This window comes from Felis catus, chromosome B4 (assembly GCF_018350175.1).
Source record: "Felis catus isolate Fca126 chromosome B4, F.catus_Fca126_mat1.0, whole genome shotgun sequence".
In the NCBI taxonomy this organism is placed as follows: Eukaryota; Metazoa; Chordata; class Mammalia; order Carnivora; family Felidae; genus Felis; species Felis catus.
In genome coordinates, this window is record NC_058374.1 from 69,952,223 (window position 1) to 70,240,580 (window position 288,358).

Genomic DNA, 288,358 nt, shown 5'->3' on the forward strand with positions numbered 1-288,358 from the left:
GTCGAGGGCATCCAGCCACCCAGGTGGCTTGACAGCTATAATGCTCAGGTTGGCACACTCTGCTTGCCAGATGAGGGTTTGTGGGTTATGCATAGTACGTTTACCATCTCCTTCCTGCATTTTCTCTTGAGAGCACTGATGTTCAATTCAGTGAAAAAGGTGGGGGAGTGGGAGGAGGAAGGAAGACTAGTAATAGTAACTAAGGCAGTTAGCAGAATCTTTTCTCCCCCTTTTCATGTAATGGAGTTGAAATTGAGTCACATGACTGCTAATTAGGATTTTATTTGCTGTGTTCCCCCTTGCAGTTAGGTGTAATCAAGTGACTGAGTCCATTCCTATTGAATTTGAGTGGAAGTACCTCTTCTTCTGGGCTGGGACCCTTAGGACAGTGGATGTGCTCCTTTGTAGTCTCTCTTTATTCCTTCCCAAAGTAGTAGCAATAGCAACTCAGCCTTGATTTGCTGCAGAGCCACAAGATGGAAGAAACTTGGATCCCTACATGACCACATGGAGTACTGAACTGTTGGGTGAAAGAGGAATAAACGTCTTCACTGTTTAAGCCACATTATTGGTTTTTTGTTAGCAGCTTACCTTTGGTTCAAATTAATGCAAACGGTATTTCAGAGTTAGCTTCACTGAAGTTGGTTCTCAGCAGGCTGTACTAGTCCTGCCTTTCCATTGTAATAATTGATCTTGGGGTAACGGGGACTGAGTATATAAAAGGCTTTGCCAAGGGGCGCCTGACTGGCTCAGTCTGTGAGGCATCTGACTCTGGATCTTGGGGTTGTGAGTTTGAGCCTCACATTGGGTATGCAATTAAAAATTAAACATATGATACAATGAAAAATACAATGAAAAAAAAAAAAAGGCCAGTCCACTGAGTTAATTCCAAGTTGTATTTAAAATCTCACTTGATGACAAATATCAATAAAGCCTGATGCACATTTGTATAGCGGTAGACAGCCCGATAATATATAGCACATTGTTTTTTGAGCTCTGTTCCACAGACTAATAGTGTGCTAATGTTAGACCATTATCACTGAAATTATATAAGGCTTAAAGTTTTTTTTTCATTTTTTTGTGTGTGAATGAAAATGTAGAAGTTTACTGAAATATAAACATTTGAGAACATATCAAATAGGAAAAAAACCACAACATACACAGACACTTGCTGCAAGAGGACGTGTGAGGTATGTAACCACCGCCTAGGCTACCCATGTGTTAGCACATTTTTCCTGATTGGATCCATGTAAGGTGGGAAGGGGACAGAGCTGCCCTGGCTGACTGGCCATACAGCCTGCAGGTCTGCACCTTCAGTGAAAGCCCCTCTTGGCCCAGTTCCTGGGGGCACCTGCTGGCACCCCTACTCTTGGGTAGAAAGGCGGAGACCCTGCTGTTTTCCTTGAGGGTAGGGAGGGCTCACTGTGTGGGTAAGGCTGGACAAGCTGCCTGGGGAAAGGGAGAGGATCCAGTGACCAGAAAGTGTGCTGTCCCTTCATCCTCCAAGTGGGAAGAGTCCATCCTTTGTGATCAAACCCCTGAGAAAGACACACTGGCCAAACGTCTGCAGTACCTTTAAGTGAGCCCAGCACGGCCAACTGGGTTCCTCTCTGTCACCAGATCCCAGGTGCCCTCCTCTGCCAACAGCCTGTGCTTGCCTGGTGGGGAGGGCGGAGAAGGCTTCTGAGGCCGAAAAGGGTCAGCCCCCAGTGGATGAGAAAGTGTGTGTGCATTGTGTGTTGTGGGGGGCCATGGGAGGGGAGAGAAAACGCAGTCCAGCAGAGCTGTAGCTTACCAGGCCGAGGTATCTGTTCTGTGCTAGCTTTTAATTTCCTCCCCTTTCCTTTCCTTTTCTGCATTAGCAGTTTGAGGGCTCCCACCGGCATGGCCTCCCACCACCACAGCATGATGACACCCTCGTGGTGGTGGTCTGTGAACACTGCAGGGCATACTCATTTGAGAGGTGAGCCTTGTGTAAGAATCACATTTTCTTTATGACATAGGAGCAGCCTGCTCCCCCTGCTGAGGGTCCAAGAGGAGAGACGGAGCTCCCTCATCTCCTGTCCCCTGGAGTGGCTTGACCTCTGCAAGGCCCATGGCCTCCATGGCCCGTCCCTGTCCTGAAGTGGGGAGACCTGCCCACACCTTGGTAAGCTGGCTTGGTAAGCTAAGGGTATGGGACTAGCCCTGCTTTGGCAGAAATTTCCTATTCTTTTAAACTTTGTATTCTACTTCTTTAGAGTAGAATATAGTGTACCATATTGGATGTCGGTTAAAATATATCTCAGGTTTAATATATCAAATACTTCATAGGATTCTGAGAAGCACCATAGTTTTCAGTTATTTCACTATCTGAATAAGGTTAGAACCACCCATCTAGTGTTTTTGATTTATACTTACACTTGCACATATAATAAGCCAGTGAAGATTTTATTCTCATTTTACAATCAAAGGCAGGAGAAGTTATAAGTTGCCCAAGGTCATATAGCTGGAAGTGGCAGAGTTTTACCCAAATCCTTCAACTCTGGAGTCGGTGTTCTTGGAAGAAATGAAAGGTTTGGTGATCATTTGGAACTAGGTTCACATCCTGATTCTGGCACACACTGGCTGTTTGATGTATGTGCAGTTAATGCGTAATGTAATGAGTGAGGCAGAAAAATAACTTTTTAAAAAACTTGAGAATATTCAAATCCTAGTTCAGTAGATTTTTGGTTTCCATTTTATCCTCAGTTGCTACTACCTTCCATATTGGTTCCTATGACTTCTGTTTTGGAGCGATTTTGTAAAACCCACTTGAGATTCATCGGGGGTAATTTTTATGAGGCAGTTAGCACGTAGGGTTAGAACCCTCATGACTACAGTGCCGCCCAGGACTCAGCTCTTTGGTCCCTGTACCTGGGCCTATGGTAGAGTTTGAGAAGAGCCATTTAAGTGGAAGGAACTTGGTAATTCAACTCACCCATTCTGGGAACCAAGATTAATTAAACATAATTAACACCTTTTCAGCTTTGCTTACAACATATTCAGAGATTCAAGAACAAGATTGCTACCAGTAGCAATCCTCTGCGATGTAGGGGGGGAAAAACCAAAACAAAACTTTAGGTAATTGGAGAGAAATAACATGAGGGAAGAAAATAGAAAATACTTGCCTTCAACATAACTCTATGTAGTCTCCCAACTGTCTACTTGAAGACAAAGCCAGCTTGAAGTATAGGCATGGATAGGGAAGTAACCATCCTCAGACTTTTTCCTCATGATTTACTTTAACCCATGCCCACTGAGTCCCAAGCATTTAATTAATAGATTAACTGAAAAAAGCCCCAACCCTTTAAAAAGTTCCCTGCTCCCTCTTTGGAGAGATCCTTTTGGGAATCCTTGCCAGACACAGATGTTGGTAAATGAGAGAGTCAGAAAAGGGAAAAATACTTTATGCTGCAAGACTTTTCTGACCTATAAATTCAGTTCAGTCTCCACAGAATACTGAAGCTGGAAGGGAAACCCTTGAGGTGGCCTAGCACTCTCATTTTACAGAAGTAGAAACTGGGTCGGAGCACTTCACCCGCTGGAGTTAATGAGAGAGGTGTGTCTCCTAACCCAGATCTCCTGAATCCTGGCATCCAGTGGGCTCTGTACCACTCAGCAAGATAAGCTTGGTGATGGTTTGTATTAGATTAGGAACCATCTTTTCTGTTGTCAGTTGCTTGGTTTGTTTATCTAGAAACACGAAGACAAGTATTGGCATTTTTGAGAACTGTCTTCATATTCTTTATTATTTTTGTTAATGTTTATTTTTGAGAGAGACAGACTGAACAGGGGATGGGACAGAGAGGGAGGGAGACACAGAACTCAAAGCAGGCTCCAGGCTCTAAGCTGTCAGCACAGAGCCTGATGCAGGGCTCCAGCTCATGAACTGTGTGAGATCATGACCTGAGCTGAAGTCGGAGGCTCAACCGACTGAGTCACCCAGGCTCCCCAACTGTATTAGAACTGGCTTCATATTCTTAAATGGTTGCTGGGAATCAAATGCTTTCAGAGAATGGGCTACAAGTTACGTCTAAAGTTGACATAACAGCACCTTGTGCACACACAGCAGTAAAGAGATGTGAATTTCCTTTGCCAAAAGAAAAGCTGAGGCTAAAATTGATCCCTAAAATGGGAATACTTCACCAACTAGCTGGTTCTGTTCAAAAATAAGGAATCAGCTCAAGTCCTGCGGCCAAGTCTATATATACCCAATGTTTTTGTTCCATACAGGCTTCCCAAACCATTTTGTGAAAGCTACGGTTAAACTTCATTCCCCTAGTGAAGTTTATGATTCTGTGACCTTGGAAAAATTTGAGCTTAGAAGTGCAAAATTCAGTTGCTCCTGCTCATTTATCCTTGGCCCAGTTTACCTGGGAACCTTCCCAATGTGTTAGCAGAAAACCCCTGTGACTGTGCACAAGCACACCTCCTGTTTTAGATCACTCCAAAGAATGGCTAGCAAATGGAACCAGGCAATTAACAACTTTCTCATTTGACTAAAAAGAATTTTTATCATAATTGTGTTACCAGCATTGAATTGGTAATGAGGCTCTTAGAATTTTATCTCGGTTTTTCTCCTTTGTGCATCAAAAAAGGTCACAAGTATTTCTGTAAATAGTAATTAGTTGTGCCTTTCCTCATTAGCTCTGAGGAATGGGGAATCACCTTCAGGCTGCAGAATAGAGAACCCATGCACTGGAGATTTGCCAATGGCAGGCTCACTTTGTTCAAAGTGTTTCAGAAATGTTTGAATTTGTCGCTAGCACTTAGAAGCCGGGAGATTTGGCAAATGTTTAAATTCCTGGTTTCTAAGAATGTGAAGGGAGGTCCAGCAACACTCGTTCTCCTTTCCATGGCAGTAGTCAAGTGTCCATCAGAAAAGAAGAGCTCAAGAAACCAAAGTATGCCCACGCTGTGTTAATAATACCTCTGCTAAAATCCTTGGGGCACTCCTGAAATTTATCCACACCAATACTTTCAGGACCCATCACCCAAGAACCAGCTGGGCAGGGACATGTGCCATCCCTGGAAATCTAGCAGCCTTGGGTGCCCGTTCCAGTTTTACTACTATTTTAAGAAGGCCCATGATTTGTATCTAAGAGGGCTAGACAGCAAGTGATACCTCCTTTTACTTCTGGTGTGTTTTACTTAACTCAGGAACTAGAAGGCAGAGCAAAAAGTATAGCAGATGCATACACAAAATGAATCTTCTTCTTTTAATCAGAGCCGAAAGGAGTCCCCATTGACATTTTACTCTGTGCCCCTTCGTGGGCTTTAAGCAAAATGTTCAATTTGCTCTGAAGTGAGGAAAATGCAACAGTTAAGGGTTCTGCCTCACAGGTGTAGAGATTAGAGACAGTGTTTTAACATTTGATATTTATCTTGAGACCCACCTGACCAGATACTTTGCACTCTTGTTAACCAAATCTGTGAACACCTGTTGGCAACTACATGCTTCATTTTCTTGCCTACTTCTTCACAGAACTGCAAGGCAGTTCTTTTCCTTCCTTTGTAGCTAGTTTTGTTTTTTGCCACTAACCAAGAGTTAAAAGCTTTAAAGGTTATGCATTTCCTTAAGCCTTTAGCAATCTACATGACCCTCTGTTGCCAGAAGCAAAAGGAACTAATCTTTTGAGAATGACTTGAAAACTACTGAGGACAGCGACTTCTTCGGTTCATACCTACATTTCTCCAGACTATGTATCAGTGTTTACTATTTATTATTCGTCTTTTCTAAACAACACATCACAGCAGTCTTTTCTAAAAGGATGCCCACTGTGGCAGCTCAGGTTCTGAAAAGGTCTTCAAAAGCAAGAAATTTGCTAATTGGTATGTGAGATTGTGATGGAACAAGCACCCTTGTACATTGTTAGTGTAAATGTTGATCAGGCAGATTTCTTTTGGAGGAAAAGAAATTATAAATGCGTCACTTCTGTCCCAGGAATTATGCTGCTCAGAATTTATGTGCATATATGCCAATGCAGGATAAGGTTATCCATGAGGAAATTCAAGTCCATGGTTAAGTCGATTATGGTGTATTATACCATCACTGAAAAGAATGAGGTAGACCTATTTGTGCTAATGTGGAAGTCCACACACAAAGTGAAAAAAGCAAATCTAAGCATGCATTTATAGTTTGCTACCATTTTTAAAAGAAACATTTACATAAATATGCTTTGAACATCTGAAGGACACTAGAAATGATTAATAGTGGTTACTTCTGGGGAGGGACCTGATGGACTGGAGATGAAGAGTGAAAAGAGATATGCCACTATCTTTTGAGTTAGTGTGTGTGTGTGTTTTGATTTTTGTTAGCATGTGCATGCATCTCCTTTTCCCTATGTTTTTTAAAATGAACCAGACCACGGAAATGACACACTTGTTGAGTAAGTGGCTCTCTCCCCAACTGTGTGTTTCTGAAGGTTCTCTGTCCATCCCACGTACACAGCCCTGCCCTCTCCAGGGATGGGTGTAGGGGATGCTAGACTACTCGTTTATCTCTTGGATTCACATCCCCCTTCCCCAAGGCCTAACAGCTTTTCCCCATTCTAGTAAACATGGACAGCTTTGCCTCTGGGCCTCAAGTTCTATTTCCCACTTACTAGTAGGAACAAGGGAATATGCAGGAGTCAAATGGTGGCCTGTTAATGGTATAAGAATGGGCAGTCATGCCTGAACAGGGGAGCTAAACAGAAATTACCTGGATATGTTTGAAAATATCTGTGTTCAGAAAGGTAGTTTGTTATTTATTAATAAGCATTTATTAAATACCTTCCTATAGGTCCAAGGTACCACTAGGACCTTACTTAGGACTGAAACGTATATGCAAGAATTGCACATAAAATATCAGCTCATTAGTTCAAATTCAAGCTCATTGTTCCTTGAAACAGAACCTCATATAAACTTGAAGTAGTCAGTGGCACAGCATCCTCTAAAGATTTTAAAAGAAAAAGGCCAACAAGTTAGCTGGAAAGGAAAGGAATAGCCTCTCTTCAAATACTAAATCTACAAAGTCCTCTGCCTCTAAAGCAGATCCTTGTAGTTTTGGTCTCTTCCCAGGAAATAATCACCACTCTGTTGAAAATGGGAAAGGCACCCCCTACCATCCCCAAGGGGGGAAAAAAAACATTCACCCAAACAGCTTCTACTTGTTTTTACCATATATTCCAGGGATATGTATGGGGTTTTTTTTTGTTTTTACATTTATACAGTTTACATTGCTTGACCCATAAATAGCACTCGTAAGATTAATAGGGCCATAGTTTTAAAGAGTATTTACATAGCCCCACCATGCATACAGAGCCTTTTTAATATTGAAAAAATCAAAAAATTTGAACTTTCCATCACTAGCAATATAAATTTGGCCATCTAAGCTTATAAACCCTGACTAAAATACAAGCAATCATTTCATCCATAAATGCTGTTTCTGGTTCTCCAACAAATCTAGCACTGCAGTGTAACAAATGTCTTGCAATTCAGGGATATAAAAATAATCAGCTTTAAAATCTGAACTGTACAGTATGTACATTAATATTTGCACCGTTAAATTAGGAATACACTTAAGTCTATGAAATACTACATTATAAATAGCAACGTCTTTTTCAATCTGGAGCTGGAGCTAATACAATGCAGCGTTTACCTGGCTAACTGAAAGGGGACGAGGTGGCCTCACACGATGGGATGCACAGTATTGGCTGGGTCAGCGTGACTACGTGCATGCCGCACAACAAGACAGACTGATCAGGACCTGGGCCAACCTGGTGTAGACAAAGGACACACACTATCACTTTACAAAGGTGGCGGGAGTTCTCCATTGTCTAAAATCAACACCCCCGTCCAATCACCTCCTGACAGTCTCTTGAGGATTGGAGACCAAAACCGCTACATAGGGCTGTAATGCACCTGACAGGCACAAGATGTGGCATCAACCTGGCACCATCCAAGGAGGGCAAACTGGAGAAATCACACCTTCCAAAGGTTAATCTGACACTGTAAACAGCAGCAGGGGTCTCATTTACATGGGCAAAGCACTTCAAACTATTTTAGCAACTTTCCTATGAAGAAAAAAGATAGGATTCAAGATGGTTAATGGCAGTTTAAACATGATCCCCACAGCTACTAGGTTAAGAAATAATACAGTTTTTGCCCTTGTGTCCCTTTTTCTTCTTGGATTTAGTTGTCCTCTGACCAAACTGAGGAGTGGGGAGTGCAGAAGTTGGGCTCGAAAGGTCATCTGTATAGTAGGCGTATCTCTGTGGCCGGGGTTGAGGAATTGGTTGTCCAAGAAAATATCCTTCTTCTTCTGAGTCGGAGGAGGAGGAGGTGGAGGAGCACCAGGAATCATCGTCCTCACCGTAGAGTCCCAGAAACCTAGGCACTCCTGGGTTCTGCAGTGCGTAATCGGAGGTGGCATGGGTGTACTGTCCATACAGATCAGCATTCTGGATGTATGCTTGGATTTCCCGGGCACTTTTATTCTGTATAAATTTCTCGTAGTTATCAGGGGTGTAAAGCCGCAGTCTGTCCTTGGGAGAGTATTTTCTTTCTGTGACCAGATTCAGGGCATTGTCAGAGCGGGACTTCCTACTTCTCCTGCGGCGATGGTGATGAGACCGGGATCCCCTCTCTTCAAAATGGTAGACCCGTCTTCGAGTCCTTTCACTCATCGGAGGCTGCCGGATTTCAATGTTGTCATAGTTTCCATTGTCAATGACGTCATCTGAAAACTTGACCTGCTGTGGTCTGGATTGAGACTTGGATCTTCTCAGTACTGGCAGATGTACTACTGGTTTCTCCTCAGGCATGATTTTTTCTGGACACAACTCTGAACTTAGACTCTTCAAGGACTCTGCGCTCCTGTGCAACATGGAAGAGTTCAAAGTCCCCATATTGCTCATTTTCTCACAATCTTCTGCCTCCATTTCCTCAAAGTTTTGCAGGGAATATAATGAGGGTCTTGGCTTGCTTTCTCCATCCACTGAAGCCCCTAGAAGAAAAGTCAAGACAAAATGTGATCTTCTGACAATTACTACACACAAGCTACTGAAAGGAAGCATCTCAGAGAAAATTCTCCCAAGTGTCAATGTTTGATTAACACCCACTAGGTAAAACCAACATGCACTTGAGAAGGTTTGACTTTTATCATCGATACAGGGGGCATAGCCTCTTACAAGCCCAGCTCTTTTGTGGCCAGACATTAGTTATAGCACATGTCACGAGCAGCAAACATTTTAAAACTTCTCCACATGTAGAACGTGACACACAGAAGCTTCTGCCTCGTGATACATTAAAGCCAGACTACTTCACTTGGACATCTCTCAAATCAATCCCTTCCTTTGCATCCACATGGCCACAGTTATGATCCTTTTATACCTAGCTTAGTGGTCAGCAAACCACAGCCCAAGGGCCACATCTGGCCCACAGCCTATTTGTGGATAAAGTTTCACTGGAACACAGCCACACCTATTCACTTACACATGGTCTATCGTTGCTTTCTGCAGTGACAGAGTTGAATGGCTGCAACAGAGACTGTATGATCTAAAAAGTGCTATCTAGCCCTTTACAGGAGAAGTTTGCCAAGCCCTGACACCTAGATCATCAGATCCAGTCTTCTTCCCCCTTTACCTCTGTAACATATGCCACTCTCAGATTAATTTTACTTTAATAAAGCTCTTCTCAAAACAGATATTGCTCTCCTTTTTTAATAGGGCCCAGGCAAGTCAAAACAAGTAAATATAACCCAGCAGACTGTAAGTGACTAGGGCATGGTACAGACTATTGTCACCTAGAGACTACATAACTTCCTACTTTCTAGAGGGAGCCTGTTTCTCAGCCCATTATTGTCAAGGAATGTCAGCCCTAACACTTTGTGTACCCAATGAGGTCTGTTTTTGATACTAAGTGTTAAAACACAGAGCCCAGCAAACAGGATATGCTTAATTCAGTCCCACCCACATTCTTCAACTCCCCTTTACTGTTGGCCTGCCTCATCTTTGACAAGTCCAACAGAAACTAGGAGGGTAGCTAGCTGTCTTAATTCCTTCTTGCCAGGGTTATTTCTGGCACAGGGCAGCCAGTAAAGCCTTTCCTGCCTATATTACAGTAACATAACCTTTATGAAAGGACTGAATATTATCAGTTGGACTATAAAACTAGCCACAGCCTTTGCTAGCCACGGACCAGTAATATTTCTGTGTTCAAAGACTTAACACGAATGTGAGATTCAGGAGGGGGTGGGTTCCAGACTCAGTCGTGCCTTTAAAAACCTATGTAAAGTCAGGCATTTAGCCTCTTGGTGATTTAAGTTTCCTCATGTGTAACACATACTAAGTAATACCCACTTGATACAGCTCAGGATCATTTTAAGGATAAAATGTAAATAACTGATACGAATATGCTTTGAAAACATTAAAGTGAAATTATTTTTTAATCTGCATAAAAAACATTCAGCTATTTTTGAGCTATCTGTTGCCAGCGGGCAATTCAGAAAAATATAAAAGATGCCATGAGCTTATAAAGCACACATGCTGATTTTAGCATCTTGAAATTCCTACAGCAAATTTTAAGAGCACACGATCTTTCAGACACAGATACAGACTCCATTATCCACATAAACCAATTTCCTCCTCTTTAAAATAAGGATAATACCTATTCAAGAAGCTTCTATTAAACACGTATGTCACATTTATTTTGTTAGCGTTTGGCGTTCGATGTAAACTTCTTCCTTCCCTTGGTCTACAGTTTTTCGTAACATGGGCCCTACTGCTGAACTGTAGTTTGTAGAATAAATTTTTTAGTGGCTCTTTTTTCCAAAAACCCCATAATCCCTAGATTGCGTACCTGTGATATTAGATAAAGCCAAAGAATCCATAGAATCTCGAACACTTTGCTCTGGTTTCAAGTCTGACAAACACTCCAGGGAATCTTCATACCAGTGTGTTTGATCGTGATTATAGCCTGAAGCCCCATGGTCCAGATCCAATTCCTGGAGCCTTCTACTGCTTGCAGGGCCTGGGTGGCTGCCATAAGCAGAATCGCCTAGTCCATCTTGTGACTGTGCCCAATACATATCAGACTGGTATTTTTTACTTGCAAGGCTCTGGTTATTTTGCTTTAACTCAGTCTTATTTTTAACCATGTTATCAGATATCCAGTGCTCACTGGCTCGTATATCTAGCTCACTGGGCGGCTGCTGAAAGAGGCTTTTATCACCAAACTTGAGGAGGAGCTGCGTCATATAATCTTCATGCTCAGCCCATTCTTCAGGGTCTTCTGGGGTTTCGTGCTCCACTCTGCCTTTCCAAAATTCTTCATTGACGAAACCTCCCTGCCTGGCGAGACTCAGATCCTCCAATTTCCGAGAAAGGGTGTCATCAGCATTGCCTGATAGGCCAGGAAACTTGTAGTTTAGAGCAGGCGACAAAAGAAGAGACTGTCTACACTGATCTGCTGACCGACTGCTCTTGCCCATCCGGACACTTCTTCTAGAGTCTCTTGATCGAGCTGACTGAAATGCAGAGTCAGAAGAATCAGAGGCATGGACGTCTTCACCAAGGCTGCATGTTTTCGAGCAATAAATCTGACCTTGTTTGGGAAGGAAGGGACACCCCAACAAAGAAGCTTTACACTGGGCACAAGAAAAGCAGGCTTCTGTAGCATGCCAGTGCTGCCCATCATAGGTCATCTGTGCATGGTCGACACCTGTTTTGAAGAAGGACAGAGTAGGAGGTTACAGTTCAGTCTTGAAATAAAGGAAGAAAAAGACAAGAATGTTTGTATGGGGGAACTCTAAAAGGTGATGGAAATGTCTGTATCTTGAAAGGGCTGTGGGTCACACATGTACAGTTAATTGTCATTATTCACAAATCCCATATTTTTGAATTTGCCATAATTTTTTAATTTGCCTACTTGCTAAAATGTATCTATACCTGCAGAATCAATACTTGCAGAGCTTTCAGGGTTATTTGCTGACAGGTGCAGAATGATGAAAAATTTGAGTCAACTGATGTGCCATGTTCCCAAGCTGAGGTCAAACAACCGACGCTCTGTCGTTTGTCTCTGCGCTCATACTATAACAGCTGACAGAGCCATGGTCGATTTATTATCAAGTTTTCTTTGCATTTTTGGGCTTTGTGTTGATTCCGCTGTTTAAAAGGGCTCCCAAGCATAGTGCTGAAGTGCTGTATACTGTCCCTAAGCTCAAGAAGGCTGTGATGTGCCGTATAGAGCACGTAAGTGTGTTAGATCTAGCAGCGTCATTCAGGCATGAGCTACAGTGCTCTTGGCTACGAGTTCAATACTAGTGAATCAGTATACACTAAATAAGGTGTGTTTAAACTAAGACATACATGAAACAAGATTATCTGTTGAGCAGTTCATGAAAATGTGACCAGAGCCTTGCAGGACCCCAACCCTGACTGTCCCCGAGGAGCAATGGTCCAGTAACTCAGGCAACTTTATAGAACACAACCATCGCAAATAATGACAGCTGACTACATATCCATTGTCAAAACTCCTCAAACTAAAACATTTAAGATCTGTACATGCCCCTGTGAGTTCTACAAAATAACCCCACACAGAGACTGGACAATCATAGGCCGGCTACGCACTTACCGATGTGCTCCCCACAGGTCTCACAGTACTCTGCATAGAGAGACTCAAAACAGCCGCAGCAGAATGGGCGGCCATCCTTCATGATGTATCTCTGTCCCCCCAGGACCGTTTCACACTCAAGGCAGCAGAAGTGTTTCATGTGCCAATGGCGACCCTCAGCTTCTGTGCACTCATCAGCAAAAATTATCTTTAAAAAGAAATGGGATGAAAAGATCATGGTGAGCTCTTCTAGAGGCCAATTAACTGCATGTTTTCTGGACAACTGACAGACACTGGCTCTTAAAGAAATCACTTAACTAGCTAACCTTGGTTCTTATAGCCTCAGGCTCACATCTTACTTGATTTAGATATGAAATAAAAGCATGAATTGAAAATGTTGAAAAAGAGAAACTCAGTGCTTGCTTAAACTTAAAAAACAAAAAACAGATTTTTACGTAGGAGATCATTCATTTGGTCATATTTTTGCTCTCCAGTCACACTTTGTTGGCATAATCTGGCAAAGAATACATTAACATTGAAATAATTTAGTAGTCTGTATTTTGATACTAAACTCATAAAAATGTCTGCAGAATCAGCAGTTACAGCTATCCAGATGCTGCGCTGTGTGAACAGCACGTGTAGATAATGTTTCATTTGACCCGGTGGTCATCTCCAGATTAAAGACTTTATTTTTTATAATTTTGGTTTCAAAGAAATTTCAAATTGCATATTATTGAAAAAAACTAAAAACATAAATGTATAAAAGTAAGCACTGAAAGTTAACTGTCACTGATTGAAGGAGACTGAGGAGATACAGAATAAATGCAATAAGGTACCCTGGATTTGATCTTGGAATAGAAAAGAGACACTAGCAGAAAAACTGGAAATCTAAATAAAGTCTGTAGTTAATGGTATTATGCCAATGTTAATTTCTTAGTTTTGATGCATATACCATGGCTAGGTAGGATGTTAACAATAAGGGAAGTTGGGAGAGGGTCTACAGAACTCTCTGTCATCTCTTCAAGTCTTCTGTAAATCTAAAATTACTTTAAAATAAAAAGCTTAAAAAAAATTCCTTTCACACCACCATCCCTTCCCACATGCTCCAGGGGTAACCACTGTTAACTCAGTGTATGTCTTTCCATACTAGTTCTGAGTGTATACAGATATATACACAATCTCGACTTACTCTCCCTTTATTTAACAAAAAGAAGATGATCTACTACTTAATATTCTTGCAACTGGTTTTCTTCTCCCACAATCCATCAAGGACATCCTACTTATCAATGCACAAACACACCTGCTGCCTTCTCTTTATTAGCTGCATATTATTCCATTATATGAATGTACAAGATTATCTTAAAAATATCTAGACAGCAAAAGCAGGAGATATTTATATTTTTGCTTAGATGTGAACAGTGGAATACTGGCTTACTAGAAGCTTATTTTTTCCAGTGTTAAGGGATAAACTTTTTTTTTTTTTTTTTTTTTACCTCATCACATGCTGAACACCGTGGTTTGAGCAGTTCAGCATGGTGCCTGCCACAGTGAATTTTTCCATCCTGATAAAAATAGATGAGGTCGACCAGCAGCTCGTTGCACGTGTAGCAGACAAAACAGGAAGGGTGCCAGCACACTCCAGGGCCCGCACGAGAGGCAAACACTGCAATTTCACCTCCATTTATCTTCAACCCACACTAAAAACAAAAGGATTTGAAATTTAGATGATCCTTCTTTAAGAACTGGATGCTCAGCCTTTCCCACTTTACACTAAATCCCATTTTGTCAAGAAAGCTTTTATTTGTGGCCCCTCCTGTTAGTGATTACATAGCTCTTTAATGCTGGATTATTTCTGATTCTTAACTGGAATGAACATGCCTCAGATACACTACCACACTAGACTGTTTCTAAGAATGGTTTCATCCAAGTCACATGAAGAGTCCTTTTCCTGAGCCAGCCTCCTATTGGATACATTTCCTACTCTGAGCCAGGAAGTGTCTGAACGTCTTCATTCTGTTTCTGCAGTTTTGAACAGTGGGTGTACCCCAGCACCTCTCTCCATGCCCAGATTTCACCTGATGTTTACACAAGGGCAGACTGACTCCCCCTGTCAGTTATAAACATTAATGTCCACTTAATAAAAAGCTAGGCTGCCTTTTATGTTTTGGAGGCTTTTAGGGCCCACACCTGTGCTGGCCCGGTCACCTACCCCCAACCATACTCCATCCACGTCACTACCACGAGCTACTACTCATCCTTGGAAAGTGCTACCTGTTCGCACACGGCGTGCATCACTGCTCTGGACAAAAGTTTAATCGTTCCTCTTCCTAGTGCTTCTTTCTTCCTTTGAGCACTGAACACCTGCAATTCTTTCTTCTCCTCTTCACTCAGCGACTGGCAATACCGCACCTTCAGAGAGAAGAAAACAGAAGCACCACCCTGGAGCACCCAGTCTCCCTCACCAATTCAGTATTTCCAGGGTTAGAGTTTCGGCAAAGAGCAAGTTTAACTGGCCTGCCCCATAAATCCCCAATTTAAAAATGGCACTGTACCTTTAAAATGACATCAAATCTTACAGCCTCTCCAACAAAAGGGAAATGCAATTTGAAGGATCTTTTTTTTAAAAAAAATAAGGAGTGCTTAAACTTTTATCAGAGACACTTAAAAAAACTGGAAGACATTAACCTTTCTACAAAAGGTTTAAACTTGTTAATTGCCACTTTCACTCTCCATTCTACAGGCACTCCACTGCAGGGCCAGCCCTAACTACCAGAAAGCACAGACTCTAGATGAAGGGGCAGGGAAATCTCAGGAATTTATAGGTTCCTGATAAGTGGTGGGTGGCTGCAAACACTATAAAAAACAACTTGTTGTTAAGTTTATTGCACTGACACCCTTTTCTCTCTCAAAGAATGGAAAGCTGTATTCTCAAGGCAAATTTTAACTGAAGAAAGGCAAAAGAGCCCTGGCCAGTGAGGAGGTAGGGTTTATGAGAGGCAGCTCAATGTTTAGGGTGTATTTTTTTTTTTTCTTTAAATTAGGCTGCTTCCTGTTATTTTACCTCATTATCATGTGGCGGCAACTGGTACAAGAGCTGTTTAATTCGATGTTTCTCTCCAGGGCTGTTAACATAAGGAACCTTTTCCTCTGGTAAGCAAGCAAAATAGAGCTGGATCTGGGTAAGAGATGAAAAACAAGGACATCAGCATACCGGAAGTGAACATCTTAGCTTACATTCCATCTTAGAAAGTTACCTTTCTCTTTAGGTACAGGGTTTGGCCTCTTGTAGCTAATGACAAGACCAGCTGAGCCAACTCAGCAGAACTGCAAATCTTCAGATAGCTAGCATCCAGCTGCTAAATTGCTCTTCAGGAATGTAATTTGTAGTGACAATTAGGGGCATCATAAATTATGCACCATAAAATGTGCACACTTAATGCTACTATTCCTCAGCCTATCTCCCTAGGGTCAGCCAAGAAAGAATGCCGGGTGAGTGCTGCATATGACCACACAGGCTGTGTGACGCCGCCCAAAACCCAGACACTACACAAGCACACTCAATTTGCTCTCTGAATTTTACACGTCACAAAGACAAAAGCTGTTTTGTTAAACTGTGTAAACTCTCCCTTATCAGGTTCTCTCAAGCATCAGCTTTCTTTGCTTCCATGGGTGTTATTTTCTAAATACCCGGAGTCCGTTTCCCCACGGAAACTGGAGGGGGGCCATACTGAGCTGTACTGAGGTCACTTTGAAAGGAGAACTCCATTTCTGTTTTTTTTTTCCCCCCATGGTATTTCAAGGAATATCCCTTAATGCATGTAGAGTACTTTGCAGTGCTGAGAATCAAGGTGGTTTGAGGGGAAAAGATCAGGGAACTAGGGGCTTGTCTGCTTCAGTTTATCTTTCTATCACATAAAACCTACCCAATCGTAAGCTGAAAGAAGGGGTTTTCTGCTAGTAAGTAGTCAAAATATTGCTTTCCTAACCAGTGTGCCAGCACACCACCCTCCCTCCCCATTGTGTCAGCCACAGAAGCTTTTACAGTTAGGAGTGCTTACTGAATACCAGTTCCATGTGCACCGAGTACTGTGCCAGGATGAGTAGGGAGCCCCTATTCCTTAGAAAAGTTCCCCACCATGCAGGAAACCCCCATAACTTAGGAGCAGTCATACACCCAGCTGGGACCTTTTATTTCAAACTATGGCTTCACCTGCATCTGTCACCAGCAATTTTTAGTAAGTTCATCATTATAAGGATATTGAGGAAATAAAACTCTGCATATACAATATTCTCATCTTAAAGTAACAATACAAACAAAGCATAAATTTTTTTTTTTTTTTTTTTTGCAATACACTCTGTGGTGACAGATTCTTTTACGTGTCAGGTTATCAAAGGTCAAACGTCTAAGCAATAACACTTCAGGTGATTTCTTACAGCTCTGTACTTCTCATCTCTTCCAAAGCAAAAGCATTGCTCAGAGCTGGCATGGAAATGTTCCTCTTTCCTTTCATTACCTTTCTATTGTTACTTGAGGTCTTCAAAAAGTTTAAATTCCTCTCACTCTCTCCCAAGAGCGAAGAAATTAAGTATGCCCTTCAAAAGCAAAAATTTATACTACCCAGAGAGTAAGGACAAAGGAGGGTAGCATAGCGTGTCAGTAATGGTAGGAATGGTCTGTACATTTTTTAGCATTTCTCAAAAGAAATCTGAAATGTTGTTGGTAAACAGAGCACATGGAGTGATGAGGTCCCACCTGCTCTGGCCGCAGGCCTGGGGGCACCCAGGCATACTCCTCCAGGGCACAGCCAGAGTCGTCGTCAGATGTGGAGCTCCTCTGGCACCCGAAGGCAAGCTTGCTCATTTTGGGCTCCATCTCCAAAGGCATAATATTGAAGTGAAAAGGCCGGTTTCTCAGTCACAGGACATCAAACAATGGCTGCTGTGGACAATATAGGGAAAAAACAAAGAAATTAAAACCTGAAGGCACTACTCTTGCCCTCCAGGAACTTGTATGGAATGCTGTTTACACACAGCTGGGCCTGGTTTTCTAGTAACTAGTTACCTGTTTCTAGTCACCAAGTTACCAGTGTTGCCACCCCCCAACCCCCAGGCCCACCAAAACTGCGCATCTAGAGTTACACAATTTGGAAGCAGCCCCCTTAACAACTTAGCATTTCAGAAGATGCTACCAAAACTAGCTTAGTTCCAGCTGCCTTTAACAAGCGCCTCTAACACGCTATTCGTTAGAAGGGTTCTCAAGAAACTGCTTTGTTGACTTTCTAACTTTCCCACAAATGAAATCCTGTGAAGTCCCAAGAGTGGAAGAAGTGTCAGAGATGGCACCGCCTCCTGCCCTGCCTGCTGCTTTGTGCTCCCGAGACCCCACCCTGCTCCCGGGTCTCCTAATCCCAGCCATTTACTGCTGCCTGCACAGAGTGGGTCCACTGGCAGACTGCTCAGATTTCTGGTTTCTAATCAAGTTCTGAGAGACGGTAAACCTCATTTACTCCCTGACTAGAAATAGCAGTTGAATCCTTAATATAGCACATTCAATCCAAAAGCCTTTAGTATCAATGGGCCAAAGTCTGCCAGACAGTTCATTAATGAGTTCCTTCATCAAAAAGTAATTGAATCCAAGCACGAGGCTAAAATAAAATCCTGCTAGCTGACTATTAGTGTGGAATTGCATTACCAGCAGGCATTCATTGAAAAGTCACACCTACTATGTGTGACAAGCTAGCAGCCAGCTACTGGGCAAAGTAAGATGTAAATCCAGTTCTGGATGAAAAGTCTTCCTCAGAGGGAAGGGCCGCAAAGGTGTTAACACAGGGGTCTCTTGCTCTACAGCCCAGGAACTTTGTTATCGGCGTTTAAGTTCCTTGTTAAATTTCTTTTGATTCTTAAACATCATCCCTCATCCCAAGACACTAAGAAAAAAAGATACAAGACTTTTCAGAATCAATGCAGCTTGTTTTATACCTGCCCCTTTCCTTCTCCCTCCACCAAAACAAAAAACAAAAAAAACAAAACAAAACAAAAAAACCAACATAATTAGCCTGACCCCAATTTAAAGAAAACAAGGCTCAGGAAGTTCAATCACTCACCTAAGGTTACACAGCTGAAAGCCAGAGTACAGTCACACTACGTGCCTGACTCATCAGACTTCCAAAAATTGTTCTGCCTTAAAAAATTCTCTCTCTTGCTAAAACAAGTAGGAAAGGCAGTGAACCCTAAGCACACTCCTGCCTGAGAGGAAGTCCTTTCTCAGCCACTATGTCAAACCCAACTCTACAGTATCAGAAAGTTACCTCTCACAACCCAATTATTAAAACGTACACTTTTTCTTTTATAAATCAAAGGACATAAATTAAAATTGCAACAGTTAACAAATGGAAGGCCAAACATCCAAGGGCTACAAATCATTATTAGAAGAAGGAGCGACGCCATACAGTAGGCAGATATTATTTCAACTATTAGTTTAACTTTTCCTTCACCCTGAACAAAAAGTAAAGATGAACTCATTTCCTCCACTATCATTGGGAGGTTACGACCTTTTAAACAAGTCGTCATTTCACACAGGTGCAATTCATTCCCATCTTGACTTAAGAAAGGCTCTCTAAACAGGCACATTCCTCTTAGCCCTCCGTAAAAAAAGGATGTGTTAATGAAAGTCAGAAAATTTCTTGGATCTAGTCTTTCCCTTTTGTTTTGGAAAAAGCAACTCCCACATGTCAAAGGAAGAGAACTAGAGGTTAAGAATTTAATTAGTAACTCAAAAATCCCCACCAGGAGAAGGGGGCAGGGGGGCTGGGAACCTTCAATGCAATTTTAACCTGAATATTGAAATATATATATTTGGCCCTTCCCAAATATGGCTGAGGAAGGAGACACTAAGGTACCTGCACTGCAGAAACTTACAAAAAGCATAAATATTAACAAGAACCTATTAAATATTAATATATTATAAAACAAGAGAAAACACAAATTTAAGACAAACCATGGATTTTCCAAGCTAGCACAAAGACGCAGACTACCAAAGATCTGAATTACTTTTATAGCTATATTCCTAGATTAGCCTTTTGCAAAAAAATGTATAGTAAATTGCCATCCCAATCAAGGTAAATCAACTTTAGCACTGACACAATCCACCTCCTCCCAATCTAGATGGGAGGCCACGCCTTGAACTACAACTCCCATATATTCGTCCCAGCCTCTCTACACACTACACTGAGGACTGTCGACCATCAACAATGTGAAGGGTCCAAGTGAAGGGACACGAGTTATCACAGGCAAGGCTTTCAGTTTTATGTGTTGGCATTCTGACAGCTAACTGATTCCTGGTGGGATTAGTGTTATGATATTTAATTATCATATGGAGCAACCCAATGAGGGCATGTCTCAATTCACAGGGGGGGAAGACGGAGCCTCAGAACAAACTGTCACAGGACAACTGTCCAAAGGCACAGTGGCCTTAGAACTTGGCCTGTGATCTTAAACCTCTAACCCCACACTGCCTCCTAGAGGTGGAACCTGACGGAGCCGGTTCCCCTTTGCTGTGGCCAGTTAGTACCGCTACTGCATCAGTCACGACAAATGACTGAATGTAGGGAGACAGTCCACTTTGCCCAGAAAAGGCACTTCAAGGAAAGCACACAGTGAAAAAGGATTATAAAAATTCACCAGCCTCATGAGCTGTGGGTTCAGAGTTTATTCTCTGGAGAGAGCCTCTCTTTGCTTTCTATCAGAAGATAATAAAATGACAAAACATTACATGCATTGGGAAGGTCTCAGAGCTGACAAAAAAAAAATTAAAATAATAAAAGTTACATAGCATGACCTTTACTTGCTAACACAAAAATCTGAATATGGATTTTTCTCTTTTAAAAAATTACTTGTGTCAGTAGACCCTTATATTCTTAGGTATATCATTTTCTCAAACTGTGTCATATGAAAGGTGACTGCTGATCATGGTTCTTGCACTATAAAATGTTAAAGTAATAAAAACGATAAATAAAAACATTTCACAGGGGCGCCCGGGTGGTTCAGTTGGTTCAGTATCTGACTCTTGATTTCGGCTCAGAGCATGGTCTTAACGAATCCATGAGCTCAGTCCCCGCGTCAGGCTTTGCGCTGTCAGTGCAGAGCCTGCCTGGGATTCTTTCTTCCTCTCTGCCCCTCCTCTGCTCTCACTCTCGCAAAATAAATAAACTTAAAAAAAAAATACATGATCTCCCAAATACACCTTATGTAGGCATTTACATTTACTGTATTGAAAATGCTTGACAGCACAAAGAAAGAGGGGGACGTGGCCATTACTTATGCTCTGGATCATGATGTAGGATCTTCCTAATGACATCTAAATGTGGTTCTGTCTCGTCTGCCAAAATACCACCTTTTAGAACAAACACGAAACCATGTGTGAATTAGATCTGACAGAAAGATTTAATTAATTTCATTTCCAGGTATTGTCCCTAGGTTGATCATGTGAAATACAGACACAGATCAGGTCTACAAATGAGTTGAATTATAACAGGAATAGAACTATCCAAAGTTGGAATTATGATATAGAAAATTTTCAACATTTTTTTTTGAAGAACCACACTTAGATGGGCAAAAGTGGCCCTGTCCTTTATTAACTTTGTACTTAATTTTTGTAAATTTTTATTTTGATATAATTTCAAGCTTCAGAAAAGTTGGAATAGCCCTTTGTAGCCTTTACCCAGACTCATCAAGTGTTTGCATTTTGCTTCATCTGGTTTATCACCATTCTCCTCCTCATGATCACAAACACATACACACACTTTTGTGGGAGCCTTACGGAAGTGCAGATTTTTAACATCATCTTACCTAACCACAGCTAAGTTAAATACGGTATTATATTTTTTAAATGTTTATTAAAAAAAAAACTATATGCAAGACACAGTGCTAGATACTGGAGATCAACAGAGTAAAAAGCCAAAATAACTTAGTATTCTGTGATTATTCTGAGGAAGGTTTATTGTACTGGTAGTGAAATGCTGTAACTGAGTGAACTTAATCACATGTGAATGACAATTATGCATTAACTAATTCTGTGCTAGGTTTGCCCCTGTTAAGGAAATGGATCTGGAAGGGCCCCACCTCTCCAAAGTCTCTTCATAATTCCGCATGTCTCACAATGCAGGGAAAAAAGTAGAACAATGTTCAGGAATGGGTTTGTTCAGGTTCCAGAGTTTGACCATCAAGGAAGCATGTAGAGGGAGCAACACCTTTAAGAGCTAACAGCACTGTCGAAGATGGCACTGAGGTCAAGCACAGAGAACAGATACTTGGATTAAATTACAGCAGGTAAGGAGTTATTTGCAGGTACTATTTTAAAGAGAGGACTAAAAGCAGACTAGAAAGAAAACTCAAGGAGACGAATGACAAAAAGAAGAAAAGGGAATGGACAAGGGAGACGAGAAGAAAGCCCAAGGTTGGGTAGAGAGAAATGAGATACTTTTTTCTTACGAAGGACTATCATGGGGACTATCATGGGGATGCTCCAAGCCAGCCAAACAACAGAAGGTGGAAGAGTTTCATTTCCCTTCTTTCTCCTTTTCTCCTTTCTTCCTTCAAAATAGTTAGTTACTTCTCACCATTTAAAAAAAAACTCAAAGACAAACAGTTCGCAGATGTAGGACTTCTCAATCATCATATAATTGTCAAGAGAACATCTGACCCAAGGGACAGAGCAATACGTAAAGGAATGGGATCGGGGCTTCAGCATTCAGTAAACCCAGCCCTGAACTCTTCAGACCTTTGGCAAACCACCAAACGCAATGGGGCCTTGTTCTTTATTGTAACTATTTTCCTTACAAAGATGGTCTAAGTAGGTGAAAGTTTTAAAGAAAAAGGAATTATACGAATATAAAGAATTAAAATTACTGCTGACTGTGTCAATTGGCATTGTTATTTCCACTCTGACTACACAGATTTTTCTTGAAACTGACCAGCAACATCCAGAATAAGAACACGTTAATAGCCAAGACAAAGGTTGACATGTGAATTTCATCTTCTTTTTGAGTTCTGGAGGTTCTGTAGCCTCCTGAAGGGCAAACAGTTTTGACAAACTATCAGCCACCATTCCCAAGTCCCTTGGGATCAACTTCTAACCAGTCCTCACAACAAAATCTCCAATACCAGCATGCCTGCGCACGCACACAATGCATAATGGTCTACAGAGCATGGCAGGGTATTTCCAGGTGTCTTAGTAGAGCAACAATGGTGAGAACCCAATATATAACTGGCTGTAAGTTGGCCCTTATTCCCCCAATCAGAGTATGGTCTCATTCATCCAACAGTGATATAAGGAGGGGTTCCTTGTGAAATTTACTTTGGAGATTCATTTACTCCATCCATTCATTCATCTCTGTATTTAAGGGCCATTATTGAGTGGTTCTAGGAAATACCACAAAGAGGCAATTGACTTCATTCCATTAAAAGCTAGAACTTAAAAAAGAAAATGTATTTAACATGGTAAGAATAGTTCCAAATTCCGTTATACATTTCCTTGTTTTCTTGAGTGCGTGTAAATTATATGTGAGTTAGCCTTTGACTGATCATTTGTTTTCATTCTGAACAGAAAACGAACAATAGAAAGAACGCCGGCTTCAGGAATCCAATCTAGTCATTCAGCTGGATGTGACCCCGGAACCTAGTTTCTCAATTGGAACACAAGTTTAGGGCTACCTCACAGTGTAGAGCTGATGTGTGGAATTGCATGGCCCCAAGGCTTTAAGATGGTTGACAAACTTTTTATAGGTTTTTCCCTCCCTGCACTCATGACAGATTCTGAATTCTTGCTACTTTAGTCTCTTATAAAGTAAGTAGCCTTTTTCCTTTGCCCACAACCAACAACCTCTAAATCTTTTTTAGTATTTTGCTTTCAATGTTCTGCAAATTAGGCAACTGTAATTTGAAAAAATTCATCTAGACGTATATAGAATCATTACACTATGAACAAGGGCTTACACATTCCTTCTGGAAGTAATCACTGGTTAAATAAGATAATACACAAAATGTGAAGGTATTATGCAAATTAAAAGCAGCTCTATTATTTTGCTATGCTATTTTGGTCATTTGAGGATCATTTATTTTCTACTGCACTTACATGCTGCCTCCAGAATAGCTAAGGAGTACTATTTTGGTTGACCTTTACATATACATAAATGAGCCTTTACTATTTTTCCCTAAAAAGTTTCATAAGTCAGCACAGTATATGAAGGTCCAGAGGCAGTGAAGAGTCGAGAGTTTTGCTGGAAGACAGAAGCAATAATAGATGGCAATGACAGCACTGAATGACGCTTTCAAGAATTAAAAAGATCAGGCAGCTGACTTTGTGTTTAACCCTAAAGGCAATGGGAAAAGACAAAAGGCATGTGAGCAGAGTACCACTGCTGGTCTTAAAGAAAATTAATACTACAGTGATGGTCAGGAAAGAGAACAGGAACCTGGGAGGGGCCTATTTGTCTACTGTTCCCAAGAGAGCCTAAACACGGTGGCTTGGGGAACCAATAGGAAGGGGGGGATCTGGGTCAAAGATAGTCTTAGGTGACTGAAAGATGATGTACTAAAACAGAAATACTACACTGGCAAGTCAGAGGGAATGAGGATTTGAAAGGGTTGGGGAGAAGGAGTTCAATCAGATACATATTGAGGTTATAACTGTACATCAGTTCTGGTATGGTTCCTATTATTAATCATTTTTTGGACTAAGTCACCAAATCAAATCAAAATCATGCAAATGGAAAACAGAATAATTTTCAGTCCCTGCCATTGAATACGAAGTCTAAGGTCATACCCCTAATTTACAAACACTTCTCCCAAATTCCACTCTAGTTCCTATGTGAAGATTACCATGGCATTGCAGGGTCCCTACGAAAAGGTATTTCTTGTGTGAACATCCCCAGGGAAGTTAGAAATCCTTTGATCACCAAAACCCAGAACAGATACTGATTTGTGAACTCAGTTGGGCTAACATTCCCTAGGTGTCCCCTGCTGCTAAGTGTCATCCTGAGGGCCACAAACTGCTTAACAACTTCTTTGTTAAACTGCTTGTTAACAAGGCCTTAGCACATAAAAGATGCAGATCACACATAACCACTCAAGAGCTACTCTAACTCTTCAGGCTAAATATGCAGGTGGATTAAATTTAACTACAGACTAATTTGGTAGTACAAAAACCCATAACACTTCTGTTCCTTTCAACACACAAAATACACAACCCTGTGGATATAGGTATCCCCTTGTTTATGGAGACTTTTAAAAAGCCAGAAAGACCTGTAGTCACCATAGGTATCAAAATTATGATAACCAAAGTTTGAATTTCATAGTAGAGATCCTAAACTGTTATCTCTTTAAAGTTTTCACACACACAAAGAGTACGCAATGCTTATTGTCTGCTGAAGACGAAAGTTCAGGGCCCAATTCACTTTTATTTCTGTTGAAACGAACTGTTGAGATAACTGTAAAATAAAAACATAATGAAGGTATCCAACGGCACTGCTTCATCAAACATTAATAAAAGAACTTCATACCAGCAATTAGTGGCATTAGGCCATGTGCCCTTTGGCATTTTCTGTATTTTCCAGGTAGACCTCCCTCCAACTTGTACATTTTCCAACAGCTGAGTGGCCTGTCATGTACCATCCAATTGCCAAGAAGCTATCCATTTTTCCAAGAGGAAATGTGGAACTCTGCGGGGTTTCAAAGCATTCTAATTTCATGCACAAATACATTCCACGACAGTAAGACAGACTGCCTAACAAAAGGAGAAAACATGATGACAAAGCATGGTCCTTTGCCAGAGCGACGCTTCTGGGGTCAGATTTTTTGGCTGTAAACCGGTATATACAGACAAAATCCAAAACGCATGCTGGGGTGTGCCTCGGACCACGCAAGGCACGGCTCTAATGGACTAGTTAATTTCCATAATGGGGGACGCAGATATTTTTCGCAAATCGTGTTCCAGTCAGTCTCCTATTGATTTTTTGAATTTCTATTTTCAACGGCGGCCCAAGGAAACGGCAGCCAGACTTGACTCCAATGTACACACAGACTCAGGTTTCACCCCGTCACCTGTTGGCTCCTGAACAACACTCCTCTTTGTGAAACTTACAGCACTCATTTGAAACAAGTTTCCAGAGAAAACACTTCAAGAAAGTGTTTGAGAAGTCACAAGACTCGAGTTGTAAAAACAAATTCCACACATAGCCTGGTTTATACTGACATAGATTAATGTGAAAACCTGAGCTTTTTAAGAAGGGGTTCGGGAGGGGAGCCGGAGGGAAAGGATGTCACCCTTCTTCGGGAAAATTCAGCAGGCTAATTCTGGATAGGGCTGCGAGTGATGGCTGTGGGGGTTCCGCTGGGTCAACCCAGGCCCGCACCGGGAAGAGACAGCTTGCAGCAGGCGTCGGTGCCCCGCAAGCCCTACCCTCCGCGCGGCCGTGGCTGCTCGGGCCGCAAGGGGGCGCCCCGAGCCGCGGGTGGGACGCGGCCCTCTCCCCCACCACCCGGCCCCTTCCCCGCCTCCCCGCTACGGCGCCCAGAGGCCGAGCCCCAGACCCAGCGGCAGCGAGCGAGCCCGTCCTGGGCGCCGACGCCAGGCCCGCAGAGAACAGCTCCCCTTTCCCCAGGGGCCACAACAGTCGCCTGCGAACCCCCTGACCCACCTCCAGCGGAAAGTCTCGCGGCGCCTCTGCGCAGCGTCCCCTCCAAGGAAGAGCACTCGCCCCGCGGCTTGACGGCGATACCGAGTGGCCGCCGGTCCCGGATTCTACCCCCCAACTTCCGACAAGAAGCCCCCTCTCGGCGGGCGTACGGTGACGCGCGCACCCCCGCGGCCCTCGGCGTCCAGTCCCCGCCGCCCGGCTGCCATCGAGCCCCGGGGCCAGACCGCGGCTCCCCACCTGCAACCGCGGGGTGGAACGCGGCCTGCGGCCCCTCCCGGCACCCGCCGCGGCCCGCGAATCCGCGGAGCCTCTCGGCGCGCCCTAGGCGCCCACCGCTCCGCGTCCTGCCGAAGCTGGCGGCCCGGCGCAGGGAGGTTCCCGAAGGAAAACGGGGCTGAGTGCCCTCCAGGAGGTCACCCTCGTCCACCCGTTTCCGGAGGAGACCCTAGCAGGGCGGGGACGAAGGGGCGGGGGCGGCGAGCGCAGGGCCCCGGTTAAACCGCTGCGGGCCGCACCCCCTGTCGCGGCTCAGCACCGGCCCTGACCGGCTGGCTAGGGGTCGCTGCCGCCCCCGCTCCTCCTTGACGCACCCCCGGCCCCTGCGGCTGTCCCCCGTGAGCCCCCTTTCGGTGCAAGGCGGCGATCCTCACCGGCTGCAGCTCCCTAACCAGCCGCGGTGGGGGGAGGGCTGCAAAAAGGTCCCTTAGCTCCCCGGAGACCCTCTGTCCCCGCCAGCGTCGCCGACTCTGTTCCCCCGTGTCTGAGTCGCCTCGTCTAGGCCACCGCATCCCCCACCCCCCAGCTCTGCGTTCCTCCAGAATCCTCCACCCGGGAGAGAAAAATCCCGGTGTCCGCTCTGCGCCCGCGGCCGGCGAGCTTCAAAAGTAACCAGAGCCCGCATTTAAAAAAGTAACCATTTCGCTTCCTGCTGGTCCCACCCTCCTAAGGAGCGCCGCAGGCCGGCCTCCCGGCTCGCAATCGCAGCCCTGCTGGGCTCCCGGCTCCCGTCCGCAGGAGGCGCCTGCCCAGCCTGGTCTCGCGGCCGCCCGCTTTCCAGGAACTGTCACTGCTGACCGTGCCCCTGGCAGGTCTCCACGAGGTCCTGCGCGCACATTATTCCTCGAAAAGTTACCCACCCACTTGGCCAGCCTCGCGGCTGGAGCCCCTTACCTCCGTCCGCCCGCTCCATTCCCAGGAGCCCTAGTGAGAGGAGCAGCTGAGATGCAAATACCCCAGGACGCTTATGTAAACTTCCCCCTCCCGCAGGTGCACGCGCGGGCCACAAAACGCTAGGAGAATTATGCAAGGCCACCTCTTAAAGAAATCATCTCCACTCAGCCCCATAAACATGATGTCAGCAAATGGCACGTTTAACCAAGTTCTCACTTGGAAGGACTCATTAACATGAGAATTCTCTTCTTCGGACTTTTCCTGCATTTCGCAGTGATTCCTACTGCTTAGCGCAGGAGATTTATTTTTATCGGTAAATAACAGCAAAAGAAATGGTGCCGGGTCTTGGGATATACTTAATCAAGTACATGAGTAAGAGTTTTTACAAACAGGTTAAGTGAATATCATTATTCAAACACAAGAAGGTGCCTCACACTTAAAAGGCCAATCTTGTTTCTGAGCTATTTCTAGATACACTGAAAGAAAGTGAAGTTTGGCATTAATTGTCTACAGAAAGGACCAAAAGAAGCAAAAACAGTGCCTCAAGGCAAGCCAAAAAAGAAATGATAGGTTAGTATAATCAGCACCTGAGGTATGGATCTCTTCTGAACCCCAAGTTTTAATATCTACAATAGTCTTATCACAAGGTGATAAACTGCCAAGGGAGGGAGAGAGAAAGATGCATTATTTAAATACTTAAGAGTTGTGTCAGTTTATAAAGTGCTGTTAAATAAAAGCAACTTAAAATGGTCACTGGTTCCTTAGGTATCCTACCTTTTTATTAAGATTAAAAAAAAAGAATCCTTGAACCACCAGGATTCCTTGGGAGAGTGATTTGTAACATATATGTTTCTACAGTATTATTCAACTGAACAATAGTCCATTGTAACTGTGATTTAAAAATACACAAACAAGTTGCCATAAATAGAGCAGCCAACAACTCCATAGCCAGTTTCTGTTATCTCTGCCTTAAAGCATGGCAGCTGCCGAGAAGCTCCCTTTTTAAGTTATTGCTTTAAAGTGGCAGAGACAAAAAATTTGTGGCTCTGTTGGTAGAGTAATTTGGAAATACCGCTTCAAACAACAGGATTTGTGATTCAAATAGACTCTTTTGGCCAATTCAGGGTCCAGTTTTGAAGGCTGTTTCTCAACAGGTGTGATATAGAGCTGCTCTGGCCCTCAGGTTGTGTGGGGGTTTGTGGAGGGTGGATGGAGGACTTCCAAGGTTACCACTTTCCTCCCTGGACCTGTGAAATTAGCCGTGAAGACCTAGGGCAGATTTCCTTTTTCCTATTTCATTCTGTTTGGGCTTCCTCAGGGACATCATCAACTGACACCATCTATAGGACAAAAGTGCAGTCAGTTATGGACTTAAATGAAATCCTAAACTATCATATCATTATGATAAAGGAAGTAGCAGCAGACCAATGCTTTAAGCCAGGTGGATCCTTTTTGAAACAGCTTTTAATTTTTTTAATGTTCATTGATTTTTGAGAAAGAGAGGGGGAGAGAGAGAGAGAGAGAAAGGTGTGAGCAGGGGAAGGGCAGAGACAGGGAGACACAGAATTCGAAGCAGGCTCCACGGTCCGAGTCGTCAGCACAGAGCCCAACGCGGCGCTGGAACCCACAGACCGCAAGATCATGATCGGTCGCACAACCGACTGAGCCACCCAGACGCCCCGGAAACAGCTTTCAAAGGGCAGCTACACATCAGCCAAGGCCACAAATCGATAGCAACACTTATCAGTATTAAATGTCAGCCATTGTTAAGTGTGCTTCCTCTAAGGCCGTTATTTGTAAATACTGTTTGTTACAATTTCAGCAGGTACTGTCAGCTTTATTGCCTATTGTCAGTGTTTTTAGTGCTGAAGCACTTTGGAGAGAGTTAAAAGCTTTTACTAATGTTCCAACTGAATGCAACAGACTTTGGTCTGGTCTGAAAGGCATTGTTATCGGCAAGGGTGAACTTATGCAGGATGGGAAGCAAGGCCCCCAACCGGCACCCTTTTGTTTCAGCCAGGTGGAATATTCATTGCTTGCAGATCACACTTGAGGGGAGGCTGAGAAAGGAAGCCCAGAAATTCACAGGACTTGGTTCCCTCATCCCATCCTGGTCTCTGCTGTACTGTGACCTCCTGAAAGAGGCCTTCTCCAATGTTCCTAATCCCCCAAGTCATCCCTTCCTCTGGTTTGCGCTATTCACATCATAGCTCTTAGCTCTGATTGACATTATTATATGCCTAGTTGTTCATGTTTGCTTTCTTTCTCTTCCCCTAGAAGGCAGGGACTTCCAGGATTCACTACTGTATTCTCAGCACCTAGAATCACTCCTGGCACATAGCAGACAAGCTCAATAAACATGAGTTAAATGAACAAATGAGTTTTGGACATTCTTCTCAGGCCTTACAGATATACCATACCTGGGCAAGTAACTCCGTCTCTAACCTAAAACCACACTGAACTACAGTGTCCTAATGGAAGAGACTATGATAGGGAAAAAAAAAAAAAAAAAAAAAAAAAAAAAAAACACCAGAAAAATGCCAAAGGCAAAGAAATAAAGAGGCAGCACTCTGTGTGTCAAATGCCTGCCAACTCTACCGGGTCTGGAGGAAAGAGATAAAGGACAAAATATAAAGCAAACCTTGGTGCTATTTCTTGGTTCTCCTGGGATTTGTATATAGTGACCTTAAGGTCTTTTCTGTTCCTTGCCTCTGTTTTTTCATTTGTAAAACAGACCTGGGTTTTAGTTTGAACAGTAAGAGGTGCTCTTGGTCCCAGACATTTGGAAGAATTTGTAACTAAAGGTCAGAAATCTAGGAAGAGCCTATTTAAATGATTCAGTTTCTTAATAGAGAAGAGAGACCAAGGGCTCTAATAGTCATCAAGTGACATCTCACTCAGTAAATCTGAGGGGCAGCTGGCATATGTAATGTTAAGTAGGGTGACAGCTTTAGTCTTCACTGACAGCATGGTCTAGGACAGCAGTTCGGCTGTTCTGACTATAAAGAGATAGGTAACTAAAAGAATCTCAAGTAACACCTGTATGTAGGATGTAATTTCTAATTAAAATGCCTTTTAAAATAATTTTTTTAATTGCAAAATGATACAACAGAGTTGATGACAATCTATGGGATCCTACATCTTGTCCAGATTTTTTAAAAAATGAGATCATTTTTCAAAAAATAATCATAATAATTCATCATCCTTGTTACCACTGAATGTTTAGGTAAAAATTTTTTTTCTTGTTAATTTTAAACATTTCTGTTGTACCTCAGATTGGACAGGTATACCTAGTGGGTTACTATATATTTGCGAATTCTAGTTATCATTAGCTGAGTCTCTAGAGCCTTCTTCCCCCTGGGAAGGGCCCCAAGGCAGATATCAGCTCTTCCTAGAGTTAACAGGCATTACGGTGTTTTATAATAGGTTACAGTTCCTCTAGGCCTCCAATTACTCTCTTCGCCCTTTGATTATATTTAAAGCAATGTGATTAGAGAGCACTGGTTCTTTAACATTTTCTACACCCAATCCCTCTTTAGATTTACTACTCCAACCCTCCCAGCTTCCTGTCCGTCCCCTCCCCCAACTCGTACCTCCTTTGAGAGTGATGTGACTCCTCCATCCAAGTACCCTGGTGTGCTGGGCTCTCAGGAGACTGAAATGTCTCTTCTCTGTCAATTTTACTCACTCTGCCACACTGGGATAAATCACTTCTCTAAGGTATTTGGGTTTTTTTTTTTCATTTCTAAAAATGCTAGTGTTTGGGGCTAGGTCAATGGTTAGAGCTTTGGAAGAGGGAACACAATCCATTTTTCAACTAAAATAGGAACCTCAGTATACAAACAGAGGCAAGGGAAAGTGTTCCCTTGAAGCTCAGGGTTGGTTTCTCCCCAAACCCCTCCCACAAATACTTACCCCTCTCCCCCCCCCACCCCCAGCAAGGGCTTCCAGGTCAGCCCTCAGGCTCCCTCACCTCAAACTAGATGCTCCTGGAGCCTCCACCAGTTCTAGTATTTTCTGAGTCTCTTAAAAACTCAATAATAGCTGCTTAGGACACTAACGCCAGAGAGGTGTTTCCAGCTGCGATGTCTGGAGTCCACAGCCCAGGCTGGGAGGGAGAACAGGGCACCATCAGATCCTTTCACTTCACTCGTGCTCTGGCTTACAACTTGCGGTAAAAACGGGGCAGCTATCTTTGCCCACCCCCTCTCCCACCTTTTCTGAAATGCCCCTTCCCCACACCCAGGAAATGTGTGTTAGTTTTCATGGACAGATAATTAAACTAGTATTCAAGCATCTTGACTTTAAGTTCTTCAACTTTCTCGACTCCTGTCGATCTGTGGTTTAATACAAACATTCCTCAGATTTCACTACCAACATGTTAAGGAACGAAGAATTAATTTTCCGATAAATACTGACAGATCTATAACATAAAGACATCAAAGATATAAAGACACATTATGTAGTATGATCGCATTGTTATAGGCTAGTATATGCACAGCAAAACTATTTAGAGGACTATAAATACCAAAACCATAAATACCAAACCATTAATATGGTTTCTAAGGGAAGGCAAATTATAGGAAACTGTATCAGTTTTTAATTTACATTTGTAAAATAAATGTATTTTCATACTATTTATAACGTTTTTCTTTTTATGAGGATCAAATAAAACTTTTACAGGTTAAGAAACAATAAAGAGAATATACTACAGTATTACCATAAGGAAGAAAATCTCTGAAGCCGAAAGTGGTGCTCCTGATTTAATTATTAGTTGATATGGGAAAAGACATGAACACATAATTCCTCTCCTGTATCTTCCTGTCAGTCACAAACTTTAATAGTGAGATCCCTGCTGCATTTATTGACAATACTTTGGGAAGGGGCTGCAACAGTCCCACCTTCCCAAGGACTTACAAGTATTGGCTCAGAAGCTGCCCCAACTGAGGCCTCCTGCATCCATCCGCTGAGTCACTGATCTATTCTTTGGTTGACTCAAAAGATATCTCTTGAAGGGCCGCACTGTCACACCGAGATCCTCCCTCCCCTTGAGTTAAGGATTTCCTATTCTAAACTTCATATTCTCTTTGTATCTTGATTTACTTCAAAAAGAAGGCACAGGAAAATACACAAGATGAGCGGGGCAAAGAGTTTCATTTTTTGAAACATGCAACACTGTGATTACACTACTGTAGAGGGGTGGTTAAAATTCTAATAAAGGAATAAGAGGAAATGCTGATCAATCCATTCTGGAAGATCAAGGAAGTGTGGAGGTGGGGGAAGCTTTGATCCGGGCCTTTAGGGATTAGAAGGAGTTGATCAGGGTAATTACTGGAGTGGAGTTGGGGTAGGGAACAGGGCCCCCGGCCAGGTTGAGCCAATCAAAGTCTGAGGACCAAGGGAGGGAGCAGCTCCTGGTAAGCCCATGGTAATGTGATAGGAGGACTGGAAGGTAGGAGGGAGGGGCTGGAGACTGTGCCCAAAGGAAAGCAGCCCTTTAAGCTACTCTAGGGGCTATGGAGCCACGGAAGTTCAAGCAAAGAGGTACGTGATTGTATCTATGCCCTAATTAGAGGGAGGGCAGAAAGAGCAGTGCAGGGAAGCTAGATGGGAAGAGCTTAGGAGCTGCCTCAGCAGTCAAGGGCAGAGAAAACCAGACCATGTGTCTGAGGGTGAAGGAACTGGACTCTGTGGCGGCCCGTTGTGTATGGTGGGGGTTAGGGAGGCAGATGGGGTGCGGGCATTCCTAAGTGAATCCACATTCCCACAGTTTACTTGAAACAGAACCGACAGTTTAGCCTGGATGTGAACTCTAACTTGAAATAGCAAATAGTTTTCACTGCCCATGGGAGACAAACTCAAGGTGACCTGACGGATTTACATTTTTTTATTTTAAGTAATCTCCACATCCAACGTGGGGCTCAAACTCATGACCCAGAGATCAAGAGTCACACTTTCTACCCAATAAGCCATCCAGATGCCCAGGATTTACATTTCTAAGCTCAAACTTTATCTTCCTGTTGATATTCACCTTTAAAACACAGCATTTACATCCCCTAGCATTAAAGAGCTCAGAGTCCATCACTGTGAAAGAAACAGGCACATGATTTTCATGTTGGAAGATAATCTATGTAGAAGAACTACCCAACTCCTACTACAAAGGTCAAAATGGCATTGAAAATGACACTGGTATGTTAAGTGGGGGGTCTACAATCTCGCAGTTCATGTTTTATACAAAACATCTAAATAATAGATGCTGCTTTGTCTTAAATTTTAAAATTATGGAGCATTTGCTGCTTTACTTCATGAACTACATATGCAAAGCTATTTTGCAAACCTATGTATTTTCTCACGCTATTTAAACTCTCCACCAACTAAAATGGTTGATTTTCCTCAAGGGAGAATCTGGACCAACAAAGGCATGCCAGCTTTTAACACTGTTACTGTGTGCTGAATTAATCAAGGTGTTCTTAGAGAGGTGTCAGCAAAGAATTGTTTCAAGCAGCCAGAAGCCTCTTGCCAAAAAGAAAAAGGTCAGCAAAGTTTTCCATAACATTTCTTTATCTTATCTGAGATCCCAAGTCCCTTTCTGCAACCGTGGGAATTTAAGCGAGGTGATTTTGTAGTGGAGACTGGTTTACAAGCTTTAATTAGATTGTGCCAGGGACAGGATTTGGAATTCACATTGTTCTATTGGTCTTGAATCTCGTAGTTCCAGATGAGTAACTGCCTTTTGATAGAAGTTACTTTTAATATTTCCTTTGTCCTTTATGCTCACAGCAGTAGTCTCTTCAACACTGAGTTTACACTGAATTCTAGAGGGGCGAAGGGCAGGGAGCCTGCCTGTTTTGTTTAGTGATAGATACACAGGCCTCCTGTATCAGGCACGTTGCCTGGTACATACAGGATTCTCAATAAATATTTGCTGTCTTGTTCACATTCAATTCTCCACAGAACCTGACTCAGACCTTGCACATACAGTACTCCTTTTTATATCTCAACGATCAGTCCATTGATTCTGTTTTTCTTTATTTGTATTTGTTTTTAAAAAAAAAGTATGTCAACTAATTTGAGGGTAAAACTTTCAGTTTTAATATTTAAAGCAATCTTGTGAAGTTTATCATCACTTAGGTCATTTATTCTTTTTGGCTTATGAGATCTGATAGGAACACTAACTGGCTAACCTGGAATCTCTTTAGAAAGCCCAAATTTCTTTTTCTTTTTTTTTTTTTTTAATTTTTGAGAGAGAGAGAGAGAGGGATGGCAGGGGAGGGGCAGAGAGAGACGGAGATAGAGGACAGAAGTGGGCTCGGTGCTGACAGCAGCGAACCTGATGTGGGGCTCGAACTCACAAACCACGAGACCATGACCTGAGCAGAAGTAGGACGCTCAACTGACTGAAGCACCCAGGCTCTCCAGAAAGCTTAAACTTCTAAATCATGTGCCCCACCTACCTCCAAACCAACACCTGACGTCCTCCTCTGTTCCTGTCTCATTCTGGTACCACCAATACTCTGAGTAAGCCACCAACCAATCATCACAGGCCCTCCTGCCTGCCTACCCTCACTGCGTTACTTATCAGGTCTTTGTGTCTTTTCAGCTTTCCCGGCTCTGTCCCCCCTCCCTCCGAGGCTGCGGCCACCGCCACTCGCCACTCGGGGCTACCACAGGAGCCTGACTCGTTTCCTCACACCGTCTCCTCTCTAGTCATTCTCCTTCACTTGACCACCACAAATGTGACCAGCTTCATCCTGCTTTAAAGTCCCTTCTTCACAGTTTGCCCAACATCTCCACGGATTCTTGGTAGTGAAGGCCTCCATGTCAGCTCCTGGGGACTTCTCCAGCTCTATCACCACCACCTGTCTTACCTGACCCTGGACTCTGTAACTGCTGGCTTCCAGCCATATCGTGCTATTTCATGACCCTTTGCCTAACCTGGCTGTTCCCTCTCTGTGGCTCTGTCTAGCCACTCACTGTGATCTGCTGGCTACCTTACTTCAGGACATGATTTGCTGTGGGCCCGGGAGATGTTCCCTGAGCAAGGGCTTCTAGGCTGTGCATCTACTGCTGCAGGACCCTCTGTATGTCCTTAGACTCCCACCTTATTCAGGTGAGTCCCACCACCCAAATTACAGCTTATTTTCTTTCCTAATCAGAAATCATATGGGACACCTGGATGGCTCAGAAGGTTGAGCATCCGACTTCGGCTCAGGTCATGATCTCCCGGTTTGTGAGTTCGAGCCCCTCGTCGTCGGGCTCTGTGCTGACAGCTCGGAGCCTGGAGCCTGCTTCGGATTCTCTGTCTCCCTTTCTCTCTGCCCCTCCCCCACTTGTGCTCTGTCTCTCTTTCTCTCTCTCTCATTCACTCTCCCTCTCACAAATAAACATAAAAAAAATGGTATCCACTGGAGTGATGTGATTTTCTTCTTATTGGCACACAGCTTTGAGATAACCCAGAAGCGTTCCTTTCCACTCAGCGCCTACACCAATAAGGGTGGGCTGGAGCCACTCTTTTGGTTAATATCAGTGTATGGAAGAGACACATTTTTGAGAAATAGACCTTCTGGTGTTTCTAGCTCCTTCAAAGAGCTGTCCCAACTGCCTTCATTCTCCTCCTGCCAAGCTCAGCCCCACACAGTTCAGTGAAACAGTCATGATGGACCGCCGGATCAATGGAGACCACAACACACGATACCCTCTCTTGAGCTGTCACAATTTTGAGTATGTCGGTCTTGTTTCTAGAGCAGACGCTTCTTGAGAACACCATCTCCCCATCACTGTTATTTCACAGGACTGAGCATAATGAAGATGGCTTGCTGGAGCAACCATTGTGATTTTGATAAAGTGCAGGAACCAGGCCAGAGGAGTGGACTCCTCTCCTGTCAGTCAGATGCTGACGTACTGCCCCCTGCACTGGCATGACCTGGGGTTCCATGTGCACAACTGTCTGATCCGACGCCCACGCACACAGCTCCAAACCCAACCCTTTAAGACACAACCAAATCATTAACGGCCTGTTGTGGGCCACACTGAAGGATTTTTAAGACGCAAAAATAAATGTAAAGTCATAGAAGATCTATGCCATCAGCCCTGGAGAATGAGGAGCAGTGAAATTGGAAGTTAGGTTCCTCAGACACAAAACACAATCCCTGGGCTAATGGTGGGAGTGGCTGGTCTAGAAAGAGAAGAAAACCAGGATTTTCAAAGGAAAATCTTTCTCTGAAGGTGATCATGGTGAAGAAGCTGTTTGTCAGGGATGAAAGTGAGGTCTGAGTGGATCTGGAGGCTGTGAACATCCTTAGTCCCCTTGAGGGAATGGGAGCTCTGTCTTACACCATTTCACTGAGTACCTGCTATAGGGCCTGCATTTCAACCAATTATCAGTAACTTCAAGAGAGTGGTGGAATCAGGATAGACTGAGGAATCAAGTATGTGCCAGAATTGTGCGTCATTTCGACATACAGGGTGATGTCACTACATTTTCTGTGCTTATATATTGAGGAAGAACCCAGTAACGCCAAATGAATCTCCCTTATTATAATCTTTACAGCAGCTATAACTTTGGGAGGACTTGTTTGCTGAGCACTGTGTTGAATCCTGTACAAATATCTTTTTTAAAGTCCTTGTAAAAGCATAAGGTAGATCGTATATTCCTCATTTTACAAATTAGAAAAGTTAAGGCAGCTTGCTCAACCATCCTAATCATCAGCAAATTAGTGCAAGATCCCAGATTCAAAACCCAGTCTGACATCAAAGCCTGTTTGTTTTTAAAGCAGAGCTTTTTATAAATAGCAAAATAAAATGCTTTGCTTTCCCCAACTTGTCCCTCAGCAACATCATCAGAAAGTAGGAAGAAAAATTCTAGAAATTTTAAGTATCATGTTATTTTGGGTTGAAATGAAGCAGTACTTGTGAGTCACTTAGCGGGGTTCGATGACAATACATCAGTTCGCTGGCCTCTAGGACCAAAGAGTTGTACAGCTCAAAGGAGTTGGACTCCCCAGCCCCCAGCCCTAGAGATCCTCAGACAAGTGAGACCGTCAGCTTTTTGAAGCAGTTCACTGCACCATTTTAATTTCTATAGATGCAAAGTCTGTTTTATTGTTCCAATACAACAAAAGTGGCCTGTATCTGAAGGTCATAGATACAACAGTGGCTCTGTCGCCCATTAGTCCTTACCAGTGTCAGGGCGTACTAAGCTCTTACTCAAATAAGGTTTTCATTCTCGGATGGGTTCAGCAGCCCAACCATCACCTCCTCAACTTACAGGCAGATCACGCTGAACAAAGAGCAAACCGTGAGAATGGTCCCGTTTGGAAGTCTGTGGGTAACCCATTCTGAACGCATCTCACATGCTCAAGGCAAGAGGCACTGAAATAATACAGCCATTAATAGATGTGTCAGACAAAACTGATTACACCTCAACTCCCAAAACCATAATACATTATGTATATGTACACATATTTATACTAAGGTCCTTCGGTTCAGTTGCAGCAAATGAAAAACAAAGACAACAGAATTAATACTCTGGCAGCATTTCTGGGCAATTCTAATTGCCAATATGTCCCCCAGTAAAAATTTCTTGCAGATGAGCCCAAATAATGGGAGACTATGAGGACTCATATGACATCACAGAGGCTTGTAAAGACAATCTGCTTCCCACTGAGGGGCAAACATTTTTCCTTAACATAAACGCTAGTTCCAATTTAAGTCAGCACACTGCATTTTTGCTTACGTGATGGACCAAACCAGATTTCCATTATCAACCATTTCTGAATTTTTAGCTTCTCTTTCAATAGACTCTAACCAGATTCGAGGAATCACTGAAATGATTCCCTTTTCCTTTGGAAAAAGTATGTTTGGGAGGGGGAGCAACTTAGTGAAGACTGGAAGTATCATGAGAAAATAGTTTGATGAGGGCGCCTGGGCGGCTCAGTGGGTTAAGTGTCCGACTCTTAGGTTCAGCTCAGGTCTCATGATCTCAGAGTTGTGAGTCCCACCCCCATCCCGCCCCCAAGGGGCTCTGCACTGACAGCATGGAGCCTGCTTGGGATCCTCTTTTTCCCTCTCTCTGGACCTCCCTGCTGCTCATGCACATTCTCTCTCTCTCTCTCTCTCTCTCTCTCTCTCTCTGTCTCAAAAATTAGTAAGTAAACATTAAAAAAAAGAAAATAGTTTTATGAAATACCATGTTTTTAGCCTCTGACGAGTCAAACTTTTTTTTGAAAGAATCCAATGATATGGTTAGACAACCTCTCAAATGGAGCCAGCACTCAAAGATAAAAGAGGAAGGTGAATTCCTGCACAAGCAACACTTAATGATCACTTTCCAAGAACCTTTAAGATGACCTTCTCGAACCCGCAACTGTGATCCCTAAGAGCTTTCATGAAGTGCACCATATTATTTTTGCACTATCAGGCAAATTTAAATCTACAGAAAAATGTCACGCTGTTTCTCATGCTTAATTAAGAGAGTTCTTAAGGAGAATAAATATGATGATCGCATACATAAATATTTGTAATTCTTAAAAACCTGTACTAGGAATGCTGGCAGTATGATGCCAATGCTATCTAATAACAAATTTGATTTATAGTAGAATTATGGGGCACCTGGGTGGCTCAGTCGGTTAAGTGTCCAGCTTCGGCTCAGGTCATGATCTTGCAGTTGGTGGGTTCGAGCCCTGCATCGGGCTCTGTGCTGACAGCTCAGAGCCTAGAGACTGCTTCCGATTCTGTGTCTCCCTCTCTCTCTGCCCCTCCCCCGCTCGTGCTCTGTCTGTCTCTTCAAAATGAATAAACATTAAAAACGAATTTATAGTAGAATTATAAGGGGAAAAATAATTCCAGATGACCACTCGTGTGCTACCTAGGCTGCACATCTTCTGGGCATTATAAGGAAAATATTTACTATTAACATTGCTAGGAGAAACTAAGAGAAAGTGGGCTGAGGCCTCTGCCATGTTATTGCTAGGAATCTGCCAACAGGGATGGCAATTACGAGCCTCACTGGGCAGATTCCTGGTGGCAGTTCTTGTCTTGAACAGGGGAGGAACCAACAATTAACTTACAGAATGACCTGGGAATGAATGGACATATACAGTTCTGTATGATTTTTCTCAGATGGTTTTACATTTTAGATAGTTCTTAAGGGCAAAACTAGGGACTACTTAACCACAGTACTTAAGAAGTATGATTTAAAAAAAAATTATTTGCTTCTCTTCTTTCTATTTCCAACTATCAGGGACTCACATTTTGTTCTGGAATGTATTTTTAGGGCAGATGGGGGAAAGGGGCCAAGTTTCAGATGCCTCTTTTCTCTATTTCTTTCCTTTGCTGGAAGGTTTTCTTTATGGACCTTTCAGTCTTAGGTTTCCATAACCTCCTAATGCAAAACAGGCAGGCTAGGAGGAGCGATGAGTACAGCAAACCGCATGTTGCTTTCCCTTTTTTCCTTTTCTTTTCTTCTTTTCATTTTTTTAATTTGGAGGGGAAAAATCCAACTTACAAGAAGAGTATGCAACCTAGCAGTTGAACCGAAATTAAAGATGTTTTAAAGATTTCTTAACCCCAGTCTTGGCCATCTTGTAATATTTTAAAATGTAAACTGAAACACGTGATTGTGATAAACTCCGAAGCAATGAGAGGATGCTGAGACCATGGATAATAGCTTACAAAACTAATTTTGACTTAGGGGGCGATCTGAGTATTTTCACCTACGCCAAAGATAAGAGACACACTAAAAAATTAACTTTAAGGATTTCACTGTGAAATCGACACTAGGGCATTCTGAACCCCGGATTAACAATCTATATCTGGGCTTCCACAGACGTGCATAAATTATTCAAAAATTTTATGGCTCAATTCAGCTGTCAAAGAGAAGAGCCTTTTGACAACACTTCACACCTGTTACTGATCTAGTAAAGTCCTGGGCTGAGTTACTCCCACCTGGGATGAGCATGTCCAGACTTCCCTCACACTCATTTTACACAGAGGGACAGATTCTTTGGAGTACCGGGTAGTAAAGAAATTAAGACACACTAAAACCCTTGGAATTTTCCCCAAATGGATGATCACAATGCAGATCTTAGCTAAGGAACTGCTGAGAAAGGAACACGGGCCTCACAAGAGATGGCCTATTTACAGCTTTCATGCAACACACACACACAAGACAAAAGATTAGGAGCCACTGGCTTCAATATCTGTTCCGCAGAAAGGACCAGACAACCAAAAATAAATAAAAAGTAACAGAAATTATGCAAGTGAATTTTTCTTCTGAGTCTTATAGGAAAATGAATCCCTGAAATAATCAAAACGCATCAGAATATTCCCAACTGCTGGGTAATTCTCAGCTGTGGGCATCTCTGATTAACCCCAACACCTTCTTCATACCTTAACTCACTTGACAGGGAGATGAAGGCTAGGTCAGGTCTCTGGTTCCTGTAGCCTCCACAGATCCCTCTCTGTGGTCCTCCTATTATCTAACTGCATGGATTCAAAAGAGGGTTCTGGTTATTGAATTATGTGACAAAGGGGATTCTTGGGAAAAAGAGGTTTGAGACAAACACCTAGTTTAAATTGGGTCCATGGCAAAAAAAAAAAATCAGACACAAAACCCCACTTGCTCACAAAAACCATAGGTGGATTTTAGAAGTTCCAAATACTAATCCCACTGAAGTATCAATTCTGCTGATGGTTTTCTAAAAAGGGAAATGAGATGCAAAGAAAAGTGGGGTCTTAGGAAAAGTCTACATCATACAATATGAGGGTACTTAAAAAGCAAGGGATGGGAACACTTGAGCGCAGATTTCTGAAAACAGAGCCAGGATCGGCTCAGAGGCGCGTCTCCTGGACAGGAATCCTGGGAGAGGTGCCAGGAAATGAAATTTCGTGGGCAGAGTGGGAAAATCGCTCTGTTATAATTCAAGTGTCTTTAAGGAGAATGTTCTGACGAGGAACAAAAGAGTACCTGCCTCCAAAATAAGCACATTATTGGGCAGAAAATATGAACAGAACGAAGGTCACTCTGGAATTGATTCCACAGACAGGTTACTTCTCCCTTTTGGGGGCATGCAAGCTCCGTAGGTACAGGATGGGGCTATGCTAACGTGCTCTGGACTATGTTGAAAATACTGAATGAGGATTGTTTTAGTTAAGACTTTAGGACTGCAAGTAACAGAAACCCAACTAATTTAAGGAGAAAAGGAGTGGGGAGTGATAGTTTCCTGGAGGGATACAGAAATGTCTCTCAGAAAACACAGGGCAGGAATGTAGCTGAGCCTCAGAAAATGGCTGCAATTCAGAAATGGAATCCCTCAGAAGTGTAAACAATATCCTCCCTCCGTTTTCTGTCCCTGCCTCTGTCTGGTTAATGCTTTAGGCTTCTCTCCTTGAAAAACAGGACTCTGTGGCTCCTTAGTGTATGAGATTCAAAAATGGTCACCTCCCAGGTTTTGGGCTTAGAATCCAACATGACTGCCTGGAATCCACCCTTGACCATGCATCCATGGGGACAGATGGATTTGAGCTGGGTGTGTGTGTTTTGTAGGCTGCAGGCCAAGAATTCCCAGTGAAGGTGGAACTGTTTTGTCCTGAACAGATATTCCACAAGTATCTATTCCATGGATTAAAAGTTCTATTTGTAGAATGGGGCAAGAGTACCTGGCATTAGATATTATGGATTGGAATTAGGTTATCTATACCATTGTGGATTAAACCGCTACTGATGCTGAGCTGGCTGGCAATCTCCTAGAAAGCCTTAAGATATACAGATGCCTGGACTGTTCCCTATAGATGCTGATTCAGTAAGTCTGAGTTAGGACCCAGAAATCTGCCTTTCTTACTGTCTCCCTAGGTAACTGCAACTTGTAACCAGGTTTAGTACTGATCTATAGGATACCATTTGCTTTGGTGAACTAGCTCTCCTAAGATAATGGTAAATTTGTGTAGTGAGAATGAGGAGCTACTTGAAGTTTTCATTGGGTGGTTAGTCAATGGAAAATTCTACCTGGACACCACAAGGTCTTTGATATTGCTCATGAAGCAGTCATGCTGATGAGTGAACCTTAGATCTCGTTCATGAAAAGCTCTGAAAGGATAAATGCTGTTTTAGGGATTTGACCCACTTTAGTTAGGATGTCTTTCTCAAATGAAAGTTAACTTCTCTTTTATTATATTAAGTGAAGCTGTTCTTTTGGTCTGGCTGTGTTGCTGGTTTTATCCATAGAACCTTTGAAAAATTATGGTTTCTCAACAACTTTTGTAGAATGGGTTAAAAAAACCCACAAAATAAGAAATGTAAAGACATTTCAGATGTAATATTTACACCCATTATTTTGGGGACATGCAATGCTTAAATTTTTTTTTTTAAGGTTTATTCATTTTTCAGAGACAGAGAGACAGAGTGTGAGCAGGGGAGGGGCAGAGAGAGAGGGAGACACAGAATCCGAAGCAGGCTCCAGGCTCTGGGCTGTCAGCACAGAGCCCGACGTGGGGCCTGAACTCACAGACGGTGACAGCATGACCTGAGCTGAAGTCGGATGCTCAACCGACTGAGCCATCCAGATGCCCCAATGCTTAATTTTAATTATGCATCGTTTTTGTAATTACAGTGCATTTCCTACATGTAAACTTCACTTCCCTGAAGCTTCTTTTTCTTTTCTTTCCCTTTTTTTGAGAGAGAGCATTTGTGTGTGAGAACGGGGGGGGGGGGAGGGGGGGGGGAGGGGAGAGAGAGAGAGAGAGAGAATGAATGAATCTTAAGCAGGCTCCACACTCAGCACAGAGCCCAATTCAGGGCTTGATCCCATGACCCTGGGATCATGACCTGAGCCAAAATCAAGAGTCAGATGCTCAACTGACTGAGTCACCTGGCGCCCCTCCTGAAGCTTTTGAGGCAAGCTTCCCATTGATGTAAATTAACTGCTGTCCTGGTGGGTAGGGCTGCTGAAGCTTGAAGGCTCCTGGGCAGCTGCCGTCTCCTGAGTTCTGAGTATTCACGAGTGTCCCAGCACATAGACACATAGCAGGCAGATCACATGTCACGTGGGGGGGTCAGGGGATGTTTACTGAACATACTAAGCAGATCGAGTAGTGTAGTGCTGGTTTTATCCATAGAACCTTTGAAAAATTATGGTTTCTCAACAACTTTTGTAGAATGGGTTAAAAAAACCCACAAAATAAGCTTAAGACAGACATAAGCTGGGACCGTGTTTAAAATTTTCCGAACTAAACAAACTCTAATTCACTTAGGGAGTACTACCTTCTCCCACAACTTGCTACTTCCCCCAAAGTGACAACCAACAATCCAATCTATTCACAATTGTGTCTCTGGCTCTCTGCAGCTACAGTATTTTTCCTTCCTTCTTGCACCAGTACTACAGATTTTTCTCTTGCTTTTCTGATTTGTCTTATCGCATGGGAGAATTTTTCTGCCGCTCTTGTTATATTGCCTGCTGTAAGGAAGACTTCTTCTGGAGGAACTAATCTCCATTCCCCACCACACCAGTCAATGAAGGTTGCAAACGCACCAAGCAGGCAGCAGGACTGAAATGGTGCTGATGGATATTTCAAAAGCCACATCTGTGGAAAGAGAAGATGCTCATGGCCAGTCACGTGATAGATGACATGTGAGGTTATCACCGGGTTGCCTCGCAGTATTGACGGTATTAATTTTTCCTCATTAGCCAGAGAACAAGGTAAATACATATCTGAGGATACATCCCAGGATTAGATTACAATTCCTGTTCCCGTGTGATTTTTATCAGGGTATGAAATGCAATTATGTCAATCTCATTGACTTAATCCATCAATTTGTCACTTTGGAGTTTTACAAAAGTTAACTGTCTGAACAAATGAAAGTATGTGTCAGTGGTGATTGAGAACACCTTTTACATTTTTAAAAATTCACCAAATGATCATAGTCCTTCTTTTGTACTGGTTATAGCGAAAAATGAAAAGTATGGAGAATGTGGTTCTGAGGGAGGGAACAGGAAAAGGGGAAGGGGGTGGGAGGTTGGCCCTGGACTATTTCTATAAAGGACCCTCCATACTCATACTGCTTAAGGGCACTATGAAGTTTATTATATGGCAATAATCTTAGCGCAACATATTTTCCTGTTAGAATATCCTGTACCATTACCTTGAACTTTTTTTGGCTTAACACTGAAGTATGTCTGAACATTATGTGTAATGTAATTCCCACAAATGAGCTACTGTTTGGAGGGGGAAAAGGCAAGTGGTAATAAATCTGTAAATCCCTACTACAGTTTTCAGGATCACCTTTATTGGTCTGGGCTCAACAGTTTTATACATAGGTATATAATATATACCAAATTAGAAATGTAAAACCCACCAACGGATCTCATTGATAGAGAACCGTTGCATAAAATAGCTTTATTCTTTAGAGCTCTGTGTTCATTAGAGAGCTATTATAAATAGCTTTATTGTTTATTTGTTTGTTGTTTGTTTAAAGGAAAAATAATAGAGAGAAATTTGCTTTAGGTTAAACATTTGGGAAATGTCTCAAAATTGCCTGGTTTCAAACACAGTTAGGCAGAGCATTAAGAGCATTAAGAGAGAAAAAGCATCGAGTGGGTGCACTTTCAGGGCCATAGGAAGGCTGTGGTGCTCCACTCTTGAGCCTGGGATGAGGAGGGGGACCAGGCTTGTCACTGTACATCTGCTTCTGCCCACGACTGCCTGGAAGACCTGTACCCCACCCTTCTGGGCCTCAGTTTCTCATCCACAAAACGATAGATGATCTCTGAGGCCTTTTCACTGTGACACCCTGTAATTCTCTGATTTCTTCGGTCTAGAAAACCTAAGAATGGAGGTCAGCTGTATACACAAGGGGCCATTTTAAACCAAAAGGCTGTTTTAAAATTCACTGCCATACCCCAGAGGGGTGAAATAGAAACAACTGCACTTAGTTGAAAGCAACAGCCTGCTGGTGGTGAGCACTGCTCTCACAGAGAAGACCACAGACAGGGATTTGCCTGGAAGGCTGAGCAGCCACAACAATCCTTCCTGACTTCTTTTGTCTTTAGGGTTTAGACTATATAGAACTGCAAATGAAAGTTCCCAGGCATGTACCCTACATCTCTTAACTCATCTGCAACTCCTTAGTCTGAAATGGAAAATTCTATTTTGGGAAACTGTCTAGAGATGTATTTAGGCTCACATGAAGGGAAAGATGGAAAGCAAACTTGAACATAAAATGGGGAAATTCTCACAGAACTGATGAAAAAGGAAACAAATTCTTTCTTTAAAGCACACACCAGAAGAAAGTTCTAAGGAACTCAAAAAGCACCTGTCACTTCCCTACTATATCCCGTTCAGCCTTTAATCACCTGTGTGATGTCTGCAGTCACTTCAGGGCTGGGAGACTTCTGAGGACGGTGGACAGGACTGTTTTGCTCAGTCCTGCCTTCAAGAACTAGCCTGACACCCGCCAGGCAGGGACTGACAAAGATTTGTTGAGTGACTGAATGGCTGAATGATGAATGCAATTAATTTTATGAGAATATCCAAGATGGGGAACACTCAGGATATTAGAGTCAATTAAGAAATGACTACCGGGGCACCTGGGTGGCGCAGTCGGTTAAGTGTCCGACTTCAGCCAGGTCACGATCTCACGGTCCGTGAGTTCGAGCCCCGCGGCAGGCTCTGGGCTGATGGCTCGGAGCCTGGAGCCTGTTTCTGATTCTGTGTCTCCCTCTCTCTCTGCCCCTCCCCCGTTCATGCTCTGTCTCTCTCTGTCCCAAAAATAAATAAACGTTGAAAAAAAAAATCTAAAAAAAAAAAAAAAAAGAAATGACTACCATTTATTCTATTTTCTTCTGCTTCCCATTGTACTCATGACCTTTCCTAAGAAATAATTCGTGCCTTTTGGTCTGAAAGATCATCAAAATAATTTCTCAGTTGGAAAGCATAGCATTCTCTTGAAAAATTCTTTAATTGGGTTTCATCTGTATTTTATTCCTGGTATAATTAACTTTTTAAAATGTGTAAACAAATGAAACCCTCCAAGTTGATGCTATTGTCCCCCAAAATCTTCATTGAGATGGTGACTTGGAAGGCTTGCATTTTGGGAAGAAAGGGGCCCATACCCTGTGTCTGTGTTATTCCAGAAGAGCTTGAAAAACCTTTATTTACATGTCTAGCAATGACACTAACCTGCTCCTAAGAGCTCTAATAAAAAGTTGTGTGATAAAAATGCCAAGGCCTGCTTATCTTAAAAGATCCTTCCTAGTTCAAAGGGTCGGTTTCACACCAGGGTCCCAAGTCTTATCAGCTGGCGCTTCAGAACTTTGCCATTGTAAAACAAAGGATGCCTCCAACTGGCATGACAATGGTACAATCACCAGACACTTCAAAAGAAGCAGGCACTGCACAGGGGATGCCCTGAGTTTGCCCCTCACTGTGATGTTTACACACACCTTCCAACAGCTCATCGCACAACAAAGGCCAGGCAGGATAGTCAAGGGCACCGTGCCTGCAGAGTAGTCCAGGACTCTCTGTCTTTACCAATAAAGCCAGGGGAAAACTTCAGTTTAAACACCATTTACTTCAGAGGCTGTGTTCTCAAAAGACAGAGTCTCATTATTCTACCGGGGTAAGGAAGCTGCTGGGGTTGTTGGGGGCCGGGGGGGGGGGCAGTAAGGGGGAATGCAGTTCAGCTTCAGGGGCTGCATCCTCACACATAATTAGAAAGGGAGAGAGAGGGAGGAGAAAGAAATGCGTCTGCTGATAACCCAGAATAAGCTGCAGGTGTCCACGCGGATTTTGCAGACGGGGATAAAAATCAGAATAAAAGACTATACTGGCTTGCAAGATGCAAAGAGAAGCCTGCAGGTATATGGTTAACAGAAAGAAGAATTCAGTGAATTCCCTCTGAGGATCTGGCCTCGTGGCGGAGGCTCTGACCTGCTGGCCTTGTTTGTCTAACTTCTCTGAAAATCAAAAACAAATGCCTATTTTCCCAAGTCAGGGCCCACTGGGGAAGAGGTATGGAAATCCAGTATCTGTGAAAATGATTTAAAAGCTGACCTTTGAGATTCCCCAGCCTTTTCAGAGGGGATGTGTATTAGAGACATATATAAATAGTATTATTTCAAAGAAACTCAGGCACCTGGATGCTGGAAGCAGGACACTAAAGGGGGAAAAGAAGGCTAAACAGGGATCTCTTCTGGATCAAAGGTTAAGTTGTAAGCTTTTCTTTATTTTTCAAAGTTAGTGCCTGTGCTTTGTACACTCTAGGATCCTGAGGGTATTTTCAAAACAAGCAAACAACCTCCCATGATTATAGGGAATCCTTTGTATTTTGCAAAGAGGTTGGTGGCTTTGCTAAGGACCAGAAAGACTGTGAGGTCTATGACACTAGACTCTACCTGGGTCTCCTTCATAGGATCGCTCTGCCCTCACTGGGGTTGTGCTTTGCCAGCACCCTGGCCTTAGTTCTTTTTAGGTTCCTGTCTTTGCTTCAACCCTAACGAGGGGCTTAAATGCCCAACAAGATGGTCCTACTCTAAACCAAATAAAAAGTTCAGACGAAGTTCCGAGAGACATGGATGGATTTTTTTTTAATGTCAAGAAATATAATTTCAACATTTGAGTGAACCGATCCGATTTAAAATGCATCCCCTGCCCTCTCTCTGCCCCACACTCATTATCTCTTTTTCCTGAGTTATTTATCTTCATTAGCACCTCTTCCCATCTGACAGATTATTATTTTACATGATGATTTTGTTTGGCCCCTGCCCCCGGCCCCGCCCCCTGCACCACTAGGTATGTAAGCTCCACAAACAAAAGGATTTCTATCAGTTTTGTTCATTGACGTAGCTCCAGAACCTGGTGCATAGTAGGTACTCAGTATTTGTTACATGAATGTGTTTAGGCAGCCGTGCTGAGCACTGGGGTGTGAACATGAAGAGCTGCTCTTTGCCCTGAAGTAACGCACGACCTACTCCCTGTAGATTTGTGTACATCTTCAATGCTTTCCTCATTTTTCATGCCTCTCTCAAAGCTTTAATGTGTCTCTTTTAAAAAATCATTACATAGTAAAACATGGATCCAATGTATGTTAGGAAGCTATTCAATTTGGTACGCACAACAGCCCCCAACCATAACCATTCCAAAATGCATTTGCCGCTTTTCAAAATCCTTTGAGGCATTATCATTGCAATAAAATAGTCCAGCAGTTGTATGGTATACAAATATATCCCCAAATCACGAAACATTAATGATCTAATAAAAGCAATTAGTTTCAGGTTGCAGCAACTGAAACTATGTCTTCTATTCTGGGATTTAGAACCTTTTATTTTCTGCATTTCATATTTTCCTCTTGAGTGTTCCAAGAAACTATTAGACCCCCCACTAGATAGTTCTCTTATCTATGGTTCTTCCGAGGGAGAAGAAAGGCCCTGTTCCTCCTCCTCCTCCTCCTCCTCCTCCTCCTCCTCCTCCTCCTCCTTTTCTTCTTCTTCTTCTTTTTCTGAATCTCTTGTCAGTGTTCCCATAAGAAATAGTTATCCAAATACAGCTTAATTATTGCCACAAAGAACACTTCCACTAACGCATGCAGACCAACAGAAACACCTTGGGAAATTCAAGGGCTGATGAGCTAAAATTAAATCTGAACAATTTATCTATTACATGTTGTCAAAGGACTTATCAAATTGAAAGATCCACATTACTAAAATGAGAACAAAGTTTTTTTGCCCATCTTGGCTGATTGCATTTTTTAAATTTCTTTTTAAAATTTAGTTTCATTGGAATTATAGAAGCACATAGTTTAAAAATCAAACAATTCTAGGGGCGCCTGAGTGGCTCAGTTGGTTAAGCATCTGGCTTCAAATCAGGTCAGGATCTCATGGTTTGTGAGTTCAAGCCCCGCATCAGGCTCTGTGCTGACAGCTCGGAGCCTGGAGCCTGCTTCGGATTCTGTGTCTCCGTCCCCTCCCCTCCCCCACTTGCACTCTGTCTCTGTCTCTCAAAAATAAATGTTAAAAAAAAAATTTAAATCAATTCTAAAAGGCTTGTTTTGAAAAACATCAGTCCCGTTTCTCTCCTATTTTGCTTCCCCAAAGCAACCACGTTCATGCTTTTTATTCTTTTACTATTTATCTCCATTTACTCTGGATAGCACAGATATACTATTACTCTGATTTCTTTTTTGTTCTTTTGAAAATGCATTATCTGTTAACTTTTTCAAAAAATTTTTAAAGTTTATTTATTTTTGGCGAGAGAGGGAGAGAGAAAGGGAGAGTTGCGAGAGGGGCAGAGAGAGGAGAGAGAGAATCCCAAGCAGGTTCTGCACTGCCAGCACAGAGCCAGATATGGGGGCTCAATCTCACAAATTGTGAGATCATGACCTGAGCAGAAACTAAGAGTTGGATGCTCAACCGACTGAGCTACCCAAGCGTCCCCATTACCTTCTATCTTCACTCTCTCCATGGGAGGTAAACTTGTCGAAACCTTGCATGCCTGCTACTTCATTTATCTACCCTTAACTTCAAATAACGCTATGGTGGACTACTGAATTCTATGCCAGAACTGATTTCTCCTGAGAATTCTGAAGGCACAGCTCTGCTGTCTTCCAGCTTTCAGTGTTGTCACTCTGATTTTTCATCCTATACATGAAACCTGTTTGTTTTTTCCTCTCTGGAAGGTTGTAAAACCTTTTATGTTCCTCAAATTCTGTGAAATTACCTTCAAATCACCTTGCGGTATATGCCTTTTCAAACACTGCACAGGGTATTTGGTGGGACTTTCAATCCAGAAATCTATGTCCTTCAGTTCAAGAAAATGTATGGAATTATTTCTTTGATGATATTCTTCCCTTCATTTTCTCCTCCTACTTAGATGCTGGATCCCTGAACCAGACTTCCACTTTTCTTACCTTTTCTCTCCTGTTTTACATTTCTTAGTGTTTTTATTTTACTTTTAGGAAACTTTCTACATAGCAGCTTCCAAGACATCCAGTGAATGGCTTCTGTTTCTTCTCTTATTTATCATTTCCAAGAGCTCCTTTGTTTGCCCAAGAATATTCCTTATTTGTAGCTTTCTGTTCTTGTTTACTGGGTATAATATATTCTCCTTTCTCAGATGATATTAAATATACATATATGTAAGTGTTTTTCTCTCTGGGTGGTATCTATTGCATCTGTTCTCTCCCTTTCTCCCTCTCTCTCTCTCTCTCTGCTCATTTCATATTAGCTATTTCTTCTGTCTGATGATCCTTAGCTATCTGTTCATATTTCACTAAAAAAGCTGATTGGAAGCTATCTGTACTTGTGAGGATGGGGCCAGGGGAAGGGAGATTTTTGGTTCTGTCTTCATTCTAGACTGAGATTATAGGTTGGCTGTTTCTTTGGGGAATCCCCAAAGTCAGTATCTTCAGTGTTGTGTTATCTTTACCCCCTGGTTAGCTAACCAGATTCTCCAGAGAAGGCTTTCCTGTCTACAGGGTAGAACCTGGTGGCAGGCAAGCTGAGGCATGTTACCTGATTCCTCTGGTTTGGGTTAGGTGCCCCTTCCTCAACTGTGCCTGCTGCCTTACAGCTGAGACAGCCTCTGTCTACTCTCACCCAAGTATAAAACTTCTTGAGCCTTTTGGGAGTTCCATGGTATAACTCAGGTTGCTTTTCAACTTTTTCACTTCTACATTGGGATCTGCCTCCTTGGGTCTTCTAAGTCAGTTACTAATTATCCTGTTGCCAGCTCCAAAATTTGTTATTTTCTTCTTTCCCATTCTCTTCACCTATGTGGGTTATCTTCTCTTAAAAAATAATTTATTTACTGGCATTTTAGTAAAATTTTGAAAGAGGACAGAGCTAACTATGTGTATCCAGTCTGCCATCTTTTTTTTTTTTAAGTTTATTTGAGAGAGCGAGAGAGCGTGAGTGGGGGAGGAGCAGAGAGAGAGGGAGACAGAGAGAATCCCAAGCAGGTTCCACACTGCCAGCACAGAGTCTGACACAGGGCTTGATCTCATAAACCACAAAATCTTGACCTGAGCTAAAAATCAAGAGTCAGATGCATAAGCAACTGAACCACCCGGGTGCCCTGGTCTGCCATCTTTAATCAGAGGTTCCTATTGCATTTCTTCCATGGGCTAGACTTCAAGGTCATCCTCAATTACTAGCCTCACTGCCTCCTCCAAACTTAATGACACCTTGCAACCCCTGAGGTCTGAGTTTGAAGGGAGAGGGAAGGAATTTCAGTTGATAAAAGGCAAATGTGTCCTTAGATACTTAACAGGGCATTTAAGAAGAAGGATGGGGTATTTTCTTTGGTTGTCTGAAAGATTTTTCTCTTCTACATAATAGATAGATTTATTTCTGCACACCACATAGATATGAATTTCCGGAGTTTGAAGCAGGAATTAAAAAGTCTCAGGATATCTCTTGTTCACTTGACTTTGTAATTCTAAAAATAAGAGAACTTAAAACCCAGCCTAATACATTTCTTTCATTTCATTAGCATGAAAAACTGGTTTTACTGTAAATATTGGCTAAATTAAAAGCATCAAACATTTTTGAGGATAGATATCTTGATAACACTAGTATTGCTTGCCTGCAGACAAGAATGATTTTTTATATTCTAGAGAATTTCTCATTTTTTTTTCCAACTGAAGTGTCTTTCCCTAACAAGTACAAACAATAAGTATACAACATGCTGAAATCCATATGTTGTAGATTTATTTTTTAACGAAGCAAAGTTATTTAAGTTCTGACGCTAACAACAGCTGCCATCTTAATTTGAAAGTGCTAAAAATAGCTCAGTGGTCCTTAATTTTCCTATATTTGTCCTTGCATCTGTCTTCAAGTTTTAAAAGGAAAACACTATTGAATTCACCAATATAAAAGTTACGAGATGAATCTTAATCCTATTTTCATTTAAAATTGAACTGTATTCAATATTACCATCTAGTTAAATGATCTTGAAATTTATTTGGCAGTTATTTTCTGACTGATGCAGGAATAACACATCTTCCATTTCTCAAAAAACTAGCGATAATATCCCCGTAGCCTCTGATAAACTATAAATTGCGCTTGTTAACAAGATAATCTTGGAGCCTTGGTTCATTGAACAGCTTTGCCATTCATTCACTAGCTACACTACCTCCCAGTGGCTCCACTTCCTGTGCTGTAAAACGGGGGCAATAATAGCACGTACATCGTGATGCTGTTGCTGTGGGCAATAAGGTGATAACACATACAGAGAACCATGCCTGCCACCAACTTCACTGTGGCTTCATAACTGATAATTCTCTGCTTTATCTAGGACAGTCAGATCTGAGATGTTGAAAGGAAGGGTTACATCATTTCTCACTTGTGGTACATGACCCTCAGTGAGTAACAATTATCATCTTTAACACTGAAAAATGTCTTCAACGTGACAAATTCTTCATCGCATTTTCTTGTAGCATTTTCCAGGGAACGAAACTGTTGCCTCCACTGGTTGTTACCAGGTGTTTACTGCCTTCCTTCGTAGCACTAGCCTTAGACTTTTACCAGATAGAAGAGCTACTTCTGACCTTTGTGGCTCATTGCACTTGATCAACTCCATCCCCTTCTCTGATGTTGGAGAGCAAATACTGACCAATGGTGGTGATGGTAACAAAACAGTGTTCCTATACTTAGTAAAATGGCCTATTCTTTTGATTAATCCATTGCTGGATTAATCTCCATAATTCCAGACCAGTGATGTGGTAGGTGAGGAAGCACCTCTGAAGGAGGAAGGGGTGAGGTGAGGTTGGGTCCCTTAAAAACAAAGCTGAACTCTGACCCATGGCTTTGAGTGTTTTAATCCACTAACTTTATTTAGCAATTCAAATAACATTAAAGGAAGACCTATGTGGTTAGCAATACAGGCATAGGCTTTAAAAAGTAGTTGAGAAATACTGATCTAAACACTATAATTTCGCAGTCTTCCTTCTCCCCACCAGCTGGTGTATTTCAACCAGCAACACTGCCTGCCCCTACCGCTGACCTGGCACCCGTCCCCACCACCACTGCTCAGTGTTGGGTAACCATATGTCTGTCTCCTTTTGCTCTGGAAAATCTTAGTTTGTGCCTCTTTTCCAGGTAAAATTATTGACAGCACCCTCTTTGACCCTCTCAAGTATCCATGTCTGGATGATAAATTATAAGGTCACCCTGCATCTATGGGTCACCAGATCTTTGACGGGTCTGCAGTTACGGATGTAGGAGAGTGATATGGAGTCTCCACGGGAGCACCAAGGAGTCCCTGTTACACACTGGCAACTGAGCCTCTCACCATGCTCTTCCAACATAACCTAGAAGGTGGAAAAGGAAGATGTAGGATCTTGACACACAATGTCCATGAGGACACTAACAGATAGATAGTGGACTTTGCTATTAGGACAGCCCTGAGTTAGAATGCTGACTCTCCCATTTACCAACTTCATGATGTGGGGCAAGCCACTTTATTCTCTCTTAGCCTCATTTTCCTCTACTATGCACTGGGAATGTAAAACTTCCATCATTGAGTTGTGAGGGAGATTAAAGGAGATGATGCATGGAATGTGCTCTCAGCACAGCGGGGAGATATCGTGAACAAGATCAATGTCAAAGGTCCTTTACATTGTCTTAATTGATGGAGCCTTCCCTTTAATTCATGTGTTACCTACATTAACCTAACAATATACTTTCTTTTTTTTTTAAGGTTACTTTGTTTTTTTTTTACATTTATTATTTTTTAGTTTTGAGAAAGAGAGAGAGAGAGACAGCATGAGCAGGGGAGGGACAGAGAGAGAGGGAGGCACAGAATCTGAAACAGGCTCCAGGCTCTGAGCTGTCAGCACAGAGCCCGATGCAGGGCTTGAACTCATGAACTGTGAGATCATGACCTGAGCCAAACTCAGTGTTCAACCAACTGAGCCACCCAGGTGCCCCTATATGCTTTCAATCTGAAAGATTTTTAACTTAAAAAAAGTTATTGGATTTAGGTAGAGCATCAAACCCTTGATTGCATTTGGTTAATTAACAATACAGTGAGGTATTGCAAATCTGAACATAGGTTTCAAAGAAATTTCAGTATGTGCACAATCTGACTCAAATATAATGTCATGATGTGGTAGTGTGTGCTTCCATTTACTGAGAGAAGGACAAATGAGGAAAGATATACCATATTATATTATATTATATTATATTATATTATATTATATTATATATCATATATATTATATAATTTTTATAATACAATTTTATTTATTTTATCTATTACTTAAGTTTTATTTTATTTTATATATTATATATAATATCATATATTATACCTGTAATCCATCTAGGCAATTTATACTGTATTAATAAGTATTAATTATATAATTGAAAGGCAAAAGAATGATGGCAAAAACCTTTAAAACCTTATTTTGAGAACAGTTGTATTTCCTTACTAATTCTATATTTAATGGATAAAGGGAAATATCTTTTTTTTTTTTTAAGTTTATTTATTTAAGTAATCTCTACACTGAGTATTGGGCTCGAACTCACAATCCTGAAATCATGCTCCCCTGACTGAGCCAGCCAGGCACTGGGGGAAATATCTTTAAAATTACAATGTAACTCAATCTCAAAATGGTTGTAAACAGAATCTACTTAAAAGTGGTAACAGGAGGGCTGCCTAGGTGGCTCATTTGGTTGAGTGTCCAACTCTGAATCTCAGCTCAGGTCTTGATCTCACTGTCCTGAGTTCAAGCCCCATGTTGGGCTCTGCACTGGGCAGGAAGCCTACTTTTAAAAAAGTGTTAACAGAGAAAACCAACCAGGTGAAATTCAGAAGAAATGCTCCACTTGAAGTCTGTCCCACTTCTCCCAACAAGACAACTACCCTCAGAACAAGTTAAGATGGTTTTAGTTATATAAATTTTTCAAAAGAAATCAGGGGCTTTTAGGATTGCCACTTTCTACTTTGCTTATCCAACCAGAATAATGTGAAATTAAATGACTATAGTCCACTTGTAATAGAACCAGAACAAAGTGGCACAAATTTTACTGATTTTTTTTTCCCTCAGATAATCCAGGCTGTGTCTTAGCCTTGAAATTTGCAAGCGAGGCAGTATAAATCTGGTTTCTAAATTATATCACAGCACAGTCTACAGACTTACCATCTAAACGGGCCAAAAGAAAGTGTATTTATATGAAAATAGATCTTGTTTTAATAAATGTAACGTACAGTCAAAAAATACTCTAAGAACTCAAAAATAACAGCTGTGTTTACATCTGAAACCAAAATGGCCTTGGTCATATTAACAGTGCTTTCCTCAGCACCGCATGGGACATTCTGCCATAGAAAACCCACCCCTGCGTCCGGTGAGTTTTTTCCTTTGGTAGCGGCACAAAGTTTTGTTTTTTCCATTGGCAAACATAATCTTTCTTTAAAGCAAGAAATTGGCAAAGTTATTTTTAAAGTGGATGTATTACATAAATTCGATCTTAAGGGACCTTGGAATTTTCGGTGAACTCTCATGAGGAAAGCAAGCGTTGTGCTCCTCTGTCTGTTTCATCCCTAGCCACTCGAATAGGAAGACTACCCATATCCCAAAGCAGTTCATATGAATTGAAAGTTGATTCTTAGAGCTTTCAAGTGCCCTTTACACCTGGAATAGGCATTTAAAGGTTAACCTAGATGCCCATTTTCTGAATTTTCTTCGAGCCCAATTTGTGCAGGGGCAACTCTTGAATGGGGGACCAGGTCTTTTCGTGTCACTTTACAATGAGGTCACCTGGTAAATATTTCGACAAACTATTTTACACGCTTTGTTGGAAACAAGTTGACATTTGACCTCTCTTGAGTCTTCAAACAACCAAGAAAGAAAAAAAGGGAGACTGATAGACGTAATGAATTTTCACACGTTTTTCACATACTCAGTGTTTCAGATGGCTCAAAAAAATGCCCAATTATAAATACAAGCCCTGTAGATGTATTAAAGGGTAAAAATCTAGGGTCACATTATGTAGTACAGGTGGAAATACATCTATAAACACAGAACAGGTGATTTGGATAAGCCTGTAACTTTTATCTATATGCAAACTTATCCAGTAAGACTCTCCTATCCCATACTTAAACAAAATTAAAACTTGTCAACCACAAAGTTCAGAATAAATATCTTTGATGTTAAACATAGCATTCTGAAGCAAGTTTTTATTAACCAGGCATTTTGTAAATAACATTTATCTTCAAAGTACCAAACATAGTACCCATTCCCAGGTAAATAGTAAGTGGTTAGGAACAACTGTGTTGAATTAATTTCTGACCCTAAACATTCTCTCTTCTGAAATATATTTTAACACTTTAATTGAATTGACCATGGCTTCATTGAGTTAATCAAGGGCACTTCCTATTTTTAAGCTAATTTTATTTCCATTAAAATGACCTATGCAATCTATGTAATTTGAAACAGCAAGTACACCTATAACTCAGAAGCTCTATAAAATGTTTTGTATAGAATATTTGATTATGAAAATCAAGACTATGCTGGAGCACTGCATATTATAGAAAAACAAAGGACAGGTAAATGCAGGCACCTGAATTTTGGCTAGGTAATCTTGATTTTTTTCATAATTTTTTCTACTAATCTAATAACAGTCAGAAGTGTTCCTGAAATAATAAAAGAACCAAAGTTAAATCACTGAGTAAAAATTTCTGGTGATAACCATTATTAAATGTTCTTACATTTATCTTAAAATTCTTCTGTATCAGTTATGATCCTATTAAGAATAGATTTTTTTTTTTTAAAGAAAGTGACACACAGTGGTTAAGGACAATGGGTTCTGGATTCACGGAGACTCGGTTCATATGGCAGCTGTGCCACTCAAAGGTTATGTCACCTCCCTGGGCCACCATGTCCTGTTCTCTAAAATGGAGGCAGTAATAGCACGTACACCATAAAGTCGTTGCTATGGACACTAAGTGTGATATTTCATAAGGCACCATGACCACCACATAGTGAGCACTCACTAGATGCTAAATGTCACTATTACCAATATACCAAAGCCCATTACCAAGGACAAGGAGGGACTGGATGCCTCTTCCCAAGAACAAAATGCAAAGCATTTAAGCTGTCTTCTGTTTGAAACAGTCACAGTATCTAAAGTGTTTGGACCCATGCCGCAGAGGCTTCTAGGATTTTAAAACGCCACTGGACACAGTGTAAAGCTAAGATGATCAAATCTTTTTTTTTTTTTTTAATGTTTCTTTACTTATTTTGAGAGCAAGAGAGAAAGAGAGAGCATGAGTGGGGGAGAGCAGAGAGAAAGAGAGAGAGAGAGAGAGACAGAGAATCCCATGCAGGCTCCACATTGTCAGTGCAGAGTCCAACGCAGAGCTTAAACTCACGAACCATGAGATCATGACCTAAGCTGAAATGCAGAGTTGGATGCTTAACCCACTGAGCCACGCAGGTGCCCCGAGATGGTCAGATCTTAATGAAACCTCTGATCCAGACTGAGCTCGGCTGATGGGATATGGAGGCAAAAACTCAGGCCAGAGATGCATCCACATGTATTTCCTGGGACTCTTCTAGATCCTAAGTGACAAAGATCATTTCAAAAGTAGACTTGCATTTAAACAGTTTATAATCTGGTAGGGGCAAGGCACAATCATAAGCTGATGGAATAAATTATGCAATGGAAGTCTGAACGAGGTTTGGACAAAGTGCTGAAGAGCAAGGGATGGCTGGGGGCAGAGGACAGAAGACAAACTGTGTCTGAGGGAATGAGGAGAAGCTTCAAGATGACATTCAAACAGGAACTGGATTGATGGGTAATATAGAGAGCTAACAGTGATGGAAATGTCCATTAGGAATATGGAGGACAATTCTGGGCCTTTTCCTGCCTGGAGAGCAGTGAGAGGTTCTGTGTAGCCCAAGTACCAAAATGGTGGATGGAGAGGTATGTAGGAGTGGGTGGGACAGCTTTGTAAAGGCCTTGCATGTGAATTCTGCTGAGGGGCGACCCACTAGCATGTTCTGGCAGGGCCAGTCCTGGCAGGGCCAGGCCATGATCAGAACTGCCTTTTAGAACAGTGACCAAGGCCACAGGGTAGAAAATGGTTCAGGAGTGTAGAAAGAAGCTGAGACGTAAAGACCACTTAGGAGGCTGTTAAAGATGATGGTGGTGCCTTAAGCATGACAAGAAGGATGACAAGATGATTTGAGAGATGGTTCCCAAGTAGAACCGACAGTCTATGATGCTTGAGTGACAACAGGGGTGATAGTCAAAGACGATGTATCTATGTCAAACTGGACGGGCACCATCTCTATACGTTCAAGTGATTGTAACAACGAAGAAAGAAGTGATGAAGTCAGATGGGGCCATGGGGAAGTGTAGAAATTAAGGGTGTCTTTCTTTTTTGTTTTAAAAGTTTTTACGTATCTATTGTGGAGAAAGAAAGAAAGCGTGAATGGGGGAGGGGGCCACAAGAGAGGGAAAGAGAGAGAGAATCCCAAGCAGGCTCCACACTGTCAGTGCAGAACCCGACACAGGGCTCGAACCCACAAACTGTGAGATCATGAGCTGAGCTGAACTCGGATGTTCAACGGACTGAGCCACCCAGGTGCCCGTGAGGGTGTATCTCCTAAAGGAAAGCTGCTTCTTCCTCTCCTCCTTCCACAGTGGAAGTCAAGATGCAACTCAAGATTCACTAAGCAGGCAACACAAGGGACACTACTAGAAGCCCAGTTTATGACAGGGCAATTATTAGACTTCACTGGGAGCCCCTGAAGACATGGTCCGTCATGTAGAGGGCACTTAATAGATGCTTGTTCATTGACTTTGTTAAATAGAAAGTGAACAAAGTAGTGGACTGTGTCTCAAGATTACCTGAATCTTCTGAACCCTCCTGTGCCTTGATTTCTTCATTTATAAAATGGAGATGAAAATGTTACAAATTTAAAAAAGAAAATTTGTAAAATAAGGAAGACATGTCAAGAAGTATTTATGTTGGGAAAAAATGGGTAATTAATTCTGTATCTAATGATATGCAATCTATTAAGCATTTTATATATATTCTGTACTATTTTAAATCGAAATATCTTTTTGTTTTAAAGCAGTTAAACAAAGAAGAATAAAAGGCATGTTTTCTCAAATTTATATGAAAAAGCTAAATTGTGTACAAGTCCGACCGTGGCAAGAAAAAATATGTTTCAATTTTGAGAAAAACCGAACGTTTCCAAGAAGTCTTCATATTTAAAAAGAAAAAAAAAACATAATACAGTCTGGTTTACATCCGCCTTAAGTGTCATTTCCTAATAAAACATAATCATTTTTCAAATCTTAGGTATGATGAAAATTTTAAATGTTTGTATTAAAACGTTGAAACACCAGAAACTTTTATATTCTTTTTTTATGTTTATTTATTTTGAGAGAGAGAGAGAGAGAGGGAGAGAGAACAAGGGGGGGGAGGGGCAGAGTGAGAGGCAGAGAGAGAATCCCAAGCAGGCTCCACACTCAGCACAGAGCCAGACATGGGGCTCAATCCTATGACCATGAGATCATGACCCGAGCTGAAATCAAGAGTCGGATGCTTAACTGACAGAGCCACCCAGGCGCCCCCAGAAATTTTTCTCTTCTATCAACGAGGTAGAATTTGATGTAATCAGAAATGTTTGGAATACAGTAGTCTCCCCTTATCTGTGATCTCGCTTTCTGTGGTTTCAGTTACCCACGGTCCACTAGGTCCAGAAGTACATGATCCTCCCTCTGACTTATTGCCAGAGGGTCAACAGTTGCCTAACGCTGCATCGTGATGCCTGCATCATTCACCTCATTTCATCTCATCACGTAGGCATTTTATCATCTCATATCATCACAAGAAGGGTGAGTACAGGACAATAAGACATTTTGAGAGACAGAGACCATATTCATGTAAGTTTCATTACGGTATGCTGTTATAGTCAGTCTGCTTTATTCTTAGTTATTATTGTTAATCTCGTACTGTGCCTAATTTATAAGTTAAACTTTATCATAGGTACATATGTATAGGAAAAAATAGTACATACAGGGTTCAATACTATCCATGATTTGAGGCATCTATCAGGGTCTTAGAATGTATCCTCCACGGATAAGGCTGGACTACTGTATAACAGCTAAACTCCATGTGATATCCTACAGTCTACTCTCAGAAAATATCCATTGACATACCTATTAGAATGGCCCAAATCTAGAACACTGACATCAAATGCTGGCAGGAATATGAAACAGGAGCTCTCATTCATTGCTGGTGGGAATGAAAAATGCTACACCCTGGAAGACAGTTTGCTGGTTTCTTACAAAACTAAACATGTTCTTGCCATATGATCCAGAAATAGTGCTCCCTGGTATTTACCCAGTGGGATTAAAAACTTATGTCTACACAAAAACCTGCACCTGGATATTTATAGCAGCTTTATTCACAACTGCCAAAACTTGGAAGCAACCAAGATGTCCTTCAGTAGGTGAATGGACAAATTAGTTGTGGTACATCCAGACAATGGAGTATTGTTCAGAGCTAAAAGAAAGGGGTTATGAAGCCATGAAAAGACATGGAAGAAACTCAAATGCATATTACTAAGTGAAAGAAGCCAATCTGAAAGGGCTACATACTGCATGATTCCAACTCTACGACATTCCAGAAAAGGCAAAACCGGAGACACTAAGTGAGATCAGTGGTTGCCAGGGGCTTGGAGAGAGGGATGAATAGGCGGAGCACAGAAGATTTGAGGGGCTGGGAAAAAATTCTCTATGACACTCTAATGATGGATGCATGTCATTCTACACTTCTCTAAACCGCAGAATGTACAACACCAAGGGAACTCTAATGTAAACTAGGAACTTCAGGGGATTGTGATGGGTCACTGTAGGTTCATCAATTGTAACAAATGTACCAGTCTGGCGGGGGATGCTGATAGCAGGGGAGGCTGTGCATGTTGGGGGGTGGGGGGGCGGGCAGAGGGTATATGGGAAATCTCTGTACCTTCCTCTCCAATCTGCTGTGAACCTAAGACCACCATGAAAAAACTAACGTCCTTTTAAAAAATTCTATTGAATGTGTGAATGAAATCAAGACATAATAATCACATAGCTAATACGTATATATAAGCTCTACAATACACGTGTGGATGAGCTGTGCTATTTAAGTTTTTAAAAGGGCCACACAGCTTCTTCTCCATCATCATAGTTAGAACACAGTCCTTGTAACATCCCCAGTAAATCTTCATGCGGAAACTGAAAGATGACTCTGTAAAGTACCACTACTGAGAGAAGCCTCTCTTGAAAACAGCCTCTCTTCCTCTGCTCTTTTTTTTTTTTGTAGTGAATGAATGTGTTAGATTTAGACTTGTTGCTCTGTGGCATTACACATGGAAACATTTAGAAAATTACACTAAGATAAATGGCAGGTTTTTTTTTTTTTAATTAGGAAAAATACCTAGTCCTTCAAAACTAGATATTTGAGTTTGATTTTATTTGTAATCAAAATATTTCTCTGGAAACATTTCTGTAGTCTTAATTACTCAATTAAACCTGTTGCTACGGAACTTTTATGTCACCAGTGCATGGTAATCCTGCAGATGGCAAAGGTTTAATACCAAATTAAACTAAGCTATTAATTATATACACAAGTTAAAAGAAATCTAAATGAACGACCTTTTACATTTTTTTTTTCATACTTCTAATAGGCAAAATGGCAGCTGCGTGTCTGCTTAGCTGGGAAATGCAAGAGTCAGGCTAGAATAAGAGTTAGGGCAAAGTGTTCGTACTTTGCTACTGGTTGAAATAAAATGTTAGTCTTTTATTTAAAATGCCACCAGAAGTCAGGTCATCTCAGACCCACTGCTTCTTCATCTGATCTGAAAATGAAAAGTGTCCCATGCTACTAGAACATACTGCACCTCTGTGGACATTAACTGAAAGGCAGACCATGAAGAATATAGAAGGTGGTGTTCACTGAAGACACATTTAAAATTAATAAGCGAAGAGACTCTCTTTCGCAATCAGATGGCAAAGATGGGAAAAGTGTACTGCAAATTAAATTATTTTTTAACGTTTATTTATTTTTGAGAGACAGAGAGACAGAGCGTGAGCGGGGAGGGACAGACAGAGACGGAGACACAGAATCTGAAGAGGCTCCAGGCTCTGAGCTGTCAGCACAGAGCCCCACGTGGGGCTTGAACCCACGAGCTGTGAGATCATGACCTGAGCTGAAGTCCGACACTTAACCAACTGAGCCACCCAGATGCCCCTGTACCTCAAATTAAAAAGAGCTTTGTAAATATTTTTTTTGGATGATCACCTATTACACAGAAAAGATAAAACAAAGCAACTAAATAATAATCTGAAATGTGCAACTAAATAATAATCTGAAATGTACTGATGGTACACTCTCATACAACATTATCTTCAGAAACTAATAATTCTTTGTGTGTGGTTCTGAATACTATTCTACTGAAAATTAGTCTCTATCCTCACTCATAAGGAGAAAATCCAGTTTGGAATTCCTGCTAAGAAAGGGCACGGGGAGGTTGATTCTTCAAATTCTTTAGACCCAAAGTTAGGAAAAAGGAAGAATTTGCCAAGTGGGATTGCATTATGGATTCTTTTTTCTTCTTCCATTGGTGGACAGTGTAATTTATTATTTTAAATGAAACACTGACAGAGAACCAGAAACTCTTCATTTTATACTTTAGAATGCCATGAATCACTCCCTCTAAATTATATTCAAGTCACTATTTAGTCCGATAAATCCTCAACAATGCTAAATTACTGAGTCCAACATAACCTCTATTTCTTGAACTGGCATTTTCTTCAATATTACCCAGGGGGGTGAGGAAGAGGGTCCAGCAACTCCTGAAGGATCTTGACATTTCCCCTAAGACTCCCTGAGACCCCTGAGAAACATACAAAATGCAAAAATCCTGAGTCAGAAAGTAAGATCTTACAGAGGGTCCACAGGTCATGTGATGCAAAAACTTCAGTGTACTTTATCCAGTCAATATTATAAGAAAAGTACAACCACGTTCATCAAATATACGCCTTACTGCTAAATATCCTAAGGCTTTGCTTTTAATATACAATGATAAAGAGTGGTAGGTTATATCTTTATGGAAATAATAGATCAAATACTCTGGACCTCTGATAAAAGATCTTTTAAGCTCATCCCCACCCTGTCATAGTATTACAAAGATAAATCACAAAGCTTTCAAAATCTATACACTGTGAATCTTTTCCATTTCATAATTGTCCACAACTCAACAACCTAAAGTATACATGTTTTCATTTAGGAGAGAGTAGAATGCTGAATTCCAGCCCTTTAATAACCTTGCAATTCACATAAAACATGAAAATTCAGAGCAGACTTTTCAAAAACTTAGTCATACACAGCTAATTTAAATTGAATATGGTTGTTATAGGTGTTTGTGATTCAATATAAAATGAGCAGCTGCTAAAGATCAGAATCACATCTTTCTCTACAAGGAAAACATTAAATAATGAGAAGTAAAAGCATTACTTTTCATTTCTTCATTTATTTATAACATTATTTCTCATTTAAAAATCTCTCTTCTCCTAGCAATTCTACTTCTAGCAGAAAGTCCTATGGAAACAGTCCGATGTGCAAAAAGATTTGTGTACAGGGTGTTCAGAGACTAATTTCGGTACTGAAAAGTAAGTAGCAACCTGAAGATGCAGCATAATGGAATTGATTAAGAATTGGTTAAATAACTATTCATGTAAAATAAAATTATGCAGCTATAAAATGTCATAGAACCAGTGCTGTCCAGCAGAAATAGAATGTGAATATTTGCAACTTTAAATTTTCCAGATTTAAAGAAAATACATTACAGAAAGTCAAAAAGAAACAAGTAAAATTAACTTATGGATATATTTTATGTAACCCAATACTGCAACATGTAATGAATACAAAAATTAATAATGAGATATTCTCCTTTCTGTACTGCCTTTGGAATCTGGTGTGGTTTTGTACTCAGCACATATTTTCTAAAAGTGTTTATTGGGGCGCCTGGGTGGCGCAGTCGGTTAAGCGTCCGACTTCAGCCAGGTCACGATCTTGCAGTCTGTGAGTTCGAGCCCCGCGGCAGGCTCTGGGCTGATGGCTCGGAGCCTGGAGCCTGTTTCCGATTCTGTGTCTCCCTCTCTCTCTGCCCCTCCCCCGTTCATGCTCTGTCTCTCTCTGTCCCAAAAATAAATAAACGTTGAAAAAAAAAATAAAAAAAAAAAGTGTTTATTGCTTGATTTTGAGGGGAGGGGGCAGAGAGAGAGGGAGAGCAACAAAACCAAGCAGCATGGAGACCCACAGGGGGCTCGATCTCACAAACTGTTAGATCATGACCTGAGCTGAACGCTTAACCAACTGAGCCACACGGGCTCAGTTACAGCACATCTTAATTCTAACTAGCTAACTAACTAGTGCTCAACAGCCCATGTTTCTAGTGGTTATAGTATAGTGCAGCGATAGACAATGTTTAGACTTAGAAAATCATTAATATATTAAACTTTAAAAACAGATTATATGACATATGTACAGTATGATTCTAATTGTATACTTTAAAACTTCATGAGTAGAAGAAAAAAGCATAAATGGGTAGACACCAAAATGTTTACAGTGTTATTCTGGGAATCAGGATTATGGCTGTTTTCTTATTTTTTTTTCTCTGTTTTCTAAATGTTTGACGATAAACCTGTCTTATTTTGAAGCTAATAAACGACTCTATTAATATCCCTCAATCAGCAATGATTAAATTGATGAAGTTTATGACCTTAGACATTCCACTGTAAGAATTTGATCCCTGAAAAGTGAATTTGTTCTGTACCTCACACTAGTGAATACAAATTTCATCGTCCATAGAGAATAATTCACCACTATGAACAAGACTTATATTTTCAGCACAAGCCCTAACATTTGCCCCTTAAATGTGGTGTGTGTAATTATAGTATAAGAACCGTGAGGAAATTATTTCATTGCCTGTTAAATAACCGTTTGTTAAGTCTAGACAACAATTATAAATAGCCATTATTTATAAATTTTCCATTCAAAGTACTTGGGGAATTGTATAATAAATAGGCAATGTGACCTACCCCTCCTTAAACGCCTAAATTGCACAAAAAGAGAGAAAATACATAAAACTGGCAAAGATGCTAAACACAGACAAAATCCACTTTGAAACAGTGAGACTAACACTGAAAATGAATGCTGTGTGCCTGCATCCACTTCACATAGCAGAGACCTTACTCTACTGACCTTCTTCATCGTGTTCTTCCCCTCTCACCCCCAACACACACGCAAAGGCCCTCAAGCAACATTAGCGCCGCTTTCTTCAACCTTCGCTCTCAACGTTCCCCCTCACTAGCCGAGCTTTGTTTGGCTATTCTGGCATTCCTCAACTGTATCCTCAGCAAGGTTCCTATGACTCTCAAGTAACAAACACTTGATGCTGATTTCTCTTACTGAGAAATATTTACTGAGCTCCTACTTACGGCACAAAGTGGGGCTTATAGTCAGTACCAGTACACAGAAAGACAAAAATGATCACAGATGGTGATAAGGGCAATAAAGGAAAAGAGGGTGCTACAAAAGAAAATAATAGGTCAGGGCTTGGCAGGGGTTGTGTGGGTGGTCAGGCAAGGCCTCTCCACGGACAAAGGACAAACCCACTGACAAGACCTGATGGATAAGAGGTAGCAAGTGGTAAGAACGCCTTCCCACAGTGGGGCATGCACCGGCCCAGGGTAGATGGGGGCTCAGGTGAATTCACGAAGTCCAATGTTGGCTAGTATGGTAAAGGAAGAATGCTGGAGACATTTGAGCCTGTGGGGTGCCAGCAGAAGCATCGGCAACAGTATGCTAGCCATGGCTTTTATTATTATTAATTTTTTAATGTTTATTTCTGAGAGAGACAGAGACAGAGCAAGAGTGAGGGGCTGGGCCAGAGAGAGAGAGAGAGAGGGAGATACAGAATCCAAAGCAGGTTCCAGGTTATGAGCTGTCAGCACAGAGCCCGACGCAGGGCTGGAACCCACAAATCGGGAGATCATGACCTGAGCGCAAGTCGGATGCATAACCAACTGAGCCACCCAGGCACCCCTATTATTATTAACAACAGTAGCAACAGATAAAATGTAGCATTTTTGATGAGCCAGACATATGCTAAAAGCGTTAGACATAATAATGGATTAACTCCTTACAGCAGCCCTTGAAGGTAACTATTATTAAGCGCCTGAGAGGTTAGTAACTTGTCTAGGGTGACATGACTTATAAAGGCAGGGCTGGAAGCTGCTGACACTCGTCAGAGTTCTTACCCTCTTTGTTGGACTGCCTCAACTTCCAAGATTTACATTCTGATGCCCGTTGTCCCTCTTTTTTGAAAGAAGATAATGGAAAAACAACAACAACAAAGAAACTGAGATTTGTTATTTCCAGAAGGATAAACATACCTTACAGACATTAAAGACCTAATTCATTCATGTCTAAAGCACAGAGGAAGGACAAAGAAGTATGTATCACATTCTGTAGTAAAGATCTCTGGGTTTTGTCTTCCTGACATCCATTTTCCTTCTTCCTGGGAAAAACAACTTTCTTTGGGAACGTACCCCTCCCCTACTCTCACTCTATGGTATTTTAGTGGGGCAAACACTACTTCTGGCTTTACAGCAGAGCACATGACCCTTCAAAGCTAGGCAACTGGAACATTCCATGCCCCTTGGCCAGTAAGTGGTTCAGAGATGGTATGACTGATGGCATATGAGCTCAATCCGGGGCTTTCCTGAATGACTGAGAAAGATATAAAGTTACAGCTTGCTGGTATGCACACCTGCCTCCATGCTGGACCATGCTGCCTGAGAATGAGTCCAGCACAGGAGCAAACTATGCTTAGAGACGAAGAGATGAAGTCTTTATGAATCACTGAGCACATGGATTCAAACATGCTAGAAATGGGATTTACTTCTAGACTTTTTAGTTGAATCAATCAACTAATTCCCTTTCTCAGATTAGCAATTTTGACTTGGATTTTCTTTTTTTTTTTAATGTTTATTTTTTTAGAGAAACAGAACATGAGTTGGACAGGGGCAGAGAGAGAGGGAGACACAGAATCTGAAGCAGGTTCCAGGCTCCGAGCTGTCAGCACAGAGGCCAAAGTGGGGCTCGAACCCACAAACCGTGAGATCATGACCTGAGCCGAAGTCGGATGCTTAACCGACTGAGCCACCCAGGCACCCCTTTGTTTTCAACCAAAAGGGACTTGGTATGGATCAAAGTCAGAGCAGAAGGGATAGAAATGAGGGTCAAAGTAAGGCCATTGTTAGCCAAAATGGCAGAGAAGTGGTCAGAAAGATTGAAAATTCTATGACCTTTGAAAAAACTGAGCATTCAAGTGGTCAGAGTGAAACTGTTCCTCCTCCTTGGAGTCAGGCAGCGATGACGTGGAAATGCAGGTGCAAACAGCTAGCAGTCAATAAACGGTTACTGGCTCTTACGGTGTGCCTTACTTGCGCTAGGTGCAGGAATATGGTAACAAATATAGTCTCTTTCCCCCTCGAGCTCATCAGCTACTCTAGCTCCAGCAAAGGCAGGAGGCACAGGTTAGCACACCTACATCATAATTTACCTACAAACTGAACACAGTGCAGTAAAATCAGCACTTGATCACAATGAAATCTCTTGGCTCTCTGGTCTAGACATAAGCATCTTCCGCCAAACTGTATAATGAAAGGCTGGATCGCGCAGAGGCCAAAAGATAAAGAGATCTGAAAGATGAATGTTCAGCATGAGTAGCTGTACCTCGAGCAGAAAGACTTAGCACTTAGAACTGGAACTAAGGCAATCGAAGGGCACTCCGGTCTATTTCCAGAGATAAAGTTGCTAAAGAAAGAAATCAGTCTGGGAACCTGAGGACAGAAGGTAAGGAGGGACACCACAAAAGAGGACCAGCATTAAATACGCCTCTAGCTGCTGCAAAACCACGTCAGCTCTGGGAACTTTTCCTGGCCTTTACCAGCCTGAGATCCCTATGGCTGATGTGTCCTTCTGACCAATTACTGTATCATCCTCAGATTGATTCTACATCCAGCTCTCTCCTTAGTGAGGCTGGACATCAGCCGTCCTCCCAAGCTCAGGCTCTGGTGCTCAGGAACTGAGCAAGAGCTCCGGGCTTCTGCTTCCTCCGTTCTCGAGGGCCCCAGTCCTCGGCACTGGGAGTCCTTCTCCCTGCTACCCTGCTCGGTTCTCACGTCTGAACACTCTCTCCTGAATCCCTGGGTGCACAAGAAGAAGGCCTCTGCTTTCTGCAAAGTTCATGAACTCTGGCACCTGGCTGAGGCGCCCCCACCTCCTGGGGGGCCTTGGATGCTGAGGCGGCCTCACTGCCTGTGGGCTCACTAATGTCTTCTACTTCTTCCCATTCTCTTGCCCACCCTTCATCTCTCAGACCTTCTCCTTACGTGGTGCACACCTGTGTACGTGTCTCGCCCTGTCTGCTAGGAAGACTTATGAAGTTTCATGCCCAAATCATGGAAACTTTCATGCATTTTTAGTGGAGGTGGGGATACTGGTAAGGATACATATGATTAGCAATTGTCTTACGTCAACTGGTAAAATTATATGTATCCACCTACAGAGCTGGTTTGGTTCTTCTCAGTTTTTTTTTTTTTGTTTTTTTTTTTTTAAGATTTTATTTTAAAGTAATCTCTCTACATCCCACATGGGGCTTGAACTCATGACTCGAAGATCAAGTGTCACATGCTCTACTGACTGAGCCAACCAGGTGCCCCTCTTATTAGTTCTTGTGTTTACAAAATCTCAACATAAAGATCTTATTTAGGATGGTGTTAATTAAAACACAAATATGCCTACTGCATTATCTCAGTTTTGCTTTAACTGGGGACGGAGGTGAGACTATTCTAGAGCAAATTTACCATGGATCAGAAAACAGAATAAAACAAAATCCCAGGGGTGCCTGGGTGCTTCAGTTGGTTAAGTGTTTGACTTCAGCTCTGGTCATGATCTTGCAGTTTGTGAGTTTGAGCCCCGCATTGGGCTCTGCGTTGGCAATTTACTGCCTGCTTGGGATTCTCTCTGTCTCTCCCTCTGTCTCTGCCCCTTCCCAGCTTGTGCTTGCTCAAATAAATAAATAAACATAAAAAAAATTAAAACAAAACCCAGTAATATAGCCCAAATGCAACGGACTTGAATAACAACTCTATTTGGTTAATTTGAGTATTCATTTTAACCATCACATCCACTCATGCAATGAGTATTTAGTGACTGTTTACCGTGCACCAGACAGTGATCTAGGCCTTAGGGACACAGCTGGGGACAAGACATTCTCTGGATATTTCGTATGTGCTGATTATCACCCCACACTCTCCTACCTTGGTAGAGCCACCACTTAGTAAATCCATCTTTCATTCCTTCCTGTCTTGATGACTCTGCCTAGAAAGGACTCTAAAAATGATAAGCTATTCTTATCATAGCTTTCTATCAGCAATTTCCCCTTTTCTAGAGATTTCTAGAAGTGTGTAACTAATTATGTCAAGATTTGGTTGTTCGAAGAAGTGTTCTTCCCACCGAAACAGTCTTGTGACAGTCATAGTAACAGAAAAACTGTGAGATCACTTAAACCAACCCATTATCTATAGATGAAAAGGTGGCCCATAGACAGACTGTATGTTGAAACAGTAGGGAATCTTTTGACTCTTAGTCCAGTGCTCTTCTCCTGCACTGCCCAGTATGGTAGCCACTAGTTTCAGGCGACTACTTAAATTTAGATTTAGAATTAAAAACTCCGTGCCTCAGCGGTGCTACCGACATTTCAAGTGCTCAAAAGCCACATAAGCTAGTGGGTGTAACACTGAACAGCAAAAAAAAAAAAAAAAAAAAAAAAAAAATTAAAAAAAAAGACTATTCCCCTCATTGCAGAAAGTTCTATTGGACAGTGCTGTGGGGCCTAGAACACTTTGCTTGCATTATTCTAGCTCAGTGTTTCTCAAACTTTAACATGCATAGTATTCACCTGGGGATCTTGCTAAGAAGGTGATTCTACTCAGTAGGTCAGGGGTGGGGCCTGGGACTCTAGAGTCCTAATACTCTCCAAGCAGGCGAGCTGCCCCCAGCCTGAGCGCCACACCTGACGTACTAGAGTACCAAGATTCCAGCTCAGGACTGCAGTTAATTCCACAAAGCTTAATGCGCATGATTTTTTGTCTTCCGAAGTATGACTTAAACTCCTCAGAAGACAGCTCCACATTGCATTCTTCACCGCTCTCATCATGGGCTGCAGAATGCAGGGACGCATGGGTAGTAAGTTCTCCTATCTGGAGGTGCATTACATTTGGTACAAATTGCTTCAATGTGACATAGAAGTAGAGTTTCCTTTTTTTTTTTCTCGAAGTTTATTTATTTGTTTTTGAGGGGGAGGGGAGGGAGAGAGAGCACCCGTGAGCACCGGAGGGACAGAGAGTGAGGAAGGAGAGAATCCACTCTCAGCGCGTAGCCCAAAGCAGGGCTTGATCCCACAAACTGTGTGATCAGGACCTGAGCCAAAATCAAAAGCCGGATGCTTAACCAACTGAGCTCCCCAGGTGTCCTCTTTTTCTTTTTGAAAGACATCAGGTCTTTAACCTCGCCATTTAATGCTTTCAATTTCCTAAAAGTAAGATGCTGGTAGCTGTACATGGCAACTTGAAGAAAACACACGGGAATGAATCCTATTTAAGGGCTTTCAAATGAATTGTAAATTTTATTAGAGCACATACACTTAAAATCATTTAAGAAATAGTTGAAAAAACATATATAATGTGTATTTGATAGATGAAGGGAGGCTAAATATCTCCTATAATTACAAACAATTGAATACCCAAGCTCTATCTCAAAATTAGAAAAAATTATTAAGACTTAAAAATATACAATCAGAAATTTTACGTGTCTTTGTATTACTGAGACCTTACATCCTACCCGGAAAATAGGGAGCAGCCTTTTTTAATGGGACAGCTGACAGTTGTTGTGTGAGCAGGCACCTCTAGAATTCTTATCATAGCTTTCTATCGGCAAATTCCCCTTTTCTAGAAATTTCAGTAATCACTGTTTGTAACTAGTTATTATTAAGAACTTTGTAGTTGGGGCACCTGGGTGGCTCAGTCGGTTAAGCGTCCGACTTAGGCTCAGGTCATGATCTCACAGTTCGTGAGTTCGAGCCGGGCATCAGGTTCTGTGGTGATAGCTTGGAGCCTGGAGCCTGGAGCCTGCTTTGGATTCTGTGTCTCCCTCTGTCTGTCTGTCTGTCTTTCTCAAAAATAAATAAACATTTAAAAAATTAAAAAAAAAGAACTTTGTAGTTAAGTTTAAAAGGTCAATCATTTGTGTATTTAAAAGTCACATATTTATGCATTAAGTTTTTAAGGAAATAAGAGCCCTTTGTGCCTTTCTAAATGTATTCCTTACAAAGCAACAAGAAAGAGAGTTTTTTAATGCACAAGACTGAAAGAAATGTCAAGTATGCTAGAGTTCTGGTTTTGATTTTGGACTTCAGAGAAAGTTAAGGAAGCAGTGGAACAGAGCTCTTTAATTACAATCCAATGTCCTAGAGAAGAATATTTGATATCTCTTCCAGTTGGCATTTGAGCTGATGTGAGAAGAAAATCACCTGCGATTAATACAACATAAAATCATTCCACCTAGTCAAGTTAATCAGGATTATACCGTGTGTACATCATGAACCTCCCTGGTTTTGTTTAAGACCTTGTCTGACAAATTATAAGATGGAAATGTTTTAACAGTTAAATCAGGAGTTTTATTTTTGCTACATAACCTAAGCCAATACAAGCTCCTGCTAAGATTCCTCAAACTCCCACTTCACTTGGGGAGGATAACTAACTGACAGCATTTTTTTTTCCCCAGGAGGAGAGCAAACAGCTCTGACAGAAAGAGGGGAGCAGTATGATGGCTGGGAACCTTGGTCTATAGTCGCTGCCTGCATCCTAATTCTCCACTGAACCACCTCATCATGTGGGCCTGAGGAAAATTAGCTACTCGGTTTCTTCATCTATAAAATGGGAATGAGAGAAAGGTTGCTGGGAGCACTAAATACAATACTGACCATAGGACACTTACCACAATAAGCAAGTACTTAGCAGTACGCTTTTTAATGTTTTTTTTTTTTGAATGTTTATTTATTTTTGAGAGAGAAAGAGAGAGAGAGAGAGTGCACAAGCCGGGGAGAGGCAGAGATGGAGACACAGAATCCGAAGCAGGCTCCAGGCTCTGAGCTGTCAGCGCAGAGCCCCACGTGGGGCCCAAACCCAGGAACTGCGAGATCTGACCTGAGTCGAAGTGGGACGCTCAACGGACTGAGCTACCAAGACGCCCCGCAGTAGGCTTTAAATGTAAAGCAGTAAGTTTTACGTGAATATTATTTTTATTAGATCTCAAAGGGATTAATCATAGCTCAGTGGCCATGAAATATTTTCCTTCACTCCAATCACATCCCTCTAAGACCCTTTATTTTGTGTTTGTATTTAGAAATCTTCCCTTAAGATATACAAAATACCTATTTAAGAAAGAAATGAGGGGCGCCTGGGTGGCTCAGTCAGTTAACTGTTCAACTGTGGCTCAGGTCATGATCTCATGGTTCATGAGTCCAAGCCCCACATCAGGATCTGTGCTGACTACTGGACAGCTCAGAGCCTGGAGCCTGCTTCAGATTCTGTGTCTCCCCCTCTCTCTCTCTGCCCTCCCCCACTCATACTCAGTCTCTCTCTCTCTCTCTTTCAAAAATAAATACAGATTTTTAAAAAAGAAAGAAATGAAAGAGGCATTTGGGGATTTTTAAAAAAATAAGTATGTTATCTGTTCACCCTGAATTGTCCTATAACCCCCATTCAGAGATAAAATGATTCAAAGACTCTTAACAAAGTAAGTTTAGAGGGAACATATCTCAACATAATAAAGGCCATATATGAAAAGCCCAAAGGTACTCAATGATGAAAAACTAAAAAGCTTTTACTCTAAGATCAGGAATAAGAAAAGGATGTTCATTCTCATCACTTTTATTCAACAGCTCTGGAAGTCCTATCCACAGCAATCAGACAAGAAAAAGAAATAAAAGGCATCCAAATTGATAAGAATAAACAAATGGAAAGATATTCCATGCTCACGGACTAGAAGAATTAATACTGTCAAAATGTCCCAAGCAATCTACAGATTCAATGCAATCCCTATCAAAATACCAATAGCATTTTTCACAGAACGAGTAATCCTAAAATTTGTATGGAACCACAATATCCAAAGAAATCTTGAGAAAGAAGAAAAAAGCTGGAGGTATCACAATCCCAAATTTCAAGATATACTACAAAGCTACAGTAATCAAAACAGTATGGTACTGGCACAAAAACAGACACACAGACCAATGGGACAGGATAGGGAGCCCAGAAATAAACCCATGATCATATGGTCAATTAATCTATGACAAAGGAGACAAGAATATACTCAAGGGGAAAAGACAGTGTTTTCAATAAATGGTGTTGAGAAAACTGGACAGCTACATGCAAATGAATGAAACTGGACCACTTACTTACACCGTACACAAAGATAAACTCAAAATATTAAAAATCTAAATGTAAGATCTAAAGCCATAAAACTTCTAAAAGAAAATGTAGGCAGTGATCTCCTGGACATAGTGATCTCCTTAGCAACATTTTTTTGGAAATGTCTCCTCAGGCAAAGAAAATGAACAAAAAGGCAACCCACTGAAGAGGAGAAGGTCTTTTGCAAATGATATATTTAATAAGCGTTAACATCCCAAATACATAAAGAACTCATACAACTCAACAGCAAAAAACCAAATATTCTGATCTTAAAATGGTCTACCTGAGTAGACATTTTTCCAAAGAAGAAATACAGATGGCAAACAGACACATAAAAAGGTGTTCAACATCACTAATCATCAGAGAAATGCAAATCAAGACCACCTTGATTTATCACCTCACACTTGCCAGAATGGCTAGAATCAAAAACGCAAAAGATAAGTATTGGCAAGGATATGGAGAGAAGAGAATGCAGTATAAATTGGTGTAACCACTATGGAAAACAATATTAAAGATCTTCAAAAAGTGAGAAGTGGAAATACGATATGATCCAGTAATTCCACTACTGGATATATACCCAAAGAAAATGAAAACACTGATGTGAAAACATCTATGCCCCCCTATGTTTATTACAGCATTATTTACAACAGTCAAGATATGGAAGCAACCTAAGTGTCCATCAATAGATGAATGGATAAAGAAGATGTGGTATACATATGGATACAATGGAATATTAGACATAAAAAAGAATGAAATATTATCATTTGTGACAACATGGATGGCACTAGGGGATGTTATACTATGCGAAATAAGTCAGACAAGGAAAGACAAATACCATATGATTTCACTTATGTGGAATCTAAAACAAAACAAAACAGAAACAGACTTAAAAATACAGAGAACTGGTGGTCACCAGAGGGGAGGGGATGGGAGGATGGGCAAAATAGGTGAAGGGGATTAAGAGTTACAAACGTCCACTTATAAGATAAACCTGTAAAAATGATAATTCAAAGACACTGAAGTACAATTTCAAGAAATATATTAATATCTAGATATAGTCAATAACATAAGATGTGCTCTTCTAGAAGAAAACTAAGTCACAGAGTTGGTGAAGTGAGGTCTGACAACCCAGAACAAGGTAGGAGTTGAGAAGTAAATGTATAATTTATATTATACAGAGGATATTTTTTACTTATTCAGGTCACAAAGACGATTGTTTTTGTCTTTATCTAGTTTGGTTGTTGCCCATACAAGAATTGTTCCAACTCCTCTCTTTTCTTATTGAATGTAAAATTAACCTCCCCATTTTCCTCAGTGGGGAGGAGAGACAGTGGTCCCAGCGATAATCACAAAGGCTAGTCAAACTCCTATCATCAGCCAAAGGGCCAGTGCATCAGCAGTCAGGTGAGAAGGGACCTGATGAGCATATTTCCATCAGGTTGACCTTTCTCTAAAGGGAGAGCAGCACGAGGTGCCTGGGTGGCTCAGTCAGTTGAGCGGCCGACTTCAGCTCAGGTCATGATCTCACAGCTTGTGAGTTCGAGCCCCACGTCGGGCTCTGTGCTGACAGCTTGGAGCCTGGATCCTGTTTTAGATCTGTGTCTCCCTCTTTCTGCCCCTTACCCACTCGCATTCTGCTTCTGTCTCTCTCAAAAGTAAATAAACATTAAATAAATAAATAAATAAATAAATAAATAAATAAATAAATAATAAATAAATACAGGGAGAGCAGCAGACATGTTCATGTTCAAGATGTTTATGACAGTATTAGTAATTGACAGAGAATCTATATCCCCCCTCCAGTCATAGAGGGTATGGGGAGGGGCAGCCTGGAGCCAGGAAGAGAAACAGGCTTGAAATTTCACATTCATATAGCTTTCCCATCTGGTCATACCAGAACTCAGTAGAACACATCTTCATGTGGTTGGTGTAGTTATTTTACATTACCAAGACAATGAAGCTCTGAGAGGAAGATGGCTTGTCCAGGAAATATCCAACAACCCAGTAAGTGGCAGAACTGGAAGTTATGCCCATGTCATTCCATTGGCAAAGTGTGAGGAAAGTTATGGAGGGGAAGCACTGAGAACTTGGCTGTGACACTGCTAGATTTCACCAAGATAGGGGTCTTGTGGCCTTTGCTTTTATTTCTGTACATTGTCAAAGCATGTAAGGCTATACACCTAGGGATTTCAAAGACTTCACTCAAAATTTTCAATTTGTTTTAAAAATGTTTTAATAGTAGGTGCGCCTGGGTGGCTTAGTCAGTTAAGCCTCTGACTCTTGATTTCAGCTCAGGTCATGATCTCATGGTCAATGAGATCGAGCCCCATGTTGGGCTCCATGCTGGGATTCTCTCTCTCTCTCTCTCTCTCTCTCTCTCTCTCTCTCTCTCTCTCTGCCCTTCCCCTGCTCGTGCACTCTCTCTCTCTCTCTCTCCCAAAATAAATAATAAATAAACTAAAAAAATGTTTTAATAGCAGCTCTTTCCCCTTCTAACCAGAATCCATTGAAGGTTGTGTTCTACATTTGGCCATAAGGTCTCATCAGTCTTTTTAGTCTAGAATAGTGTCCTCATTTTTTTTTTCAAACGACAATGACTTTCTGAAGAGTCAGGACAGTTGTCTTATTGAAGGGCCCATATTCTGGATTTGGTTATCTCCTTATATTGTGTTTTATCACATTCTGCTAGCCCCTCTATGTCCTGTTAATTGGATCAGGTTCAATATTCTTGGAAAGAAGATTTCATTGGTGGTGTTGTGTACTTCATATCACTTCACACCGAGGGACATATCAAATTGCTTCGCTATTACTGAATTCAGAAGAAAACGCTTGGTTGAACTGGTAAACACCAGATTCCTCCACTGTAAAATTTTCTTTTTCTTTGCCAATGGTTAGTATATGTAATTATTTGGTATTGTATCAATATCCTATTTTCAAAAATCTTCTCTATTTTTGTAGCTAATTTTTATGCTGTTTGTAGCTGCTCTGTTTGCAGCGAAAAGTCTGCAACATTCATTATTTGGGCTGGGAATCCAGTGAGGCAAAATCTCCCCACTCCTATCCCCCAGTGTTAACATTCATGGGCCTAACACCAAGTAAAGATGGAGTTACTGTACTTTCCAAGTAAGATGGTGAGCCCTTTGCTGGACAGGAGACTTGCATCAGGATAAGGACAGGATTCAATCTCTACCCAGAACTCTAAGAACAACACTAGCCATCTGGCAAAATTAGTTATGCGTTAACATTTTTTATGTTAACAAAGTGATATATATGCAATTGTTTTTAAGAACCAAATAGTGGTAAAAGGCTTAAAATAGAAACAGTAGTGGTTTGGCCACCAGAGTCAATCACTTGAAGTTTTTTGTTTTTTTCCTTTTTTTTACATTTATTTATTTATTTTGAGAGAGAGAGAGAGAGAAAGCAGGGGAGGGACAGAAAGAGAGAATCCCAAGCAGGCTCCGTTCTGTCAGCACAGAGCCCTATGAGGGGCTCAAACTCAGGAACTGTGAGATCATGACCTAATCCGAAATCAAGAGTTGGACGCTTAACTGACTGAGCCACCCAGGGGCCCCCCAGAGTCAATCACGTTTAGTCCTTGTAGTTATTTCTTCTGATACTTACCTCCATGTGTCTAAATAATTTAAGATTTTTAGTCATTATCTCTGACTCCCCATTATAGTACATGTGAACGAGCTGTTTTTCCTGTGTCTTGCTTTGGAGGAGAAGTAGGTATAAATTCCTAGGGTTACCACACTGAATTCTGACAGCAACTAGCACAGTTAGGAGGTCTTAAAAATACTTGTTGAATGTCACTGAATGAAGGACACAGGCCAAGAAATGCACAAATGCACAAAGCCAAGAAGCACTCTGCAGTTTCTCATAGCAAGTATGCACTGAGCAAAAGGTAGGAGAAAATACATAATCTCTCAAAGTCACATATATTAAATTATTTGTATCTTGTTTTGCTATGTTCTTGGACAACATTAAAATTCAACATATTAAAATATTTTTTAAGTTTATTATTTTGAGAGAGAGAGACAGCAAGAGGGCACATGCACGCATACACATGAACAGAGGAGGGGCAGAGAGAAGGGGAAAGAATCCCAAGCAGGATCTGTGCTGTCAGCATGAAGCCTGACATGAGACTCGATCCCAGGAACCACGAGATCATGACCTGAGCCGAAACCAAGAGTCAGACGCTTAACTGACTGACCCACCCAGGTGCCCCAAATTAAAATGCTTTTTGAAGAAGTATCATGAAACTAATTTGAATGACTCAGTAAAAAATTTCTACAGCCAAAAAATGTTTTTCAAGTAAATTCTTAATCGGCAGTACAGAAAAGAATAATTTAGGTGTAAGGAAGTAATCTTTCGCAAACATTGATGAGCAAACGTGCCTGAAAATACATGGGAGATCTTCCCTGGAGTCCCGTAGGCTCAGAATTCAGCCTTTTGCCTCTTGGAATTTCAAAGTTTGACGACAAACCAAAAAAAAAAAGGATGTATAAATTATGAATACTCTGAGAAGACTCCCACCTCATTAATATGTCTCAAAATACATTGCTTAAGGGTAAAGTTAATTAAATCACAGTATACATAAATTTGCAATGGACTGGTAATCAATCACAGACACAACTATGTTATATGGAGACAAAATGGGAGTAGTGGACATTAATACAAGTTAAATCAAAACAGATTCATACAACGGAAGGAACTTTTCACCTGACTTGCCGCTGACTCTCTGTACTTTCCAGCTTTTAGAAATATTTGAGGCAAACTGATGAAAGAACTAAATATTCTTCTTCACATGGGACCCTTTCAAGTGGCGAATCTTCCATTTAGTACTCCAGAGTTTCTGAAGCCAACTTCAGTGAACATCAGGTTTTCTAACAAGGCAATAAAACTCTAAAATGTACTTGCTAAATTATGTAGTTTTATGAATTTTCCAAGAGGTCTATTTCTCTGGTTGCTGTCTGTCTTCAAGTCCTTCATTTCCGTTGCATTTTAACTACTTTGCAAGAAAGGAAAAGGAAGAAATCCAAAGCAGCCATTTTGATTACTTGTTAAGAATCTGACAAAACAAAACCTACATTTTTGGGTTTTTTTTCCCTTGTAATTAGCTACAGGTTCCAAGTATTCATGAATTCTGCCTAATAAAAGCAATCTAGAGCAGGTTACTTTCTGTAGCTGGAATAATTTCTATCCCTGGAATGGTATTTCCTGTAGATATCTAGCTTTTATTGCACAGAGTCTTAGAATGGGAAGGTTCTTAGAGATGAGCTACATCAAACTCACATCCGAAGCCTCTCCCCAGCAAGTGCTGGTAAGAGGAAATGGTACACAGTTGACCAAGCAAGGGCTTTGGAGCCACATAGATTTAATCATCTGTAAACAAGGCTAGCAACCGGTTTCCAGAAAGTCTTTGGGCAGACTATGTAATGTAACGGTGCACAAGATCCTGTAGCACATTGCAATGGATGAAACCCCAGGGTTTGGAACTGGAGCTGAACCCAGCTGGGCACCTGTCCCAGATCTGTCTCTTTACAGCTGTGTGTCTCTGGACAGGTTACTTACCTTCTCTATGGCCCTTGCTCCCCATCTGTAAAATGGAGAAAATAATACACCTAATTCATGATGTCATTTTTAAAGACTAATGGGATAACATATGTGATGCTCAAGTATCAGCTATTATTTTAGGCCAATTCAGATGAAAAGCTGGATACTGGAAAAACTTACTTCCAAGGTTCTCAGATTAATAATACTATGCACTTAGGGGCACCTGGGTGGCTCAGTCAGTTAAACGTCTGACTCTTGATTTCGGCTCAGGTCATGATCTCGTGGTTCAGGACATCGAGCCCTGGGTTGGGCTCTGTGCTGAGAGCACAGAGTCTGCTTGGGATTCTCTCCCTCCCTCCTCTCTCATTGCCCCTCCCCCCACTCATGCGCACTTGCGTCGCTCTCTCTCTCAAAATAAATAAATAAACATTAAAAAATAATGCTATGTATCTAATAAAGGCAGCTACGTTTATAACTGAAAATTTTAATTTATAAGAGAGGAAAATCAATGTTAAATACTCATGGTATATGCAGTAGACAAAGGAAAGCCTACACCTTTAAGTCCCCCTTACATACTAACACAAAAATATTTATTACGTTCTTCCTAAGCATAAGCATACTATAAAAGACAGAGTAGGGGACCCAAAGAAGATAATACAGGCTAATTCCATGAGGACAGTTCAATCTAGAAAAAGTATAAGTTATCCATGCACATCAGAATAACTAACTGCATACGGCAGTGTAAGCTAAGTGGCAAATGAAGGGTGCAAAAGACTAAGTTCCAAGGAGCAAGGGCAGGCTCACTTTCAGGACGTGTGGTCAAAGAGGGAGGGGGTGGGATTTGAGCTAAGCCAGTATTCACAGAGGAGGTGAGGAAGACACAGATCGTGATTTCAGAGAGAATGTGCTGTCCTGTCCAACCTCCATGTCCAGTTTAAACTAATGATAAGTCTGCAAACCTGTGTCTCAGAAGGTTCCGTGATTTGGTATAAGAAGGGAGACAGCTTGTGTGGCTTCTAGCTTTCTAGATAAGGGTCGCCTCTCCCCCACAGGAAGCTAGAATAGAACTACTAGGAGCGCCATTAAGGAACAACTTGCACACATCCCAGCGGCCCTCATTTCCTGGTGTTCTCAGGCGAGTGTGTCACCAGGTATACTGCCGACATTTGGTCAGGGGGTAAGAACATACACCAAACAAGCTACAGCAGAATCCACATCAAAGGGGGTTTGTGTGAATACAAGATAACGAGGTTTAAAAAGCCCAAGGGGAAAACAAAGGTTAAAATATCCACTGCTGCGAAGCTTGCCTTGACATACTTTTCATGAGCCGCATGCAGAGGCCTCAGGTTAGGGTCTACTGTGGCTCAAAGGCACAGAATTCCTTTACGCTCGGGACCACATGGGTGGCACGCTTACCCTCCACCTCTGTCCCTGCATACTGACCACCTCTGCTTGGATGACTCAAGAGCACCCTTTGCTTTCTCCTTCCACCCACAGTCCCTTTCACACAGAATACACATGCCTCCTGCAACACCGTCTAAACCAGAAATCAAAAAGTCACCGTAGACTCCTTTCTCTCTCATCCCTAGGTTTGGCAATAGACTGCTCACTCATCTCCCCCGTCTGGTCCCACCTCCTCTAATCCATCTTTTCCCTGGATTCTGCCTCCAAGAGTATAGCCTACAGGATAAAATCTTAACTCCTCTTAGCAAGACATAAAGGGCCTCATTACCTGGCCTCAGCCGACCAGTCTGACCTGAGCTTCCAACCCTCTTCCCTTGAAATTTACATTCTGGCAACATCTAATTAGCTGAGAGGTCCCTGAACCGACCCTGCCTTGGGGCCTCCCCGACACTTTTCCCTCACCACCTTGTCTACAACTTGGAAAATGTCTATTCATCCCTCCAGCTTAGCGGAAGTACTATTTCTGCTCTGATTCTTCCTTGACACCTGCTCGTGTGCTGAGGTGTTCCCTGTCTGGGTATTTCACAGAACTGCCATGGTTGCACCTGCTTCATAAGGCCCTGGAAATAAGGAACAAAATCCTTTTTCTCCTTCCAGTCCTAGCCCCTCACACACATTAGCCCACCCAAGCAAAAATTCATTGAGCAAATGACCGAACTTTAAAATGAAGAGAGGAATCAATATTATTTAGGTGAAATCAAAAAGTTTGTAGAAATACACTGCAAACATTAGTTTATTTGATGCGGGGCAGCGGGGGGAGGGGGGAGGGCTAGGGACTTGCATAGGGATATTCTCCAGCAGTCTATCTTCTCTTTGAAACGGCCAATGAAATAATCTCACGTGCCATCCAATAGGACATTTGCTTAAAAGAAATAACCTCTAGGGTACTACCTGAATTTACAGAGTTTTTGAACTCTTTTCAGCTGGACTCAAATTTATCTAGAATATTTTAACCCCCTTCTCACTATCAACACAACAAAAATTAAGAGATGAAAAACACTACAAAAATTTAGAACCAGCCAGGCAACAGGGATTTAGTGCTAACTTAGCTCTGAGGACTCTCAAAATGACTTTCAAAGCCCCCATACATCATGAGAGATTTTATGAAATTGTTAGAAGGGTTCCTGTTCTTTGCATCCCTTGAAAAAAAGATGACACAGATTCATGCCTGAAGTTGTAGGACTGAACTCTACAATCTTCGAGTTTTGAGTATATGGTTAATTGCAATCATTTACTTTCCTTGGGAATTAATAGAAACCATCTGCTTAATGATAAAGCTGAGCTCTGCAATTATTTGAGGAAAAATGTGCCACAGTCAGCATAAAAGAGTCTTATTGAGGAAGCCTGCTAGACATATGTATTTTTTTTATAATTAAAGCCAATCGCATTCATTAATTTAAAAACGCTGTTGTGATCAGCTGCCTCTATTTTTTATTTATCAGCACCGCCCTTGTTAATATGCACCTATGCAACCTTCAATTTTAGACTTACAGGTTAAATAACTATAATTGTACAGATGGTTGTGATCACACATCAGAATGTTGAGGAGATCATGAGAAAAATAAAGATGGAGAAATAAACGTCTACCGTAAACCACATATCCGCCTTCTGGGTCTCATACCTGTGTGCAGCAGGGTTATTTTCCTTTCCTAGCAAACAGAAAGACGGCTGTGAGTGCTCCAAACAGAATTCCTTTGAAATGGCCATCTCTCAAAGCTCCTGGTCGCTCTAACTGCCCCTCTGCTAGCAGCTGGGAAGAGCCCCAGAAAAACAGGCGGCTTTTGTTACACGGCAGCCTACGGTATGGGAGGAGGCAATGTCTCCCCTGAACGGCTGTAAATATTGATCCACCTGTAAAGAATAAGAGCACCACCTCTGTATGGTGGCAAATAAATACCGAAGAAGGAGAGCAGAGCAAAGAGAAACACGTATTAGGGCCAACAGCTCCAGGTTGCTTTCTTCTCTCTGTGTGTGGCCCGAGGGAGGAGGGGATGTTTATTTGGACATCCTCCCTTGGGAAAAGAGGCCGGGTGACTGTCTGCTTCTGGATGGGTCCAGTGCTAGAGCTCAGTTGATTTCATTGGCAGAGACCATACTGTTTTTAACCAACATAAGGAAGGATTTTGAATTTTTAAAACCAGTTGCCAAGAAGCAGCTGATCCACACCATTCCAGCCCATCAAAAACCTTCACTCTGGTTCTGTAACGTTTAGTCATTATGATGGTCCTTCACCTACAAAATGGCATGCGGGTTTTTCTAAGGATGAGTTTTGTAAAGTATGACATAGACTAACTGAAATCTCCCTTAGCTATTCACTACCTGTATACTCTCAGGTACTTAGTCATTATAACTTGGGCATTATATCTTATTTTCTATTTCTGTAAAATGGACAGAATAATAGTATCTACCATAGAGGGCTGTGAAAATCAAAGAAGATAAGTATGCAAAGTGCTTATTCCAGGGTCTAGAACAGAGGAAGTGCCCCACAAGTGTGAGTAACATGTGTTAGTTTTATTGTCATTATCGGTATGGCCAACCTCATCAGAGAGAGTAGCAGAAAGTCACAGAAACCACTGATTCCCAAGGGGTCACCAGCATCAGGAGCATCCGTGCCAAGAAGGAGGCATCCTTTTTCCTCTTTTGAAAAGGAGTAGAGGACGTTAAAAGAGCTGGGCTCAGGTAGCTGTGAGCAGTAGCAGCCAACAGCAGCTCCATCAGGAATGGACATAAAGATCCCGTTCTAAAGCCAAGTAAACACAACAAGTTTATGACAGACAGGAAAATGGTGTCTTAGAACATGAATATTTCAGGGCACCTGCATGGCTCAGTCGGTTAAGTTTAGGTGTCTGACTCTGGCTCAGGTCTGAATATTGCATCCCTGTCGGAATATTTGCATCTTGCTGTCCACGTGTTCGAGCCCTCCATTGGGCTCTGTGCTGACAGCTCAGAGCCTGGAGCCTGCTTCCAATTCTGTGTCTCCCTCTTTCTCTCTGCCCCTCCCCAACTGGCGCTCACGCATGCTCTCTCTCTCTCTCTCTCTCAAAAATAAATAAGTGTTAAACAATTAAAAAAAAAAAGAACATGAATATTTGCCACCCCCAATTTCTTTTTCCATTTTTTCTTTTTCCAAACAAATATGTCCATCAAAATACATTATTGCAAGGTATATGGACTCTAGAATCAGAAGGAAGGATGTCTCCCCAGGTTTGTCTTCTTGGGCAAGTTACTTAACCTCTCTCAGCTCATTTACTCACCTGTAAAATACAGGTAAATATCAAGTAATCCGGATGTGATGGAGTGAAATGTGCCACAGCACAGCCATTAAGAGAGTAGTTGGACAGCTAGACTACCTGGGTTCAAGTCTGGTTCTGCCACTTACCCTGACTGGCTAGGGGGCAAGTCATGGAACGTCTGCCTCAGTTTCCTCCTCTGAAAAACGGGGGTAATAAAAATACCCATCGGGTTGTGGTAAGCATTAAGTAAGCTGATACCATTAAGGGTCTCAGGACTTCATTCATTTTGCTTATTATTGTGACCATTAAAAGAGATAATGCACATAAGCCTGGCATGTATTATGTGCTCATTATGCAGTACCTATCATTCTTATTGTAAAGAAATTAGAAAATACGAATGAGCAAAAAAATAAAATAACTGATCATTTTTAAACGGAAACTTTTAGAATTAAGTAAAACACTATAAAAATGACTAAAATTGTACTTAGGGAAAGACATTATTTCCAAGAAAGTGGTGGAAATGTATTTCCCTAATTATCTTTTAAAAAGGAATCTGGAAGAGGACACTGTTATGTTCCGAAGGTGAGAGGTGACCTCTGTATTTCCCTTTAGACTCGTTAACAGTGCCCAAGTCTTTCCATGGAGGAACTAGCAAGCTATACAGCAGCAAAAACATCACATGAGGCCAGGAGGACTCCTATGAAAAAAGAGGAAATTTCAGGTTTAAACAAGACATTCAGCCAAAACCCAGAGAATAAAGGGAATCAATTTGTTAATGCCAACAAATGCAAGTTCATGGTGGAGGTTTTAAAACCTAGACTTTCCCCCTAAAACCTAGGTTCATGTTCCCTTCAGCAACTCCTTCCCTAAGGCACTTGGCAATAATGAGTATTAATATGAAAATCCCTAGTTTGAAGAAAACAGAATGGACCTGGAATTTTTTTTTTTTTTTTTTTTTTTTTTTTTTTTCTACTCAGAGCACCTTCCTAGGTAGTGCAATTCAGACACTTAGATGGAATGGTCCATTTAAAAGTACCACTTTTGGTGGGTGGCTTTAAGAAAAAACCCCTCCAAACTCTTGTAGAATACACAAACTCCAGTACGATATAGAGGAAAATAGAAGAAATTTAGCCCAAGTATTTGGAGGGGGGGGGGGGGCGCGGTTAAATAGTACTATTGTGTTTATTTATTTTTTTTTTCAACATTTATTTATTTTTGGGACAGAGAGAGACAGAGCATGAACGGGGGAGGAGCAGAGAGAGAGACACAGAATCGGAAACAGGCTCCAGGCTCTGAGCCATCAGCCCAAAGCCCGACGCAGGGCTCGAACTCACGGACCGCGAGATCGTGACCTGGCTGAAGTCGGACGCTTAACCGACTGCGCCACCCAGGCGCCCCAGTACTATTGTGTTTAAATATGTGGAAACCCAAAGTCTTTATGTGGAATATAAAATCAGTTTAGCAGCATTTCTTTTCTTTGCTTTTTTTATTCCTACCTCTAAAATGTAACATCTTTCACAACATATATCTACCTGAATACTACACATACATAACTAATTTCTTATATAAGGAAGCACAAAAATAATTATTTCCAATGTTTTGTCAAGTTTCACATGACACAAGAGCTCAGGGGTGAAATTCTTCTCATTATAGTTTTTTATGGTTTAGCACATAATTGTGAAATATAACAAACGGATACTTGTAAGTTATAATACATTCTAAATTCTTTAACAATAAGAAATGAAGTTTACTTAATAAAGAATCGCTTTTTAAAGCTGCCCCTCTAGAATCTTTCTAGAACGACCATTATTTCTATAAAGCATCTTCCTAATCTCTTGCTTAGTCATAATTACCCCTATTCCCAGTGCATACAAACCTTCCATTATTCTAAGGGGCCCAGGGAGTATAAAGAATTACACCTTTCAGTATTTAATCACCAAATTTGATTTTCTTTTCAAATAACCTGCAGGTAAGTCTGTGATACTATGTATCTTTTAATTCCACTTTGAAGGTAAGCAAACATTTACCACCCCATTCAGTTCCTGAATGCATTCAATATTCTTTTCTGTGATTCAGACAGAAAGTCCTATTGATTATGTTCAAGTGGTCCCTTATGAGGGTGCCTTAGGCAATTGCTTCTTGATTCCTAAAATGAGGTTCTCTGGCCTTGGCACAGGCAGAAGCTAATGACTCCATTTCCCCAGCTTACAGGGTTTCAGAGGCTTCCCTGGGCAGAGGATGAAGCCCCAACTGAGAGACGTGGTCCTATCTGCACAGCGTCACCTCACAACATGCCCGTCTTCGTTCTTTCTAATAACCACCACCACCACAGCCACAACAACAGTGATAACTGACACCTATATGGGGCCTAAACATTATATAGAAAGCAATTCATTTAATCCTTACGACAATCCTTTAAGGGAGCAACTATTATTGCCTCGCCTTAACGGAAGAGGTTAAACGGCCTGCCTGAGAACATCGAGCTAGCAAGTGTAGTAGCCAGGATTCAAACACGCAGTCTGGCTTCAGGTCCGTGCTCTTGCAATCGGACTCTTACTCAGAGACAGGGTCTGGCACAAAGGAGGGCCTCGATAAATCCTTATTAAGTGACTGAACAAATGAGTTCTACAATTAGTCAAGAAGTCAAGAAGTTAATCCCGGCTTCTTGATTTTCCACTACACATAACCTCATTCTAGGCTTCAAAGAGGATTCAAATGGACAATGCTGAAATTTGTTTAACCGATATTTCCAAGCACCTACACTGTGCCAAGTATCCAGGCTAGAAGGAAATACTGCCCTGCCATCAAACAGCTTACACTCAGTGCAGGACGCATACCAAAACAGGCCATTAATTTCTAGGCCTTGGAACCAGAAACTTCATCCTAGCTGTACCAAGCTAGGCCTTTGAGGAAATGGTTGAACGCTTTCTAAATAAAGTCAGTTTATTCAAAACATATGCACCCTAACCTTTTGTGCACCGGCCTGGGAACAGGACCTGGGCTGAGGAACAACGCAGTAAGTGGATGGATGAAGGAAAGGACAAATGAAGGAAGCAAGTGAACTGCACCTGGCCACAGTGTTTGTTTGGGAAAATGCATTTCAAATTCTAAACAACTTGCAAGCTCAAGTAGTTCAGATCTCTGTACATGAGAGCTGGCGATAAGTTCCAGTTTGCAACTATTCCCCCCCAGATGCTTCCCTCAAAATCTGAGGTGGGGGGGGGAACCAATAATCCAAATACCAAACACAACTCCAGACTGTAAAGCATCCGGTCCCATACGATCCTCTCTTGCTTTCTGCAAATGCTCTAGTTTTAAAGGTCTCCGTGTTTGTCTAAAAGTTGCTTTAGGCATTGGAAGGACAGGATCTATCCTTATGTTATCTGTCATGCACAACTTGTAGAACACTTGAATTATTACAATCCTGAGGTTTCTGTGGGAGTCATCTTGTTTTTATAAAATTGGCAAATCAAAATTCTAGGTTTCATGACTGTTTTATGTAACCATGCAAAGTTTTTCTCTATATATAGATATTTTAAAAAGGCTCCTCAAACACACGCTAAGATACTTATTCCGAAATCGTCACAATTTTTTCAATCAAAAAGTGAACAGCTTTGACATTTTAAAATAAGAAACTGTCACTTTCAGAATTTGATTAGACTATTCTAATAGCAGGCTGGAGTCATTAAAATTGGCTTTTAGAGAGATAGTTCACATGCTTAGTAATTGGCATATTATAGTGATGACAGCCTCCCAAGCAGGTTTTCAAATAAAGACAGTGTCTCTAAAAACCGGATAAAGGCATGTCACACACAAGCCACTCAGTAGAAATGTGTTTCAATACTATTTAATCATACAAACTCCATAGTCTCATAAGAAAATAATTCGATTTTTGCATTAATAAAATGTAATAGTTATGCCTTACATTTAGCAGATGCATATTCTTACGTGAGAAATGTAGAAGATATCCTGCGAAATATTAATACCACCTTCGTTCAAAAGTAACACACAGAAGAGCATTTCATAAAGCTTCTCTTTCTCCATTATTACCATTAAGGGTGAACAAGGGAGGGAACAGCCAATAATTTGTTAATAGTTTAGCAGAGAAATGCCAGGTTAATTAAAACAAAAAAGGCACAATGTTCCCTAAGATTTACTGCCATTTTATTGAAGGGCAAACTTTCTTTAAAATTCCAGATGTGAAACTGCCTTAGGAAAATTCCGACGCTGTTGTGGAAAATGCAGCGAAGGTCTCCAACAGGACGCTGCTTGTCTGGTCCCCGAGCCGGCTCTACCCCGGGCCTGCGGATGCCAGCCAGGAGCGGGCGCTGGCTCACAAGCTCGCGGGGACGGGCGCTGCCGTTGCCTTTGGGTCACTAAGCTACAAAGAAACACTCTGTCTTAAAAGTCGTCTTACAGAAAGCAATAAAGTGCTGTTTCTGGGGTTTGATGGCCTTATCTTCTTTTAAAGAACCTCATTTTCCCACACAAGAGCCAGAGCTGATATACGCGGCTGATAAACCGCAGCCCAGAGAAGCTGAACCCAGGAGGCAGGGCACACCGCTGCGAGTGCAAGTCCGAGGAATTTGTTAACTTTCGGAGCAAAAGGGCTAGCAAACAGGCAGGAGTTTTTTTTTTTTTTTTTTTTCCCTTTTAAATCTGACATTTAACCAGGTGTTCCAAATTGCATGATTGGTTGTATAAGTTTCTCATTTGTAAGAAGTCCTAGCTTTTAGGTTGTGATGGAAGAGGGTAAATTTCTGTAGAAAATTAAGAAGTTGGGAGCACTAAGGAGTTTAAAAAAGGGGCACTCTACCTCTGCCACCACCCCCCCCCCCAAAAAAAATCAAAGGACAATGATTTCAGGCCTCTGTGAAGTGTGAGACCAGAACTGAAACTCCTACAAAGAAATCATGTTTTTTCTTTGCCACTGCCATCATATCTCATTTCTTTTTTTAATTTTTTTATTTTTTGAATGTTTACTTATTTTTGAGAGCGAGAGAGGCAGAGCATGAGTGGGGAAGGGGCAGAGAGAGGGGGAGACACAGAATCCGAAACAGGCTTCAGGCTCTGAGCTGTCAGCACAGAGCCCAACGTGGGGCTCGAACTCACAAACTGTGAGATCATAACCTGAGCTGAAGTCAGCCACTCAACCGACTGAGCCACCCAGGTGCCCCATCGTTTCAAATTGTTATCTAGTGGCTTCTAGAAAGCCACATTAACCTATATAATCCATGTGAGCAGTCAGAGATCTTTTTTTTTTTTAAGATTTTATTTTTTCAAGTAATCTCTACACCCAACATGGGGCTCGAACTCACACCCCCGAGATCAGGAGTCACATGTTTTACTGGGGCAGCCAGATGCCCCAGATCTTATATTCACAAGAGTTATTTTGATACCAAGATGCTTAAACACACCTTCCTAATTAAAATGTACCAAAATAAAACCCACTTAAGACTTTCCAGGTGAAGGGAAACATCCTGGTCTGTCTTTCGTTAGCTACAGTCAACCCACCCGTCCCGGTTCTGGTATTGATTCTACCGGATTTGACGGACTAGATTTAAACCAGACTTGATCATGTGCCCACAGAGGGGGCAGTTACAATCAAGTTCCAGGCGGGGAGTTTAGAGCCTGTGCTGAAGGGTTTCATGCAATCCACAAATGGAGGGCAAGTAAAACAATTTTATCCACACGCCTGACATACTACTTCACAGAATTAATGCACTAACCAATCATTCTATACACACTGGAAAGGAAACGAACAGGAGTAAGTTCTTCAAACTTAGGGCGGAGAACTACATTCTTGGATACCACCAATAAAATGGGAACCCTCTCCACATTTATATATTCTTCATCTTTGAACTCAGTATTCAAACTTATTTATACCATTTCTGTTGTGCGGGACGATCTGTTGGAAAGTGTGGACACAATGTCAGAGACCAAGAGTGAGGAAGAGAGAACATGTGACCCAATTTTCCATGAAGGGCAAGCATTTATTATTTCCATATTTTATTCTGGATTAGGCAGTCATTCGGTTACGTCTGTGCTTTGCCAAGGCTGAAGCCAGAATCCCCAACCCTGGGCAGTCAGTTCACATGGGGCCACCACCATCCACAAAGATGGTCAGGCAAGAACGGATGTGCATCTGCTTCTGGAAAATACACCCCTTAATCTTGGCAGGTCAAAAGCACCGTTTTCATGTAAAAAACACCTGTGCTATTGGCAGTTCTGATAACCAGTGACCATATTGCTAACTTGTGTTAATAATATAAAAAATATTAATAGAATCCTATCCCCAAAAAGAACAAGAATGTCTTACAGGATTTGTGATGTCTGAAACGCTATAAATCTCTCAAGACAGGTTATATCCTTCCCACTTCCCTGAGGCATTTGTCACATTGCCAGACAAGATTAGAATGAGATAAGCCTCAGAAACTTTTTGAAGATATTAGAAAGATCATGTTAGGGAAGTGGCTTAGGGGTTATACTTTATCAAACCAACATCCTTCAAATGCCTACCACTGATAATAAACTGTCATCTGCTAGAGCAAGGTGGTGGACACTGGGCCAACAAAGGGACTATATACTTAGTCATAACCTTTATTCTGTTTTTCCTTTGTGTGTGTTTGTGAGGGAAAGATCCACTTAAAAAAATTATAACACAATAGGCAGACAAAGGCATTTTTCATTAAGAAGGTCCTTTCTCACCACTCCCTGTCACTTTTCTGACCTTCTTTCTTCTACTGGACTTTCCTGCAACCCCACCCAAGTATTTTCCGGAGTGGTATTTTTTCCCACCCCAATTCAGCTTACAGATTTCGTAACATGCAGTCACAGAAAAGCTTCCTGATGGCATCTACCTTCTGTGGATGTGTGTTTTCAAATGCGTGATCTTCTGTACAAGGGTAACTTAACTCTATTCTGTCCAAGAATTAATGAGCTAATTTGATTTCAACTTAAAAGCCATATTTTTAGAAGCCCCCAAGTAGTTTTCAATTTCAGGCTAACACATTTGTTATAAATCCTGAATAGGGACTTTATCAGAGTATAAAATGAAATTCATCTCATTTTCTATTTCAGATGTGTGTTTTGAATGATAAGGACTCACTGTTTATGTACAGTAACTATGAAAAGTCATCTCTAAGAACGGCCAAGATATACTGCTAGTTCAAAATCACTCTGGGAATTTGTCACAGTCACTGAATTACCAACTGTGGCTGCTGCAAGGCAAAAATGTAATGTCTCACCCATCTTCAAATCAATCAAAAGGCAAAGATATCTCATTTGTTGTATTGGAAATCAAAGTATATATGCTGCCATGGTGGTATTACAAAGGAAAAGATGAGAAAGGAGAGGGAAACCTCACTACAGATTATGTAAAAGGCAGTGGAATTTGGGTATGTAAAAAATAAATACATATATATGGAATTTTTTATTTTTAAATACTTTAGTTTCTTAAGTAATCTCTATGCCCAACGTGGGGCTTGAACTCACAACCCTGAGATCAAGAGCCATGTGCTCTACCGACTGAGCCAGGCAGGCACCCCGGGCATGTAAAATACATTGGTAACCTTTTTAAAAAGGCAAACTGATATGATATTGTTTGCATATTAGCGCTAAAGGAAGTTAAAGGAAGTTGCTAATGTACTTGAAATCGGCTTGATACAGGATTAACCACAGTCCACCGGGATATAAGGAACCTCCGGAAGATTATCTTAAAAACAGATATGAAAAGAAAAAAATGAGAGCTGGCGGTGAAAGAGATGCAAAAGGAATAAATGAACAAATAAGCATAAGAAAAAACAACGATGTAAGGGTTCGATGATAGACAAGAACCAAAGCAAGGCAGAAGACCAAAAGAAGAACCGGAACAGAAGGACTAAACAGAACAGAGGAACCAAAGTAAGGCAGCTTCAACTGCACAGTGTGGAGAAGAGGTGTGAACATCCTCAGAGGAAGAGTAGCCTCAATACCCAAGTCACAGAGGGAAAAGAGAAAGGATGCATTGCATAAAGGTGAATGAAACTTCACTCCTAAGACAGTGGGACATCATCGCTCAGACATATGGATCACCAACAAAGACACAGCTCGCATTCAAATTTTAGCAGATTAAATAAAACTTTTAAATTGAGATCAGGACAACTTCATGGTTCTGGAAGATAAAGAATGAAGTTACTGCCACAAATAGAAACCTGCCTGTGGCAAGCCAAGTTCAAGCAGGATGAGTAAGAATACTGACTGCTTTTTTTTCTCAAACTACATAAATATTGGAGCTTTTAAAAGCCCAATAATTTCTCTTTTTTTTTTTTGCCATTTCTTTGCAAAGCTTAATTACAGACCCCTAAAACTCAATTGTTTGATAAACAGAATACAGATAGGGAGAACACATAATTCATCCCACAAACCACGACACGTTCAGAAAGCAATTAATTATTATGTTGGGACAATGGCATAAACCGGAATGTATAGTCCCCGTAAATATGGAGCAATTTCTTAAGTGGAAGAACATCAAGGAAATTGGACTCATCACACCAACTTTTCTCCTGCTATGAAAAATGTCCATTTCCAAAGCACCAATGAAATCTTTCTTGAGGTCATACTTTTAAAACTAGGAATACCAATGTTTCCCAAACTTCACTGAAGCGTTCAAAGAAATATCCTGGGAAGGGTTAGTTGTAAGAGGATTTGAATTTGGGGGGGGGGGGTCAGTTTCAGAAACATTTGGATTCCAAAGTCCTACTGGGATGAAAACAAAAGCAAAAGGATACATTTGCTGAAATGTATCCAGATGTGGAGCTCAATGTCACCTGTAATAAAGCACAATAATTCAATTATTGCAAAAGGGATTAACTTAAATTTAATTTGCATTTATTTAAATACATTTTATTTGGGGCAAGAACATTAGCTCTAGCAAATGAAAGTGAACAAAGAACCCAAAGAGGAGTTAGTATAGGCATCCACATGTTTAAAAATTATTCACAAACATCTGACTCAGTACAGTCAAGGGCAAAAAATAAATGTGAATATAGTAATTGGGGTTCCCAGACTTACTGAAATCTGAGTTGCCAGAGGCTATCACCAGACTTCTGGGAACAGCAACGCCAGCTGTGCGGACAGAACATCTGGCCAGCACTACAGGAGTGTGGGTGGTGTCTGAGGGACGGTCATCCACAATAAAAGTTTTGGGGCGCCTGGTTGGCTACGTTGGTTAAGCGTCCAACTTCAGCTCGGGTCATGATCTCACTGTTCAGGAGTTTGAGCCCCATTATTTATCAGAACAAATTTATCAAAAATAATACACATCAAAAACATTTGTTAAAAAAGTATTTTTATTTTTTATTTTTTTAATGTTTATTTTTGAGAGAGAGAAACAGAGCACGCACACACGAGCACATGAGCGGGGGAGGGGCAGAGAGGGAGGGAGACACAGAATCTCAAGGAGGCTGCAGGCTCTGAGCTGTCAGCACAGAGCCCCACGCGGGGCTCGAACCCACCGACCGTGAGACCATGACCTGAGGCGAAGTTGGGCGCTCAACCGACTGAGCCAGCCGGTGCCTCAACAATGAGAGTTTTAAACTGGCTTCTTCGAAACCAATCAGTCAGGCAAGTTGCAGACAGGGGAGAGCAGCGGGTGGAAGGAAAGGTTTGGGGTCTCCTTAAGAATCAAGAAACTTCAGGAAATACTTCTGTCTAGAAGGGAGGGGTAGAGCAAGGACATGGTAAGCAACTGTCCCACCTCAACGCCCCGCCCCACCAAAGTGGTGCTTTTCCAAATGTCAGAAAGACTATGATAAACAGACACTGAAGAAAGCAGCACCGAATACACGATGGGGGTTCTTGACACAGGGGCAGGGAAGAGGTAAGTAAACCCAAAGGCAGCCTTTGTTAGGGGTCCACTGCCCCCAGCAGCCAAATTCTGTGGTTTTTGTCCATGTGTTGTGTATATCTGCTCGCATCTGCTTGGTTTTTGCTAATTGCTTTTCACCCATAGCCAGTTTCCTCAGGGTATTTTTTGTTTTGTTTGTTTTGTTTCTTTTTAAACCAGTGCTGATTTCAGGATCCCAGAGGCTGGTGAGCGGGTGGTGCTGGAGAAGGACTGGGCTATAGGAACTCATGGATGAGCTACAACTACCCTCTGTGGAGATTTTTTTGTCCAAGTCTCAGGCTTTGAAGGCTGATTCTATGACTGTGTTCACCAAAAATGGGCCAGAATAAGGGACAGGGTGTTGGGGGAGGGGAAGGAAGACTGTAGCTCTACTCTGGAGAGAGACAACTAAAGCAAGATACGGGGACACTCTAACCCAGCCCATCTTATGGATGGTTAAAGGCAAGGGAGAGACCGGGAGAGACATGGGAAGGGGTACGCGAGAGCCAGGCCATGGAGGGCACAGTTTGAACAAAGGACAGCAAAATCAGATTTTCACTTTATTTACTTAAATATTTACTTATTTTGAGAGAGAGGGAGAGAAAGAGAGAGAGGGGGAGAGAGAGAGAGAGAGAGAGAGAGAGAGAGAGAGAGAGAGAGAGAGATTGAGAGCCAAGCAGGCTCCATATTCCACTCAGAGCCCAACGCGGGGCTCAAACTCACAACCATCATGACCTGAGCCGAAATCAAGCGTCAGGTGCTCAACCGACGGAGCCACCCAGGTGCCTTCAGATTTTCATTTTAGATATATCACTTTGCAATGTGAAGGGGGCAAGACTGGAGGCCCAAAGCCTGCATGGTGGATTAGCGAACTAAGACAAAAGATAAAACCTTGGAAAGAAGAGGACGGCTGGTCCCAGAAATGTCCAGGAGGCAAATTAGATGGGACTTGTCCCTGAATGAATGTGAACGAGACAAGCCGTCTGGGTAACTTCCAAGTTTCTAGTTTGATTAACTAGGTAGTTTTGAGGCTACTAACCTAGAAGGATAGACACAGATGGTGGAGAAGATCGGAGGATGGACAATGGCAGACAGAGCGGCTGGAGGGGGGAGGCAGCTGTCTGACAGGTGTCTTAGCCTGAGGGCTCTAAGGCTGACCTCCAGCCAACTGGGGCTCACTGTACTGACTCCTATAAGATGACCCTGATTCTAGTCTGGTGCTAACACGTACGAGCCGAGTAAGATTCTCTCAACCACTTGGAATCTGCTTCTTTATAAAATTAGACAGCTAACCCACAGTTTGTTACCAGGATCAAATAAGAATGTGTGTCAAAGCAGTCTTCAACTCTGAAGCTTTAGAGTTAAGACCTTCCCTCTCTGTGTCTGTCTCTCCATTCATCAAACCCAGGCACCAAAGATAAAGAACTAGACAGTGACCCCCACTGGCGTTGATACAGTTATCAGGATCTGGTGTCCCAAACTTGGCTTTTCACTTGAAAAGCATTTATTTACTCATCAAGTAAAAAAAAACCTTTTGAGTCCTATTATATGCTTAAAATTTTTTTTTAAATGTTTATCTATTTTTGAAAGAGACAGAGACAGAGTGCGAGCAGGGGAGGGGCGACACAGAGTCAGAAGCAGGCTCCAGGCTCTGGGCTGTCAGCACAGAGCCAGACATGGGGCTCGAGCTCACAGACCATGAGATCACGACCTGAGCCCCAGTCGGACACTTAACCGACTGAGCCACCCAGGTGTCCCCAAATGCTTTATTTTAAAAATGGAAACATGATTTGAAACAACAATGAAAAAGAATCACGAATAATACACACTTGTTTTCTTTAAGGACTTCAAATTTCAGGATGCAGAACATAAAATATAAAGAGATGAATATGCGTTCTGTGCTGTAATGGAGACCTGAGGCTGAGTGAATTGGATGAATTCACCTGCCATCTTTGCCAAAGGGTTAGCTAACCTCCTTACTTAGTCCAATTCTGTATATGAGGGGCAAAGAGATGATTATTACTATTTAAAATAGTCATGTGCAGTGGAATTAACTGGCCTCATGGGGCATCAACATACCTTAACAAAACGTTCAGAGGATTTAAACCTTGCTAATGCTCTTCTCTAAAACTTTTTACATTTAGGATACAGAGATCATCAATCCAAATGATCTATTGTATACTACAAACGTTCCTGATGGAACCAATCAGTTGACAGACAAATATGTACTAAATACATATTCTGTGCCAGGAATTCTGTTAAGGGCAGGATACACTCTTTAACAATCTCCAATGTCCCCCAAAAGTCTACACTGACCCCTTCTTAATAGAACTGTACTGTTTGAGCTTTCATTACAAAAGCTATTAGGGTATAACCTGGTACAGAAAATTTCAGTCTTGCCAGACTGTTTCTGGGTTACTTCCAAAATGGAGTTAAAATTTTGGTGTATTGTTGTTGCTAATGTAAAAGGTATTTCAATAATTTTTTTTATCGTAATTTTCTCCACCTTATAAGGGAACATTAACTCCCAGATGACATCAAGGTCCAAGACTGAAGGTCAGAAGTGTAAGGGTTACCATCTTTAGGTGGAAATGCCTTCCTCTTTAACCACGCGCGCACACACACACGAACACACATGGAGATGAGGAAGAGCACAAAGAGAAATTCGCGATAACCCCTGCAAACCTTCATCTTCTCCATCCTTACAACCCAGTATTTATAACATCTGATAATATGTGATTTGTACATCTTTGGTGTATCATAAAGGTTCACTGTGGATGAATCTGGTCCAATAAGCATCCACCTGAAGATGAAACTAAAGAAAAAGAAATTAAACACACAAATCATCTTTGAGATCTGTATACAATTTGCTACAATGTACAGTATCATTTTTGCTATACTTTGGCACATGATGAACACTTTTTGCATTATTATAAATGACAAAAATCCCACAGGTAAATACTAATGTATACAAGGTAGGGTGGCAAATCTACTTGATGGAAAAATGAAGTGACACTGAGTATCCTCAAGAAGTTCATTTTAGATCAGGAAGGCAATTTTACTCTATTGCATGCATTTTTTAAAATGTTTATTTCTTTTTGAGAGAGACAGAGCACCAGTGGGGGAGGGGCAGAGAGAGAAGGAGACACAGAATCTGAAGCAGGCTTGAGGCTCCAAGCTGCCAGCACAGAGCCTGATGCAGGGCTCGAACCCACGAACTGTAGATCATGACTGGAGCCAAAGTCAGACACTTAACTGCCTGAGTTATCCATGCACCCCTCTACTGTGTGCATTAAAAGAATTCTGTTTCACTCCAGAAAAAAATACGGTCTTTGGTAGAAAAACAGTAAGCAGAAAGAAAAATCCATAACCTCATCTTAGAGACAAACACAGACATACAAACACTAACACAAATGAGTATTCACTTTTCTCTCCCAAAGAGTGAGCACATCCTACTTTACTATTTTATCATCTGCTTTTCCACTTCAATATATCCTGAATATCTGTTCATACAACTTTACTTTTGTACCTTTATTTTTAACAGCTGCATAATTTTCCACCCTTTGAACATTTTTTTCCTAGCTTTTAAGGTCTATAAAAGCTTTCTGACAGCATTTTATTTTTATTTTTTTTTTCAACGTTTATTTATTTTTGGGACAGAGAGAGACAGAGCATGAATGGGGGAGGGGCAGAGAGAGAGGGAGACACAGAATCTGAAGCAGGCTCCAGGCTCTGAGCCATCAGCCCAGAGCCTGACGCGGAGCTCGAACTCACGGACCGCGAGATCGTGACCTGGCTGAAGTCGGACGCTTAACCGACTGCGCCACCCAGGCGCCCCTCTGACAGCATTTTAAAATGTAAAGCTGAAACAGTCATTAAAAAAACTCAGTCAATATATCAGTTCAGCAATGGGTCTTTAATATACTGTTTTTCATTTAAAAAACAAAATTCTATAATGTGACATTAAATTTCATAATGCCCTTAGATTTGCAAGTTTTATAAAATGGAGTTCAAATCCAAGTTCATTTAAAAGAGAGGTAACTGCTTTCAAGCAATGCACTTGTTTTAAGAGAGGAAAGGTCATTTCAAGTTTAAGACTGCCATCTAGTGCCTCCTTTCTTCCTGTTGGATGTGGGAGGCTTTCAGTTTAAGGATATTCTACAGTTAACTTTCTGGACTGGTTAACTTGGGTTTTCAATAGAGGTAAACTTTTTCAGCCTATACTTCATTCTATGGTAACAGCTGTGCTGATTAAAGAAACTGATCGCTGTCTTGGAGAAAAAGTAAGGCATAGACTTGAAATCAAAAAGCAGTCTTTTATCATCCTTTGCTGACCTATGCAATTAAACATGACCCCCCCAAACAAGACAAATTAACCCTTTGTGTTGAGGTAATCCCTGGAACAGATGGATCAGTAATGGGAACATATCACTCTACCGAGGTTCATGTTTAAGATGAGCAGTGTGGCATTAGAAATTCTGCTCTGGCTGGTACAGATGAAAGACTGTATCATCAGCCAGCTGAACGGCACAGATTCTGAAATCAGAGTCCCTCAGAGGCACCTGCTACAGACTAGATACTCACTGGGTGACCCAAGGCATTCCTTTGTGATTCAATGTAAAATCAATGTCCCAGCAAGATGTTAGGTGGCACTGAGCTAATGGACAAGTAAATTAACAAGGGAGGCACAGCAAAGGAGGCCTCAGCCTTATGAGCTCATTAGCCAGTTCAAATTGGAATAGTTCCAAGACACCTGGGTGGTTATGTCCACCTACCTGAATTACCATGGAAGTTTCAATTGGATACAGTTCCCTTCCATGAGTCATAAATTATTTAACTTTTACTCTGCACTGTTAAACAATTGTCATGTTCCATGCTTAAGTGGCTGCCTTCCAAATGGAGTATGAAATGACTTTGTGATAAAATTCACCGGAGTCCTAACGTATGAAAGAAGCTGTACTAGTTTAGATAAAATTCCATCTGGCAGCTCAACTGATCAAGATATTTATTTGATTTCAACAAGTCACACACGCAGTATTAGGCAATTCTGAATGGCACTCGTATCTCTCTTCTAGAAAACACCTAGCTTATGCATGAGACAGATGAAAGGTTAAAAAACTTAAAAATTTTTATATTTATTTCAGTGGATTTCAAAATCCAAATGTGCATCTTAACAAAAAATTCCATATTCAGTAAGGTCTTGAAAATTATTATACAAACTTTAACATATATAGTCAAAATAAAGAAAAACTATTTAGCTGTATTTTAAAGTAACTTGTATATTTGGGAGATGATTTTCACAAACATTTACATACTAATATCAACAATAACTTAGCTTAATTTAATATGCAATAGTTTGTGTGAATTTAACCTGGACCCCAAAGGTTGTTTTAGCAAATAAAAAACCTTTAATTTCCTAGCCTTTATCATGCAAATCTCCTCAAACAGCCTGTTGAATTCCACCTTCCTCAGGCCACTGAGGAAATGTAGAGAAAAATGTAGCCTCTTTGACTGTGAAAGGAGGTAAACGTAATGAATAGCTAAATTTTCACATGTGTTAATATCATAAAAGAGAAACTATAAATATTTTGGGCTTTTCCATATTATAGATTTGGTATAGGTTTCAGAGTCAAAATAACACCAGCAAAAGGGATGTTATGAAGTGGTATTCTAAGAATAAAATTACAGGTTACTTCTTCTTCCAAGAGAATTCAAAAAAGAAGCTAATAGAAGAAAAGAAAATGTCCCATAGCTTATACTACATAGTTGGTTAAAAACGAATCCCTGAAACCAGCCTAGGGGAGGGTGAGGCATCCAAGCACAAACTCAGCCTGTATGTGAAGCCAGCAGGGAGAAGCAGGTGAACTTCCAGACCCCAGGCCTTGGGTTGGGAAAGAAGCAGGGATTCTGACGGCTTTCCAGATCCAGCGCCCAGGAGGGAAGCTTGTGTTTATGGTACAAGAACATGAGCACCTAACAGTCCTTTGGATGACCTGGGCCTTTGGGTTCTGATGGTGACACACAGCTTCATGAAAGTCACTGAGCAGCAGAGAGCTCACTTGCTAATTGAGGCCAATCATCTTTTCTCCTTATTTTAGGTATGCCTGTCCGAGTGCCTTCCCCAGTGCAGCTCTGTTACATAAAAAAGGATGCAGTGGATGCTTCTTCCCCTTTCCTTCCTTCCATCACCCCCTTTCTTGTGATGTATAGGAATTATGTCTATTATTATGTTTTTTCAGTATTAGTTGAATGAATGAATGAATGAATGAGAGATAAATTTTAAGTGTAAACAATTTGGGTAGATTTTACATTACAATTAACTTTCAAAATAGAGAAGCATTTGCAAATTTTTAAAAAATTATTATCTGTAAACCAGATGATCTTCATCTATACTTTGGAACATTTAGACAGAGAAACACTATTCATGATAGGGCTTTTTTTTTCCTTTGAGGAATATTAAACTATATCACTAACACTTATTTTTCTTATTTTTATTTTTTTTAAGTTTATTTATTTATTTTGAGGGAGAGAGAGAATCCCAAGCAGGCTCCACACTGTCAGCACAGAGCCCGACATGGGGGTCCATCCCACAAATTGAGCGATCATGACCTGAGCCGAGATCAAGAGTCAGACACTTAACCGACTGACCCACCCAGGCACCCCTGTTTTTCTTATTTCTAAAAGTAACACACAGCACAAATTTCGGAAAAACTGAAAAAGGGACAAAGGAAAAAAATCATACCCATTCCTAATCTAACCACTAAGAAATACACCACTACTAACATTTTGCAAACACAAAACACATACCTAGAGTCAAGAGGACACCCATGCAGGGCATCAAACCCAAAGTATCCAAGTTCCACAGATCCAGCACAGGGTCCTCTGGGGAGCCGCTTGGGCATCGGAGGACTGTTTCACCCTAAACAAAGTTAGTGGCTTCTGATCATTAATCAGACTATACTCGGTTACACTGAGAAATATAATGGTTGAAGAAATAAAAATATCCTGTGGAGTAGCCCGCTTGAGAAATATAAGTAATACACTAGGGCTACTGTACAATACTTAGGCAAAATGACTGAATTACCTTAATGGATACTGTCATCAAGCCAGGACCACCAAATATATACACATCAACCAAAAGACAAGGATAAACCCATTCGAGACACTTCTCCCCTTGGGTTGCTTTAGAATCACTCCCAAGAGCTCCCACCCAGTTCTCTGTTTATAGACTCTATTTGGACGACCTGCAATCCTGATTAAACCATGAGTTCTCCTCACTCATGTGAGTTAAATTGCTGACTTCTACAAACAGAAGGCATTGCTCCTAAAGACTGGGAAACTATTTTATCCTAAAAAATAAGAAAGGCAATGCAAAGGAAGTTATCTTTACAATTATCATGTGCAGCAAGAGAGGCATGATCGTGGAGATTCTTTAAGATAGCCTTTAAGATAGCCTCTCTAAATTTGGACTGAGAAGGGGAACATATTATTCATTCTCTCTCAGCATCGGTATAGATTTTTTCAAACTGTGTTCAAGGAACCAGGACCCCCACCTGGCTGGGGAGGAGACAGGGAGAACTGACACTGTGGACCGTGAGTTGCCAGGTAAAATAGAGGATGCCCAGTTAAATTTGTATTTCAGATAAACCACCAATAATTGCTTTAGGGACATGCAATATTTGGGACACACTCACACTAAAACTCATTGTTTATCTGAAATGCAAATTAGCCAGGCATTTAATGTGTTTTCTTATTTTGATAAATCTGGAAGCCCTGTGATGAACCCCTTCTCTACCCCCAACAAGAGCAGTCCTACTTTACATACTGGAGTTCCAGATGATCTTGTGTTTAAGAAAGTGTTCAGCTATCAAAAAAAACAAAAACAAAAACAAAAAAGCAAACTTTGAAAAGCAGTTTGCTGGGGGAATCGAGGCAACACTCTCAACTCCACTGTCTGTGGATTTCCCATCAATAAAGCGGGGTGCGTCTGGCTGTTGTGAAAATTAATTAAAGCTTGTAAAGCCCTTTGAAATTGGCATGTTCAGCCGCATATGCTACAAAATATTTATCACATGCCAGACTTCCTGAAAACATACTGATTAACAATTAGATGGCAGAAATTCTAAAATATGTTAAATCACAATTTTTATGTCACCATATTGAAGAACCACATATTGAAACACAGCAGAATCTTCCAACCTGTGAGTTTATCTCTGAAACACGAACATACATGATTTGCTTTTAAAAGTACAGTACTTTATATTGTGATTTTTTTTTTCCCCAGCTGAATCAGAGATTTTAAAATAGGACTTCAAGAAAACAATCAGGAAATGAAGAAAACAGTTCATCTCCTATGAGTCTATTGTCTGCTATTTCTGCTTGGTAAGGTTTTTTAAGCTTAAAAAAAAAAAAGTTTTTCTGAAAACAAAACAGAGATACCAACACAATAAAACACATCTGGAGGCCACTTGGTGACATTCAGGGTTCTTCCCCCCCCCCCCCCAACCATTAGCTTTCAAGGAAAGTTCTTACAGTACTTAAAGTAAATGTCATAAAAGTATAACACTCATTACATAATGTTGTCTAAACACTTGAGGCTGAAATTGAAACCTGGCAGTGAAACTGAAGAGCAAATAAATTTAGATCGTACCAACGTAACAATGAAAAGGCACAGTGTACATAGTTGGTAGACTGGCCCAGGTAAATGCACCATTTAAGGAGAATAGAGAGCTTGTATTCAGAAGCTTCAAGTCAGTGACAGAGAAGAAAGGATCGCAATGAAAGCTGTCAAAATTTAGGTCTAGTTTCTGATTGAGATTTTATACAGGTGGCAAGAAGTGCACGAACAAGAGCGTAATTAGTCTCAGAGCCAAACAGAAAGACTTGCAATTCACAGAGTACCATGCTTGTCTCATTTTCCTGCCTTTGCACACACTTTTCCTTCTGCCCAGGATGAGTCATTCTCCATTTAGAATGCCACGGCCAACTCCCATGCAGTCATTAACATCCAGCTCAACCGTGTCCCCCTCTCTGAAGCCTTCCTTGATGAGGACTTCTGCCTTTGCCTCTGTGCCACTACTACGTCTAGTACGGTTCTCTATTCCTGCCTCCACCACAAGGATGTTTCACAAGGAGGCACTGCAATGCCTTCCTTCCCTACACAACCGCCAGGTCTTTAAAGACAAGAAACCACCCCTACACAATGTTTGTATTTCCAGAGCCTAGCACAGAGCCCAGTTAACCACAGGGCTCAATAATGGTGTGTTGAAATGAAAATGATGTCCCTGAATTGAAAAAAAAAAGTGGGGAAGTTTAGCATTCAATGATTAACATGTATTTGTAAGTGCCATTTCTCTTTATTTTCAGAGCATAGAAAAGAAAAAGGAAAGACAGAGACTATGAAAAAAGAGCTACTACCATCACTTTGAAGCAAATAAATGGTCAGGGAAAGAGGCAAAAGATGAAAGGTTCTGTATATCCGCTTACGGAGCCAGAGCAACAGAAACCACTGTGAACTATTCCCAAACCATCTCTGCAAAAGTGTGCCAACTGTAACCTGGAGGGCCAGCCTCCCAACCGAGGGCATACGTGACTTTATTTCTGGCCCACCCTCTAACAGTCTGCTGAGGAGGCCTACAAAGGTGTCATTAAGAAATGGAATGCCTTCCTGCAGCCCTTTCACACACTCATTACCAGCTGATAGCGTTTGATCTTTGAGTCATGGCTCGAGTGACCCAGATTCAAACTGGTGATTATTAATGTCACATTTATATAGATAGTCCTTCCTATTAGAACAGCACTTCATAGTCATTTATGAATCTGCCAGGAGATGTGCCACGGCTCATTGCTATGTTCATCTGAACAATTCATAAACTCCATCTTCTTAGATATAACACAGATGGTATACGACTTCCCGGTGGGCCATTTGTAAATTTGGGTTCAGCCTAATTAGAATGTGAATGCGATCCAAGGCCCTAAGAATTTGGTTAAAAGTTACGGAGTTAATTAATCACAGTGCTATAAAAATGGAACACCCAGGCCAGCAGGTAAGGTGACATACGCCAACATGTGGTGTTTCAGGTTAATACAGAAAGAGTTTCACCACTGTACTGCATATTTTTCACTAGCTTTTATTTGGGGAGTGGGGGAGATAAGAATATTATTACAGTTTCAAAAATATTAGGAATGCAACTAAAATGGGCTGTGTTTATTTTCCAGCCTCTCTACACTTCCCCAAATTAGTTCCAATTTGGTCGATGGACACACACAGGTTAAACAAAGTTATAATCACAATGTGATTACAAAAGAAAGTGAACATACTGCTTTTGAGTTCTACTTTATAAGTTTTCCACATTTCCCATGCACACAGTATACACATTTCTAATTTTTAGTATGAACATAAGAATGCCATTGTTGTAACTATGTCAGATTAACGATTTGCTCTTAATATTACTATAGTTTTAAGCTCCTCATATTAAACTCTAATGTAACCTATTAAACCAAAATTTTGGTAAGGGGAAGTGTATAATTTCTCTTAGGTCTTTAAAACATAGCTATTGTTGAGTGCTGAACTGGCCACACTGAATCATGAATAAGGAAACCATGTTTTAAAGTCTCATCTGGCTAAAATGAATAATTTTGAGTTCACTCTTAAATAATTCTAGCCTGAGACTTAGGTAGTGATAATTAATGATTTAAAAAAATCAGCTCCTATTTATTACCAATCCTCCTTGAAGTTGCAGGCTCCAAATTCAGTATTTTAGAATTCAGAAATTTTGAGCCTAAAAGGTCATCAGGACCCTCCTTTTATAATTGAGGAAACCAAGACAAAGAGCAGATAAGAAGTCCAGAAAATTAAGTGACTTATCCAAGGTCACATGCAAGTTAGTGATAGAAGAGGCTGTAATTGGGACACCTGGGTGGCCCAGGCAGTTGAGCATCCAACTTCGGCTAAAGTCATGATCTCATGGTTAGTGGGTTGGAGCCCCGCGTCGGGCTCTGTGCTGACAGCTTGGAGCCTGGAGCCTGCTTGGGATTCTGTGTGTCCCTTTCTCTCTCTCTGCCCCTCCCCTGCTCATATTCTGTCTCTCTCAAAAATAAACATTAAAAAAATTTTTTTTAAAGGAGAGGCTGTAATTATCTAAAAGCATTTAATATAGAACGAATGTAAACATCAATATTTACAAAACAACAAAACATCATCAAACAATTTTGTAGAAGTCTCAAGTGCTTGCTTATTTTCCCTCTTGCTTTTTTCTTCTTTCTTTCCAAAAACTAAACTACAAACATTCATTTATTTAGGATCTGCCAAACCAAAGCTCCTTAGGAAGGTGCATCTTGAATTAACAGGCAGCTTCTTCAACAGTAAATTGGGAAAATCTCAGTTAAACCTCCACACAAAGATGCAGTAAAGGTAAATGAATTTGCAAGGCTTTGTGTATGTTGGAGGTATTAGTCTTATCAGTAGTAAAGACCCCCCCCACCCCAGTCAAAAGATGTAATTTCTGGACAAATAAGTGGGTTCAGCTCCTTAACAGGAGAGCTGACCCAATGCCCATTTAGCCCTGGAACCTGAGACATTAAAATAATAATTTTAAGCAACTAGGTTTCCTAGTAAGCTAGTTGAAATCACTTAGAGGATTAGCTTTTCACCTCTGGAATTTAAGTCAGACGATTTCTTGAGTGAAAGATGGCCCATTGTTACCCTTGTTTTAACACACAAGGCAACAGCACAAGTCTGTCTCAAGATACTGCCTCTATTTTTGGTAAAGGTTACAGAGTAGCTTGGATACATTATGGAGAGGTAAGTCACATAGCTTCCCTGCTGTGAATATTCAATCTTCTATTAATACGATCCATCTGCTATTTGATTACATTTCACTGGTCACTTTGTGGTAGAGGGGAGGGGAGGAGGGGTATTCTGTCAGTCTCTTCCCTCATATTCTTATCATGTTCCTCTGGCTTTATTCAGACAAGGAAGGAAACAGCTCAGAAACCTTAGTTTAGCTGCAAAAACAAAACAAAACAAAATGCCCATACAAATCCAAACAACACCTAGAAAAATCTTTGTTCTGAAAATTCACACTCGGATAAAAACAAAATACTGGGTTCTCTTTGTCTTTATTTTATATATAACATTAAAGTGGTCCACAAATGCTTATCCGGTAAAATGAGGGTAGCCATTTGCTAACTTTACTATAAAATAAGAACATAAGCATAAAACTCTCTAACTTGCACAGCAATACATACTGTGAGATTGGGGAGGAGGTGTCCCAATTTGAAGCGCAGACAGCTCCCTATCTTTTTGCAGTCATTCATTCTGCGGGTGTTTATTAAGCACCTTCTATGTGCCTCTAAGATTGAGGATAAAGCAGGAGACAGCATAGAGACTACTTCATGGAACAGACAGCTATAATAACTAAGTATCTGTCTGATAGTGATAAGTGCTATGGAGAAAAGTCAGCAGGTTGAGCGGTCTCAGGAGTGCTGGGTAATGTCCGGGCAGGCAAGGGTGCTGCCATTGTATACAGGGTGATTAGGGGAAGCTTCCCCTGTATCAGATGACTTCTGAGCAGAGACCTGAAAAGATGCAGTGAGCTATGATCCCACCTGGACAAACCTAAACTTGTCCTTTTATATTAGCTTGTCAAGTCTAGTCAAACAAGGAGATTAGCTGTGAACTGTCAGAAAAAAGTGAAACTTATAAATAATAAAGCTTTATACAATACTTTGAACCAGCTCTCAATTTATCTCCAATGATCCTTAAACCCTGTTTAGCTACAACTTAATCTTTTTCCTGACTAAAATGCCTCAGAGTATCTCTTCATATAATGGCTAAGAGAGAGAGTTTTCCAGTTACATTGTGCAAACAACACAAGTAGATTAATTCAGGTAGAAATTTCCACTCTACTGTCCTGATTATTTGACTTGGCAATGGACATCCAGTAGGAAAAACTGAGCTGAGGTTAGCTGATTTTGCTACTGGTCATCCTATACAGTGAAAGGTCAAAGGAAACTGGACAGTTATCCAGCTTTTAGAATGGTGTGTTTTTAAGGTCCTTCTTTTAATTACAAATAAAATAAAACCCCACCCACAAAAACGGCAACATATAACATATAACAGCAATGTATAACAACAACAAAAAATAAGTAAGCTATGTAAGTATAAATTTCCTTTTTTGTTTATTTGTCTATACTATATAGGCACAGCCAGTAGTGATAATGACGGATTTTTTTTAATTTACTTGCTATTCTACAGCAAGGGTAATAATGGATAATGATAGGAAATAATCCATTTTCAAAGACCAAATAAGAAAAAGCAAAGAAACAAAATGGCTCATAAACTCTTTTAATCAATTTCCATAAAACTAGGTAACCAAGAATTTTTCAATGTTTGAAAATAAAACTTTCAGATGCATCACAGTTTTTTGAGAAAAACTGAGAGCATACTTATATTTTATTAAGACTCTGATTTATCTAGAACAAGAAATATATATACATTTTGGATATGAGCCTCTGTATAATATGGATCTGGACAGTTTTAAAGCACTTCATATGTTATGAAATATATGATATGCATTCATGTCTGTAAAAGAATCAAAATAATTGCTGGCCATAAAAAATAGTTATGATTAGCTAGCTTACTACACTAATAAAAAAAATAGGAATTGGCGTTTCTGTTGTTGAAAAGGACGAAGGGCTTAATCAGACACACACTTTATTAAGACATTGTATTGGCAGGGGCACCTGAGTGGCTCAGTTGGTTGAGCCTCTGCCTTTGGCTCAGGTCATGATCTCAAGGTTGGTGAGTTTGAGCCCCACACTGGGCTCCCTGTTGTCAGCTCAGAGCCTGCGTCAGATCCCCTTCCCTCTGCCCCTCCCCTGCACTCTCTCTCTTTCTCTCAAAATAAATGAACATTAAAAAAAAAGAAGATTCTCTCTCTTCCTCTGCCCCTCTTCCCTGCTCCTTCTCTCTAAATAAATAAATAATAATAAAAAGACACTATATTGGTAAAAATCTATTGAAGAATTTTGACCTTTGTAATTAAAATGACCATAATTAAAATGTAATAAAATGAGATTTAAAACTGTAATGAAGTTGTAAGTTTGTTAGATGAGCTCTGAAACCTTTATAGCAATTATGGTTGGGTTATATTTCTCAAACTGATACACATTAGAATGACCACAGAAAACTGCACATTCATTCATTCATTCATTCATTCAACATATACAGGCACCAGAAGGTAAGGACACTTAGGAAAAACTATGTTTTTCATAAGATAAACTATTTTTTAACAGTAGGTTAATTACACTTTAAATTATCTGCTCCTTTATTTCCCAACCTCCAGATAACTTTTCAGAAGTGCCTCTGAATTTATTTTTTAAAAATAAACTATTCTTTTTTAAATTTCCCCTTATTGTTTACTTATTTATTAAACTGTTTTTGAATTTGCGTGTAGCTGACCTACAATGTTACATTAGTTTCAGGTGTACAACTTAGTTATTCAACTTCTATATGTTATGCCACGCTTATCACAAATGTAGCTACCATCTGTTACCACACAACGCCATTATAATATCATTGACTATATTCCCTACGCTGTGCCTTTTATTCTTGCGATTTATTCATTCCATAACTGGAAGTCTGTATCTTCTATTCCCCTTCACCCATTTTGCAACCATCAGTTTGTTCTACTTAGAGATCTGATTTGTTTGCTTATTCATCTATTGTTTTCAGATTCCACATGAGTAAAATCATATGGTATTTGTCTTTCTCAGTCTGATTTATTTTACCTAGCATAATACCCTCTAGGTCCATCCATGTTGTCATAAATGGAACAATCTCATCCTTTGGCTCAGTAATATTCCATTATATTATAATTATATTATATATATATGTATATACATTATATATATTATACATACTCACACCGCATCTTCCTTATCCATTCATCTATTGATGGACACTTAGGTTGCTTCCATATCTTGGCCATTGTAAATAGTGCTGCAATAAACACAGGAGGGCATGCGTCTTTTCAAAGTGGTGTTTTGTTTTCTTTGGGTAAATAAATAGCCAATAGTAGAATTATTGGATTATACGGTATTTCTACTTTTAATTTTTTGAGGAACCTCCATACTGTTTTCCACAATGGCTGCTAATTTACACTCCCACTCCTTTTTCTCCACATCCTTGCCGACACTTGTTATTTCTGTATTTCTGAATTTAAAGCAGTGAGAGCAGTTGTTAATCTGGACCCCTGGAAATAATGGATACACTACGGGATATTCCAAAAGTCTGGAAACAGAAGGAAAATGATATATTTGTCATGTTGTTTTTCAGATGAACAATTATATCCATTGTTTTTAATTTGGAAAGGTATCTGGAATGTTGACAAAAAGCATATTGAGCATGTTATTTTGGAACGTAATATTACATTTTCAAAAAGTTTCCTGACTTTCTCGGCTCTATTTGTCACGTGCCAGGCCATGTTAGGTAGGCATTGGGTACGCAATGGTGAGCAGACATGGTCCCTCCCTCACATTAATTACCAGTAGTATTTACAAGAGCAGAACATAGACCATCCTGAAACTGGGCTACCGCGGTATCTATAAATTTTTGACAGCAACATGAGGAATAAACACAGAGGTGAAGGAAGGAGGGAGAAAGGAAAGAAGGAAAGAAAAGCAGTTCAGCTTAGTAGGATTAGAAACAAAATTTTAGAACTAGAAGGAAATCTTACAGATCATCTGATTTAGTGGCTCTTAACCACAGCTGCGCATCGAATTACCTACGAAGCCTTTTCAGGCTAAATGTGCAAGACCACACTCAAAACCTCCTGCCTTAAAATCTTTGTGTATTTGTCTTTTGAAAAAGCTGCACAGACATTTATGATTCAAACCTTTGGTTAATATGTACTGATGATCTAGCCTAATTCCCTCACTTAAATATGAGGAAACTGAGGCCCAGAGAGGTTGAGAGGCCTCCCCAAAATCACACAGCTATATTACAGTCTAATTTTCCTGATTTTCAGAAAGAGACTGGAGAAAAGCTGTCTTTTTCTGCATTATTATACCACATCACTATTGTCTATTCCTTTTTTTTTTTTTAATGTTTATTTATTTTGAGAGACAGAGAGTGTGAGCCTGGGAGGGACAGAGAGAGAGACAGTTTCTGAAGCAGGCTCCAGGCTCTGAGCTGTCAGCACAGAACCCGACACAGGGCTCAAACCCACGAACTATGAAATCATGACCTGAGCCAAATAGGACACTTAACCGAATGAGCCACCCAGGCACCCTAGCACTATTCTTGAAGCTCTGCTCAAGAAGAGACAGGATAAACTGACCAGTACTTGTCAAAAGTTACCGAGCCAAAGTAAAAAGCCAGTGTCAACGGGCAAGACAAACATATAAATAGCAAAAGACCCATCATACACCATAGCAAGCTGGTTGCTTCCTCCTTAAACAGCCAAGTCAAGCTAGTTTAAAACATTCTCAAATAAATATCATTATTCCTATCAGTTTCTCATGTCAGCACTGCAATGAATAATAATTTTGGGTTTCACAGATAAGGAGGGGGAGAAGAGAGTGATTTTTCTGGTTTATTCCTTAAAATTCAGAAGGTCAAAAAAAAAACATTTCTAACACCTCAATATGAAGAAAGACTGGTCTGCCTTTAACGTGTTTGGCAGTACTTAAGGACATGTTTTTGGCTATTAGCCTGGCAAGCTGTTTAAGCTTATAGAAGGCCCACAAAGGAAACTTACATGATTACGTTAACTAAACACAAACATCTTCTCTGTATATTTTATTCCCTCCCTTCACATTCACAAAAACATAAGGGCCAAAGCACTTTAGAATTAGGTGAGGGGAGCAAGTTGTTTATCACTTCAGCTCCTCTCTCAAGGCTCGTGTAAATAAGGAACTCAATGAAATTATTCATGTGATCCTTGCAATTAACAAGGCTAAGCATCAGAAAGCAGTTCAAAATTTGTAGGAAGCATATGGATTTCCTTACAAGAAACATCTGTGATTCTCTAAGGTACTTCAGACCTCACTTTATCTCTTTGTAAAAATTATGTAACATGCGCATCCTCCAAGCTCCGAACACACTTATTACATAGTCACAGAAGAATTTAAAATGCCGTCTTTTTTTTGACACACATTACAGTAAGTGTTTCAACACTGGAGCACTAAGCAGTCTTTGCACATAAAATCTAACCGTTCCCTAAATTGTTTGGAAGTGATGTTTTAAAACAAAACAAAATGCCACACTAGCTCTTTTTCAGATCCTAACTAAGGACCTTAGATTATCCAAGCATGTAAATAACATAGTTGGAAATATCAATTATGGTTAACAAGTCCTGAGTGTCTTCAGGAGATTACCATATTATTTGCTTATCAGTGAGATAAAAGAAAAAAAAAAGCGCAAATGCTTTTGGTGAAACTGTAACATGGTTTAAATCAGTTTACTATTTTTAGACTGAAAGAGTGGTATATATGCACTTGTATTTGTGTGTGTGTGTGTGTGTGTGTGTCCAGAAGACAGCATTTTAACTAGGGCAGAGGAGATGGCCAATATAGAAAAGGGTTTTAATAGACTTTCTATTTCAACCATGGTTACTGTGGGCTTTGTCACTATAGCAATGGGCCCTGGTGGGGCATGTATCTGGCAGGCTGGGGTGCTCAGCTGATAAAGCAACATAAACCTCGTTTTACCTCGAGCTGAGCAAATTTCCTCTAAAAAGCAAATTTTTAGAATTAAAATTAATTGCAAGACAGTGTTTCAAGGATAAAGGAGAAGTCTAAGCATCAGTCGGAGGGCACTTCTTCACAAGACACTGCTACATGAAATCAAACCTCACACTTTCTCCTAGATTGTATCAAACGCCTTCACTATCGTTCGTTAAAGGTAGTACCTTGGATTTAGGCAGTAGCCTCCAGGATCTCAATGATTCCTAGCAGCCTGGGTTAATTTCAGCTGTCTCTACAGGGGCTACATGAAACATGGCATTTACAAATTTGGATTATACAGCACTATTTATTACACTATGGAAGATTTCCAAAAATGCCAGAAGAGATGTTGGCATTTATGCAAGTCAACTACTGTTCAACCCAAAGAAGCACTATATTCTATAGGATGTTTTTGCCAGGATTGAAAGAGCCTATGTGAAAACACCTTAATTAGGACCATCTTAGCACCTCAGTTATTGGATACCCTCTAGCTCTAGGTGTTACATTTCAAATGGGCCAACAAACTATCCTGGAAACAGAACCCTCCCCGCCCCCGCCGCCCGGGTGCTATAACCAATCGCTTCACTCCAAGTCCTGAGAGTGTATATTTTCTTATTTTCAGATTTAATAAGTCAGGTATATCTGGTAGCTATTAAAAGATTGAAACCACTACCGTTTTAAAAGGTTTCAGTGTTCAGAAATTTCAACCCCACAGAGGGGCAGATCTGGAGGGCCTGGTTGCTGCAGAATGGTGGAATTATTTGCTGGTCTCCCCCCCCCCCCCCCACTGCCCCCCCCACCGCCACCGCCCCCACCACTCCTTTAAAGAATATTCTTATTGACCTCTCTCTACTCTTTTAATGTATTTTTAACACATGATCATGGGCTCACAAAAGTAAAATAGAAAAATCTGAAGACAGTATGTCAAATAGTCTCCAGTGACCTAAAAAGATAATTTAAGTTTCCCCACAAGGGGATTTTTTTTTTTAATGTTTATTTAATTTTGAGAGAGAGAGAGACAGACAGAGTGGGAGCAGGGGAGGGCAGAGAGAGGGAGCCACAGAATCTGAAGCAGGCTCCAGGCTCTTAACTGTCAGCACAGAACCCGGTGCAGGGCTCAAGCTCACGAAGAGATCATGACCTGAACCGGTCAGAGGCTTAACCGACTGAGCCACCCAGGTGCCCCTACAAAGATAATTAGAATGATATTTGGCTAAAGAAGAAAGGGGCGGGGAAACCTGAAAACATTAGCTACTTACAGTATGTGATCAGATAACCTCTTCCCTTCTTATTCTTTGGGGAAATCCAAACTACTGTACAATGTTTCTTTAAAATTTCCTTTAATGAAAAGTTCAGTTATGCTTGCTCAAAGCAAAGGGCCATCCTACAAACCAGGACCAATATTGTATCTTGTTAAGTGGTGGCTACTTTATATCAGACTTTTTTTTTAAGGCAACAAAAATGGGGGGGGGGGGTAGGTGGTTATAAAAAAACTTCACAGGAAACCAAATAGCCTTTATTTAAATTAAAAGCAATCACAGCCTGATTCTTGGAACATGCTTCGAAATGCTTTTTGGCATGCAGCTGCTACATGCCGCCAATATTGTGTGTAATTGGAAACATTTCAAACAGAATTGTTACCAAAGTCAAAGACCATAATTGCGAGCTGTGGGATCTGCCTCGGATAAAAGAAGGGCAGCTGAGTGAGAGCACACTGCACTGAGTCGTCTACTTACCGGTCTGCATCTGACTGCAATATTTCCACTGTATTATTGACAAATCTTTCTTTCCAAAGACCCAATGAGAAAAGAAGGAAACAGAGAAGCATACACAAAGCAAAAGCTGGGGAATGCTATAAATCAGCAATTGGGTCAAAACTCTTAGGGGTATATGACTTCAGTTCTAGAACAACTGAAATAACACAGCCCTAACTTTTTTTTTTTTTCCTGAAGTGCAATCCACTAGAAATGAAAGGCACCTCTCCCAAGAGTTGACCCCAAATCTACCAGTGAGAAAAATACAACTGCAGTTTAATTGGTCAGAGGGATCACTTAGGACCAAACTTACAGAAGGCGGGTGGGAAGTTAAGTAAAGTTAAGTGGGACAGGGGATGGGGGGATGGGGGATTGGGGGTGGGGGGTTGGGGGTGGGGTTGGGGGAAAGTTAGGTAAGGTAAATGAAAGCTGTTTGCTAGTTTACAGCTTTAAGTTTCAAAATGTTTATGCTGTCATCTGCCTTGCTGACATTTTTATTTGTATTTTAAATTTAAAGTCTCTCTTTATAAGGAAATGAAGCTGGAAAGGTCTAATCCCTTCAGGATGGGCAATCACTCTTGTTCCTAGAGAGGTCCCTTCAAAAGTGACCAAAATGCATTTGGAATTTAGTCTAAACAAGCGAACAACACAGAAACACAGGAGGAATTATCCCATTTTCTTTGCGAGGTCTGATCCCCTCTAGTAACTGGAAATAGAGCCAGTGGACCACTGGCTCAGGACTGGTTCTTGGAAAAATCGAGTCATTCTGGCACACAGGGCAGTGATCCGATTATTCTGTGGTATCTCCTCGCCAGAAGCGTCATGACATCAGCATGCTCCAACTTGGAATGTATGCCTCTTCCCACCATCCCTCCTTCGGGAGAGAGGGGAATGAGGGAAACATGGGCTTAGCTGGATCCCCCATTTCCACTGCTCCAAGTGTTCCTTCACCAACACACATGCAGTGACCCTCCTTGACTTCAGTTCAGCACAGCTGCAAACTGAGTGTGGTCTTGTGTTACGGGGTGGTGGTGGGAGCTGAGGTGGTACACTTGTGTCTAGGGGAGATGGTGAAGTCCAGAAGTGGGGGGGCTGCTGTGGTTCCCGGTGCCATCTCTGTCCCCGTACCCTGCTCTGGAGCGCTGGCCCCACCTGCTGCCCGAGGTTTCGAGGAACGGCAACAATACGGGACTTGGCACCTAGATTATTGGACTTTCTTCTTCCAGTGTGTTTGCTCTCACAACAGCCTTTCAAAGATGTTAGTGCACAAAATGAAAATGCTTTGTTCTGTGACCAAAAGAAGAAGCCGTAAGGGTCCCTTAAAACACCAACCAACCAACCAAGAAATCCAATTCATTCACTTTCTTAACACCTCTTTATTATGGAATAATTACATGTGGCTATAAGCAAATTGAATATTCTCACACTAATAAGAGTTAAACAATTGATATTATTTCACAAAAAGTGAGGGGAAAAGAGCGAGAGAGCTATCTTTCCAACAGGAAGGGGTCTATCCTGGTCAAGTGGCATCTTTAACATTTCTATGCACAGATGAGAATCACTTTGACTTTTTAAATTACTTCCCTTCTTTAAAAGGAAAAATCTACTCTTTATGAACTACTTTAACCAGAAAACCGACTGCAATTAACTAGAATACTGGTAATGATCATTTTTTCTGAAAATCATTTCCCATAATATTGGAAAATACAAACTACAGGTTTAGGCCATTAAGAGTTACTTCATTACTGGAAGGTAATTTTTAAAGATTCTCATTCCATTCCATGAATAATATGAACATCACTCATAATATTCAACTCTGTGTTTTGCTTTCAAGGAATTATCAAAGTTGTTAGAAAAATTACTTTATAATGCCACTTTTTGAAACTTAGATTTCAGCTTAATTTTTCAAATCCTTCATTAAAGAAACCTCAAATTTTAACTTTTTCTTTTGTGTCTTTTCAGAATTATCATAGGAGAGGATATCAGTAGCAATCAGACTTTCACCCACATCTGACTCTAAACTTAATAGTTTAGCTATTAACCCTACAAGGTTTTTTTTTTCTTCCCAGCTGATACTAGATTTTATTTGCATGACCAAAGCTGACTCATTGCAATCTCCTTTATTATAGAGACAAACGGTGGTTCCACGGAAGTTGGTTATAAAAACATGATAAACTTTTTAAGTTTCATCGGTATTGTTAGCAGAACTGATTGAATCTGTCACTTTAGTAAAATAGATAACTTTTCTTAAAAAAAAATCTGTAAACCAACAGGATCACACGGTGACAAATCAACAGTAAGTACCAAATTAAGGATGGAAAAATTAATTTACTAAACCCATTTGCTCACATCAACATGGCCACCTCTATGTACCATCCAGCTCTTCCCTCCTCCTTTCCTCCTCTCTTCCCCTCCCTCCCTTGATCCTTCCCTTCCCTCCTTCTTTCCTTCCTTCTAGATTTATTCACAAGAATGAGTCACTATTGTTAGCCATGACTTATTAAAACAGATTTTCGAGTCCATCAGCAAGCGTGCTGACTCTTAACTGTGGGTAATGTCCATTTGTTTCCAGAACCTTTAGTTTTAATATGTAGAACACATGCATTGTTAACCTTTAAATCCTCTGTATAAACATTTCTGGAAGGGCTTGTAAAATATCTCCTTCTGTGTTTCCTGACTGGCCAGTTGATGGCAGTTAGAAACCCCCCCCCTGGTACCAGCAGGTGCTGTATTTTGCTTTCTTCGGGCTCCAGCTGGGTTACAATGACAGATTCCTGTCCCAGGCCAAACCAGCCACCTAGGCTAGGACCCCACTGGAGGCAACCCGAACCAGGCCCCACCAGACAGCAAGATAAATGGCTGCTGTTTAAGTTGAAAATCCCTTGGTGGGAGTAAATATTGTTCCAGGGAAAAAGGCTTGACAAATATTGCGTCATCCTTCCAGAGCTGTCTTGATTAAAGCAGAATCTTTGGATTAAGTTGGTGCTCAATTCAAAATGTATCTATCTTGCTGTCATGGGATTTCCCCCCCCCTTCCTAGAGTCTGAAAACACATATTGTTGAGGATGGTCAAACAAGACTGCCGCCTCCCCAAGGGGCTGCAGTCCACTCTTGATAATAGAAGGCGGCTGAACACTGACACTTTGCTGAGGAGAATGGAGACAGCAAAGGCTTAGTGGGAAAAGGCCAGTTGTCACCTAAGTGACAGGCAACAGCTGAGCTCACACATCTGGAGCCGGACCAGGGCAAACATCCAGCAACCCTTGCTGGTCTACACCTTGGGCTTGTCTGAAGGGACAGCAGAAGTTCCCCTTCCTCCAAAAGTACATTAAAAAATAATCTGAGGGTGAAGCACGTCAATTATGTAACACCAGCTGCACACACAGCTGATTAAAATGAAGAGAGAGGGACACGAAACTGTAAGGCATGCTCACGTTCGATTTTGTTAGGTACAAAGCGTCCTGCATCAAATCCATTCTAAAAGTCACATACACATGCATGCTTTTTACAGCACAGATGCATGTGAACCTCTCCGGAGAGGCCACATCTTTCCAGGGGCTTTTTTCCTTTTAGGCAGGTTCCCAGGCTGCGCTCTTCACCTTGTTCATGGCCGCACTTGCCTCCCATACTCTTTAGAAAATCAGCAATCGAACACCTTTGGGTTCTGACTCTGAATCGCCCTCAGCCAGGCTGGAACTCAGTGCGGTGCCATCCGTATGTCGTTCTTCAGGCTCCTGAAGACAATCTGTGGGCAATTACCCCCAAGTCCCCCCAGATAATATGGCACTGCCGATGGTCACTGGCGATGTCGTTTGTTTTTCTTAGAGGGCAATGAAATTTTAACAGCTTTCTGCTGCATCCCGAGTCCCGGCCCTGCTAATAATTAACATGCCCAGTTTCTCCAACTTTTTTTTCTGCCGAAAAGGGAGGAAGACGCTCCCATTCTTTCCCAGGGACGTGCTACCTTCAGAAAATACCTTTGTCGAGGATGGGGGTGGGGGGCGCGGGGGAGCCGAAGCACCCCTGCCGAAAAGCAACCGGCCCTTCCCGCAGAGCCTTGGGAGGGAATCAGCACCCTCCCTCCGGAGGCCAGTAGGTGACAGGAGATCCCAAGCGGCGGACACATGCCGACGCACCCTCGCCTCCCTGCGCCCCTCATCGCCCCGACTCTGGGGCCACTGAACGGGTTTCCACGTAGGAGAGAATCAGGGGAAGAGTTGGTAGTGATGCAGCAAACCGGAGCCATGCGGACAGCCTATCTGAAGCCCTGTCGGTGCTGCAACCTAGTATCTGCTTTCACCGTCTACACAGCCCAACAAGCAGATTATGCCCTTCTCCCTTGCTGTCTGCTCCGCCGGCCCAGCCAGGATGTCACAGCAACCCCCCCCCCCCAACCTCCCGCAGTGACCCCCTGGGTGCCTAGCCCTTCCCGTCCGGCGCTCGCCACCCACTGCCGCGCCGCAGCCCCTCTGCAGAGCCGGCGGGAGCCGGGCTGCCACTCACCCCGCGCGAGGCAGAGAGCGGTCGGCTGGACGGTCCTCCGCGCCGCGGCAGGTCTGCGGTGCGGCGGTCCGCGGCGTCAGGGGTGGGCGAGGGCGGGCAGCCAGCGAACCATCCAGAGAGCCCGGCAAGTCGCCGCGCCGGCCGCGGGGCCCCTCGGGGAAGTCAGCGCAGGCGGCGCGCGGCGGGCATGTTCCGGGGCGCGCTGTCGGGCAGCGGCGGCGGCGGCCGCGGAAGGCGGCGCTCGCAGCGGGCTGCAGGCAGAGTGCGCTCCGACTCCGGAGCCCCGCGCCGCGGCGCCGCCGCGCACCCCGCCCTCGGCCTCCGGGGCCCGGCGGGAGCGAAAACGCGGAGCGCGGACGCAGCCGCGGGATCCAGGCCGCTCGGCGCGCACCCACGCGCGCCCCGGCTCGGCCCCGAGCGGCGAGGTCGGTGCCCGGCTCCGGAGGGCGCGCGGGCGCGGGGCGGCGCGGCCGGGAGTGCGTGCGGGCGGGCGGGCGGCGAGCTGGGCAGGACCCGCTGGGCGAGCAGCCGGCGGCGCGGAGCTGGGGGCGGGTAAGCTGCGAGATGAAGTTCACCCTGGCGCAGCCCAGGTTCTCAAGTGCAGCTCGCTCTTCTCCTCCGCCCCGCCCCCGATTTTATGCTCCCTCCCCCTTTTTTTAAACCAACAATCCTGATGGATTGAAAGACAGGAAGGGGTGACGCGGAGGAAAAGACAAACCCAATTTCCTCTGATCAAACGGTTTGGGGATTGCCTATTTGGGTCTCTCTTCACTTGGCGTGTGTGCTGGGGGAAGGGGTAGTTAATTAAACTCTTAGATTCCTTCCGGCGCGCCTCGCCTTGCCTCGCTGGGGACCCCCTTGGACTCGATCCTATCTCCTGTAATCCTGCAGGCTGGGCTGCCTGGGCCTGGGAGCAAGAAGCCGAATATTCAGCCTCTAGGTTCTTTCCCTTCCCCTCCTCGACGGTCCTAGCATCTCAAAGAAATTCCCCAAGTGTGGGGGTCTCATGTGAGAACCTGAGCCCACCCCAATGTCCAGAGCCTGACCCAAGTTAGCGCGTCTTACTTTGGAGTCGTTTTCAGAGTATTAATTTGATCACGAGGATCATTTTTCATTGGCCAACTACTCTCCAGGTTTTCTCTCTGCCCGATTCCCAAGGTTGGGCTCTCAGGCACTTTCTCCCAGGATGTACTAGGCCTGTTTGCAAGTTCTGCCCTGACATTTGTGTTCCCTTAGAACCTCTCACCATTTCCAGTTCCCCATCAGTGGAGTCACACACCCATGTGGGTACGATTTCCCCCGAGGTTGCAGAGGGCAGACTCCATGGCAGCTGCTAACCCCCAACTTGACAGGTGTCTCTGCAAAGCTGGACTTTGTTGATCTCTCAACCCCTGTCACAACCATCTAGGATACTGTATCATCTTCCAGGAAGACGAAGATGTGTGTGTGTGTGTGTGTGTGTGTGTGTGTGTGTGTGTGTGCGCGCGCGCGCGCGCGCGCTAGGGGGGGGGGTGTTGTAAGAAGCATTTATATTCCTTTAAGAAAAATCAAAATTGCCAAATTCAGAATTTTTCAGAGCACCGAGTCTCCTGGATTTTCATTGGAAGTGAAGCAAGGGACAACTCAGCAAAAATAGAGCCGATGAAAAAGAGGATGTAAGGAAATAACATCTAAAGGCAAAGGGAGGAGGAAATGGTACAAATCTAGGGAAAGGTTTCGCCTTGGCACTGTGCTCTGTAATTCCAAGTCTGACTCACATCTCCTGCACTACAGAAACTGTCTCCCTTCTAGATACACAGGATGAGTTTCTAATTCTTTGAGCACAGATCACTCAGGAAACAAGGCTGTTGCTTTTGAAATAACTCCACTTGCTTGTGGTGTTTGTAACTGATGGGAATCTGAAGGGAAACAACCTAGGCTGTCTTGCCCCTCGGCATTTTATTGGAGTTAGCTTTTAAGTTATGTCTGTTTATCTTGCCATGGTTACAAATGCTTCTATTAAGCTATAAACTTTTAGCTTCTCTCTAACCTCCAGAACTGCCCAAGAAGACTGACAAGGTGAATTGTTTCACCCATGGAGGTAGTAAAATTAGTACTTTTAGAGGCAGAGAGTCCACTCTCTTTGCTAGTATCTGTGGGTGTCTATCTGTCTATTGTCTCAATCAAGACCTTCACATGAAAGCACTTTCCCAACCAAATGAGTGATGCAGTAGAATAGAATCCATGGAGGATGGAGCAGAGAATGGCGTCACTCATACTGTGGCGTCTTCACGAGAAAGTCCTTTTCAGTGGACCAGCAGGCATTTGTAGCAGGCAGAATTGGGTATGTAGAAGGTCATGGAGAGAATATTTGTAATGCCTGCACTTGGACTTCCCCACAAATTGGGGGAAATGCTACTTTCTTATGCTAAGAAATGAATCTGTTATCAGAGGACTTATAACTCTATGATGACTCCACAAAGGTGTTGTTTACTTGAGCATCAAACATGTTGGGCATGGCAGGGCATCCACAACTGTTCCCTCCAGAGGCTTACTTCCTCTCCAGACAGTGTGTCGGGCAGCATATTTTGGATTCAATGAAAATGTGAATGCTTGGTCTTCAACCAGGACTCTCATAATACTCCTTTGGATACTGCATGTGGTGATTTGTCATCAGAGAAATCTGAATTCAAATCCCAGCCCCACTGCCCACCAAATGCAGCCCGGGAATTGCAGTTAATCTTGAGGTGATTCTTAGTTTCTTCATTTGCAAATGAGGAGAGTGATAACTACCTCGGAGAACTTTAGGGGAGGATTGAATGCTAGGTGTGCAGAAAAGACTCAATAGATGGAAAGTTTGTATAACGCCACAGCCACTCTTCTCTACACTAGGGTCCGTGAAAAATCCTACAAGTGAGAAAAGAAGCATTTTAAAATTTAATCGAAAAAAGCATTCTTCATTATGGAGTATTGGGTTGCTTCTGGGTCTTTTGTATTACTGGTGTTACTTTCTTTGCCTTTACAAACCAACATGGTACCATACCCTTTATAAGCAAATAAATTCACTTAGGGAATGTTTACTTTTCTTTTACAGCCTTGATAACAAACGGATCTTTTTTTTTTTTTTTTTTTTTTCAACGTTTATTTATTTTTTTGGGACAGAGAGAGACAGAGCATGAACGGGGGAGGGGCAGAGAGAGAGGGAGACACAGAATCGGAAACAGGCTACAGGCTCTGAGCCATCAGCCCAGAGCCCGACGCGAGGCTCGAACTCACGGACCCGAGATCGTGACCTGGCTGAAGTCGGACGCTTATCCGACTGCGCCACCCAGGCGCCCCATTTTTTTTTAAGTTTATATATTTTTTTGAGAGAGAGAAAGAGAGAGAGACAGAACACACACACGGGGAGAGGCAGAGAGAGGGGGACAGAGGATCCGAAGCAGGCTCCAGGTTGTCAGCACAGAGCCCGATGTGGGGCTCGAACTCATGAACCGCGAGATCAGGACCTGAGCTGAAGTCGGATGCTTAACTGACTGAGCCACCCAGGCACCCCACAACTGTATTTTTAAAATGATAGCCTGATGCATTAAATTGTGTCCTCCAGAGATTCGTACATTGAAGTGCTCACCTCTAGTACCTCAGTATGTAATCTGGTTTGGAGGTACAGTCTTTGTAGAGATAATCAGGTTAAAATGAGGTCAGCAGGGTGAGCCCTGATCCAATATGACTGGAGTCCTTATAACAAGGGGAGATTTGGAAACAGACACGCACACAGGGAGACCACCAGGTGAATATGGAATGGAGGCAAAGTTAAAGGTGATGCCTCTGCAAACCAAGAGATCACCAGAAGCTAGATGAGACACGTGGAACAGATTCTTTCTCACAGCCCTCAGAGGAACCAAGCCCTGCTGACACTGTGATCTCAGACTTCTAGCCCCCAGAACTATGCTACAATAAATTCCTGTTGTTTAAGGCACCCCGTTTGTGGGGTGTTGTTATGGCAGCCTCAGCAAATGAATGCAATATGCAACCAAGTCATGCCATTGAATATCTTTCGGCTCACAGAAGAGTGCTTTCACGTGAAGATGAAAAGTTCTCGACAGCTTAGGCCCCAAGCTTGGACCTTAAAAAAGGAAGAACCGGACAGTGTTGGCAGGCTCTGTTTGGTTCCCAGGTCTGTTTGATTCCTAGGCTTTGCTTGGTCCCTGTTCCCTGTGTTTGCCCACAACTGGGACTCCTTTCCGTGACCTGAAGACTCAGCTCCACTCAGTGTTTCCAGGGCAAACCAGTTTTGACTCTTTAATGAAGGTCATAGGCCGGGGTGCCTGAGTGGCTCAGACGGTTGAGCGTCTGACTACGGCTCAGGTCATGATCTCGCAGTTTGTCAGTTTGAGCCCCGCGTCGGACTCTGTGCTGACAGCTCAGAGCCTGGAGCCTGCTTCGGATTCTGTGTCTCTCCATCTCTCGGCCTCTCCCCTGCTCATGCTCTGTGTCTCTCTGTCTCTCAATAATAAATAAACGTTAAAAAAAAATTTTAATGAAGGTCATAGGCTTAGCTGTAAGGCATGTTCCCCTGCTAGAAATTCTACATAGGTTTCCTAGGTTGAGTACACCCTCCTGTATTAGCTTAAAAGATCCCTCATATTTGTACTCTATCTCTCTAGTTATTTTCCTACTGGTCCCCACCCTTGTTTGCTCTAAGCATATTAAAGTATTTACAATTCTTCAAAAGCATTAAGCTATTTTATGCCTCTGTGCTTTGAACATACCTAGAACGTTACCCACTGATAACTGCCCTCTTTATTAGCTAACTCCTGCTTATCCTTTAAAATTCAACTGAAGCATTACCTTCTTGATTGTCCATCCATATGCATATTGTTTTGTCTGTCTAGCATCTATTTCTCCTTTGCAATGCCCAGATTTTCTTTGGAGAACCATTTTCGCCCATTGCGATGCCTATGGTTGCCTTGGGGACTCACCCCTGGCTTTGTTGTTTGGACTGTGTGACTAAGACTAGAAAATTAGGGGCCTGGATCCTCCTAATCAAAAGATTGGTCCAGGGATGGGCATATGATCCAGGATAGATCCTGGGATCTTGCAGGAACTTTTAGGAGTTTGACAACAACAAAGTCAACAAATACTTACTGAGCATTTATATAATAGTGACCTCTTTGCTGGAAATTTAATAATAAACCAAACAGACAAAGTTTTTATCCCTATAGCTCTTCTTTGAGCCCCTGGATCAAACCTTGCCTGAAAACAAACTACCACTGAGTTTTTCAGATTAAATTGATATTTTGTTGTTGTCTTTGAAGCCAGTTTGGGGTTTAAGTGACTTGCAAATTAAAGAATACTAACTGGTACATTCCCTTCACCATTTAGATGCTACCTTCTCTGTTCAACTTTCTACTCTTTTATCACATCATTTGTTTATTTGATTAATTATACCTGATCTTATTCCAAAAAGAGTTAAGCCCACTTACAATTAAGCAACAATAACATATGGCAAGTGAACTTGACATTGTAATTTGAAAGTCAGTATGAAATGAGAAACAGAAATGAGACAAATTTATAAAATGAATTCCTAAAGAGTGGCACACAATTTAGCTTTCAGGTTTCTAGCAGCCAATATAACAAGGGTATCATAATTCTTACACAATTGAAAATGTGTCTAAGATAAAATATTCCTTGTAGGAGAAGCACAACTATTGCTAACTCAAAGAGCAGGAGGAAGCACCCAGAGCAGGTCGTCATGAATAAGGCTCTAGAAAAATGATGTACAGTGTCCTCAACAACATCCTCACAGAGTACACGACAATGCGTTTCTTGGGGCTGTTGGTGAGAGCATCTGTCAATTCGTTTCTCAGAAAATTCCTTTTTCAGAAAGAGTAATTTAATTCACTTCACTTTGTGACAGGCACTTCACAGAGTATATGACAATCACAAGGAAGTTGGTAGTCCAAAGTGTTCTGGTAGGGCACAGCAGAGGTAAGCCACATAGCTGGAGGGGATAGAGGTAAGGTCAGAGAAGGCTTCCTGGGAGAAGAGGCACCTGAAAGGTGAACTACCTAGGCAAAGGTGTGTGTGTGTGTGTGTGTGTGTGTGTGTGTGTGTGTGTGTGTCCATGGTCAACCAATTTAGTTAGAGGGAACATCACGTGTAAAAGTGAGGGTGTGGTGGATCTGAGAAACTGAAAGATGTCCAGTCTGGCCGCAGTTTGGGGGACAAGGGGAGAGCAGTGATGGAGGCGTGGATGAGCCTGGGGAGATGGGCAGAGGCTGCATCATGAATAAGCTTTGGTGGGGGAGGCTGGTGAGTTCAGCTTTGGATATCAAGAGAAGATAACCCTCCAAACTGACTAAGAAGCCAAAGATCTAGAAAAGAGCGAGGGAGGACGTGGTGTGAAAGAATTCAAGAGCAGAGGGCATTTCAAGAGCAGAGTAGTACCTAGCCCCTTCTGCTAAATTTCAGACCACCCAGAACAAACTGTGCTCCATGAAGCCCTAATAGTTCTATCGAACATCTAAATTAGAGGTTTGCAGGAGGCCCTCTGAGGTCCTGAAGGGTGGGCCTTGGGGACCTCAGGAAGGTTCTGCAGTTGATAGTAGCTGTATAAAGTATACTGGCTAATCTGCGCGTGCCCTTCAGGCAATCCTCCATAAATAAATATGCACCAGGCTTTTGGGAGTTTGGCCAGTAGTGATCTTGAAATTATCATTCCTTGGCAATACTCAACCACTCTCTGCTGCTCATTTAAAAAGGAATTATATGTCTGGGGCACCTGGGTGGCTCAGTCAGTTGAGCGTCTGACTCTTGATTTGGCTCAGGTCAGGATCTCATGGTTCACGGAATTCGGCCCCTCCTCGGGCTCTGTGCTGACAGCGCAGAGCCTGCTTGGGATTCTCTCTCTCTCCCTGTCTCTCTGCCCCACCCCTGCTTGTCCTCTCACTCTCTAAATCAGTCAATCAATCAATCAATGAATCAATTCCTTAAAGAAAAAAGAGTTAAATGTTTTAACAGACAGCTGAGCCAAACTGTGAACATTGATCATCTCTTGTGAAAACTGCCCCAGGATATATGCAAGAATCCGAGATCACTTCAGAGGTGAGTGGGAGCAAGATGGTGGGTTAGGGTCCGCTCCTTTGTCAGAGCAATCCTTGTAATCTTCCACCTGTTGTCTCTGCTGCTGGTCTGCTCCTTGAGGAGCAGTTGTGACTCCACTGCCTTGCACAGAGACTGGAACAGAGTAGGTGCTCAGTATACACAGAACAATAAGTGACTACTGGGGTCTCAATAGAGGGAGTGAAGGAGTGAGTGGGGGACAGATACAGCTGGTCAGCACATGCCTAAGGGGATCCAGCCAAGGCTAGTGTGGTCCACAGTCTGCAGGAACGCAGGGGCAGGCATTTGGGCAGTAGAGACAGCCACGGATGGGGAGGCAGTGGGCCAGGTGAAGTGGCAATTAGGGTTTGGGACAGGGTCTCACCTCCCAGGAAGAGGGAGTGTTAGATTGTCAGCATTCAACCAAAGGAGCTGGAGTTCAAGTGTGGACCAGAGTCCCAGTGACCAAATTAGAAAGCAGGGGTGAAATCCAATGGTATCTACCCATGGTGGGGCATGGCTGCTGCTGGTAGGATACCCAGAGCAGATACCTCGCTTTGGGGGAACAAGATTAATTGGATCTCCACCGCCAAAATGGAGAGGCTGAGACTGGAAGATAGATTGGTGTTTGTGTATTTTGGTTCTCTGATTCTGTCTTCCTTATTTATACTTCAAACCAGACACGATCGATTTTACATACTTGTGAGTATGAGAAAGAGAGAGAAAGAAGAAAAATAAATGTCCTTTTTGCTCCCAGCTATTATCCCTATTCTATTTCAAATCTTCTTAGTGCAATGTAGAGACACAACTAATTTATTCACTTTGACAGCTTATAAAAACTTAAGAGAGTGACATGATGGCTTCTAATGACCTTCCTGGAAATGTCTTGAGCTAAATGGTGCCTCATTTTCTCTTTTTTTCATCAAAAAGGAACTTTGGAGCTTTTAGTTGAATCACTGAAGGACCATTAAAATCAATCCTCTGCCTCTCAAACTCTAGATCTTGGGTCTGACTACATATTCTCTCCTTTTTATAAAACATTGCAATTCTTGCTTCAGAATGTTGCTTATTCTTTTGGCCGTGGGCTTGAAGATTTCCTATAGATAGCACATAGTGTTCCATAAATATCTTCAAGAATGACCTGCAATGTCTAAATTAGCTTTTCCCCCTCCCTCATGCTTTGGCTGGGGCAGGAGTTTCCAGATGTCAGAGTTTAAATAACTCCACAACTCCTGCTCATGGCCACCCCCCTCCATAAGCCAACTCCCACCTCCCACCCTGAGCCCAGAATTTGTGGGGCATTAAAGTAAAACAAAACTTAAGCAAGCGTAAGAAAAAAAAATTACATGCTCAATAGTGTGGCTATGGGCTGTAAGTGTGAAAAAGGAACAACTTTTACATAGAGCTTGCTAAACTTACGGTCCAGCATCTGGAGTTTGAGATGGGAAGGGGGAAACCGTTGAATGGTGCACTACGTGCCATTTCTGAGCAGAAAAAACCGAAAGGAAACAGTAGCCTTCTGCTCACCCACTCTGAAAACCCAGATCCAGAGTCACGGGGTAGGAAGGGGGCGGGAGCATCCTGGAGCCACATTCCTGATCCCCTGGGAACTGGCTTCCAGGCCAGCACCCTGCACCAGGATGTGGTTTTCGGGTGACTGAGAGCCACCAATGGGCTTCGAAGTTAGCCTCTTTTGTTAGTGTGCCTGCCTTGTGACTAGAGCACACTCTCCCCTACATTACTGTCCTAACGCATTAGCAGAATAATGTGTCACTCATGATGTGACTGAGTGCAATGTAGAAAGGAAATTAGTTTACTAACTCCATTAGGTTAAAAGGCAAACGGGAGACTACACCGATAATCTAACGGCAATATTTTAATTTTCAGGGTTAGTTACCTGACAGGAGAGTTCTCTTTTAATTTAGCTTTCCATGTTGTGTAATAATGAAGTTTAAGGGGCCTCACAGAGAAACAGAGGAAATTAGGGTGCCAAGCAAATTAACACACTTAATCCTTTTTATAGAGTTTCAGAGTTACAACCCACTCTTGCTAAAAAGTACTATTTCAGCCACCGAAGCAGAATAATTCAATATGAGAAAGAGAAAAAAAGAAACGCCCCCCAGAGAAAGGAGCTGGAAATGAAGTCAAAGAATCGGGAGTACGTTTTCTCCACATAAGTGACTCAAGATGGTGAGATCCCAGCCCATGCTTCTGCGAGGCATTTGAACTTCATATTTTCCAGTCGTATGAAATCTTGTCTAATCTGAAGTTGGAGTTGGCCTGTGAGACTGTTGCTCTCTTCCTCTCTTGCTGCACAGTTAGAGTAGGCAGGCACTCCTGTCAGCGGGGCCTGAGAGAAATGTGAGTACGGCGGGGTGTTTGTGGCTTTGTTCCTCGAGTCACTGCAAGAATCAGGAAAGGTGTGTGGGAGACAAGCGTAGGGAGGAAAAGGAGAGAGGAGGGGTACCTCTCAAAACACAGCCGAAGGAGAGGAAGTTCTTGTCCCAGTCTCGGCAGATATACGCTGATACTATTTTCTCCCCCAGTTGAGGTGGATGAGTCCGTCAGGGAAGCACTCTTCATGGGAGCAGTCATTGGAAACAGAACTAAGTCACCTGACTTCACAGTGCAAGTGCTGATCAGTGGACTTGGCACTTGGCAAGTTGTTACTACCGTTACTATTATTATTTTGTTTTTTTTTTAACGTTTATTCATCCTTGAGAGACAGAGCATGAGTTGGGGAGGGGCAGAGAGAGGGGGGACACAGAATCCGAAGCAGGCTCCCGGCTCCGAGCTGTCAGCACAGAGACCACCGCAGGGCTCAAGCCACGAGCTGTGAGAGATCGTGACCTGAGCTGAAGTCGGACGCTGATCCGACTGAGCCACCCAGGTGCCCTACTGTTACTATTATTGACATTATTTTTATTCAGGTCTTGAGGGTTCACTCTGGAGGAGTGTATTTTCTTTCCTTTCCTCTTTTTTTTTTTTTTTTTTTTACATATTTATTTACTTTTGAGATAGAGAAAGAGAGAGTGAGAGAGAGAGAGCACAAGCGCGCAAGTAGGAAAGAGGCAGAGAGAGAATCTCAAGCGGGCTCTGAGCCGCCAGCACAGAGACCGATGTAGGGCTTGAACTCACGAAGCATGAGATCATGACCTGAGCAGAAATCAAGGGTCAGATGCTTAACCGACTAAGCCACCCAGGTGTCCCTTCTTTTTCTTTGTTAAATTTGATGCTGAAATTGATTTAAACAGAGTACCATAGATGACTCCCTGATTTATGAGCATCATAAGTTGGGCAGTTAGTATTGTCAGTATTTCAGCGGTCCGTTCTTTCCCTTGTCTGCTATGAGTGAGGTTTGCTAACATATCAGCAATGTGGTGTCAAAGCTTTTATCATCTCTCTTCCTCACCTGGTGCTTCACATGCCTGATTTGATAATATTTGGCAGGCTTTGCGTGTTGTAAAGTTCTGATTAGATTGTTGGCCCTTAGAGGGCAGGGGCCACTTCCAATCTTTCTTTATATCCCTCACATACACCTATGTCCTTGATACTGTGCCTGCACATCCTCTGAATGCAATAAATATTGGTCGATTACTCATATTTAGTAAGCATGTAGTTTCACCTCCTCATTATACTCTGATGCAAAATCAAAGCTTTTAGATCTTGGGGGCACCTGGGTGGCTCAGGTCATGATCTCACGGTTTGTGAGTTTGAGCCCCACATCAGGCTCTGTGCTGACAGCTCAGAGCCTGGAGCCTGCTTCGGATTCTTTCTCTCCCCCCCCACCCTCTCACTCTCTGCCCCTCCCTGGCTCACACTGTCTCTCTCTCAAACATAAAGAAACATTAAAAAAAAAAAAAAAAAAAAGCTTTTAGATCTAGAAGGGGCCATTAGTCCAAACATCTCCTTTTATAGAGGAGGAACCTGAGGAGAAAGAAAAAAAAATATATCTCACAGTCACATGGCACAGTGGGGATTAGAACTGGGCTGTCAGACTTCTACTTTTTTCTTTTGTTCCCAGTTGGAGAAACTGGTGTCATTCAGTAAAGTTCAAGAGATGAGGGGCTGGCTGGTACAATGAATTAGAGGCATAAGTCATGGGCTTGTAAGTACTGGTCTCAGTTTTGTGTATAATAACTATTATGTAGGCATAGTGCAAGACATTTCGCTTAATACCAAAGGCTAATACAAATGCTTCCCTGCCTTTATGTGAGGCAGAGGGAATGTTCCTCTAAGAGTAGCTCCCAGGCAGGAGCCTAGATAGAAAGAAGAGAGCAAGGCAGCAAACATCGTATCTGCTTGCTTTCCTACCCCAGGGCTGCCTTGCGTGGTTTTCTAAGTTTCTTTTTAAGTAGCTAATTCGACCTGAGGCCTGTGTTGCCTGGTTTTCTAAATTTCTTTTCAAGTAGCTAATTCGGGGTCCACTAGCCATAGGGGAAATATTCTATTCCTTAGCTACAATCTAAAGATGAACATACAGGATGGCTTTTTTCTGTTTGCGTCCCAAATACTGGCTCCCCTTGCTCCCTCTCTCCCCCTTTTCCTTCTGAGAGCATTTATTGATCACCTACTGTATGCTGAGCACAATGCTAGGCAGCCAGTGGGGAAATGACTACAAAAAAGACAGTTGTCCTGCTTTGGAGCTCACAGTTTCATCAGGAAGACACGTGTCATAAATATTCACCCCACAGTGAGGGAAATGCTGAAAGAGGCGTCTGGCAAATGTTAATGGAAGCAGAGAGCAAAGGAAGGGGCAAGGAATGACACCTGTGAGGTCAGGCGAGTGTTTCCCAGGAAGTGACAGAGTCTTCACCAAAGAGCTACCGTGGAGGAGGAGTGGGTTTCGGTGGAAGAGAGATGTCCCTCGGAGGGGGCAGTGTGTGCAGACACAAGCAAACGCCAGAGGAAATGGCATGTGGAGGAACCCAGAAGTAGTTTGGCCTGGTGGAAAACAGGCAGTTGTGTGCAGGAGAGCTGACAGACCAGGCTGGAAAGCAGGAATCGGAAGTCGGAAGGACGCCGGTGCTGTGCTAAGGAGTTTATATATTTTTTTTTAGCTGACGGTGACAGGGAGGAAGGAACCAGTGGAGCAGAAACTGACTAAACTAATGTCCTTTTCCTCAAAGTACCACAAGTCGCCGAATATAAATAGCACTGCTGAAGAAAAGAAAGTACATATCTGGGCTCATTTCATTTTCCTGTAAAGATGAAAATCGGTTCTTGGAGATAGCTTTTGCTTTTGCAATTATTAGCCTTCTCCAAGTGGCTTGCAACAGTACTTTTATAAAGCAAATCGTATTTTTGGTTGATTTCAAGTGTGGATTCAATGCTAATGAAAGGGCAATGGACTGGGAATGATGGGGGCATGGGTTCTGGGTCCAAGTTCACCATTGATGAGGGACAGTACCAATCTTCTCCGGCCTGTCTTTCCCAGTCATCAGGTCAGGGGAGGGGAGCAGGGGCTTTGCAGGGGTCTTTCAGCACGAGGATTGGAGTGTGTGACTTTGGGTATGTGTGTGGGGTGTGTATGTATTTGTGTATTTATACCTAGCCTAATTCCAGTAAGAATTGCTAACTTTTAATTTGGCCACATAAGGACGGTATAAAAATAAACACGGCAAAGCAAAAACAATCTAGCAATCGCCACCAAAAACAGGGAAGGGAACAATAGCAGCATAAAGGACAGTCTTCTAAGTTGTCATTGTGCCTTCTTATTGAAATTTTATTCACATTTTTGGTAGATAATGCAGGCATAAGTTTCAAAATTCAGAAGGTAAAACATGTATATGATAAGAACATCTCCCTCTCACCCCTTGTCCTAGCCACCCAGTCTTCCCTGCCAGGTGCTATGCTTTCTAGCTGCCAAGATAAAGTAGGAAATATGACAATTTGCAAAGCCCTCAAGGATCAAGGTTTATCACAAAAGAAAGTTTTTTTTTTTTTTTTTTTTTTTGGAAGAGAATCTTAAGCTCTTAAAGAGATTTGTCAAAAGGATATCTAAACAAAGGCTCTTGAGTAAAATAATAGACAATAAACTCAGTAACATCTATGGACAATGTAGAGGGTTTTCTCATTTCTGAGCTATTCATCTGTTTAAGAATTAAAGGAAATACTTAGCTGAATCTCCAAATTTCTATTCTATTAAAAAAATAAGATGACTCTGGCCTGGAGTGTTTTAAGGGAAGCAGTCACCCTAAACCCCATTCATTTCTGCCCTCAGGGAATCTTGATTTAACCCCTGAATCATGTTTAATTTTAAATAGGACTACAACCTGATTTGGTTGCAAGATAATTCAGCCTTAGAGCGAAGCCTGTATCACTGAATGGGGGAAATCGTTTGGATAAAATTGTTTACTGTTAGTCACTTATATGTGACATGCATCTGACAAGAGCCGAGTTTGGTGTGATGTAATTGCTATTTAGCCGTTCTTCTAGACAGTAATTGGTCAACAGGTTCAACTACTTTTAGAGGCCACTCCTGGAATCTGGAAGTGGTGCCATACAATCGGCATAAAAAGGATCCTTATCTTCCGGTGGCCAAAGTAGGATTGCATTTGGAGCTGGTACCTCATAGTTGAGGCACAAGTTAAAATCAGAGGAGACTGTGGTTGACTCCTGTCTGTGTTCCTGAAAATGATGCTATAGCAGTCAGAAAGGGAATCCCGCCAGCTCTGATTCTCAGACTAGTAGGAAAATAAGTGCTGTAAAGGAGTATTAAAAGCCTCGGATCAATGCACATCATGCAATCTGGCCATAAATCATCGCCTGTGGAATGAAGGACTGACATCAGATCAATAATTGCCAGAAAAATTAAATTTTTCATTAAGTGAAACAGAAAGCAACGGTTGAGCAGCTAAACCTAAAACCAGCCTGCTTCTCAGGGGGGGATAAGAGACTGTGAGACCCAGGTTTGTTGAGGACAAAGCTCTGGACATAGAATTTTTCTGAGGAAATGGGAGAAGCAACACTGTATCTTATTATTTTTGTTTTGTTTTATTTTTGAATGGTTTAATGGATGCGCAGAAATTTACAAAAATCAGGACCTGTTAATTGCTGTAGAGGTTCAAGAGCTCTGGGACAGTTCTTTCTTAGGGCCCTGCTCTGGCTTAAGACGTGTCTTAGGGAGTGTTCTGGATTTGCAAAACAAGAGCTCTTGTTCCAAAGCCTCAACAGCAGAGCCCGGGCATACGGACTGGGATCTAGGATCCAGATCCACGGTTCCTCCCACCACAGTCCTGCCGGAAGCCACACAGCCCCAGCCACCACCCACAGCCTAGGGGACAGGCCTACCCTCTCCACGCCTGCTCCTCCTTCCTCCCCTGCTATGCATAAACCCATATTGTACCTTTCTCAGAACTGCACTAAAATTACTTTCCTGCCAATCTGCCTGTCTTTTCTTGGCTCTCTAGCAGTACCTTCCTACACACAGGGCAGGAAAAAGAGGGTGGGATTCACCACCAGAAAGCTCTGTTTTCATTTTTCGTTCATCTCTAGCTCCTAGTGGCGCTGGCTCCTGAACCCACCCGGACCTGCCTGTCTTTCAGCCAAATAGTTAATGACCTGTAAACAAATAAACAGCTGTTCACAGGGGTCCCTATATTAATACAATACAAAACAAAACAAAACAAAACAAAACAAAACAAAACAAAACAAAACAACCAGAAAAACCCTGAGGTGAATCTTTTGTAAAGCAAAGCATCTTTTTCTGTGTGATGCAGAAATGCTTCCTCTAATTTGTCTTTTTATAGGTTAGTGTGCTACAGGGTTCTCTAAGCGTAAAGGTATCAGTTGCAGTCGCAGCCAGAAGAATCAAAAGAGGTCCGATTTCCTCACCGTGGTAGGCTGGCCGTTAAATTAACATGCCTAATTCTAGCAACCCATTCTTTAGCTCTATTCCACATGAATGACCAGCGTTTTAATCGTTTTAAGTGGCAAGGAACCACATGCTCCTCCTCTCCATCAGAGAAACGCACATTCCAACTGCCCCTCATGTTGCCCCCGAGAGACGGGTAAGATCCTTGGTGGGGAAAGCAATGAACTTGGAGAGGGCCTGTGGAGAGGAGGGGTCCTATTGCAGCCAAACTGGGAGGCGGTGCAAATGCCAGAGTACTCTATATTTGTCCACCCCTGGTCTTTAAACTTCCGAGAATGCAACGTATGGTTGGAATGCTGTATCTTTGTTAGCAGAAGTATTATTCCACAAGGAAAAATATATTATACGAATAAACAAAGATGAAGAGACCATTGTAAAAGGAGTAGTGTTTTGATAACGTCCGTTCTATTCTTTCTCTTGTGCTGAAAGAACATGTTCATTATAAACATTTTTAAAGATATAGAAATGCACAAAGAAAATGTTTTTTCTGGCCTTTTATTTGTGGGCATGCCTGTATTACAAAAAGTGATCACACTGGACAAGTGAAAGCTGCTTTTCAGTTAATATATAATGAACACTTCTTCATGCTATTTAATACTCTTTTACAGCCATTTTTATCGCTCTAGGATACATTTATTGGACATTAACATTAATTTTTTTTAAATGTTCTTTAGTAGTGATGATGAGCATTCTTTAGCGAATTCTTTGGCCTCACATATTATTTTCTTAGGATAAATTTGTAAGCAGATTTCTGTTTTCTAAAACTGTATTTGTCCAAAGTAAAGGGAAGAAGACTGAGCCCTGCCTGTCTGCTAAAAATACCGGGACAACAGAATATAGTATTTTAAAAGCGTGGGATCTGCAGACTGCCCTTATTTAAACCTCAGTTCTAATTTATGTTCTGTTTTCTCATCTGTAAACTGGGGATAATAACGGTACCTATGTCTGGGTTTGCTGGGTGATAAAAATGAGTTAATATGGCAACATATCTGGTTATTCTTGCATTTTCCTCTTTTGGCTCCATCAGTGGCTCAGGTAAGTGGCCATCATCATGGCCAAACTGCAGGGGAGGAAGCAGATGCCCAGAAATGAGAAGTAACTTGTCCCAAGTGGTGATGGCTGGATTCTGTTTGCCCGGCTCCAGAATGCATCCTTTCCCCTTTTATACTGTTATTAATTTAATCCATGTAGAAACCCAAATGAACATTTAACTCCAGGAGTTCAAGTTTTTAGTCTCATCTCCGATCTTTGCCAAAGCATTGCTTCCCCAGAGAGGAGCATCTGCTTAGTATATTATTTTGTATTTCCTTGCTGGCACTTGTCACTACTTTCATTATCTTTTATTTATTTATTTATTTATTTATTTATTTATTTATTTATTAAAAATTTTTAAACGTTTTTATTTATTTTTGAGACAGAGAGAGACAGAACATGAGCAGGGGAGGGGCAGAGAGAGAGGGAGACACAGAATCTGAAGCAGGCTCCAGGCTCTGAGCCGTCAGCACAGAGCCCGACGCGGGGGCTGGAACTCACAGACTGTGAGATCATGACCTGAGCTGAAGTCGGACGCTTAACCAACTGAGCCCCCAGGCACCCCTACTTTCATTATCTTTTAAACTTCTATTCCTATTCATTGTCTATCTAGAATGTATGGTCTCTGAGGGACAGCTGGGTCTTTGTAATGATTGAGCACCAAGTCTTGCACCTATATTACTTTTGTTGAATAAGTAAATATTAACATTCAGTGATGTTTAATAGCCTAAATTACCAGATTACTGACAAATTATCTCCTATTGCTCATGCAATAAAAATTATCTCTATGTATCAACTCACCTACATAATGGCCAACTTTGCCTTTCACTTTTTACTAAAAGCACCCTTGATTTTTAGATGAAAAAAGTAACCAAACAATAAATTGGTAAGATTTTAAGCTGCATAGGTATATAAAACTCATTCTTGCCAGGTGTAAATACAGTCTTCTGCTCTCATATATACTTTTGAGAAATATCCAAACAGGTAAAAGGCTCAAATATGCATACATTCCTAGAAAAACCCTTACTTCTTAAAGCCAAGAGTTTTACTTGCTCAGGACAGGCTGTGTAGACAGGTGTAGTCACCTTGCCCGAGTTGGCTGACTGATCCATCTAAACAACTGGATAATTCCATACAAAAGAATAAGGAAAACGATGCTTTAGTCCCTTTGCTTTGCCTAATTTGCTGTGACTTTTCTTCCTCTATCTCTTTAAGAATTCTCATTGATCCTTCAAGTCTTCATGTGAACATCTATTCTAAAATTTTATTTCCCTTTTGCCCTGGGAAGGATTTGACTCTCCATTCATTGTGTTTCCACGGCACCTTGAATGTAAACATGACAATGGCTCTGAGGGTATTATATCACTATTACATCACAGTTACTGTTATTATTTTTTTACCTGTGTTCTCATTTGGACTGAGATTCTTCAGGGCAGTGATCAGAGCCTCGGATTCCCATTGTCTAGGTCGTTACATAGCATAGGTAGGTTCCACTGAATGACTGCATCAACTGTTTGTGTGAGCAGGTGTGCTTAAATTCTGTTAGGCGGGCACCAAGGAGCCCTGGGAGATTTTTATTTTATTTTTTTCTCCAGCTTTATTGAGATATAATTGACATATAACATTCAGTAAGGTTAAGGTGTGTATCTTTCTTTTTAAAAAAAATTTTTTTTAATGTTTATTTATTTTTGAGACAGAGAGAGAGCATGAACAGGGGAGGGGCAGAGAGAGAGGGAGACACAGAATCTGAAATGGGCACCAGGCTCTGAGCTGTCAGCACAGAGCCCGACGTGGGGCTCGAACTCACAGACTGTGAGATCATGACCTGAGCCGAAGTCGGACGCTTAACCAACTGAGCCACCCAGGTGCCCCAAGGTGTGTATCTTTCTATCTCATATATTTCATTTGAAGAAATTTTGTTTCAACTTATGGTGCTTCTGTAACTTGGTCCTTCTCTCTGAAGACTGTAATTTATTTACTTTCTATCCTTATCCGCCCCATCTTCCTTATATGTTGGGTGATGATTTCTCCTGATATTTGATACTTTTGTGATCAGAAAATGTCATTTTTCCCCCAACATTTGACTATGGAGAGTGGGTGAAAAATATGTCCAACACTGCTCAATAGGGTTAGGAGTATCAGGCAGGATTGCAAGTTTCAAGGGGATTCCAGTTAGGAATATTGCGCATTGGTTCTGTCACTGTTCTTCCTCCACCCACTGAAAGCCCCTTAAGCGTACTGTCTATGTCTTTCTTATTCATTGTCATAGTCCCAGCATCTAGTATGGTGCCTGGGACATAGTGAATAACCAGTTTTTTGTTTTTTGTTTTTTAAAGATATTAGATAAATCAGTGGAAGACTGACTGATGAAGGAATAAAGTTTCTTTTGGTAACACTGATGTTCCCCAGAAGAGATTTTGGTAACACCAATATTCCCCAGAAGTGGGAAGACAACAGAAGCTAAAATCTTGTAGGTATTTTTAACAAGGCTCTGCAGCCGGTACTCCCTTTGGAGATGAATGATTCTAGGGTCTTTGGAAAAGTCTTGGCCAAGAAGTCAAATAAGCCCACAAAGTTCATCGTCTTTCACCAGGAGTTTACAAACTCTAAAGCACGGTTCTCATTACCGAGTTGACTAGTAATGTCATTTGCAGACTTTCGCTTTGGAATTGAAAGTCAACAGCACCATTCTTTTATTTTAAACGAGCTCATGCTTGCCCTGTTTCCACTGATACTTCCTTCTTTCCTCTCCCATTCTCTTAAATAACACTTCCTGTACCGCTGAAGCTTCTAAGAGAGGAGAAGAAGAGACAGAAGGTTCTGTTGCTGCCATTCTTGTCATCAGGGATGAGTTTCTGCTGGGACAGAGAGAAGGAAGGTGACACCACAGCGTTCCTGAGTCCTGGGCATGGGGTGCAGTTTCCGTGCATGTGGCAGACCTGCCCAAGGCTGCTCTTCATACTGTTTGCTGGTTGCTGGCTTCTTGTTCAAATGCTCTAATTTTATTTTGTTTTTATTTAAAAAATGTTTATTTTTGAGAGAGAGAGAGAGAGAGAGAGAGAGAGCGAGCGAGCAGGGGAGGGGCAGAGAGAGAGAGGAGGACAGAGGATCTGAAGCCAGCTCTGTGCTGAGAGCTAAGAGCCCGATGCGGGGCTTGAACCCATGAACCATGAGATCATGAGCTGAACCGAAGTCGGACGTTTCACTGACTGAGCCACCCAGGTGCCCCAATTGCTCTAATTGTAGATGCTAGAATTCTGGAATAGAACTATGTTTAATAAACATGAAGCATACATTTTTAGATGGATTGTTGGTTCCCAGAGACACTCTAAGGCTTCTCATACCTTAAAAAAAGTCCTACCCACAAGGCCCTATCCTTTTATGCAACTGGGCTGAGGCCCATGTGTTCAAGCCTGAAACGATCTCTTGGGTAATGTTAATATGAGGCGACAGCCTTGTGTTGTGCGTTGTGCTGTCCTTCACCTCTGCAGAGACACTTCATTTTCTCAACATCTCGTTTATATTTCGGAGACTCCTTGCTGTGTTGATATGTAACAGACACGCAGGAACTTACAGAACCCAGGGCGCTGGATTCTGGGTCTGGGAGATGTTAAATGGTGGGGGCTGTCTTTACCGAGAGCCTGCTGGCAAACGGTTCTTGTGTTAGGTTGAAGGGACCACAGGCCAAGGAACAGACCGAGGTGGAGGGGGTGCTGCTGCTGACACCGGCTTTCTGAGGGGCTGAGGAACAAGGGGGAAGTGCCCCCTCCTTCGGTCTCCAGGCCACAACGGAATGGAGCCTCTTGCTATACCTCACTCAGATGTTTTCCTTGCGAGCTGTCTTGTCTTCCTGCCCTCTGCCTCACTGACCCCTTCTCTCACACAAAGTTTAAAATAAAATTATCAGAGTTTAACAGGACTTACTCTCTGTCAACTGCAATTCAGTGGGATCATTTTCTTGGGGATTTTTGAGAAGGGATGAAAAGTGCTTCCTCACGGGTCACCCAAGTTACACATTTAATCTTTCTATTATATTGGGATTCCATGTGGTTTACACTTAGCAAGCCCTGTCTGTCACAAACATATTTTTCTAATGGCTAAAATAATAATGTCAGTTTCTTTTAGGTGTCACCCCTGCTCTGTTTCCTGGTTAGTTTTCCTGGTTCAGTCACCAGGTGGTGACTATCTTGTGTCTTGCCCAACACATCACCACTCGGTCACCCCTTCTGAATGGTGGGCCCCCTGAAGCTCTATGGCAAGGTGACCTTACCCCTCCCGGTCACCACTGATTGGGTGAAGGGTGTGCAGTAGGCCAACGTGAACCGTTTCTATGGATGCTGAGGAAGAATCTCTTGAAAACCTGGAAATTTAATATTTGAACTTGAACTTGGGAGTTATGGGTGTTCATTTTATATTCACCCAGTGGACAAAGTAGCAGCACATTAAGAAAGATGAAGCATATTGGGACGCCTGGGTGGCTCATCTGGTTGACCATCTGACTCTGGGTTTCGGCTCAGGTCACGATCTCGTGTTTGGTGAGATGGATCTGCAGAGAGGGCTCTGTGCTGGCAGCACGGGGCCTGCTCAGGGATTCTCTCACTGCCCCTCAAACTATGTAAATAAACATTAAAAAAGAAGAAGAAGGATGAAGCAGAAGAGAAGAGGTCTCTACCTTCCACTCCTGTTCTAGTCTTCTCTAAGCCTGGCCACATTCCTACCCTTGGGTTGTGTGAATCACCTCTGTATCCCAATGATAAATCTCTCACTCCTTCATCTTGTCTTTTCTTTTCTTTTCTTTTCTTTTCTTTTCTTTTCTTTTCTTTTCTTTTCTTTTCTTTTCTTTTCTTTTCTCTTTTCTTCTTTTCTTCTTTTCTTTTCTTTTCTTCTTTTCTTTCCTTGGCCAGACCAAGTGTGAGACTTTCTTCTGTTGCCTCTAATCAAAGGTATCTCAATGGTTCCACATTTACCAAGCCAGTATTCAGTTTGCATTGCCACTACTCCAAGGGGAAGATAAAGATAGAGGAAGGGAGAAACATGTAAACAAACAGTTCATCATCAAGGGGGGAAATGGGGAGTTTTCTTCCCTTTGTCACTCACAGTCACAGACTCTCTTCCTGTGGGGGACTCTGTCGTCCGTGCAAGAAGTTGGAGATCCGGGCCCATGACAACAAATAGCAAAGAGCATGACGTAGTTACAATCAGGAAAGAAATAAGGTTTTGAAAGACAGAGTCCGAGTATGAAGTTTCACATATGTGGAGTGTGTGCCCAGCGCAAAGATGCTGGTTCTCTTGGGCAGATCAAATGTTGAATCTTGGATCCCTCCACAGGACACATACCATTGATAGGAGCCAGGAACGATCTGTTTTTGAAGGAGTGGTTAGGATGTTTTACAATATGCATATCATCATTTTATTTGCAGAGTGGGGGAACTAAGAGGTGCTTGAAAGTCTTTTGATAATCACCACTCTCTTTTTTCCACTTTTGATGTAGATAATTCACATCCCAATTATGATGTGAATTCAAACACGATTATTATTCAAACATAAACGGTCGTGTATTTTCATTACTAGAAAATAACTTTCTACTTGATAGAGCCAAGTTATGGAAAAGTCAGCATTGTCTGTTTTTCATAAAGCACATTCTTTCTCTGCTTTGTGCCAGAATCCTGTCTCAGTTGAAGATAAAGTGGAAAAATCTTCATTGTGGTTGATGTATAGCTTTTTATGAGAAGGAATATATTATGATTCTAACTCTATCCTTTGACCTTCTGTTCTGATTTAAGGTTACCTGAGTAGAATATTTAAAAATCAGACAGAGTATTTAAAATATGGACATAAAGAATAAATGTTAGATAATTTTTTATTTTGACATTAAAATATTAAAAAAAAACAAGGAACTTAAAGAAAAATCTTCCATAGGATAGTTTTTACTTTCACTTAGGAAGAGCAAGGCAAAGAAATGTAATTCACAGATTATACCAGGAAGAGGTGCAAATTTTCTCCCCTGCTAACTCCATTAAAAATGTTACCTCCCACAAGTTTCTTTTGGCAAAACTTAACTTCAGATCTTGAATTGAAATATTAAGTACACAAGACCAGAATACAGGTGTTTCTATCACTAATCCAGCTTGTTTACTTTATGTTCCTTGTTAACTAGATGGATTTGAGTAGATCATCTTCTGTTTTTTATCTTCCTTCCTAACCTGAAATGAGCAAATGTTTCATGGATTTTTCCTTCTCCCTTTGGTTTCCTCTTGTTACACGTTTTGCCAGATGGCTGAGTTTCATTTAGAGAAGAATTTTCCATAATAACATATCACTTGGTACTCATGGCCAATGGTCCTGCTCCCCCCTGTCATCTGCAGGAGCCATGGAATGGAGTAAAGTGGCAAATGAGTCAGGCCTGGCAGAGCCTGGAGGAGCAGGAGGAGGAGGAGAAGGGAGAAAGGGAGGAGTGAGAGGAGGGGGAGAGAGGAGGAGGAGGTGGGGGGGAGGAGGAGGGGGGAGAGGGGGATGGGGAGGAGGAAAGATACACCAAAAGAAGAGAGACTTGAACGCCAAAGACTTGAAGAAAGAGCCTATTATAGCAAGAGTTGAAGTGTGTGTGTGTGTGTGTGTGTGTGTGTGTGTGTGTGTGTGAGAGAGAGAGAGAGAGAGAGAGAGAGAGAGAGAGAGAGAGAGAGATACAGAGACAGAGACACAGAGAGAGGGAACCACATGCACATACTCAGGAAGAACTGTGTGTGTAAGTATTTTGGAGGGTAGCTAGAGGGCATTTTGACAGATGTGGAGCATGTGTGGCACAACACTGTTTGGAGGAGGGGAGGACTTCGGGAGGAAGGAACATCACTGAACTGCAGAAAGAAATGAGGCTAAAATCCTGGGTGTGCAAGTGAGGGAAACAGTATCAAGAAGGAGAAGAAACTCACGTTGTGCCATTAGTTATGTCTGCCAAATTTTAGTTATTATGACCAAAAAAAAAAAAAAATAGAAAACAGAACTCTTTTCCCAGAGCCTGGATTTGTGATTTTCAAAGACTGCCATGCCCATTGGAATCTGCAGGCAAGGTACCCATCACACAAAATCTAAACAAGGGGTTCATTTCTGGAATCAGAACCTTCACCTTGCCTGGTACAAAACAGGCAACTGCAAATACGGTATTCATTCAGATTCGAGTTCATGAAAACTAACTTTTGGACTTAGTGACTTTCAGCAAATGATATAACCTCTCTGGGCTTCGATTTCTTCAGTTAAAAAATAAAGCTGTTGGTCTAGATAAATGTTTTCCAAATAGTTCTCTACAATTCTTTCTAGAATTGTAGTGCCTCTCCCTCACTTCCGGGATTCAAGCAGAGCTGCTAGGGCTTTTTTCTGCTTATATCTTAGTCTTTGAAGGATGTATTCTGATTAAAAGAAAAAAAATTGGGGATTTATTAAACTGAATGCTATGTTCCCTTGTAGCTCTGTTAGCCTAAATATGTATGCGTCGGGGTTGATATGAGCACAACTGGTGCATTCAGTCAGCCAACAAATGTCACTGGGTGTCTGATACTCGGGAGGCAGGGTTTTCGGTATTGAGAAGAAAGCAATAAGGAAACCAAGTCCTTATGCTGAGAGAGCTTACACTCTGGTTGGAGGAAAGATCATAAGCGAAGTGATTACAGCTTGGTGTATTAGCGCAGAGCAAGAGCATAGAGAGCGATGGCGTCTTCCAAGGAGTGACATTTGAACAAAATGGGAGAAAGATGAGACAAAGGATCTGGGGAAGAACATTTCAGGCGGAGAGAACAGCGAGTAAAGGACCTTGGCAGATACAAACCTGCAAATTTACTTTCTCCTCGTGAACTGATCTTGGTATCCAGAGTCCACGCTCCCTAAAGGAAGGAAACACTTGGTTTTGTGATGAAAGGCACTGGAGTCTCTTCTGCTTTTAGTAGTCCCTTTCTTCGTGGCTCCTCCATGCCCTACGGGGGGGGGGGGTGGAGGGGGTTCCTCCCACCTTGTCTGCACAGCATGTGCTTGCTGGCCACAGAGCGAGCATCTGGTCCTCATGAAATGTCTTGTCCTGCTCTGTACCTGGGCAGATCTGTCCCTGCTCTGTCTGCTGCGGTTAACGTGATGTGCCCTGATGCTGCTTTTTCCTCCTGTGCTTTCATCTGGTCACCACTACTGACCACTGGCCTGACCACTGCCTCCGGTGCCCAAGACTCCATACCCAGCTGCCTGAGACTCTCTGTTCAGATCCCAGGCCTCTTTGGCTTTCTCAGCACTGCCGTGGCACGGAGCTTGGGGGGGGCTTCTCTTGTTCCATGCTGGTGCGGGCAAGAGAAGTGATAAGAACAGACTCTTGAACTTCAGAGCTTGGGTTTGCCTTCTGGTTCTGCAGAGCCGGCTGACCTTGAACCTCTTTGTGTTTTTATCTTTGTCTCAGGTGCTCCGCCTTAAATGGGGATGATCAGGGTAGTACTGTTGCCTTCCATGGTTGTTGTCAGGTATAAATAGGCTAATATATGCAAAGTGCTTTTTAAAGTGCATGATGCATAGTAAATACCAGGTCCATTTTTGGTTTGTAAGACAATCGGTCCTAGGACACTGCCCTTGGCTTCTTGCTCCGCATTGCCCTTCAGCCAACAGAGCCCTCCACTTTTCTGAGAGGTTCCATGACTAGGCTGTAGGAAGTGAGGCATTAGCTTCTATGATCTAGGCTTCCTTGAACTGAATGGGACCCTCAGAATTTAACATCCAATCACAGATAGTTTGTACTTAACCAAGCATTTTCACATGCATTGTTTTATTGAATCTTCAACATAACATTGTGAAGTCTGAATTATTAACTTCATATTGTACATGAGGCTTGGAGAGGTTGTGACTTGATCACACAGGTAATCAGTGGCCCAATTCAGGCTTTTTTTTTTTTTTTTAGAAAACGATTTCTGCTTCTAGCGTCAGAGTTCTGGTCAGTATACCTCAGCCATTTCTAAGAAACTCTCTGTATAAACCTATGGGTCAGAATACCAGAAGATGAACTGGCTAAATCCAAATACAAGAAAAACCTGTGTTCTATCAAATTCTTGCTTCTCTGTTTTTCCACATCATTTTTTCACGGCATTCCTTACCCTCATCCCCAGTCATTGCAACGTCAGGAGTGAAAGCGGAGTAGAAGGTGTAACTTTCAGTTGTTTTGGTACTTTCATGTTTTACTTAAAATGTCGTTTAATTAAGGCTAATTTTTTAAACTTCTTGGAGGAATTCCCTCTTCCCTTTTTATTAGATATAAATTGCAAGATAAAATCACTAAACCAGTTGATTGGTTACTCACCAGAGACCTGTGGCATGTCGCGAAGTCAACTACTCATCTAACTGTAAAGGAATGGTCTACACAAAAAATAAGATACTTGGGATTTCAACATTCCCTTTCGAATTACAATTTTTACAAGCAAGTCACAGTGGAATGGAAATGTGAATGGACCGCTTCCATCTGCGAGCTACCGGTGCACAAAGTGGACGTCTGTGCAGAGTCCTGGTCACAAATGGGGGTGGCCAACACTGCCCCATTTGTTCTTTTGTCACCACAACTCCCATCCAAACACAAGGATATTTCAGTTAATTATGGTCTTTTTTTTCTTTTCCTTCCAAGATCATGTCTAGCTAGTATGCCATATCTTCCTGTATCTTCCTAATTTCCAGATGAATTTCTTGGTGGACATTTTAAATTTGCAACACAATTTTGTAGGTAAAGTCCTGTGTTTTATTGTGTGAGAATTTTTTTGGCTCAGCTTCTCAAGGCCGGTATCTGCATTTTGTCTACTATGAGAAAGCTGCTCATCCTTTGGAGACTAGGGCTTTGGCTTGGACTGTGTAGTTGGCTTTAAAAAGCATCTATGGAGACGTCTGTGGGGCGAGACCCTGGCTTGTCCCCCTCACTGTTCTTGCAGCCATCACTGAATGTACTTGCTGTTGACATATGGCGCTGTTTGCTTCTAGCCGCGACGGTTACAGCCAATGTCCCCTATGGTATCTAGGTCCACATTGCGATAACGCAGCCCGAGATTTGGCCAACAGTTTCCATTTTCTCTAAAGCTCCCATTAAATCATGTCAAGTGATTTCAAAGCTGAACTCTTTTTTCTTTTCTCTCCAGAAAGCTTGCCAAGTGCATTCCTGCCTATGTATTAAGGGAATTTGGGTAGTCATTCCAAGAAAGTTCAGAAGGATAAAAGAAACATTCCAATTTCCATAGTGTTGATAAAGCATTGCAGCACATGTTAACAAGGTGTATCATTTAGGTCTTTATTTTAATCTGTGTCGCTCTTGTGTGGCAGGAAACTCTGGGCCTTTTCACACTCTTTGCTTTACAGGAAATCTCAATGGAGCCTTTACTAGGAGTCTGTTGCACACAGTTTAAAAGGAAATGCGACTTTATGTTCTTTTTACACTCAGAAGTCTGAAAGGAACATTGTTTTTTAAGAGCACTGCACAGAGAGCAGAACAAACTTTAATTACCTCCTTGAGGTGTCAACAATTAGGGAAACTGAGGAAGTCACAACTTCTGAGATGAGAGAGGCTTTTCAGGTGTTTTCAGGAAGGTGTTTTAAAAGGTACCTTGTCACTTGGGTAAGTGCAGTTTTCCAACTACTGTTTAATTGTCTGTCAAAGTCGGAATGCACATGAAGAGAGCATGGAGATAATTGAACTTCTCTGAGACAAGCAAGGAATTCATTTCCTGGTCAATGCCTCTGATAGATAACATTGAAGCTGCTTTAAGGCATTAAGTGAGGAAATTTCATTTTAGCCTTTTTTTTCTCTCTCTGCTTTGTTATTCTAGGTGACAAAGAGCAAATTACTTTAAGAAAAGTTGACACTTTTTAGTAACTGCCTTTCAAAATATAGCAACCCAAATCCTTCTTATGGGCTGATTTATTTTCTATGTGTGTTCTTCTTAGGTTAGGAGTGGTAGCCTGCCTAAAATGACGTGGTTCCATCACCTTCTGGCTTCTATTTCTTCTATTTCACAACAATCCCTGCAATATATTTTCTTCTCCTCACTTACACACTGGTATTTCCCTTTCATGGCACTCAGTGTGCCTCTGTCTCTCTATGTCCTGCTTTGAGATTATGGAAATCTGTCTGTTGGACTCCAGGATCCTCTCACAGACCTACCTTTCACTGTCCCAGAGCAGCTTTGTGTTCTGAAACCTAATCACAGAGAAAATTCATCTCCCAAATGTTTTTTTTTCTCACAACTGTTTAAAAAGTTTTTTTAATGTTTATTTTACTTTTGAGAGAGAGAGAGAGAGAGAGACAGACAGAGCATGAGTGGGGGAGGGGCAGAGAGAGAGGGAGACACAGAATCCGAAGCAGGCTCCAGGCTCTGAGCGGTCAGCCCAGAACCTGATGCAGGGCTCGAACTCAGGAACCATGAGCTGGTGACGTGAGCCGAAGTTGGACACTTAATCAACTGAGCCACCCAGGTGCCCCCACAACTGTATATTGAAGGACAGTGTGTCACTGGCTCTGTATTAGGTGCTGGAGGAAAATCCTTGCCCTCATGGAGCTTATGTTCAAGGGGAGAGGGCATCAGCTTCTCACTGTAAAATATAAACTGGATCGCCTTAAATCTTCTGTAGCTTTCTTTTTCACGGCAAGATGTGTACTCCTGTAGTTTGAACACATCCTACTGGGATGGAGACGGAATTCTTTTTTTTTTTAAGATTTTATTTTTAAGTAATCTCTATACCCAACATGGCGCTCAAACTCACCACCCCAAGACCAAGAGTATAATGCTCTACCGACTGAACCAGCCAGGCTCTGTGAGACTGAACTCTTACTAAGAGAAAATCGCATTCACTGGGTTAAGGCATTGGTAATTCAGGGCCAGGAGTTCTTTCTGCTATAGGTGTCTCTGTCGGTTTTTCAAGATTATATGAGGAGGGAAAGAGAACCTGAAACACAAATCTTTCCACAGGCATTATCCATTTCCCTGCCCGGATGGCCTTGTTTTAAATTCTAAAAAGTGACACCAATTCAGAAACAGACCCAGAAAAGACGAAAATTCCTGCTTTCATGGAGCTTGCGTTTGCCGAGGGAGGCAGAAAACACAAAAGATAGATAAGTAATGCGTGTCAGGTGCCGTTACTATAGTAACAGAAAGTACTATTATCTACACAGTTTGCAAAGTAATCTCCTAAACACCATTGTTCAACACATATTCATTGAGCAACCCATTTGTAGTAGCCATTATGCTTACAACTGTGGCGTTGTTACAATTTTATCCGTATCTTAAGATTGAAATTTTGATATTTAGAAAGGTGAAGTTATTTTTTTCCAAGGCACTAGAGCTGACAAATTGCAGAACCAGGATCCAAACTCATATTTTCAGTTTCCAAGTACAGTTCTCTTTCTAAGGCAAGAGCTGTAACTTTAAAATCTGGGCCCTGAAGCAGACATTTCTATAGAAGCGTCCTTGTTTCTTCGTTCACTCCTTCACTTACTATTTAATGGCAAAATAAATCCATCTCTAGGCAAATGGATTTGTACCTTCAGGGACTTCTTACCATGTGTGTTGCTGGGGTGATGTTTTATCTTCAAGTAAATGAGTTTGGATCGCCTCAAAATTCATTACGACTTGTTAAAGGAATGTATGATTGTGTTTTTAAAATTTGCATTCATAAACTTTCCTTTAAATGACGTTAAAGAAATTCATTTTCCACAACATTCTTCTCCCTGTTTCATATCCTTTATTCTTTCAATTTCCTCTGGTTAAATGAATTTCAAAATTAGACCCTTTGACTCTTTTATAAACTGTGTTTGCAGAGTCTCTCAATCCTCCACGAGTCTTTGCTGGGTTCTTAAAAGCCCATGGCTCTTGGAATTCATCCTTTATGTGGGAAACAGGAGAGATTATTTTTTTACTTTTTTATTTTATATAGAGACAGCATGAGTGGGGAGGGGGGAGAGAGAGAGAGAGAGAGAGAGAGAGAGAGAGAGAGAGAGAGAGAGAGAGAGAGAATCTCAAGCAGGCTCCAGGCTCTGCGTGGAGCCCAACGCAAGGCTCAATCCCTCAACCCTGGGATCATGGCCTGTGCCAAAATCAAGAGTTGGACGCACAATTAACTGAGCCACCCAGGTGCCTCTTTACATTTTAACTTAATTTCATTTAATTTTATCTTAAGTAGGCTCCATGCCCAACGTGGGGATTGAACTCACTACCCTTCGATTAAGAGTCACACGTTCACCTGAATGAGTCGGCCAGGCATCCACCAAGAGATTCTTGAAAATAATCTGAGTTGATGTGTATTTCTGCTCTTTTACAACAGTTTCTCAAGGTAGGAAGTTTAAAACAAAGTTGGGACAGTTGTGAAAAAGTCAGCACAGAGCAGAAAGTCCTAGCTTTCGGAGGCCAGCAAAATCAGACTCCTGAATGTTGATAGAGACACATACTGTTTTTAGTTGTGTTTCTACAGTCTCCCCTTCCCTGTGATTCTTGTCGTTGGACAGATTCCTCTCCAGTAAAATGTTTTAAACTGATCTTAAACCAGGATGAGTGCAGCAATGGGGACATGATGAAAGCCAGCACGTTACAGTGGACAGAGCACGCAAATTTTTAAAAATAGTTGAGCAACTTGTATAGTTAATAATATTTAAAAAGACACAAAAATAAGAATCTTCAAAAAATAAAAAAAAAAGCAACTTTTGTTCAACGTAGAGATTATCGCTGTGAATATTTTGGGATGGTCTTTCCTCTCAGTCGTGTTTTCCTCTCACAAAAATATGTGATCGTATATTATGGACTTCTTTTTCTGGGCATTTTCTTCTTCGTCTGCCTCATTTTTATGACTCTTCAGTGGACTGATGTATTATGATTTATCTGCCTACTTGTCTAGTATTGACCATGTAAGTTATTTCTAATTTTTTCATTCTCATTAATGTTATAATTAACATCCTTAAAGTAAAACGTTTGAGCACATCTGTGATTAGGTCCTTAAACTAGTCCACAGAAGTTAAATTTTGGGGGCAATGGGTATGTAGGATGTTAAGGTTTTTTTCTGGTTTTGTCAAATTGTTCTTGAAATTCTATATTGCCAACAATAGTGTATCGTGAATTAAAACATTGGATAAGAAACTCTGAGATGTAGAAGGTGCAATACGTAATTTTAAAAAGTACATTCCAGGAGCGCCTGGGTAGCTCAGTCGATTAAGTGTCCGATTCTTGATTTTGGCTCAGGTCATGATCTCATGGTCATGGGATCGAGCGCTGCCTGTGTTAGGCTCCGCAGTGAGCATGCAGCCTGCTTGGTCTCTCTCTCTCTCTCTCTCTCTCTCTCTGCCCCTTCCCCTGTTACTCCATCTCTTTCTATGTAAATAAATAAACATAAAAAAATAAAAAGTACATTTCAGATCATTTCAACTACTAAATCTACTCTGTTTCTTCAGTTTGGGGATTATTTTTCTATTGGCCAACCATCCCAAAGAAAGAAAAAATGGAATGCCATTATAATGCAGAAGGTCTATGGAGTATGCTAAACTGGGAATTGGGAAATGTGGCCTTTATTCCTGTCTCTTTTACTCACTTGACGTGTGTGACTCTATGTCAGCCAGAAAGGCCCCCTTCCTGGGCCTTCAACTCTTTATTTGTGGTTCCAGGATAATAATTAATACTATCTATCTTCTTTTACTCTCAAAGTGAATCATAAAATTCCATGCTTACCTTGTGCATCAATAAGTGAGGTATTTCATTTATTAAATGGATATCTGTTGTTTTGCCTGTCCAGCCTATTTCTAGCATCTTCTACCGTGGAACTGCTTTTTCTCATCACCATGGACTCTTCCCCAGTCTACACACTTGCAGTCTAATCCTGTTCCTGGCCCTGGTCCGGGTTTGGTCGGGTGGAACACCAGGTCCTCTCGGGTTCAAAGATGGATCTACAAATGGGCATGCGACCCAAGTCAGGCTCCTGTGAACTTTCTTCCTGGATTTCTTTTTTATTTTATTTTTTATTTTTTTTAACGTTTATTTATTTTTGAGACAGAGAGAGACAGAGCATGAATGGAGGAGGGTCCGAGAGAGAGGGAGACACAGAATCTGAAACAGGCTCCAGGCTCTGAGCGGTCAGCACAGAGCCCGACGCTGGGCTCGAACTCACGGACCGCGAGATCATGACCTGAGCTGAAGTCGGACACTTAACCGACTGAGCCACCCAAGCGTCCCCCCTTCCTGGATTTCTGAGTGGCTTAGTGGTGTGCTGGCTCATACTGGCTCACAGGAACCTATGTTCATTTCTAGGAATTTCACAAATCAGTTGTTAAACACAGTCTTTTTTAAAAATTAGATGACACAAACTTATATTAAAATAAAGGTAGTGAATACTCAAAACTCATAGCTTTCTAATTATTGTACTACATTTTATTATAACCTACGCTGTATAAGTTATTTATGTCACATTCTTTTTTTATGGTAGAAACACCATACATGTCTTCTCAGTTCCTTGTTTAGTGATGTCAAATTGGCTGGTTGAAATTGGCCCAGGGTTGAATATTTACCCCATGGAAATTGGCGAATGCCAGTGGATATCCAAAACCAGAGTTGTTTTTGTTCATTTATTTTTTCTGAAAATCCAGTTGTTTAACATTTAAAAAATCACACCGGTGGCTGAAACTATTGGGAAAGAGACTCTTGCTTCTTATTTGGTTGCTATGCTGCTGAAATATAATCTTCAAGTAGCCAAAGGGCCATTCTGGTTATTTGGGAAGAGCTTGTCCAAGAATAATGCCAACAAATTTGCCCACAAAGCAGAGCTGAGTGATACAGAGAAATGAGAGTCTTAATGTCTGGTGAGCATTTGGTATTTTAGTTGGATAAGAACCTGGCTCAAACCACATTAGGTTTTTATAACTTACGAATGAAAGTCTTTTTGATAATACAGATTGCATGATCTCTAAGACTCCCTTACAACATAAATAATACACGATTTTAAATTATATAAAAGGGGGAGGGGAATTCCTTAGCTAAATATTTAGTGCCCATAGTTACTATCTTTGAAAAGAAATCAAATAAAAAAAATATGGCCCAGTGAACTCATACAATTCGTCCTCACTCACTCAATCTTGTATGATGGGAGCATTATCTTATTAACTGAAATTTCAGCCGTGAAATGGATTAAATAAACTGATGTTAATAATTACAGTTAGTTTTACAAAATTCCCCCTTCCTTTTAAAATGTAATACGGTGCTTCAGTTGATTCACTTTAAGAGAATTAAAAAAACCCTACTTTTAATTATCCTCAGATAATGAGCATTACCTATATTTGATCACAATACTGTCTCCAGAAACCTGGTTTGAACACAGTTACTCTGCATTTTAAGAACACTCTGCACTTTCCCTCTTTGAAATATTGACTTCATTTTGCCAAAGTGCTGCCTGCCATTGCGGACCCCAAGGTACTGTTTCTTAATTAGCGAAGGAGTCTGAAGCAGGTCCTGTTGAGGTGTTAGGAATCTTCTCCAAGTTGACACTGCTCCAGTGTATATTTAACACTTTATTCCTGGCTCATTATGGCGATGACCCATTTCACATACTGTCGATTCAAAAGAATCAAAATCCCTTTGGTGTGTTTACTTTCTGGTACTTGACTGTTGATAACTCAGAGGTGTTAGTGGTTAATTGTCAACGTTCACAAAAACCCTGAGACCAAAACTAATAATTTGCCAAGTGCTAAGTGGGTTTACGTTTACCACCCCCGAAATACAGTGTTCCCTTCTTTATCCGGCTTTAAAAAGATGTTGGAGAAAGGCCGTTTTGATTTGGATGATCATATTTAAAACTAAACCAAACAGCAGAAATCTCGGCACCGGGACTATTAGCTTTGCTAGACTTATTTTTAGATGCCAGAACACTGGGGTCGTGCTGCCAATAGTTGGCAGCCCCCTCTGAAGTCCATTGTTGTTCTGCCCCTTTCGTTAATGAGGTCTTATCTTGCAGCTGTAACAAAAAATGTATTCAAATGAACGTGAGTGAGAACTATGGTGCAGTGAAGCAAATCAGCCTTTTTTCGGGACTGACTGTGCATTCATTCCCCGCACCAACATTTGCATTTCTCAAATTCTGTTCTGAGGAGCCTTATTAGGGAAACAGTCCAGGTCAGCGTTTTCAACGTGCAGGTCACATCTACATCTGAGTCGCCTGGTGTGTCTGTTAAAATATAGACTCCAGGGCTGCTGTGGACTCCCATTTTCTGGAAGTGGGGCTTGGCAACCTAGATTTTTAACAGTTCCTTGGTGATTCATACATCCTTTGGGAATAAGGGGGTCTAATAGATTTGTGAACCACTTTCTTGAAGGTTTATAAGCCAGATGAGCACATTAAAGGCTCTGAGAAGTCCTGTAGTGGGGGGAGACTGTTTGACTTTTTAAACACAGGATTTCCTCAAATTATTTTACAAAACTTTTTTTTGGGGGGGAACATGTTATTTGACCAGATATTATTGGAAAATTTACTCTAACCAATATCATAAGAAATATAGATTGTTGCAGACAACTGCTTGCTAATTTGATACTAATGAGCTAATACAGTATCTTGGTATGCACAATAGACAGGAAGATGTGAGTGTGAATCCCGCGTTTTGTACTGTTGGCTCAGTTTGCCTCGCAGTAATATTCGCTTAGTCCTATGGTGATAGGATGAAAGAGTAAATTAATACCAACCCAGAATCACTGCCAGAAAAATAATTTAAACAGAAAGCCCTCTTGATATTGTCATCTTTTATGAAGAGCAACACATTGATACTTTTGGCAATTGTTCTTTGCGCAGACATTCTACCTCCTCACTCTACACCCCCAGGGAGGAGATCTGGTTACTATTTTACAACGGAAGATATGGAGAGAAGACAGAGGGCTATTTCAGAAATGCCAATCAGGTTGAACAATGGGAAAAGCAGTAAATACATTTGAACAGGAAATTGGGTGGAAGTGAAATAATTCTTCACCCTGTAGCAGAAAGGGTGAAAGGCAGCCCCAGTCTTCCGTCCCACCCTTCCTCCGATTAGGCACAAACAACACAAAGCCAGGGAGGTGGAGTGAGTAAAGAAATGATAAGTAACAATGAACTTGGGAGGCTTCAGCAGGTCCTTCTCTGAGGTGGGGCTGCCTTTTACTCGTCTCTACAAATAGAGGGCACAAAGATGGGTCCAGAGTAAAGAAAGTAGGAATAGATTAGCTGCAGGGAGAGATAGAAAGACACCTTGGGGTCTCCTTTCAGATGGCCTGGGCTGGCCCACTAGGGTAGAGAAGGAGACAGGGTGCTGGGTTCCTTCTGTCTCTGGATCACACCAGGCATTTCCTACTCCCATGCCTTGGCACATTCTGCCTTTTCTTGAAATGCTCTTTCTTGCCTCTTTTTTCCAACTATGTGCCCACAGAACTTGGCTGATTCTTCTAGTTTACTCCTGTAATAGTATATTCATGGTATGCTGATAGACTGGGAACTCGTGGAGGGCAGGGATATTTTCTTCATTATCTTTACGGATAATACCTTGCACTAGGCTCGGCTCCTAGCATAAAACAGTTTTTTCAATAAAGGTTTCTTTGCGGTTGCCAGGGAGGCCACACACCTCAACAGGGTGCTCCTAGGTGATTGTCAGAGTACTCATGTAGAGTTCCAGGGATGCAGAATTTTAGGAGGCTGCCTCGCAGCCTCTTGCAGTGATAGTTCATATAGGAAGCAAACGACGGCCTGGAACTCCAGCCCCCTCCTTCCTAGTCCAATGTACTCTTGAGTAGCCTAAGGTCATTTGTGTAATTAAAGAAAAAAAAATCCTGACGTTACCCAGTGCTATCATGACCTTTCCGAACTACGGTATAAACCAGCATTTAAATTAATATCTGCATCAGTAAAAAAAATGCAGAGTCACTGAGTTAAAAGTGACTTAAGGAGAGTGTTTTACTTCCGAATAAAATTCGTTCCATCTCTTCTCGCACTCCTTGAATTTTTGCCTCCCTTTGTGCTTCTTCCTGATTCGGGGCTTGGTGTGGAAGCTACGGTTAAAAATTGCTGGGTGAGAAGCTATTCTCCAGGTACTCTCAACTGTATTGGAAAGAGAAGGTCTCATAAATCACATAAGAGATCCAGGGCCTCTGGGACTGCTTAGTTGCCAAGTGAATTCTGATTGATTGCTTTGGAAAATATGTACATTTTTCCAGGAGCTTATCTGAAATAAAATAAAGATTCATACTTTCTCAGACTGAGCTCCCTCTCCACCAAATTTCAGTCATAGCCCGGTCATTTTAAAGGGCGGCTAAAAGATGAGTATAAGCATTAGGTGTTTAGTTAAAGACTTGGACAGCAGAGCACAGATGTTATTCCAAATGGAGAAAGGTCTGGAACAACAGAGTGTCCCCAACGAGACAAAAAAATAGGAACCAGATTCGGGTGATAGGGCTCATGCTGACTTTATCAAATTCACTCCTAAACGGTGATCAGCACCGTAGAGGGCTTGCTGGGAAAACCAGGATGTCTGATGCGGTTATATCACCACCACAGCAGGAGGTGATATGACTTAGGGTCCTGGGGGAACTGGAGTGGTGGATGGCTAAGAACAGTGGAACTCAATGGGAGGAAAACATTCCAGTCTTAATCCTTTTAGGTCACAGAATCTGTTGAAAACCTCTGCAAGCCGTGAACCTTCTCCCCAGAAAAACTCACAAACACGTGAAAGCCCACAGGCTATTTCAGGGACTTCACAGACCCCCTGGTGCCTGGAGGAGTGTGGGACCCCACGTTAAGTGCCTTCCCGCAAAGTTCCTGGTTTCCTGATGTGGCGGCTCTGCCCGCTGGCTCCCGGCGTTTCCCAGGTGGCACAAGGCAGGGCTGGGTCCCGGCAAAAGGAGAGGGTGGAACATGTGCCATGAGGCTGACTCAGTTATACTGAACACAAGTGGCCTTCGTCCCCCACAGATTTCCCAAACTCTGTCGTGTGGTGAGACCGTCTGGGAGAGATTTAAAATTCTCTCAGCGTTAATATATACTTCCGTTTATAGTATGCCCAAAAGGAGAATGCACACTTTCAATTGGACTGACTTGGTAATTTGGTTCGGTGGTGGGCTAGGCTCATTCGCCAGATGATTACAGTTCACATGGGTACCAGGACCTGCTTGGTCCCAAGATACAGCTCAAGAGATTTTCTCGTTTGTGGTCATTACCAGCTCTTCTGAGTCCATCACTTGTGAACGAAGGAAGACTTCATTTTGCATTAGTAGCCTAGCCAACTTGATGACGCATTCTTGAACAGACATGGGAAAGAAGGTGGATAATGACAGTGTCTAACACGTTTTGTTTATCCAGAAATCAACCATCCCCAGGAGGTTGACATATAATCCCATGCTTCATCTGTCATCCATACTTTATGTAATAATAATAATAATAATAATAATGATAATGATAATCATTTACACTTATATAGGTACTTTCATCTAGGGAATCTCAAAGCTTTACAAACACTAATTACTTCTTCCAGTGTCCCTGTGAACTAGGTGAGGCCCATTTTACAGGTGAGGCAATTGAGGCACAGAAAGGACAAGAGGCTTTCTCAAGGCTATTGGGTGGCTGCTGAGAGAGCTCAGAAGCTTGGAGGGTTCTGTATCTCCAGTTGTCAAGAGGAAGCCGCACCTTGTGGGTGAGAGAATGGGAGGGACCACATGGGAAGGAAGCCCTCACTCTTCTGGGGCTTAGTTACCTAAACTCCAGCAGCCCACAGAAACACAGGGTGAGTTTCCAGAGCAAACACTCTCCCATCCACACCGCATGATGCGCACAGCCTGTGTGATGGGCTGTTTCTGAGATCTAAGCCGTAGAGATGGGGCTAAAAATGGCTGTCATATATGTTTGGATAGGAAGAAGAGGGACGAACTTGGGTCGAAAGTTGTCTTTGTGGTAGATGCTATTGAGAAGCATTGGCCCCCTCTATGCCAAGTTGGAACAATAGTGGCCTTTGACTTGTTTTATTCTGTTCCACCATACGAACTATCTGATGTGCACATAACGAGGACAAGATGTTCAAAAAGGGTCCCATATGCAATTGCCAGGGACCAAATGGAAAGTAGCTTCTCACTATAGGCTTTTCAGTTGTAGAGAGTGCTTGAAATTCCCCCGAGTGAGTGGTGCTAAGTTCCAGGGAGCACTCTCAAACTTTGGGATGAATGCCAGTCATCTATGGACCTGTTCAACTGCAGATTCTAGTTCAGTAACTCTGGGGTGGGGCCCAAGATGCTGCTGTCCAGTGACGCCAGTGCCAGTCCCTGTATTAGTTCTCCACGTAGCAAGACTCTGTACTACACCACACTACATGAGGCTTGGGTTTAGAGGAATTAGGCCTGGGTTTGAACATTGGTCTGCTGATTAGCGAGAGATTTGGGACACCAAAACTTTCCGAGCCTGTGTCTGTTTCTTTAAATGGTTGTCATTACTCCCTCCGTCACAGGGTTGAAGATGAATAAAATAACCCAATAAAAAGAGTCTGTCACATGCTAGACCTCCACAAATAGTCATTCATTCCCCCAGGCTCCCCAGTTCATCCTGTCTGGCTATATTCCCAAACAAATAGTTCATAGTTTTCCCTCCGTGTCTGCCATAATCACCAACTATATTTGATCTAGCTTGCCTTTTTCATACAACTTTACCTCTATATTCTTTTTCTTTCATGTGTAAAAGCCAGCATCAAATGTCATTCCCCCCCCCCCACCCCATTCTCAAAAGGCTTTTCTCCAGTTAATTTTTTGTCTCATTAACATCATAAACTTGTCTCTGGCTTCCTGTGTTCTAATTTGATCAGGGATCTACAATAGAAGTGAGACTATAGGGTATTCATGTAGTAAACAGGTATTTATTAAGCACCTATTATGCTAGGTCCTGGGCATACCATTGGCAATGTCATAGACATTTTCCTTTTTTCTCTACTGTCTTTGTTGCCTGTTTCACTCTCTGGGCAGTAGTGAAGTCTTCCTTTATCCACTGATGGTTTTAGACATTTCTCTCATCTCCTTCTGGTTTCGTTTTCCTCTCTTCCTATTGCCCATAGTACACCTTTGGTTCTTTTCTCTCTGAATCTAGCAGGCTAACTAAAAACTTGTCTCCTAAAAATCTTTATAAAACTCATTTTGTTTGGATGTCTGTGAGTGAAATAGTTTTGAATTTTTTTTTTTTAAAGCAACATTGAAAGCCACGGATAGTATATAAATACGGGGGGAAAAGTCTGGAATAACACACATTTCCCTGTTAGCACTGGAATTGGTAAGAGGAAACTCTCACATATTTCTTTACGTATTTTTGGCATTTGGGGGCCAAAAAAAATTTCTCCCTTGCTGATAATAGAATCAGCAAGTTCTATTCCATGATACAGGGGAAATAAAAAAAGGGAGAAAAAAAAAATCTACACCTATGGATTAATGGGTAGCCAAAGGTATGGTGAGGAAACAAATGAACATGAGACTTACAATGTTCAGATCTGCCCACATTCTCACCTGCAGTCTTATGTCTCAGTTGCTGGGTCTGTCTTATTCAGGTTTCAAGTCGCTGGTGTGGAACTTCATCTTCCTGGGATTACACAGTGTCAGGAATGCTGTTGGCATGAAAGCAATACTACTAGTAAAGCAACAGGAGGCATTTTTACAAGAGAGAGCACTACCCAGATGGATTTTGATAAGGTTGGTATGTACCCCAAGAGGTCATAATTAACCACATCAGAGAAGGAGTGGCTTCTTAAGCAAATGGACTTTATCTTGCCATCTGCCAAAAAAGTACCAAATGCTCTCACTTTGTTGAAAAACATCTGCGCTCTTGGAACTGAGTCTTCATAGCTTTAAACTGATGAACGTGATTGAAGAAATATATTTATTACTTATGCGTTTGACCTCCCAGACTTTACCTGGCACCTTGTTTCTCTCATGTCCTCCTAGTTTGGACTCATGGTCTACCATTTGCATAAATGAGAAAGTATTGGATCATGGCTGAATTGGGAACAGAGAGAAATTATCTGATCAAAACAGAGCAGGAAGAATTTAATTTTCCCAGCTCACGGTCAATTTTCATCCTACCAGCTGGTATGCTGGACTGAACAGTTGTTGGAGAATTGAGATCGTGGGCTAAGTTGTATTAGAATTTAGCTGGGACTCAACCCGGCTTCTCACTACAGTCCCCTGGAGAGATTTATTCCAGAGAGCTTGATTCAATCACCCAAACTTTGGAATTAATAAAAACAACAAAACAACAGTACAAAACCCCACGACTCTCCTGGGACTAAACCAGCTTTAGAAGAGGACTTTGGACTGCACAGCTTCTTTTTTTTTTTATGTTTATTTATTTTTGAGAGAAGAGAGAGATAGAGCATGAGTGGAGGAGGGGCAGAAAGAGAGGGAGACATAGAATCCGAAGCAGGCTCCAGGCTCTGAGCTGTCAGCACAGAGCCTGATGCACAGCTTGAACTCATGAACCGCAAGATCATGACCTGAGCCGAAGTCGGCCGCTTAACTGACTGAGCCACCCAAGTGCCCCAGGACTGCACAGCTTTTAATTAGAGACCACATAGTTCTCTAAAGGAAGACTAGACACTGTTTGACTTTGCTCTGTCCTGTGACTTTTGGTTTCATGTATATTCAGGAAATCATCAGATATATGGTCAAATAAATTAGAATAATCCAAGAATATGTTGAACATTTATAATTGTGTTTCAGGCAGGTACTTTTACTTTATATACATGAAACTCTACTACTGCGTTTCTCTGCAAATAAGCCTTCTTTCTTAAATGTTAATGAAGAAGTTCACCTTTTGTTTATGCAATAATTGTTAAATTATCAAACTCTTCCAAAATGCAGAATAAAAACCTTATCCTAGCCCTGGAATTTCTGCCTTGGTCGGGGGTGGGGAGAGGGTGTCATCTTTGGGTTCTCCGCCTGCCTCTGCTTTTTGGAGGTGCAATACTTATTAGATGCATTTCCATTATTTGTCTTGGGTTTGATAAAGGTGTTTGAGACTAATTTTTCTGCTTTGTGGTTTTCATTCTATTTCTTTGTTTCCAATATTAGTTGGGGGTCTATTTGGCTGTGCTGTTCCTTACTCTACCACTTTCGCAGGGAGTTCTTCTAACATTTTAGAAGGTGCAGAGATAAACCAGAATGTGCCCCATGAAGGATAACTGGATGTCAAAAGATCTAAAACCATGCCAAGGGATGAACATTTGAAGGAAATGGAGGAAAATTTCCTAGAAAAATTATGGTGTGAAATTATATGGTGATAGCTTCCTTAGTACATTTTCTTCCTTAATAAAAATTTTCTTTCTTAATTAAAGAAAATTCAGATCCTCCAAGGTTGTAATCCTTGTTCTTTAATAAGTAACTTCCTTTAGGGTAAGGATGGTATTCATCATTCATCTGTGTTGCTAGTCTCTCTGTCATATTCATGATCTATAGCAGTAATTGATCAAAGCATTCTTTTCTGCTGAATCTGGAGGTGTTCTCAGAATTTTTCTCAACCATGTTCCAGGCAGCCACTACTAATTGATTGGTGTTGGCATTAAAGATGACACTTATTTGCAATCCTACCTGAAAGCTCTCTTGCTAATTATAGCTACCATGATGATAATTCTGTCCTTCAACCACCAAAAGGGCTTCTTGAGCCTTATTTGAATAGCCAGGTGGTAATGGTTGAGACATGATTGTTGAGACAATATCGGTATATTTTATTAGGACTGTAATCAAGGCTAGGTGAATAAGAGGTGGAAACAGAGCATCATAAAAACCAGTCTTGCTCCATTCTTCTCTAACCTACCTTTAGCCTCTAGAAGGATACTTCCTTGCATAGTTCCTGGTCTTCCTCCTTGAGGAAGAAAATAATTTTAATTCTTACATTCTTGGAATGCTTTTAGTATCTCCAAGACTTTGAAATTTAGATCTAAGAAAATGAAACCCTGGTGGCTCAGTTAAGCATCTGACTTCAGCTCAGGTCATGATCTCACAGTCCATGAGTTCAAGCCCTGTGTCAGGCTCTGTGCTGACAGCTCAGAGCCTGGAGCCTACTTTAAATTCTGTGTCTCCCTCCCTCTCTTGCCCTTCCCCCACTCACACTCTTTCTCTCTCTCTCTCAAAATTAAACATTAAAAAATTTTAAGAAAAAGAAGAGAATTACAAGTGAATTGCCTGGCATTTTGCCTACTTAACTATTGTCCATTCAATGATCTCAAAATCCTAACATTCTTTCAGGAGATTCATGCATTTCAAGGTTATGAGTGCAGTCTTCAAATATTTGAAGAGAAAAGGAGAATGAAACCTCCTTTTATGGGGAACAGGGATAGGGTTATTGTATATTCTTTCTGAGGGCCAACTAGACCAGTAGGTAGAAATTAGAAGGGGGCAGACTTGGGTTTAATTGGTTATATCTTCTATTAATAAGAGCTGCCCTAACATGAATAAGTTATCTGATGTTATAGAGTGCTTCCAATCACTGGGAATATTTAGGCAAAGTCTGGATTGCCCTCTGCAATAGAGTTCAATGGATTCATGGATATTTTGATGGAAAACTGAACTAAATCTCCCAGAGGAAACCTTGTTTTTAAGTTAGCTAGAGCTACATTTGTGTGTGTGTGTGTGTGTGTGTGTGTGTGTGTGTGTGTGTTATATGTGCTTATATTAAGGTAGTTTATAAATCTTTGACCTTTTCTATCCTGACACCTGCTGGCCAATGAGTGACTGACTATAGGTCATGATGATACACCTACAACTTCTAAATGGGAAGGTCTTTGAATGGGAAATGAAGAGACAAGGTGATGGAAAAATAAGAGTGATAATATATACTTGTATAGGTTTATAAGTGAATATAACATAGCTGCATTAGAATATATAAATGTATACATATATAATCTATAATTATAAGTATATAAGTGAATGCAACAGTCAATTTCAAAAGAAGTTTTTTTAAAGATTTTATTTTTAAGGAATCTCCACACTCAACATGGGGCTCAAACTCACAACCCCAAGATCAAGAGTCGAATGCTCTTCCAACTGAGCCTTCCAGGCACCCCATTTTAAAAGAATTTTAAACAGAATTGTGGGGGTGCCTGGGTGGCTCAATTAGTTGGGCATCCAACTTTTGGTTTCAGCTTAGGTCATGATCTCAGGGTTCATGAGATTGAGCCCCGTGTTGGGCTCTGCACTGACTTAGAGTCTGCTTGGAATTCTCTCTCTCCCTCTCTTTCTGTCCCTCCCTGCTCATGCTCAAAACAAAACAAAACAAAACAAAACAAAACAAAACAAAACCAAACCTAGAATTGTGATCTTACCATTATAAGATATTATGTAGCCAAAATAACAGTACTATGGAAAATATATAGTTCCCCCAAATTTCCTAAGTTCCTCAAACACACATTACTTTAGTGATGTGTTAGTTTTATACTGCTGCCCTAACACATTACAACACATCTTATGGCTTGAAAGACACTATTTATTATTTTATGGATCTGTGGATTAGGAGAGCACATGAGTGTCATGGGGCTGCAATCAAGGTGTCAGACAGTGCTGCTTTCTTTCCTGGAGGCTCTGGGGGAAGCCCATTTCCCCACCTTTTCCAGCTAGCAGCGGCCCCCTTCCTTCATCTTCTAAGGCTGCAACTGTACATCTCTTTGACCATTCTTCTACAGTCCTATCTCTCACTGATTAGCTTTAACTGGAAAAGGTTCTCTGCTTTTAAGGATTCTCGTGATTAAATTTGGTTTACTTGACTAATCCAGAGTAATCTCTCCATCTCAAGATCCTTAACTTTAATCTCATCTGCAAAGTCCCTTTTGCCAGGTAACCTATTTACAGGTTCCAGGGATAGGGCTTGATCTTCTGGCATGGGGGATGGGGCGAGGGGTGGATGGGTGGGGGGAGGGTGTCATTATTCTGTCTACCACATGTGGTCAGGATAACAATGCATTAAATCTCTATTGAATTCATACTGTACTTTCCAAAAGAAACAATGCCAGTAGAGGTCACGTTCCCAGGCTAGTCATCAGAGCTTCTGTGACCCACAACAGAAGACTTTGCTTTTCTAGGTACCGCCATTTAAGAGCACTAATGGGACCACTTGATGCAAAAGCCATGAATGACAATATCTCCTTAGGAAAATATTTTGAGTTCCTAATAGGATGTTAGGAAAAAACCCCTTCCCCTGTCTTCTCAGCCTCTTCTTTTTCCCTTAGCCTTATTCTCCCCTCTCCCTGATCCTTATATGTTTGGGAATTCTGAGAGGACTGTTTCTAAGCCATAGGTGGTGACTCCCATGATCTGTGGGGTGGGTTCCAGAAGAGTGGGGGCAGGGAGGTGAGTAACAATGGAAGAACTAGAGGAGTGTGAGAGAAGGTAGTTGTGAGAGCTCATTCTGGTGAAAATCTCTGGGGGATATATTGGGAAGATTCTGGATCTCTCTCTTAGTTTCCCCAGGAGCCCAATGAGTGGTTCAATGGCTTCTTTTTAGCTGCCTCCCCTAGTCAACAAAGTCTTCTATCCTTATTTGCTCACTGTGGAACAAAATATAGTTGTTCACACAAGCCAAAGCCTTTTTGGACTTTCTGAGGGTTTTTGTTTCCAAAAATTAGGGGAAAAAAAAAAACCTCTCTCCCCTGCTCCCTTCTATTTATTTTTACTGTTATGTAGAGATCATACACAGGTGCTAACGAAGGAGCTTCGTGCAGAAAAGGCTGCCTTGGAAGGCAGGGATAGGAGAAAGTGATGGCAAAAGGCTCTGTGGAGGGGTCGGGCAGTGGCAGGTCAGAGGGATGGGGAGGTGTGCTTTTTCTCTGCGGGGGGAGCTCTCCTCTAGCCCAAGCCTCCACAGTCTCAGATGGGTGGGTCCCCATGAACAGAGCAAGTCTGTTTCCTCACAACGTGCAAAAGATGGTGGGTGTATTGTTTTCTTATCTTCTGAGCCTGTTGTGTGGTTAGGTGAGGCAGTGTCTGGGGCAGGCTTTTTTTTGGAGAACTTTTCTTCTTTTTGGGTAAGGGGAACACTGCTCCTGACTGGGATCTAGGACCCTCTTCTCGATAATGATGATGATGATAATTATGTAAGTAGTGATCATTTTTGAGTAGTTACTATGTGTTAGACACTGTACTAAGTGTCTACATGCATCTAGTGAAAGCCTCATCATATTATGACATAAATATTTTAGGGGCACCTGGGTGGCTCCGTAAGTTAAGTGTCCAGTTTTGGCTCAGGTCATGATCTCACAGTTTGTGGTTTCGAACCCTGCATTGGGCTCTGTGCTGACAGCTCAGAGCCTGGAGCCTGCTTCCGATTCCATGTCTCCCTCTCTCTCTGCCCCTCCTCCACTCATGGGCTGTCTCTCTCCTCTCATAAATAAATAAACATTTAAAAATGTGGGCACTCAACCCCACAAACCATGAGATCATGACCTGAGCTGAAGTCAGATGCTTAACCAAGCCAGCCAGGCTCCCCAACATTAAAAATTTTTTTAAAAAGAAATATTTTATCATTACGTGCTAATGATTTCTAAATAACACAAGAAAACATATAAAGCTATGCACTAAGTTGGAACAATACAGAAGCCGTTCAAAAATTAATGGGAATAAGACACGTTGCATAAAGTGAAGTCAGGGAAAGGGCTTCGTTTACAACTGTGCTGAGCTCTAGAATCACACACACCTAATACAGTCGGAAGTCCTCACCTCTCCTTCTACTCCTCCCCTCTACTCTCTCTTGCTCCCTGCCCTGTAGCCACTCAAGTGTTCTTTCTGCCCCTTGAACTCCCCAAACTTGTAACGGGCTGAAGAGCGTGCTCCAAGTTCACGGTTACATCCTAACCCCAGTACCCCAGAGTGGGACTGTACTTGAAGACAAAGTCTTTTTGCAGAGAGAGGGGAGACACAGAATCCAAAGGAGGCTCTAGGCTCTGAGCTGTCAGCACAGAGCCTGATTCAGGACTTGAACTCACACATTGTGAGATCATGACCTGAGCCGAAGTCAAACGCTCAACCGACTGAGCCACCCAGACACCCTGAAGACAAAGCCTTTAAAAAGGTAATTCACTTAAAATGAGGTCACATGGGTAGGCCCAGCCCAGTATGACTGGTGTCCTTATCAGAACAGATTATGACAGAACACATGCAGGAAAAATCATATAAACACATCAGGAGAAGACGACCACCTAGAAGCCAAGGAGAGAGGCCTCAGAATAAACAACGTACCCAACACATCACCTTGATCTTGGACTTTTGGCCTCCAGAACTGTAAGAGAATAAATGTCTATTGTTTAAGTCACTCAGGTATGGTCTTGGTGACAGTAGCCTAGCAAACTATTATAAAGCCCTCCTCTGTCCCAGCAACTTTGTGCTCTATACTTTCTGTTTGGAACTTTCTGCTCCCAGGTTCGGTGCAAACATCTCTTCGTAGAGGCCATCCCCACCGGTCTCGACTAAAATCAGTGCTCCCATCTCTCAGAGTCAATCTCTAGCACCGTAAGCTGTGGTGTGTTTTTCATGCCTCTATGAACACCTGACATCATTTCCTTGTTCAAGTGTTTATTTTCTCTTCCCTGGTCCCTTCTCCAACATAAGCTCCTTGAAGGCAGTCTCTCATTTCTTTCTGCTAAATAACCTTCAATAAAGGGAATAGTTCTGGTCCCTCCAAAGCCACTTGTGCAAGGCCCAACATGTTTTTGCAAATGCTGGTTGCCTGCTTTACTAGCAGAATGGCTGCATGTTAACTGCAGCCCCCTCACCCTCTTAAATTTTAGTGTGTGCTCTTCATTTGTGTATCCTGTGACTTGTATGCTACCCTTAGGGAGTCAGCATTCCTTTAAACATTTTTTTAAGGTTGATTTATTTTTGAGACAGAGATAGAGCGCGAGCAGGGAAGGGGCAGAGAGGGAGAGGGAGACACAGAATCTGAAGCAGCTCCAGGCTCCGAGCGGTCAGCGCAGAGCTTGATGTAGGACTCAAACTCACGAGCCATGGGATCACGACCTGAGCTGAAGTTGGACACTTAACGGACTGAGCCACCCAGGTGCCCCGGAAGTCAGCATTCTGTATATTGTGGTACTGGGAGGGGAGTTTAAACTTTCTCTGGCAAGGAAGGATACTTACTCTCCGCTTGGAGTCAGAACTGAAAATAGGTTTCCCCATTGGGCAACAATATGGCACTGTGACATCTCTTGTGCCCGCTGTTTACCATCCCCCAGCCAGCAGTAGTTTAGGGATATTATTAGTTGAACATTTTTTTGCCCATGATGGTGAGGACTACACATCCATATGAACACATGTACAGTAGAATATTGGAAATGACAGACATTCTCTTTATTGTGTAACAAAACTCAATCTTGCCAATCATTTACCAGTCAGGATAGCTGGTCTTACAATTTCATATGGAAATATTGTATTTAAATAGATGATTTCCATAATTTGTTCCTGGCATGGGTGAACAGCCATCTGAGAGCTACCAGATGAAATAAAGACCCATGATAATCCATTTTATTCCTGGGAAGAAAAATGAAGCTGACTGAGAAAGGACAGATCAGCTTGCTAATGTTTCAAAAAAGATCTTATTATAAATGAATAAAATTTCATGAAAGTTCCAATCGTGTTTAATTTAGGTAATATGGTTACTGCCTCACTGAAACCGAAGCGCTCAACTATGTGACAGGTCACTTTTCACATTAATTAGTGTCCTAGGATTTTTCAACTCCTGAAACAGGGCAGAAAATGTGAAAATTTTCCTTTTTTGTTGTTGCTGAAAAGCTGAAAAGCAAGGGACAACATATCGACTATAGAAATGAAAGTACAGACCGATAACACGGGCCAAACTCAAAAAAACACATTGAGGGCACCGATCTGTTAATTAGAGTTTTCCTGGGATTATTGATGCCTTAAAACTGTGGAATGAACCATGAGCTGTTCCTCTCTATGACTCATAGTTCCAGGGAGACAACTGTCATTTTCCCCGAGCAGACAGAGGCACTTCCTTCCTTGCTTGGTTTTCAGATGCTAGGGCTGTTTAGTGAGTGCCAGAGAACCAGGTCAATGAGAACACACAGACTGATGAACGATTTACACCGTAATGGCACAAAATCAAACCCCAGTTTTGGACTTTGGTCTAACGGCAAAATTTAACATCGAGGTACTGATTAAAGTAAAACCTCCCTGTTTCAAGAGGTTTATTCATTTCTTTAAAAAAGCCTATTAGTAGCTGAATGAGTTTACAGTTCTGAAGAACTGTATGTATGGTCTATCGTAAACAACCTGAACAGCCGTTCTAAATGAGTTCTTTATATTCAGCTTCTAGAAACTTGTAATTACATTTGAAGCAAGACATGTGATACCAGAAGATATAAAACCACTCAGCCCTAACTGCCACTTGAATTCAGTGAAGGCAGTCCAGCAAGATCCGTGGAACACACAAGAAAATCACTGCAATTAATCATCTTTTAATGCTGAACCGAAGAAAGCTTTTCCTTAAAAACAAATAGATGTAACTTTTTTCATTAGTCTTGGGCTTTTGAAATAAATTGTGATGGGGTTGCATTTTCAGCTGCAATTGATCTTTTCAGCCTTACATTTTCTATCTTGCTTGGTCATGTTAGGAAATTATACACATAAATACTGTCATAGAATTTCAGTTTGAAAAAGTGGAGGCCTGGGGAGAAAGTTAAAAAAAAAAAAGCATACTCTGATTTTTGAACAACTTTGAAATCAAACATGGCGCTACTCCAGGAATTTCTCCCCGTCTTGAGCTGTGGAAGCAAGAGATATGCCCAAGGAAATGGTTAGATATTTGAATATGAACAATCTGTGACTAAACAGGCCGTGTTTTCAATGTATTCCTGTTAATGAAAATACAGCAAATTTGAAAAAAATACCATTTCTAGCTAGATCAAAAATCTGACCATTTACTAATAATTTTACCAGCCTGCAAAAATTTTACCAATTTTCTTATTCTTCCCATCACGTCTTCATTATTTCAGAAGATATCTGTTGGGCCTCAGTTGGTTCTACAGCTTACAGAAGTGAGCATAGGGCTCTGAAGTATTTTATTCCTATTTAGGACTCTACATTCATCTTCTAATCCTTTGGATTAGAATTAGGTTCGACTAATTTGTCTTGGTCAGTCAGCAACAATTGCAACCAAGCCTCCCCCACAAGCCCAGGACACTGACACGAGATGGAGAGCCACGCAGAGGGAAGAAGGAACCGAGCAGAAACAGTAGGTGGGTGGTGCTGCCATTGCAAACCCAGCAGATGCGGTCCAACTCCATCATGGCCATGCCAATGGACACACTATTCACTGTTCTTCGAACTTGAACCTCATTTGCTTGTTTCTGACGTTTGCATATGCCTCCTCCTCTATTTTCTCCAATTTCAGCCTCTTGAAGTTCAAACCATTCTTCTAAGACCAGCTCAAATCATTTGCCTTCCCTAAAGCTTCTTAATTTACCTTCTTCCTTCTCCTCCAGAGGCAATCTCTTCTTCTAAAATTTCCATTTATTTGTATTTTTTTCTTTTGGTACACATCTAGAAGTATAGGGTAGTTAATTTTCCCTTTGTATTCCTCCTAGATTGTACATTTTTGAAAACTACATTGGTTCTTAGTTGTCTCACTAGCCCCTGGGGAATTAATTCTGTTTGTTGTCTTTGGAACAGAAGATTCCTGATAAATATTTGCTGATAGAGTTGGGAGAAATTGGCTGAAATATTGGGGATGTATCTGGCATATGGGTTTTATTTTTACCTTTCTTTTCTCATCCATCCCCATAAAATGGTAAAAAAAAAAAAAAAAAAAGAATGTCCATATCAAGACTACATTTATAATCAAAGAGTCCTTGAATCAGAGTGGAGAAAACTGGGGTTAGAAAATTTAGCTAAGTTAAATTTGTGGCACTAATTTTTCTAGTGGCAGTTTGGGAAGTCACCAACACAGACATAACGTCATTGCAAACCAGGAGGCCAAGCATAGCTGTGGGAAAGAGAGCCCATGTTCAAAGGAAATACCCCAAATAATAGAATGGAGGGTCCAGAAAATCACCACCATGAATGCCTTTTTTGTGGTCTCATTTTCCCCAAGGTTGCTCTGGTATGAAAGTCCCTCTTTAAGGAGATAACATAAAAAGAAATAAGTGGTGGCAAGGAAAAAAAAAAAGCCCACTCTTGTAATGGCCTTGTGTGTTCTTTGGCTATTTCAATGTAATGTTTATCTAATAAATAGCATTTCAGTGTTAAACAGTAGAGCTGTGTCTGCACTCCTGTGCCAAAAGGCTGGACCTCCTTCAGGTCTTGCCATGCTCTTACTGCTGAAAAAACTTCTGTTTTAATGAAAAGAGATACTATGTGACTGGAGCCAGCAGCGGCAATGGCTGCTTAACAGTTTCATGCTTCTGGGTAGTACATAAGTTCTCAAACAGAAGTCCTAGTTCCTGTGTGTGTGTGTGTGTGTGTGTGCGTGCGCGCATACGTACATGAAAAATATAATTTTAGTAAAAAGTAATGGTACCTTCAATAAAAATCATGCAGATAATATGCGTATCAGATATAATTCCATGTATTACTTCTTGAATTAACTGTTGAAAAGAGAAAATCATCTGTTATGTGTGCTGGTGCCTCTCTGTAATAACTGAGTGAATATTTTGATGCCAATGTTAAAAAAAAAAGTAGGACAAAAGACAAACCTGCGGCTGGGAAGTTTAAAAAATATATGCTAATACCATGTCCAATTACCTACCTCAATCTTTAGAAAGTCAACACATTTAGATAGCCTGAGTCATTTTATTTTATTTTATTAAAAAAAATTTTTTTTTTCAACGTTTATTTATTTTTGAGACAGAGAGAGACAGAGCATGAATGGGGGAGGGGCAGAGAGAGAGGGAGACACAGAATCGGAAACAGGCTCCAGGCTCTGAGCCATCAGCCCAGAGCCCGAAGCGGGGTTCGAACTCACGGACCGCGAGATCGTGACCTGGCTGAAGTCAGACGCTTAACCGACTGCGCCACCCAGGCGCCCCTAGCCTGAGTCATTTAAAAAAAAAATGTTTACTTATTTATTTTGAGGGTGGGAGAGCATGCAAATGAGTGGGGGAAGGGCAGAGAGACAGAGGAAGGGAGGGAGGGAGAAAGAGAGAGAGAAAGAGAGAGAAAGAGAGAGAATCCCAAGCAGGCTCTGTGCTGTCAGCACAGAGCCCAATGCGAGGCTGGATCTCACGAACTGAGATCATGACCTGAGCCGAAATCAAGAGTTGGACGCTTAATTGACTGAGCCACCCAGGTGCCCCTCTCTGAGTCAGTTTTGAGAATGAATTCCGAATGTGCAGTTTCTGAACCTTGCTATTCCTTGGTGGAGAGAAAGGCTTTTTGAGGAGAGCTTGATGGACTTTCAGGGGAGGAAAGAAATGGTTGTGAGAGAGTAGGTCAGGTGGAGACTGGGGTTAAAGAGGAATAAAATGTAATGCATTAGGAACTGCCTCAGCTACAGAGAGAAATATAGGATATCATATTGTTTACTTAATCCGTCTCTGTAAACTCAGAGGGAAATGTTTACGTGGTTCTAAGGCGGTGTCTCTACTCTGAGGAAGCACGTGAACCAAGGAGTTTCCAGCTGGAACATGAGAAAGAGAAACTTGGGAGGGGATTTGGTTGAGTGTTATCATCATCAGTCTGAACTTCTGAGTAAACCCTTGCATATTCATTTGTACATTCCATTCATTTAAAAAACCATTAGATGCCTTCTAGGAGCATAGGAAGGATAGCTACGCTGAAATAGCCAGGTGCTGTCCCTGAGGAACTTAAATTGGTCGGGTTTAAATTATAGGACTGGTTATGCATAGTCCACACACAGCCTGCAGCTAGGGTTTAATTAATTAATTATTTTTATGGACAGAAGGCTGTTTGTTTTTTTTTTAAATCCTGTAACATCCAGGCTCCAGCCCTCAGCAGTCTGTTCCATGCACTGTTGACTCCATTGCAGCCTGAGTATGAACAGGTGTTCACTGAATAACTCCTAAATTTGCTCAGTAAATGCATGCCTACTATGTGCCAGGCACCGTTCTAGACACTAGGCTGAGTGAACAAACAGTACGGTTATTTGTTCCCACTGAGATTATGTCCTTGCGACGGAATGATGATGATGGTGGGGCCCCAAATCATCAGTCCCACAAAGTACGCAAAGGAAATAACTCCTTAAAGGAAAAGTCACATGCTATACCAGAAAAAGAGGGGAGGGTGCTAGGAAAGCAAAAGTGACAGATGTCTGTTGGCCTTCACCCGACACACCTCATGTCTGGCACCTGGCATTTGAGCTCCTGAACCTGTGGTTTTCCTCTCTCCTTCCTGGCTCATTACACCCCTGGGAAAGGCTGACGGTCACGTCCCTCTTGCTTTAACCCAACCCCAAGGCTCCTCTTTTCCACACTCTGGCCTAGGGGACAGTCCCTATTCCAGCATGTACTGGCCACTCAAGCAGGATGTACCAGTGAGAAGCAGGGGTTAGGGTGTGCAGGTGACAGCAGCAGGATAAGTGGGGATGGAGGGGCATTTCATCGTTAGTGACTGAGGACGACTGTACAAATAGAGATGAGAGGACAGAAAGTACAATAAATGGCATTAACTCCAGTGAAAAGCTAAATTTTTTTAGAGCAGGAAGGAATTAAGGGAAATATTATTTTTTAATGACTAAAAGGCAAAGAATAAAGGTTCTGAAGGAAAGGGATGGGTGGAAAGGTCTACGGCAGTGTTTTCCAAAGTGCCATCCCAGGACCACAGCCATCAGCAGCACCTGGGAACTTGTGTAAAACTCTGCACTCATCACAAACTCTGAGGATAGAAGCTCCAGGGGAATTTTCTGCATGTTTTTCAGGCCTTTTGTTCTAGGAGACGATGGATCCTACCCAACTGCAGAATCAGTTCATCTTTTAAAATAAGCTGCTGGAGGCGGCGCCTGGGTGGCTCAGTCAGCTTAGCATTCGACTTCGGCTCAGGTCATCTCAAGGTTCATGAGTTCGGGCCCTGCATTGGGCTCTGTGCTGACAGTTCAGAGCCTGGAACCTGCTTCGGATGCTGTGTCTCCCTCTCTGCCCTGCCCCCACTCATGATCTGTCTCTCTCTCAAAAATAAACAGACATTAGAAAAATTAAAACCAGCTGCTGGCACTTATCTTTTAGCAATCTTCCAATGCTTCCTTTCTAGTCTCTTCTTTCTATTCCTTCTTTCTTATTTTGTGTAATTTTAATTTGTAACTCCCTGAGCGTTACAGAAACTGTCGAGGTATAGGTCAATGACCATGGATAGAAACAAATAGAAAAAAAGATAAAGAACAGCTCACCACTTCTCAATGTATATTAGCAAGGAGAAATCACTTGACTTAATCCAACCATCAGCTTGTGATCCACAAAAATGGATTCGCCATTTATTTGAGCAGACATGTGAAAGACAAAGATTGCAGAGTCTCTCCCATATACTATCATGAACATGCACAGATACTTAAAAATCAAACATAAAGTTTCCCATCTGAAATTAAAGCATTAATAATATTTTAAAACCGTATTTTTAAACAAATAATATGCTAATTTTTTAATCTGGTAAATGTGCAGAAACATATTTAATGTGATGGAAAAGCCAAAGTTACAAGTCAGGAACAAAGAAATAAATGGCAATGAACGCACATGATCTTTACGCCCCAGGCACTGTTCTAGGTGTTTGATACATATGAGCCTATTCAATGCTCACAGTAGCCCTACGAGTTACATACTGCTCACAGATCCATTTAATTTTTAATTTTTAATTTAACTTTAAATTAAAAAAATTTAAGTCTCTTTCTTTCTTTATTTTGAGGGGGGAGGAGAGCAAAGAGAGAGGGAAGGAGAGAATCCCAAACAGGCTCCACACTGTCAGCGTAAAGCCCGGATGTGGGGCTCAAACTCACAAACTGGGAGATCATGACCTGAGCCAAAATCAAGAGTCAGATGCTTAACTGACTGAGCCACCCAGGTGCCCTTCACAGATCCATTTTATTTTATTTTTATTATTTAAAAAAATTTTTTAAGCTTTATTAATTTTTGAGAGAAAGAGAGAGAGAGAGAGAGAGAGAGAGCGAGGGAGCATGAGTGGGGGAGGAGCAGAGAGAGGGAGACACAGAAACTGAAGCAGGCTCCAGGCTCTGAGCTGTCAGCACAGAGCCTGACGCGGGGCTTGAACTCATGAACCGTGAGATCATGATCTGAGCTGAAGTCAGATGCTTAAACGACTGAGCCACCCAGGTGCCCTTCACAGATCCATTTTAAAGATGAGGATCAGGATCGTAGAGGCACCAGCTTGTCAAAAATCACAGTCTGGATTTGGAGCCCGGCAACAGAGCCCAAGAAAGTATGCTCTTAACCATCTCCCTTCCTTTTTTTTTTTTTTTTTTTTGCAATGTAATATATATATATATATATATATATATATATATTTACTTTTGTAGATTTTTATCGACACAGAGCCTAGCTGCGTCTCTTCTTCACCTCTGTTCCTAAGCACCCCAATTCTACCGCCATGCAGAATTTAGTGATACTATTGTAGCTGAGAGCAGATGGAGAACAGAAGAGCAAGAAGGGAAGAAGCAGAGATGCTGAAGGAAGCATGGATACAGGACGAGTGAGACTGGACAGCCAGGCACAAAAAGGAGCAAGAGGAAGGAGCGAGGAGTCATGGAAGGAGAAGCTAGCAGGGCTGGCGGGTTTCATGGGCAGGAATGAGAAGCAGAGGGATTGGGGGAGAGTAAGGAGGTCCCCCCAGCACTGGAGGTGTGAGAATGAGTTCAGCTGATGAAACAGTGGCAAGCCCAGGACTGAGGAGGGGCACAGAGATGCCGGTCCTAGGATGCAGAGCCAAGGAGAGAGGGGTTTAGAAAAAGGATGTGGGTCCAGAAGGATAAAATAGGAAGAAAATAACGGGACAAAGTGAAAACACAAGTCCTGTCCTTGGGCATGCTAAACACCATCATGCCCTATGGCCCTCTGCCAGTGACAATAAAAACTACTTTGATAAAAAGCCTGGTGGCAATGTCATGACACAGACACGAGTGCATTCACTCATAAAATAAAAAGTTTTCAACCCAGCACCAGCACCTTTTCATTTTGTCCCTCCGTTCCCCAGTAGCTGGTGAGTGTGTCGGGGACAGAAGGGGCAAGCCAGAAGGGCATTCGCCCTGCTCAAAATGTGTCCCAGCCCTGCTAGGGGGCCAACCTCGAGCGAGGCACCAGCAATAGAAAACTGGTTTTAATTGCCTTCAGAGGACTATTTAAGCGTGCCACGGAGAACACAGCCCAATTCAGTGCAGCGAGAGTAAGGCAGCCACCGCCTTGCTGTTCGGGCGGTGGGATCCCACACTGGTCTCTCAGCTGCTCAACGCACCCATGTGGGGGCCTGTTGTCGCATTTACCCGATAGCCTTGTGTTCCCAAGTACAGGCTCTTAAAAGAGAGAGTCAGAGGGATACAGCCAGAGAAAATTCAGAAATATTTTGCTTATTGACCAGAGAGGTGAAAATTCTTAACTTGCAAACGGATTCCCTCCTGAATAAAATCCAAATCCAAATACAAGGCCTTCCTTTTCAATTCCACAGCTCACAGTCCAGGGTTTCCCAAATGTACCTGATGTTAACAATCACTCTGAGCATTTGTTTAAAAGGAGAAAGGTCTGCCAAAAATGTATTCTGGAGATCTGGAATCAGCAAGTGTAAGTGGGGCTTAGGAATCCTTCCCTTTTCCCCACAGGGACACACACACACACACACACACACACACACACACACGCACGTAATGCTTTTGGTCTGATGCGTTTGGGAGGCACTGATGTACCCTATCCACCAGCTAAACGGTGTTTCTTTTTTGCTCAAGCATTTCCCACTTCTTTCCTACCCTGCACTTTACATCGCCTATCTACCTACACTGACCTCTAGATCTCCCAACTTAAAATTTTTTTTAAGTTTTTGATTCCAGTGTAGTTAATGTACAGTGTTCTATTAGTTTCAGGTGTACAATATAGTGCTTCGACACTTCTATGCGGTATACGGTGCTCATCATGGTAGTGCACGCTTTAATCCCCATCACCTGGTCCATGCATCATCCCACCTCCCTCCCCTGTGGTAATCATCAGTTTGTCCTCTATAGCTGAGAGTCTGTTTCTTGGTTTGTCCCTTTTTCCCCTTTATTTTCTTGAATTCCACATGAGTGAAATCATGTGGTACTCGTCTTTCTCTGATGAACTTCTTTTACTTAGCAAAATACTTTCTAGCTCTATCCGTGTCATTGCAAATGGCAAGATTTCATTCTTTATAGCTAAATAATATTACATTGTATATATACACTACCTCTTCTTTATCCATTCATCAGTTGATTGGACACTTGGGCTGCTTCCATAATTTGGCTATTGTAAATAATGTTGCAATAAACATAAGAGGTCAATATATCCTTTCGAATTAGTGTTTTTATATTCTTTGGGAAAATACCCAGTAGTGTGATTATTGGATCACAGGGCAGTTCTATTTGTAGTTTTTTTTTTTTTTTAATGTTTATTTGAGAGAGAGAGAGAGACAGACAGACAGACAGACAGACAAAGAGAGAATGAATGAGCAGGGGAGGGGCAGAGAGAGAGGGAGAGAGAATCCCAAGCAGGCTCGGTTCTGTCAGTGCAAGTCCTCCAGGGGCTTAATCTGCACAAACCATGAGATCCTGACCTGAGCCAAAATCAAGGGTCGGATGCTTAACAAACTGAGCCACCCAGGCCCTCCTCAACCTCTGTACTGTTTTCCATTGTGGCTGCACCAGTTTGCATTCCCACCAACAGTGCATGAGGGGTCCCCTTTCTCCACATCCTTGCCAACACCTGTTGCATCTTGTGTTTTTGATTTCTGACAGGTGTGAGGTGGTATCTTCTTCTGGTTTTGACTTGCATTTCCTGATGATGAGTGATGAGCATCTTTTCATGTTTCTGTTGGCCATCTTGATGTCTTCTTTGGAGAAATGTCTGTTCGTGTCTTACACTCATTTTTTTTAAATTGGATTATTTGTCTTTTGGGTGTTGAATTGTATAAGTTCTTTCTATATTTTGGATACTAACCCTTTACTGGATATGTCATTTGAAATATCTTCTCCCATTCTGTAGGTTGTCTTTTAATTTTGTTGATTGTTTCCTTTCCTGTGCAGAGGTGTTTTATTTTGATGTTGTCCCAATAGTTTATTTTTGCTCTTGTTTTCCTTGCCTCAGGAGACATATCTAGAAAGATGTTGGTATGGCCAATGTCAGAGAAATTACTGTGTGTTCTCTTCTAGGAGATTTATGGTTTCAGGTCTCACATTGATGTCCTTAATCCCTTTTGAATTTATTTTTGTGTATGGTGTAGGAAAGCAGTCCAGTTTCATTCTACTGCATGTTGCTGTCCAGTTTCCCCAGCACTGTTTGTTGAAGAGACTATTTTCATACCATTGCATATTCTTGCTTTTGTCAAAGACTAATTGACCATCTAATTGTGGGTTTATTTCTAGGTTTTCTGTTTCACTGAACTATGTGTCTATTTTTGTGCCAGTGCCACACTGTTTTGATGACTACAGCTTTAAAATATAACTTCAAGTCTGGGATCATGATGCCTCCAGTTTTGTTTTTCTTTTTCAAGTTTGCTTTGACTCTTCAGGGTCTTTGTGGTTCCTAACAAATTTTAGGATTGTTTATTCTAGTTCGGTGAAAAATGCAGTTGGTACTTTGATAGGGATTGCATTAAATTTGTAGATTGCTTTGGGTAGTACAGACATCTTAACAATATTTGTTCTTCCTATCCATGAGCATGGAATGTCTCCAATTGCTTGTATCATTTTCAAAAAAAAATTTTACCACTTATTTGAGAGACACAGAGAGAGCATGAGCAGGGGAGGGGCAGAGACAGAGGGAGACACAGAATCTGAAGAGGCTCCAAGCTGTCAGCACAGAGCCTGATGCAGGGCTAGAACTCACAAACTGTGAGTTCATGACCGGAGCCAAAGTCAGACGCTTAACTGAGCCACCCAGGTGCCCCGTTTGTATCATTTTCAATTTCTTTCGTCAATGTCTTAAGTTTTCAAAGTACAGATCTTTCACTTCCTTGGTTAAGTTTATTCTTAGGTATTTTATAATTTTTGGTGCAGTTATAAATGGAATTGTATTAATTTCTCTTTCTGCTGCTTATTAGGTAAATAGACATGCAATGGATTTCTGTACATTGATTTTTGTATCTGCAACCTGACTGACTTCATTTATCAGTTCTAGTAGTTTTTAGTAGTCTTTCAGGTTTTCTATATATATCATGTCATCTGCAAATCATGAAAGTTTTACTTCCTCTTTACCAATTTGGATGCCTTTTCTTTTTGTTGTGTGACTTCTGTGGCTAAGACTTCTAGTACTATCTTGAATAGAAAGTGGTAAGAGTAGACACCCTTGTCTTCTTCCTGACCTTAGAGGAAAAGCTCTGTTTTCCCCCATTGAGGACGATGATAGCTATGGATTTTTCAAATAAGGCTTTTATGATGTTGAGGTATGTTCCCTCTAAACCTACTTTGTGGAGGTTTTTTTTTTTATCATGAATGGATGTTGTACTTTGCTACTTGCTTTTTCTGCACCTATTTAAATGATCATATATATGGTTCTTATCCTTTCTCCTATCGATGTGATGTATCACATTGATTTGCAAACGTTAACCACCCCTGTGATCCAGGAATAAATCCCACTTGATTGTGGTGAATCACTTTTTAAATGTATTGTTGGATTTGGGTTGTTAATATTTTGTTGGGGATTTTTGCATAGATGTTCATCAGAGATTTTGGCCTTGTAGTTCTCTTTTTTGTGTGTGGTGTCTTTATCCGGTTTTGGTGTCAGGGTAATGCTGGCCTCATAGAATGAATTTGGAAGTGTGCCTTCCTCTTGTATTTTTTGGAATAGTTTGAGAAGGATAGGTATTAACTCTTCTTTAAATGCTTTCGATTCTCCAACTTCTACCCACTAATACCATCTCTCCTGTTGAAATCCTAGCCATTTTTCAGTGAGTGGGATTTCTTGACCTTCCCAGTTGCAAGTGATCTTTCCCTTTCTGCTCTCAAATAAAACTGGGTTTGTGCTTGTCTTGTGACATTGCTTATATTCTACCTTGGATTATGGGGAGAGTACTCATTGTAAGCTTGTTAAAGGTAGTAACCACGTCCTTCAAATAGCCCCATAGGTATGAAATGCCTGGCATTGTGTCTGGAACATTGTATCTCTTCTGGAAGTATTATCTCCCTTTCCTTCCCCTTTTACTTTTTGGATCCTTTCTTTTTTTATTTTTAATTTTTTAATGTTTATTTATTTTTGAGAGAGAGAGAGAGAGAGAGAGAGAATGAATGAGAATGAGAATGAGAATGAGAATGAGAATGAGAATGAGAATGAGAATGAGAATGAGAATATCCAAAGCAGGCTCCAGGCTCTATGTCAGCACAGAGCCCGATGTGGAGCTCGAACCCAGGAACCATGAGATCATGACCTGAGCTGAAGGCCGATGCCTAACTGACTGAGCCACCCAGGCAACCCCCCCCCCACCCCTTTTTTGGATCTTTTCTGTACTTAGCAACATGTTTTGCAAATAGCATATGTTTACTAAATATATGTTAAGTGAATAATTGAAATAGGAACTTTCGGAGGCTTTTTAAAATTTGGATCATCTTTTGATCTGGATAGAACTGAGAAAAAAAGTACCTGGAGGCATTTAGTATGCAGAATGGAGATGCTTTATCTTTCTCTATAGGCAGCTCATAAATCACAATGCTAGAGTCTTAGCTGTTTAATTTTGGGAACTTTTAAGAAAAAAAAATGAAGCCTTTAACTGAGTATGTAAGATGTGTAGAAAACTCTCTAGAGAATTAAGGAAGGGTACAAAACAAATGGGGAAAAATGTATCCTATCCTCATTAACTGTTTTGTTTAAAGAAATGTAATGCAAATATCTTCTGATATAGTTCTAATACCTTCTAATTGCTTCACATTTCTAATGATTTTGTTTAGTTTATCTTTAATATTTTTTAAACATTTATTCATTTTAGAAGACAGAGTGTGAGTCGGGGAGGGGCAGAGAGAGAGGGAGACACAGAATCCAAAGCAGGATCCAGGCTCTGAGCTGTCAGCACAGAGCCTGACGTGGGGCTTGAACCCATGGACTGTGAGATCATGACCTGAGCTGAAGTCAGATGCCCAACCAACTGAGCCATCCAGGCGCCCCTGTTTAGTGTATCTTTAGATCAATACAGCTTTACTTTTGTAACAAGAGTTCTAAGGAGATTAATATTTTTCACCAATTTTTATAGTGATTTCCCTTAGTGGAAATTTCAGTGCCAATGACTTCTAAGTGTCCCAACTCCTATACAGGAGTTTGTTTGGCTTGTTTTAGGTGACACAGATATCCTGGGAATCTGTGAGCAGATAACCCTCTTGCTCACTCTCTAGTTCCTTGAGTTTCAACTAAGTTTCCTTCAATTCCATCTTGACGTGCAACCCTGGCTTTGCAAAGTCCCTCCCATAAAATACCAACTCAATTAGATAAGAATTACTCTTCCATGTGTTATTCTTATAAACATTCCTTATACAACTGGATGCAGTTTTTTCAGAAATCAGGGAGGATTCTACCTGGGAAAGAAATCTCTTCCAGACATACTTGGAGACTGTGTTCTAGTATCAGAATATAAAACTCCAATATAGTCACATTTTGGCGTTAACTATGAAGCTATGGCCACAGGATAGCAAGCACAAATTCACGTAAAAACAAACAAACAAACAACAAGAACAAACACACACAAACTTTAAAAGCCTGCTCAATTAGCCTAATGTTTCTTAACATCCAGATGCTCGGCACTACAAGAGCAAAATGTCTGGATAACAATGAAATGTTTTTAGTTATCATCATGACATTTTGCTTCCTATGAGACTGTATAAGCATCTTAAAGACAGTATTAAATTTTTCTGATAATCACCTCGACAGTCAAGGTAATCCAGGTCATAACAATTTTAAATGTGAATTGTTCCCTGCTTGTAAAAAATGCTCCATGCTGTCGGCCCTAGTAACCTAGCGTGAATGCATAGCTTGTACATTTCTTCTGAATGCACTGCATTCCAATATCCTAAGACTTTAAATAGCTGCTTATCATGATGTCAAAATTCCTTAATGCTTTCACACCAGAAGTCAGGCATATAAGGACAATAAGAAACTGGAGTGCTCTGGACCATCACGCTGCTATTTATGTGGTAAATGGGACACACAATGACCTCTAAGAATCATAGCAGTTCAACTACACAAGGCGGCTGGTACATTTAAAAGGGGAGTTCTTTGGGAATTGGTGAAACAAAAAGATTCATTTGAACCTAGTTTTAACGTCTTTCTGTCACATAATGTCAGATGAGGAAAACTTCTATGCATATGCCCAATCGCATTATATAAAAATAGCATCTCTTCGTGCAACTTGATCACCAGGTAATGTTATCGAAGGTAGAGACAGGTGACAAGTAACTGTAATTTGTGGTGATGCAGCTTTAACGACAACAAAAAAGGCAACCTAGTGAACCCTCTTTAGCTAGCAATCAGGCTCCTTTCATTCTTTTGAATTATAAATATACAGGGAAGAAAAGAGGGAAAAGACCCACACATATTTTATTTCAATTAATTTTAACAGGAAGTTGGAATGTGTGTGTCAGACTTGACCATTATTAAACCTGGTATGTAATTATAGCAAAACATCCAGCAGGATCTTGAAGCAATCATTTTCATTTTCCATTCCTACTTGGTGACTAAAAATTACCATTTCAAATTTCAGTGAGTAATCTACACCAATTCTGGATATGTAAGGAGTCACAGAGACCTAAAGATAGACTACAATCTACAAAAGTGTTCAGGTAGAGCTACATATGTGGTTCTCGGATAGGATGCTGCAATGCTAGTACTGCTTTTTTTCAGAATGATGCATACGTAGTAAATAGAAAATAATATATACTGGTTACCAGTCCTCTGTTACAGCTCTATGACTGAAATGGCACCTGAGGCTAAATATCCTATGTTGGGACAAAATCATTCTTTTAATGTGTCATGTATGCAAGTCAAGAGAGCTCAGACTTTCTCCTTCACCAGAGTGTAAGCTCTTTGAGGGCACCAGTCTCATTTCCATGGTTCACTGCTGATTTCTCCTGTGCCTACAATAGCGTCTGGCACAGTCCATGTTCACTATCTGTTGAATGAATGAATAAAATGTAATCCTTCCATAAATATTTCTTGATAGCCTGCTTGTTGTAAGGTTCCGCTAGATATCAAGGGACATGCAAAGAGTGGATGAACGTGCCTAGGTCCATGATGAGGCTGGTCTATTAGAGGAAAAAGACATGGACAGATCCAATTAGAGTAACAAGCCAGGGAGGGTTAAATATGACAGGAGTGATGCTCAGATAGAGGCTACTAGGATACTAGGGGAAGGAGAGAGCACTCCAAACCAGGGTGGCTACAAATACCCACCTACCATTTGCACTCTAGATAATTAAAAAAGAAAAAAAAAAAGGAAAGAATGAACACCTTGCCCTCGTTCCTTTTTAGAAAAGAGAAAGGTGAGGGCACCTGGGTGGCTCAGGTGGTTGAAAATCTGACTCTTGATTTTGGCTCATATCGTGATTCCAGGGGGTGGGATCGAGCCCTGTGTCGGGCTCCGTGCTGAGTGTGGAGCCTGCTTTCTTTCTTCTCTTTCTCTTTCTCTTTCTCTTTCTCTTTCTCTTTCTCTTTCTCTTTCTCTTTCTCTCTCTCTTTCTTTTTTCTTTTTCTTTCTTTCTTTCTTTCTTTCTTTCTTCCTTCCTTCCTTCCTTCCTTCCTTCCTTCCTTCCTTCCTTCCTCTCTCTCTCTCTCTCTCTCTCTCTCTCTCCCCCTCTCTCATGCTCTAAAATTAAAAAAAAAAGAGAAAGGGAGAGAAAAGTGAAAGCATCTAGGAGGAATGGGGAGCAACTTCAGGCAAGTTAGTCAGCTGTGACTAGACCTTTTAGGAGAGAGAAAAAGGACTAGCAAGATTTCGCTGAGCCATGTGAATGGTCATTTTATTGTTTGTTTTTAACTGTGGTAGGCACCCCAAACTTCTGATTTCTGGAAGGGGCTATAGCAGAAATGTTAAATACCCTGAGAGAAGCTGTTCTGGTTATACTGGTTATCAAACCAAAAGGAGGACATACATGTTCTCATCAGAGTTCCAGCCCAGCTTTTCCAGACTCCAGAGACAGAATGTTTCCTGGAGCAATGAAACTTTCGGGTGGTCACCCAACACGAGCCAGAAAGCCTTCTGAGGTTCTTCAATGGCTACTTATCACTCACCACAATTCTTATAATTGTAGGTTTGTCTGATGTGATCCTTGATCCATTGTGTTCTTTACACATACATCAATTTTTCTATTTCACAATCGTGCTAAGAGTGATTTAAAGTTGTGGCATTATAGAATTTAAATCCAAAAAATAAGTTTAAAAAACGTTATCGAAAACGACCTCTGAAATGTGTATATATCCTTGATACAACTGTCTCTGATTCATTTCAGTGGGTTTAACACAGTGGGATGTGTTAACATTTAAGTAAAGTGTGGCTTTTTCTGTGATTAGGAAAAAGCTTTTCCTAAGATTTGCTTAACCCCTTACTGTGTGTAATTGCCGATGGATTCCATTAGAGGGTTGGTTTGATGCTGGGTCATCTGATTCCCCAGCAATGTAGGCTGCAGGAATTGTTTTGGGCACTCAGACCACTCGGAAGGAAAGGCAACCAAGGGCAGAAATGCTACAGTATTGTCACACCTTATCTGCTTCCATTTTTATGATACTGTTTGGCAGACAAGGACTCAGGCACTGTTTCTGCTGACTGCTTCATACACACCCAGTGTTATGCTGCAGAATCTTTGGATTTAGGCAGAAAGCATACCTGTCTCCAGTGGCTCCTGAACAATTCACTCTGGTCTCCACTTGATTCTACGGACCCAGACAATGCCCCATCCTAAGCGACATCCACTCTTGACTCAACACAAAGTCAGCCCACTTTTGTGTAGAAACACACAAAGCGCTTGCTTCTCCCTGGGGTGAATTCTCACAGCAGTGAGTAAGAATAAGCATGGAGTAAGACAAATGATCAATGTCTGCTTCTTTGAGGAAAGATTACTCTTTTGCTTTTAGAGAAAGGAGTTCAGAGGTGTTAGAAGAGCCATTTCTATAGCATCAATTATTCTAGAGTCAAAGAAAATGGCTTGGCAACTTCTTGCAATGATTTTTATTCTATGTTATTTGATACATGTATCGTAGGACCCAGCCATTGCACTCTTGGGTATTGACCCAAGGTAAATGAAAACTTACATTCACACTAAGTTGTGTACACCTCTATTCATAATAACCCAAAATGGGAGACAATCCAAATACTCTTCAGATGAGTGAATGGATAAATCTCCATCCAATGGAATGCTACTTAGCAATAAAAAGCCACTATTGATATATGCCACAACTTGGATGAAGCTCAAAGGAATTATGCAGAAAGAAAGAAGCCAGTTTCAAGAAGTTACATATTGTACGGTTCCATTTATAGGACATTCTCAAAATATGTATATAAAGGGGTGCCTGGGTGACTCGGCTGAATGTCTAATTTTTGGTTTGGGCTTAGGTCATGATCCCAGGGTTTTGGGATCGAGCCCTGCATGAGCCTCTGTGCTGAATGTGGATTCTCAATCTCTCTCTCTCTCTCTCTCTCTCTCTCTCTCTCTCTCTCTCTCTCCCCGCCCCCCGCCCATCTCCCCTGCTCATGCTTTCTCTCTTTCTCAAATTAAAAAAAAATATGTATGTATATATATATACACATATACATACATATAACTGTAGCAACAGAGAATGATTGCTTGCCAGGGGTTAGAGGTGAGGGAAGATGATTGAGAGAGTGATGGAACCATTCTGTATTCTGATTGTGGTGCTGATTTCACAGATCTATACAAGTGCTAGAACACATAGAATGGGCCACCAAAAAAGTCAGTTTTACTATTTGTGAATTTATTTTTTTTAATATTTATTTTGAGAGAGAGAGAGAGAGAGAGAGAGAGAGAGAGAGAGAGAGAGAGATGGCGCACATGAGTAGGGAGGGGCAGAGAGAGAGAGGGAGAGAGAGAATCCCAAGCAGGCTCCATGCTGTCAGCAGAGAGCCTGATGTAGGGCTCAATCCCATGAACCATAAGATCATGACCTGAGCCGAAATCAAGGGTTGGACGCTCAACCAACTGAACCACTCAGGCACCTCTTTACTGTTTGTGAATTTAAATACACACACACACATACACACAGAGAAGCCCAGGGAGGAAATATGGACTCTAGGGGTCAATGGATCCCAACATGTCCTACAAGTTCTCTGGCTGATCCTGGAACCAGGTTAATGGGTAATCCACCATCCTTCTGTACTACAGACAGCAGCTGTGCGGTGTGACTGCTATTTGAAGGGGGTCCAATGACTCCCCAACACCACTCCTTATCCTTCCATAATTCTTGAAATTGTTAGAGCACTCACCCAGGTTTAAAGCAGTTTCCCTTAATTGTGCTATTCCAATATAAATGTGTTAACTAGGAAAAAGAATCTGTTAACACTTTAGCAAGAAAGAGGCTTTGTTGGATGAAGGAGATTCAGAGAGTTCTGGGCAAACAACACACAAGACTGCTCTATCTGTAGAAAGGAGAAGGCTGGAGGAAGGGAGGCTCCCATGTAAGCGAGACCTAAGAAAATCAGCAGAGGCCACAAAGGCACCACCACCAGTGAGGACAGTTCCCTGAAAAAGGGAAAGGCAGCCACGTCAATACAACCCATCTTTCATAAACATAAATACCAGATCTGTGTCAATCAATATTAAAATTAGCCCCAGCTAACAGGTCAAGAAACTCTAGCTATTAGAAATGGGGTAATTAAAACTGTTTTTACAAAACATGTTAACTCCAGAAAGAACTTTGATGCCCTTACATAGGATTTTTTTTTTTTAATAAATGCTGGAGAGAAGATTCTGCCCATCTGACCCTCTAGGACACCCCAGAGACTCTTACCCTCTGATCCCCTTTCTTATTTCTATGGTTCATACTCAGCCATTATGTCATGACTGAATTAACTCCCTCCAGGGGCTTCAGGGACTTCCCATCCACTTAAAGTAAAATCCACACTGTGTCCTGTGGCCTTTGAGGCCCTACATGGCCTGGCCCCTGGCGGACTCTCTAATTTGGTGTCCACCACACCCCTACCCCTTGTTCATTCCTCACTCTGTCTGACTGTCCTGTTTTTTTCAACATACCAAACTCACTCCCACCTCACGGCCTTTGTGCTTTCTGTTCCACCTGCCTGAATACTGTTCCCACAAACCACATCCTTCCAGTTTTGACTCTAGGGTCACCTCCTCAGAAAGACCTTCCTTGATTCCCCGTCTAATGCAGCCTCCACACACCAAGGCATACTCATACCTCCTCTGTGATTTTCTGCATTGTACTTGTCACTGTCTGAAATCATTTACCTATTTGTTTAGAGTCTAGTTTATGAATCCACTGTTTCTGGAATGAGATGCCTGCTCTGAATCCCAGCAGCATCAACACTTCCTCTGATAACCTTGGGAAAGAGATAGCCTCTTTGTGCCTCCATTTTTCATTTGTCAGATGGTAATTCTGAGAGCACCTGTCTTATGGGGTATGCTTTTAATTGAGTGATTTAACATATGTGAACTATTTAGAATAGTGTCTGGTGGTTGGAAGTGCTGCATAGTGGAAGTGTTTACTCAGATCACTAATATAAGGGCTCTAAGCTTTCCAGGCAAACCAGCTCATGACTCTGCTGGTCAAGGTGACTTGTCACTGGGTGGACGTGTGTCCCTAGCCGCACTATTCTAAGCCTTTCCTCAAAGTCTAATATGGAGGGGAAGGAAGGGTCACTCTCCTTTGGAAAGTTCTGGGGCTACGATCATGTACATCAGGGGTGGTTGAGGGAGTATACAGACTTCCGTGTGGAGAAAGCATGCCTGATAATGAAGGCAAAACTAAAGAAAGCAGGAAAGAGAGAGAGACTGAGAATTCTATTACCCGAGTCCCCGATTCTAGCTGTGCCAAGGGCAAACTACTTTTGGAGGTTTTAAGTTATATGAGCCAATTAAGACTCTTTTTTTTTTTTTTTGCTAAAACTACATAAATTGGGTTTCTCTCCTTTGCAATAAAAAAAAAAGTCCAGAAGGACATAAAGGACGTTGTTTTGGACTCTTGGTTCTTTTTAGTCACCCCCCCCCCCACCCCCCATGCTCTCAAGTGCATGGCTGATGGCACTTGGTTTGGCTAATTGGGAGATTCCATCTTCTTGGCTACAATAATTGGCTTGGGAGCATAATCTGGGTCAAAGAGACTTGATGCAGGGAGTTTTATAGAAATTATTACAAATATGAAGCTGGTTTTTCTCTGGAATTGCAATGCTGGAGGATGCCAGCCTGGAGCTGTTGGGGACATTATGTGGAAAGGGCCCTCTGGAAGCAAAGCCCGCAGAGAAAATTTGAACGCAGAGAGATCAAGGCTGATGACATCAAGGTCCCGAACAGCTGAGGTTAAGAGGTTCAGGAAGCTTAAAAAACACATTAAAGAGAATTGTTAATCAGCTGCAGAGCACACATGTTTAGAATCTCATTAAATAATGGTCAGCGTAAGCAGATTTTCCCAATTGGTTTTGTGTTCTGAAAGACTTTAGGTGCCCTGTTAGCCAAAAGAGAAGTTATTTTTGCTGCTTGCTTCGTTATATAAAAAGATTAAGAGCATTCTTTAAGAAAAAATTTTTTTTAATGTTTATTTATTTTTGAGAGAGAGAGACATACAGCATGAGTGGGGGAGGGACAGAGAAAGAAAGGGCGACACAGAATCCAAAGCAGGCTCCAGGCTTTGAGTTGCCAGCACAGAGCCCGACGCGGGGCTCGAACTCACAGACCGTGAGATCATGACCTGAGCCGAAGTCGGACGCCCAACCGACTGAGCCACCCAGGCACCCTAAGATCATTCTTACTGAAAATAATGAAAGAATCAGAATTTTAGAGATGAAAGGGACCTTAGAGTTTCTCTAGGCTGGAGGTTTCCAAGCTACGGGTCATATCGTTTTTACAAGAGGTCCTTAAATCCATAGGTCACAAACTTTGCCCCGTACATGAAAGAAAGCACGTATCTGGCACACACATGAGTTATAATTTTTCAAATGCACATGGATGCCACCATGCTTAACTTTGTTGAAATTCATTTAAAATCTGGACTGAAAGCAAAGTAGTTACTTATATTTTCTTGGTATTTAGAGAAAGTACTACCACTCTGGTAGGGAGGAAGGTCTCAGAACATTTTTGGCGTTAAAACATTTCACATAACTGAAAAGATTTTAAAAATGTTTATCTGAACCGAAATGTCGATTTGTATCCATTGAAGAGATTAAGGTTACATAAGTTGCCTGATATTTATAGTGCTCTGTGACATCACTTTTGTCACTGTGAGTGGCCATGGAAAGATAGCTGCCTAAGTGGCCTGCTACCTAAGTGGTGAATGGAGACGTGACTATTATTTCTCCCCCTCCCCATGTCCTTACCTTCATTGGTCAGCTCCTGCAGCCGCTGGCCCTTGTATGCGTTCTGTTAGCCTTAAAAATAAAACTTCTAGTTATTTTACCAGCAAAAATGGGTTTATTGGGGACTAGCAGGGAATGGCAATCTGGGATACAGGGCAACTCTGCTAAACCAAGGAGAGGAATGCTCTTTTATAGGGCAAAGTGGGCCTTTGGGAAGGCTGTTATGAACAAGAAGCCCATTGGACTAAAATGGGAGCTGGAAGCATGGTGGCTTTTCACTGGTGGAGCTGTGACCATCTCTCATTGGCTGGGCTATTGCCAAGGTGGGAGCAAAGCCTTTCTTCCTCCTGCTGGAGTAGTAAAGCCAAATCCAAGTGCAAGTTCCTATCTTGTCCTGGATTTGCAGTGGACCACCAGTGGTAGGGCAGGAGAACTCCCTCTGCCTCAACTTGCAACTCCATTCTAGTGAGGTTCCCTTTATTTTCACACTCCCCTGCCCCACCATTTTGTACCTCCTTCCCCTTGCTGTCTAGACCTCTGTCACACGAGTTATTGGCAGTGTTTCGGAAAGGCTCTGATTTCTCTTAAAACAGGGCCTTGGCATGTGATTACCTCTTTCTGTAACGCTCTCCACTCCCTCCTCTCCTTCAGGTGAGGCCTCCTCTTAACTCTTTCCTCACCACTAAGCTCAAGACTCACCCCCTGGTGTGGGGGAGGCTTCTGAGCCAGGAGGCAGGGAAGCCTGTCCTCTCCCACCAAGTCAAGTTCTTTGTTCTGCGTTCCCCAGACAGCCCTGCTTTCCTACTGAGCACTCCTCTCTGTGTAACTCCGCTCTGGTGCTGCAGTTTGAGCAGGGCTGGTTCCCCCCACGAGGGTGCAAGTGCCCTGAGAGCCAGGACTGTGTCTGTGCATCTTTGTCTTTCCAGTGCCTGGCACCTGATAAAGTTTGTTGCCCAACGAGGCAGGCTAAGTCTTCTTAATTTGCTACTATCTGTGCCCCTCTACCCCCATCACACCATGTTTTTTACATTCTTTTGCTCGATTTCTACTGTTTCTGTCCCCGTAACCAGCCTTGGAACTCTTCAAGGGCAGAAACTGTATTGCATTTATCTTTTTATCACCAACGTATGCATCTATTTTTATCCGAAATGTGAATAGAAAGCACACCTGCAAGATTGTGACATAACCAGAAAACTATGTCCTATATACAGCCTTGTTCTAAAAATAGCCCAGCACATGCTCTGGTATAATCTGACTCAGATGCTTCATCTCGTAGCATTTCAGGAATAGGCCTGTCTTTATACACTAGTTAAAACCCAGGAATTGAATTAGTACATTTAAGCAACTGCTAAGATAAGATGAATACATTACTCCTGGGTTTAACAAGAAGCAAAGCCTCCTTAAACCAGGTGCATTCTATTGCTTCACAAAGACTCTCTTCTCTACTTAACCTTAAGTGAAAGCTAAAGGAATGAACCTGACATGTGGCCTGGGGAGACCACCCAAGAATAACGCTGCATTTACCACAATGCAAAAGCATAAACTTTTGGAGTTACACACCCCGGGTTTGAGCCCCAGCTTTGCCACCAACTAGCTGTGTGACCTTAGCTAGCTACTATACCTTTCTTAGCTTTATTTTCCTCATAGCTAAGTGGACAGAACAATAGTACTTACCCCACAGGACTGTAGGAAACATAGTTAAAACCATGCAGGTAAAGCGCTGGCTCAAGGCCAGACAGAAAGGTTAAGAGCATAACCACTGCTCTTCCTCCTTCCTGGGGAAGGGAGTGGGTGGGTGCAGCTGATGTAGCCTGAGTGGGAGGAACATTCTGGATTGTGGAGACTTCTTTTTCTGCAGACAGGGCGGTAAATTGGAGAGGATTAAAAAAGATCCTGGGGGGATACAGAACAACTCTGTGAAGCCATTATTAACCATTTGTTCTTTTTTTTGGGTGAGAGTGGGGGAGGCGGGGGTGTTGGAATATGGTAGCTTAAAGATAACCATGGGACAACTGACTGGCATTTGAGTACTGGGAGTAAGTTTGTTCCAACAAGAATAAAGTATCAAAAGACCTTGAGGGAAAGAAGACAGAACAGATACATTTAAAACCTAGTCCGCTGCAGATCTCCCATGAAACATGAAGTGCCCCAGAGCCTCCTGGCAGCTGCAGACTGTTGGTATTTTATTGTGGATTTTAAGTGGGGGTTGCATTTGCATGATGCCTCTCACTTACATGCTCGTTTGCTGGGAAACCTGATGTCTAACTGTTGCCTTTTAAAATAGTGATTCAGATTAGATGGTGGAGTTTTAGAAAGAACACTACAAAGTATAACACGAATGTAAAGAATAATCATTAAAGCTTTCTGACTTCAGCAAATGTTCTCCATCAGTTCCTTCTGGTCCATTCTCCAGACTCGACCAGGGGGTTATTCATTCCTAAAACAGAGTCTGGTCACATCTTTCCCTTGTTTGTAGTCTTTCTGGTCTCCATACTTGTAGCAGTAATTGTCATTTTCTTTAAATTCTTAACGTTTTGTTAAATGGTTAAAAAATCAGATGGTACAGAACAGCACTAAATATTACTTTACTCCTTACCTCCCCAGTTCTGTTCCTCAGAGAAAACCACTTTACACTCTTTGATCGCTTCAATTTCTTTTAGTAATTGGGTTCTATATAAATTGTATGCTCATAATACTATTTGGTTTATCAACGTTTGGCTATACGTGTTAACTTTCAGTGCAAGTGTGTGTGTGCATGCGCACTCACACATAGCCCCAAGGTCATTTTTTTTCAGGGCCATTTGAAAATAAGTTGCTTATACCCTGCCCTCTTACTCCTTATTACTTCAGTGTGTACTTCTTAGAAACGAAGATATCCTCTTACGTAATCATAATACGCTATCTAATCTATAGTCCATTTGCCATTTTTATCAATTGTCTCGATAATGTCTTTTACAGAATCTTCTTTACTCCAGTATAGGACCACGTATTGCATTTTCTTGGGTCATGTTTCTCTAGTTCGTTAATTTGGAATTGTTCCTGCTTTTCTTTGTCTTTTATGACATTGATATTTTTTTTAAAAAAAGATTATAGGCCATTAGTTTTATAAAGGGTTCCTCAATGTGAGTTTTATGATACTTTGTCATGATTAGATTCAGTTGGACAGTTCCAGCACGAATACCAAAAATGGATGCTGTGTCCTTCTCAGGGCGTCCCATCCAGAGGCATTTGATGTTAATTTTGATCATCTGGTCATGGTATCATCCAGTTTCTTGCTGACTATAAAGTTACTATGTTTCCCTCGCAACTAATAAGCAGTCCATGGGAAGATACTTTAAGAACAGGTACTAATCTAGCACCTTATCAAATTTTCTCCGGTAAATTAAGCATCCATTGATGATTTTTGCTTGGAGTAGTCCTTACTACGGTGATTACAAAAATGGTGGATTCTCTCGTCTACCATGACCTTCACTTCTATTAACAGACACTCTACTGTAAGGAAGAGTCCCCCTCCTCCCACCTTCCCCTTCCATCCTCCCCTTCCCCTTTCCCTGTCCTCTACCTGCTCTAAGAGCAAATCTACTTGAAAGGATGTTGCTCACTTTCAGTGATGCCAAGTCAGAGAGATGAGGTGATAGAAGCCAGTCTCCTTCAGACTATGCCATCTGAACACACACATACAGAGTTTAAAAGGGAAATGATAACATAAGAAGTCCCTACAATCTCTCGTTGCAGATAAGGGGAATGTAGTCTTTGGATTTACATTTGTGGTAAGTATGTGACTTGCTTGTTCAATGCATTAGTGACTCAAATTTGGAAACAAAATTTATATGATGCTTTCAGGCTCCATTTATTTGAGATCACAAGATAAAGTGGTGGGGGCAAATCATATCAAACCAAACCCGAACCCTGCTATGATTTGAAGTTCCTTAGCTTTTTGAATTTAGGATTTTTCTTGGTTCTACCCAATCAAAATAAAATACAGAAATACTTTGGGTGCCGAGGTTGCTATCTGATTGTGACTATTAGCATAAACCCCAGTTTCAAATTTTTGTATTTATACTTTTGTGTTTATATTTATACTCACACTTTATCAAAACAGCTCCATTTCTCTCATTGTTCGACCCTGGAGAGACTGAAAGTATAAAACACATCATTGGTTTAGACATCAAAACCTTATTGTTTGAGTTTTCTTATAGTTCTAATTAAAATAGAAATAGTTGAAAAAACCCAAACTCTCTGAGTCACAAACTGAAGCCCAAGCTCCTTTACAATGATACACAAGGGGCTTTATGACCTGATTTCTTCCCGACATTCCAATCTCATGCCCTTATGCTCCCTACAACTGTCAGAGGAGTTGAAGCTCCTTGAATATGCTGTGGTTGTTTTTGCCTGGTGGTTCCTGTCTGGAATGCCCTTTCTCACCTTGATGAAATTGTGCCCATCCCTCCAATCTCAACTCAGAAGTAATGTCCTTGGGGAAAGGTCACAGAGAGACTGTTCACTCCCTTTTTGCCTCATCCAGCCCCCATGTGCACCCACATTACCCCAGGACATACTCATTCTCAGTCCTCGCTCCTTTTTCCGTGATTGTCAGCAGCGATGGAAGGGTTGGGACATTTCATCTTTCTTTCTTTCCTTCCTTCTTTCTTCCCCATGCTTAGCGTGGTTGCAAGCACATGGCAAGCAGGCAATAAATACAATTATTTGATGAACTGTACAATGATATGCTATTTTCATGACGTCTGTTCCAATGGCTGTCCTCATATGGAGCAAAACATCTAGTGCTAAAGAAATCAGAGTGTCAGAGGTATGGACGGGGCTGCGCTTTAGTTATTTATAAAATTCCCTCCCTACTGAAACTCTCACGACACTCAAGTGCATTGGTGAGGTTCCTAGGACTTTTTAAAAAATTACTGGAAAAATGTAACTATGTCATAACCACCTTATAGCAAGTTTGGAGCTTACCAAAGAGGAAAAATATGCCTTTGCTTTTATTGCCCGACCAGTACAACAGTTCCATATATTTAAAAATTATTTCTTAGGAGGCCAAACAGCACAAATACTTTAATGGATCACAATACTTATTAACTTCAGAAATGATTTCGCTACTACGCCATGTTGCCAGAAATATATGGGTACCCTTTTCAGCTTGCCATTTTTTTTCTGCTTTGACTAAAAATATCTCATGGTTGTTTTGAAGTCTAAACCTTTTTATCTTGAATTGTATATACATAAATTCACTGTCTAAGTATTATTCTTGGTGGGAAACTTACTGAGACATAAAATTGAAAAGCCTACTTTTAAACTTAGATTGCTTTTATGGTTCAAAATACTGGAGCTTGATTGCTTCCCAACTCATAATGATCAAATTCCGGATATGCTGAACTCTAGCATCATTTTCTCATAAATTGAGTATTCTCACCTAGTTTCAGTCCCTGAAGCTTGTTGCTATAGTAAAAGGTATGGTGAATCACATGCCATCCGTCCCGTGTTGGCCAAGAAAATAACTCCATCTCTGCAGTTGTCTGGCACATCTCGACTAAATATATGGTGAAGCTTAGAAGTGTTTCAAAGTTCTCGTTCCAAAATTGAGGAAAAAACTCGAGTTGCTTGCATATATGCAAGCATAAATGAATTCCTTTGGCATTAGTGCCTTGAGGTTCTTTGATTGAAGTGTGTATAAAGGAATAAAGAGGGTCCTCATTTAAATGCAGTTAAAGACTTGGTGTTTTTTTCCTCTTTGTTCACTAGAAAAGATTTATAGTATGGTAAATGGTGTTGTACAGTAAATTCCAAACTGGCTCTCAGGCATTGTGTCTACATGATGCCCACTTTTGCAAATGAACTGTAAATTTTGTTTTCAAACAGTTGCATGCGTGGCTGGTCAAATTGATCCACCTGCCTTAATGGATCATTGTGTAACAGGGTGGAAAAAATAGGAAACTTGATTGAGGCCCCATTTTGATCAGAGACTGAAATCAAATGATGTGGGTGCTAAGGTCATTACGATCCTCTCTAGTGACTCCGTCCTGTGTAACTTCATCTCAGAGTACAGCAGGGAGCTCTGCTAACCTCACCTCAATCATGTTTGTGGCAAACATAATTATTTTTCATGGTATCAACATTTGATGTGTTTTAAGAGAAGGTTCAGTTTTCCCCAAAGGAATGTTAGAAATGCAATCCTTTTATCTTGACAATTCTGATAATTCTCCATATAACTTTTGAATAGGGAAGAATATATGTGGTTTTCTTAAGAGTGAGGAAAAAATGAGAGTTCTCAACAAATAAGATTTTTTTGTGTGGAAAAATGCACTTAAATTTCATAGTTATTAATCTCTGTCCACTTCTAGCTCTTTCTCAGCCTCTCAGTACCCTCTTCCATGTATCTACTGGCTCCCCACCCAATCCCAGAACTTTTACACAATCCCTGGGAAAACACAAGGGTCCTACCCCTGCTAGCAAGAGGAGTTTGGAAAACATCTTCTGCTGTCAGTGATGTTCCTTAACAGTTGTTTCATACCATTCTTCAGGGGCAAACAGATGAGCCGATACAGGGAGCCAAACAGTTACAAGAGTGACTAGCCAAACTGATCCACCTGCCTTAATGGATCGTTATATAACATAGTTAAAAACAACAATAATAAAACACTCCATTTTGCCTTTAAGCTCTAGAACTTAGAGCAGCCAGATCTCTCCTGTTCAGTGACGATGACCATGTGGCAGCCTCCTGAACCAATCCTCATCTTGGGAGGGACTTGGAATTTAGGTGAGGGTCTGGATGTTTGGAGAGGGAATCTGCCTGTTTGGTCTTCTTCTGCTGAAATCTTTATCTTGCTCTTTTAGCTCTTTTCTTTTAGTTCCAGTATAGTTAACATCCAGTGTTCTATTAGTTTCAGGTATACAATGTACCGACTCAACACTTCCATACATCACCCAGTGCTCCTCATGATAAGTATAGTCCTTTATTTCCTTTCTTGTTTTTGTCTCTCCTTGACATCTCCCTGCACAGGCCCCAAACATGCAAATTAGTGTATCCTTCCTCCCTATTCCCTCCATTCCCTGAATTTCTTATGAAGAGGAGGGACCCAGCCTTATCCTCTGCCATACTCCCTCATTCCTAATGGTCAGATGGCTTGGAGCGGTACATCTTTTTGCCACCACCCTGCCTTCTTATCCATCTGATTTTTGTGTTTAAAGATTCATTAGTCCCTGAGGCTTCTTCAGCTCAGTCCCCTTGAGAAAGATGTGTGCCCAGAATTATAGCAGAGCTCTGTTATCTTCCTGCAAGGCCCGTGCCTCAGCCACGATAGCTCCTTCTGCTCCTCCTGCTGCTTTTTCAACAGCCTGTTGTCTTGCCATTTTTTCCCCTCATGTTGGGCAGTCAGTGCTGCACAGGGATCCAGTTAACTTTCTCTTCGGAGGTCTTTCTGGTATTTGTCCCAGTTGTTTGGATTCTGGTGAAGGGTATACCTTCTCTGCCATCTATGTGTGGGTAAATGACTATATCAAAAGTGGTTCAAATAATGCAAAAATGCACATTTATAAAATAAAGCCAATATAAACATGAATTGTGCCATTGACTTTTCTTAATAGGAACAAAACATTCTGGCGATAGGGAATAGAAACAGGCATTTAGTTTTTGATGACTCATTACTTAGTAGGAAATATTCCACTTTAATATTTGTAAACAAGGTAAAACTGCAATTTATTAATTTATTGATACGTTTGGTCAGCATATATTATTTGAGCATCTTATATGAGTCGCATTTTGCACTAAATAATGAAGATATAAAGATGAATAAAACATCTACCCACAGGGATGTAACAGTGCAAGGGAAGAGACAGATATGAAGGCAGGTCGTTTGAAAACAATGTGATATGTCCACCGATAGGATATACACAGAGGATTAGGGAGTATGAATAAGGAATAATGGAATGAGTGAATGAGTCTATCCACCTATTTCCTTTAATGTAATAGAAAGCAAGTAACTCAATTGCAACTTTATACTTACTTTATGCTTACTAGATGTGACAGCTTGAAAATACATGTGAAGTTTTTTGTCCCCCCCACCCCTGCCAATATTCCTCCCATGAAGAGCTGGGGTTTATGCTTGTCCTCTTGAAACTGGACAGGATTTTTCATTATTTTGCCCAATAGAATATGGAGGAGTGTTGCTATATGACTTCTAAAGGGAAGACATAGAAGGTGATGCAGATCCTTGCTAGAATACTCAGGCTGGAGCCCTGGGTGTTATCTGTGAGGAGGCCCAAGCTAGCTCATGAAAGAGATTTCATGGAGAAGCCCTGGGACTACATGAGGAAAGAGAGAGGGATGCCTGGCCACCAACTCCCCATCCCCCAGATGCTCCAACCCCTCTGCTGTTCCAGCTCCAGCCAATATTTGAAGGTGGCCACACGAGAGACCCCAAGCCAGGATTACCCGATGAAGACTTTTCCAGGCTCCTGACCCATAGAAACCATAAGTGATAATAAAATGTATGTTGTTTTCAGACATTAAATATTTGGAGATTTGCTGCACGTCAGTAGATAAGTAGAGCAGGTTTTTAAAACTTTGTACTGAGGTCCTGTTATAACAAAAGCTTAAAACATGTGGCATTAGCTTCAGGTCTGGGCAGCAGGCAGAGGAACCTTGAAGAAATTGTTAGCAGAAGCTCGATGGATGGACCTTGAGGAATCAGTTGTAGAAGTTTAAAGAAAAGTGAGGAAAACTGTATTGAAAGCTGGAGGAAAGCAGACCTTTGTTAGGTAGTGATGGGCAGTTTAGAAAAACTGTCATCTATAGTAATGTGGAAAAGAGAAAATGTACCAAACAAACTGATGGGTCTGGCTAAGAAAATTTGTAAGTAGAATGTTGAAAAAATGTTGAAGCATCTTTTGGATTTGTGTACTAAGACACAAATAGAGAGGAAAGCCAAAAATGCAGCTGTTCAGTTTTCAATAAAAATTTAGAGGAAATATTAAGACGCCAGGACTCTCTATGTTTGAAAATAAAACTCTTTCTGGGGGCGCCCTGGGTGGCTCAGTTGGTTGGGTGTCTGACTTCGGCTCAGGTCATGATCTCACCATCTGTGAGTTCAAGCCCTGCATCAGGTTCTCTGCGGACAGCTCGGAGCCTGGAGCCTGCTTCAGATTCTGTGTCTCCTTCTCTCTCTGTCCCTCCCCCCACTAGCACTCTGTCTCTCTCTTTCTCTCTCAAAAGTAAAATAAAAACATTAAAAAAAAAAAGAAAACTGTTTCTAGTCCAACCAGATGGCAAAAAACTCTCAAATTAAATAATAGTTTCAGGGCAAAGATCAAATCCATGATGGTACTGTAATATCCCTTGTTAAGACCTCAAAAAGATGTCAGGTGGTGCCTCACAGATACTTTCAAACAGACAAAACATCTTTTAAGATTTTAAGGGCATGTCTCACAACCCTGTTAAACAATAGAACTTTTAAGAATCTTAAGGGAATTTTCCTACAGCAACCTTACATGAAGCCCAAGGCAGAGGCTTACTTTAAAGACATTTGTATAGTTTCTGCTTATTGGAGTGAATTATACATTAATATACAAAAATCCCACAAAAAGTTTAAAGGAATTGTATCAGCTTGAACTAAAAAGGAAAAAGACAAAACAAAATTAAAAGAGGTCTTTTTTCCTTCAAACTAATGTAAGCAGGAAGGGGGCTGACAAAGCCTACTCAGTGGCAAAAAGGCTAGTGTTTATGGAAAAGTAAAAATGACTTACAGAGTAAAACCAAGAGCAAGGGACCAAGGCCAAGAACCACAGAGAATCATTCTCTGGAAGTAGGACTGGGCCTTAACAAAGAAACTGGCAACATGTGCCCCTGTGGACTTCAAGACTGCCATGAACCAGAGACCACTATGTGCCCCTCATTTTTCCCTTTATGAATGAGGGTGTCCATAATGGTGACCCTATGTTTGTCCCATCATTGTATGTTAGGCATGTGGGACAGACAACTATAACTCAATTCCATAAGTCTTCTGAGAGAGATCAACTACTCAAAGAATTGTACCCAAGGAATGTCATCCACCCTTGGGTTTGATTTAGATGATGAGATACTGAACCTCAAATCTGATACTTTAATGTAATGAGACCATAGGGGGCTTGGGAAGGGGTAAATATATTTTGCTTGTATCATTTGTGCCAGAAAGTAAGGTGCAGTGGTTTAAAAATATGTCTGCAAATACTCTGACACTCCTCCTGTCAAAAGGTTGATCTATGTTCCTTCTTCTTGAAACTGAATGGGTGTTTGAAACTGTTTTGACCAATAGGGTAGAGGGATGCTATGTTAATTTCCAAGGCTAAATGATAAATAGTAATGCAACTTCTGGGCTGTTTGCTGGAGCACTTACAATGGAACCCAGTGCTGGTAGTTAGGCAGTCTGACTATCCTAAGGCTGTGAAAGAACCTAATTTGTCCATCTATAGAGAGGATATAAAGGAGTCCAGAAGCAATGTCTGTATCTCTGTCTCTCTATGTATCTTCTATCTTTCTATCACCTATCTATCTTATTATCTACCTATCATCCAACCTATCATCATCTACATATATAGAGAGATGACTAGCTGATCCCCCATTAATCTAATCCTTCCACTCTTCCTGCTCCAGCCACCTTCTGACTGGATGAGAAGCCCCAAGCAGAACTTTCCAAATTTCTGACTCATAAGAGCTAAGTTTTGGGGTGTTTTGTTATATGGTCATAGGTAACCAGCAAACTGGCCACGTGTACTTGAACAGCATATAATTTCTTACATTTCCAAATGGGAAAACAGACATTAATTTATTCACTCATTTATTCTTAGCTTTATATTGAAAATCTCGCAAGGTGGATGATTGGATCAAGGAATAGCCCCATATTAAGGTGAGAAAACTGAGCCCTAGAGAGATTAAGCAACTTACCTAAAGTCATAGGGCAAGTCAGGTCACAGTTGATTTGAAACATTCCAAAAGCTATTCATTAAAGTTTCATTCACTCAACAAATATTTTATTATGTGCCAACCATGTGTTAGGCACTGAGCTAGGCAATGGGGCTATAATGGTGAACAAGACTGATAGTTCCTGCTCTAATGGAGCTTACATTCTAATGAAAAACAAGAGTAAACAAGAAGCAATTATACATTTTGACAAATGCAGAGAAGAAATGTAAGAGAATGCTATGATAGATGACAATAGGGAATGCTTACTTTAGGGAAGGTGTTCAGGAAATTTCTTTCTAAGGAAGAGAGATTTGGGTTAGAACCTGAAGTTTGAGAGGTAGTCAGTTATGTGAGGAGGGAACATTTAGCATTTTTTTGAGAGGATATGTGAAGAAGATGTAGCTTCACCTTGTAGGGTCTCAGATATATCGGACTGGCAGTAAAAAAAGCTTTGAGTGGGTACTCTGAGAGTGAGTGTCTCTTTAAATTTGGCATCTCTCTTGCCTCACCCTAGTCTTGGCCCTGTGCGTGGACTTACACATTATAGGTTTGCAATGCATTACTGCTTATCAAGCTGAAGACTCATTTTATGAAGTAAAAGAATCAACATAAACACAGCCACACATAGCTAGGAAAAAGTCAAAGGACTGATAAAAATTATGGTGTTTTAAAATATTATGACTAATGGAAACTTTATGATGAGTAGCAGGAGCCGTGACTCTTATATTCAAGGACAGGCCTTGGGGTCTGTAGGTACAGACTGGGGTCACACAGTGGGCTGAGCCATCTCATGAATCTTGTAATATTGTAGTACCTGTTGGGCGATGAACTAATCAGCTCCAAGAGGGCAAAAGGCAGTGATACCTTCTGAGAGGAAGAGAGTGAGGAAAAAAAAAGTCAGCATTCAGTCAGTGATCTCAGCGAGGAGCTGTGAGTGCTCCTCCAGCAGGAGACTTTTGGAAAAAGTCAATATTCACAAATGCATCTTCTGTAACATAAATATTTATTTTGGTCAAATTCTTAGAAACTCTCTCTCTCAGTTATTGGAAGAGCATGTGTTACTGTACTTGGACGCAGAACGTATCGTGGCCAAGTTGAAAACCGGGAATCCGGGGCGCCTGGGTGGCGCAGTCGGTTAAGCATCCGACTTCAGCCAGGTCACGATCTCGCGGTCTGAGTTCGAGCCCCGCGTCGGGCTCTGGGCTGATGGCTCAGAGCCTGGAGCCTGTTTCCGATTCTGTGTCTCCCTCTCTCTCTGCCCCTCCCCCGTTCATGCTCTGTCTCTCTCTGTCCCAAAAATAAATAAACGTTGAAAAAAAAATTAAAAAAAAAAAAAGAAAAGAAAAAAAAAAGAAAACCGGGAATCCTCCTTCTTTGGTGGGATCATTTCCCTGTTGCAGGTTCTAAATCGTTCCTGGGACATTGAGGACATGAGCTCGGGTGAAGCCATGTGCCTTGCAGACATGTGGTGGGAGGAGGGATAGTGGTAAACAACAGACCTGAGGCCAATTCTGACTTTTGAGAAGAGAGCTAACGTGTGTCCCTTCACTTCAGGTTTTATCTGCCAAGTACCCTTTTGGTAGAAGCAGTTTTGCTTATCTTACCACTGTTCATTTCTCTCTTGCTTTCTGTGAGGGGATATTTTTCTAGAGGAAAACGTCATTTCTAATTTTCTGTATTTATTACTCCTGGTTTATTAATGTCTTTTTACTCTATTATGCTTAGAACTTCTCTCATTTCACACACTTCCTATTACACGCATCACTACAGCCTCATCAGGGCCATGACTCAGAGGAGAGTGAAGAAAGCATGGATTCGACTCATCTGTAAATCTTGGGTTTATTGAGTAACTACTTTAGTCAGGCATTGTCTCCTGGATGCTGGGGATCTATTGTTTAGGGAGGCCCTGGAAGAACTCACAGTCTAGTATAGTTACCATTTATGTAAGTGTGTACAGTAAAAGGGTAATAATAAAGCACAAATTTATAAATATCAAAAAAGGATAGAGTGTGTTTTGGGGGTGGGCTGCTCAGAAGTGGGGTGATGTTGAGCATTCTTTTGAAGGATAATTTGGAGTTTTCCGAGTGGAATAGTAGAACTTTCCAGATAAGGAGATTTATTTGCTCATTAATTGGTTCACATGTTCATCCATCCATCCATTCATTCCTCAAACACCTATAACGTGTATTTCTATTACCTAGAGATATTCTAGGTAATAGTGACACAAAGTGAGTAAGAATGGTCTCTGCTCGCAATAGGTATGGAAACAGATGACTGAGATGTGTTTAAGTGCCATGAAAGTACTCTATATGTGACTTTTGGGGGAGGCCTCAGGAAAACATCATAAAGGTGGTGATGTTAATAGAATATTAATAGACATGTGACCGTTTATCCAGCTGATAGGAAAGAGGATGAAGGGAAGGAGAATATTCCCGGCAGGGCAAGCACAAAGGCAGAGAGCCTTGAAGTAGCTTCGCATATTTTGCAGAACTGCAAGGTATTCGGCCTGATTGGAGCCTCAGTTACTTACTGTGTGGCACAGAGATGGAAAAGTCTGAAGAGGCAGTGGACGGGGGCATTTCTGGGGGACCACACACTAGCAGGAAGCTGAGATGTGCAGAGGTCATTTGGAGACCACAAGTGATTTGGCTAATCTGAAGGAAGAGAAGGAAAAGAAAGTAGATAGGAGGGAGCGGCCATGCCAAGAAGGGCCTGGAGTTCTGGTTTAAAACAAATAGAGGCTTTTCTTTCAGGGATGGGGAGACATGGATGGGTTTAAAAAAGCAATTGTCCAAAAATTTTATTTGTAAAAATTTACGTATTGTAAAATGTGCTCTTCTCAGTGTAGAGTTTTGACAAGTGCTCAGAGTCATGGACCAACCATTACAGACAAACGTAGACTAGCTTCATCACCCCAATAGAGTCCCCCAGGCTGCCCCTTTGGGGTCCACTTTCCCATCCCAGGCAACCACTGATCGGTTTTCTGTTCCTCTATGCTTACCTTTTCCAGAACATCATATAAATGGAATCATAGAATATATAACCTTCTGAGTCTGGCTTCTTTCACTTAGTAACATATAGGCACTTGAGATTCCTCTGTATTTTTTTTTTTCACCATGGCTTGATAGCTCATTTCTTTTTAGTGCTGAATAATATTCCATTGTCTGGATGTACTGCAATGTATTTATCCATTCACCTACTGAAGGACATTTTTTTGTTTTTTTCCCAAGTTTTGGAAATTATGAATAAAGCTCGATAAACATGAGGTTCACATCTTTTCATTCCAGGTTGTGTTTTAGAAAGACTGCTCTAGCAACAATGTACCAAAGGGAAAAGAAAAAAATCAGGTGAATGTTTCTCAATTAGTTTATCTCTTATGTTCTAGGATGTGTTGCACACAATCAATAGGTACATGGAAAAAGAATTTTTTTTAATGTTTATTTATTTTTGAGAGACGGGGGAGAGAGGGAGAGAGGCATAGACAGAGGGAGACACAGAGTCTGGAGCAGGCTCCAGGCTCTGAGCTGTCAGCACAGAACCTGACGTGGGGCTCGAACTCACACGCCAAGAGATCATGACCTGAGCTGAAGTTGGACATTTAACTGACTGAGCCACCCAAAAAAGCATTTTTTTTTTAATATTTTTTTTAACGTTTATTTATTTTTGAGACAGAGAGAGACAGAGCATGAACGGGGGAGGGGCAGAGAGAGAGGGAGACACAGAATCAGAAGCAGGCTCCAGGCTCTGAGCCATCAGCCCAGAGGCCGATGCGGGGCTCGAACTCAAGGACCGCGAGATCGTGACCTGAGACGAAGTCGGACGCTCAACTGACTGAGCCACCGAGGCGCCCCCAAAAAAGCATTTTTAACACAGGATTGCTAGCATACATGAAACAATAGTTCAACTCATTTGACCAATCTGAGTAACAAAGTATTTAAAAAATATACCAATCAGCCTATCAGATGTTTGACTCAGTGATTTGGCCATGTAGACACAACTGGCTTCTTATTTTGACTTAACATTTATCTCCTTGTTTATCATTTAGTGGATGTAAGAAATTTTTTAAAAAAGAATATTTCCTCTTTTATGTTTCATAATCGTGTATCTGAGTGGAATGATTAGTAGTATGCATTGCTTATACTCAGAGTGGTGTCATGATACTAGGAGAGGATGGATTTACATTGATTAATGGATTTAAAAAAAAATCTTGTTTTAAGAAAATCTAGGTGTTGGCTTATGAAAGGTCAAATCCCGGAGACTAGCAGTCTTTAGATAACAAAGATAATACATAAGAAAATGGACCTTTGCCTTTTGCCCGTTTTATTTTTATAAAAAAAAAAAAAATATATATATATATATATATATATTTGTTTGTTTAGAGAGCCACGAGATCAAGATCCTAGCCGAAACCAGAGTCAGAAGCTCAACCAAATGAGCCACCCAGGCGCCTCTCCTTTTGTCCATGTTAAAGCCTCATTCTCAGAGAGTAAATAAAATCTATGGTTTTTTTTTTTTTTAATTTAAATTCAAGTTAGTTAACATATAGTGTAGTCTTGGCTTCAGGAGTAGAACCCAGTGATTCATCTCTTACATATGACACTCTGTGTTCATCCCAAAAAAAGTGCCCTCCTTAGTGCCCATCACCCATTTAACCGATCCCCTCACCAAATCTGTGTGTTTCTTGAATTTCATTTAATTCGATTTAGAAACTATCAAATGGAAGGTAAAATGAGAGGATAGGAGTTTAAGCTATGGAATCTGACCATTCAGATTCAAATCGTAGTTTCACCAACTGTAACACTGGGAAAGGTACTTAAATGATATGATCTCATTCCTCCTTTCCAAAGTGGGAAGGATAAATAATAGTACTTATATCCAGGGTCCTTGTGAAAACTAATTGAAATGATACCTTAAAATGCTTAACCAAGACTGATTACATACTATGTGATCAATAAATATGAGCTGCTGCAAACATGAACAAAATCAAGAGCCTACTTTGAGGCACTGTGCAGGATATAATGATGAAGTAATACATGGCTCCTTCGTCAGAGAGTTTGCAATCTATATATTTAGAGTGGCAGATATGTAAAGAGCTACCACCTAAAACTCAACCAGAATGAAACAGAAGTATTGTTTTTACAAGGTAAGATGAAGTCAGACTGATTATGGACCCCTGGGTGGAATAGAGGATGCCTCAGCCAAGGGTAGTATTTGATCTGGACCTTGGCAGAGGACAAGGAGCACCATAGATTGAGAAGCAGAGGAGCATGAACCAGATATGGGTCCAGAAAAGTTTGGATAAGGATTCTCTCGACCTTAAGAGTAGAAAGGCTAGGGGGTGATGGAGAAAGACAGGATGGGAAAAACAAGTAGAAAGAAGATTATAAAGGGCCCAGAATGTCAAGGCTGGACTTGGTTCTACTTATTCACAATATTTTATAACTTTTCGTACTGGTACTCTGAAAAGCCAGCCTAGAAGAGAAGTCATGCAAAGTTTTATTTCCCTTCCTTTGGAAAAAAAAAAAACAAACCACTCTTGTAAATCATTAATGGCCCATTTTAAGAAGGAGATTACAGCCCCGAGAGTTACTATTTTTCTATTCAGCAGAGAAATAAAAAGAAGCATATTGAATTATGTGAAAATATGAATTGGTCTCTGTGCTCCTGTACCTATCTGGGACAGATTTATAAATACTGAGATGATATTAATGACCAATGTTCAACTCGTTTAATGAACTTTTAATGGGAAGGATCCTGAAATAAAATGTTTCAGGGAAAAAAAAACAGTTGTAGTCTGGAAATCTGAAGGTTCCTATGGTAGTCTTCTGTGTTCACTTATGTTTAAGTAGTATTTAAAGATTTTTAGTTTTTATTTTTATTTATTTATTTATTTATTTATTTATTTATTTATTTATTTATTTTTGCTTACTCTGCCAACTCTTAGACCATTTGAGGGATTGAGAATTTACTTTCTCATTTATTAGTTCCTAAATACATTTTAAAGGTAATACTGAGATCTTAAGTCATTTGATCACCTTTCATTGTGTAATTCATTGAGGTAGAATATTCAGACAATTAATTTCCAAGAAAGTTTTAGTCAATTCCAATATGACACAGGATGGCTTTCCCCCAAAGTTTAATGCAATGTTTCCTAGCATAATATTGGGGAGTAATGTTGGGAAGAGATGAGAAGAAATTGTTTTGAATTCTAGATTAGGCAAGCAATACTCTAACAGTCTATAATTGAAGAAAAACATTGCCCAAAGAATTAAACATGAAGACCGACTCTTTTAGAGTTTCAAGCGGTATTCAGTTATCCTAGAGGCATTTCATGTATCTCCCCTGGGAATTAATCCACTTGTCTATGGCATCTTCAAGTTGTTATTGAAAAGAAAACTAGAAATAAAACCTCCTTCCCTCACAAGCTTTCTTGTACATTTTGGGAGCACTCACAATTTCATCTTTGGCATTGACTGACTCCTTCTTCCATCTGAGAATCAGTGATGGCTTTCAGAGTTCTCTACTGTCGCATTTCCCAGGCCTCCCCTCCAAAGAGATTTTCCTGTTTCATCAAAACGGACCTAGTTAGTGTCCCATTTCTTTAGCGCTCTAGTAAATGACTGGCGGCTCTGTCAGTCATTTAATTTTAGCGTTTGCTGTTCATTAATTTGTTCATCTGGTTTTTATTGATTGCTATGGATGTATTTATCATCATCTATTGGATAAACACATTTTCACTTACTTGAAAGAAAGTGTGAAAATAATATAGACTTTAGAGTCCAATGCTCTGTGTTCAAATTCCAAGTCTACCCTTAACCTGCCAAGTGTCTCATACAACTTTTCTTTTAAAAAAAATTTTTTTTAATGTTTATTTATTTTTGAGACAGACAGAGCCTGAGTGGGGGGAAGGGCAAAGAGAGAGGGGAGACACAGAATCTGAAGAGGCTCCAGGCTCTGAGCTGTCAGCACAGAGCCTGATGTGGGGCTTGAACTCACGAACTGCGAGATCATGACCTGAGCCGAAGTTGGACGCTCAACCGACTGAGCCACCCAGGTGCCCCTCATATAACTTTTCTGAACCTCAATCCTCTCCTTTGTAGAATGGTGTGAGAATAATTGCCACTGCACAGGGTTACTGTGAATACCATGAAGGGGGAGCTGCAAAACTGTAAAGTGCTATTTGAATGCTATTATTCTTTTCAATGAATAACTCTTGCTGAGGAAACACTTGATCACCACAGGAAACTCCTTTTATGGTGCAAGTTTCAGGCAGGTAGGCATTTAGGCAGATGTAGGATATTGTTTGGGATGTGTGGCAGGTTGTGTGTTCTAAAGATGGCTGCAGTAACGTGTCCTGTCTCACATGCTCTTCCTGATGCTCCTCCCACTGAGAGGTGGGATCTATGTTTTTTCCCCTTGGACCTGCTTCAACCAGGAGAGTGTGGCAAGAGTGACACTATATGACTTCTGAAACAAGATCATGCAATGCTATGCACTGCTGGCTTGCCTTCTTGGGGAGCTCACACTTGGAGCTCAGCCCCAGTGCTGGGAGGAAGCCCCTCTTGGGGTGCATATTAGGGGTGCCTGTGGAAAACCCAGCTGAGGTCCCAGCTGACAGTCTGTATCAACCATCAGTGAGTGAGGATGCTTCCAAATGAGATTATCCTCCAGCCTCTAGGTCTCCTCAAGAGGCAGAAATATGCCATCAATTCTGTGCCCTGTCCAAATTCCTAATCTACCAGAATCCATGGGCATAGTAAAATAATTGTTTCATGCAATCATGTTTTAGGGTAGGTTGCTACATAGCGATCTCCAACCAGCACAAGATGGGAGGATTTATCTACTCTAAACCTATTCTTAGCATTTTAATAAGGTCACAAGGAAAACTGGCACTGTGTTACTATATTGATAGCTTTACATTGGGATGGAAAGCTGTGGTTATTGCTTACTGACACTCCAGAGTAGAACAGAGATCTAAAAATGTTGGAGTTCCTGCTTTTTCTCAAGTAGGATCAGTCATAATCACCCCCAGCAGCATCTCCCTAGCTTTTGAATAGAGGGGCCGGCTGTATTTCTGTTTGCTTCTACTTTTCCAAGAATGAGAAATGAGCCTCTTCATCCTCCTGAATGTCTTCAGAGTGGAATCCCATGGGAATTGTTTTTGGTGCTACTCTCCCTGGCACCCCATCTTTCAGAACGTGGGGCAGGCAGGAAGCAGATGCTCTGTGGATATTGGGGAAGAGAAGAGAGGAAGTGTTTTCCCTCTTTGCTTTGTAAGATACTTTGGACAATTGACTTTTCCTGACCCCAGATGTTTCAGCTCTATCTCCTCATCTGTTCAAGAAGATAGTAAGCTCTCTTTCTCTTTAAACCTCTGGGTCATTGCACAAATGATTTATTCTACCAAGAATGTCTCCCTTCACTCCCTAGCCTTCAAAGTCTAGCAGGAATTCTACCCTCTTCATGAAAGCTTCATGCATTAGATGCAGCACTTAAAACTTCTTAGCACTTTGTTGGCACTTCTCTAATTAGATTTCTTAACACCGCCAGTGCCTGTTTCCCTGACTAGGTTTAGATGCCATTCTTGGCAGGGTCACCATCTTGTTCTCCTTCATGACCCCAACTGTGGTTTCTCAGGAAATACTTGTTGAATCCCACAAGGCAGCCTGAGGTAGTGCCAAATTGTGCAATCGGAGTTGAGACATTTGGCTCCCGGTCTCAGGTCTGAGTCAGGTCTGCCAATAAGCACATCCTGAAAATGGTGTTGTGACCCTAGAAGATTCTTCACTTTTCTGGGCCTCAGTTTCCTCCTCTAGAAAATGAAAAGTAGAGTAGGTCAATGATTCTCAATTGGGTGTGATTTTTCAATACCACCGGTGCCCAGAGGGTCTGGCACATCCTCGGTTGTACATCCGGATGGATATACGACTGATGAGATGCCTTCCGGTTCCAGAAATATGTGTGGGTTGTTGGATATTGCCTTGGCCTGTGGAGTTAGATGGAAGGAAGTGAGCGTATTGGAATTATATGTTAGTGCTTCAGAGACACAGCAAAAGAGAGAGTTGAGGTAACTCTGAATAATAGCTGCTAACGTTTGTTAAGCCAGGCACTGTGCTGAGGGCCTGGAATGTATTCTTATTTAATTCTCACAATACCCTTATGAGGCAGGTACTATAATTACCCTCATTTTACAGATGAAGACACTGAGGCTTGGAGAGGTTAAATAAAGGACCAAGTCACTGAACCAGGTTACTAAGTGCTGGGGCTGGAATCAAACCCAGGCTCTTTGAATCCAGAACCTGGATTCACAAACACCCATTGGCTGCCTTTCTCTTAGTTTTTGCTTTTGTTGGGGGAGGTGTCATGTTGTAGGGAGCTAGTCGTATGGTTATTACAAAGTATTGACTTTACTGGTCTTTTGTAATTCCTATTACTGGTGCCTAGCAAGTGATAAGGGCACTCATAAACATAATAATTTCTATGAAGACAGGTCATGGGGATATGATTGGGCCATTTTATTCTTGAATATTGCAGCATACCTCTCCAGATTCATGCCACCTCAAACAGTGGCATCATTTCATTGTATCATATATATTGGAATGGATTTTGTTATGTGAAAGGAATTTACTTTCTGAGGGAAATACCTGGAGTCAAAGGAAGATCCGGTGTTACAAGATCACCAATGACCAGGAAATGTAACAAATCTTGTGGAGGCTCACCCAGAATTCTCATTAGAGGTGGGGGAAATGATATTCTGCAGTTGCATAGATATAACAATGATATCTTACTTCCATTTGCAAAATGTTTCACCCCACAGAGCGATTAAGCAATTAGCATTTACAGCACCCCAGACACTGTTCATGTTTCTATATGTGAACAACTCTCAGATCTACCCTTTTACCCCCAATTTCCCTATCACTGCATCATTTCCAGCTGTATCTCTCTAATGCCTCTGCCTGGCTGAATGGCTTTTGGCGCCTGCTGAGCATGACGGATTTCCCCTTCAGGCTTTTTTAGCACCCAATTTCCTAGTCTTTGTTGGCAGAACTCCTGTGATCCGCACTTGTGCTTGGGATCATAGGAGAGGAAGACAAGGCAAGGCAATTGGAAAGGATGTTAGTAGGGTGAGCACGGGGGCATAGGGCGTCAGTCAAGGCCTCTGGCCTCCCACAGAACTGCCTGCCTGCTACTGGGAGCCCTGGCACATGATGTCAGGGTGAGGACATTGTAGTCTCGGCCAAGAGAGGGCTGAAAGACTTGGGCAAGCAAGTCACCCACATCTCAGTACTTCAGTCTATGAGAGTGGCCTATCCAGTGGCCGATGTTCCTTCATTATATTCTTGTGGGTGACAAGGTGCCTCATTGAGTAGATTCTCGGCCTTCTTTGCAGGAGGTGTAGCTCCACGCATCTAGTCTGGAGATCTGAGCAGAGTTGACCTATGGGAAGGCTACTTAAAAGTGGGAGGTAACTGAATGGGAGGAGTTCCCCTCCCCCCTTTTTTTTGCCTTTCTTCCTTTCTTTCCCAGCTGCCCTGGCTGGCATGCAAATGTAGGAATTTCAATAGCCAACTGGCCTTTTTGATTAGGTCAAGATCAACTGATTTGGGACTTTAATTACATCTGCAAAACCTCTTCGCCTTTGTCATAAAACGCAACCTAATTGCAACAATGAGATCCATCATATTCAAGGTACTGCCCTCACTACAGAGATAGGGTTAATATGGGCGTAACACCAGGGGCAGGAATCTTGAGGATCATCTTAGAGTAAGAGAGTGGACCAAAATATGCAGAGAGTCTGATTCTTTTTTTAAAATTTTATTTTATTTTTTATTTTGAGAAAGAGAGAGAGAGAGAGAGAGAGAGAGAGAGAGAGAGAGAGAGAGACCCTTAGGCAGGTTCCATGCTCAATGTGGAGCTGGACGCAGGGCTCGAACCCATGACCCTGAATCATGATCTGAGCTGAAATCAAGAGTTGGACACTCAACTGAGTGAGCCACCCAGATGCCCCAGAGAGTCTGATTCTCAATGACCAGAGAGCCTGCTCACCACCTGTGAGCTGTACTTCTGTAAGATGAACTTCTTTTAGATGAGGGACATATCCTTGGTTTATTGAAGCCATTGTATTCAGTCCTTTTATTAGCACCTGAAAACAATTCCTGACTGATTCAGTGGTGGACTAGGATTAGATATTCCTAAAATTTAGCCTTTTCCATTCTCTAAGGACATTGTGTCTTTGATATGTACACATTGGCTGATGCCATGCCATCCACAGCTCTGCTTAGCCCAGGCCTAAACCCCTTCACTTTATAATTCTCCAGTAGCAATTTTCTGTTTGTTGGAGAGAAGAAGGCATGGAATTTGAAATCAGAAGACCTAATTTCGGGTTAAGCTCCATTATTTATTGGCTTTGAAACCTTGAGAAATTACTTCATATGGCTGACCTTGAATGTCTTAATTTTAAAATGAGGATAAAAATCATGCCTGCCTTGCCCACTATATAGGGCTGAGGTGAGGAACAAACAAAAAAAACATGTGAAGGTACTTCTTACACTATAAGTCTATGAGCAAATGTTAATGACATGTTATTTCATTCATTCATTCATCTGTTTCTTCCATGAACATTTACTCTGCACCAACTATTTGTCAAGCATTGAACTAGTGCTGGGGACGTTAAAACTTGTAAGAGAGCACTCCTATCCACACAGGACTCATAGTTTTGTGGGGGAGATAGACACACAAATACTAGAGTATGAGATGTGCTATGATAGAGGAATGTATGAGTTGGAAAGCCTTTAACCCAGAGCTAAGGGGTCAGAAAAATCTTTCTAGAGGCTGTGGCAAACAGCAGATAATTAGGTGAATAAATATTGATAACAATTACCACCATGTAGAGTATTTGCACATGTCAGGAACAATTGTGTGTTGTATATATAAGTAACCCTATGACAAAGTATTGTTCTTATAGTCACCATTTTGCAGATAAGGAAACTGAGGCACAGGGTATTTAAATGATTTCCCCAAAGTAACACAGCTAATACGTGGTGGGGCGGTTCCAAATCCAGGCTTTCTCACTCCAGAGCCTGATCTTATAATTGTTGTGTGCTTGACAAGGTGGGGTGGGCAGTCTAGACAGATGTGACAGAGAGCCTGTTACCCTTCAGAATTGCACATAGTTCACCAGAGATTGAGAAAAGCACCAAAGAGTGAAGCTTGGGTGGGGGCAATGGAGGTAAGATTACAGGCACGGAGAGCTAGGGCAGGACAGATACAGACATCTTTGGCATTTAACAAAAAGCTTTTATATTGTTTATATAAGAAAGCCACTAAGAGTTTTAGCCAGGGTTGCTTTTTATGAAGACCACCATTGGCACAAATGGATAATGGGTTGGAGGGGGACAACACTAGACAGAGGGAGAGTAGTAAGGAGATGCTGGCATCTAGGTTTAGGGTAATAGCAGTGTGACTGGACACAAAGGCATGCATATATGACATGTTGAAAAGTTAAGCAGGATAGATTGGATGATGACTGATAGAAAAGGAGGAATTGAGAGTGATTTCTAGTATCTGGTTTAACAATGGAAGGTAGAGCCCTTTACAGAGATAGGTAATACAGGAGCAAGTTTGGAGGAAAGATGAAGAGATGTTACAAGGAGTGTGAAGTGCTTTTCATGCAAATAGGCAGTGGAATGTACAGTCCTGAATCTCTGAGGAGAGATGTGGGGTGGAGTGGTAGACTTGGGAATGAATCATATATACATTATAATAGAAGTCATGGGGATGGGTGAAATTAGCAAGGAAAACTATGTGGTGTGGGAAGAGATAAGGACTTAGGGCAGGATTACGAGCTGGAGGAGGGTGAGGTGTGCAGAGAGGGGAAAATCAGCAGAGAGTGGAGTTAGAGATGCAAAGGCAAAAAGTGAATGGTTTCATTCAGAAAGGAAGGTTGACATACGTTACATGGACGAGAAAGGACAAATGAGTGGAGGACTGACAGGTGTCTACTAGATTTGGCCCCAAAAAGATGAGAGCAACTTACAATAGTCAAGACATGGGAGCAACCTAAGTGTCCATCAGTGGATGAAGGGAGAAAGAAAATATGGTGTATACAAACAATGGAATATTATTCACCTATAAAAAAAGAAGGAAATATTGCCATTTGTGACAGCGAGGATGAACCTTGAGGACATTATGCTAAGTGAAAAATCAGACAGAAAAACACAAATACTGTATGATCTCATTTATATGTGGAAATTAAAAAACAGGAGAAAACAAAATGGCAAAACCATGCTCAGAGATACAGAGAACAGATTGGTAGCTGCTAGAGGTGGGGAGGTGGAAGGGTAAAATGGGTGAAGAAAGTGAAAAGGTATAAATTTCCAGGTATAAAATAAATAAGTCATGGGGATGTAATGAACTGCATGGTGACTACAGTTAATAACACTGTGTTGCATATTTGAAAGTCACTACGAGAATAGATCTTAGAAGTTGTCATCACAAGACAAAAATTTGTAACTATGTATGGGAACAAATGTTAACTAGACTTATTGTGGTGATCATTTTGCAATATATACATGTATTGAATCATTATGCTGGACACCTGAAACCAATATAATGTTATATGTCAATTATATCTTGAAAAAAAAAAGATGACAGCAATTTCAGTGGCTGCTTTGGGTGGAAGTCAGGTTGCAGAGGATTGAGAAATTAGAGGGAGGTGAGAAGGTAAAGGTAGTACGCAAAAAGCAAAACGGAAAGATGAACTTTTCTAGAACCTTGATTGTGATAGGAAGAGAAAGACCATAGGACAGGTAGAGGGGTTGTGAGATCCTAAGAGATTTTTTTTCTTTCCCTTTTTCCTGTAAACTGAGGACATTGAGCAACTTTTTCATGTTAGGGAAAGTAGTCACTAGAAAGGGACAGATTAAAATAAAGAAGAAAGAATGGAGTGAGGTTTCTTGGAGAGGCTGAGGGAGTGGGGTTCAAAGGTTGGATGAGAGGTTCAGTCTTGATAGGAGGATGTAAGTACAATGAGGAAGAACCAGGATATCGTCTTTCTTTTCTCTGCTTTGAAAGGTGTTCCAGAAGAAGCCATGTCTTCTCTGCTTGGAGCCACAGATCCCACTGAATGACTCTGGCTGCTGGCTTTGGTGACAATAGCTTCTCCCTTTCCCCGTCTACTTTTTGATGTTAATTTCTGGGCTCACTGTTCCCTATGTACCTTTCATTTCCTATAAAGCCTTTGAAGCTAGTTCCTATATTAAATTCCCAACATTGAACTACCTGGTGTGGGCTGGTTTCCTAGGTGGACTCTGACTGAGACGTGTATTTATTACAGAAATTTGGCCAGAGGAGAATTTTGTAGAAAGCACAGCAAAGAATATAAAGTCATCACTAATTCCAGTATCCAATGATAACTGTAGTTAACATTTTGGTGTATATCCTTCTAGTATTCATATGCATATATGCATTTTTTTCCTTCACAACTTTGGAGTCATACCGTACTCTTTGCTTTGTAATCTTTTTTTTTTTTCATTTAATCTATTACACTTGATCTTAGCCAAAAGGCTAAGAAGTAATATCTCATTTAATCTATTGAAGACATTTGTCTAAACCATTGGGTATTCTTGTAGAACATAATCTTTAAATAGTTATTTGTATCACTTCAAGTGGGTGTACTAGAACTTATTTAACCAGTCTGCCAATGTTGTTTATTTAGATTGTTTCCAGTATTTTGCTATTGTAATAATTCTCTATGCCAAGTTTTGGAATGTATTTTTTCTTTTTTCTTTAGGATAGATTAAAAATGTAACTACTATGAGAGCCAGGTTTTTGTTTGGTTCATCCACTGATGAATTCTCAGTGCCCAGAGCAGGGCATTCTGGGTGAGGTTGAAGTGGAATGACTGTGTTAAGGGACATGCAGAGCCTAAAGATCTTGCACATATTGACACGCCTCCCTTTTGAGGGCCAGGGATGATTCATCACAAGAAGGCAGTCGGCTCAGAACTGGCCAGCTGCCTGATGAATTGTACAGGATGGAGCCTTCAGGCTACCACAGCTGCTGGGGGTCATTCAGCTGGTGGAATTTGCCTTGCTGCAACTGTGAGCCAGCTGGACCAAGAGTGAAGGCCAGGGCCGTGTGGATTCCCGTGAAGTCCATTTCTGCTCCCCCAGGACATCCGCTGGCTGCTCTACTGAGGCTGTGTAACTGTGCCGGGCCAAATCTCAGGCGCTGCCGCAGCTGGACAAAGGCGCAGGGGTGGGTCCTTCTGGTCCCAGATCTTCCTGGATAAGTTCTCAGGACTCCTCAACTCTGAACTTATGAAAATTGAGATTTTCTTACTTTGGGGCTTTTAACTAAACTCACAAACAATAAACCATTTGGAGGGTTAAACCTGGCCTCAAGGCCAAGAAGTCATTTTCCTTATTAAACTATCAACTGACAAGTTTAATTTTTTTTTCTGTTTTCAGAAAGAGAAGGGGCTAGGACTGTAGATTTCAACATTTGTCTTTGGTTTGCCTAAGCCCAAATAAATGACTATGTGTCCGAAGCTAAATAACAATAACATGCCCATAAAATAAATACCACAAAGACAAAGTGGAATGTGGAGAACAAGTAGATTTTATGCCAGGGATTAAGCTGTAGCGTGAGGATGCATCTGGACATCTCCAGTCCTGAATACCCTGGTCACCCTCAACAAATTCCAGATGATGGAAAGTACAGATTCAATTCAATAATTATTTATTAGTCACATATAAGGAGTTCAATGTCAGAAGCTGCCTAGAGGAGGTTTCATCTGAACGAGGGGTGGAGGTACAAACTCACAACTCAGTGAGCAATACAGAGCTTGGTTAGGAGCCCAGATTGGGTTGCCTGGCTTCTAACCGCGGCTCTACCGCTTACTCTCTGCATCCCTTAACTTCGGTTTCTTAGTCTGTAGAAAGGCTGTAAAATCCTAGGGAGTTGGTAGGAGAATTAGATGAATTACCATTTCTAATGCATTGGAAACACTAGCTTAGGACATGGGACATCTGCTTTGCTGCTGTGGCTTCTCTCCAATGCCAAGGTCCTCCTAGGTGGGGTGGAGGTAACCAGGGGCATTGTTACTTAGCCTGCTATTGGAGTGTGTCCCCTGCATCTGCAGGGATTTTCTAGCTTCCACTTTTTTGTGACTTCCTGACCTTGCTCTTGGAAGACATTGCCTGTGGTCAGTTCCCAGCCTGTCCCTCAGCTGGGGGATTGGTGCAGCACTAGGCTAAGCGCTGTGAAAGATCAAGAGTGATAAGATACGGTCTTCTCCTGATATGCTGGGCCTGTGAGGGTCTAAGACGTCTGGCCCAGGAAGAGATGTTTTAGAGAAGAATGCTGGCACATGAGTGTGGGGTTTTCAAAGTCCACCTCTTAGAGTCTGTAATGCTTAGCACCAGACAGCCTTTCAGCGTGAGGACTACGCAATCCCAGAAAATCTAAGCTTTCATCCAAATTCAGGACTTTTTGGAGAGAAAGTCATTTAGCTTCTGCTCTAACATTTTATTCATTTGTTCATTCAGTCACTCATTGGGCTACAGAGACTTCACTTGTCTTATCAGAGAGCATGGTGAATCTATCTGAACAATTTGCAGCTGGTGGTTCTTATTCTGGTTTTGCAAAAAGTCTGATTTCTATTTTATGTATTTAATGACATATGTTATCTTCCTAAATCTTTTTCTTTTCAAACTCATTTGTTCCAGATTCCCATCATTCAATATACATGACATGACTTCCCCATTTTCTGCCATCCCGACTGCTTTTCTTGGGAAGAATCTCAGTCTCGAATCTTCGTTTTCAAATGCCACACAAAGACTAAGCTGCAACTCACTACATGTAGCATAAGACTCCTTGATGCTCTCTGTTCACTAAAGGAACCTAAGACTATTTTGGCTTCTAAAGGAACATTTTCAAATGAGCCATTATCCACCCAGGTTTCTTCTACCCCATAGTTACACAGTTGGCTTTGTGAACCTACGAGCAACAGTTTACATGAATTTATTTTATATAACTTCAGCTCACCTATTCTTTGATTTAATTTTGAATTTGCCAATTAGAGGTATTTGTGCCATCTGTAATTGTGATAAGCATGAGACTGTATAAGGCAAAAAGAACACACTCCAGCACCCCACTACGATAATAATCAAGGCCCTCTGGCTTCAGCCAGCTGATTCTTCCTACAAATCAGAGACTTGAATTGCTACCCACGTTTGAAGCTCTTCACTCACCAGCAGACTGACATCGGGAAAGTTGTGGAACCACTCTGAACCTCATTTCATCAACTGTAAAGGGGGCGGAATATTTCCTTCCTAGAGTTGAAGGGAGGGATAAATAAGATGAACCATGTAAAAGGTTAATGCCAGTGCCAAACAAATGGTAAGCACTTAATAAATGTCAGTTATTTAATATGTTATTTCATCTCTCCACCACATCCACTAGATATCACAAAGACTGAAATTTCATTATCACAATTACCATATTTTCCTATCTTTGGTCTTCTGGTGCTTTTCTCATTTCTGAAGACTTTTAAAGGATTAATTGGCAGTGATTTTGAAATGAGCCCAGAGAGTTGTTTGAAGTAGCAACTGAGAGCAATTACGACTTCCTGGAGAGCACTAGATTAGCCTAGCGACAAATACAAATAATACCATTAATTTGGGTATGGGGGAGAGGGAAGACTAATCTGATTCCACAAGAGCCGAGAGGTAAACCTGGAAGTCGGATGATAGTTTTTTAAATTAGATAATGCAGAAATTCAAGACTATACAGGTTCATTTTTATTTGATTACATTGCAGAACTTTCAGCAGGACTTGGGTCGCTACTGAGAGTGTGGTGGCTGATTGTTGGCTTCACCTTGGACATCATTTATCTAATAGCATCATCATGATTAAGGGCTTCAGGGGTCAGACTGCCCTGGCTCGACCATTTGTCACCTTAGGGAAGGTCACAGATGAAATCTTATACGGAATCTCAGTTTGTTCATCATTTAAACGTTGTTAAGAACATAAGGCATTTTTAGGATTGTAGCAGAAAGGGCATCTGGAGTGCTTATTATGGTTCCTAATCCATAGTAAGTACTCAATAAATGGTAGCTATGATTTTAATTATGCTGAAAGAAAATTTCACAGGGGAACTGCCCACCAAACACTATTCATTTGTAACCGAAAATTTTAATTGGGGCCTTGTCTAGAATACATGTTTTTTCCTCTGGTCAAGGGTATGACACCATGACTGAATGGCAGAAAGAGAGTGCTTTCTAGCAGCAGCCCACTGATTTCCCTTTCACTGGAATTCAGCTTCTCAGCTGCATGGCTAACTCCTAGAGCCAGGAAAACATGTCCCATACATGTCACCGTTGTCAAGCAGAGGAGACAGATGTTTCTTGGCTTCCCCTCTCTGGGACTTAATAGCTCCTGAGGGTTAACCCTTATTGACTCATTAAGCCATGTCTGCCTGGGGGGTCAGCGGTGGCGACGCTTGTGTTAACCTCGGCAAGCAGCCGTCACCGGAGCTTTACAAAGGGAGACGTCACATTTGAGAGAAAGACAGGTGAGACAACGCACACGCCATCCTCAGATGGCCATGGTTCCCTAGAGACAAGGACAAAAAGATGTGTTTTCTTAAAGGATTAGAAGAGAATAATACCCTTTGCTTTTTCTGTGTGGCTTCTTGGTAGGACATCTCAAAATTCTAGCCCTTGTCCTCTGGCTTTAATCTCTGTATTGGTTAAATACATCCTACACCCAGCATGTCGGATGGTTAGCTTCCTAGAGGCAGTGCTGCAGTGGCCACTGCTGAGACAGTAATAAAACCCACTGGGAAAGGAGGAGGAAAAAAAACGATGTTATTCTCTCTTTCAATGAAGCATTGGGAATAGCTGGTTTTATTTTCTCCTTTCTCTCTCTGGTGTCCCATGTATGCAGTGATGGGAATGGAAATGATTCCATTTGATGTTCCCAACTGAATTGTTCCCAATCTCTTTTGATGTGCTTTGCTTTTTTTGCTTACTGAGTCTAGAAGTACTTAGTTCATATGCTAGTTACTCTTCTGCTAGCTCCCAGGTGCAGGTTACCTTTCCTCTCTTTTGGCTCCCAGGGAACTCAGGCTGTTTCTGAGCCGATGTGCACGCTTGGGGAGAAAGTGTGCTGTCATCATCAGCAGAAAATGTTTATTGAGTGATTGAAAAATGGTCCCTGGACAGGTTACCATGGCATCTTCTTAGTGAGCCAATGCTGGCTTCTGGTGAACGTCCTCTAGTACGGGGTCAGAAATCACCTAAGAATCTATTCTAGAAGTTTTAAGCTGAACCTTGTAATAATGTGTGTGCATTTATAATCAACACCTCTAATAATTTCTCTGGAACTGTAGACTTCAATTTATTAAAAGGGAACAGGTGCCGAGTCTCTTGGGGTTCTAATCTGTTTTATGCGGTTCACTGTATGCTTTATAATTTAAAAGAGTATTTTCTTTGGCGGCCAATAAGTATGTTTCCTCTTGGTAGTGAAGATAATGGTCAAAAGGTCAGGGATATGGATGGGGTTAGATCTGTGTCTTCCAATATGGTACATGTGGCTAGTGGCTACCATCTTGAATGGTGCAGATACAGATACTTCCCATCATCAGGAGAAAGCTTTATTGTACAGCTGTGGGTTAGATGGTCAAAAGAAGGGTTAGAAGGGTTAGATGGTACAAAAGCCTTATTGTACAGCTGTGGGTTAGAAGGCCTCTCTGCTGGATTAGAAGTCTCCATCAGAAGTCAAGAGAATACTGTATAATTCTTAAGGTTCCTATAGCTACCTTCCTGACCTCCCCACCAACACGTCTTTACCTCCTTTGACACCTTGAGACCACCAGGACTACTCTCATCACGCCACTTGTCCATGAAGTGCAGGGCTACCTCGGGAATCTTCATCCCTAGACTTTAATTCCCTGTGACTCAGCCTCTTTCTCCGTAAAGGATTTCACTAACCTCTTGGAATTTAAGGTCAATTGTCAGCATAATCCCCCATATCTTCAAGGCTTCACTGATTGCTGTTTTCTCTCCTCTTATTTTTTATTTAATTTTATTTTTAAATTTATATATTTTTAATTTAATTTTTTTAAGTAGGCCCCATGCCCAGCATGGAGCCCAATGTGGGGCTTGAACTCACAACTGTGAGATCAAGACCTGAGCTGAGATCAACAGTCAGATGTTTAATTGACTGAGTCACCCAGGCACCTCTCTCCCTTTCTTGTTGCTTTGTTGGACCTGGAGGTGAGGCAGGTGAATTCTTTGGCTCCTCATTTCTACCTCTAGACCACACTCACGCTCATCACTAAAATAACTCAGCTGTGAATCTCATGTCATCAACTTAACTCACCCAGTAGTCCCCACTGTCTTGTTGCAAGTCAATTAGCACAACTAGGATCACTCAGCCTGATTTCTTGAAGATGTTAGCTTTGGGTCACTGCCATTCCCTCATCATTCTTTCTTTCTTAATTGTTGGCAATTTAAATGTACACATAGAGGAATCTAGACTTTTTCTCATCCAGTTATCTAGTCTGCTGTCCTATCTCAACAATTCCCTCTCATTGTCAATCATAGTCCAGGAGACCTTGCTCTTACCCTTAACTTAAACCTTGTCAGAATCTTAATCTCAACCATTCAACTCTCTTACCACCATGTTCATCTCTATAGCCCACTTCCTGTAGCATCCCAACTCTACTAGGACCTTTGACCTAGTGTATCCACTAGTCAGACACCAAAGGCAACCCCTCTGGGTGGATTAATGAGAAAGGGTTGTCCTCTCTGTGTGATGAAGCCCCCATGCCAGGGCTCATGGCTTGGGACACAGGCTAGATTTCAGTCCCCATTCACTCTTCTTAGCTGGGTACAAATTTGACCAGTGTACATGAAAGCTCTGTTTTAATCCACTCAATCTGCCACATTTTAACTGTTCTGTTCCCGCATCTCCAGGACCTAGTTTTTGTCTTCATCTAGTTTTATTTCCATAAATCATTGTTATCACCCCTTTGCATACAACCTCAACTCCCACGACTCTCTTTCTTCATTGGACTCTCTTGACCAAACTCTAACCCTGGTTAAATCCAACTAATTATTTTTCCTCCATGGCTATAGCTGTGCTACTAACATGGCCAAGAAAAAACACTTAACTGTGCTACCTGTTCTCACTTCAAATTCATGAGCACTAGCCTTAAGTTGGCCATAATTCTACCCATCAATTATACTGTATTTGCTTATCAAATTTTCTATCATCCTAGACAATTCTTTCATTTCCTCTTCCTTCTCTTCTAAATGTTAACACCCCCCTCCCTCACTGAGTTTCGGCTGATGACCTCACTTTCCACTTCACTGAGGAAATGGAAGCTGTCAGAAGAGCACTTTGATTCATCCTTCCCGGCACACCTACCCTCCCACCTGTGTCCATATACTGTGCCTTCTCTTCTGTTTGTGCTTGGGATCCACTGGGTCCTGGATCCCATTGCTCTTGCCTACTCAAGGACATTGCTGCAGGAATTCTCCCTGCTTTCTTCTTTATCACAGAATAATGCCTTTCCATTGGATCATTCCTAGCAGAACACAGACATTATTTGCTTCATCTTAAACACAGCCCTTCACAGACCACATTTCCCTCTCCAGGTACTGTTCTATCTTTGTATTTCTCTTCATAGGAAATATCTTTGAATGTGTTGTCTGTACTTGACAGCTCCATGATTCTGATCAGGCTTTTGCCTCCTTACTCTACCAACCCTGCTTTTTTAGGGTCACCAATGTCACTCACATTGCTAAATCCTGCAATCAATGATCATTCTTCCTCTCCTTGGCTATAGGAAGTATTTCACATAGCAGGTTGGTGTCTCTTTTTTGTAATACATTTTCACTTAGCTTTCAGAACAACTGCTCTTCTAGTTTCTTCTCACCTACTTTTCTCTACAGTGACTTTCTCCTTCACTGATTCTTCCTCATCTCTAACCTCTAAATTTTGGAATAATCCAGGGTCAATCCTTGGAGTTCTCTTTTCTATTGCTCCCTACCTACTTGATCTTACCTGGTCTCATGGCTTCAAGTAACATTTTTATGTTGATGACTTCCAGGTTTATATTTTAGCCCAGATGCTCCCCAGGAGTTCCAATTTGTACTGGTAGTCAAATTGCCTGCTTAGCACCTCCACTTGGATATCAAACAGGCATTACAAATTGAACAAGATCAAAGTGAGCACCCAATATACATCCCTTCCTCCTGTTACTTTCATGGTCTTCCCTATCTCTATAATGGCAATTCCATTCTTTTAGTTGGAGTCATTGTTTTTTTTTTTTTCTCACAACATCCACAAATCCTATTGGCTCTGCCTTTAAACTATATCCAGAATCTAAACATTCCTCACCTCACCACCCTACCACGCCACCCCCCTATCACCCTAGAGGAGCCTCTATCATCTCTTATCAAATATTTGTAATAGCCTCTATGTTCAGTTATTCTCTGGCCTTCTCTCCTATGATTTTTCCTCTCTCACTCTATTTCAGCCACATTGCTTCCTTGAATTTAGCCTACTGTCTCAGGACCTTTGCACCTGCCATTCCTATGTTCCAAATCCTCTTTATCCAGACAGCCATATGGCTCATGCCCTTGTTTCCTTCAGATCTTCATTTAAAAGTCTCAGTGAAGTCTTTTATAGATACCCTGTCTAAAATTTCATTCTCCGGTGTATACATTCTGTCTCTTCCCTGCTTCTTTTTCTTCTCAGCCTTTCTACTTGGTACTATTTATTGCTATCTAACATAACATATATTTTATATTACCTTTTGAAAAATCTGACTCTCCCACAAGAATGTAAGTTCCACAGGAGCAGAACTTTTTATTTGCTCGTGTTTGCTTTGCTCACTGCTGTATCTTCAGTGCCTAGAAACGTGCCAGGCCCCTAGTAGATGATTAACGAATCTTTGTTGGATGACTAAGGGAAGGGAGAGAGGAATTGCCAGCACTGTGTCTTTTTGCAAAGAATTATAACCTCACAGCCTACTGCTTAAGAGTATGGGTTGGAAATCCTGCCTGTGCGGCCTCGGCTAGGTTACTTAGTCTGTTTCCTCCTGGGTAAAATGGGGTAATAAGAGTTCCTACTGCATAGGGTTGTTGAGAGGATTAAGTGAAGTAATATATGTAGGGAAATACATGTGGGTGAGATATGCAGAGATGAAATATGTAGCATAAGGCCATAGTAAGTCTTCATTCTCATCACTATAGTTATTACCTGCTAACATTATGTCATCCTCCCTTTTTCCCATTACACCTTCCTCATAGGTTGTTTACAGCATATTATAACCCATTTATGGGAATCCCAACCCTGCCGCTCATTAGCTGTGTGATTTAAGAAAACTTAGTCTTTCTGAACCTCAGTTGTCTCACCTTTAGACTAGAGACAATAATACTTACTTTGCAGAGTTGTGGCGAAGATTAAATGATGTGTAAAGAGAGGTTAGGTACCTTTCTCTGACAAATAATAGATGCTCAATAAAGAATAGTCCTTAATTGTGTTGTGGGGCTGCAGGAGATGGAGGAGGCCATGCAGCAGGGCAAGCGTGGGCCAGTCTGTGGGGTCAGCTGCACCGTTAGCATTCACGCTCTTCTCAACTTGGACTTTCTCTGAGAGCAGCCTGTGCAATCGTAATTGTTAATTCAGTTCTTTTTTCTCACCAAGCTCACTTGGAGTTTTTTAGCAAGGATTGTAATTTTTAGAGTTGCTTGAGATGTGTTTCTTTTTATAGTTTCTGTCTTGCATAAACTCTTCTCTGATTTTTAAACATCCTATGTAGAGTCTACGAGAATATGCATATACATATTCCTTCTTCATTTGTTTTTATTCAATTTCAAGAAACACTGTTATTCTCTTCCAAGGTTCCAGTCATTTCCATATCGCTAATCAGTTCTTCCTTGTTGATTGAAATCACATAGAAAGCAGCAAATCCACTTGGCTGCCCCTCCACCTTTTAAGTATCCAACAATGAGGTTGACATTATTTATAGATTATAGGGCAACTGCACAAAGTTGTCTAAACTGACCTGTTTTAAATTAATGTCCCTTCAAGCCAGACTTAACCAGCTTTGGTACAATCCTGGGAATACCTCCTCCCTGCATCTCAGTAAGCTGATTATTCAATACCACCCACTTTCACCCTCACACATTCCTAGGTATTGTTGCCCAAACTCATCTTCTGTCCTGATTTCAGAAGGAACTCCATGAATGGAAGAATCCCTTAGGGGACAGAAGTGAGAGTTAAAGCCTACACTAAATACATGAGCTCATCTTTTTAGAATCCTGCAGAACAGAGAGTGGAATTTTGCCAACACTTCACATTGACCAGGCAGACTTTCAACATTGTCTATTTCCTTTCTCTAACATGGATTAAATATCTTTAGAATAACCTACTAGAAAACGGCAGAGGAGAAAGACCACCCTCGTCCCTGTCATGGTTCAAATTTTAAATAAGTGTGCAAAATGAGGTAAAATGGTTAGATGCAGAGAAAAATTTTTGCACAGAACTTTTAAAATGATTTTTCTCCTAAGTGTTGAGGTTGGATGGTAACATAATCTTTGGAGCTCACAAGGGACTTTCCAATTGTGGAATACAACACTGTTATATATTTTGTGTCATAGTATGATACAGTTTTGGAAGGAAGTGAACATGATTGCTAATTAGCTTGAATTTAATTTATGAAATAAAAATCTCTTCTTCAGGATTTCATTGCATATAGCAAGTGCCCTTCCTCCTGCAGAAATGAAATAAATACTAATTGAATTTACAGTTTTTCTTCTAATGAAGTAAGACTTGTTAACTTCCCCTCAAATCTGTCTTTTCTTTAGTTCTTTTTAAAAAATGTTTTAAAAAATGTTTGTTTTTGAGAGAGAGAGAGAGACTGAGAGAGAGAGAGAATGCAAGTGGGGGAGGGCCAGAGAGAGAGGGAGACACAGAACCCAGAGCAGGCTTCAGGCTCTGAGCTGTCAGCACAGAGCCCAACGCAGGGCTCGAACCCACAAACTGTGAGATCATGACCTGAGCCAAAATCAGTTGCTAAACCAACTACACCACCCAGGGGCCCCTTCTTTATGTAATTCTTTTTTTTTTTTGTAATATAAAATTTATTGTCAAATTGGTTTCCATACAACATCCAATGCTCATCCCAACAGGTGCCCTCCTCAGTGCCCATCACCCACCCTTCCCTTCCTCCCACCCCCCATCAACCCTCAGTTTATTCTCAGTTTTATGTAATTCTTTTTTCAACGTTTTTATTTTTTTTTTTTTATTTTTGGGACAGAGAGAGACAGAGCATGAACGGGGGAGGGCCAGAGAGAGAGGGAGACGCAGAATCGAAAACAGGCTCCAGGCTCCGAGCCATCAGCCCAGAGCCTGACGCGGGGCTCGAACTCACGGACCGCGAGATCGTGACCTGGCTGAAGTTGGACGCTTAACCGACTGCGCCACCCAGGCGCCCCAAAGTTTTATGTAATTCTTAAACAGTCATCCTGATTCCACGTCTCCTATGTTTGTCCAGCTCTTGAAAATAAGCCAAAGACAAAAAACCCAAAAAACAGACAGAAATGAGATTTTTGAAGTTGTTTTGTTATATCACTTATGTTTCTAAAGAATGCTCTTTAAAAGCAAAAGTGGTAGAACAGAACAACTTTGAAAATCAACTCATTTGTCCAGAAACTTCTTTTAGCAGTGCCTATTGGGTGGGTCACACCATGGAAAGAGGTCAGACTTCTGAAATCAGGACACATTTTTTCCCCCAGGATGTTGAGGAAATCAACAGTATTGGTAACTCACTGCTCAGGCAAATGGCTTGATACACAGAGGCGGGGGTGGGGAACTTCTCTAGTTGCAGTTTTTTTGGCACCAGGGAGGGAATGGTCTTTTCTTCTTTTCATTTAAAGCTCAAAGGGGAACTATAGCCCCAGAGCCCAGTAAGACCTCTCCATTCTTTGCACTCCCAAAGTGTTACAAGTTCCTTTACTCATCTGAACCCTTAAATGTGTCTTGCATTACTTTCTCAGGGCTTACTTTTTAATTTCCTCAACTAGATTATCTCAGCTCACCTTGTGGGAAGAAATGACATCTTAAACATTGTCTCTCAAAGTGGAAACTTAAATTTTTTTAAATGTTTATTTTTGAGACAGCGAGAGAGAGCAAGAGAGAGAGCATGCGCGTGCGTGAACAAGTTGGGGAGGGGCAGAGAGAGAAGGAGATACAGCATCCAAAGCAGGGTCCAGGTTCAGAGCTGTGGACACAAAGCCCTACACGGGGCTCAAACCCACGAACTGTGTGATCATGACCTGAGCTAAAATTGGAAGCTTAACCAACTGAGCCACCCAGGCACCTCTCAAGGTGGAAACTTTACTAAAAAAATCAGTCTCCCCAGGTGATGCCTATGCATTGCTGTTTGAGAACCACAGCCTCGTCAGCATGAAGCAGATGCTTGATGACTGGCCTAGACAACTTCCCACTTATTGATACTCTTCTGCTACCCTCAGAACAAGTCCTTCAGGGCCACAGGCTCTAGCAAGGCTGGGCCCAAGAGTAGAATTCATACTTGTGTTCATGTAACGAATGGTAACCATGAGCTTACTCTTCCAGGTACGGGTATATGATGAGGAGGTAGGTAGACAGAAGCAGGTTCTGCCTCCGTGGACCATACAAGTCTAGTCATATAACTTAAGGAACCTGGAAATAGTCTCTTCATCAGCATCTTCTCCTTATTTTTCTTTTTTTTATTCAGATATTTTAGGAGTATCTTCTTTAAGCCAGACTCTGTTCTATGATGAACAAAACAAATTAGGACCTCTCCCGTCTCACAGAGCTTACGTTATAGTAAGGAGAAAAAGAAAATAAACAAGTAAACCAAAAGGTTTACAAGTAATCCCCAAGTTAATTGCAGATATTATAACAACTACAGTGAAGGAAATAACCAAAGCAATGTGTGGAGAGACGGACTTCAAAGGGTGAGGGATAGGCAAAGCCATCCCATGAGGTGGCGTTGGGGCTGAGAATTGAGGGATGAAGGTCTTGGGTCATGAGTGCAATTGGGGAAGATTGAGGAATCATTTGAAGTGCACATGCCTACAATGGAATGATGATGATGATGATGATGATGATGATGATGATGATGATGAACTACTGTTGTTATTTAGGAGCACTTCCTGTGTGTCAGCTCTGTGTTAAACATTTTATGTACTCTATTGTATTTAATCTTGGCAGGAAATCCAGGAGATAGATGTTATGGCTCCCACTTTCAGATGAGGAAGCCGAGGAAGCTCAGCGAGATTAATTGGCTTGCTCGGGTCACACGGCCAGCAAATGGCAGCGTGGGCAATCACACTCATCTCCGTGGAATGGCGGAGTTGTCACTCTTTGGCACTACGTGATTTCCCTCTTTGGGGGCCTGAGGCCGCTGCCGCTGACTGCAGGGGAAGCACGATGAAATGGAAACTGCACAGGCTTGTTGCAATGACAACGATGGCCAATATTAAAAAGTATGATAGTAATGATGTACTGAGCGCCTGCTCCCCACGAGGCACTAGGCAGAGCACTTATTTTCATTAGCTCATGTGATCCCCCAAATAATCCTATGACAGATGAAAAAGCTGGGGGTTAGAGAGGTTAAACAACTGGGTCACAGTCACTCAACTGGTAAGTGGTAGAATCCAATTCGCACTTACAAGGTCTGATTCTGAATCCTGACTCTTCTGTTTCCCTGATGAGAAGAGCTAGTGTCTGTGCAGGGGCCTTAGACACACTAAAGCTCAAAATAATCAACTTCCCTCTCTCCCCACCAGAGCTCTTTCTTCTTCCCGCCTGGTTCCTGATGCTTGTGACCTTCTCTTCTTGCCTTTTGGGACACTTGCTATAGACTTGCTGTGCTTTTCCTTCCCTATGCTCATTTATGAGAGTTGACAGTTATTGGCAAGTACCTGGGCATGTCACAGGAGAATGTGCCACTTTTTTTTTCTTTAGAAAGCTGTCAATCCAGCTTACATTCATTAACAAGCCAGAATGGGTCTGTCTGTCATCATCTTTCCATGGGTGCGGGATTGCTGAAAGCAGGACACGGAGAAGCTAACCTCTGATGGTGGGAGAATGTGTGTCTGGTGTGGAGACTGTGGCAGGCTGGGAGGGCAAGGTCTTAGCAAGGGCTCTGGAAAACTGGGATGGAGAGGAAAGCGGAAACTCCCGGGGAAGGAAAGAGGCCCCTCAGAACGGGAGATGGTGGCGAACCAAAGCCAACATTACAGTTTTGCCAAGTGCGGTCCTTTCTACTGGCTCGTGTTGACTCAACTATGGCTTGACAACAATAGCACCAGTCTTTGTGACACTTCTCTGTGTCACAGCAATGACGGCAGTGAATGCCAGGCTTACGATTCCACGTTGCTGATTTGCTTTTCAATTTTTGTTAAAATCTGAGCCTTGCCCCACTCCTGGCAAATCTACTACTTTTACTTTTGGACCCATTCTGCTTGGGCTATTCTGTGGCTTGGATGGGATTACATGTTGCGGGATGACGTGGCTCCATTCCCTCAGCTCTTTGGGTTGATTTGGGCTGGGATTAGTGGGATATGGCTTCATTCCTTGTGATTTGGGGTTGAGCTCAATTGGGTTTGGGAGAAAACTAGGGCTCATTCATTATCCACCAATCCCAGAATTTCAGGTCCCTACTAGTGTGATTTTGACACCTGCTGACTGGTCATACTTTTTGAAATTGCTGTTACCTTCTCAAACTTAAATCTGGGATCTTATAGAGTCAGAGAAGCTTTTAGTTTCACTGTAACCTTGGACTTTGGTACAAAAAAAATATTTTGGTATTAGTGTTCCATTTTCTATTCTATCCAGGCTAGTCACATATAATAATGAACTATCCATATTACATACATTAAAACTATTAATGGGTTTATTGTTTGAAAGAATTAAAGTTGGGTTTGTGTCATATTTTACAAAAGTTTCATTTGCAAAATGTTTTTGAAAAAGCTAGGAATATATAGGTGGCGTCTCTAATGTGTGGAGGTTGGATACAGCAGTAAATCAGGAATCAGCTGGCCTGAGCTCTGGTTCTTGGTTTGGTACGAAGTCGGTGTTTAACAGTGGGCAAATTCCCTTGTCTTCTTTGTGCCTCAGCTTCCTCACTTGCAAAGTAAGGTCAGAGGTGATTGGGGGAGGTCAAGGGCTGCACTAGTTGACTCCTATGCTCCCTTCCAACCATGATTATTTACTTAACCTTTTTTTTGGTTCAAGTGTAGTTGATGTACAATGTTAGTTTCAGATATACAACATAGTGATTTGACGATTCATGTTTTTTTTTTTTTTAATGAAAGTGATCCTTGACTTCTGCTAACTGTCCCTTTGTGTCCCTATCAGAGGCAGCAACTTGATTTGAATGTGCTTAGAATTTAGTACTCTAACGTATGGTTTCTATATTTTACAATGGTAACGGCATTCTTTGTAATGAAATCACATTGTAGCATTGCATCTCAAGCTCTGATTGCTGTTGTATGATACTTGGATGAAAGGTGTCCACTGATTCTTTTAAATCATTGGACATGTCTCCTCTTTGGGTTTCCAAATCGCAACTTTGAACACAATCTTTTCTTATTAGTGCAGGCTTCGTTGAAGCTTTAGACAGCAGCTATCAAAAACCAACCAGCTTTACGCACTGGCTTTTTTTCTTTAAAATCTTTTGGCAAGCCTCAGTGTGCTCGTATAACCATAATACGCAAAGGGACTACTTTCCCTGTTAGTAGAAGAGCTAAAGACCAGGCTAACAGGTTTGCTGCAGTGCTAATATGGAATAATCTGTGATAGCTATAATTAACTTGTATGCTCCTGTCATAGGTTGACTCATCAGAACATTCACACCCTGCAGGATTGATATTTCTGTCTGAGATGCAGGCAGATGCTTCCAGCAACTGTCTAGAGCCCCAGTGTGCTGCAGCCTGGGTTTTGTAGCATTTATCCTTGGCAGGAGCACCATCTATCTTAGGAAGGTATTTTGACACTTTACCTCTCAGCTACAGTGTCTCCCCAGATGCACTCAGTGAACAGAATAGTCCTCACCCCCATGCCACAGTAAGCCCCAGCGTGTTCTGTGGCGGAGATGGCCCAAGACCAAAATAGCTCTTCAGCGCTGGGTTTCTTCTAGGTCTCAAGGAAGATTCCTGACCATTCGCAGCCAGTTTTCTTCCTGGACTTCCTCACCTTCTAGCCAGTTCTGTTATGGAAAAAAAGACTGGACAGCTGAGTTTAGGAATTCTCACCAAGGTACCGTTTGATGAGAAAGAGCATGTCAGTGCGCTTCACATTTAGGCTCTTCTGAGGATGCTTTGGAAGGTAAATCTCTTTCTTGGTATTCCTACAGGCTGCATGGCTCCTTGGGGAAAGCTGTTCTTCCTTGCATGGGTTTACAAGAGAGTTAGGGAGACTACCTCTGCTTCCCTTTGAGGCAAAGGTAAGAACCATGATGATGAAAGCGTTTAGCAAACGAAGCATATAGAATACACGTGCACAGAATGAAAATGTAGGGATTTATATGAAACAAGGCCACAGTTTATTTTCTAGATGTAGGAAAGATGGAATTGTATTACAAAAGACAGATCTAATTCAATGAGAATATGTTAGTGAGGTCAGAATAGAAACTGGTAGTGAGGAGTCTTCATGCAATGGTCTCTAGGGATGATGTTATGGTGATCATTTTCTAAGCAATTTTTGGTTTCCTAGAAGTCCATCTTCTCCGTATTCTTATGCCCTAATCCTACAGCACCTATGTCACATTAGTAAGAGAATCTGCTGTTAGGTGCTAGTGACATTTATTAGAAACCCAAAGTGCTTCAGAGAAGAAAGAAGTGAAGTCTACTTTTAAAGCCGTTGATAGTAAATCCTTAAAAAATCACAAAGTACCGGCTGTCACATTTCTGGTGTAAAAACAACGTTTGACTTGTTTTCAGGCATCTTGGGAACATCCTAACTTGTTCTTTATTAAATTTTCCTTGATCTTTTTTTTTTAGGCTCATGAATTCCCCTCAAATGGTTTCTTATAAGCCAGTCACTAGAAGTGGTACAAATTCATGAACTTCTCTACCATTATCCCGTGAGAAGGAGGAGCTCACTACAACATGTGTCCCGAATAAGCAAAGCCATACAGATGGTTCAGAATAAGGTCTTTGTGATCAATCACCTTGGCGAAAAACAAAACAAAAAGAGAAACAAAGAAAAAATGCAGAACCAAATAACTGTCAGACTGTTCATGCATTTTGTTTTTTGAGTGATAAAATATAACCGATGAGATGTGCTGTGACTCTCTCTTGGTGCCTGCAAGACTGGAGGAGAAAACAGAGATTTTCTTAGATCTGAAAAGTTTTGGCACTGTTTCCCAGGTACTAGCATAAAGACCTCCATGTATTGACGGCTCAAAGATTCTAAGAGAGATAATCTTCCAAGATTTAGAAGATAATGACAGGGAATCAGGACATTTCCTGAGGATAAATGACCAGCTGGAAGGAATTCACAGCATTAACTTCAACCAAGTGCCATTAACCCACCTGTTCCCTGAAATTGCTCTAGACTGTCTGCCACCGATGCTGGCCACGTGCTGCTTTCCACCCAGGTGAACTGGAGAAGATGGAGCAACTGTTTCTGCAGAATAGGTTCCGTGATATTATTTCTGTGAGTTTGAAAGTTTCATTTAATAGCAAGTACCATCAGCAGGAAGTTGAATACTGTTCCTGGCCGACAAGGCCACAAGGGCAGAGCCAGCGGCTATCAGGGTGGAGGCGTGGCCCGCTGCCTCTAGACTGCTGACTTTGCTCACAATTTCTAACGTCTGTGCCTGGGGGTTTTCAACAAATCCACTATCTTGAAAATCACAGCACTGGGACCTATCTTAGGGAAACTTTTTGGAAGTATTATCAGAAAGTTTCAGAGGAAGTAGAAGAAGTGATTGAGCTAAGGTAAAAGAGTGAGAATTAACTGCCTGACAGTCTTCATAAAACTAATGTTCTTACTTTGTAAGGTCTTTGCAATTACACTTCAAAGCTAAGGCCCATCTTCGAAATTTCCTATTTGCTTTTAATCATTAATGATATCCTCTATTTGTTATCCTTTTAAAGTGCAACATTTTCCAGAGTGAATGAGTATGAAGTCTTATTAAGCAGATAAGCAAAGCAGCAATGTGAAGACAGTGCAATTTCTAAAGGGGATAATCTGTTGTTACTTTAATTACAATATTTGCAGTTAGATTGTTTTGGTTATTAGTCTACTGCAAAATACAGTACAATCTACATTTTCCTAATTTTTAGAGCTTAAACAAAGCATATTTTAAATGATAGCAAAAATTATACTTGAACATTTTTACCTTTAGAAATTCACATTTTCGTTTTCAAATGATTAAATGGGGGGGGGTGTCTCAAAAAACAGTGTATTTTGAGTATAAAAAGGAATATCAGGAATACAATTATTTGAAAATACTCCACTTTGCATTTATAATACATTGAAGAATGTGAAATGAATATTTTATGCGGAATCCACTTTTGATGTGAAGATGGTTTTACATTTAAAATTCTCTACTCAAATGTGTTCTCAGAATACATTCATCCATTCATTGTTTTCATGTCCAAGCTACTGTCAAGGGAAAGGAGCATTCAGTGATATTCCAAGGGTACTTTCTTCATTTGTAGAAAAAATTAATTAGAATCTTTATGTTAATGTGCTCTGCTCAGCTGACCTTTGATTCTTCACACGGTTGAGTAAACAGATGGTTAATTTTTACATTTTCCTATGAAAGCGGCAGCGCGGCACCTCTACCCAGACTTCAAAAGTGGGAAATTCAGATTGGAATTTAAAGAACATAAAGTATATGCTACGAACTCCCCTCATATTTTCTTAGTTTTCACAGAAAACAGGTAAACGTGTGAGTGGTGCAGATAAAGGCAGAAACGTCTTGATAAAGTAACGTGTGGCATGGCATATTGTTTCCCTGTGTGGCTCCTCCTGGGCTCTGCCCTCTCATCCCATTTTCTGTGCTTGGCCCACATGGGGCTCCTGTGCCTTGAGCTCCTCCTTCCCCCCATGCTCTGGTGCCGGGAGGTTTATGATCCACTGCTTTTGGCACGAGGGTAGCTGGGATGAAACATGTCCTCCGTCCTGAACAAAAACCTGAAAGGTCTAGTACTTTCTATGAAAAGCCATAAGAAGCCTTCCGCCAATGTCTGACTAAACCAGCTTAAAGGTGTTACTGTTTAGTCCTATCGTATTCTGTATCACACGGGCTTCAAGTGTACATAACCAAGTTAGCTTACAGACTCTCAGAAGCTTTGGGCTGGAAGGAGCTTTTGAGATCACTTAGTGCAGTGGGTTTCAGAGTTTCCCCACGGTATGTGTGTTGGGGAAGGGGGCCAGAAAGAAGACTCAGTCCCTTTCAAAAAGAACAGGCCAGGTTTTGCTTTATATATTGTGGTTCTGAGTGGGACTTCTTTAGGGAAAAAGTGTTCTGTTATTATTTCCCCAATAAAATATTTGGAAACCACCGACCCTGTCTTTTTACGGATGAGGAAATAGAGGCCCATAGAGATGTTATATCTTAATTCAATGTCAGTTGCAACCATGGAGATTTTACCTAGACTTGAATTTCTTTCTTAGACAGTACGTAATAAATGTAGCATCCTTTTCTCGAAACTTCTTGGCTGGAAAGCCATGAACAGAGCATCTATATGGCTCGTTTCTGTGCCATTGTCTCACTTTTGCAAGCTTGCAACCTCAGCACGTATGAATGAGCCTGGTATGCATGTGCCCGTGTGCACGGGTTCACTTGTGTTAGGCTGGGGGAAAAACAAGTCTGTAGAACTTGGGGATCAAGTTGGTCACCTTGTAGCTGAGGGGACCCTGCTTGGAATACGTCCTAGGAATCCCATATGATGGTAGGTGCTACTTGCTGTAGGGAGCAGATGATACGTACAATCCCAAACCTTTTTGCCAACAACATGGCTCTGATACCAGCGTTGGACTGAAGATCTCTGGATGTTTGGGAGAGGCCATTAGTTTAATGAGAGTGTTCTGTCCAGGGTCTGATACCCAGTGCACAACATGTTAGGGAGACGGGGCACCAGGACACTTCCACCCAATACCAGTGTGGCAAAGGAGCCCATACCCAGTTATAATATCCCTTGATCGAAATTGGTTGTTTTAGGGGTGCCTGGGTGGCCCAGTCGGTTAAGCGTCCAACTTCAGCTCGGGTCATGATCTCGCGGTCCGTGAGTTTGAGCCCCGCATCGGGCTCTGTGCTGACAGCTCAGAGCCTGGAGCATGCTTCGGATTCTGTGTCTCCCTTTCTCTCTGACCCTCCCTCGTTCATGCTCTGTCTCTGTCTCAAAAATAAATAAACATTAAAAAAAAAATTAAAAAAAAAAGAAAAAAAAAAAGAAATTGGTTGTTTTCACTTTCCCATAGGTCACAAAATGCTACACCCAGGTATCCAGTTTGCCTCCTGTGTATCACATTCAATCAGTTTGGTCTCCCTAATATTTCTGCATGTTTACTCTGTGCCAGGCAGAGGCTGCGAAGCACAAATGAAGGGAATGCTCCACTGAGTTAACTTGTTAACTCATAGTGTTCATATTTCCTTGTAACGGCTTATTTTAAAAATAGGTTTCAACAAGGGTTGAAAACATAATGTCCACCAGAAAATATTGTAACTTAATGAAGTAGGGAGCTGGGGAAGCCCATCTGAGAGGCCAGCCGGTTCCAGTCCACCGTTACCCCATGGGCCTTGGTGCCAGATCTCCTAAATCAAGTGAAGTGAAAAATCAGTTCACTAAATCCAGTTTTGAATGTTGCATATCCCAGTGTTTAAATGCTGTCAGCTAACTCAAAAAAAAAATATATATATATATAAAGCCCACGTCTGTGAGCTATATCCTGTTTGCAGAAAGCCCAGTTTGTGACCGGTGCTTTAAACTAACCTTTGAATGCGATCCGTGCATTTGTCGTTGACTGCCCCGCTATGTGAAACATATTGTCTCTGAGTCCATGGTGCTGGAAGGCTTGCACTGCACATATGGTTTTGTAGACATATTGTGGGCAGCCGATGAATATTAATCAGCAGCAGCAGTTTTATCGCCACCATTATGCAAGCTTGACAAAGGCATCGTGGAGCAGCTAGCAGCAAACCTGCGACGGTAATTGTGGGACTACTTTGGAAAAGGACGATCTAGAATTAGATTTCACGCACACACTTAAAAGCAATTACAAGCAGTGAGAGAGGAATATGATTACAGTATGGTCCAAGGGCTGGGGGGTTTCAAAATCGTTTTTGAAGTTCTATAGATTGAAGAATTGAGTACCTTGCCCTCCATGAAGGCTTAGTACAAGTGGATATATATCGTGGCTACTTGGTTTCATGGAAGCAGTGAAATATTTATTTGCACGTTTGGTATGGCTGCTGCAGCTGCTTCTCTGTTATATACACAATCATAAGCACTTGCTTTTTTATAATTGTAGAACAAAGTTTAAGAGATTATTCCCTGAAGAGAAGAAAAATATAGTTGTTATGAAAATGAACTGAGGTGAGAATGTGCATACTAGTTCTAACAAATAAAGTGCTTGCTATGGACTGAATGTTTGCCTTCCTCCTCCACCCCCCCCCGCCCCCAATTCATCTGATGATATTTGGAGATGGGGTCTCTGGGAGGTGATGAGGTCATGAGACTGGAGCCTTCATGAATGGGATTAGTGCTCTTATAAAAGAGGCCCCCAGAGCTCCCTCACCCCTTCCACCATGTGAGGTTACAGTGAAAAGAAGTCTATCTGTGAACCAGGAAGAGGGGCCTCACAAGACACCAAATCTGTACTTTGACTTCGGACTTCCCAGCATTCAGAACCGTGAGAAATAAATTTCTGTTGTTGATAAGCCACCGAGTCTATGGTATTTTGCTATAGATGCCTGATCAGACCAAGACAATGCTTAAAATAAAAATTCACAACTCAAAACTGCCCTAATCAACAGAATTAGTATTTAAAGCTGGAGAAATCTTAGAGATGATCTACTTCAACTCTAGTCTCTATGATTAAACTAAGGCACAGAGAGGTCAAGTGATTGGCCCAGTGCCACACAGCACTAGAATTCAAGTCTCTAGCATCGGGTTTAGGAACCTCTGACATTTACAGATATAGATTACAGCTTTATTTACATACCAGTGACCTAAAATCGATGACATGTAGTGTAATTTTGCTAAAGCAGGGATTTGAATGCTCGTGTAGTGATGCCGATATATCGAAATAAGTCATTTCACTGGTGAATGAGCCAAGCCGACCACTTTGTATCTAATCTCAACCCAGCTGCATTGTCTTCTGCTCTAAAAGCACTTAAATTGTTTGGTCACATTTTATTGCTTGGCTTTGTTGCAGGCTCTCAATAAAAAGTTTCTTAAATGAAGGAGTGAATGAAAGACTACCTTTTATACAGAAAATTACACACTGTAGAGGTATTTGCAAGTATGATTATTTAAGATTTCTCCTGATGTTAACTTTTATGAATGCTAAGGTCAACTTCAATCTGTATTAATAGTAAAGATCCTTTATATAAGGAGGTGGAACCCCCAGTGGTTTCTGCAAGGGAATTTGAACCAGGTTCATAGTTTTGTGGGGTTAAAAGGTAAGACTAAAATAGAGACTTAAAAATACTGAATCGAATTCCTTGGGTTCTAAAACTAGTCCCTGAGATTAAGTTAGGGACCTCTGAAAGTTGCATCAGAGCTTTCCAGTAATAAATTCAAGAAATTATTTCATTAGAGATCAGAAATTTCACGCCTAGATGCTGTATGGTGTAAGGCAATCAAGATCCCACTCTTGAATACATGTGTTTGACTTGGGCAAGGCACTTAGCCTTTCTGATTCTTGGCTTCCTCATCTATAACACTGACAATGACACCTGGTGTTAGAGGGTTTTTGGAAGCGCACAGGGAGCCCCTGGGGAAGTGGAGTTGGGTACCCTCCTCTGTTCATTCCCAGCAGCCTCTCCTTCCTCCAGTTCAAGGCCCTGTAGTTGCCAACTTGTCTGTCACATTTCACGTCAAGCTGTTAACTCTGAGAGGGATCAAGAAATGTTTCTTTTTGTATCTGCTCAATAAATGTTTATTGAATGACTAAAACGCATAATGCAAATGTAAGGCACTATGATAATTTCACCTAGGAAGTCTGGTTCTTTAATTTGATGGTAGGAGGAATTCCTTGATCTTGACTATATCCTGACTTCCGGTATCTAGTTCTGACCCCACAAAAAGAAAGGTGGAGAGAAAGTATAACCCATGTGTAGGGGATTTTGACACATGATTTGACTGCCAAAATGTCACTGGGTTGGAATTTCCTGAGCAAGGTGTGGTGTTAGCCTATCTTTGAGGAAGTCTGCACTTTGTGCGTGTGTGTGTGTGTGTGTGTGTGTGTGTGTGTGTGTTTCTAATGGAGTTCAGATAGGTTCTCTCCTTCAGAATTAAATAATAGAACTATTGAGTAATGTAGCCATCAAATAACATAGCCATGTAAAGGGACAAGTATAGTCTACGGCTCATAGTGAATCTCAGCAAATACTTGACTTTCCTTGGAAACCCCCCAAACCAAGTTCACTATTTCTGTTACTGGTGATTTTCCTATCTGGCTTCACTGAGGAACTTTACAGTTTGGGAAAACTTCTCTTCCTATTAGTCATAAGTGAGATGTCTGTTGGCCTCACCCTACTAACTTTCGGACTGGCTTTGGTCTTCCCAGTGGTGAACTGAGGCAATGGTGACCCGGGGCAATATTGGATTCAAAGGCTGGCTTTTCCCTGGCCATGGACTATGGGGCCCTCGCAGTAGGTGGGAATGAGAGAGTTTTGTGTATTCCCCCCTTTGCTGGTAGAATACGTGAGACCTCCTTGCTGTTCTCTCTTGCCACATGATAGCTTCTTCCTCTGTTCCACAAAAAGCAAACTCTTTATTCCTGCTCAAGAACTTGCCCTTGTTAGACAAACCAATACACTCAGCTCAGTGGAGAAAGGTGAAAGATTGTTGCGATTGTGTGTGTGTACGTGTGTGCGTATACATGGTGTACAAAAAAGAGCGGGTTCTCTTTGGATTTTGTGGTGGGGTGGGTCCCATTTTAACTTGTGACGTTGTGTCACTTTCCCTGACTGTAAAAAGGATCACTGTTTTGAAGACTGGCTTGTCAGGGCTTTTGTCAAGCTAAAAATAACAAAGTTAGAGGGAATTATAGAAACAGAATTGGGAAAGCTCACAGCTCTGAGATTACATTTAATGCAATAATGTGTCTACTTGGTATAATATTTTATTGTTTTTTTTTTCTCCTCAAAGCAGAGTTTATAATGATTTTACTGAAGGGTTTCAAGTCATTTTGGTTAGTGATCTTTTGTTTATGTGTCTTTTAATTACCCGGATCGGTTTTTCCTTGACTTCAGCTCATCTTAAAAATTTTCAGAGGCTATGCCAGGAAAGCTTAGGGGGCACCAGGTTTCTTGCTAGACAGCCAGAAAACCATTATATAATTGTTCTGGGGAATTGTAAAAAAAAAAAAAATAAAATAAAAGGTGTAAGGGAGTGGTCTTTGTAATCACACACTCTCCTTGGGGCCCCAAACCACGGCATGCTCTTTCCTGAGCCTAAACCCAAAGCTATATATGGTATTGGTATGAAATAGCATTGTGCTAGAGATAATTATGTCTGTCTTGAGGACTTGACCCAACCAGGCTGACACTTCATAAGGAAAGTCTTGTGATTCTGGAGCACTCGGCACTGGCCTGGGGCTGTTTATGAGCCTACTCTGTTAAAGACACAGGCCTTTCTAAGAGAAATGTTATGTCCTTGGAACTCCTCAAAACTTTTCACTTTAAGTTAATTGCAGTCTTTCCTGTGGGCACAGAATCAAGTAAATATGCACTTGAAAATGAACTTCTGATGTCCACTCATGAATCTACTATGTCTGGAAGACATAACATTTTTTGGAAAGCAGAGATCTGGGACACCCACATTTTCATGGTTACTTCCTTACTGTAAAACTTGATCTGAAATCCTGTGATGCATGTCCCCAGAGGAAACAAATGCTGCACGTCTATTGTTCTATCAATTGTGGATAATCGAATCCAGTTGCACAGTGAGTGCACTGTGCAGAAGAAGTAAAATAGCCTGGGGAAGGTACGTGTCTTGCTCAGTTCCATCTGCTTCCATTTCTATTCTTTACTGTCTTCTCTGGCTTCTCTCCACCCCCTGCCAGCCCAGCCCTGTTGCTGCCTCTCTACAACTAACCCTGACCCTAGACAGAGGCATGAAGAAGATCCACCCCAGGCTCTGAGGCTCGGTAACAAGTCACCGTTTCTGCTGGTCTGGCTTCGAGTCTGGCTTCGAGCCTGTGTCCCAGCTCTGAAAACTATTTCCAGACCTTCTTGTTCCCATTTACCTGACTCCTGATCAAAGTTGCCTAGAACCCTGGTTCCTCTAAAGCTGAGTTCTCTCCTGTTTTTGCTGGTTTACTTTCCAGTGCCTAGGGCCTTTTACTAATCACAGACAGGTGACAGAGCCTTTGATGATCAATAATAATAATAATAATAGCAATAATAATGATGATAGAGCTAACATATATTAGGTACCTATTATGTGCCAGGAAGCTAAGTGCTTTACATACATCATCCTGCCTAATCTTTACAGACACTAGATAATAGATAATATTCCCATTTATAAGTAGGTAAACTGAGGTTCAAAGAGGTTGAACGGGTAACTTGCCCAAGATCAGGGAGCCCCTTGCTGAGATGTCAGTTAAGTCACATCTGGGTCTTGGCTCCTAGACACAACACTTGGGTGGGAAGGCAGTCCTTTCTTATGCTCAATGCCTGCCGTGATTGCCAAATGCTACCCACCACCCCTTCTTGGTCCCCTGTAGCTCTGCTCTGTCTCCTCTTGGGGCACCTCTGCACTGGGCCTCCCTGATGAGGCTTCCCGATACTGGTAGCTCTACAAACCACACCCTTGTCTGTTGCCTGGCCTTCTGGACACCACACACTGCCTCCTGAAATGAGCGTCTCCCCATCCCAAGTGGCAGGGTAACTGCCCACGTCACCTGGCAGGGCCAGTTCCAGCCCAGCCCCCCGGGGTCTGCCTGGTTCTGCCGTGTCGGTTCAGCTGTGCCTGGCATGATCCTGTGCTTGCTGGGGACTTAGGGTAATGGGAAAAGACTTGGAGGTTTGACTTGAGATCAGCATTCAGATCGTACAGAGAAGAAAAACACATTGAATAATGAGTAGTTTGTCTGCATTTTAGAAAAAAATTAAAAGCTGTGATGTAACTTTTAAAGTTCAGGAATACAACTTCTAGAGATCCTTCATAAATATTCATGAGTAATCTCATAAGTTTTCTGAAATTGATTATGTTGTAAAAATTTTAATTGGTCTGCAAAACTTGCATTTTTCTCAGACTGAATATGGTACATATCATCCCTTGTCTTACAGTTAAAGCAGATTTAGCCCAGAATGACTCAAAACTGAACTCTTTTTCCATTACTTATGCTCTGATCAGATTGTACCTATGTGTATTCCTGTGTTTACATTCCCAGCTGCCTTTTCACATTTACATACATTCCTATAATGCTTGATTTTTGACCCAAATATCTAAGTCTTCTATGTCATACCATCTGGGCCACTCCTTAGCCCTAATTCCTTTCTGTCTCCAAATGAAACTCAGCCCCTCACATAGTTCTACTTTTGGTAATCTTCTGCACATAGTTTTATGTACTTTGGCATCCGCACCCCATTTTCTTAACCTTGACAAGTCTCTGAAGTTTCTAGCTGGGTGGCTCTGGCTGATTGATAAACCACTCTGTGCCCTGAAAACATGGCCTGTAAGGTGGCAGATAATAACCACTTACACAAAGTCCTTACAAGAGTGACTGGCAGATAGGAAGCGTGTAACATAGGCTGGCTAAATGTTCTCTCCAGCACAGACAGGTAGCTCTGCTCTGAGGACTGTCCAGTCCCCCATTCTATTGTATGGCAAAGGGCCCCCGGTTGGGGGGGCCCATTATACCATTATTATTGGTATTGTTACCAATTATCATCAATATTATGATTATTATTATCATCATCATTATTATCATCAATAATACCATTTTCTGAGCTCCTTCTCTGCATCAGTCCCACCGCTAAGCACTTATGTCACGTCACCAGTTCTCCCAGCAATCACAGACAGGGAGACGCTACCACCTCTGCTTATAGGTTTGGGGTAATGAACAGTTTGGGGTTCAGACAGTACTTTTCTCTCCCTTGCTTCTCACAGACCATGTCCCTGACCATGTCCTCCCTGTCTCTGTGCCTGCTCGGGGTGGCAGGTGTGGTTCTGCAGAGTGTCTTGTGAATTTTCACGTGAGATGAGATCAGAGGAGCAGGATCAGACTATGGGGAAACTGTAGGAGGTTTTGAGTGTTTTGGAGGAATGCGGGAAGTTCTTGGCAGTGTGGTTAGAGATTTGTGTATACCTCATGGATACTTTCTGGGAAGAGAAGATTGTTGGAGTCCAGAGAGAGATTAGGGGGCTGGAGAGCATTGTGGGATAATGTTAATGAAAACCAGAATACTTCTGTGAAAGTAACTTATTTAGTTCTGTTCATGGGATGAATAATTGAGGGCATTTTAAAAGGACTAGAAGCTCCTAGCAACTCCTTGATCTGAGAGTGAGGAACCAAGAGGCAGGGAGCCTTACAACCTGTCCGTAGTCATCTCACTGCGGTGGCCCTGCCAGAACCCTGCATTGGGGTGGGGGGAGGGATTTGAAATCTTTTTTCCACGACCTGGAAAAGTTCTGGACCAAGTGCTCCTCAGGTGCTCCGCTATATCCCTGAGGGAGGAAGTGAGCAGGCAGGGAATTAGGGGGTGACTTTTGGTTCGGTCTCTAAGGCAAATGTGTTTGCTTAGAATAAGACTTTCGTAGATAGCTGGGAAGAAAAATTGAACATTTAAGTCTAAACCCCCATCACAATTGCTCCTGTAGGTTTTAAAGAGAGAAGAGCAAAGAGTATGGGCAAATGGACCCTGTTTGTTGCCAGAGGGCTCTGATCGCAAATCCCAGTGGGCCGGCACAGGTGTCAGCTGTGAGTATGCCCTTTGCTGGTCTAGGTTCAGGTGGAATATGAAAAGCTGAAGGACAACTCAAGGTAGAATAAGTATAAATAAGAATAAGAGCCAAGAAAGCATAATCCCAATGACGGGCTCACAAGGGAGACAGTGCTGTGCTCATGAAAGAGAAACGAGACCGGACCTACAGAAATCTCTAGCTGCCGCTGTTGGATGTTGTTGTGTGTAGAAACTCCTCAGCACAATGTTGTCATGTCCCCTCCTCAGAAGACAGTGGCCCCAAGTGGGAGGAACCTTGAACTTCTCCCTGGCTGAAATGAGACTAACACACTACCTATAGCATTTTTAGAAGGAATTCCCTAAGGAAAGTTGTATTTCCTGGGGCTGGAGATCCTAGGGGATTATAGTGGTTCTCAAACTTTTCTTTTTCACGATAAGGTACTTTTTTCAGGCATAAAACTTAGAACTCTAATATGTAAACTGTTAAAATATATATGCTATGTGTATAAATTTATTTCGTGAATTCAAATGTAGTGAAGCTTTGCTATACACTCTCTTTCCTGGACACATAACAATGAGGAGGGTGGGTAGAGATATCTACTCACTGAAAAGGAGCCTGCACACCAAACTTCCAAAACAAGGAAAGAAAATCATAAGCTCAGTAATACAGTCATGCAAGCAACGAACTGAACATGAGCCTACGTCATGGAGTCTGAATAAGACATCAACATAGAACGCTCCAAGAGAAATAAAAGAGGTGTTTTCACTAAAAGTGGCAAGGAATTATGAAACAGGATCTGGTAAAAATGAAAAAAAAAACTTAAGGAAAAAGAAGAGCAGGAAGGAAAAAAGTGAAGAAAAATGGAGAATAGAGTAAAAGGCTTCACATTATCTTTAAAGGGAATACAGAGAGAATAAAATAGAAGTCATGGAGAATCAATACCTCAAAAGATGATGATTTAAAAACATACCGTAATTGAAGAGTTGAGCCTTCAGATTAAAACTGTACTACAGAATGAATAAAAATAAGTTCATCCTTCCACATGCTATTGAAACTGTGGAGACATATTATTATTAGTTTTCTAGGGCTGCCATGACAAGTACCACAGACTGGGTGGCTTGAACAAACTAACAAACAAAATTAATTCTCACCATGTTGGAGGCTGTAAGCCCAAGAACAAGGTTCTGGCAGGGTTAGTTTCTTCTGAGGTGTCTCTTCTTGGCTTGCAAATGGCTACCTTCTCACTGTGTCTTCACATGACCTTTGCTCTGTGCCTGTCTGTGTCCTAATCTCCTTATAAGGATAAAAGTCAGGCTGGATTAGGGCTCCTCCTAATGCCTCATTTTTAACTTAATCATCTTGTTAAAGGCCTTATCTCCAACTATTGCACTCTGGGGTACTGTTAGCCTTCAAAATATGAATTTCAAGGGGCATATAAAATTCTCAGCCCATAACAGAAGGATAAGGAATAAAATTTTAAGAGCTACAAAGGAGGAAAGATTTTCACAAAAGTAGGGCCTTCAGACTAGCAGCAGATTTTATGTCAGTGACAACAGATTCCAGAAGACAAGGGAGCAGGAGCTACTGTTTACTGAGAAAGGATAGTAGCTATCGATCTCGATTGAGATTGAAACAGAATATTGTTAAAAAATCAAACACAGAAAAATTAAGTAATTTTGTCAAGGCTGCAAAACTAATAAATGGTAGGGCCAGGCTTTGATTTCAAGTAGTCTGATCCCGGACTTTACACTTTTAACCACTGTGCTATTAGGAGCAAAAAGGAACATAACTAGTTACTATGATTTTAAAAAAAATAATAAGGAAATACCATGAACATGTTTGTGTTAATACATTTGAAAATTTAGATACAGTTAGTATTTTTTAGAAAAATGTGTTATAAACATTGATAAAAGGAAATAGAAAACCTGATTAAATTTCAATTACTACAGATATTCAGTGCCAAGGCAAAAGTCTTCTCTTTAAGCAGGCCCAGATGATTTTACAGACAATTTCTAACAAAATGTTCAAGAACAGATCATTTTTATATATAAATAGTTTCAGAGAATTGATAAAACAGTGAATCCATTTAGTTCACCTTGTAATGTCAATAGAAGTTTGACAGTAATAAGAGAAGCATAAGAAAAAAAAAGTTTTAGGTCACTTTTACTTATGCAAAGAATTTCAAACTGAAAAACAAACAAACTGCATAAATAAGCTGATTCCATCAGTAAAAATTAAACCAAGGCAATGGCAAGGAATATAAAAATAACTTATCAGCCAAAAATATATTATAAGCCACATAAATGAATAGATTAAATAAGAAAATAAAAAAACATCTCAAAAGATGGAGGAAAAGTGTTTAATGAAATATACTAACAGTTCTTAATTCTAATTACTGTAGAATAGGGATAGGAGATTTTGTTTCCCTAATAAATTGTACCTACTAGTCATCTGTAGTAAATATCATACTTAATAATGAGACCTTAGAAGCATTCTCATTAAAGTCAGGAAGAATCCAAGGGTGCCCTTTGTCAATGTTTCTTTTCAACTTTGTACTAGAGATTCTAGCCAATGAGATAGGACAGTCCAAAGAAAAATGAATAAAAAAGAAGAGATCAAACTATCCTTATTTGCAGGATAGGACTCACTATCTAGGAAATCAAAAATAATTTACAAGTAAATTTTTACAACACTGGTTGTTGGCCATAAGATCAACATAAAAATATCGATAGCATTCTGTAGCAAATAGAAAATGAAATAGATTGAAAGATCCCTTTTACAATAAGAACCAAAAATTGAAGGTAGTTAGAAAAGTCTAACAAAGAATGTGCAGAATCTTCATGGAGAAAATTATGAAACACTGAATGATGCAAAAGGAAATGGAATAAATGGAGAGACAGATAATATACATGACTAAGGGAATTCAATATTTTAAAGACAGCAATTATCCTCAAATTAATCCATATATTCAGTGTAATTCTAATTCAATGTAAGGATATTTTGTGGTGCTCAATCCTAAAATGAACATTAAACAGCAAATTGTGAAAAATAAAGAAACTAAAGATTAACAACATGGAAGGGCTTTTCCTATCATATTTCTTTTTCTTTTTTTTTTTTTTCAACATTTATTTTTGGAACAGAGACAGAGCATGAACGGGGGAGGGGCAGAGAAAGAGGGAGACGCAGAATCGGAAACAGGCTCCAGGCTCTGAGCCATCAGGCCAGAGCCTGACGCGGGGCTCGAACTCACGGACCGCGAGATCGTGACCTGGCTGAGGTCGGACGCTTAACCGACTGCGCCACCCAGGCGCCCCTCCTATCATATTTCAAGGCCTATTACACACTGTAAAAATTAACAGTTTGACCAAAGAAAAAGATAAAAAGCCCAGACACAGACGTGTGTGTGTGTGTGTGTGTGTGTGTGTGTGTGTGTATACGTATATGATAGGAGATTACATTTCACATCAAGTAGAAGAAAGAAGAGAATAAATTTTGCTAGAGAATCAGCCATACGTAAAAAAGTGAGTCCTTACTTCAAACTATTCAAAACTCATTCCTGGTATACTCAAGGCCTAAATATGAAATAAAAAAAAATAGAACGTTTTAGATGAAAATATAAGAAAATTCCTGTATAACTTTAGAGAAGGAATTGGTAGAGATATCACAAAAAGCACAAAGCATGAGGGACTAGATTGATATATTTGACTACATTAGAATTTAAAAAAGAAATTTTCAGCAGAAGGCACTATTCGAGTTCCCACACAAGGCACAGAATGGAAGGGGATATCTGTCATGCATATAACTGACAAAAAATTATTAAAGAGACTTTATAAAACTACTCTTACAAATTAATGGAGAGAGAGAGAGAGAGAGAGAGAGAGAGAGAGAGAGAGAGAGAGACAGCCGAAAAGAAAATGTGCAAAAGAAAGAATTCTAAGAGCCAGATGAATTGGAGAATAAGCATATGAAAAAATGTTCACACTAAGTGGTAATCTGGGAAATATAAATTCAAAGTGAGATACAATGTCACACCTATCAGGTTGGTGAAAATGAACAAATCCAAGCAGGGTGGAGGATGTTGAGCAGTTGGGACACTCACACTATGTAGAGAAGAACGCATGGGGCTGGGGACGACGCCGTGGAGAGTACTTCGGCAGTATCTTGTAATGCTTCACCTGAGCACGCCCTGTGCAGCAGCTCTTCTGCTTCATACACCCCTTGGAGAAGCTTTACACTGCGAGCAAGGAGTCTCCCGTACTGTTGCACTGTTTTCAACAGAGGAGGTGCATGGCTTGTGCCATAGTCATTCAATGGAGACTACTAACCTACCAGTTTAAAATGAATTAATTAAAACCATGTGTATCAATATGGATGTATATAAAATTTGCTTAGCAAAAAAAGTACAGAGTGGTTACCATATATATAAGACACAATATGTACATTACATATATTGTAAAACATCGCCATATAATACTATACATACAGGGGCGCCTGGGTGGCTCACTGAGGTAAGCGTCTCTTAATTTCAGCTCAGGTCATGATCTCACAGTTATTGAGATCGAGCCCCTCACTGGGCTCTGCACTCACAGCTCAAAGCCTCCCTGGGATTCTCTGTCTCTGTTCCTCCCCTGCTCGCTCTCTCTCTCTCTCTTTCTCTCTCTCTCAAAATAAATATTAAAAAAAAAACTATAGATACATATAAAATTTGTAACATTATTAAAGCTGCATGAAAATGAAAAACGTAGAATGCATTATAGAGCTTACTCTATAGTGAGTGGAATAAATGGAATGGGATTGGGAAGTGACATGCTGGCATTTTCAACTGTATCCTTAATGTTTTTTTTTTTTTCAAACAAACACAGGAAAGCATAACAAAGGAGGCAAATATAGCAAATGTTCAAGAATGTCCACTGTTATTTTCCATAATTTCAGTAGAAAAATTTCAATAGAAAAAAAATTTCAATCTCTTTTTTTTTTAAAGTTTATTTATTTTGAGACAGAGAGAGAGCGAGTGCATGAGCAGGGGAGGGGCAGAGAGACAGGAAGAGACAGAGAATCCCAAGCAGGCTCCATACTGTCAGCTTGGAGCCTGATGTGGGGCTTGAGCCCATGATCTGTGACATCATGACCTGAGCGGAAACCAAGAGTCAAATGCTTATCTGACTGAGCCACCCAGCCACCCCCCAAAATTTCAATTTCAATAAAAATATCTCATAGTTAAAAATAAAGTATAACCCTGTGTATAAGAAAGACTGTCAATGAGAAAAAACAGACTCTAAGTAAAAACTTAGTATGGCACACCATGGACTGATAGGTTTACTATGATAAAAACAAAGGATAGCACATTTTAACTAACACCCTAGAGTACTGATTTTTAAGCATGTTAGTAATATATTATGCCAAACTCCAACGTATTAAAGAGATGAGCAGTATTTTATTGATATAATTATTTCATAAGGATATACATCTATCCTTATGAAACATATACAAATATATATGAAAATATAAAAATGGATATATTCATTACAGCGTGAGGATAGATTAAAAACTCCTATTATCCTCAATAAAAAGACAGACAGCCTCAGTTCTCAAAGAGGACACCCAAATGGCCAACGAACATATGAAAAAGCATTTAACCTTGCTAGTCGGCCATAGGGGGACCATATATCCTGGTTTGCTAGTAACAGTCCCAGTTTACTCTGCTTTACTTGCTAAAATTTAAAAAATACCCCCTTTCACTTTTGGTTTAGATGATACATCTTGTGGTTGCCCTACTTACCAGGGAAATAGAAATTAAAATCACGTTGAGGGACCACTACACATCAGAATTAAAAAGACTGGCAATGCCAAAGGTTTGCAAAGATGTGGGCCAATAATAACTCTTACACACTGAATGGTGGGAAGAGCCTGTGGCTGATGCGAGCAGCTTCCACACTCAGCCAATCTGGGGCAGTGAAGATGGGTGGCTGTTTTTACCAAGCCTGTGTTACTTTGTCTTAGGGTTTTTAGGGCCCTTTCTCATGAGATGGGACTGGACCGAGACTCTGCTCAAAGTCCTGGGAGTGCTGCCTGCGGAGTCTGTGTTTTAAGGCTGGATTAGCTTAGTTTGCAGTTTATGATATGTACCAATAAGCAATTTAGTTATGGTTAAGCACTAATTCAGAGCTGAGTAAACTTTGTTCAAATATGATACGTGTTTAGTCGTGTACTTAAAAGTCAGCTAGGTTACAGAAATACTGATCTATAGGAAGGGAGTATCAAAATGCTTCTGAGGGCAATTTCTCTGTACTTTTCCAGTTTTCTGTGACATGACATTTCCTCAGACCAGCAGAAAGGAGAACATAACAAATGAGGTAAGCCTGTGAAATGTTGAGGCCAGCTCTAACTTCTTGCTGTTTCATTTATCTCTTCATGACTGCCTGGTCCCCATACAGGAGAAAGAGGGGTCGAGAACTTGGACTATCTTATTCTTGGGTTTAACACTGATTCCTTCTTTCTTCCAAAACATGAGAGAACCAATGACTGCCTTGGCCTCAAAAAAGCCCTCTGTAATCTTTCAAGCCACCAGAAAGAGTTAACTTCAGCCCAACAATCTGGATGACTTTCTGGTTCTTCATTCAAGGAGAAATAGTGTGTTTTTTTTTTTCTTTCTCTTTTAAATTTAATTGCAGCCAAGGTCAAGAAGTCATCTGGGATTCCCAGCTGCATTATACTTTCTTCATTTTGTGGGTCCAAGTTAGGCAATGAATGTGACTTCAATTTGCGTGTGTGGTGCAAATGGATTCTTGTCTGACTTCGTCACACTTTCATCAGACATGAACAAGGCCTTGGCGTCTTCTGACCTGTTACATTCTTGATTACCTTTCCTTTGATGCTTGCCGCCGTGTTAGCCAGCCAAGAGCTCCCCTTCCCGGGAACCTCAGCACTGGGAGCCTTGTGCCAAAATCACAAGGTGCTCCTTCCGTCACACAAGGCTTTTGTTTCGACATTTCTTGAGCGAACCCGCCCATCAAGTCTGATTCTGTGGGAGAACATATTTGTAAGACAAAGCAATGCTGCGGCCTACCAGGAGGCCTGTGACTCGCACAGTGAATTATTCACTCTGGGCCTTGCAGGACACGCCAGGTCACCCATGTTCACAGCGGGAGCAAGGCATTATTCATTACCAGGCTTAGGTTTGCTGTCTTCAGAGATTCCCCCTCCCTCCCTTCATTGCCCCTTCAGGTTTTAACAAGACATCACATTCTTTTAAACTTCCCCTGGGCAGCAGAGGTCTCCCCCAACCCCCCCTTCCTTTTTCCACACGCAGAAGGTACAATAATAGACAGAAAGCTGGAGCAGTTGTAAATTGCAGCAGTTAATGTCAAATTGATGGAACAGTGATCAAATGAAGTTCATAACCAACCACACAATGCAACCTGAGGGTGGAATGCTGTTTCAAACATTTCTAATGACAGGGTTATAAAATCATAAAAATGGAGACCTTTTTTCCCCCTCCGGCAATAAAAAGAATTATGTGGGTGATGAAAACTGTTAATGAGGATGAGACTGGACACTGATTTTGGAGAGAGCTCTCATGATTTGGGACGGCTATGCCACAGTCAGAACTTCAGCACTGGGACATCCTCCAAGTCTCTCTGCTTCTCCAACTCTCTACTTCCGGGTCTTCTAACCTTGACTGTAGGGATGACAGGGAAAGTTTGCTTGTCTACCAAAGCGAGGGTGGAGATCGCTGAGCTGTCTGCTTCGGTCCAACAGACCGCGTGGTCCATTCACAAAGCAGAATGAGGGGCAGTGTCGCACAATTAACAGCGAAACATTTAAAAACTTACTGCACTAGACGCGACGCAGCTGACTTCCAGCTGTCTATTCAGCTGCAGACAGCAGAAGGAAAAGTGATTAGACGCAGGGAAACATTACAGTAAAAAGAGCCAGAGAATAATATTTAACACATCCCATTGTTACTTTCACACAGAAGGGAAGAACAGAGCCATTCACGTTTAGCTCAGTATATTTCTCCCCTCCAATGGATGTAAATGGTATCAGTGTCCCAGAGAATAACCTTTTCAGAAAGATTTGGTTGCAGGGAAAGGAAGAAATTGCAACTTGGTGGCAAGAGAAATGGAATGAAGGGCAGAGGCCACTTAAATAACAATTAGGGTCTCCTGCTGCTGCTGGAGGAGTCTCTTTCTACAGGGCTGACAGGGGATGCACATGCTGCTGGTCGTGTGTGTCATTAGCATTTCAGGCACAAGAGTGAATCGACAACTTGTTTTCAAGTAGGTCCACTCCTGTCGTTAGTGGTGTTTCTTACAACTGCTGAAACTGAGGTTTGTGAAATAGCCATTTCAGTTAGGACTGGAAATATCCAAGGAAGGTACTGAACCCATAAAATATGAAAATTCACATAAACCTGTAGAGATAACATGTATGAAAAGTCTACAAAACACTCCAATGAGTGACTTAGGTTTACAGGACTTGTCTACAGAGCACAGAAAATCCATGCAATTGGATAATTCTGACAAACAGCTTTGGTTTGCCCTTAACCACCTTCACAATTGAGGGCCTAGTTGAGCCATTTTTGATGGAATATGGGGTGGCTCCCTTTGATTGTGTGGACCCGGGCATGTAATGTGTTCTATTTCAATTCCTGTAATTGAAAGGCATATGTGTCGGCTAAATATTACAAAGCAGGATGTGGCTCCTGGAGGGTGCACTAATTGACCTGCTAAGAACCAGCATCAACACGCTCTCCAGTTGTGGTCTGGAGGCTGAATTAAAATAAATACGCACTCTCGTGTCCTATTTAGACTTGTGTGATTAAAAAAACTCATATACAAAGCTGATGAGACCCGCGTTAAGTTGCAAGTTAATGCTTGCTGGCTTCTTGCAGTCAACTCACCGGCACCACTCAGTAAACAAGAATTCAAGCACAGTGGGTGCTCTACCTCTGCTGCCAGAAAGGGAGGCATTGAGAGAGGCTCAGCCGCAGGGCTGTGGCAGGAGTGCCAGTCTTGGGGCCAGACACTTGGCTTGGTTCCATTCTCCTCTTCCTTCAACCCCTGGTCGCTTATGGAGGTCACACCAGAGTTTTCTCAGACATCAAATGGGGGAGACAATGTGGACCTCATAGACAGTTGCGAGGTCCTCACCATCAAGTCACTGGCACTGAGAAGATTGATGTTTGCCAGCCATTTACTGAACAGATCATAGCGGGGATTGGTGTTGGGCAAGGACAGGGGGAGAATACAACCAAGGACATCCCTCCCCCTTGGGATGCTGTCTAGTTCCAAATAACAGGTCTTCGGGCAACAGGAAAGCAGTTGTATCTGACTCAAGGGCTGCTGGGCCCTGCTTGGAAACAGAATATCTTTAATGAGGTTTTTAATGACAGTTCCCTTCCAATTTAGGGGAAGTCTGCATTGAGAGAAATTTGATGCCTCAGGCCTTGGGAAGCAGAATTAGCATATATCTTTTAATCTTAAGGAAAATAAGTAGTTTTAGTTTATAACCTCCTGGTGTATCTTGTCTAGGGTTGCTGATGCACTCTGTTTAGGTAATCACATGAAATGGGGAAATCAAATCAGTTCTGGCTGATTCAAAATGTCCTGGCTGAGAAGCAGAGGAGATGTCAGTAGAGATTTCGGGCTCATGGAAAAGCGCTTAGGTGGGGCTTCATCTGTTTCCTTCATTCTAAGCAGAGAGGTCCTTTGTGGGTCATAAGACAAGAAGCAAGAGGTTTAGAGAGCCCCTCAAGAACGAGGGGGCCAAAAACTGGATATGAAGAGCAAAACACTTCAACAAGCTCAGCCTGAGGAGCGAAGGTTAAATGACCCCAGGGATGAACCAGCCAGTTCTGAAGCAACTTCCTTGGTTTGGAGCCAGAGGGCCAGATGCCCAGTGCCTGTGAACACACAGGATTTAAGGCAGACTGCTGCCCTTGAGAACCTTCTGTGCTTTTTAGCTCAGTATTGGAGGAGTTTTATTTCATAAATCGTGTATTTTGAGAGGCAAACCTGTGACCTGCTGGATCCTGGACATAGAACCCATGCTATGGAAAAAGGGACTTGACCCAGTAATAAAATGCTTTGAGATTAGTCCCATCAAAAAGATAAAAATCTGAAATTGTAAGCATTGTAAGGGTTTTAATTTTATTTAATCATAGACACGTTTCCTGTTATAACTTTTTAAAGATGTTCTACATTTGAAAAGAATTAGGACAATCCTGTATCTTTGATCAACTCAACATCTCTTTAGGGGAAAAGATTTAACACTCTAGTTTTTAAACAGAAATATAAATATGCATCAGCTAACAGTTTTCCAAATTAGGCAGCATAAACTTTATAATTTCATGACATCCAAATGAATAGGAGGCCTGTTTTATGCTTAGAAGTGATTGTCTTTGAACTAAACACACTTGAGCGAGGGATTTTTGTGTGTCATTATTTTTGACACAACTTGTCATTAGTTTTAACTTTGACCGGGTTGTAATGAAAAATTTGGTTGTGCAAGTTTACCCATTGTTTACCTACACTCAGACTTAATTATTGCTTCCCAGGTCAATCATCACCATTTTAAGTGGAAAGAAATGGCCTTAACCCATGGGATGATTCCCACAGAGTTTATTATATGTAGTTATACCATGAGGTCAGATGCACAGAAAGAGTGGGCAGAATACTCTGGGAGTAGGGATGGGGGTGGACATGATGCAGCTACTTGGGGGGAAGGTGGAAGGAAGTGCAAGACTCTCTCACAGAAATCCTTCAGGGAGATGTATAGGGGCAGATCCGTAGTCATCCTACAGAGTCTCAGAAAAGTCTTTTCTCCATGTCTCCATTGTAAGGAATTTTGAAATTTCTGCTGTTTAAAAATTCCTTACAGTGGGAGGCACTATTGACATTATGGGAAGGTATTTTTTGTTGTGTGGACTTTCCTGAGTATAGCAAAATGTTTAATATCTCTGACTCTCTCCTTTCAGTTGCGCTGGCTACAACAATGTCTCCAAAATGTTCAAGAATTACTAAACATACTAACCAGGCTAGTAGAGAGCCTTGCATAACCCAGACAGAAAGTCCATAGAGATTTTCTCGGGGAAAGAGAAGAGAGGGAAACTTCAGAACATGTGGTAGATCATGTCAGGTGGAATGGGTACTAACAAGAGCACCAGCTGGGCACCTGGGTGTCTCAGTCAGTAGGGCATCCAACTCTGAGTTTCGGCTCAGCTCATGATCTCACAGTTTGTGGGTGTGTGTCCTTTGTCCGGCTCGATGCTGACAGCATGAATGCCTGCTTGGGATTCTCTCTCTCCCTCTCTTTCTGCCCCTCCCCTGCGTGCGTGTGCTCTCTCTCTCTCTCAAAATAAATAAATAAACTTAAAGAAAATGAAAATAAAAAGAGCACCAGCAACTAATTTTGCCTGCTAGAACATGTCCAAGTTGCCTTGCTAGGTAGGGAGGGGAGGAGAACATAACATTTACCAAGTTATGTGCCAGTATTTTGTAATAATTATTTAAATTAATTATCATTACTCTGTGAATGAGGTGTAATTATACAATTTTTGCATAAAGAACTTGAATCAGAAAGAGCTGATGGTGACAAAGCTGAGGTGGGAATCTCAGACCACTCAAACCCTATCTGTTTTTAAAGAGTTGGGACTCCCCTGCATTCCAAGTTCAGTGTTTTTCTTGTCATCCTGGCTGTCCAACATTGTGTGAGCAGATAAGAAAGGCAGTGGTTCTGTTACTGTAACTTGGACCAGTGACCTCTACCATGAATCTGGTAGAACATTGGCCACACAGGTATATTGCATACCTCTCTCTCCAATGCCAACCAGAGGTATATTTGCTTAGCGTTTGCAGTGACAATTATTGCATAGTTCCTGACAACATTAGGTTATACTCTATACCAAGGTGACCATAATTTCCTTCTCTGGGGCTAATGACACTGAACTCTCAAGTGATTGTTGATATTAATGATACTACTGATTGTCTGGAGCTTGTGTCTAGGGGAATGTGGCAGAGACTGGCTAGGTGTTTGCCAAACCTGTTTTCTTTTCCACCAGGACACACAGCTAGACAACATTTTCCTGCCTCCCTTGAAGTTAGGTGTGACCATAAACTGAACTTTGGCCAATGGAATGTGACTAGAAGCATTTGTATTACTTCTAGGCCTGACCCATAAAATCTTCCCTTGGGATCCTCTACTCTCCTTCTTCTCTGTCTTCTGGTTGGATGCTGGTATTAAGATGACCTTGAAAACCATGTGTTGAACACGGTAGATCCTTCATCACCCTGGGTCCCTGTGAAGTAAACTCCCTTTTATAGCCTCTTCCACTATTGACTGGATTTTATACATTGGGTTAAGTCCATTAGTGTGCCTTCTCTGGCTTGTCCTGGTTGGCAAGAGCTGATGCTAAGTCTTAGGGAATTTTGTAAGCTAACTGACATCAAGTTGATAGCTTGAAGTTATTATAATTGGAGCTTTTACAATACAGAAACGGCAAGTGCTACAAACCAGGGCTCTTTTTAGACAGTCATTTTACTAGCACACCACTGGTTAAGCTGCTAAGCTTTATTTGTATATTTGTATTATCATAATATACATACTGCTCAAAGTGATGTTCTGCCTTAACAAAGCCTAAAAGATGTGAGACTGGCTTAGCAGTTGGATGGAAGTTGGCAAGAGTTGGACAGCAAGGAAATGGATATCAGAGACTGGAAAAGCAGTGACTCATCATGTGGTGGCAAAACATTTGGTAAAACCATTATCTGTGATAACCTGGAAAGCAGACCAAGTGCCCCAACACAGACTCACCTCCTGGGGAATTGGCTGAAAAAACAAACAAACAAACAAAACAACAAATGGTAGATAGTGCCTACTGTTTATTACTGGCTGTGATTAAAAAGTATTAGAAAATAAGAGATGAACTCAGGATGTGTTTATAAATATAAATAAAAATTGAGTTGAAAAATATGGAAACTTGTAAAATTGGAAAAGTTTACCATTTTAGGACCCCAAATATCAGGAAATAAGACAGGAAAAGCTTTTGTATGCCAAAGGCTCTATTCAAAAGTGAATTTGGATTCAAGTTGGTGTATTTATTTAAGATCTTAAAATTTTTATTGTCACAAACATTCTTAAGTTGTGAAGGGTCTGAATGCAGAAGTTTCCTTTTGAATCAACTGGGAAGCAAAATTACCCATCTTGGCTAGCTCCCCCCAGAGCACTATTGGTCAAGTTACATTTGCTGCATAATAAACTACCCTGAAACCTAGTGGCTTGAAACAACAGTAGTCATTTATTCTGCTCATGAATCTGTTATTTGGGCAGAGCTGGTCTCTGCTCCATGCAGTGCCAGCTTGACTGAAGGCAGAAAGATCTGTTTCCAAGATGACTCACATGCCTGGCAAGTAGGCATGTGTTGGCTGGGAGCTTAGCTGGGACTTAGGGTGGGGGGCTTTGCTCTCCTACACATGCCCTTCCCCATGTGGTTTGGGCTTCCTCACAGAATGGTGTCTGTATTCTGAGAGCAAGTGTCAAAGAAGAGAGCCAGCTGGAGGTTATATTGCCTTTTATAAACTAACTTGGAAACACACAGCATTACTTCACCTGTGCTCTGTTCAAAGTAGTCACAAAAGCCTGCCGAGCTTCAAGGGGGGAGAACACAGATTTTACTTTTTGATAGAGGATGGCAAGGTTCTAGAAGAACATGTGGGGCAAGAAATATTGTTGTGGCTATTTGCTACACTTATTCTGCTGGGGAGTGAGAGAATTTCAGCCAAGGTCATTTAAGAACCCATCTTTATTACATGATCAAGACGAATCTGGTATGTCATAGTGCTAAATTTCCTTCTAGTTTAAGACAGCCTAAAACTTACTATCCAGTAACAACCAGAACACAACCTACAGGAAAGGAAGTTCAGAAGGGGTGCTGAGTGATATTCAGAGAGGAAAAAAGGAGTTCCTTTTGGATACAACAGAGATGAGAATTCACGGGCATCCATTTACACACCAAACATTTGTCAAATGCCTTCTGTGTAAACACTGTTCACATCACTGAGAAGATAAAAGTGAATGATTTATTTCTGCTTCCAAGGAGACTAAAGGCGGTGGATGAGGGTAAGATTGGAGGTGGATAAAAGGACATCTATATGTTTACAAGCTACTACTATAGACCCAATGGTAGAGATGGGAACAGTGCTTGAGAAGTACTGAGAATGACAGAATGTCTCATGCTACTTGGGAGAGTTGTGAAAGGTGGAGACATTTGCCCTGAATCTCCACTTAAGAAAGATCAAGAGTCAAGTTCCTAGCAGAGGCAGAGCCACAGACTCAACCTTCCTGACTCAGACTCAGTGCCCTTTCCATGACACCACACAACTTTTTATGTGGAATTACGTTGTGGATTGAGTGTGCTGAGCATTCAGCAGTTAGAATTTCTTGTGCTGTTGTGTTCTTCTCTAAACCCCAAAGAGATGTGGGTCAAGGTCTTGATTAGAAATGTTAACAATGGACAGGGAGAACATGAAAACAGCCCATCCTCAGATGAAGCAGAAATCTCACTGGATTGGAGAGTTTCAGTGTCTAGCTGACTAAATTGACACAGAGAAGCCAACAAGATACCATAGAGATTTGTTTCCATCTTTTTGCTCTCCTTTCCCTTAACAATATGCTGAGAGAAACAGTAATAGCCATCATAATGCTAATAGGTGGACAAGAAAAAGTAAAGGACATAGATGAGCTGCCAGTTCAGAAGTTAGGAATTACCTAAAACAATGACATGTATTTTTCATAACTTAAATATTAGTGATTGAAAACAATTGACCCTGAATATTTAATGCAGCTTCCTGCCCACCCCCCCCCCCGCCCCGCCCACATCTCTTATAAGTTTTGTATATTTGGTCCAGGATCCTTAGTCTGACTAAGGTAGAGAGCAGTGGTTACTTAACTACACTCTGGCAAAAAACCTAGGGTATTTCTGCTTACCTTACAGATATTTAAAACCATTTTTTTTAAAATTTTTTTTTCAACGTTTTTTATTTATTTTTGGGACAGAGAGAGACAGAGCATGAACGGGGGAGGGGCAGAGAGAGAGGGAGACACAGAATCGGAAACAGGCTCCAGGCTCTGAGCCATCAGCCCAGAGCCCGACGCGGGGCTCGAACTCCCGGACTGCGAGATCGTGACCTGGCTGAAGTCGGACGCTTAACCGACTGCGCCACCCAGGCGCCCCTTTAAAACCATTTTTAATTGGACACTTGGGTGGCTAGGTTGGTTGAGTGTCCGACTTCAGCTCAGGTCATGATCTTGTGGTTCGTGGGTTCCAGCCCCATGCTGGGCTCTGTGCTAACAGCCCAGAGCCTACAGCCTGCAGATTCTGGGTTTTCCTCTCTCTCTGCCCCTCCCCCATGCATACTCTGTCTGTCTCTCTCTCTCTCTCAAATAAACATTAAAAGAAAATTTAAAAAATTTTCCATTAAAAAATTTTTAATGGAAAATTTTTAAATTAAACTTATTTTAATTTAAAAAGTGGCATGCTATTCGTAAACTGAACTTAAGAGAAATAAAGTGAATTCAAGGAAAAAAGAGAGATACTGCTAAATCCAAAATGGGCTTGGAAACACTGAAAACATTTGCAATCCTTGGCATAGGTATGGGTGGGAGATGAGAAGCATTTAAAAGTTATGGACTCATTGTGACATTTCTTGCATCTGGAAACCTTACTTAGCTTAAACTTCTACTTCCCCAAGCATTGCCTTAAAGCAGTCTTCTGATGAACTGTGTTCTGATCTTACACCACCTCACCATTGTACTCAGAGCCAGTGGAACTTGTTCTCACTTGATGTGCCTTCCTAAGCCTGGGACAGCTCATGGAGATCAGAGCAGCAGCTCTCTCAATAATCTTTATGCTATAAATAATGTGACTTTGTAAAAAAAAAAAAAAAAAAGGCAGTTGTTGGCTAAGTATGAAAAAATGCTAATTTTAACAGAAAAGGCTATTTTCAAATACATTTCACAGTTTATACCGAGTGAGAAATGCTTAATTCTCACCATGTGAACTTCCAGATTGCTTATGTTGAGTGGTGCAGATGTAGCTGTCTTGAGAACCTTTGAAGCCAAAATTCAGCTTTTACCTCAAATGTCTTACTTTTATAATAATGGATATGAGAAGCAGTGATCTGCCTTACCATCATGAATACGTTTTCCATTTCTACTGAACCCATGTGTTGAATGGCATCGCATATATAACATCATGCCTGTTTGATTCTAAAAGTCTGCACCACAGTTTGTGCATAAAAAGGCTTAGGTGTATCTGGCAGCTATTAGCTCACAAGGGCTATTGGATTATGAGTCAGATGCAGAAGGTATTTAGTGGTCTAGTGGATTTGAATTCTATACTACGTATTATACAGATATGTTTGTGCTATTATAATATTCCACAAAATCCTGAAACACTCAATAGAGACATTAATTGATCGATTCAATGACTCCTTTTTGCTTTTAGGACAAAGTCTCAAGTTTTCACCACTGTAGTCTAGGCCCTGCACGGTCCTTCCAGACTCATTGCACCTCATTCTTCCCTCTCTGTGAAGCAACCATCCTGGACCTAACTCCTTGAATGTCACCTGTTCTGTCCTGCCCCAGGGTCTTTGCACTTGCTATTTCCTCTACCTGGAGACTTCCCTCCCTCTTGGTCCCCTAGTTCACTGTTATCCATCCTCTAGATTTCAGCTCAAATCCCACTTTTCCTGGGAAGCTGTCTCTTACACATCATTGCACACCCTATTCACACTGCATAACTCTCCTTCTTAGTGCTTACCACAGTGTATAATTATTCACTTACTTGTGGGATTATTTGATGGTGTCTGTCTCCATGAGACTCCATGGGGGGACTGCATGAGAATGGAGATAACATTTCTTTTTGCTTATCATTATATTCTCAGTGTCTAGGATGGTGCCTGGATTATGGAAAATGCTCCACAAATATTTGTTGAATAGAAATATTGCATAAAGCACTGAGCAGAGCATGTGATAGGCAGTAGACTCTAAGTAAAGAGCCTTATCTTGTTTTTTTTAAAACTCCAATAAGTCTAAAATTATTGTTCCTCTTAATATTTTTACTCTATACTTTATGATTACTTTGGTTTTACTTCACTTCTAATGACTTCCTAGATGAACCTGGAAGGTCCCTTCCTCTGTGATTCAATTTTCTCAAGAATACTTTGACAGCAGCAGCTTCATTAATCAGTCCTCAGAAGCATGAGTACCGACTTGATGGTGAGGCAGGAATATATTTTGGAAGAAATAATTCTTGTACTGAGTAAGTCAATGGACATTCGTATTGGGCCCTTGACTCTTCCTTCTATGCTGTGTTTGTAAAGGGGTCCCCATCTTCTATTTATTCTAGTTTCAATGTCTTTGAGAGTGAGGGGATAGGGCAGTAATGTCTGTTTTATTTTCTCTATGCTGGGCCATTTTAAATGTCGTATTTTGTTTTTATTACTCACACTAACCATTTGAGATAGGTATTTTGATACCCATTTAATAGACAAGGAAATCAAGGTCTGGAGAGGTTAAGAAATTTGCTGGAGGTGTGTAACCTAGATAGTAAATGAGCAGGGGAGGGGCAGAGACAGAGAGGGAGACACAGAATCCAAATCAGGCTCCAGGCTCTGAGCTGTCAGCACAGAGCTCGATGTGGGGCTCAAACTCATGGACCATGAGATCATGACCCGAGTTGAGCCAAAGTTGGATGCCCAACCGACTGAGCCACCCAGGCACCCCAAGATAGCTGGTATTTTTAAATTTTTTTTTTAATTTCAGAGAAACAGAGCACAAGGTGGTGGAGAGGGGTAGAGGGAGAGAGAGAAAGAGAGAGAGAGAGAGAGAGAGAGAGAGAGAGAGAGAGAGAGAATCCCAAGCAGGCTCCATGCTCAGTGTGGAACTGAAGAGGGCTAGATCTCACTATCCTGGGATCATGACATAAGCCAAAAAATCAAGAATCAGACAGTCAACTCGACTGAGCCACCCAAATGCCCAGATAACTGGTATTTTTACAAAGTGGGACCGGCAGGGCCAAGGGCTCAATGACAAGAGAAGCAAGCACTTCCTAGTCTTACCTCTACCAGTAAAACCAAGGAATTGAACTAAAAGATCCCGTGATTTCTTTTTTCTTTTTTTCTTTTTAAGTTTTATTTTAATTCCAGTTAGTTAACACACAGTGTTATATTAGTTTCAAGTGTATAATATAGTAATTCAGGGGCACCTGGGTGACTCAGTGATTAAGCGTCCGATTCTTGATTTTGGCTCAGGTCATGATCTCATGGTTGTGAAATCAAGCCCCATGTTGGGCTCCATGCTGAGCATAGAGTCTGCTTGGGATTCTCTCTCCCCCTCTTTCTCTGCCTCTTCCCCTGCTTGCATGCACACACTCTCTTTCAAAATAAATAAACAAAAAAAATATAGTAATTCAACATCCATACATCATACATCACCCTGTGCTCTCATGAAAAATGCACTCCTTAATCCTCATCACCTATTTAACCCATCCCCCCACCTGCCTCCCCTCTGGTAACCATCAGTTTGTTCTCCATAGTTAAGAGTCTGTTTCTTGCTTTTTGTCTATTTGTTTCCCTTCGCTTGTTTTGTTTCTTAAATTCCACACGAGTGAGATGGTGTGGTCTTTGTCTTTCTCTGACTGATTTATTTCTCTTAGCATTATACTCTCTGGCTCCATCCATGTTACAAATGGCAAGATTTTATTTTTTTATGACTGAATAATATTCCATTATATTATACACATCTTCTTTATCCATTCATCAATTAATAGGCACTTGGACTGTTTCCATATCTTGGCTATTGCAAATAGTGTTGCGACAAACACAGGGGTGCATGTATCTGTCTGAATTAGCGTTCTTGTATTCTTTGGGTAAATACCTAGTACTGCAACTACTACATTATAAGGTAGTTTTATTTTTAACTTTCTGAGGAACCTCCATACTGTTTTCCAGAGTGGCTGCACCAACTTGCATTCCCAATAGTGCATGAAGGTTCCCTTTCTCCACATTTTCACCAACACCTGTTGTTTCCTGTGTTCTTGATTTTAGCCATTCTGACAGGTGTGAAGTGATACTGTAGTTTTGATTTGTATTTCCCTGATGATAAGTGATGATGAGCATCTTTTCATGTGTCTGTTGCCCATATGGATGTCTTCTTTGGAGAAATGTCTTCTGCGCATTTTTTAATTGGATTATTTGTTCTTTGGGTGTCGAGTTGTACCAGTTCTTGATATATTTTGGACACTAGCCGTTTATCAGATATGTAATTTCCAAGTATCTTCTCTCATTCCGTAGGCAGCCTTTTCATTCTGTTGATTGTTTCCTTCATTCTGCAGAAGCTTTTTATTTTGGTATAGTCCCAACAGTGAAATCTAACATCCATGAGTTGGTACATTTTAAGATATGTTTTCTGATCATGTGTGAGAACATGAGTTTGAATTTCCTCTCTAACACATCCAAGCTTTAGGAACTTCCTTAGCTATAAAATAGGGATAGAAATACCTGTTTTACCAACCTTCCAAAATTAGTCTGTGGATCAACCAAAATAATGCAGCCTGTATATCACTCTATGAATGAAAGACACTTTTCTTACATTTATGTCCAATTTAATCCTGATCCATCTGAAGGCAGAAGTTTCAGGTCATGGGCACTAGGCTATGCCTTTCACAAGGCGGTGAAAGTGGAATAATTTAACACATTGTTCTTTGGGGAAATGTTTCAGAATTTTCATGGTGGACAGCTGGTGTCATTCAGGGAACTAAGTATAGAGAATTGTCATCACCTACAAATATAATCAAGGGACCTTTAATGTTGGAAGTTGTGTAACAGTTTTCATCTGGATGTTTTTCCCAGCACAGATTTTTAAATGAATGAAGTTTAAAATGAAGGCTTATTAAAATATTTTATTCATATATATAGAAAATATCTCTTCAAAGCCCTTACCCCAGAAAAATGACTGGGCAAGGAAGATTACTTGAGTGGATGATGGATCAGGAGCCTTGACATTGACACCTGCCTGCTGGCTGTGGTTCTCCCAGAAAAGAGGAGGTTGGCATAAATACTATCCAAGCTCTTTGGGAAACCCATCTTTTCTGTTTAAAGTCTTTATTTGGTATCACAGATTCTCTTGCCTATCTCTGTCTTCAGCTTTCACCAGTTTATAAGCACAATTGCGACTGTATCAATGAAGCATTAATCTCAAATCCTACCAGCTTTGAAACTATACCAGTTCACAAAGACAGTCCAGTCTTTTCCTGGAGGCCCCCTCTCTAAATAGTCCCACTATGCCCAGAAATCAATCCTTAGCACCCAAACTACGGGAATGGGGCAGAAACCCAGAGTTGCCCCTCAAGACCCACCTCCACAACTTCTGCACTTATGTTGCTGGCACAGTAAGGGCACCATTGGTGAACACAGAACAGGATGGGCAAGGTGGGCTCCTGCCTCTGGAAGTGCTCCAGCACTGGACCATCCCTGAGTCAGAGTTCAGTAATGCTGTGGGCAAGTGATAACACACACTAAGAGATGTACGTAGAGTGGAGCTAAATTAAGTCCTACTGGGAGCTGTGGAAGGCTACATGGAAGAATTGGGATTTAAATTAAATTTGGAAGGATAGACAGGATTTTGATGGTCAAAAATAAAAATAAAATGCATTTAGGGTAAGGAAACATCTTGGAAAAGGGGGAAAAGGGGCACCTGGGTGCCTCAGTCTGACTTTGGCTCAGGTCATGTTCTCAGAATTCCAGCCCCACGTCGGGCTCTGTGCTGACAGCTTGGAGCCTGGAGCCTGTTTCAGATTCTGTGTCTCCCTCTCTCTCTCTCTCTCTGCCCCTCCCCCACTTGCATCTCTCTCTCTCTCTCTCTCTCTCTCTCTCTCTCTCTCTCTCTTTTAAAAATAAAATAAAAAACTTAAAAAAGGGGGGGGCAAAAATAGGGAAGTAAAGAAAATGTGAGGCAACAGAGGTAGACCAAACTGGTTGAAAGACAAGATGTTTAAAAAAGCAGAATCAGATCTATAAATACAGGATTGATGGTTGCTAGAGGGGAGGGGAATGGGGATGTGCAAAGTGGGTGAAGGAGAGTGGGAGATACAGGCTTCCAGTTATGGAATAATAAGTCACAGAGATAAAAGGTACAGCATAGTGTTTATGGTCAATGGTATTGTAATAGCATTGTATGGTTACAGATGGTAGCTGTACTTGTGAGCACAGCATAAGGTACAGAGAAGTTGAATCACTTTGTTGTGCACCTGAAACTAATGTAACATTGGGTATGTCAACTATATCTATATGTATGTATATGTGTATATATATGTGTATGCGTGTGTGTGTGTGTGTGTGTGTGTGTGTGTGTGTGTGTATAAGATATTTGGGGGTTTGTAGCACTGATGAAATGGCAAATGCTGTCAACTGTGAAGTGATGGAGGTGACGGAGAGATCTGAGAGCCAAACAAGAATTTGGGCTTCATTTTATCCACCTGCTTTGCCATGGACAGCATTTGAGCAGGGGAGTGATGACACAAGATCACTCTGGCTGGGGAATGGACAGGGAGAAGATTCTAAAGCAGTGCTCTCCTACAGAAAGCTAATGTGAACTACAAAGGGGAGCCGCATGTAAATTAAATTTCCTTGTAGCCATATGTATTAGTTTTCAATTGTTACTGTAACAAATTACCATAAACTTTGTGGCCTAAAGCAACACACATTTATTCTCCCACAGGTCTGGAAGCCACAAGTCTAACATCATGGTATTAGCTGCTCTGTTTTCCTTTTGGAGTCTTCCGGTAAGAATCTGTTTCCTTGACAACACTGGCTTTTAGAGACAGCCTACATTCTTTGGTCCAGGGCCCCTGCCTCCTTCCTCCCAGCTAGTAGCATAACATCGTCTGCAGTCAAATCTCCCCGTCTCCCTCTTATAGTGCCCCTATTGATTACACTGGGCTTATCTGGATAATCTTCCTATCTCAGGATCCTTAATTTAATCACATTTCCAAAGTTCCTTTTGCCCTGTAAGATCACGTACTCACAGGTTCCGAAAATTCAGATGTTGACACCTTGGGATGCCATTATTCAGCCACATTAAAAAGGCATATGATGAAACATGGAATAATGCAATATTTTCACATAATCCATAAAAAGATTACAATTTCAATATGTGATCTCTATGCAAATTATTAATGAGATATCTTCTATTCTTTTTTTTTTTTTTCCAACGGAAGCTTCAAATGGAGCATGCCTTTATACTTAGGGCATGTCTCATTTCAGATCAGGCACACTTCAGGTACTCCTTAGCTACATGTGGCTCATGGCTACAGTATTAGGCAGTGCAATCCAGAGCCAGGGTAATTTGCTAGAAGCTCATTAAAGAAATCTAGGAGGGCTATAAAAATGAAGAGAAGGAAGCAAAAGTGACAAACCTTGAAACCAGCATCAGGTAAATGTTGGGATGTGATAGGAATAGTATAGAGAACTGGGTGACTGACACAATGGCTATTAGTTATGATCACTGACATGAGCATTTTCCTTATTTTATTTTTATTTTTTTGTGGGTGTGTGAGGGAAGCATGTGAGTCCTGTTTTGGACAAATGAATGAACTGTTCATTAGGAAGATAGGAATGTGGGTTTGGAAGTAAGGAGGGGGGTCAGGATGGAGGCTTAGATTTAGGATTGCTTATGAGAGATGGTTGGATTCATGATGGTGGCTGAGGACAGAGCCTTGGATAGTCCATGTTCAGAAGGCAGGTGGAGGCAGGAAAGACTGAGGTGGGGGGGGAACAATGGGGAAAGCAAGACCAGAGAAAAGAGAAATAGTAGCAGCAGGTGGGAACACGGCAGTATTTCTGAGGTAATCATGAATAATCTCCTCGTGGGTTTCGAGTCCATCATTCCACATCTGAGGTAATTACTCAGCCTCCTACACAGAGCTGCTTTTTAGTTGTTAGTGGGAGTGGGAGTGGGCAGATGTTTATTTACAAAACTGTTTATCTTTAAAGAATAACATTATGGCTGAATCTTCCAAGTAAGTTTGGTATTTGGCAATTACGTGGCTAATTTGATGAGTATGGCTAGCAGATGGGGCTGGTTCAGGCTCCTTTCTTCCCAATTCCAAAGGAATTTCTCTGTATGGTGATGAAATTAACAGAATTATTGCTAGATCTTCCTTCAGTGTGGCCAAATTTTTAATGATCTATCACTTTACAATTCTCTGGGACAAATGATCCCATTTTCTTCCTAGATCCTTGTTTCTAAATCTCCCAGAGAATTGTGTGCATAGTAGAGTGAGTTTGGGAGTCAAACTGCCAGGGTTCAAGTTCCACCTCTGCCTCTTACTATTTGGCTTTGAGCTAGTTACTTTTTTGTGCCTCCATTTCTTACCAGAAAAATGAGATAATCACAATCTCCCTCTTGGGGTTGTTGTGAGGGTTAAATCATTATGTATGTTCATATTTTTATCCACATACTCTGTTTTCCTCTGAACCCTCTTCAAGAGTTTAGAACATTCTATCTCTATTTAACAACATGGAATGACTTCTCTGGTGATTAGATATTTCATGTGTCCGGTTACTTCAAATCGTTCCCTCTCCAGCCCCTTCCAATCCAACCCTCCCATTGCTGGCTCTGTACTACAACACTTGGAGAGATTTGCTTGTATTTCACATATAATACAGTGTTTATTCACAGACAAATCTAAGAGCCAAACAAGGACTTCAGTGAACAATTCCTGGTAAAACTGACTTAAGCCAGATTACAAAAAATTTAAAATAGAAAAAGGCAGAAAGAAGATCAAACATAGCTAAATCAGTATTTATATTGCTAAATTGTGCCACTTTCCCCTCATAAGTTTATTAAGGGCAAGGAATAAAGACAAAAACTCTGCAGAATTTTTCAACACTCAAACAACATATTGACCATAGACATTTTTTTCTTAGTTTTTTTTTTTTTTTTTTTAGAAAATTTGTTCTTACTCATTGATACTAAGTGTAATTGAGAAGGGTGGCCATCTGAATATCTTTTTTTTTTTTAATGTTTATTTATTTTTGAGACAGAGAGAGACAGAGCATGAATGGGGGAGGGGCAGAGAGAGAGAGAGACACAGAATCGGAAGCAGGCTCCAGGCTCTGGGCCATCAGCCCAGAGCCTGACTCGGGGCTCAAACTCACGAACCGTGAGATTGTGACCTGAGCTGAAGTCGGACACTCAACCGGCTGAGCCACCCAGGCGCCCCGTGAATATCTTTAAATCTGGGTTTCTGACTTATTTGCACTAAAGAAAAAGTAAATAACATTGTGGGCAGAAGTGGAGAATTGTGTTTTTCTCATTGACATAACTTGTTCTAGTTTAAGAAGATTCAATTGAAAAGGTACATACACAAGCACACATTTTTTGTTTTATTTTTATGTTTTTAAAAGTTTATTTATTTTGAGAGAGAGTGTGCACATGTGAGTGGGGGAGGGGCAGAGAGGGGGAGAGAGAGAATCCTAAGCAGTCTCGCCCTATCAGTGAGGAGCCTGACACAGGGCTCAAACCCACAAACTGAGATCATGACCTGAGCAGAAACCAAGAGTTGGATCCTTCACCGAATGAGCCACCCAGGTGCCCCTTGTTTGGTTTCGTTTTGTTTTTAAAGTTTACTTACTTATTTTGAGAGACAGGGAGAGAGCGAGAACAGGGAGTGAGAAAGAGAGAGAATCCCAAGCAAGCTCTGCCCTGTCAGTGCTGAGACTGATGCTCGGCTTAATCCCACAAGCCTTGAGATCATAACTGGGGCTGAAATCCAGAGTCACACGCTCAACCAACTGAACCACCCAGGTGCCTCCACAAGCACATATTTTGAAGACTGACTCTTCATACTAGAGTTAAAACATTTTTTTTTTTTTTTTTTTTTTTTTTTTGGTTCACTCACTACCTAGGAAGTGGATGATAGCTTCCTGAAAAATTCTCCAAGATTGGAACTTTTTTTTTTTTTAATGTTTATTTATTTTTGAGACAGAGAGAGACACAGCATGAACAGGGGAGGGGCAGAGAGAGAGGGAGACACAGAATCTGAAATGGGCTCCAGGCTCTGAGCTGTCAGCACAGAGCCCGACGCGGGGCTCGAACTCACAGACCGTGAGATCATGACCTGAGCCGAAGTCGGCCGCTTAACCGACTGAGCCACCCAGGCACCCCAGATTGGAACTTCTTTATTCTCCTTCACTGCAGATAACACCTGGAGAATGCCATCTACTTTTCTTTTGAGTCTAGAATATCAGCCTTTTACAATGATCAAGCATTGCTGTGTCCTGAAAATGATCTCAGGGCTGTACAATAACATTCTATTTAGAGCTTCCTAGAGTTTTTTGGTAACTAAGTCCATAATTGAGACCAGTGATTCTTAATCAGGGGTAATTTTGTCCTCTAGGGGACATTCAGCAACATCTGGAGACATTTTTGATTTTCATGATTGGGGAGGGTGTTGCTACTGGCATCTAAATGAGTAGAGGCCAGAGATGCTGTTAAATATTTCACAATGGACAGGGCAGTCCCCATTCACTGTGCCAAAATATTATCCAGCCCCAAATGTCAACAATGCTGAAGTTGAGAAGCTCTGCTCTAGACATTCTAGATTCTAGAGAAGAGACAGGTCCTAAATCAGGGTTAGAGGGAAACAAGCAACAAGAGAAGGGTGTGACAGAGGTCATGTTTATTTTAAAGGTTACCTTTTATGCTTTTGTTATGTTTCTAGCAAGTATAACATTGAATAGTACTATCCTAGGGGGCAATGGAGTCTATGGCCATTTCAGGCAGCCATGTAACCTAGCATTTTCCCTTTATGGAAGCTTATAGTTTGGGTTACAGGATTCTGTGATTAACCAGGTATTGTGGTCAATATCTACGTACAGTCTTTTCTTGGCACACATAGGAGGTGGCAAACTGATTCCTGAGGCTGAACTCATTTTACTTCAAAGAAACCGATCCCAGCTAAAAACACTTGTCAAAAGTTGTTGGTGAGTGGTTCACAGAGAGAGGAATGGTCTGATCTGGCCTTCACCTTACAGAGAGTTTCTTTGTTTAAAAAAATTTTTTTAAAACATTTATTTATTTTTGAGAGACAGAGAGAGATAGAGCACAAGCAGGGAGAGCAGAGAGAGAGAGGGAGACACAAAATCCAAAGCAGGCTCCAGGCTCCAAGCTGCCAGCACAGAGCCCAACACAGGGCTCCAGCTCATGGACCGCGAGATTATGACCTGAGCAAAAGTAGGCCACTCAACCAACTGAGCCACCCAGGAGACCCACAGAGAGTTTCTCTGTAAGAAAATGGAAACATACCAGAAAGATCATAGACTTTGGAGTCTACTAAATCTTGCCTGAATAGAGTCTAAGCTCTGTTGGTTCAGTTGGATAAATTACTTGGTCTTCTGGAGCCTTGGTATTCTCAGTGGTAAAAAAGGAGCATAATATATAACTTGTAGGGTTCTTATAAAGATTAAGTAAGAAAATATGGGGCATCTGGGCAGCTCAGTTGGTTAAGCATCTGACTCTTGATTTTGGCTCAGGTCATGATCTCATGGTCATGAGCTTCACGTTGGGCTCCACACTGGGTGTAGAGCCTGCTTAAGATTCTATCTCTCCCTTTCCCTCTGCCTCCCACCCACCCTTGAGCACTCTCTCTCTCTCTCTCTCAAAAAAAAAAAAAAAAAAAAAAAAAAAAGAAAGGAAGAAAGAAAGAAAAGAAAATGTATATAAAACATCTAAAATAGTGTAGAGCATGCAATAGAATCTCAATAAATTTGTTATTTTAACTTTTTGAACTTCATAAACTTAGGATCTAAGCTGCAAACTAGATAATAATAAGGAATTTTGTGCTTATGTCCTAAGTAAAGAGCATGAAAAAGGTCAGCTGCAAGAACCCCGTTTTGTCTCTGAACTGGCTGGTGCTGCTCTGTCCCAGATTGGTTGACCACATTAAATACATTTGCTCATCTGGTCTAGATTTTTCTCTATAAAGCCCTAGCTGTGTAAGCTGTGTCCCTGATAGGCAGGCCATAAATAACCATGATGAAGCAGGCTGAGAGCCTCTCTTTCTGTCCCTGGTTACCGGATCATTTTTTCCATCCCTTCTGAGCTTTCCTCATGACCTATGAACATCAGAAAAGTCTCTGTAGGCATCAGAAGAGACACACCAGTCTGGACGACAGTGAGGTAATTAGCCAGAGAACCAAGATTCTAATCATGGTTTTTGCCTCTGAAGTTATATGACCCTAGAGTCTGTGATACTTAACCTTTTGTTTACCTCTGACCTCAGCTTGACCATAATGGTTATTAGGAAATTCACCACCATCCAAAAGGAATGTTTGGAAGGTTAATGACATAATTGTGCCTAATCCTGGTGATGAGGAGAGAGTAAATGTCCACCTTTTGGAAATGCATAATAAATCTTCCAGGTAAATTACTTTTCCTTTATTGAACTAAATATAACCTAAAGGGAAACCATATGAGGAGCTTTCAGTTTTAAACATTTTGTTCTTTAGTGGTTGGAGAGAGTTCCAGAACTTCTAAAGTAGGGCATATATATTCTCAGCACAAGTGGAACTTTTGATATTAAAGGGCTCTGAGTTCCCTGAATGGAAGGGACTCTATACAATTACCCAGTTAAGTTAACACGCAGCATTTTCCTTGCAGTCTCCACTGAACTGGTTACCAGCCTGTTTCCAGGACAGGGAAACTCAGATTTTTTCGGAATTTTTATTTTATTTTATTTTATTTTATTTTATTTTATTTTATTTTATTTTATTATTCTATTCTATTCTATTCTATTCTATTCTATTCTATTCTATTCTATTCTATTCTATTCTATTCTATTCTATTCTATTCCATTCTATTCTATTCTAGATGAAAGACCTCACAGACTACTTTCTCTATCCGATGCTGCTTTAGGATACCAAGGTGAATTAAAAATCTAGACCACTGCCCAAAACCTCCCCTGTCTATAGGAAGGTATCCTGATTTAGCTCACTGGAATTTCAGTTATTTGAGACCAGATTTCATTTTACCTGAAGAATAAGGGGAGAATGGAGGTAGAAATGTGATGGGACCTGGCTACCTCACAGAATGTGGGGAAAATGCAGGGGGAGGGGAGGCAAAGCTATTCATACTCCCCAGTGTCAGCTGTGAATTTTAAGCAAAGGATTCACTCTATGTTACATAAAAAAGAAAACTAAATATTTATGAACATGTACTATCTTCCAAGAGTGACGCAAGGTACTTTCACATACATTACTATGGCTTAATCTTTGCATCGGTTTTCTGAAGGTTTTTTTTTTTTTAATCATCATTCTTGCTGATTAGGAAAGAGTAGTTAAATCACATGCCCAAGGTCACATGGCTTGTACATAAGAGCCAGAATTCAAATCCAGATTAGTCTGACTGCTAAATTCATGCTCTTTTTTCATAAAGCAAGATCCTTTTGCAAACAGCAAACCTCCTTCACCTTTTTCTTTCTCAGTTATCTTATGCCTTTGTGACTTTTGCAAGGATTTTAGAAAATTCAGTTGTACTAGGGCACGTGAGCATGTGAAAATGGAGGCAACAAGCATTTTGCAAACTTGATGGTAACCATTACAGCAAATACCATTGTACTTATAGTTTGTAAAGTGCTTAGTATATGAATGCAACCCTATTATTACCTGGTAATTGTGTGTATTATTATAATAACATACAATTATTTAGCTTGGGTAAAATTAGAATGGTGTATATTTAAGATGTCATCCAGGTTCTATTTTTCTAGACCCTTTGAGAAATACTGTTTCACTTACTAAATTGCATCAAATCTGTATCACATAGGATGCTGATTTGGATTAAATTTTCACATTTACTTAGAAATTTCCTGTTTTCCAGTAATAGTCACCAATTTGAATTTATTAGCACTGAAAGTATATTCATCAAGCAATATGTAGACATCATACAATTCTTCATACGAGAAGTATCCATAGGAACCATTTGGTTCAACTAGCTAAATGCGTAGAGTGTCTGAGAAGAAAGTTGCTTTGGGATGTTGCCCCAGCTGCAAACTGCTGGGTAATAAGCCCAGAGACCTAGTGGTTGATACCCAGAGACTACCAACAGGATGGATACCTTCCCCTTTACAGTGAGCTGATTAAGCGGACTTGCCAGCTTGGACCCTGTTTGGCAATAAGCCTTTTCGTTCTAGAACTAAGCCTCTGACATTTTGGGGGTGTTCCTCCTTTTCCCCTTGTGCTTATTAAAATATTGATGAGAAGAGGTGGTGAAAGCCAAGATATATCATTCTGCAACAATCTTCAACACAATACATATCATTCTTAGTGATGGTGGCTAAAGGAATTTGGTGGTAGATATTTCAAAATAATAAGTCCAAAATTGTTTTTAAAAATGTCATAGTTCTGAGAAATTCATGATTTCTCCAACTTCATTTATTTGATAAGCATGTATTCATTGGTCACCTATGATGCCTCTCATCCTCTACAAGCTTATAATATGGTACGTAAGTAAATTCAACATAATATGTAAATATGTTTAACACAAGAAAGTATGTGATCTGTGATATGTACGGTATTACCAACAAGAATAATTCACTTTAGTAGAGTTTTGTTTCTTATACATTGTGTGCCAGACTCAATGCTAGATTCTGGGGATACCAGGATGAACCAAAAGTTGATTCTAAGCCCCCTAAGGTTATCAGGCAGCCGGAGTTACAATAAAAATGTCTGGTATGGCTTATGGCTATAGATGAATATAGATTTAGTTAGGACAAGTTTAGTCTTTAATATGACATTTGAGGGAGATATGAAACTCTGAAATGTTGGTCATCAGTCTGGGAGTCAGCACATTCAGGAATGCGCAAGGGCTCCTGGCATCTCAGATATCCTAGCCTGGTGGTAATTCCAGCTCCCACGCATATTTGTTAAAGAATATCCCATCTAATTTCTGGCTCCCTCCAGTTTGGAAGTCTCCAGGGCCCAGTGTGAAAACTGTTTGCTGGTGGAGGAGGAGGGGAAGGTACATAGTCTGAGCTTTGACTCTGTCGAGGTGCCAGAGCTGACCTGAGTTCCTGGGAACCATTCAGGGCATGGGGATTTACTAGGGCTTGGACCTCATCCACCATTGTAGCTAAGGGCCCAGAATCAAATTAGATAATGGAGACCGGATCCAGCTTGCCTGAGGGTTTGGCAAGAAGGCAAGTGTCTGTGTGCCTGATGGTGCATCGTGTTGGTTCCGTGCCTACTGCAGAGAAATGCCAAGATGGGTGTTGATTAACCTGCCCTCAATTGTTGGACCTCCATCCAAGTGACTTGGTTCCATGCCTTGGATGGTGCAGGTAGGGCTGGAACCTACTCCACCCAGCCTTCTCTTTTTAGGCTCCTTTGCTCTCAGTCACTTACCCTATGGGGCAGGGTGCAAACCATGTTTGGTTGCTGGCTGCCCCAAGGGACAGGGTGAGTCTTGTTTAGCAAGGAAGAAGCCGGTGAATCTAGCTTTTGTTTTGCAATCCTTTGGGACAGGCTTACAACAGAGGATTCACGATGAGTAAATTTTGGGCATTCTAAAAGAAAAATACATCCACTGATGTATTTGTCTCCTGGCTGTGGTTTCTGAAGTCATATTAAATTACATTAAGAGCCCTTCTCTCATTGCTACTGGTCTTTTACTATTCAGTAGACATTTAAAAAGATGCTATGTGGGTGAAAAATAAAAAGTTGAATGACGGTCACTGCCTTAGGGGAGATGTTCTCATAGGGAGGAAGTGCACCACTGGGCAGAGCAGGGAGGTCATTTATGGGCAGTGGGATGGTTACAATTCTCTCTTCTGCTGCCCTGCTGTCTCTCTCAAAGTGTAGCTTAGCTTTGCCAGACTAGTTATTTTAAGCTCTTGCAAACAATTTCATAGCTTTATTTTTGCCCTTGGCTCCAGTAAATTGGGGCCCCCATGCAGTGCTCTCTTGGCATTAACATGGATCTGAGCTGCTTAAGGGCTGGGGATATGGAGGATTGGCACAGTGGGGAGGGCAGACAACAGGACAGGACGATTCAAGCCTAGACCATTAAGGATGCTTGTTTAGGAATCTAGAGGGCTGTAAGTATAGTACTATACAGTGTGCACACTCAAGCATTGGTTTGAAAGCCTTTCCAACCTCAAGAAAGGAAATCTTTTCAGGCTTCTCTGTATTTCATTTCCTTTTGTTCTCTTATTTGAAAATTCACATTTCACCGTTATGATAGGTATCTATCTATCTATCTATCTATCTATCAATCATCTATCAATCTGTCTATCTATCTATCTATCCATCCATCTGTCCTATCAATTAGTTTTGGAGACAGATGTCAGTAGTGAGAGAAAAAAATATTGAGAAAGGTATTTGGAACACACTGCTTCTGAGTTTCAGTCGGCAGAAAAAGCAGCATACTGAAGGGGATAGTGCTGGCCTGTTAGCGGTTAGAACACCTAAACTGCTCACAAGAAACAAGCACAAAGGGTGAGCTGAGATTTCCTCTACATCTGGAGTCTGTAGGGAAACACTGGTGCTGAATAAAAACAGTCCTCATTCCTACCATCTGTGAGTCCACCGTGATAGGGCATAACACAGGCTCTAAACGAGTAGAGGGATTAATGTGAGGGAATCTGAAGGTTTATATCCTCCCTTATTGGCTCAAGATCCCCTCAAATCTCATTGCTCTGTTGTTTTTCCTTGGCTTATGACCTTGTGAATATCCCATAGCTGTCTTATCAGGGTTTTACACCTTAGTGTGATTAGTTTATTGGCTTCTTTCCTTAGATCCAGGGAGCATGCTGAGTAGACAGAGAGAGAGAGAGAGAGAGAGAGAGAGAGAGAGAGAGAGAAAAGGGAGAAAGGGTAAAGAAAGAGGATGTTTGCAGGTATTGTAGGTCAACTTCTGCTTGAAACCTTTGCCTAACAGTGTTTGTGCCTGTGGGCTCTGCCTCAGGGCCGGCCAGCTGCATGCATCTCCTGTCCCCTTCAGCAGTTCTCCAAGCAGAGCCTTCTTTCCATTATTGAGATGTGTCATCTGTTTTAAATTACGTCAATTGTACCCAGATAGGCAAGTGATTGACACCTTCTTCAGACTATGTGTGAAAACTAGAGGAAAAGTGATGAGCCAGATGCTTCCAGAAGAGTAAATTATTACCTGCATGTAAGTTAGTCGTGGAGTTGGTGCATTTACTTTCTTAGTCCCTTAATAAATTACTCGGTGGAATAGTAAATGGCTCCTACGTGGCCTGAAGTCCTTGGACATGTATAGAACAGGTTCCCTTGTCTCTATGTATGATGTTTCCTCTAAATGATGAAAAATACTCAACACCTTGGATTTGTATATTGACCTACTAGCATCTTTTGATCAGGTTCTATAAAATGTCTGTAAGGTCCCCAGGCAGGTGAGTATATTATTAATCACATTTTTCTAAAAAATAAGCCTCTGAAAGTAGGCTAAACTGTTTACCATGACAAACTGTAATACTTATTTTTGCCTTTTTGGTGATTCCTTTCACCTCTAGGATTATACAAATTCTACATGCTACTCAGGTCTCATTTAAGCTCTCTCTCTCTATATATATGTATATATTGAGATATATATATATGTATATATATATATACACACACACACATGTATATGTATACATATACATATATAATATCTATGTACCATATGTATATTTATTATGTACATACATATATATAAAATATAAATATTTTAACAAACTCTGATGCCTTTGTACTGTGTCAACTTATTTACTCTGGAACCATGTTTCCCAGAGTTCTCTTCCCTATATGGTTTTTGGTTAGTATTTATTTATTTATTTATTTATTTATTTATTTATTTATGAGAGAGTGTGTGCATGAGTGGGGGAGGGGAAGAGAGAGAGGGAGAGAGAGAATCCCAACCAGGCTCTGTGCTGCCAGCGCAGAGACCAACGTGAGGCTCTAACTCGCAAACCATGAGATCACACCTGAGCTGAAGTCAAGAGTCGGACACTTAACCACTGAGCCACCCATTGAGCCACCCAGGCACCCTGATTTTTGGTTAGTATTGGCCACAGGAGACATTCTGCCCGGGGTTTGGAAAGCTCAAGTGAAGTCACAGCCAACCTGAGTCCTGAAGGTTGGTGCTGGGCACCAGCCACTGTGGTGAGTGCCAGGCCCTCACCCACATAGCTGCAGGTCTGCTGGCTCGCCTAATTGGTGCAGGGTAGCTCCCAGTTCTGTAGCTCCTTCAACTCTCACCAGCTCCCCTTTGTCAGCTTTCCCAAGTGCTGAGCCAAGTGAATGTGCAGCTCCACAGGGAAGGGCACCAGCAGGTCATCTAGGGCACTAAAGCTGACATGTGAGGCAGACAGAGGTCCCAGTTCATCCTCATGGTTTCTGATGGTCTTTCTTCTCATCTACATTCAGCTTTCCCTCCCTAGTGCCAGTCTGGCTGACCTAGAGTGAATTGGCTCTAGCAGACCAACCCCAGTTACGGAGAAAACAACCTATATAGGCTCCTCCATCAGCCTGCAGAGACTATTCTCGCAGTTACATATGGTCTAGCCCCTATAATAAATGTGTTTTCTACATTATTTGTAGTGACATAGTGATACAACCCTGACTGACACCTAAAAATTTGGATTTATTTAACAAGCATGTGGGATGTAAGAAACATGAGGGTAGGTAGCATTCTTCTCCTTCTTCTCCTACTTCTACTTCTCCTTCTTCCTCCCCTTCCTTTTCCTCCTCCTCATTCTCCTTGTTCTCTCTTCCCCCTCCTCTGCTTTCTTCTTCTCCTCTCCTTCCCTCTCCCCTCCCCCTCCTTCTCCTCTTTCTCCATTGTTCCATCTCCTGTCCCTAGAGCGGTGCTTGATACATAATAACCCCTCACTAAATATTAATTGGGTGGGAGTCACAGTTTGGGTGCTTTATCTATAGAAAGATAAGGAATTCAGTTCCTTAACTTTTCCTTTTATCTTGCATTTCAGATGCCGGTGGTAATTCCAACCAGAGATTTGGCAACTGGTTGCACAGATCTGGAAATTGGCAGGAAAATCTGGATTGAAGCTATAGATTAGGGAGGGGATCATTAACATGAAATGAGTACGGGTAAGAACCCAAGAAGAGATGAGAAGGGAAAGGGAAACAGGAAAGAACCCTGGAAAACAAAATTGAACGATTATTGTGAATTACTTACTTCCTGGTAATTGTACTACATATCCACATCCTTGCAGTAGCTTCATGGTGGATGAATGTTACACCCATACCCTGACATTGGGCAGAGCTCTATGATGTGCTTTGGCTAATGGAATGTTAGTGGGCATGATATGAACAGACATCCCCTCTTACGATCTTCTGTGAGGAAACATGCCCTCAGTTGCCACTGGCCCTTCAGACTGGGCCCAGAATGAAAACAGGCAGAATAGACCTGAGCCTGACTTGCAACCTGGAGTCAAGTCCAGCTGACACAGAGTCCCCCCTAGTTTGACTGAACTGCAGTTTGGCTGCAGACTTGAAAGTATGAAAATAAATGCTTGTTGCTGTAGGCACCTGAGTTTGGGAATGGTTTTTTGTTAGGCACCATTACTGTACCAGTTGCTAATAATATAAATAGCAATGCTAAATTGACAGAAGAAGAACCCATGAAAGGACTAGAGAAGGATGAGCCACACAGGTTAGAGAGCATTCAGGCAAGAGGAACTTCGCAGTTGCCAAGACGGGAGTGTTTCAATAAGAGAAAAGGCGTGGGCAAGGTCAGAGGCCTCAGAGAAGTCAAGCAAGTCAAGGACCAAAATGTATTCACTGGATTCAACAACAAAGAGATAGAGGAAATTTATCTGATCTCTACACATTTCTCTGGGAAATAAGAGATGCAGCCTTCTGAGAGTGAGAGACAAGAGGACTAGAGACCTGGAAGAAAGCTATAAAAGCTGCAGACTTTGCTGAGAGGAAGGGGAGAGAGACCATGTGATTTTCCCCAGCCGTGAGTGCAGCCTTAACAGAAAGAAGAAAAATCTGTGTATTCGATGTGGCGTTGGGAGTTTTTTGGAGCATGTGAGACTAAAAGACATAAAACATTTTTTTTCTGTCAATCCCACCACTTATCAACTCTCCTGAATTCTGGCAGCACTATAATCTGTATTACACATTTTTGTGTTTTTTTTTACATGTTGTCTTACAATCTTCATTGTATTATGCGCTAATAGTGTTTTATTTCTCTCACTGTATATCCATCCACCCATTTGCCCATCTGTCCAGCCATCCATCTGTGTGAGCAATCATCCATCATCCATCCATCCTACACATTATTCCTTCGAGGTGATGAACTTGTGATGGAACCTCAAGTAATACTATGTTAACATGTCAAATTAAAAATAAAAAATTCAGAATCAAGGAAAATATAGATAAGAACGTGTTAGTCACACGGTAAGGACCCCAAACAATTTTTGATTGATAGATCAAGCAACAGCCTAGCAAAAAACGTTCTTACAGACCCCATTCTAGAGCTATAAATTTCCACTTTGGAAATCTACCAGTGTAATTAGGTTATATTTTAAGATTAAAAAAGGGAGTTTGAACAAGTATACACAAGTTTATTTAATATTAAATAATATTTAAATGATAATTTAAAGTAATTAAAGTAATATTTAAATTATAAACTCTCAATGTGGGAAGCTTTTAGTTAAAACAAATTTTCCTTTGTATCTTAAATTACACAGAGATAGCGTTTTCATGTAATTTCCTCCCTTCGTACCAGACCATGTGATCAGTCTCTCTGGTCACACCTGTCCCTTAGGATGGATAAAACGAGTAGTGTTGTCCATTGTTAGGCCTTTGCATAGAGAATATATTACTTTTTATCTTCTTAGGAGAGAGGGAAAAGATTGGAAATTGCACACTGAATTCTAATTTTTTTGTGCACACAGAAAGTTATCTTCTGTCTCTTTTAAAAGAAAAGGGCTTTTTCATTTCACTTACTTTTATAATTCATACCTAGGAAAATATAAGATTATTTTTATGTTCAAGAAACTTCGGCCAAAAAAAAAATAAATAAAAAGAAATAAAAGAAATTTGGCTATCCTGGTTAATTAATGCCTTTCCCAGCTCTTCTTCAAATGGCAGGAAAATGAAATTAGTATTACGTGATCAATGTATTTCACGATTATGTTATCAATACTTAAAAGTTGGGTTTAAATGATTGGTACCATCTCCCTTTTGAGTTTAATATTCACATAAATTGAAAATTATTTAGCAAAGACACCTATTTATCTCTTTGGGTTCTGGAAAGAAGCTCTTTAAGAAAGTAAAGTATAAACCAACCCACATCACCAGTAACCTCAGGCTTCAGGACCACAATTTCCTCCAGAGTTTTTGGCAACATGATTAACTCCAGTTATTTTCCAGACCTTCCCTCCATCCCAACAGCTGCTGTGATCACCCTCCCAGGAAGAGAGGAGTCTCTATTCATGATATCCAAAGTTTTATCATTGCACATCTTCCACTGACTTTTAGGGAAGTTTTTTCTTACTCTGTTGATCAGCACCTAGATTGAAACCTTTCTGTAGAATTCTAGGAAATTTATTCGTTCACTCAAAAAATATATTTCTAGGGCCTTCTATGTGCCAGGCACTGCACTAGGACCTAGACATATACTAATGAACCAGACTATGCATTTCTTTTTGGAATGCTCTCTTTACTGCTGGAGACAGGCACATAAACAGATAAACAATGCAGCATGCTAAGAACTCTCATCAAATTTATATCTTCTTATTCTTTCCACTAGATCAGTGCATCTAAACTTGGCATGGCGGGGTGGTAGTCTATGGATGTACTCTTGAAGGCTGGGTATTTTCTAGGATAATTAAAATATTTTTCATTCACTTTGATGATAATTAAAAAAATCTGAAGCATAGTCTTGGTCATCTGGATGACTAATTTGCAACTAACATTCTGCAATTTCTGTGCTCAAGTTTTTATTTACAGTTGCTTGAAAAAAATCAAATGTAAAAAAAAGTCTTATTCACACTGAAGATTTATTTTCTACACAATAGCATAGGTTATGTAAAATTAAAACTGTTAATTTCTTGGTTTTGCTTGTATCTAATAGGTAAATTTGCCTTGATTATGTAGTTGTATAAAAATATAAGCAGAAATAATAACAAGTTTTATACTATTATTATTTACATTTAGTAGCTTTCTGATAGAGGCCATTTTAGTCAAAATGGTTAGGTCTGCACTTAAAATTAGGGTAATTTCCCTTTGAAAGAGGTTCCTACATTACTTATGTTTGAAAAACATGGTTCTGGTTTCATGTCAGTGATCTTTCAGAGATGCTATTCCATAAAATCCCTTTTTCTATTCCTTTTGTGTGGGTGATAACTATCATCTGATAGTTTACAATCTTCCCTATTTCCACCCTCAGCTGGTGAAGCGAGGGGAGGCCCAGCTAACTGTGATGGCAGAATATAATCTAGCAATACCCAAGGGCTGAGCACTTTTTAACCCCATTAAAAATTATCTAAGTGGCATATGAAAACATTCAAGCAAGGTTAAGCACAATAACCCCCTGGGTTATCTGCAGGTCAGATTTTCAGTTTTTAAAATGAGCTATGTATACTCTCGGAATATTAGAAGTCATGGAGGGTATAATAAGAGGGAGAATATGGCAATCATGCTTTAATGTTAGTGAAAATTTTAAAATGAAAACAAAGACTATCTATTGGGTAGAATACAATTTACATGCATGTTCAAGGAAAAAGTTCAAAGAAATTCCAACATTGATGCCGCACACTGCTTTGGGATGTGCTAGAAAATCTTACAGGGTCTGGTAATCTCTCTTCTCAGTCTTAAAGGGCTACTTTGGTGGAAACCTTAGGAAAGCATTATATAAAGGAAATGCTCTACAGAGCTAGAAACCTGAAGCTGTCCTCTCTCTACCGGATTCTGAGCATTCGCCTGGGAGATTAAGACTTTCTTTTCTTAAATCTCCTTGTAAGTAGCTTTGTGGACACTTGAGTATATTCTGGCACATCCTACCACCTCATCATGATAGTGGTTGTACTTTGTTCATTCTACAGAAAAGTGCTTACTCCACGTAAGAAGCTGAAGACATCTGCAAAGGTTATTAGGCCCCCTCTGGGATCTTCTACTTACAGGCTGGAAACCACAGAGCTATTTGGTGTTTCTTCCATCTGACTATCTCACTCTCCTCATCTACTGGTCTGTGTCTACCACTGTACCATGTCCATTCACTCATTCAATGAGTTGCTGGGTCCCCGAAATGCAAGACACCATCTACATGTACTTGGAAGCTTTAAATATGCTTTCTCACAATCCTCTTCTCCATGAATATGACATCTCCTTGCATTTGATTGAAATGCATTATCTACTTAATGTGTTTGATTAGCCTTAATGTCTCCGTTTTAGTCGATAAGCACTATAGTTAATTTGGATCAGATCTCCAATTTGGTGGCCAATAAATCAGCAGACCAAATAACCAGATCTGGATCCAGAGACATGACTTCTTTCATCTTCTCAGCCTTCCCAAGCCTCTTGTGAAGCCATCTACCAACACTTTGTGTCTGTTCTTTGCTGGACATTGCCTTTGAATAGTGACTCTCAAAGCAGGTGGTGGTAGTGTGGCATGTGTGAATTCAGACTCTCCATTGGTGTGTGTGTTTGCATATTTTGAAAAGTATATTCTAAAATTACTATGATCTGAGTTACTTTGAATCTTAAAATCTAATTTAATTTTTTCAAATAACAATAAAGGAAGGCACATGACTTTTATGTCTTTAAAAGAAGGCATGGATTTTAAGAGACTGTAAAACATGGCCTTAGAATTTATGGAGAGGATGAGATCTTGCCTGCTTTCCAAATGTCACCCAGCGCTGGTACACAGTGATAACACTCTCCGTGTAATGCTCCATTTCTGACAATTCAGGATAATTGCTGCTTATCAGAAGGCAAGATTTCTAGCAATCTCTACATCTTGAGAACAGGGAGATGATAAAGCAAACAAACAGAAGCACTTAGAGTCTTCGAATATACACGTAAAATGCTGGTTTGGAGAATCGTGCTTCCCTTTTAGCTAGGTGTAGTCTGTGTGGCTAAGTTTCGGCTCACAAAACGTCATAAAAATGTTGGTAGGACTTTCAGGACAGTTCTGTAAAAAGAGAAAGAGTTGTACCTTTTCGTTCTTCTTTCTTTCCTTCTTTCTGCTGCTTGGAAGGGGGCTGGAACGGTTAGAGCTCCAGAAGGTTTTCCTAAACTATGACAAGTCACTTAGAGCAGAGCAAAGACAGAGGCCTCAGATGGCGTTGTGGAGTCCTCTTACCCCTGTCTAACCTCTTTACACAAGCAAACATGCCTTCTGCATTGAAGCTACTACAGTTTGGTTTCTGTTACTCACAGCTGAACCTTACTTTAACTGATACGCCTTGTTAATTCGATTTCTCAGTCGCTTAAAGGACCAAATGGGAAGCAGGAAGGGCTGCTTCTGTTAGCAAGTAAGGAAACAGAAAAATTATTACAGGCCAGGAAGTCAATTGATGGTGATATGGCTGACGTCAAGTAAGCAAGAAGGCAGGAAAAGGTGACTATTCCATAAGTTTTTGTTTGAAGATGGTTGACATCTGAAAAACTGACAAATCGGGGAAACTTCACTTACTTTACATGCGACACTTTAGACACTTGCCCTCATCACCTCTTTCATCAGCAATATTTCTGGAGCTCGTCATTATGTGAGTGAGGACAAAAACCCTCCACACCACAGACCTTTGGTTTCAAGGTGTTCACCGTAGACCCCAGGAAGGTGAGAAATCTGCCTGAGTGAGTACTGAGGGGCGTGTATGTACATTTGTTTTGTGTAAGTTGGTAGCTGGGACAGCTTATTAGTTCAGGGAATACTCCTGTGGTTAGTCAGAAGTGTTTAAATTGTCCTAGGTTAGGTAGAGAGACATTGGCTGAGGGTAAAACCCAATAATCCAAGCTGCTGGTCTAGTTCTTTCACAAATGACACTGCCTCGCTTGTCCTGAATTCTCTTTAAATAACTAAAATTTATTTCCCTTTTGACTACCTCCTCACAAAGGGGCTGCTGTTCTCTTCCATTCTGTCACTCCCAGAAATACCAACACAAGAAAGCTTCATCAGCAACTCGGGTCACAGTGTCAGACAAAGCTTATTGTCTGGGTTGGTGATTTTGTTCCAGGAAGAGAGCTCTTAAAATAATACCAAAAAACACCAAAATGCAGAGCTGGACTCACTCATTTCCAAACCTTTCACCATTCTATTTCATATACCCGTCTCACCGAATCACTCATTTTCAAAATCTCTGGGACACCTTAGTCACTACCCAGTTTTGTGGGTAGAGATAATGACTGGAACGGAACACGAGCAGAGAGTTGATTTTAAGTAAGGAAATGGGGTCAGTGAGAGGTTAAGTGGCCGGCCTGAGGTCAGATAGCAAGCTGGTGACTCAACTTTGCAGCTCCTGGATCTGAGGCCTGCAAAGAAAGCCAGAGCCCATTTCCTCTCGATAAGTTAACTGCCCCATATCTGCGGTCTGTCGTAAGCTTTTAAGAGCCACATTCCTTTTGTGACTGCAGACCTGAGCTCCTACGACTTTCACCAGAGTCTGGAAAATACTTTCAAGGTCAGACTGTGGTATATAGAGGACAGATTAGCACTTTATTTGCCACTGAGAGTCATTATGCATTTCAGAGGACTTCCCATCGTTTTGGTGTCTTATGATCTCCATCCAGGACCCATTCGTAACAACCAGCCTATAGAACAGATGGCCCATGTCTCAGAAATGACCACGACACGTGTTTATGGAGTGCTTACTATGCGTCAGGCGCTCTGTGAAGTGTTTTACATGGATTATCTCATTTAATCCTGGCGAGGACCTTGTTGGGTAGGCTCATTTATAGCCCTTTTTACTGATGAGGACGTTGAGGCTTTTCAGGGGTTAAGTACCTAGCTCAAGTTGACCCTGGTAGAAAATGGCCACGTAAGGGTTATGAACCCAGTTTTGCAGGACTCAGAGGCCACTATGCAATACAAAATTCCTGTACTCCCATACTGACATTTTCCCTGTACTTCTATTATGTCAGTATTTTTATTCATTAAAATTTTGTGTAGGTATAATTTTCATCCCAGCTTTAGGTAAGTGGTCTGACTAGAAACAAAAAGAAAAACAAACCAACAAAACACACAGATCTTAACAGTGAAGCTAATTGCCCTACCAAACAGGTCACGCATCTCTCCTTGTGCTGGTGCTTGGAGAACTTAGTTACACATACCTCAGAAAGTAACATTTTCCAAACTCAAAGGGGGAAAATAAAACTATTTGAAAGTAGAAGTCTATGTGAAAATTCATGACGTACAGCGGCCCTGCCCCAGTCTTTCTGGGCCTTCTTCCAATATTCTTTGTTTTCTGGAAAACACGACCCAGCAAACCAAAAAAAGATGATGGAATAGACGTGTACGAAAGTTTTGACTTCAAAAGTCTGAACCTAAAAGTGGAGTTACATGTGGGTTCACTGGACAAGCATCTATCTCTTTGGAATCAGATGAATCAGAAAGGTACAACTTACCACTTGTTGGCAGGAGAAGGGAGAGAACCGAGAGCTCAGAAAGCTGCCGCTGCGCCGCCAGCTTCGGGAGGAGCGGGAGCCTCCGGTCATGTCCCTCCCCCACAACACCCCCCCCCCTCCCACCGCGTCTCCTGCATGCCCCGCCCCCGCGGCTCCTGCCCCTCCCACTCCCCCACTCCCGCAGGGCTCCTCTAACGTCCATCCCCATCCCCGCCCCCCCCCCCCTGCACCCTCCCCCACGTGGCTGCTGCAAAGTCCACCCCTCTCCCCGCGACTCTTGCCCCCCCCAACTCCTGCAGGCCCTCTCCCCCCCTCCCGTGGCTCCTGCGCCCTTTCGGTTCTTCCTCAGTCCGCAGCCTGTTAGGCCTGGTGGATCGCTCTGAAGTTCTGGGCTGACAGAGTCATGCCTCGGTCGAGGATATTAAGGCATATAGGAAACTGGCACTGAAGTGGCGTCCTGATAAAATTTCCTGAGAATAAACAGGAAGTGGAGAGAAAACCGAAACAAGTAGCTGAGGCGTATGAGGTGTTATCAGATTCGGGACATCTAGGATAAATCCGGCAAAGAAGGATTAGGTGGAGGTGCAGGTCGTTTTGACAGTCCCTTTGAGTTTGGCTTCACCTATCACAACCCAGACCACGTCTTCAGGACATTTTTTGGCTTAAGGGACCCATTTTCATTTGGCTTCTTCAAAGACCCGTTTGGGGACTTTTTTGGTGGGGGGGGGGGATCAAAGGGGTCCTTGCAGAAGCAGGAGCTGAAGCAAAGGTTGTTTTCCTCTGCCTTTGGTGGATTTCCATCTTTTGGAGGAGGATATTCTTCATTGATACAGGATTTACTTGCTTCGGTTCATCAGGTCACCGGGTTGGGATGGGGATCATTTCATTTTCTTCCATGGCCTTTGGTGGTAGTGGGATGGGTAACCTCAAATCTACATCACCTTGTACTAAAATTGTTAATGGCAGAAAAATCACTACAAACAGCATTGTCGAGAATGGTCAAGAAAGAGTACAAGTTGAAGATGGTCAGATTAAAGTCCTTAATGATAAATGGTAAGCAGCAGCTGCCACACTTAGATAACAAATGATTAAGTGCGTGCATGTAACAGAAAGTTGATTATACCCAGCACCATTTGAGGATTAACAGAACTCTTTTCTTTTTCTTTTCTTTCTTTTTTTTTTTTTTTGAAGATTTCCGAGGAGCTCAGCTTTCAGTGTAACTGTACCTGTATTTATGCACAGCTCATCCAAGCCCTATTTATTATAGACTTGAGTTTGTTGTTGGAGCACCATAATAGTGCCTTTTTTTTTTTGTCGTTAAAATTGTTGTGGGGCGCCTGGGTGGTTCAGTGGGTTAAAGCATCAGAGTCTTGATTTTGGCTCAGGTCTTGATTTCACAGTTCACAGTTTGGAGCCTGGAACTGGGCTCAGTGCTGACAGTGTGGAACCTGCTTGGGTTCCCTCCCTCTCTCCCTCTCTCTCTGCCCCTCCCCTGCTCTTGCTTGCTCTGTCTCAAAAATAAATAAACTTAAAAAAAGTAAAATTGTTGTCAATCTCTGTACGCACTTTGCTTGTTTATTGAACACAATCCAAAGTGACTGGCTCTTTCATACACTAACACCAGTGTGGAACTGCGTTTGCGTTGTGTTTGAAACGAGCCAAGTAGAGTCAGCCTGCTGTGAAGTTAACGTTGCCAGAATGAATCTTCCTCAAAATAAATTTCAATTTTTTTTCTGTATTTAGTAGTGAGAGATATTAGTGCATTAATGGTAATATGTCTCTCATTTAATATACATTGAGGATGTTTTTTAGTTGTGCACAAATACTGGCATCTTATTCAGTTTTGCCAATTGTTTCAAATATGTAATGTTAAGCGTGGGTTTAAAATGTTAAGCTGGTAAACTGTGTCTTTATCAGTTGATTAAAAAAAAAGAAAAAGAAAAGAAATGCAAAAGTGTTTGGTGGATTCTTTCCTGAGCGGTAGAGCCTAAAAAAAAAAAAAAAAAAAAAAAAAAAAAAGAAAGGTACAACTTAGATTTTCTTTTGTTTTAGGTGGCAAAACGTCACCTTGAAAACTGATAGTTAGATATTTTATTTTACATTTTATCTTGGGAGGGGAGGGGCAGAGAGAGAGGGAGAGAGAGAGAATCCCAAGCAGATTTCACGAACCGTGACGTCATGACCTGAGCTGAACAAAATCGAGTCAGATGCTTAGCTGACTGAGCCACCAAGGTGTCCCTGAGAGTTACAGATTTTAAATTGAGTTAAAATTTTAGTTAGAAATGGTTTTATTAAATAATGTATAGGAAAAATCACGTATATGTGTGTGTGTATGGACATGTATGTGAAGCTTTGGAGCATTGGTAGATTTTAGAGTCCATTTAACCCAGTCTCATCAAGTCATCTACAAATGCAAGAGGGAGGGACCAAGAAAAAAATGCAAAGAATACATGGGGGTAGGTTGTCATTTTTCAAGATAGGACTATTTTGGACTTTTAAAATAGCTCACCCTATGAATTTGCTGGGATATAAAATGTGGAAGGGATAACCCCAGGGCATCTTTCTTAAGACAAGATGGCTAAAGCAAAAATGAGAAGTGCAGGTAAGTGAAAAGGAGGAAATAGGAGTCCTTGACAGTCCTACCACCCAGAATAGCCACTTTAACAGCTTGGAGTATGTCCTTGCAGGACCCCCTCATCCATGTGTACACACACAAGCATGCACACATTTGGACCATCTTACGTGGAATTTTATAACATACTTTTCCCACTTAGTTGTAAACCATGTCTATGATATTTAACGTCCATAAGTCTTTTTTACATGCTGTAGTTGGACACTTAAAATTGTTTTCGATATTCTGCTACTAGAGCAACTCTGGAAGAACTTTTCCTTTTAGAAAAAATTTGAACTTACCCCTAATTATTTTCTTGGGTTAAGTTCCTATTTTTATAACTTCTGGCTCAAAGCGAATGCAGGTTTGGAGACTTTTGAAACAGCCTGTAGTGTTCTCCAGTTTACGTCCAATTTACACTGTGATTATTGGTATATATGGGCCATGGTTAGTTTGGAAGGTCTGAAGAAGTATTTTTAGTGCCAACTGTGACTGTGTTGCAAATCATAAATATTAGAACTAATGTTTGTTGTGTGGTTAGCTTAGAATAAAATATCGTAGAGGTCAATACATGGCATATATTATTATGACTATAATTATTATCATTGAAATCCAGGACTTTTTAGAGGTCTAATTGAATGTCATGCAAATTATTTGACTGCTGGCCTTTCTAAGTGCTGAACATGTGGCAAACTTAGATATCATTAAAATATGATATTTGAAGAACTTCTGAAAAAATTGACATATATGCAAAGCAGATGCTTTATACTGATAAGTTTTGCACTTGAAATGCTGGGCCACAAGGATAAGACTAATGTCTTTGAGAATATGTGGATGTTTTGAACAAAGAAGCATATATTTAAAGAAAAAAATTCCTCAGATGGTTTCAGTAGTTAATTTTTAGTGGGGAATTCTTTCCTAATGGTGCTTGAATTATTTAACCCTCTTCGTTTATGGAATTATTATATGATATACTGAGTTGTATTTTAATTATAGAATTTGCATCTTTGCTCTTTTCTTTTAATGAAATCAGTAATTATTGGACAAGGGTCTACGTTATTAACGTTAAATTTTTTTGACCTTATTAACATATATCTTTGTTTAAAATAGTGTTTAAATTTTGTTGACTTTTTCCCAGTCATCTCAATGGACAAGAAAAATACATGTAGTGAGGTTAGCATTATGTAGAGTTTCTTCAATATATCTAACTTCTTGTTTTAATCAAGTTTATTTTTATTTTGAGAGAGGGGGGAGGGGCAGAGATAGAGGAGAGGGAGAGAATCCCAAGCAGGCTCCATGCTGTCAGTGCAGAGCCCGATGTGGGGCTCTATCCCATGAACCATGAGATCATGACCTAGCTGAAATCAAGAATTGAATGCTCAACTGACTGAGCCACCCAAGCGCCCCATTATATCTATCTTCTTGTAAGTGAATGACTCCCTCAGTCCTTCATTCATCCATTCATTTATCCATCCATTTACCCATTCATTTATTAATCCATCCACCTAACCATTCATCTAACACATTTTTATTGAGTACGCTTTGTATCAAGTCCTGTGCTAGAACCCATTGGTAGCAATGAAGTTTAGCAAATTACCGGGGTAAATTTGTGTGGGTAAATAGAAATGAAAGAACTTGGGATGAAAAAGTCACTTTTAATCTGTATTTCTGAAAGTTTTCGATAGGCTACCTTCTTGCAATATCCCAGCAGGCTATCCCTATTTATTCTTATGATTTGAGATTAGGTGGAACCTCATACTCATTTCATATTCAACCAAAATATTTACCATATATCTGCTCCGAACCAGACCCTTTCCTATCAGTAGAAATAGAGGGTGCACAAACACACCAGCTCTTCTCTCATGGGGCATAATATCTGGACCATACCTCTCCTGCCCCACTAACCTCCTTACTTGCTAGCACTCTGTATTTCCACCTCCACACTGTATTGCAATTACCTGTTTATCAGTCAGCCAATCTCCTTAAGGGTAGAGCCTCTTCCATGCTTCCTGCTCTATTTCTAGCCCTAGGCACAGTTGCAACTAAAATTGCCCTCTATATACTTATCAGCTGTTCATTTAGCATCCCTTCAGCTTACTTCACAGTTCTATTTACCTTATCTGAACAAAATAATGTATATAACTCATGGCCATAAGAAACTTCTGTTTGACTTCAATTTAACTTTTCCAGGTTACAGTCATATTATATCCTTCCACATGCCCTATGCAAACCACTCACAGTTCTACAAATGGGCCCCGTTCCTTTACTCATATTTTCCCTTTCCCTAGAATAATTTGATCTCTCTTTGCTTCTCTTCTTTGAGGCCTACCTCCAATAAACTTGATCTGCAAAGCCTTCCCTGGGTGCCCTGATCAGAAACTATCACTCCTTCCCTCGTGCTGCCATAATGCATGGATTTTTAGAGTGCTTTTCTCTTTCTTTCTTCTCCCAACATCAAATAACAGTTCATTTAGTCTGTGTCTTCTCTGCTTGGGTGTAAGCTCCTCCAAGGAGGGAGTAGGTCTCATTCATTTTGGTCATCCTCACAATATCCAGAGCACTGCTTTGTTCATAGCAGGAGGCCAGTAAATATTTAGCTTTTGGAATGAATGAAGGAATATATGAATATACTCTTCTGCAATGAATGGGCTTCATGTGTGACTTAGTGGAAGAAGCTTATCGCAAAGGAATATGTTTATTGGGGATTAACGATATTGATAAAAGTGAAGGGAAGGGCAGTTCATGTGGATGGACACAAGAACAATACCATGGGCCAGGGAAGTCAAGGAGTTTATGTGGAGAAAAATAATGGGATGAGGCTGGCTAACAGACAGGTTTAGAATCCAGAAGGCTTTCAGTGTATGGCCAAGGTGTAACATGGCCTTGGGCCCAGTGGAGGTAAGACACATTCTTGATTCCTGAATTGGATTTCAGATATCCACATATTTGTGCACCAACTCATGTTCTCTTCCATCTGTTCCTATGTCCTTGACCAATACATTCAGTAGTAGGATGAAGTAGCTACAAAAGAGTTTGGAGAGAACGTTTATCCAACCAGGGCTGGTGTTATATTCAACTGGTGGGTATAGGAGAATAAGACTTCTAATAGTACTTTACATTTGATGACACTTTAAAGTTAACAAGCTGTTTTCTAGTGTGTTATATTTTTATCTTCACAACAGATCTGAAAGAGGCTGAAGGGAAACTGAATCCAAGGCAGCACAGATAGTACAATAACAGAGTTAGGACTTCTGAGGCTCCTGAAGCCAAATATAGTGTTTTTTCTCTCTACAACTCTCTTATATTTGCAATCATGGAACTAGTTGAGAAAGACAAGGAATAGATGATGAGAGAACAGGGGAAGAAAATGGGGAGGTAGAATTGTGAGTTATTCATTGACTCAGTAAGTGTACATCCAGTGCTCCTCCTCTGCTCTCCCCTCTCTATACTGGCCCATGTCTCAGTCCTCAGGGATATTCCAGGGATAAACAGCGGGAGGAGGGCCTTGAAAGCATTGCATGGGCTACCTAGTCTAGCTTTGGAAACTCGGGAGGGCTTTTTAGAGAAAGTGACATCAAGATTGAGAGGGAAAAAGCAAAGGTGAAATGGGGTTGGGTGTTGGGGTGTGGGGAGAGTTTCATGCCAAGTCACGAAACTGGGCAACTGATGTAGCACAAAAAGCACATCCTAGTGTGGAAAGATGCTCTTAGACCCTCTTTAGCAGGAAGGGCAAGAAGGGCAAAGTGAGCTTTGCATCTCTCTCTGCTTGAGTTGTTGTTCATTTTTCCCTCTCTTCCCCAAAGAGGAGAGGGGATAAACATCACCTCTGGCCTCTTTGGCCCAAGGGCTATGGTGATTTTAGATTGAAATGTCCATGGGAGGATGGTTAATTGTGCACCTGCCATTCTTCCATCACTGAATTTTCTGTGCCAGCCCCAGTGATGCCAATAGTGATCTAACTTGAGCCACTGTGGCTCATAGTCCGTGAATTCTCTTCCAAGCTTGGAGGCAAGGTTCTATTAATACTCAGTCAGGTTGAAGATATAGTTGTCTCTGTTGGAGAAGATTGGCATCCATAACCCAGAGAACAGACAGAAACTATGCCCTGAGAGGAAAGGAGTAGATGTGATGCTGGGCTACAGAGGGGAGGAAAATAAAAACTCAATAGTTTTGAAGAATTTGCATGAATACCTTTCCTTTTTTTTTTTTTTTAAGTTTTTAGTTATTTATTTTGAGAGAGAAAGAGAGCACAAGTGAGGACGGGTCAGAGAGAGAGAGGAGAGAGACAATCTCAAGCAGGCTCTATGCTGTCAGCACAGAGTCCAACATGGGGATCCATCTCACGAACTGTGAGATTGTGACCTGAGCCGAAATCAAGAGTTGGATGCATAACTAACTGAGCCACCCAGGCGCCCCTGAATACCTTTTCTTTACTGATGGAAAGAGTACTTGGTTTTATGTTATTCACAACTATGGATATTTGCAGAATCTGTGTATGTCCTCAGATTACTGCACTCTTTTCTTCCTGTTTAAAAATTAACTCTCTGATTCAGTGAGGCTCTTCAACTTTTTCTCATTAAAGCAGTGTAGCTGAAAGCTAAAGTTGCATAGCTGAAATTAATGCTTGAATTGTAGTTTTAAAAATTTTCTTAGAATGCAAAACAAAATTACACTCTTTTTGAATTAAAACATTAGTATATGTTCCACTGAGGCTCTGAAAATCGCAATCTCAGTATATCAATTGAACATTGACTTTTAAAAAATGGGTGAGTGAATTTAACCTATTTACAGACTGCCAGAAGGCAAGAAAAGAAGGTTTCTTCTGGCGTTGAGCTTAGAGAGCCACTTGGCCAGAGCTAAACATATTATCCAGTGACTCTTCAAAGTCCAGGCAGCACAATGAATGCATTCGGAGGAGAAGAATTCATTGGTTGGGGCGCCTGGGTGGCGCAGTCGGTTAAGCGTCCGACTTCAGCTAGGTCACGATCTCGCGCTCCGTGAGTTCGAGCCCCGCCTCGGGCTTGGGGCTGATGGCTCGGAGCCTGGATCCTGTTTCCGATTCTGTGTCTCCCTCTCTCTCTGCCCCTCCCCTGTTCATGCTCTGTCTCTCTCTGTCCCAAAAATAAATAAACGTTGAAAAAAAAAAAGAATTCATTGGTTTAGTTAGTCAGGCAGGTAGAAACGAGGA

At 41.4% G+C, this 288,358-nt stretch overlaps 2 protein-coding genes, 2 long non-coding RNA genes and 1 pseudogene across 8 annotated transcripts; 3 read left to right on the forward strand and 2 right to left on the reverse strand.

The window, feature by feature from the left end:
* Positions 1-2,039: 2,039 nt before the first annotated feature.
* LOC123386577 (basic proline-rich protein-like) lies at positions 2,040-26,961 on the forward strand. The gene is made up of 2 exons (XM_045061657.1): positions 2,040-2,149; positions 21,696-26,961. The coding sequence occupies exon 2, from the start codon at positions 25,985-25,987 to the stop codon at positions 26,705-26,707; it is 723 nt and encodes a 240-aa protein (XP_044917592.1). The 5' UTR covers positions 2,040-2,149; positions 21,696-25,984; the 3' UTR covers positions 26,708-26,961.
* On the reverse strand, positions 7,170-118,301 carry PRICKLE1 (prickle planar cell polarity protein 1). 5 transcript variants are annotated; one of them, XM_023256958.2, is made up of 8 exons: positions 118,177-118,301; positions 17,369-17,554; positions 15,677-15,790; positions 14,887-15,024; positions 14,109-14,312; positions 12,637-12,823; positions 10,864-11,724; positions 7,170-9,010 (listed from the first exon to the last, which is right to left on the reverse strand). In XM_023256958.2, the coding sequence occupies exons 2-8, from the start codon at positions 17,498-17,500 to the stop codon at positions 8,148-8,150; spliced, it is 2,499 nt and encodes an 832-aa protein (XP_023112726.1). In that variant the 5' UTR covers positions 17,501-17,554; positions 118,177-118,301; the 3' UTR covers positions 7,170-8,147. The 5 variants fall into 5 exon arrangements, with proteins under 5 accessions (XP_023112726.1, XP_044917587.1, XP_011282182.1 ...); XM_045061652.1 differs by having other exon boundaries at positions 17,369-17,551; positions 118,177-118,197; XM_011283880.4 differs by lacking the exon at positions 118,177-118,301 and adding an exon at positions 27,480-27,609.
* Positions 118,302-120,525: 2,224 nt separating this feature from the next.
* Positions 120,526-188,036, reverse strand: LOC123386578. The gene is made up of 3 exons (XR_006600662.1): positions 185,812-188,036; positions 156,673-156,770; positions 120,526-121,062 (listed from the first exon to the last, which is right to left on the reverse strand). It is a non-coding gene; the product is annotated as an uncharacterized LOC123386578 (long non-coding RNA).
* A 56,965-nt stretch (positions 188,037-245,001) lies between these two features.
* On the forward strand, positions 245,002-274,054 carry LOC111561478. The gene is made up of 3 exons (XR_002744122.2): positions 245,002-245,258; positions 260,683-260,746; positions 272,951-274,054. It is a non-coding gene; the product is annotated as an uncharacterized LOC111561478 (long non-coding RNA).
* A 6,286-nt stretch (positions 274,055-280,340) lies between these two features.
* LOC101099730 lies at positions 280,341-281,647 on the forward strand (annotated as a pseudogene).
* The last annotated feature ends 6,711 nt before the right edge of the window (positions 281,648-288,358 follow it).

Excerpts from the sequence above, each read along its gene's own strand:
- PRICKLE1 (XM_023256958.2), bottom strand. The coding sequence starts at position 17,500 with ATGCCTTTGGAGATGGAGCCCAAAATGAGCAAGCTTGCCTTCGGGTGC. Across the intron at positions 15,791-17,368 it reads CAGGCCTGCGGCCAGAGCAG|ATCCAGCTCTATTTTGCTTG; the intron begins GTGGGACCTCAT and ends TCTCTTACCCAG. Across the intron at positions 12,824-14,108 it reads GGTGTTCAGCATGTGATGAG|ATAATTTTTGCTGATGAGTG; the intron begins GTAAAAAAAAAA and ends TTCTTTTTAAAG.
- LOC123386577 (XM_045061657.1), top strand. The coding sequence starts at position 25,985 with ATGGCTGTGGGGGTTCCGCTGGGTCAACCCAGGCCCGCACCGGGAAGA.